At 42.4% G+C, this 252,446-nt stretch overlaps 2 protein-coding genes and 1 pseudogene across 2 annotated transcripts; 2 read left to right on the top strand and 1 right to left on the bottom strand.

The window, feature by feature from the left end:
- The first annotated feature begins 21,935 nt into the window (after positions 1-21,935).
- On the top strand, positions 21,936-124,072 carry LOC126236945 (esterase FE4-like). Its single transcript, XM_049946639.1, has 11 exons — positions 21,936-22,047; positions 30,520-30,657; positions 45,917-46,048; positions 46,198-46,345; positions 63,729-63,914; positions 75,497-75,696; positions 92,479-92,644; positions 109,298-109,479; positions 118,581-118,713; positions 119,037-119,157; positions 123,770-124,072. Exons 1-11 carry the CDS (start codon positions 21,979-21,981, stop codon positions 123,921-123,923), a joined length of 1,629 nt encoding a protein of 542 aa, XP_049802596.1. The 5' UTR covers positions 21,936-21,978; the 3' UTR covers positions 123,924-124,072.
- LOC126238703 (5S ribosomal RNA) lies at positions 105,588-105,705 on the top strand (annotated as a pseudogene).
- A 9,807-nt stretch (positions 124,073-133,879) lies between the features above and the next one.
- LOC126236946 (esterase FE4-like) lies at positions 133,880-205,050 on the bottom strand. Its single transcript, XM_049946640.1, has 11 exons — positions 204,794-205,050; positions 194,489-194,626; positions 183,332-183,463; positions 181,138-181,285; positions 172,738-172,923; positions 170,127-170,326; positions 162,619-162,784; positions 151,012-151,193; positions 147,397-147,529; positions 134,627-134,747; positions 133,880-134,410 (listed from the first exon to the last, which is right to left on the bottom strand). Exons 1-11 carry the CDS (start codon positions 204,851-204,853, stop codon positions 134,257-134,259), a joined length of 1,620 nt encoding a protein of 539 aa, XP_049802597.1. The 5' UTR covers positions 204,854-205,050; the 3' UTR covers positions 133,880-134,256.
- Between the last annotated feature and the right edge of the window lie 47,396 nt (positions 205,051-252,446).

The following is a 252,446-nucleotide window of genomic DNA, read 5'->3' as shown; positions in this document are numbered from 1 at the left end:
GACTTGTAGGGTGTGCTTGATCCCACACGTTGCGATCGAGGGAAAGCACTAGCTAATGTGGTATGCCGTTACCTTCCACCTAGCTGAGGATGATGGATGAGATGTGCTGTTGACATGAATGTCGAAGTAAGGCCGAGAAACTCATTGGCAACTTGCTGTGTACATCATTCGCATAGTATCACAGGACTGCCGAACTTAGTGTTTGAGGACTCACTGCATAATGAACTGCAAATATTTTTAAAACTATCTAAGAATATTCGCTCGAAGTCTAGTGCGTTGTGGCAGCATCCCACCTACCATTTCCTGCCGCATTAAAAAAAAAAAAATGTTCCCACTGTCCGCAATCTTCTTAACGCTATTTGGGAGTTTGGATGTAAAAGCTGTCAACTGTCGATTTGCATAGAACAACTGACAACTGTTCTCGAACGCTTTTAGAAAAATTGCCAGACTGAAATAGGAAGAGTACAATTAAAAAAAAGCCTTTTTCGTAACCAAAAACGTTTGTACGTGGTGTCCTGGAGTACACCTTCAGGTTTTAGTGTGGATAGAGCCGGTTTAAGGTAGTGTGGGTCTCTCTGCATCGATGACCTACAGAGACCTTGTTCAGCAATATACTGAGGCATACATATTGTTTATTGAAACTTCCTGGCAGATTGCCGGCCGAAGTGGCCGTGCGGTTAAAGGCGCTGCAGTCTGGAACCGCAAGACCGCTACGGTCGCAGGTTCGAATCCTGCCTCGGGCATGGATGTTTGTGATGTCCTTAGGTTAGTTAGGTTTAACTAGTTCTAAGTTCTGGGGGACTAATGACCTCAGCATATGAGTCCCGTAGTGCTCAGAGCCATTTGAACCATTTTCTTCCTGGCAGATTAAAACTGTGTACCGGACCGAGACTCGAACTCGGGACCTTTGACTTTCGCGGGCAAGTGCTCTACCAGCTGAGCTACTCAAGCACGACTCACGACCCGCCCTCACAGCTTTGCTTCTGCCAGTACCTCGCCTCCTACCTTCCAAACTTCACAGAAGCTCTCCTGCGAACCTTGCAGAACTAGCACTCCTGAAAGAAAGGATACTGCAGAGACATGACTTAGCCACAGCCTGGGGGATGTTTCCAGAATGAGAAGTTTGGAAGGTAGGAGACGAGGTACTGGTAGAAGTAAAGCTGTGAGGACGGGGCGCCGGTCCGGCACACAGTTTTAATCTGCCAGGAAGTTTAATATCAGCGCACACTCCGCTGCAGTGTGAAACTCTCATTCTGGATATTGTTTATTTTGTTTCACAAAAGGCGATCTCTCGTCAGCAGATTGGCAGATACGTAACTGTTGTGGGTATACAGTATCGCATAAAAAGTATACAGACACCAATATGTAGTGCAGAACTGAGGACTCCATGTCGCGAGAGTCAGACCCGTCAGTATAACAGGAGACGAGGACTACTGTGTTGCCAGAATAGATCGGCCAGGAGTCTTCAGTGACTCCGAATGTGGACTAGTCACTGAATGTCATCTGATTAAGAAATCCATCAGGGACGGTTAATCCCTTGTAAAACTGCTCAAGTGGACAGCTGGTGATCTGACTGTGGGAAAAGGAAAGGAACAACCACAGCTAAAACAAGACCGGGTAGACCTCATGTACTGTCGTACAGAGAGCGTCCAGCTGTAGGGAGGACAGCTCTAGGAAAATCGTATGAAATCAACGAAAGAAATCACTCGTTGGTTCCTAAGAGTTACCAGGAGTCGACCGAGCACAAGGACCGCGCGTAGTGAGTGAGAAAGAATGAAGTACCATGGTTGAGTAGCTCCCCGTAAGCCACACATTTCTGCGGTCAGTGCTAAGTGATGCTTGAAGTGCTGTCAAGACCCGCACCACTGGACAGTGGCTGATTGGAAACGTGTGATTTTGAGTGGTGAATCACGATGCATCATGTGGCAATCCGAAGGAAGGACACGGATTTGGTGAATGTTGGAGAATGATACTTGACATCAAGCTAACAATGAAGTATGTGGGAAGTGGTTACACTGAATGACCGTGTTTTTCGTGGTCAGGATGTGGTCCCATTATAGCGCTTAAGAAAATGCTAAATGCGGAAGCATATGAATACATTTTACAGCATTTTGTACTGCCTACAGTATAGGAACAGTTGGGAGACAGTGAATCTATCTGCCTGACAAAGCATCCTGTCATAAATGTAATGGTTTGCGGACAATAACATTTCTGAAATGGACCGGTCCGCGCAGAGGTCCGACCTTAACCCAGTGGAAACCTTTTGGCTGAGTCAGAACACAGACTTCGCTCCAGACCCCACTGACCAGCGTCTTTACCTACTGTGGGTTTGGCTCTTGAGGAATAATGTGCTGCAGTTTCTCCACAGACACATCACTGAAAGTCTCCCTAGCGCGGTTCAAACCGTCAAGTGGGCAGGGTGGACATATCCCATTTTCATGTCCACCTTGTGCTCATTTACTGTTCAGGGTTGTTACAGGAGACCATGATACAGTTGACATGACCTTAACTTTGTAAATAACAGACAAAAACTTCGAGTAATGTTTACATACTATTTTTCAGTACAGTAAGACGAGTACGATGCACTGAAACATCGCGATATCTCTGTATTTGTGCCTTCCCTCTGGGCAAAAGTAATACAGCGCTCTGTAGAAGTAACGATGTTGTTGGTGGAATAAAAATACACTACGAATAAAACGGGGAATAGGTGTAAAATGGTGCATTACTAAAATGTGGAACAGCAGCGAACTGTGGATGGCAAAGCACTTCTTAAAATAAGAAGAAACGTATTCTTACTAAACATAGGGCCGGCCGCTGTGGTCGAGCGGTTCTAGGCGCTTCAGTCCGGGACCACGCGGCCGCTACGGTGGCATGGATGTGTGTGATGTCATTAGGTTAGTTAGGTTCAAGTAGTTCTAAGTCTTGGGGACTGATTACCTCAGATGTTAGGTCCCATAGTGCTTAGAGCTATTTCAACCATTTTACTAAACATAGACTTTTGATGGAAATAAACACCACGCACAAACCAGAACCGAGCGGTCAGCTTGGGTACTTGTCCAGAAGTAGAAGTTTAAATGTTTTCAGGAACTGTCTACTTGCAAGCCAAAGCTGATCATCTGAAATGTAACCATCGTTGTTCCGTAAGTGTTTGAATATTTCAAGCTCTTCCCATAAATCTAGTTTACGCCCTTTTACTTCTTTGTGCTTTTATTTCTTTGTGTAGGATTATCGTATCCTCTAAATCGTTCGAATTATGACAAGCAATAAATTGTTGGAATTGTATGAACAATATTTCGTGTGAGACGGCGGCAAAGTGCGTCATGTGGAATATAATAGACCTCTCTGGTGCTATTTTACGGTCTGAGTTTTATGTAATGTAATGTTTCTTGGTTGTTGCGTTCTATGTATTTTACCTGTAAGTGCAAATATAGTTACTGCCACTAAATGTCTTTTATACACTATTATTTATTCAACTGTGTCGACTCTAATATAAATAAATGTTCTCTGAAGGTGGAACTGTGTACACTACTACATTCCTTTCCCAATAGATGTTCTTTATATCTCACTTTGATTTCTCTACCAGTTTGTCCAACATAGGAACTGGGACAGTTTCTGTATACCATTTTGTAAATGTCAGAAACTACGACACGTAGAAACGGGTTACTCCACGCATGGATTTCATCATAAACTCTACAAAAACAAGAGATTTCACCAACCGAACGAAGACTCTGATTGTGATTTGTGTAAAAAACATTGTGAGAGATACCACGCTCAAAACTGCCAAATGAGAAAACCTTAATTATAAAAGTAGCTCTGGAATAACTATTCATTTGTAATTTGTAATTTCTCTTTGCACATTGTGATCTTTTCAGTTAATAAATGCCAGAAGTTGAGAACGTTTCCTCAGCGTCTTAGATCGTATATACAAGAGCTTTAGGTTATTATTAGTAGAAGAAGCCAACCTGTATCTATATTTATTCACCAAAAGGCATTTAATCATACATGACACATTGCTAAAAAGGGGACGGAAATGAATTTATTATTGTCATTTTTACTGTAAGTGGATTTATTACGTTGTAGAGTTGAAAAGTTTTTGGTAGTTTTGTTACTGAGGATACGCTCTCTTACATCTCGCTTTTATCCATTGTTTGTAGCTATGGATTTTATTACATTAATTTCATTTTGTAGATTACTAGGAGACAGCGACGCTGTTAAGGCAACCTTGGCCTGTTTGTGCAACCTTGGCCTGTTTGACCTTAGCAAATTCGAGGGCGTGTGTACCTATTTTGAGATCGATTACAAAATTGTTAGTAGCAGACGAATCATTAAGCTTTCGAGCAAAATCATACTTGAAGCCTTTACATTACATCTTCCTCTTGACTGAAAATAATTTCAGTCTCATTCAGTACCCTGTCGAAACGATTATTCCTAGTGCCAGTATCTGCAATCGTAATGTTGTTACTAACACGGGTCCTACTTTTAAAGTTTGACAGTTTCTTTTGATGTCCAGCAGTAATTTCAGATTTACGATTATAAAGCAGTTCATTTACATAATTACACATGAAATCGATCTCATAATTAATCAGTTCCTTGTTGTTGTGGTCTTCAGTCCTGAGACTGGTTTGATGCAGCTCTCCATGCTACTCTATCCTGTGGAAGCTGCTTCATCTCCCAGTACCTACTGCAGCCTACATCCATCTGAATCTGCTTATTGTATTCATCTCTTGGTCTCCCTCTACGATTTTTACCCTCCACGCTGCCCTCCAATACTAAATTGGTCATCCCTTGATGCCTCAGAACATGTCCTACCAACCAATCCCTTCTTCTAGTCAAGTTGTGCCACAAACACCTCTTCTCCGCAGTTCTATTCAATACCTCCTCATTAGTTATGTGATCTACCCATCTAATCTTCAGCATTCTTCAGTAGCTCCACATTTCGAAAACTTCTATTCTCTTCTTGTACAAACTATCTATCGTCCATGTTTCACTTCCATACACGGGTACACTCCATACAAATACTTTCAGAAACGACTTCCTGACACTTAAATCAATACTCGATGTCAACAAATTTCTCTTCTTCAGAAACGCTTTCCTTGCCATTGCCAGTCTACATTTTATATTCTCTCTACTTCGACCATCATCAGTTATTTTGCTACCCAAATAGAAAAACACTTGCAGTGTCTCATTTCCTAATCTAATTCCCTTAGCATCACTTAATTCGACTACATTCCATTATCCTCGTTTTGCTTTTGTTTATGTTCATCTTATACCCTCCTTTCAAGACACTGTCCATTCCGTTCAACTTTTCTCCCAACTCCTTTGCTGTCTCTGACAGAATTACAATGTCGTCGGTGAACCTCAAAGTTTTTATTTCTTCTCCATGGATTTTAATACCTACTCCGAACTTTTCTTTTGTTTCCTTTATTGCTTGCTCAATATACAGATTGAATAACATCGGGGATAGGCTACAACCCTGTCTCACTCCCTTCCCAACCACTGCTTTCCTTTCATACCCCTCGACTCTTATAACTACCATGTGGTTTCTGTACAAATTGTAAATAGCCTTTCGCTCACTATATTTTACCCCTGCCACCTTCCGAATTTGAAAGAGAGTATTCCAATCAACATTGTCAAAAACTTTCTCTAAGTCTACGAATGCTAGAAATGTAGGTTTGCCTTTTCTTAATCTAGCTTCTAAGATAAGTCGTAGGGTCAGTATTGCCTCACGTGTTCCAACATTTCTACGGAATCCAAACTGATCTTCCCCGAGGTTGGCTTCTATCAGTTTTTCTATTCGCCTGTAAAGAATTCGCATTAGTATTTTGCAGCTGTGACTTGTTAAACTGATAGTTCGGTAATTTTCACATCACTCAACACCTGCTTTCTTTGGGATTGGAATTATTATATTCTTCTTGAAGTCTGAGGGTATTTCGACTGTCTCACACATGTTGCTCACCAGATGATAGAGTTTTGTCAGGACTGGCTCTCCAGAGACTGTCAGTAGTTCTAATGGAATGTTGTCTACTCTGGGGGCCTTGTTTCGGGTTAGGTCTTTCAGTGCTCTGTCAAACTCTTCACGCAGTATCATATCTCTCATTTCATCTTCATCTACATCCTCTTCCATTTCCATAATATTGTCCTCAAGTACATCGCCCTTGTATAGACCCTCTATATACTCCTTCCACCTTTCTGCTTTCCCTTCTTTGCTTAGAGCTGGGTTTCCATCAAAGCTCTTTATATTCATGCAAGTTGTTCTCCTTTCTCCAAAGGTTTCTTTAATTTTCCTGTAGGCAGTATCTATCTTACCCCTAGTGAGATAAGCCTCTACATCCTTACATTTGTCCTCTAGCCATCCCTGCTTAGCCATTTTGCACTTCCTGTCGATATCAGTTTTGAGACGTTTGTATTCCTTTTTGCCTGCTTCATTTACTGCATTTTTATGTTTTCTCCTTTCATCAATTAAATTCAATATTTCTTCTGTTACCCAGGGTTTCTACTAGCTCTCGTCTTTTTACCTATTTGATCCTCTGCTGCCTTCACTATTTCATCCCTCAAAGCTACCCATTCTTCTTCTACTGCATTTCTTTCCCCCATTCCTATCAATTGTTCCCTTATGCTCTCCCTGAAACTCTGTACATCCTCTGGTTCTTTCAGTTTATCCGGGTCCCATCTCCATAAATTGCCACCTTTTTGCAGTTTCTTCAGGTTTAATCTACTGTTCATAACCAACAGATTGTGGTCAGAGTCCACATCTGCCCCTGGAAATGTCTTACAATTAAAAACCTGGTCCCTAAATCTCTGTCTTGCCATTATATAATCTATCATATACCTTTTTCGGATGTATATTAAGGGAATGTAATTCATTCACGAAAGTGGATTGCAAGAAATACTTGTGCGATCGAATATTAAGTGTCGCTCAACTAAGTCCCGTATCCAGGGTGTATACGACCCGAAACAACCGGGAGATCCGGGAAAAACCCCGGAATTTTTTCATCCGGGAGAAAACCGGGGAAAACCCGGGATTTTTATAGAATTCCGAAAATTTTTCATTGTTTTAGTTTTCAGTTACATTTTTGTAATTTTGACTGGTAAGAGCCGATACTCTAACAAAGGATATTACTGTACCCCACTACTGCAGAATAATACGTCAACAATAAAACATAAACGAGAGAAAAAAACGAAAATAATTTAAATTGCAAAGGAATTGCACCATATACAACAACGACACACAGTGCTCATGCAAGCGTCTGCCAACTGCAAAATGTGTCAAAGGCTTTAGGGAGACTGTGCAGTGCTTCCTAACAACAAATTACCTCCGATGAGCGTGAAGTCATAACTGTTCGCATTATATTCGTTTTAGCAGTTACGAGCGGGCTCATGCGCATGCGCAGTTGAGTCGCGTTTGAGTAGTAGATTCTTCCGCTTGTGGCTACAGGAATGTTACTATTGGCTGTGTAAGCAGTCACAGCAAGTAGCTAGATGCTACCGGGAAAAAGGGGACGCCAAATTCATATTATTGAGGAAAAAAGCTTGTTTCACAAAGCGCCTAGCATCCAGCGCACGTTTGTCTATCGATTATTCATATGAAACGCTTCCCTGTTGGTTTTTGAACATTTTAAGTTGACTTCTGAATGAATCATAAGGTGATTTTTGAGTGCATGCATAGTGTACGTGATGTCGCTGTCAGGAGAATCCTCGTCGCATCTGGAAATAAACTTTCCGCAGACAAAAGGTGACGGAGCTATACGAGCTGAGCGGAGTAAAGCCGAACGGATGAATGCCAATCGCTATCTGATTATGTGGTTGATTGGGTTTACGAATGATCAGCGTTGTTATAATTACTAGCGAAAGCCATAGATTCAGACTACCAGAATGGAAATAAACGACTGACAGGAATAACAGGTGAGAAAGATTACGTATTATCTTCTCGGTGTATCCAAGAAAATGAAATTTTGACAGACAATTTTTGACCAGATCGCTACACAAGTAAGGACCAGAAGTACAGTCCCCAGCTAGCAGCCGCTTAAGTTCTATTCTGGAAATAACGCGAAAAACGTGTTGTTCGAACACGTAATAACGCCTAACCGGAAAGTAATCGCGGGATAACTAAACCTGTGATTCCGGTAGGGTTAGTGAAGTTAATCGCCGAACAAATTTTGACAAGGGAGGCGATGAGAAGATTGTTTGTTAGAACGAGGAAGGAGAAGAAACGGGGACATAACACAAATTATGGAAGAATAAGACGATTCAAAATTTATATAAAAATTTCGTAATACTACTTTTCGATCTCATGCTTGAGAAACTGGTGCGTATTAATGAAATATGAAACTGTTTCCTAACATAAAGCTTTTTGCTTGTAATAGGCCTAATAGGCATTTGATATTGGTACTTCGTGAATTATATTCTCTCGTGTTATAAAAATGGCCATTTGTGCCAAAACAGTCTAGTTTATTTGGTGTGTGTTACAAAATTGCTGCCATATTAGAAGGGCCTATTTTGTTTTATCGAGCAGACAGTGACAAAATAGACGTAATCAGATCGAGAAACCAAACCAGTGTTGGGTATTATTTGTGTTAACAGCTTTTTCAGCATTAGATAACGACATTTCGATTTTTCATGTAGCAAAACGTTTTACGAACTTTGATGAGGTAATAGATTCTTTCACAGAAAGGAAAGCACGCCATGTAAAGCTGTAGCAAGATTAGAGAGAAAAAAATGCTAGGAGCTAAGGATTGAAGAAATGTGTAATTTCTTGCTTATCTCTTGTCTTTATTGGTTTTATGTATCCTATATTTAATTTTATGTCACACAAAACAGCAAGTTATTAGCTAATAGGCAATAAAGAGTTCAAATTTTATGAAAAGTTCTTGTTCTCCCGATTACAAATAATCCCATCCGCTATTAATTGCGAGATTTTATTTAAGAGGGGCAGACTGTCAAACCGGCCGACTGGGAGCAGGAGAGGCACCACAGGACATTTCAATTTCCACTGTCCTGAATGCAGTTTGATAGCATCCATTACAAAATATACACGTTTCAATTCCACAGAGCGAAATACAGTGACGTGCGGTAGAAGAATGCTTTATGAAGAGGCGTGGCACCGCACTTTGGCATTCTTAAGACCAAATAATATGCCTTACATTTCCTCTTACACACGTTTTATGTTTTACACTTTTCAGAATGATGTGCGCTACAAGATGAACATGTTTTTGAAAATTCGATTTTTTTTAGTATTGACCCGGTTCGCAAGTATCGCAGATCCAGGGCTGAAGCGCAGAGCAGTCTGAGTTATAGTGGGTAGTCTCCACGTGGCCCGTGTTTACATTTAGTGATTTTGCTGTTTCCCCTTCGTTTACTCTTGCGTCAAATGAAAACAAAATGGATATCTGTGCAAAATGGATATCTGTGACCGGGAGCTATCAAGTGAATTAAAATACATTCACATAATTACGGAAGGCTAAAATATGTCATTAGTTTCAGATTTTATTTTATTTCCACCTTTCTGACAGTCTAGCATTAATCGCCTTGTGGAACAATGAACTTATTTTTGTGTTTGCTAAAGAAATTTTACTTTTATTAACCTTTTTCGCAGAGGCAGTCAATGTATTTGAAACGAAATGTTTAATTCCACAGTACTGGCTAGTTTCAACTGTTCGCTGCATTTCAAGTGCACGTTTTCATTTTCTAGCACGAATGGCATTATGCCATAATAAAGAACCAAACATGATATAATACAGTACTGGCGATTCAAGAAAATTTATATTGCGGAAAACACACTGAAAAGCTTAATATGAGGTCGAGATCTACTTCATTGGGAATCTGGACATACGAATGTGCACTTTAAGTATGCACTTTAAATGTGCACATTTTAATATGGTTCACGAAATTCCGATGCTCTTGGAGTATCCTCTGATGTACGATCTTTCAATGTTTTACACGTACATATATACGGGCTTCCTACATCATGATTGCTGCGCAAGCACGGTGTCGCCTGTTATCTGCGCTCTCTGACAAGTGCTGAAAAGAACCTATTTCTAACAGGTCGCGGGAAAATATTGCGAATAGTGTTTTGAAAAGCGTTGCTTTCGAAGTAAATATCCATTTACGTAAGTTGAACTATGTGCAAGAATGTACTATGAATTTATTAAATGACACAGCGTTTGACTCTCATTTAAAAATCAACTCTTTGATGACGAGCCATTTAGAAGAATTTCGAACCCTGAAGATCAGACATTTTTTCATTATTAAAAATTTTGCTGGCACATTTGCGTGATACCGGTATATCTTAAAGTGTAACACGCGCGAAAAAGATCAACACTATATGCGAAAGCTTAGCTTCTCTTGCAGCTTATTAACCTTAGAGACAACATTATATGTGAAAGCTTTTCTTTTCTTGTAGCAACACTATGTATGATAATTTAAACTATTAACTTTCCGTGTTTGCGTGTTCGTCTACTTAACAGTGATGTTGCTGTTGGCTGACTACATCACGTGTCCTATGCTCTGAATATCCGCTGTCATCGGCTGGCGAGATCAAGTGACATGAGCTATGACTGGCTTACAAAAGCGCGTCGCAATCTCGATTTCACTGATTCGGAAAGTAACATGCGGTGTTTGGTGGAATTCCAATTTATTCTTTCGTAATACGAAAGTACGCAGCGTACATGTTGCTGCACATCAAAGATATTTCCAAAACGTGTCTTTTTCCCTGAGTTTCGTTTTCTAGAGTGCCGGGAAATTCTACGCCCGTGTGTAAAACCACAACCACTGAAATGATTGATAGGGAAAATATACTGTCACTTAACACGGAAGAAGCGTGTTTTCACCAGAGAGAAAGTGTATTTTTAACCGGGAAATCCGGAAAAAATCCGGGAATTTTTTTTCCTTGTCCGCGTATAGTGTCACATTAATAGATGAAATAGACAAGATCCAACATATAGCAGCACACGCGCGACCATTCAGTTGGCGAGAGACCGTTATGATGGTGGAAGACAAACTGCAATGGTATGAGGTGTGCATCATGGGGATGTTGACAGTAGAAAATCAGACAGAAAATATTTGGGGAAGAGATGGGCAACTACTTCCCTCCAATTACATCTTACGAAGTTACTACAAAGAGAAAATTCGGGAAATTAGACGTAAGGCGGAAGTGTACCGTTTTAGAGGGTAAACACGTTATTTCAGCCCTGTTTCTCTGTATAAATGTTATTTAGTACACATAACACACTGAGCAATGCGTGCTTGTTACCAGCGTAAACGAGGTAAGTTACTACAAAGTGTAGTTTTGGTGAGAGAATACATACTGTTAATGATGACCGTACTGTCTTTGAAACAATGGCACACAGACTCTAGCTGTTCGTGTATGTTTGCCGAATTTCACGCGCACCAGTTTATGAGCTAAAAAAGCATCAGACGTGAGCTGAGCGCCCCCCACCCCTTCCCTCCAACCTCACCGCCCCTCTGCCCCTCCTCCCCGCCCTACCACTAGACTGAAGATTCGGAAGATTGAATTTTTATAAAGACTTTTTGTGACCGAGAGAAACTGTGTGATACTCTGTGCTGGAGAACATGAAGCGTGACGCTGCGTTGGACTATGGAGGAAAGAAATATGTGCTCCGTCTGGCGCTGGTAGCGGGGTGGTCAGGAGGTAAGGCAGACTTTGCGCTGGCGCGCTCACCCTGCTGTAACTCGTTTCGTGACCGGGAGCACCGCACAAGAAGGTGTGACTGGTTGGCTGGCTGTTCTTTCGGTCGGCCGTTCTGTGTCCGCACATTGTAGTGACACATTTTGAAGTGTAGTAATACTCGCTGAGACATTTTTAAATGACGAGAATGTACTTTCTTGGGTAGTCAAAACGTGCAATGTGTTACATTGCGCCACAATATTCTGAAATGTTTTAAGGAAATAGATCGTGTGATATATAAATCTTAGACAAGGTATCTCACCAGGATATTTTACAATTTTTTTGATTACGTGCCTCAATCTGTGAAAACGGAACCCATATAGGATCACTTTGTTGTCCCTGTGTCTGTCTGTCTGTCTGTCCAACTGTTACGAACTCTTTTTCTTAAGAACGAGTAGATATATCTAGTTCAGATTTATGTCACACAATGGAAGTGTAAAACTTTTGAGCTTCAGAGTCACTTCAGTCAAAAGATATGGCCTTTTCAAATCGCATATTTTGATACTCGGAAGTTCAGTCATCAGAACCAGTAGGGAGGCTCCCCTTTGTCTTCAGACCACGAAATTTAGCAAGAAACAAGGGTTCACAGTGCATGTACAGGAAAAAGTTCGAAAATTGCACGAAAAATTTATATTTGTCATTTTCTATCGGTCTGTCTGTATATCTTTTAAGACCCCTTTTTCTCTAGAAGAAGTTGGCGTATCAACTTCAAATTTATGGCACATACTGAAGTCTATTGTCCCTTGACGGTGGAAAAATTTTAATCTTCTAAGTCTATGTAATCAAAAGAGCCGGTCATTTACGTCACATATTTTGACACTCGCAAACTCGCTCACCAAACCTATAGGGTACTTGCCGTTCAAGTGTAATGAATTTCGGAAGGAAGCACGATTTCACAGGAAAAAAGTGAAGTAAAAAGTCTGAAAACTGTTAAACTGTAATTATATCACATAAATATTTCTTTTGCCATTTGAATATTCGTTGTATTCATCTTCTGTCAAAAGCACAATAATCTAACATTACTTCATGGAAACATAAAATGTTAGTTGCTTTAGTAAGTAAATTAAAAACGTTTTATTAAATCTCCTCTTTCTAAATATATAAACCAAAGTCCCCTGTTCGCTTCTTTTGTACTGTATGTCCAGGTTAAAAATGGCTCTGAGCACTATGCGACTTAACTTCTGAGGTCATCAGTCGCCTAGAACTTAGAACTAATTAAACCTAACTAACCTAAGGACATCACACACATCCATGCCCGAGGCAGGATTCGAACCTGCGACCGTAGCGGTCACGCGGTTCCAGACTGAAGCGCCTTTAACCGCACGGCCACACCGGCCGGCCATATGTCCAGGTTAGTCTGAGGAACTATTGTAGAGATTTTGATACGTTGTTGTAATTTCTGGGACCAGTTTCTTGCTAGGATCGATATAGGTAACAGGCAAAAATGGTTGACATTCTCAATTTTATATATATATATAAGTTTGTATGGAAACTTTTGTCCTCGAGTCTTAAACAAACTTGGTCAGTTTTTGCACTTAGGACAGCATTGTTCATATATTGTGTGGCCAGTAGTGAGTTTTTAATGTATAACTACTACAGACATGCCAGTGAGGAGTTCAAACACGTTCCTAAATGTTTTGGCTAAATAAATAGACCATTCAATAGCTATGCTGGGACAACTATTGTGGACTGGGGCGTAGTTTACACATCTGACGTCATAGGCAACAAAATTTTACTGTTTTTTATTTAATTTTATAGTAACATAGTGGTTCTGCTAGCGCGGGCCACCATGTTTTATCATAAATTATAAACTGAGCGCTAAAAATATCTGTGATAAGGATAATAAATTACAGCAATCAGGAAAAGGAGCTTGGAAAACATCTGGCAAGCGTCAATTGTCTTGAGATAAGGATAGTAACAGTACTATAATAAATATCTTCAACAAGGATGCTAAATTACAGTGATTAGAAAATGGGCAGTCTTAACTGATAACAAATTATAGCGATTAGGGTTCCAAAAAATCTGGCAATCAGGCAGGCTGTCCTAACTTTCCCAACCAATAGGATAACGCCCCTTTGCATTTCCCTCCATTTTACATCGCCTAGTTAGTCTAGAGAAGTGGGAGAGGGGGAAAGTGAGAGGAGAGGACGGGAAGTGGAGTGTGAAATGGAGGAATGTGGCAAGAATGCAGATTGTTCAAGGTACGATCATTCTGTACTCCAGATTCTTGTTCAGGGGAGGAGACGGGGCAGGCAAATGACCCCTCTTGCCACCCACTGTGCACACCTGTGTCCATATGCAAAGGCAGGTTACCCATACAGCGTACGCTGCCAGCACTATGCAGCTTCGCGTACCGCTGTGGGATTTCTATCTTTTATGGGGAAAATTAATCAGTACCACTTCGAAACTAAATACAATAACGCCGTTTAGGACTATGTATACTTAAATGTGCAGTATTTTTAAAGCACTGGAAATAATAGAACACTGACATAAAAATGTATGTCTTTTCTAACGTTTGAAGTATATTTTCTGTTTAATTATGTGTCATAAGGTCACATGTCGCGTATCACACACAAGCACTAGATATTTATTTACATTACTACGAACTTTTGGGAAAATATTATTGATAGGGTGTAATTGTTTTACATGGTTAGCAAAGCGCGCCAAAAAATCGTTTCTCAACGTGGGCCACTCAGCGAAGTAGTCGGACAGCTTCATTATTCTAGCCTGGCAGATATTCATTAAGGACAATCGTATTCTACTCGAGTAATGTTGCGCTTGCTACTTTTTATATTCCTTTCTCTAATTTCGGAGTCAGGCACTGGATTTCTTTACAGTATGTCTAACATATTTCAACTCACGTCTCTAAGGTTTTCAGATTAATTTAGCGTATTCTCTTTCAGAGACGACAGTATGTATGTCTTCGCCAACCTTAGCGTTAGGTTTCCAGCTTTCACAATGAACCCAACTGGTATGTCGTGACCTTTTATTATCCGGTATAGTCCTATAGAATTTGGAAATTTTATTAATTTGTAATACTACGTTTTTACTATATCCAACCAGTAATTTCCACTTTCTGGTAAAACGAGCCATGGAAAAAGTTTGGAACAGTGGTTACTTTGCTCTTCCTACTCAATGAAGACATGAGTAAAGTCATGCTGGTCGCTTGTTAAGTTTTAACGTACACAAGGTCTTGATAAACAGCGGTTAAAATATCGTGTTTCAGTTTCGTAATGAAGAGGCTTATAATTTATAAACTGTGGTTTTCTGTGCTATGTGAATGGAGTTAATAAATCAGTTGTGACGCGTAGTTTTAGTGTCTTGAATAATGTTGATTAAGCTGCTCAGTTAATTGTTCAAAAATAAAGGTTCATAGCATCTGTAAGTCATTGAATTAGTCATTGCCGGCCGCTGTGGCCGAGCTGGTCTAGGCGCTTCATTCCGGAACCGTGCTGCTGCTACGGTTGCAGGTTCGAATCCTGCCTCGGGCATGGATGTGTGTGATGTCCTTAGGTTAGTTAGGTTTAAGTAGTTCTAAGTCTAGGGGACTGATGACCTCAGATGTTGAGTCCCATAGTGCTTACAGCCATTTGAACCATTTGAATTAGTCATTATCTTCATATATTTCGTATAAGTAAAAGAATAATTGAAGAAGAGGGCTCATTATTATATAGTTCCATTCAATTCGCCGGTGTTCTCAGAAATCCTACATCGACTGCTATCACTTCATCCACTCCAAAACCCATTTTTTGAAAAGCCTTCTGAAGCAACTGATGTACTTGAATCGAGGTCAAAATGCCTCGATTTTTATCAATAGTTTCACTTGCAAGACGATGTTTTAATGAATATGGATTTATTATAATACCCATAAAGTTGCAACGAAAACTCTTTCAATACTTCTCCTGACAACATTAAATATCAGTTTCTTAATCCTCTATCCAAATAAACATTTACATCTCGATATCGTTCTGAATGAGTTCTCCTTTGGCATGTTTCTTGTGACTTTGTATCTCTGTAATTTTAGCTCTTCCACTCCCATTTCAACCTGCATCAATATTGTATTACAAACACGATCTTCGTGCGAAAAGAACGGCAGTTTGTAAGGGCGTCCCAATATCATATGGATGAAGTGAATTAGTTGAATAACTGGCCATAAGAAAAACTTAAAATTACATGAATCTTAAGTTCATTCGTAAGAAACGTGATAATTCTTACGTAGGGTTTGTTTGACGCTATGGGAATGCCGTCACTGCCCACAAGAATAAAATCAACGGCCTCAGCTGAAGTGTGGCACTTGCACAGCAGCAGCAGTTGTGAGTATGGTTTTAGTACGCTGTCGACCAGAGTAGCCGACATACTCTGTTTCAAAACAAATGTGTATGTTTTCAAGATGGCGCTGTATTCCTTTTGCCAGAGGAAAGGTGGTAATACCGAGACAGCGAGATATTTCAGTGCATAGGACTCGTTTCACTGTACTGAACAATAATATGCAAACATTGCTCGAAGATGTTGTGTGTTATTTATAAATTTAAGATCACGTCAGATATATAGCGGTCTCTTGGACCTGCAACCCTGAACAGCACACGACCACGAGGTATTAATGGGCATAAAAATGGCATATGTCGACCCATACTACTTATGACGGCTTGAACTCTGCTAGCGAGACTTTCAGTGATGTCTGAACGTCTGTGGAGAAACTGCAGCACATTATTCCTCAAGAGCCAAAACCACAGTAGGTAAAGATGCTGGTCAGTGGGGTCTGGAGCAAAGTCTGTGTTCTAACTCATCCAAAAGGTTTCCCATTGGGTTAAGATCTGAACTCTGAGCGGGCGGGTCAATTTCAGGAATGTTATTGTCCACAAATCATTACCTTTACGACAGGATGCATTGTCCTGCTGATACAATCACAGTCTCCCAACTGTTCCTCTACAGTACGCGGTACACAATGCTGTAAAACGTGTTCTCATCTGCATCTACATCCACGTGATTACTCTGCTATTCACAATAAAGTGCCTGGCAGAGGGTTCAATGAGCCACCTTCAAGCTGTCTCTCTACCGTTCCACTCTCGAACGGTACGCTGGAGAAACGAACACTAAAATTTTTCTTGGCGAGCCCTGATTTCTCTTATTCTGTCGTGATTATCATTTCTCCCTATGTAGGTGGGTGCCAACAGAATGTTTTCGCAATCGGAGGAGAAAACTGGTGATTGAAATTTCATGAGAAAATCCCGTTGCAACAAAAACCGCCTTTGTTTTAATGTTTACCAATCCAGTTCACGTATCATGTCTGTGGCACTATCTCCCCTATTTCGCGATAATACAAAACGAGCTGCCCTTCTTTGTACTTTTTCGATGTCATCCGTCAGTCCCACATGATGCGGATCCCACACCGCATAGAAATACTCCAGAATAGGGCGTACAAGCGTGGTGTACGCAGTCTCAATAGACCTGTTGCACCTTCTAAGCGTTCTGCTAATGAATCGCAGTCTTTGGTTTGCCCTACCCACAACATTGTCTATGTGATCGTTCCAATTCAGGTTATTTGTAATTGTACTCCCAAAGTTGAATTTACAGCCTTCATATTTGTGTGACTTATCGCGTAAGCGAAATTTAGCAGATTTCTTTTAGTACTCATGTGAATAACTTTAACTTCTCTTTATTCAGGGTCAATCGCCACTTTTCGGGCCATACAGATATTCTATCTAAATCATTTTGCAAATCGTTTTCGTTATCTAATGACTTTACAAGACGATAAAGGACAGAATCATCTGTAAACCATCTAAGACGGCTATTAAGATTGGCTCCTATATCGTTAATATACATCAGGAACAATAGAGGGCCTGTAACACTTCCTTGGGGAACGCCGCATATTACTTCTGTCGTACTCGATGACCTTCCGCCTAAGTCTACGAACTGTGACCTTTCTGACAGGAAGTCACGACTCCAGTCTTACAACTGAGGCGATATTCCATAGGCACGTAGTGTGGTTAAAAGACGCTTGTGAGAAACGGTGCCGAAGGCCTTCTGGAAATCTAAAAATGTGTAGTCAGTTTGTGATCCCCAGTCGATAGCACTAATTACTTCATGAGTATAAAGATCTAGTTGTGTTTCGCAATTACGATATTTTCTGAATCCGTACTATGTGTTAGTAAACCGTTTTGTCTATGATTATATGTTGCTAAGAGGTCAAGCATGTTTTCGCAACCACGTACGCTCTGAGTGGGCTCATGAACTAATTGTTCCAAATAATTTTCTGAGAAAACATTCAGTACAATTTTGGATGACGTTTTATGACTGCCGACGGCTTTAAACGTACAATTTTTCCAGCATATCGAGGGTAGATTGGAGTCACCATCGACTACAACTGTATGAGTGGGGTACCTATTTGAAATGAGACTCAAGTCTTCTTTGAACTGTTCAGCAACTATATCTTCTGGGGCGTGGGATCAGTGAAACGTTCCAATTAATAGTTTAGTCCGATATTCAAGTGTAGCGTCTACCCACACTATTTCGCAGGAACTATCTACTTCAGTGTAACTTCAAGGCAAACTTCTGACAGCAATAAATACCCCAACACTAGCTGCATTTAATCTATCCTGTTTGATCGTTTGAAAAAATTTCGGCTGAACTTATTTAAGGCTTCAGCCAGCTTTCTGTACCTATAACTATCTGAACTTCAGTGCTTTCTATTAGGAATTGGAGCTCTCTTCCTTTCCCTAGACAGCTATGACAATTTACAACTACAATACCGATCGTTTCTACAACTAACTTACTATGTTTTACCTGCGCACTTTTAGACGGACGCCCTTTCTGTGGTTCTCTGAGATCCTCTAATCTAAAAACCCGCCCAGTCACTTCCACACAGTCCCTGCTACCCGTGTAGCCACTTCCTGTGTGTAGTGGACTACTGACCTAATAAGCGGAACCCGGAAACCCACCAAGGAATCTGCAGCCTACATGGTCATAGAAACACGTGAGCCTCTGATTCAGACCCTCCATTCGGCTCTGCACCAAAGAACCACAGTCGTTTCTGTCGACAATGCTGCAGATGGCGAGCTCCGCCTGAATCTCGCAAGCAAGACTGGCAGTCTTTACCATTTACACTAGCCGCCCGAAACCAGAGAGAATCTCCTCCAGTGCAAAGCGACACACGTCATTGGTACCGATATGAGCCACCACTTGCAGCTGGCTGCACCCTGTACCCTTCATGGCATCCGGAAGCAGCCTTTCCACATCCGGAATGACTACCCCTGTTATGCACACAAAGTGCATACTGGCTTCTTTCCCCTCCTTGGCAGCCATGTTCCTAAGGGGTCTCATTACGTGCCTAACGTTGGAGCTCCTGACAACCCTCTGTGAAGGCCCAGACCTTGTGGGCCGAGAAGCTTCCTCTGGAACAGGGTGGACGACTGCATCCGGCTCAGAGACATCGTCAGCTACAAACAACGTCCGAAACCCGTTCGTCAAACGACCCGGGGAGTTCCTACGATAAGACCCTCAGAAAGATTTTCATTGTCTGCCAGACTTCAGAATGATCTTCAAATGGCTTTCAAATGGTTCTGAGCACTATGGGACTTAACATCTGTGGTCATCAGTCCCCGAGAACTTAGAACTACTTAAACCTAACTAACCTAAGGACATCACACACATCCATGCCCGAGACAGGATTCGAACCTGCGACCGTAGCGGTCACGTGGTTGCAGACTGAAGCGCCTAGAACCGCACGGCCACACCGGCCGGCTCAGAATGATCTTCAACTCGACCTCAGGTGAGGGGTCAACCTCAGTGCAGGCAATACCCCGGATGGCCACAGCAGTGGACTGATTGGGGGACACGTGGGACGTGCTTGACCTCCCTCGCATAGCCTCGTCCGACCCCACAAAGTGATGCCCCTTGGCAGCAGCCTCAAGCTGTGTGACGGAAGCCAACGCAGCCTGGAGCTGTGACCGAAGGGTCACCAACTCAGCTCCTACCTGTATACAGCAATCACAGTTCGTATGCTTCTGCATTTACCATTTTCTTAAGCGCAATGTGAGGACCACATCCTGACCACGAAAAACATAGCCATATTTTAAGACCATCTCCACCTTATTGTTAGCACTACACTTGTCGTCAGGTATGATTTTCCAACATTCACCAAATTCTTATACTTCCTTCGAATTGCCACATGATATATCGTGATTCATCACTCAAAATCACACGTTTCCAAATGCCCACCGTCCTGTGGCGCCGATCTTTACAACACTCCAAGAAACGCTTAGCACTGACCACTGAAATGTGTGGCCTGCATCAAGGTGCTCAACCAGTGTACTCCATTCTTTTTCACTCGCTACGCACAGTCCTTGTTCTAGGTCGACTCCTGGTAAAACTTAGGAACCAAAAAGTTATGCCTTTTGTTGATTTCATAATATTTTCCTGGATCTATCCTCTATTTTCCTGGATCTATCCTCCGTAATACTCGCCGGTCACTGTCCAGCAGTACATGAGGTCTTGGTTTAAATGTGGTTGTTCCTTTGCTTCTCGATTCGCAATCACACCACCAAAACTCCAATTGGGCAGTTTTACAGGGGTAGAAACGTCCCTGGTGGATTTGTTGCTCAGATTAAGTTCAATCAGTGGTCCACATCGGAAGTCACTGAAGGCTCCTGCCCGACCTATTTTTCGGTTAACTGATTCTCTACAGACAACACAGTAGTCCTCACCTCCTTTGATTTTGACAGGTCCACATCTCGTACCACTGAGTGTTCAGTTCTGCACCACATAGGGATGTCCGCATACTTCTGATCAGATATCCATAGGAGTTGTTTATGTGTCAATCTGCTGGTGAGCGATCGTCTTTTGTAAACCAAAATAAACAATGAACCATAAGTATAACTCAACAACATCCCTGCTGTTCATCAATGAAGCGAGCTCCACACTACATTAAATTGGCCCTGTCCACACCGAAACGTGAAGGTACACTCCAGGACATCACGTACAAACACTTTTGGTCACGAATTGTATACTTCATATTTCAGTCTGGAAGCTTCTCAGCAAGTGTTCGAGTCCAATTGGCAGTTGCTCGTATGTATGTCGAGAGCCGCCATCTCTTATGTGCAAACTCCTAAATTGCTTCAAGAAGATTTCGAATAGAGGACATAATTTTTTGAAGAATGTGACAGTGGAAGGTAGGTGGGACGTTTCCGTACTGTGTTAGATTTTCAGGAAATGTCCTGAGACAGTTCTGAACGTCTTTGCATTGCGTTATGGAGCTAGCGCTCAAGGTTCAAATGGTTCAAATCGCTCTGAGCACTATGGGACTCAACTGCTGAGGTCATTAGTCCCCTAGAACTTAGAACTATTTAAACCTAACTAACCTAAGGACATCACAAACATCCATGCCCGAGGCAGGATTCGAACCTGCGACCGTAGCGGTCTTGCGGTTCCAGACTGCAACTAGCGCTCAAGGCACTAAGCTCTGGAACCCTTTGATGCCATTCGAATGATCTACACAGCATGTTTGTAACAAGTTTCTCTGTCTCAGTACCACATCCATGTCAACGGCACACGTCGTTCATCATTCTCAGTTACATGGAAGGTACCGGCAAACCACATCTACTAGAGTTTTAGGGAACGCACATTGTAGCGAAGCCGACTGCCGAATCTGAATGCAATAATTCACTAAACTAAAGGGTACCATTTGCTGCATTCTGTTTTAACTGCGATATTTAGTCGATAGTTTTCATGTGGAGTAATATCTGACTCCCAGAATAAAATGTAAGTGAAACGTAAAGGAAGATTCTTTTCATAGAGGAGTAACTATTTGACAAGTGACAAGTGAATGTTTCTTTTCGTCACTTTTGCTTTTACTTTTCTTTGGAGTCAGTAGATACTTGAATACATTTCTCTCAGTTCCTTTGCTCAATTTACAAATTGAACTAAAATTTTGCTGCCGGAGGTAAAACCTTTTTTTCCCTGTCTTTATCATATAAACAATATAATGATTTCTGTTTCGTTGCCTTTATTTGCTTATTCCAATGTAGATTAGTTGTTTTAGCATCCCCAGTGTACACTACATGTGTCTTTTGCTTTTTCGTCCGCATTCTTGGTTTTGGAAATCTTCAGTCGATTATCATGTTCCTTTTCTTTGTTCATTTGCGTAGCGATCTGTGTAGCGATACAGGCTGCGATATATTTTTTGATCGACTTCTTGAGCATTTGTCTCATGATAAGAGGGGTTATCTGTGAGAAATAGGAGCCTGTATTAAGCTCAGCTCTCAGTAGTTACAGTCGAAGGACATCGTCTCTCGGTCAACATGGTTACCATATCAGCTTCTCGTTTAGCACAACTAATGCATTTCGCATTAGTTCCAAGCCTAATACTTGTAAGTTACCTACATACTGCTTATCGTAATTTATTACTGTTACCGTTGATGTCGTCAGACGATATTATTATTTCTTGATATCTGGTACTATTGAGGAAATATTTGATCTTTCAACTCAGATGTAAGTTAATGACATAAAATGCTGCCATAAATGGAGACAATGTCGAATGTCTGTGTACTGCTGCAAGTAGAAAGCAAGCAATTTATATCTGAAGAGTTTTTGAGTGCTTGTATCAAACTGCTTCCTCGCATTAGTTCAGCAGTTCAATTTTTTTGTTACTGCGGCATCCTCCTTGAATAACTTTCACAGAGACCACGCAGGTAAACCAATAATACCAAAATCGTTTCATTACGTGACAACGTGAAGTCTCTTACATATAAACGAAGCGTTCCTTGTTTGATACAACTGAATACATGTTGAAACTTCCTGGCAGATTAAAACTGTGTGCCCGACCGAGACTCGAACTCGGGACCTTTGCCTTTCGCGGGCAAGTGCTCTACCAACTGAGCTACCGAAGCCAGGAAGTTTCATATCAGCGCACACTCCGCTGCAGAGTGAAAATCTCATTCTGGAAACATTCCCCAGGCTGTGGCTAAGCCATGTCTCCGCAATATCCTTTCTTTCAGGAGTGCTAGTTCTGCAAGTTTCGCAGGAGAGCTTCTGTAAAGTTTGGAAGATAGGAGACGAGGTACTGGCAAAAGTAAAGCTGTGAGTACCGGGCGTGAGTCGTGCTTCGATAGCTCAGTTGGTAGAGCACTTGCCCGCGAAAGGCAAAGGTCCCGAGTTCGAGTCTCGGTCGGGTACACAGTTTTAATCTGCCAGGAAGTTTCATATCAGCGCACACTCCGCTGCAGAGTGAAAATCTCATTCTGAATACATGTTAATACGTGGAAGCAGGTCCTTGGGCAACCGTATCCACGATACGTTATCCTGTCGGCCACAGGCAAGAATTGCTGACACACTTGGTCGGTGTCAAACCATGCTAAGCCTATGCTTACTGCAGTGTCCCAATGTTTCTAATTCTCACACTCTAAGATTGAAATGACGAGTTCAGACTCACGACCCTTTCTGAAACGCAAATTGGTGAGCTGATCAGCAGTATTATTATCCCATAAAGTGATTCATCTGTATTGTCATTTTATGAATAACAGCTACGAGGAAACGAGGGCTGGAATGAACAAGTTATAACTATTTTCCTTATATCTACAAACAAGTTTTCTAATATTTTTTCTCCTCAGTTATTAAAATTGTGACGTCGCAATATTTTGCGGTTCCTAACAGCTTGTCACCTACAGGGGTGCCACTTTTAATGAGCTCTCAAGTGTTCTCACTATGTATCAATATCTCCCACACAGTAGACAGATTTTGATGTTTTATATTTACATTCGATGTAATATACCACTCCAAAGTTTCCATGTATTCGACTATTTCTATTACTCTTCTCTGATTTCACTATTAGCACCTGTCAGTTTCATTACACGATACAAAATCTTAAGTCACTATTGCCATAGATAGACAGATTCGTAGATATATTTGTTGTCCAGTAGATTCGAAGTGAAAAATTACACAAAGATATAAAAGAAGTCGTAAAAACAGAACTATGAGATATGAAAATGAACGGATATGCGAATGTTCTTTCCTCACATTCTAAGAGGGATGGTCCCCAGAGATGTGGAAGAAATAATATACCCCATTTGAAACACATTTTGATTTAAAAATTATTAACAAACTTGCGACAAATATTGAAATGCATTTGTACGGAAGCGCGTAAGCTAGTTCTCATGCTGTCATTAAACACTACACAACATCTACGTAATGCTCGTTATTTGATACAATATATTCATCAATTGTCTCTACTGAGAAATTCCTTTACAGAGTGGAAGTGGTTGATTCCTTCATTAATAATTTTTATAATGGCTAGCAAGATGTGCCGCTAAAGCGGAGTTATTGAACGCAGTTTTCCGAAATTCCTTCACCAGGGAAGACGAATGGAATATTCCAGAATTTGAAACACGAACAGCTGCTAGCATGAGTTTCTTAGAAGTAGGCACCTTAGGGGTTGCGAAGCAACTCGAATCGCTTGATACGGGCAAGTATTCAGGTCCAGATTCTATACCGATTAGGTTCCTTTCAGATTACGCTGATACAATAGCTCCCTACTTAGCAATCATATACAACTGCTCGCTCACCGATAGATCTGTACCTACAGATTGGAAAATTGCGCAGGTCGCACCAGTGTTTAAGAAGGGTAGTAGGAGTAATCCATCGAACTACAGATATATTTGTTGTCCAGTAGATTCGAAGTGAAAAATTACACAAAGATATAAAAGAAGTCGTAAAAACCGAACTATGAGATACGAAAATGAACGGATATGCGAATGTTCTTTCCTCACATTCTAAGAGGGATGGTCCCCAGAGATGTGGAAGAAATAATATACCCCATTTGAAACACATTTTGATTTAAAAATTATTAACAAACTTGAGACAAATATTGAAATGCATTTGTACGGAAGCGCGTAAGCTAGTTCTCATGCTGTCATTAAACACTACACAACATTTACGTAATGCTCGTTATTTGATACTATATATTCATCAATTGTCTCTACTGAGAAATTCCTTTACAGTGTGGAAGTGGTTGACCAACAATATATTCTTTAGATTCATTCATTAATAATTTTTATAATAGCTAGCAAGATGTGCCGCTAAAGCGGAATTATTGAACGCAGTTTTCCGAAATTCCTTCACCAGGGAAGACGAATGGAATGTTCCAGAATCTGAAATACGAACAGCTGCTAGCATGAGTTTCTTAGAAGTAGGCACCTTAGGGGTTGCGAAGTAACTCGAATCGCTTGATACGGGCAAGTCTTCAGGTCCAGATTGTATACCGATTAGGTTCCTTTCAGATTACGCTGATACAATAGCTCCCTACTTAGCAATCATATACAACTGCTCGCTCACCGATGGATCTGTACCTATAGATTGGAAAATTGCGCAGGTCGCACCAGTGTTTAAGAAGGGTAGTAGGAGTAGTCCAACGAACTACAGACCTATATCATTGACGTCGGTTTGCAGTAGGGTTTGGAGCATATACTGTATTCAAACATTATTAATCACCTCGAAGGGAACGATCTATTGATACGTAATCTGCATGCTTTCAGAAAACATCGTTCTTTATTCACACGAAGTAATGGCCGCTATCGACAGAGGATCTCAAGTTGATTCCGTATTTCTAGATTTCCGGAAAGCTTTTGACACCGTTCCTCATAAGCGACTTCTAATCAAGCTGCGGGCCTATGGGGTATCGTCTCAGTTGTGCGACTGTATTCGTGATTTCCTGTCAGGAAGATCGCAGTTCGTAGTAATAGACGTCAACTCATCGAGTAAAACTGAAGTGATATCATGTGTTCCCCCAGGGAAGCGTCCTGGGACCTCGGCTGTTCCTGATCTATATAAATGACCTGGGTGACAATCTGAGCAGCTCTCTTAGGTTGTTCGATGATGATGCTGTAATTTACCGCCTAGTAAGGTCATCCGAAGACCAGTATCAGTTGCAAAGCGATTTAGAAAAGATTTCTGTATGGTGTGGCAGGTGGCAGTTGACGCTAAATAACGAAAAGTGTGAGGTGATCTACATGAGTTCCAAAAGAAATCCGTCGGAATTCGATTACTCGATAAATAGTACAATTCTCAAAGCTGTCAATTCAACTAAGTACCTGGATGTTAAAATTACGAACAACTTCAGTTGGAAAGACCACATAGATAATATTGTGGGGAAGGCGAGCCAAAGGTTGCGTTTCATTGGCAGGACACTTAGAAGATGCAACAAGTCCACTAAAGAGACAGCTTACACTACACTCGTTCGTCCTCTGTTAGAATATTGCTGCGCGATGTGGGCTCCTTACCAGGTGGGATTGACGGAGGACATCGAAAGGGTGCAAAAAAGGGCAGCTCGTTTTGTATTATCACGTAATAGGGGAGAGAGCGTGGCAGATATGATACGCGAGTTGGGATGGAAGTCATTAAAGCAAAGACGTTTTTCGTCGCGGCGAGATCTATTTACGAAATTTCAGTCACCAACTTTCTCTTCCGAATGCGAAAATATTTTGTTGAGCCGAACCTACATAGGTAGGAATGATCATCAAAATAAAATAAGAGAAATCAGAGCTCGAACAGAAAGGTTTAGGTGTTCGTTTTTCCCGCGCGCTGTTCGGGAGTGGAATGGTAGAGAGATAGTATGATTGTGGTTCGATGAACCCTCTGGCAAGCACTTAAATGTGAATTGCAGAGTAAGCATGTAGATGTAGATGTAGATGTTGAGAATGTGTGTTCCTCAATAATGAACTCATTTACATAGAAATGTAACTGATTGTAAAGTTTTGTGTAAGTTATTTTTATTACCAGTACTGATTTCATGAATTGAACTGTAGTTTAACTTGGCGTTTATCAGTTACCCATACAGATCATCCAACACATGTATAGCACTTGATGCCTCCATTGCTCTTCGTTCTCTATCTTCAATCTTCTGTCTTATATGACTTTCCCCTCCCTTCGCTCTCCCATTAGTAATGTATGTGCCTGTGAGGAAACGTTCTTAACTGCTCCATATTATAGGAAGAAAAGGCTTTCAAAATGTATGGGCTCTTAGAGAGGTAAGCCATTTGAAGATTTGAAGCAACCACCTTGACAATTCACTCAGGTGATACAGATGAGTAACGGAAAACCTAAGGTTGGCTAACTCGTTCGAAATTTGAAGACTATTTTCAATGTATTCGGTGCTACCAGAACAGTGTTTGGTATCCGTTCCCAAAACTCTCTAATAATTTTGTGTTACTGAGGCAGCTTTCACTAAACAAAATGACAAAGAATGCTTATAGTCTAAGATTTTACCTTAAACAATAGCCCTCTGGTCGTCAAACCATGACTCACTGCCAGATGAGCAGAGTACATGAGATGGGTTTTCACCTGTGGAAGTTTTATGAAAGAAGATAGCCAATACTACCTTTCTCAAAGGATATAATTTGCTGTGTATTAAAAGATTTCCTGTACTACTAAAATACGCATAATTTTTTTTGCAGTTTTTGATGAAGGTCCATACAGAACTACCAAAACGAATCCCACAGATGTTAGTGGCAAAATAAGGACTTAACTTTCTGTATATCCAAAGTGAAGCTACCGTATGTTCTCACAGGTAAGACAACACTGGAGACTAAAAACAAGTGAGAACCGAATTCCGTTCTTAAAATAGCTGTCTGCGTGATATGGACGTACGTATCATCTTGTGTGCAGCCACTTTTAAATACCTGTAATTTTGGCGCTTCCTTCGGTCCGACTTCCTCAAAGTAAACATTTTATTGTTCAGAAAACTGCAGAGAATAATTTAAGATAAAAATTTAAAAATTGACAGCTGACAGTCATTTTCGTAACAGACCCCTTAACGCACTGCTCCATCAAACACCACCGATGAGGTGTCAGATTAGTAAGCGTCTCGTTATCAACCACATACATCGAGACAACCCCTTCTTGCTCTAACAGGCGCCCTACGATATAAAAGGTGAAATTCCACCTCGAGCTAATGTCTTGCACCAACTGATGCCCTGGCAAATTTAGCTCCTTTTGAATCGCCAACAGTCTGTCTTGAGCTAAGCTCGAATGATTGAAGTGTAGTACAAGACCCCTACCAGCGGTGATCATAACTGTTACTTCAGGCTGGGCGTTCAACGTCTTTTGCACCCCCCTGAGGAGAAAGGATAAAACAGTAGCGTCATTGTCATGAACGAGTAAGTGTATTTTGCTTTGATCAGTATCGTAGGGATCTGCTATAGTATTACATATTTCATCCAGTATGAGAACCTAGAAGAGGCTTTATAGCTATAACTCCGTGTTCAAGCTGAAATTCAGGAGACAATCAATTAGGTTTGAAATGCAGGAAGCTACCATTGTTATGCAAGTGGTTCCAAATATCAGAAGTTACAGGAACAGTGGAGTACGTGAAACGTTTCTTTAGTTTTTCCATCGATTCTGTCGTAGATATCAGGAATAGTTCACTGGGAAATGAACGTATGGTTTGCATTTTGTAACAGGAGAGAACTTATTTTAGGAGTCTTGTAAATACGGTCCTTTCTACGACAGATAATAGTTCGTCATCTAGCGCAATCATTTCTGCTATTAAATAACGATATTTTTCGCCTTTTTCGTCGTTAACATCCCTGAGCATTTTCTTCAAATGGTTCTGACATAGTCAGTTGGTTTTCTCTTCATACTGAACTTGAACCAGGAACGTCGATGGACGGCGTAGGTACGATTGCGCGTTTATCTTTATTAATTGCTTAGAAATTATCTGGGTATTTAGTTTTCAAATGATTTTTCATAACTGAAATACCTGTTAGACAAAAAATATTTCATTGGATTAGGTAACTTTATTACTTAAAATGTTTTTTTTATAACTACGTTTCACAAAAGTATACTAGCGTTCAAACAAGTTTGATTAAATCTAGCATTCGATAAATAAGTAACTACTTAACAATATTAATTATGATGTCTAAGGACAAACACATTGTTCATCAGTGTAATTAATCAATTCAGTGTAGAAGAATGAAAGATAAGCTGAGGCTTTGGTATATAACTGCTTTTTTTCCTTCTCCGCCACTCTGCACAAGTAACAAACAAAAAACTTTAATGTCACTGTTGAAATCAAAATATTTCCAGACACGAGACCATTTTTACCATGGACATTTGGTCCAATTTACCTTGCAGTTACCAAATTATTTTCAGTAGTGATCTCCAATAACACATGAAAGATGATTTAGGAGACAATCTAAGCAACTGTCTTAGGTAATTTGCGGGTGATGATATCGTTTATTGTCCGGTAAAGTCATCGGAAGACCAAAGCAAATATCTAAACGATTTAGAAAAGATATCTACATGGTGCAAAAATTGGCAGTTGACCCTAAATAATGAAAGTTTGAGGTCATCAACATAAATGATAAAGGGAATCCGTTAAACTTTCGTTACACAATAAATCAATCAAAACTAAAGGCCGTAAATTCAACTAAATTCCCAGGAATTGCAATTACGAACAACTTAAATTGAAAAAAAAGCACAGAAACTGTTGTTTTTCCACACACCAAAGCAAAGACTGCCTTTTATTGGCAGAACACTCGGAAAATTTAACAGATCTATTAAAGGGGCTGCCTACACTACGCTTATCCGTCCTCTTTTGGGCTACTACAGTGCAGCCTGGAATCCTTATCAGATAGGATTAACGGAGTACATCGAAAAGGTTCAGAGAAGAACAGGACTTTTTGTAATACCGCGAAATGGAGGAGAGTGTCATTGACATGTTACAGGATTTGGGGTGGACATCGTTTTTTTTTTTTTGTTTTTTGTTTTTTTTTTAAGCGTTTTTCATTGGGGTGGAATTTTCTCACATAATTTCAATCACCAACTTTCTCCTCTGTATACGAAAATATTTTGTTCACGCCGACCTGCATACGGAGAAACGATCATCATAATTAAATAAGAGAAATTAGAGCTCACACGGAAAGATATAGGGGTTCGTTTTTTCCGCGCGCTGTTTGAGATTGGAATTGTGGTGTCACCGCCAGACACCACACTTGCTAGGTGGTAGCCTTTAAATCGGCCGCGGTCCATTAGTATACGTCGGACCCGCGTGTCGCCACTGTCAGTGATAGCAGACCGAGCGCCACCACACGACAGGTCTAGAGAGACGTACTAGCACTCGCCCCAGTTGTACAGCCGATTTTGCAAGGAACGGTTCACTGACAACTACGCTCTCATTTGCCGAGACGATAGTTAGATAGCCTTCAGCTACATTTGCTACGACCTAGCAAGGCGCCGTATTCAATTGATATTGAGATTCTATTAATGTATCATCAAGAGCGATGTTCTACAAATGTGGATTAAAGTTATGTATTCCAGAAGCTACGTACTTTTCTTTATAGCATTCATTCCGTATCCTGTTTCAGACCTCACGCCAGACTGCGTGAGTTTAAGCGCGTGCCTTTCGGCTTCCTCTCATTGTGTCTAGGCTGTCTTGTCTAGACACAACAGGAATAATCATTGTCAAAGTGGCTCGATGAACCTCTGACAGGCACTTAAATGTAAATTGCAGAGCAGTCATCTAGATGTAGATGTAGAACGTGATCACAAGTCACAGCAAATCAAACAGTCAGGTATGTGAATCGATGTGTTATCCATTCGCTTCAGTCATAACTGACGACGCCCGAATTTACCTGAATCCGTCCTATCGTACACTCCTGACCTCCCTGGGTTCTCTCAGACCCACGCGTTACGACATGCTCCGTGGAAGTGTTCGGCCCGATACCCGGTCCCTGGATGTCCGGCTATCCGACTTAAAGCATGGATGGACAACCAGAATCCGGTATCTGGGAAAAGACCTATCCATCTTATCTCTGTAGTTAATACCTCTTTAACGATCTTCTCTGTTACAGGCGCAAGACTACGTTACAGTGAACACACAAGAAGGGACCCTCAGAGGACGGTTGTCACAGACATACACCGGAAATCCCATATACAGGTTTCAAGGCATTCCATATGCAGAGCCTCCAGTAGGAGATCTGCGTTTCCAGGCAAGTACAAGCATTTAGTTTTCCTCTGCGACTTAAATAAATAAAGCTGAAGTACCTCAAAATATATATACATACTATGAGGTGACAGTTATGGGATAGCGATATGTACATAGCAGATAGTGGTGGTATCGCGAACACAAGGTATAAAAGGCCAGTGCATTGGCAAGAGATGTCATTTGTATCGAAGCCATTCATGTGAAAAAGTTTACGACGTGATTATGACCGCACGACTGGACTCGACAGACTATGAACGCGGAATGGTTGTTGGAGCTAGACGCTTGGGACATTCCATTTCGGAAATCGTTAGGGAATTAAATATTCCGAGATCCACAGTGACAAAGTGTGCCGAGAAATTTCAGGCATTACCTCTCACCACGGAGAACGTAGTGGCCGACGGCCTTCAATTAATTGCTGGGGAGTTGACAGTGGTAACAGACAAGCAGCAGTGCGTGAATCAACGTGGGACATACGACGAACGTATCCGTTAGGAAAATGCTACGAAATTTGGCGCTAATGGGTTACGGCAGCACGACTGACGCGAGTGCCTTTGCTAACAGCACGACATTGCTCGTGACCATATCGGTTGGGCCCTGGAGGACTAGAAAACCGCGGCCTGGTCAGATACGTCTTAGTGAGAGCTGATGGTAGGGTTCGAGTGAGGAGTAGACCCTCTCGCGAAGCCATGAACCCAAGTTGTCAGCAAGGCACTTTGCAAGCTGATGGTGGCTCCATAATGGTGTGGCCTGTGTTAAATGGAATGCTCTGGGTCTCTGGTCCGACTGAACCGATTATTTACTGGGAATGATTACTTGGAGGCTATTTGCAACCATTCATGAACTTCGTGTTCTCAAATAACGATGGAATTTTTATGGGTGAAACTGGGCCACGTCATCGATCAGCAGCTGTTCTCTATTTGTTTGAAGAATATTCTGGACAATTCGAGCGAATGATTTGGCCTCCCAGATCACCCGACATGAATCCCGTCGAATACTTATGTGACATAGTAGAGAGGTCCACTCGTGCACAAAATTCTTGACTGGCTACACTTTCGCAATAATGGATGACTACAGAGACAGCATGGCTCAGTATTACTGCAGAGGACTTCCAACATGTTGATTCCGCGCCACATCAAGTAGCTGCATTACGCCGGGGAAAAGGAGGTCCTACACGATATCTGGATGTAACCCATGACTTACGTCAGCTCAGTGCACCTCGAGGCATGTGTTCCTCCTGTGTGGTAACAAACCCACGTCAGCACAGGAACTACGTTTCACCGTCAGGTGTAGGAGATATAAGGACAGTGTCTGGAAGAGCGATATTTAAACATATGTACCCAGTCGAGTATTTATTTATTTAGTCCAAATTTTAGGCTATTACCTTTCTGCAAAGAGATTGTTTCATGTCATCGGTAACGTTTCTCCATTTATGTTAACTAAAATAATAATGAATCTATGGTAAAAAAATGCGGTGAAAATTACTATCTCTAGTACCGTTATGAACTATAAACAATGAAAACTGTCTATTGATTTAACAGTTTTTGCAGTCAGTCTTTGGCGCCCCAGTCAGCAAATTAACAGTAGACGACATCGCGAAAGAATCTAAAACCTTAGTCAATTTCAGTTTAGATAGGAGTCATTGCACACATTTCTTCTGTGCTCCCTGGTTCCAGGGGACTCCTGCTTCCAACGGCGCATTGCTGTGTTCGTTGTCGACCGTCTCTAACAATTCGTGTGCCCTCTGTTATTCCAATAATGGAGCGGTGCATGTTGGTTAGAATGACGATGTGCCTGCCATGTCTTTTTGGACACTGTACAGAAATGTCGAGGCTCTACTTCGTTGGCCCCTGGTGCAAATTCTGGGTAACATATGTGGCCCCATGCTGAGTCAATTGAATAGTCATTTCTATTCCTCTCGTGCCCTTCTTTCTTTATTATGTCGAAATACTGTAAGAATTACAAGTTTTGCCATACTTCAAACGCTGTTGTGCAGTTTACGCAAAAGATTGCGTCCCCTTCACTTTCATTCCTAAGTGACAGATGTGCATTAATCTAGGAGGAGAAACCTCAACCAAAACGCGGCATTCATTGCGTAATTCACAGTTTTTCGTGCCAGAAGGTGAATACTTTACCGACTGCACATTGGTGTTTACTATAATGACACAGGAGGAACAGTTGACAAAATACTGACGTGTGGCACATGTTCAGGAAGATTTTTTGCCGGAGCGCTGCAGAAGGGAAATTGGAAATTTGTGGTAAGGTGTTACGGAACCAAACTGCTGAGGTCATCGGTTCCTAAGCCTACACAGTACTTAAACTAACTAACACTAAGGACAACACACACACCCATGCCCAACGGAAGGCTCGAACCGCACGGACCGTGACAAGGCGCTGCAGAAAGTGGAAGCCGAAAGGAGCGTATATTACAAGCTTGTTAGCGGGCCTATATTCTGCAACAAGTATATAAGTATATAAAAACAAGTATATAAATATTCTTTTAGAAATTAAACACCTTTGCCTCGCTGCAGTATTAATATTTTTTTTCCAGACGCGTTTCGCCTTTCATAGTAGAGACATTTTCATTGATAGTTTATTATATTAGAAAGCAAGATCGCTTAATATGAAATAGTCTATTTCGTGAGCAGTTTCGATAGTAATTAACTGTCATTCTCAGATAACGTAAATTTAGTAGTCTGCATGATCGTACAACAGTTAGTCTATACACAAGGAACCACATTATGTGAATAATACAAATTACGTTCGTCCCGGAAATACACTCCTGGAAACTGAAATAAGAACACCGTGAATTCATTGTCCCAGGAAGGGGAAACTTTATTGACACATTCCTGGGGTCAGATACATCACATGATCACACCGACAGAACCACAGGCACATAGACACAGGCAACAGAGCATGCACAATGTCGGCACTAGTACAGTGTATATCCACCTTTCGCAGCAATGCAGGCTGCTATTCTCCCATGGAGACGATCGTAGAGATGCTGGATGTAGTCCTGTGGAACGGCTTGCCATGCCATTTCCACCTGGCGCCTCAGTTGGACTAGCGTTCGTGCTGGACGTGCAGACCGCGTGAGACGACGCTTCATCCAGTCCCAAACATGCTCAATGGGGGACAGATCCGGAGATCTTGCTGGCCAGGGTAGATGACTTACACCTTCTAGAGCACGTTGGGTGGCACGGGATACATGCGGACGTGCATTGTCCTGTTGGAACAGCAAGTTCCCTTGCCGGTCTAGGAATGGTAGAACGATGGGTTCGATGACGGTTTGGATGTACCGTGCACTATTCAGTGTCCCCTCGACGATCACCAGTGGTGTACGGCCAGTGTAGGAGATCGCTCCCCACACCATGATGCCGGGTGTTGGCCCTGTGTGCCTCGGTCGTATGCAGTCCTGATTGTGGCGCTCACCTGCACGGCGCCAAACACGCATACGACCATCATTGGCACCAAGGCAGAAGCGACTCTCATCGCTGAAGACGACACGTCTCCATTCGTCCCTCCATTCACGCCTGTCGCGACACCACTGGAGGCGGGCTGCACGATGTTGGGGCGTGAGCGGAAGACGGCCTAACGGTGTGCGGGACCGTAGCCCAGCTTCATGGAGACGGTTGCGAATGGTCCTCGCCGATACCCCAGGAGCAACAGTGTCCCTAATTTGCTGGGAAGTGGCGGTGCGGTCCCCTACGGCACTGCGTAGGATCCTACGGTCTTGGCGTGCATCCGTGCGTCGCTGCGGTCCGGTCCCAGGTCGACGGGCACGTGCACCTTCCGCCGACCACTGGCGACAACATCGATGTATTGTGGAGACCTCACGCCCCACGTGTTGAGCAATTCGGCGGTACATCCACCCGGCCTCCCGCATGCCCACTATACGCCCTCGCTCAAAGTCCGTCAACTGCACATACGGTTCACGTCCACGCTGTCGCGGCATGCTACCAGTGTTAAAGACTGCGATGGAGCTCCGTATGCCACGGAAAACTGGCTGACACTGACGGCGGCGGTGCACAAATGCTGCGCAGCTAGCGCCATTCGACGGCCAACACCGCGGTTCCTGGTGTGTCCGCTGTGCCGTGCGTGTGATCATTGCTTGTACAGCCCTAGCGCAGTGTCCGGAGCAAGTATGGTGGGTCTGACACACCGGTGTCAATGTGTTCTTTTTTCCATTTCCAGGAGTGTATGATTACACATCAGTCTCGTCGACATACTGACAATATGCTCCAGTTATAATAATGCAGCTTCACACAGTTTTGATAAGTATTACAGGGGCAGAAACACGTACATCAGTAAAGATAATGCAACGACAACAACTCACAAGGGAATCTCCCAATCGCACACCCTCAGATTTAGTGGTAAGATGGCCCAGTTGATAGTACGTCAAAAACTGATCAATCACGAAATCAGGAAGAAGGTGTACTGAACTGTCAAAAACAGGAAAGTAGAAAGAGTGAACGGTCCATGAACAAGGAGTGCAATAAACATTAGCCTGAGACAGCAACGACGGCGAGGGTAAGTGGTCGTAGTGTCGGACTGCTAATCGGGCAAGCCGTGTTTGAAGCTTTTTTATGCCATTTATTTTTGTGTTCCACAGCATTATGAACTGTTCATCTGGTCATTGAAATGTTTTTTTTTTCTCTTTCTATAGTCTTGGCAGTTGTCATACTACACTGGTTATAGAATGAGTCATGCGGTAAGAATACGTTACCGTTGCACGTAAATGTAATGAATAATGAGAGCAGGCGAGATACCACAAAGACGTGTCACAGAGTGAAAAAAACAAATAAGCGGGTGTGAACTATGTTACAACAAAGGAATTCATGAGTCAAGAATCCAAAACGGAGAGCAACTTTAGAAACGTTAAAAGCCTATGTTTTGATAGAGCACAGAACAAATGCATGACTATGAAACTATTGCGATCGTTTGTGGTAGGTTATGTGACAAACTATTACGTTTTCATTATTTCCTTGGGAGTGACCACATTCGCATTCATACGAACACCTACATGGGGCAACGAGGCACATCTCACTCACTTACCAGTCGTAAAATTAGGTGCGTCGGTAAGAACGTTCCTATGAATGACACACGTACTGTCACGAATGCCTTGTATGACACACCAGACAGGTTTTCCAGTGGAGGATTCAGTTGATTTGTCGCCTTTTTATTAATGGTTCGAGGTTCCCATACGAAAGACACTTCCTTTCGGCTGCTAACAGAGTAGTTGTGCAGAATCAACTTTCATTATAGGCCCCTACCCTACACCTCGCTACTGCAAACGGAAGTTACACCAAGAAACAGTGACAAATTTAGATAAAGCGGATAGCGGAAAAAAGTGGCATCAGGGAGGTTTGCACAAGGCTCTCCTTGTTGGCAGGTCGACACTGTAAGCACTTAACCACGACGCCATTTTTCTTGCTGGCTGTTCCATCTTGCACTTCTTGTTCTTGAAACGTTCGCTGTTTCTATTTTGCCTTCCTTTTCACAACTCAGTACATCTTCTTCCTGTTATCATGCTTTATCTGTGTTCAGTTTTTGATGGGCTGTCCACTTGGCCCTGTTACCACTAAATCTGATGGGGGTGCCATGGGGCGTTTCCCTTGTCAGGAAGACTGAATCCGATGCACCTTAGAGCCCATGTCAAGTGGTTACAACCTTGGCCTCCAGGCGACGCCACCGCACTAAGGCAACGATACCTACTTAATTATTTCGAGGATTATACTAACCAACTATTTACGAAAATTTTTTAAACGATATTACGTAACAAACCGACAAACAGGAACGTGGTTACAACTGGATAATAAACACTGATACGGCTCACAGCACAAAACAAGTACATAACTATGTTTAGGGTCAAATAGATTACAGATATCCATGATTACTACACTGAAGCGCCAAAGAAACTGGTATAGATATGAAAACAGCCAGAACACGGCGCTGCGGTCGGCAACGCCTATAAAAGACAACGAGTATCTGGCGTAGTTGTTAGACCGGTTACTGTTGCTACAACGGCAGGTTATCAAGATTTAAGTGAGTCTGAACGTGGTGTTATAGTCGGCGCACGAGCGATGGGACACAGCATCCCCGAGGTAGCGATGAAGTGAGGGTTTTTCCCGTGCGACCATTTCACGAGTGTACAATGACTATCAGCATTCCGGTAAAACATCAAATCTCCGGCACCACTGCGGCTGGGAAAAGATCCTGCAAGAACGGGACCAACGACGACTGAAGAGAATCGTTCAACGTGACAGAAGTGCAACCCTTCCGCAAATTGCTGCAGATTTCAATGCAGTGCCATGAACAACTTTCGGACCCGGAGGCCCACTCGTGTACCCTTGATGACTGCACGAAACAAAGCTTTACGCGTCGCATGGGCCCGCCAACACCGACATTGGACTGTTGATGACTGGAAATATGATACCTGGTCGGACGAGCCTCGTTTCATATTGTATCCAGCAGATAAACGTGTACGGGTATGGAGACAACCTCGTGAATCCATGGACCCTGCATGTTAGCAGGTGACTGTTGAAGCTGATGGAGGCTCTGTAATAGCGTGGGGCGTGTGCAGGTGGACTAAAATGGAACTTCTAACACGTCTAGATACGACTCTGACAGGTGGCACGTACGTAAGCATCCTGTCTGATCACCTGCATCCGCTCATGTCCATTGTGAATTCCGACGGACTTTGGCAATTCCAACAGGATAATGCGACAGCCCAAACCTCCAGAAATGCTACAGAGTGGCTCCAGGAAAACTTTTTTAGTTTGAATACGTCAGCTGGCGACCAAACTCCCCAGTCGTTAACTTCATTGAGCATATCTGTGATGCCTCGCAACGTGCTTATCTCACCCCTTTCTACTCTTACGAATTTTAGGCACCCCTGCAGGGTTCGTGGTTTCAATTAGCTCGAGCACTACTGCAGACATTAGTCGAGTCCATGCCACTTTGTGCTGCGGCACTTTTGCGTGTTCGCGGGGGCCTTACACGGTATTATGCAGGTGTGCCAATTTCTTTTGCACTTCAGTTTATATAAAGATATTACATGTACATGACTGTAGAGTCATACCTGGAGCAACAGGGTTTATTATCTATTTAATTTGCAGCCAGTAAATGGAAGTTTATAAACATAACTTAGTACTGGGCGCATCCTTAGATACAACATACGCACGTAACGTAACTACCCAAGCACGACTCACGCCCCGCCCTCACAACTTTACTTCCGCCAGTAGCTCGTCTCCTACTTTCCAAACTTCACAGAAGCTCTCCTAAGTCGTGCTTGAGTAGCTCAGGTGGTAGAGCACTTGCCCGCGAAAGGCAAAGGCCCCGAGTTCGAGTCTCGGTCCGGCACACAGCTTTAATCTGCCAGGAAGTTTCAGATCAGTAACAGCTTGCACTGTACGTGATTGAGCATTGTTCTGCAAAATGATGGTCAGGTCCTGCTGTTAATTTTTGGAACACAATCTACGACCAGTTTAGAGACAGAAGTGATGACACTTTCTGCTGGACCTGACCATCATGTTGCAGGAAAATGTTCAAGCACGTACAGTGCAAGCTGTTACTGATTTGTTAGACTGATGGATCTGCTATGTGCTATACCACTAACTGTACTCCCCTGAATTAAGCCCTCGTGAGTTCAACTCGATTTCTAAACTGAAGGAAACACTTCACTGCCTTCACTTCAGAACTGCTACAAATTCGTCGGGCAATATGACCGCGCCGCTCCAACTGTCAACAAACTAGCACTGCTAAGAGTATCGTACGACTTCCACATCGCTGGCAACGGGTTATACACAACGCTGGTGACTGCTTCGAAGGTCAGTAAAACTTTGAAACACGTTTCTATTTTGTACGAGCTGTAAATAAATAGTTGCCACTATTAAAGTCCCAACCCACGCACTATCATAAAATAATAGACTAGAAAGCTTCCAACAATGTGGACAAGTGTGCAAGAAAATCTCTACTTGTAGGGTACAGAAAATGTATCGGTTCTTTACTAGACAGACACGACCTGGCTGAGGAAATTTTTTAAGAGTACAAGTGCTGTTAGTGTCACAGCAGCAAATCAGTAGAATTTTACTGGCTTTCCCTGCAGATTTTTCGTCGGATTGTATCATCGCTGAGCGGGTCCACATGTGACTGGTTGTTGCGCGGCCGCGAGAGAAGCACTTGCCTGAGTGTCATGCTGATCAGGAAGGAAAAGTACTAACACAGTCAGGAGCACTGCTTGTGCTCTGAGTAAAGTAAGCCAGCCAATTCTGAACTTGGTAGTCAACCGAACAATGTGCGGGGTTCTGGCGAGTGAATGAAATTAACTGATTTGTGACAGACAGTTTATCATACGTTGGAGATAAAAAGTTAACGAATAATGTCATATGCAATTTGAGAATGGGTTATGTAATGTAAACATGATTGTACTAAACGATGTCCGAGGCAATTAAGTATTTAGAATAAGTTTCCATGGCAGTCCTTAGGAAAAGAACGTAGAAACCTTTCGATTGCATTATTTTATGTATGGGAATATGTAGAAGAGAAAATATGTCCATATCGTGAACTGATAACGTTACCATTTCGTTGGCAGAAACCTCCAACAGATACGAGAATACCAGCTGTTGAGCATCGTCAAAATTGCAGTTAACGATCACAAAAAGTTGAATTTACGAAACTTAATTTATTAAGCCTTATAGTCACCGGATTCGCAGTAAGGAAAATGAGTGGTAGCCTTTAGGAAGGTGAGTGGTAGCCTTTGAAGCGAAACGGCTTGCACGAGCTTCAGCACCAGACAGTACCCCTGTTGCAGCATGATTCTCCTGCCTGTTTTTCCTTATAAAGTACGAGGTGTAAAGGATATTTATATACATGTGATACGAAACCTAATATTAGTTTACTTTCTACTGGTAGCTGGAGATACAACAGAATGGTTTGCCAAACACTTAATTATTTTCTCTAACGGTGTAAAACGGAGCCGTTCCTGGGCAACGACGAAATTAAGAGTGATGCAAAATACCGAAAGAGGAAATTTATATATGTTCTTCCCAGGGGGTTCTTTCTTCACAGTGTATTGTTACACCTGGGGATGGGTGACACCAGAAGTAAGCTTCCTGAGCCAGCGACCAGCAAACAGCCAGCTAAAAGGTACTGCTCATCACTGCCGGGGTGAACGCGGGAGCGATTGTGACAAGTGTGACCGGCCAAGTGCCCCATTCGGCAAACAAAGCACAGTGACATCATGGCAACCGTGATACGGGTGACAGAGCAAAGTGTCACAAGGAAGCCCAATTATAACGCAACAGTAATTATTCAGCCACAGATGAAACAGAAAAGGGCGTCTGAAAGATGAAGTTACGAAAGACTGAGGCCACTAGGAGAGCTGACTACACAAGAAAACTAATACACATGCTGTCAGTGCTACCCTCACCGCAGCAGAGCACACAGAGATAGCCACCCTAAACACTACGCCTTTCTTAATCTCACTCTCAGTTGCAGCTGTCCTGTGATATGGAGGAGGCTTTGTCAGTGGACTCTCTGCACACCTAATTGTCTGCAATCATCTACGGAGCCGCAAATCTGGCTATAGAGACTCTGCAGCTGTAAGCTGCAGCCTCTGAGTCACGCTAATGGGGTAGAGAGAGCATCATCATTCTGCTGGCTTATTAGAGGCATGACCAGCAGGATCAAGAAGCTGTTCGTCATCCGCCATCAGAGCCACCGCTGCCGCTCACCCCCTACCTGCAGCCGCCACTGATGTTGCTGGCCTCTGACTCCCAATCACTGGCCATCGGTCAAACTCTAGACGACAACGAGTACTTCAGCCTTGGATGGAAGGCGAGTCTCCTGGGCATATATGCTCAAGGAGAGCGCTTCGGAGATAAGCCCACAAAGGCAGCCGTCCGCTGCCATCCATCGAGGGCCACAACGGATGCGACACCAGGGAGACATGACCAGGTCATAACATAACGGCTGCCGTGCGACCCTTCTGTCGACGCAGCATGAGTGCCACGCGCCATACACCACTTACTGCTCAGTAGAATCGCTCATCACTGACGCGACTGAGCTGGCACCGTCTGGCGAAGACACTCCTGTATTTATGATTAATAAATATTTTGTGGTGAATAATGTTTTCATGACACTCCTCACCACAACTCACTTGGCACGATCATAACAGCCATAGAAGTCTTGGACTGGACAAATATAACAACGTCTATAACTGAGCTTTTAGACTATGAGTGTACTGCAAACGCTAATGGTTCAGCTTTGAAATAATGAGTCGACCAAATCTTAGTTATTTATGCCGCTAGAGGGAGTGATAGGACTGGATTGAGCTCTGAGTGGTTCTTTCCCCTTATTAAAATAATTTTTATTTTATTCAAACAACTTTTGAATATTTATTTTCTCACAAAAACACCACAAGATAGAAATTTAAAAGAGAATTACTTTTTCCAGACCAAAACTGTTACACCATGGGCAAACAAATCAGCATTGTAGCTACTCAACTAAAAGAATTTAACACCAAAATGTTGACGTAAAAGCATGTAATTCCACTACAGTGAAAACAGATGAGGTATCAGTGGTTTTATGATAAAAAAATTGATTTAAAATATATATGCAAACAAAACCATTGCGCAGGGACCAAATTCTACTTCAGATCTTTAAGATAAATTTTACAGTAAAAATACAGTCAAAATAAGCATCATATGCCATGTGACAATTAAATAAGAAGTAGACTGATTGCTCAGAACATAACTAAAAATCCAATGACATCAAATCAAGTTGCAAAAGAATGCGCATCTGAAAACCTTAGGGAATCAATAATTGACAGACATGAAGCACAGTTAGAAGGCAAGTACTGGTTTTATAATGTGCGCTTATCGGGCTGAATTCACTCAGTGCACACAGCAGCACACGCCACTTAATAACATTGCAGACCTCCAACACGAGAGAGACGCCCTGTCTGGTGAAACACACACACACACACACACACACACACACACACACACATATATATATATATATATATATATATATATATATGTGTGTGTGTGTGTGTGTGTGTATATATGTATATATATATAAGCCACTGTCTACAGGTTATGGTTCAGTAACCGCTAGCCAGACTGCACCGAGTCTCGCCGTATCGCAAGTCTCTGACCAAAACCCTCTTCCTTGTCGTTGCCGTCCAACACGGCAGCTGCGCTCTGGCCCAGGTAGATACTCGTTCACCGTCCACAGACTCCTCGTACTGCTGGCTGTCCTGCGAAGGTTCGCTCGGTGGCGCCTTTGTCGCAGTGCTCAACTGTGCTTCCCGCGCAATACCGCGGGCTTTAACGTGCGGCAGCTGAGTGAGTCTTGTGACGGCACACTGTTTAATTTAATAGACAGCTCTGCACTGGCAATGTAGGTATATTTCATATGGAGTACTAATAAAAGCTTCATACACATTCGCATTCTAATATTTTGATGATGTGTGTAGAAACTTAATGCCAGTATTTGAAATTATTCTAAAATGAAGAAAAAACTGTAATCAGTGTGTAATAAAAAATTTTAGGTGTCTCTGAACAAGCAGTTACTGTAGCGTTACAACGTCCTAAATCAGAAAATACACTCCCGGAAAAAAAGTAATAGGCCTGTAAAGAAGACATCGATTTTGACCTGGTGACGACATGTCAGCTGGGGATAGGGTAGTTGATAAAAGCTAATAATAGTTTCAATGTCGTCCATCAACAGATTGCGTAGTGGCACAACCACCAGAGGGCCGCCGGCTGTGGTGTCCGAGCGGTTCTAGGCGCTTCAGTCCGGAACCGTGTGACTGCTACGGTCGCAGGTTCGAATCCTGCCTCGGGCATGGATATGTGTGATGTCCTTAGGTCAGTTAGGTTTAAGTAGTTCTAAGTTTTGGGGGACTGATGACCACAGATGTTAAGTCCCATAGTGCTCAGAGCCATTTTAACCATTTTGAATCAGAGCGCCATCTGTGTCTATCTTTCGGAGAACTGTCACACAAGTTGGACGCGCTGCATCAGTGGTCATATGAACATTCTCAAACCTGTAGATGAGGTTCTGGACTTCCACACAGCACAGACGCCTGTCAGGATCGTCGTATTTTATGGGCAGCAGTGGCAGATCGTACAGCTACCACAGCAGAGGTAAGGGGGCGTGAAAACGCAGACGTGTCAACACGAACTGTTGCGAACCGGACATTAGCAGTGGGACTACGGGCACGCTCACCTCTAGCCCGACTTCCACTCACGCCACAGCATCGACGTGCAGAGCTCGGCTGATGCAGTCAGAGGGTCGCTTGGAAGATGCATGGCGTGCCGAGGTCTTCAGCGATGAAAGCAAATTTCGCCTGCATGCAAGAGATGGTCGCTTCTGTGTGCAACACAGACCTGGTGAACGCTGTCTCGTAGAGTGAATTCGTCCAAGACACGCTGGCGCCATCCCAGAACTGATGGTCCGGCGTGCGATCAACCACAACTCTCGTTAACCTTTCGTGTTTCTGGAGAGGAGGACGCCAACCAGCGCCCAGTACATTCAGAATGCTGCTAGAGCCGTTCTTTGCCGTTCTTACAATAGGAAGCTGGTGTGTTGTTCCAGCAGGATGGTGCTCGCTGACACACTGCCCTTGAAACTCAGGGCCTGCGGGATCTTCCCTGGCCACCACGAATTCAGGACTTGTCTTCAACGAGCCACGTGTGGAAATACGATGGGACGAGAAGTGATTCGTGGATCTCTTCAACAGCTCTTACAGAACTACGTGAACAGGTCGAGCAGGCGTAATATAACGTACCACAGGACTGTCTTTACCATCTCTACAATAAACTGTATGCCAGAGACAGCGCCTGTAATGCCGCCTATTGAGGCTGCACCACTTACTAACTGCGTGTTTCAGCACTGGTCGACACCTGGTACCTCAGAACCGCTTGTACTGGTGCTCTGTAAATGTAACCATTTCATGTACTCAATATGTATTGTTGCAACAATGAATCTTGACTGTACTTGAAACCTACAAAAATGTGTACTAATTTTTTCCGGCGATGTGTTTTACAGAATGAACACCATAAGAATAAAAACCACATGGACTGTGTGCATTGTATCACAGTACAGAAATTACAGTATTTGGGATGCTCAATACAAGAGACAAAGTACCTCAGGAATAGAACAAGACAGAGTTTTAAATTCCTTGACATCTGAATGAGAGTAGCAGCAGGTGCTTATATAATTTTCTTGTCGCTTCATCTGCTACATTCGACGTTTACTAACGCTAAACTTTGTACAGTAACATGGAGACACAATTTCTCAAGCAAAATTCAGTAAGTGGACAAATCCAAATGAATGTAACGACTATATAACATATAAGTAGTCCCATCACAACTACTTCGACAGCAGTAGTAAAAATGTGGAAAGGAAGACACCACGGTCTTAGACCATACTCGATCATGCGATACAAAACCACAGTAATTAAGGACTTACAGGAAATGAAGTTACTGGCTGCAGTAAATGCAGCAATAATATTACTGAAACGTAGAAAAGGCTAAATGTAAAACTCTCAAACGCAAACATTGCTCGTTATTAGAAGCTGAAGCTGTGCAGCAAACTTATCATTATATCCATTGGTATAAATACCAGTCTACGATTACGTTTTTATCTGTACAACACCGGAGATTATAAAAACACTTAGGAATCTTTTAAAATCCTCTTGAAGCTTATCTTCATTAGATAACTGAGAACTGCTCAAAAATGTTACATCCATTACAGATAAGGCCATGATGAGCGCCGATCACTCAAAGTGTCTTGTTTATGGTTCAAATGGCTCTGAGCACTATGGGACTTAACATCTGAGGTCATCAGTCCCCTATAACTTAGAACTACTTAAACCCATCTAACCTAAGGACATCACACACGCCCATGCCCGAGGCAGGATTCGAACCTGCGGCCGTAGCAGTCGCGCGGTTCCGGACTGAAGCGCGTAGAACCACCCGACTACCGCGGCCGGCTCTTGTTTATGAAACACAGGTAGTGTCACACCACCTAACAAAGTCATGTTAAAAATGCGGCAAGGAAGAATAGACTCCCCGTCTCAAAGAGAATTTATTCGACCGTGCTGATGACTAAAACAGTGAGGAGGATAACAACAACCACATAGATACGGCGAGCATTTGATTTAAGCTGTAGTGCCGTTCTGAAGACCAGCTAAGTAACGCTCCACTTTACCTATCTGACCTACTCTTACTGCTGGGATACGCTTTAAGTGCGCCTCCAGTTAGCGTATCACAGAGGAAATAGTTGCATGGGACAGGAAACTGAAGGTCGTGTTTACCTTCCAAATTTATTTTTACACTCTTTGTGAGAGTTTATTAACAATTCTTCATGTGACATTACGCCTACTATCAGAGCAAGAAACCCGTCGCAGTCAACAATGACACCGGAGAGCTACCAATGTCTGATATGTTACTGTATGAAGTTACTAAAGCCATTTAGCTAAACAGAGTGCATTCGATGTCATCAAGCTTAAACACACTTGGTGAAATATACTCGATTTTGTTCTGTTCTTGCTTCCACGTGTGACTTAGATAAATGCATCGCTGAAGTACTGCACTACTTAAATACTTTCTCAGTTATAAACATAGACTCGTCTCACCGTCCTTTAAGGGCGTAAATGTACTTACTTACTCTTAACCTGGCTTCCTCTTATTTCTTTATCTTTCTCTATTGACAGCAAAAGAGACAGAATACTCGTAGGCATGCTTCTTATCCAAGAATGACTGTAGCTTAAATTTAGTATGAACTTGGATGTGTCTGATTTTTCCGTCATGATTATTTCTTGAGATGCCAGATGAATTCTACGAACGAACGCTTTCGGAATTATAACGCTAAAATTCCTTGTGTTTCGTAATAACCTCTTTTGCAGCGTCTTATTGTGCGACAATTTTGTTTACACTGGGAAGCAATTTGACTTCTAGATCGATGATCTGATCCTTCCCTCATTCCTCACCAAATCCTTTACATACTAATAATGATTATTCTTCTATAACAGGCATTCGAACCAACTGCATCAGGTTTTAATATCATCCCACAAGTTCTTAGCTGAGTGAAATAAATCTGTATTTCAATCTAACACGTGAACAGTTCCCGTTAGAACGAATTCTATTTCGTCCATTGCCTTGCAGATTCATTGTTCTTTTTTAAATACTCGTGTAATTCAGTCTTTCCGCTTTTGAAAGTTTAACACATTATGAAACAATATCTCTTCACAGCCGCCAGTGACAAAAGCAGCGTGGTCTGGAGTTAGAGACGCCCTGGCGGTGGGGTCGCAGTGTCCCCAGGATCGAAGACATGTCATATCTGGGGCCGAAGACTGTCTTTACCTCAATGTTCATGGTCCAGGGGTACGTACTATACTGCAGAAAAGTCTGTTAGTTTGGAATTTCAACCAGAAATTACTTTCTCCACCTGTTATTTAAACTGAAATTTATTAAAATTATCATTATACTTGTTGGCATTCACGATTTGTAATTGTTACTTAACATGTCGACAGACACCGTCGCAGAATGGAACGCTAAAAGCTGTTATGGTTTGGATCCACGGCGGATGTTTCACAGAAGGATCTGGTACGCCAGTAGCAGACTATTTTGTGGACAATGATGTCATATTCGTCGGCATAAATTATCGGCTGGGACTTCTTGGTAATAATTTTGAGTATTATTGAACTTATGTATTGGCGTACACCAAAAAATAGACTCCTCTACAAAATAGCTGAAGCACCAAGAAGACGTGGTGGCATGTCAACGTAATTCCGTACATGTCCACACCATCGGTGGATACGTAAATTATTAGAACTGTAGTTATCTGCGATACGTAGAATGGCCACCAGAGTGCATTAGCGCTGCTGCTTAAACAGCACCAAAAGTTGAGTGATCACTGGGGAAGACACAGAGTTACCACGTACTCGTATGAAATAGCGTTAACAGCACCTGATAGATTTTGAAGGGGATCTCATTGTAAATCTCCATTAGCACCGTTCGTCTGTCCGTGCAATATCTAGATTTGTGGTGCATTCGTATGTGACACTGGCCCAGTGTCAAATAGAATGGGAACGTGAAGGCACGTATACTCGTCATCAAGATTCCGGACGACCACGTCTGACCACCACAAGGGATGCTCTCGGTATTGTGCCACAAACACATCGGAACACTTTCACATACGAAACTTCCTAGCAGATTAAAACTGTGTGCCGGACCGAGACTCGAACTCGGGACCTTTGCCTTTCGCGGGGAAGTGCTCTACGAACTGAGCTACCCAAGCACGACTCACGCCCCGTCCTCACAGCTCCACTTCTGCCAGTACCTCGTCTCCTACTTTCCAAACTTTACAGAAGCTCTCCTTTCTTTCAGGAGTGCTAGTTCTGCAAGGTTCGCAGGAGAGCTTCTGTAAAGTTTGGAAGGTAGGAGACGAGGTACTGGCAGAAGTGGAGCTGTGAGGACGGGGCGTGAGTCGTGCTTGGGTAGCTCAGTTCGTAGAGCACTTGCCCGCGAAAGACAAAGGTCCCGAGTTCGAGTCTCGGTCCGGCACACAGTTTTAATCTGCCAGGAAGTTTCATATCAGAGCACACTCTGCTGTAGAGTGAAAATTTCATTCTAGACTTTCACATATGCTCCTGCCATCTGAGAACGAGTAATAAACACCATGAAACATTCTGTGTCGTCGCTCTCTATTGGTCGAAAACTAGCGGCAACAGGGAGAGGGATTTGCTGCGCCATGCATAGGCTGCCATTTACACAACACAAACGGCTGCATTTAGAGCGGTGCCATGACCGGGAATCATAAACTGTCTGTGTGAACGGCGCAGCAACGGATCACGGTTCTGCACCATTCCGGATGACAATCGTAAACGAAATTGACACGGACCTAGCGTGAGGTACCATTCTTACAATGTTCAGGAGAGGCACAGAAGAGTTACTCCCGCCGCCATGGGGTGGCGAGTCATCGCACATTATTTCTGGTCAGGGATGGTACAGACTGAGGGAACTCCGACAGCAAACCGGTGCGTCGCGAACATCATGTGTCTTTATGAGGTACTTCTAATGCAACAGTATCGCTTTGTTTTCCTTTGTTTCTTTTATAATGTTCGTCTCTACACGGTGCATGTCTCTTAAACTGTGTGTGTCAGGTACTTTCAAGGCCAGAAAGGCATTGAGAACTGTGCCCGATAGAACAAGTATGGCACTATCTCGGACGTCAACTCCGCTGCAGATAATAAAGACTAGTTGTGGTATGGTTAGCTTCAGAAGAGGATATACGGGGCTTATGACACCCCTCCCAACAGCATTAGTGCATGAAGCTTGGCCGGAGCCGTGCAACGTCACACTGATAAATGGACTCAGACTGCCAAGCTGGTTGTAAATCTGAATCGATTTAGTGGTTACTAAAATAACATCACATACCACCTCAAGGCATGGAGTTTCATTGCGTTTTCTCTTCCCCTTTAGGGTAATTCACTCATTTTTCCAGGCAGTGGATAAAAGTAGATACTTGTCAGCTAATCCTGTATTTATTAAGCTAATTGAGAAATTTCTCCATTTTATGGGCTGATAAATTTTGTAACTTACCTGCTAAGTTTCTTATTAACTACCGTGCCTTAGAATCTAACGAGTGAAGGCAGTATCCTATGTCCTCTTTTACCTACCTCATCGGGCCTACTAATAGACAAGTCTTAGTTTAAGCGTATTATTGCCAAAACAAAAATCCTTACTGCTATCGCTCACTCATCCGTCAATTCGCTGACATGTGTGCTTATCATATTCCAGTATCACTCAACAGTGAAAAAATTACTGTGCGAATGTTCCTTAAATTCTTTCCACTAAGTTTCAAGTGTCCTATTTCTATATCTAAAGACAAGCATTTTATTTGAATTCGTCGTCGAAAGGCTAATTTAATTGTTCCAATATCCTTTTATGTTGCCTGTTTATTAGATTAAGTTTACAAAGATAAATTTAAGAAAAAAATGAGAACCGGTAACTGCTTTGCAAATTTTTGTATTCTGCGTAATCTGTAGTGTTGTACGGAAAAATTTACATTGTTTCGGTCACTGCTACTTAATAAAATGGTTCAAATGGCTCTGAGCACTATGAAACTTAACTTCTGGGGTCATCAGTCCCCTAGAACTTAGAACTGCTTAAACCTAAATAACCTAAGGACAACACACACACCCACGTCCGAGGCAGGATTCGAACCTGCGACCGTAGCGGTCACGCGGTTCCAGACCGTAGCGCCTAGAACCACTCGGCCACACTGGCCGAGGCTTTCTAATAGATTATAAAGAACTGGTGGTCACTAGGGTAAGGAAGGTAATATGAACACCCATCACATAAGATGTAGACGACGTTTGGCATCTAAGACAGCTCGAATTCTCCTACAAAATTTTACGTAAATAGCGAGTACTAACAATAGTACTTCAACCATTACTTCTAAAGAGTTCCTGTGTTTCTTGATAGATGCTGCTAACAGGGACAGGGTCATTATTTTCGAAATGTAGACTCTACCATCTAAAAATTATTCAGATTGTGCGAGCTTTTGAAACTATTCAGATCATACGAGCTTTTGGAGTGATTGAAGAATTCTGCTTCATTACTGACCTAAGACGAAACAAGACCCCGAGAGTAGACAAAATTCCATTAGAACTACTGATAGCCTTGGGAGAGCTAGCCCTGACAAAACTCTACCATCTGGTGAGCAAGGTGTATGAGACAGACGAAATAGCCGCAGACTTCAAGAAGAATATAATAATTCCAATCCCAAAGAAAGCAGGTTTTAACAGATGTGAAAATTACCTCACTATCAGTTTAATAAGTCACAGCTGCAAAATACTAACACGCATTCTTTACAGACGAGTGGAAAAACTGATAGAAGCCGACCTCGGGGAAGATCAGTTTGGACTCCGTAGAAGTGTTGGAACATGTGATGCAATACTGACCCTACGACTATCTTAGAAGCTAGATTAAGGGAAGGCAAACCTACGTTTCTAGCGTTTGTAGACTTAGAGAAAGCTTTTGATAATGTTGACTGGAATACTCTCTTTCAAATTGTGAAGTGGCAGGGGTAAAATACCGGGAGCGAAAGGCTATTCACAGTTTGCACAGAAACCAGATGCAGTTATGAGTTGAGGGGCATGAAAAGGAAGCAGTGGTTGGGAAGGGAGCGAGACAGGGTTGTAGCCTATCCCCGATGTTATTCAATCTATATACTGAGCAAGCAGTAAAGGAAACAAAAGAAAAATTCGGAGTTGGCATTAAAATCCAAGGAAAAGAAATAAAAACTTTGAGGTTCGCTGATGACGTTGTAACTCTGTCAGAGACAGCAAAGGACCTGGAAGAGGAGTTGAACGTAAAGGACAGTGTCTTGAAAAGATGACATAAGATGAACATCAACAAAAGCAAAACGAGGATAATGGAATGTAGTCGAATTAAATCGGGCGATGCTGAGGGAATTAGATTAGGAAATGAGACACTTAAAGTAGTAAATGAGTTTATCTATTTGGGGAACAAAATAACGGATCATGGGCGAAGTAGAGAGGGTATAAAATGTAGACTGGAAATGGCGAACAAAGCGTTTGTGAAGAGGAGAAATTTGTTAAGATCGAGAATAGATTAAAGTGTCAGGAAGTCTTTTCTGAAAGTATTTGTATGGAGTGTAGCCACGTATGGAAGTGAAACGTGGACGATAAATAGTTTACACAAGAAGAGAATCGAAGCTTTCGAAATGTGGTGCTACAGAAGATGAGTAGATCGCCTAACTAATGAGGAGGTACTGAATAGAACTGGGGAGAAGAGAAATTTGTGGCACAACCTGACTAGAAGAAGCGATCGGTTGGTAGGACATGTTCTGAGGCATCAAGGGATCACCAATTTAGTATTGGAAGGCAACGTGTAGGGTAAAAATCTTAGAGGGAGACCAAGAGATGAATACACTAAGCAGATTCAGAAGGATGTAGGTTGCAGTAGGTACTGGGAAATGAAGCTTACATAGTACAGAGTAGCATGGAGAGCTGCATCAAACCAGTCTCTGGACTGAACACCACAACAACAACAACATATTGTCATTAAGAAAAACATCTTGAGGATTTAGGAGTCTTGTAGCCATTCGAATGGAAACAATATTGTCTTGGAAAACGAAATAGTATCATAGATCTCACCAATCAACTTTAGCTTCTGTGTGACCATAAACCCCGCTCGAAAAACATTTTCATGAACACAATTACCTCAGGGCTTGTAAGCGTTCTTGACTTGATAGGGTTTGACAGACGTAGATATCTCAAATTGTCTCATCTCATTGTTACTGATACTTCCTGAATAATATCAGTCTTTCCTAATCTGCGGAGACATGGCATCAGTAACTGTTGTATAAATGCACCGCCTGACGCAAAGCGTGGAGAAGCGCCGTTAGGTTATTGAAAAGTCGAGTCACATTAACAACGAAGTTGTCATTATGAGTTCACTTGTCAGTGTGGCGTTGCATACCCTCTGGCCTGGATGCATATACTGATGTCATAAAGCCGATATATCCTCTCCTGAGGCCAGCTGGGCACAACTGTTGTTACCGGCCTTCGATATCTTGGATACAGGTATGGGGATGCAGTCGAGATGTTGCTGCCACGGAAGTACCTCAGCCTCATGCAAACAGTTCATAGAGACCGGAGCCATGTGTGGACGAGCATTGGCCTTTTGAAAAATGGCACCACGACACTCTCGCGTGAGAGAACACGAGATGACGCAGGGTGTCCAAGACGTTCCTCAGTGCCGCCATAGTTCCCTCAACCACTACCAGACGTGACCTGAAGTCGTACCCAAAGTATGCTCACTCCATGATGTCAGGTGTAACGCCACTGTGCCTCTCCAAAACATTGCAAGATTGACTCCTCTCGCCCGCATCTCGTGGTCGTGCGGTAGCGTTCTCGCTTCCCACGCCCGGGTTCCCGGGTTCGATTCCCGGCGGGGTCAGGGATTTTCTCTGCCTCGTGATGGCTGGGTGTTGTGTGCTGTCCTTAGGTTAGTTAGGTTTAAGTAGTTCTAAGTTCTAGGGGACTTATGACCACAGCAGCTGAGTCCCATAGTGTTCAGAGCCATTTTTTTTTTTTTTTTTTTACTCCTCTCCTTAGGTCGCCACCGTACTCGCCTACAATGGTCATCTGGGATTGTGCAGAACCGTGATTCATTACTGAACGCAATGCGATGCCATCCACCAGCAGTCCTTCGTTTCCACTCGCCTCACCACTCCAAACTCAGCCGTTTGTGTTGCGGTGTCAACGGCAGCCTATACATGTTACAGTAGTTCCCTAGTCTGGCTGCTGTTACTCTCCGACCAACGATGCCGGATGGACAGAGTGGTGCAGGGACTCCGTTAACTGTTCCCAGATGGATCGCGCAGATTTGTAGCTATTACGGTATGGCTGGTGCAGAATACGCTGACTCTCCTTTGTGGTGGTCAGATGTCGTCGATTATACAGCTCATGACGAACATGTGTGTTCTCGTGTTCCCATCACTGAACCAGTGTCGCATACGAATGCCCCACAAATCTGGACATTGCACGGTTTGAACAGTCTACGAAATGGAGGACCAAAATGAGGCCCCTTTCGAACTCTGTCAGTAGATGATAATGCTGTGTAACGCAAGTACGCAGCATCCCAGTGGCCTTCACAATCATCAATCGACATCTGACGTCGTTCACGTTTCTTTTTTGCCCTACCAGGCCTGGTTGTTAACAATACAAAACACGAACAACATTAATGCACTCTGCTAGACTTTATACCTGTCGCACAATATTGCAACAATGTTACATCTACATCTACATCTACATTTATACTCCGCAAGCCACCCAACGGTGTGTGGCGGAGGGCACTTTACGTGCCACTGTCATTACCTCCCTTTCCTGTTCCAGTCGCGTATGGTTCGCGGGAAGAACGACTGTCTGAAAGCCTCCCTACGCGATCTAATCTCTCTAATTTTACATTCGTGATCTCCTCGGGAGGTATAAGTAGGGGGAAGCAATATATTCGATACCTCATCCAGAAACGCACCCTCTCGAAACCTGGCGAGCAAGCTACACCGCGATGCAGAGCGCCTCTCTTGCAGTCTGCCACTTGAGTTTGTTAAACATCTCCGTAACGCCATCACGGTTACCAAATAACCCTGTGACGAAACGCGCCGCTCTTCTTTGGATCTTCTCTATCTCCTCCGTCAACCCGATCTTACACTGACTTCCGACAATTTCTTCTGGGTGCCTCACTTTCATTGTCAGGTAGTCTGTTCTGTTAACACTGGTACAGTCTCTTAAACGTGTTTCATTCGTTTTGATCATACAAAACATTGCCAATACTATGGTTTACTCATTCCCTTCTTGTTTAAAAGGGGATCTGATGTCGGCATGTATCTTTTACTAGAATTTTTCCCTCTGAAGTTGACGCTGTACACAAAATGTAAAAGAGTTCGAGCGGCCATAAATAATGAGCTGTGATACATAACAAGTCCGCTGGTGAGGCAATATTTTTCTGCCGAACAGTAGCACAGGCCATGGGAGAGAGGAAAAGGATTGTTTCCCTTCTGCTCGCCTCATCCCATCGTAGGCATTCTCCTTGGCTGCTTGCTGTACGGTATGATCCCCAGACCTTACTGTGTCTTCTCCATCATGCTGAAAGTAGGAAAACGGTTTTTATTACTTTGTTTTACTGCTTTTTCCCAAATACAAGCACTTTATTCCAGTCGAAGCAGTTTGAAACTAGGCTCATTCCGCAGCGTTACATACCTTTCTTTGTCTGCATCTCAGGTTTTCTGCATCTGGAGTGACAGAACCCACAGCAACGTTATAAGGAGTGTTCTATACAGGGTGTTACAAAAAGGTACTGCCAAACTTTCAGGAAACATTCCTCACACACAAAGAAAGAAAATATGTTATGTGGACATGTGTCCGGAAACGCTTACTTTCCATGTTAGAGCTCATTCTCTTCAAATCACATTAATCATGGAATGGAAACACACAGCAACAGAACGTACCAGCGTGACTTCAAACACTTTGTTACAGGAAATGTTCAAAATGTCCTCCGTTAGCGAGGATACATGCATCCACCCTCAGTCGCATGGAATCCCTGATGCGCTGATGCAGCCCTGGAGAATGGCGTATTGTATCACAGCCGTCCACATTACGAGCACGAAGTCCCTACATTTGGTACCGGGGTTGCGTAGACAAGAGCTTTCAAATGCCCCCATAAATGAAAGTCAACAGAGTTTAGGCCAGGAGAGCGTGGAGGCCATGGAATTGGTCCGCCTCAACCAATCCATCGGTCACCGAATCTGTTGTTGAGAAGCGTACGAACACTTCGAGTGAAATGTGCAGGAGCTCCATCGTGCATGAACCACATGTTGTGTCGTACTTGTATAGGCACATGTTGCAGCAGCACAGGTAGAGTATCCCGTATGAAATCATGATAACGTGCTCCATTGAGCGTAGATGGAAGAACATGGGGCCCAATCAAGACATCACCAACAATACCTGCCCAAACGTTCACAGAAAATCTGTGTTGATGACGTGATTGCACAACTGCGTGCGGATTCTCGTCAGCCCACACATGTTGATTGTGAAAATTTACAATTTGATCACGTTGGAATGAAGCCTCATCCGTAAAGAGAACATTTGCATTGAAATGAGGATTGACACATTGTTTGATGAACCATTCGCAGAAGTGTACCCGTGGAGGCCAATCAGCTGCTGATAGTGCCTGCACACGCTGTACATGGTAAGGAAACAACTGGTTCTCCCGTAGCACTCTCCATACGGTGACGTGATCAACGTTACCCTGTACAGCAGCAACTTCTCTGACGCTGGCATTAGGGTTATCGTCAACTGCGCGAAGAATTGCCTCGTCCATTGCAGGTGTTCAAATGGCTCTGAGCACTATGGGACTTAACATCTGTGGTCATCAGTCCCCTAGAGCTTAGAACTACTTAAACCTAATTAACCTAAGGACATCACACACATCCATGCCCGAGGCAGGATTCGAACCTGCGACCGTAGCAGTCCCGCGGTTCCGGACTGCGCGCCTCGAACCACTAGACCACCGCGGCCGGCATTGCAGGTGTCCTCATCGTTCTAGGTCTTCCCCAGTCGCGAGTCATAAGTTGGAATGTTCCGTGCTCCCTAAGACGCCGATCAATTGCTTCGAACGTCTTCCTGCCGGGACACCTTCGTTCTGGAAATCTGTCTCGATACAAACGTACCACGCCACGGCTATTGCCCCGTGCTAATCCATACATCAAATGGGCATCTGCCAACTCCGCATTTGTAAACATTGCACTGACTGCAAAACCACGTTCGTGATGAACGCTAACCTGTTGATGCTACGTACTTATCTGCTTGATGCTAGTACTGTGGAGCAATGAGTCGCACGTCAACACAAGCACCGAAGTCAACATTACCTTCCTTCAATTGGGCCAACTGGCGGTGAATCGAAAAAGTATAGTGCATACTGACGAAACTAAAATGAGCTCTAACATGGAAATTAAGCGTTTCCGGACACATGTCCACATAACATCTTTTCTTTATTTATGTGTTAGGAATGTTTCCTGAAAGTCTGGCCGTACCTTTTTGTAACACCCTGTATACTCTACTCCCACGCTACAGTTTCCATGACATAGTTTTTTCTAAGCACACATCACCCTATTTCTGACTAACTAGGTGATTAAAGAGACATTTAGTATACACCAATGTTTGGCATTTAATCAACTCCTTATACTTGACGACCACTTCTAAATGCACATTAAAATTTTCTGTTTAGTAATGTGATAGTACTCACATGGTCCCAACAGTAGAATTAAAATTAATTCACCTATTCATACACTGCTACAAACATTGCATCAAAATACTTCATAGCACACTAGAGAATGAATGTTCCGAGTTGTGGGCGCACGATTACATCTTGTCTGTGGTCAGGGTTCCCACAGGTGACTCGATTTGCGATCAAGGGCTCGGATTCTTCCCAGAGCGTCGCTTGTGGTGATTAAATTATAATATGTTCTATATTTGGTTTGTAGTATGTGAATATATTCCTTTCATAAATATTTTCCTTTGAAGTCTGCAAATATGACCACAATTTAATGGGTAAAGTAGAATGACACAATAGATGCTCACAGTTAAAAGAAAGTAAGTTTGGAGTTGCACAAATAGAAGGTAGACGGCCAAAAATAGAGTACATGTAGAGTACGGTGTCAAAACCAATGTAGTCATCTGAAAACAACCGGCGAAGTTCCACGTAAGCGAGCACACTAGAGAATGAATGTTCCCAGTTGTGGGGGCACGATTACATGTGGTCAGTGGTCAGGGTTCCCACAGGTGACTCGATCTGCGCTCAAGGGTGCGGCTCCTTCTCAGAACGTCGCTTGCGGTGACAGCTTTCAGATGAGTCTATCGCCGACAGTTGCGACAGCCCCATGTCGCTCTCAGAGCTACTTCCAGCATTCGTCTCGCCCTTTCCCCCTCGGAGATGATACATAAGGGCAGAATCGGCCCCACTTGTGCCAGCTCCAACTGGGACGCAGAGGCGCTGCTGCTGGAACTGGATGAGGGAGAGTCTTCATCATCACGACTTCGACGACTTCAGGCAGAATGGAGGCAAACATTGAGGGGTCCACACCAGTCATGGGAGGCTGATGGCGCTGTAATAGAGGAAGCTTTTGGTGCCAGAGTCTGGTATGGCTTCCAAAGGTGGCTCTTAGTGGCAACATGCACCAATTGGCCTTGTAGACCTCAGGTTACGGTCAAAACCCTTTTCAGATGACGTCCAAACGGTCACATCCACACTAGGGCGCCAGTCTGGTAGTGTTGAAGCGCTGGAGACTGGGTCAGGTGGTGACCGTCGGCAAGAGCAGAGAGAAATGGGTCTGAGGCTTCCTCCCATGGAACTGTTCACCCAGGTTTCTTCCTACAATTAGAGTGTCCGTATAGGTGCTCAAGAACAAAGTGAGGATTTCTTCTGATGAGATGGATTTTGCCAAGACCCCCAATTTCTCTTAGAAGGTCGGCACCATACATTCCGCCTCACCATTGCATTCAGAAGGGAACTGTGCCCTAAGAAGGTGTTGTTCCCCTTGATGCTCACAGAAACGGAAGAGCTGGGAGGAGCAGAACGGGGGGCCACCGTCGTAGACGATGACCCTTAGAAGACCCTCATAGGCAAAGATTTGTGAAAGGGTTTTGATCACTTTTGCAGTTTATGTGGGGCACACGGTGTAGATATATGGAAATTTAGATATTTGTCTACCACAAAGGCCATGTAGGTCGATATGGAAGCGCTCACAATGGCCAGACGGAGGTCAATTTTTATTTTATCTTTTTTGAAATTTTATTTCATTAACAGTACAGAGCAGCTCACCGCCTTGAAATGTAAGGTGGGTCGGATGCTTCTGACTCTAACAGCAAAGACTTCTCGTTATTACAATCTTATTGGTATACAGTTGTTAATGCTTTTTTTAAAATAATATATAAAGATTTCTCTCAGGTTACAGCGAATTGAATGCTTAAAAATTTGTTAAAATGGTTCCAAGTAATTTGTTACTACCTAGTTGATAGGAATGTAATTTATATAATGCAAATGTCAAAGAAAAAGAAAATGTAATACAATGAGTGTGGTGAAAATAATTTTCAGTATCTAGAGGGAAGGTCAAGGCGAAACCACTTTGAGTGGTTCAGATTGTTGCTGGAGCATATGCCATACAAGACCGGAACGTGGCCTCGACGTCTGTGTCAGTGGCGAGCAAGTGTGCTTGAAGACGTGTTAGCTCTTTCATGTGAAATATTCCTGAGTGCCAATGGGCTATGTAATGTTGCCAATACATGCTGAGGTCATCCTGACTTAATTCTCTTGGTAACTCTATGGAGAATATGATCTTCTCTTACCTGGGCCGCAACTAATGCGGTATGAGGAGCAAAATCATTAAGGGCCGACGAAGAATCAGAATGCAGCTGAAATACGACGACTTCCCAGGTACTGGAAGCAGGGACGAAACATTGGCGTTGGTGTGGTGCTCGCAGACATATAGATGACGTTGGAAATATATGCTGTAAGAACAACGCCTATTATTGTACCCTTTGTGCTATCCTGTCCGAGAGGCTACAATGCCGTCCAGACAACGTGATCAACCACATTTGGTCTGACAGCAGCTAGAATTTGAAGCAGTACAGATAGATATGTGATTTCCTAATCACGTAAATGATAGCCAACACCTCTTTCTCAATACTGGAGTAGCTGTATGGCTATTGTTGTCATGGAGATGAACACAATAGGCTGTTCCGAGCCATCAGTTTCCTTGTGGTACAGCCCAACTCCCACCTCATGCTATACGGGATCTGTGGTAAGGAAAAGAGGCTTCCCCACTGAAAACGGGACGAGTCACGGCGCTGATTGGAGGGCTCATTTAAGCATGAGAAAAGCTGCACCACACTCAGTAGTTCACTTGAACGTAACCTCTTTCTTTCGGAACGTGTTGAGTGGATGAGATATTTTGAGTCTTAGGGAACGAAAAGGCCGTAGGTAGAGGCTGTAGGTTCTGAAGATGTTCACTGATGGATGCTCCTAGCACAATCATGTCATCCAAATACTTGCAGCACAAAGGAATGTCGCGAATCAGTTGTTCAGGATAACGTTAGAATCCTCCTTAGGTGCTGGAAATATCAAAAGGCAGCCGGTTATACCGATAGAGGTCAAAGAGGGTGTTGAGCACCAGAATGTCCCTTGGCTCCAGTTTTAGGGATAACTGCAAGTATGCTTCCGAAAAACCAACCACTACACAACAGCCACCGTTTTTCAACTTGCAAAACCCGCCTTCCGTGCGCGGTATCGGAAAAGCACCCATATCTACAATAACGAGGCATTAACGGGCTTCAGATCACCACATAAGCGGAGAGAGCCATGTGGCTTTTTGGTATTATGAGGGGAGAAGGCCTCTAGCTTAATGTGATAGAGGTAATCACATCGACTTCCTCCAATATGCTCATTTCCGTCTTGCCCATGCCTCGTTGGAATTGTGGAACTGGGTGCACCAACGAGAGGTGAGGTCGGTAGCCTTGTTTAAATGAATTGTTGCTGCTACGTCAGTAGCCTTACCTAATGCCAATGTGAACTAATTCGAATTTGAGGCAGTTTATCTTTCAATTCCACGGAACGGAATCTCCGTGGACACCAAACACATTTTCTGAAATGGAGAAACCAAGTTGTTTCAAAATGGTTCAAATGGCTCTGAGCACTATGGGACTCAACTGCTGAGGTCATTAGTCCCCTAGAACTTAGAACTAGTTAAACCTAACTAACCTAAGGACATCACAAACATCCATGCCCGAAGCGGGATTCGAACCTGCGACCGTAGCGGTCTTGCGGTTCCAGACTGCAGCGAAAGTTGTTTCAAGGCGTCTAACACAGAAATATTTTCTGCATTACCAGAAGAAATTATTAAGAGCGAAAGTTTGTTTGAAACGTTTTTATAAGACACTTCCATAGTAAAGGCAACTTTCACTTGTATATCATTGCCACGCATTTACTCTCCTGTCAACGTATGGAGCAGAGGGGGACCTAACGCAACCTATTTATCAGAGACGAGGACGCGCCAGTATCCACTTGTGAAAGGACTCAACGCCATTCACATGTAGAGCAAATAGCAATTTGACGGGCTTAGCCGTTTCCGGATGGATTAATGTTTCAATAGAGTTCAGTGCATCATTTGGCGAACATAGGGGAGATGAATCTTTTCATCAAAGGAGAAAATGGTAGAACAAGACTCTGCATCGCGCATGTGCCACCGTGTGGCAAACAACTGCTACACACTGTTAATTTGATCTTAATTGCTGCACGAAAAACATATAGCTGATCGAAGGGGGTAGCGGGAGCAAGGGTGCCAGTGGAAAAACTGAAGACAAGGGGGTAAATGATGGCCGATTGAAATTCCGTTCAGGCGGAGGACTGAGAATTCTCGTAAATTGAACTGCGAAAGAGAGAACGTTAGGAAATACTCTCGTGTGCCTCTAGCCCGCTGCATAGTGGAGAAGGCCGTCGGCGTGGAATAGCATGTTTACTAGAGTAGCCTCAACGTCCATTCGACCTCCTGTTGTTGTTTTTATCGCCGAGCCAATGGTGACGGGGCTGCTGCTGACTGAGGTCCCACCCTCCCCCCTCCCGCTCCACCCCTCCCATCCCCGGCTGCTAGTTTCTAGTGTGAATTGGAAAGCCTGGGCTACTTTACGTACCTCGTCTAAGGATGGTTCTGAACGCCACAATTCCTTAATAGCTGAACATTGGAGGAGCAAGTCCCGAATCATGGAGTCGTCATCCCAATTTGCAACATGTTTCTTCTGAGCACACAATATTATAACGACGACTAAGATCCCGAAGATTAGTGACGACGTCCTTATAGGATTCCGACTGTCGTTTACTACGCAGGTATAACTCCAATCTAGAGTACATTACTCGGGATTGACAGCTGCAATGGTCCGACAACACCTTACAGAGTCCAGCAAAAGACAAACTATCAGGATCTGTAGTGGGGGCCATCTTATGGAGCAACGTCAACACACTTTGCTAACACCATGAAAGAAAAAATAATCGTTTTCGATTTGACTCAGTTACCTTGTAAGGACTGAAATGATAGGTAAGGCGCCGTAAGGTCGTTCCCCAACGCCATTTAGAAACGAAGGAAACGGCGGAAAAACCGAATGTATCTTCTTCCTGATGGTCAACGTCGTTATTTGCTGCTGCAGTTAAGCCAACTGCCGTTGCTGTTGTTCCAGTAGTTCCGGATAAAGCTGTCCTTGTTCCAGCTGCTGTAGAAGCTACTGCTTCAAAAATTCTGGATCCATATTGCGTGCTTTATCGATGCACTGCAAGTTCGAAAATATTCGTCACCACTGGCGAAGTCTGCAGCTATGAGCACGATTTTTTAGGTGAAATACACTGACACAGGACATGCACGCAGTTAATAAAATCACAGTAAGTTCTCAGTTGTAGAAATGGAAGGTAGACGGCTACTCGTAGAGTCCATGCAGAGACAGAAGTCCAAACCAATGTAATCAAGTAATAGCAGCCAGAGAAGAGAAAGTAGCGTGTAACTGAGCACACGAGAGAATGAATGATCCGAGCTGCAAGTACACGGTTATAGGCTTTCGGTCTTCACGGGGTCCCACCAGTAGAGGTGACATGGGCTCCAGGGACGTGGCGCTTCAGAGAGTGCTGCTTCCAGGTCATGGCACCACTGGTGGTGAGAGCTGTAGGTGATTAAGGGATGATCTCCGACAGCTGCGACACACCACGTCGCTGTCCCAATCAGTTGCAGAATTTTCCGTTTCTTCCCTGAGGAAAGATTCACTGTGTACATCATTCCTGTAGCTTTGCTTACTTTTGGAAACTCTTGACTAGCGGGAAATTTACCCGACATGTGTGTAACCTCCCACTACACATTGCCGTATGAAACTAGGCCAGATTTACTTCCCACTAAAAGTCTACACAAACTGTTATCCAACTTAAACTCGTATGTTAACCTTTGAATAAACAGAGTCTAATTCGAACTGAAGTGTAACTGGTCTGAATACAACCTGTCTTTACATCAAATGCTCAATTGAAGTGAAACAATTATCTAGCCGTAATCAAAATTTCCACATACCTCGCGTCTTGACAATATTGTTGCAGATTTCTCCAAAGCGAAAAGGCAAACAGTAAGCTGCAGGAGCTAAGCTAGATTCCTATTTTTGAATAAAATTTCCGTTCAATATTCAAATGATAATGGTATACCTTCTTTAAACAGTGGGCTGGGGAAAGTAGCTATGAAATGATATTCAAGACAACTATTTTACAATAAAATATGTATTCAAGAAGGCAGAGTAAAATTTTCGCGTGATTTTCGCACGTAACATTGTCCTGAACAATACTATGCTAAACAAAAGGAACAATGACTTGAAAAGGTTACAATGTTAACAGAGAATTTCTATAACAGCCAAAAACATAATCAGCTGACATGTTACTGCATGACATAGTGATGTGTGGGGTGGTCTTTCTTTCAGCTCTGAGCAAGATAACTGGCTGACAATAATCATTCTGACAATCCAGCTGCAGTGTTTCCTCAAACTTCTTCTCTTCAAAAATAATAACATTATTCAAAATTTGTGTTCTTTTCGTCTTCAAATACATATATAGCCTTAGTTGAGGTATGGTAGGTGAGAGCGTATTCAGAGCTGCTGAGTTGACTTGTGATTGTATCTGTTAGATGAAGAAAGATTGAAAGATTTATTGTAGAGGATGAATCTATACTTATATTCGTCGTGGCATACTATCCACAAGTTCATCAAGGCACTGTTGGTCCAGATTGTCATACTCCTCAACGGCGATTCGGCCCTAGAGTGGTTGATAGGTCACGTCGTCCATAAACAGCTCTTTTCAATCTATCGCAGGCATGTTCGATAGGGTTTATGTCTAGAGAACGTGCTGGCAACTCAAGTCGAGCGATGCCGTTATCCTGACGGAAGTCATTCACATTCACAAGATGTGCACGAGGGGGAGGGGGGGGGGGGAATGCAAGAATTGTAGTCCGTGAAGACGAAAGCTCGCCAATATGCTGCCGATGTGGTTGCACTACCTGTCGGAGGATGGGATTCACGTATCGTACAGCCGTTACCGCTCCTTCTATGATAAGTATCGGCGTATGTCGGCCCCACGTAATGCCACCCCAAAACATGAGGGAAACTCCACCTTGCTGCACTCGCTGGACAGTGTGTCTAAGGCGTACAGCCTGACCACGTTGCCTCTAAACACGTCTCCGACGATTGTCTGATTGAAGACATATGCGACACTCATCGGTGAAGAGAACGTAATGTCATTCCTGAGCGGTCCATTCTCTATGTTGTTCGACCCATCTGTACCGCGCTGCATGGTGTCGTAGTTGCAAACATGGACGTCGCCATGGACGTCGGGAGTGAAATTGCGCGTCATGCAGCCTATTGTGCACAGTTTGAGTCGTAACACGACATCCTGTGGCTGCACGAAAAGTATTATTCAACATGATGGCATTGCTGTCAGGGTTCCTCAGAGCCATAATCTTTAGGTAGCGGTCATACACTGCAGTAGTAGCCCTTGGGCGGCCCGAGCGAGGGATGTCGTCGACAGTTTCTGTCTCTCTGTATCTCGTCCATGTTCGAAAACATCGGTTGGGATCACTCCGAGGCTCCTGGACGCTCCCCTTGTTGAGAGCCCTTCCTGGCACAAAGTAACAATGGGGACGCCATCGAACCGCGATATTGACCGTCTAGGCATGGTTGAACTACACACAACACGAGCCTTGTACCTCCTTCCTGGTGGAATGACTAGAAATTATCAGCTGTCGGCCCCCCTCCGTCTAATAGGCGCTGCTCATGCATGATTGTTTGGATCTTTGGGCTGTTTGGTGACATATTGACATCTCTGAACAGTCAAAGGGACTGTAATTGTGATACAATATCCACAGTCAACGTCTATCTTCAGAAGTTCTGGGAACGTGGGTGATGCAAAACTTTCTCGATATATATAAATCTTTCTTCACCTAACAGATACAGTCACAAGTCAACTGAGCACCACTGAATAAGTCCATCACCTACCATTCGTCAACTAACAATGTATCCGACTGCGCAGAGGCAAAGACTGTGCCACAACAATACGTCTCTCTGACGTGCACATCGATAAGGAAAAATTAAAATGACATGACCAACTACATATGTTGTATCGTTGCAGTGATCTATATCTTGTAATAATAGTGAGTGCAACTGTTTACATTGTATGGAATGTAATGTAATTAAGTCGTTCAGTTCCGTTTCGACTTGTGTAAAATTCTGGCTGTGTAACGTCAGCCGAGAAGCTTAAATAAACTGTTACCACACAGCATAATTTAAATGAGAGATTTTGGATTCTGAGTGTGCGTTAATAAGTTTAACACGTCGTTTGATGTACTTACGCCATACATGAATTAAGGCGTTTCCCCTTGCATTATTGAAGTTACAAGGAAAATGTTCCTTAGGTTTCTTAAGCACCAATGATGAAGTCGTCCCTGGGAACATGGGCCTTAAGGATCAAGTGGAGGCCCTTCGCTGGGTACAGAGGAACATAGCAGCGTTTGGTGGTGACCCAGACAAAGTCACAATCTTCGGCCAGAGTGCTGGAGGGGCTTCCATTCATTACCACGTCCTATCTCCAATGAGCAAAGGTAAGTGAACTGAAGATTTTAATATTCTATGAAAATAATAATTTCATTTCAGATCAAAAGTTTCATATGCGCCCAGGAGGTACGATGCCCAGAAATAATGTATCACCAATTACATTTAGAGGGAGACCAGAACATCAAGGAGTCACCTTCAATGAATATGAAATTTTCAACACATGGCACTAATTGACAAAAACTGATCATTTGAAAACTCTTATTTAGCTCTCGGCAAAATGCTAATGACGTGCTTGTGGCTGTCTGAAACATTCACCACGTTAAAACATTAGTGGGCCATTTCCTCAAAACTCTTTAACTGTCACAAGTTGCATCGCGGAAGTTTGAAATTTGTCTCAGAAGTGCCTAAAACCTCCCTCCGTAATGGTGAAAAAGTGTGCCGCTCTGAGACGTCACCCGCGGGGTCGGCGACGCGTCAGATAGCAAGGTGTCAGCACATACGGTAAGAAAGGCCAGAGTTCAGATGTATGTGATAGAGATAGAAGCCGTTGTCATACAGGATGCACATAATTGTACTTTGGTTTACACAATGTTGGCAGGCCACTTCGCTGGAGCTGGTACTAGGGTTCGTCTCAAAATCTTGTAGCTCCCAATCCTCCAAATCTGGTGTATGCACAGTCCCCCGCCTCCCTGCACGTTCTACATCTACATTTATACTCCGCAAGCCACCCAACGGTGTGTGGCGGAGGGCACTTTACGTGCCACTGTCATTACCTCCCTTTCCTGTTCCAGTCGCGTATAGTTCGCGGGAAGAACGACTGTCTGAAAGCCTCCGTGCGCGCTCGAATCTCTCTAATTTTACATTCGTGATCTCCTCGGAAGGTATAAGTAGGGGGAAGCAATATATTCGATACCTCATCCAGAAACGCACCCTCTCGAAACCTGGCGAGCAAGCTACACCGCGATGCAGAGCGCCTCTCTTGCAGAGTCTGCCACTTGAGTTTATTAAACATCTCCGTAACGCGATCACGGTTACCAAATAACCCTGTGACGAAACGCGCCGCTCTTCTTTGGATCTTCTCTACCTCCTCTGTCAACCCGATCTGGTACGGATCCCACACTGATGAGCAATACTCAAGTATAGGTCGAACGAGTGTTTTGTAAGCCACCTCCTTTGTTGATGGACTACATTTTCTAAGCACTCTCCCAATGAATCTCAACCTGGTACCCGCCTTACCAACAATTAATTTTATATGATCATTCCACTTCAAATCGTTCCGCACGCATACTCCCAGATATTTTACAGAAGTAACTGCTACCAGTGTTTGTTCCGCTATCATATAAACATACAATAAAGGATCCTTCTTTCTATGTATTCGCAATACATTACATTTGTCTATGTTAAGGGACAGTTGCCACTCCCTGCACCAAGTGCCTTTCCGCTGCAGATCTTCCTGCATTTAGCTACAATTTTCTAATGCTGCAACTTCTCTGTATACTACAGCATCATCCGCGAAAAGCCGCATGGAACTTCCGACACTATCTACTAGGTCATTTATATATATTGTGAAAAGCAATGGTCCCATAACACTCCCCTGTGGCACGCCAGAGGTTACTTTAACGTCTGTAGACGTCTCTCCATTGATAACAACATGCTGTGTTCTGTTTGCTAAAAACTCTTCAATCCAGCCACACAGCTGGTCTGATATTCCGTAGGCTCTTACTTTGTTTATCAGGCGACAGTGCGGAACTGTATCGAACGCCTACCGGAAGTCAAGAAAAATAGCATCTACCTGGGAGCCTGTATCTAATATTTTCTGGGTCTCATGAACAAATAAAGCGAGTTGGGTCTCACTCGATCGCTGTTTCCGGAATCCATGTTGATTCCTACATAGTAGATTCTGGGTTTCCAAAAACGACATGATACTCGAGCAAAAAACATGTTCTAAAATTCTACAACGGATCGACGTCAGAGATATAGGTCTATAGTTTTGCGCATCTGCTCGACGACCCTTCTTGAAGACTGGGACTACCTGTGCTCTTTTCCAATCATTTGGAACCCTCCGTTCCTCTAGAGACTTGCGGTACACGGCTGTTAGAAGGGGGGCAAGTTCTTTCGCGTACTCTGTGTAGAATCGAATTGGTATCCCGTCAGGTCCAGTGGACTTTACTCTGTTGAGTGATTCCAGTCGCTTTTCTATTCCTTGGACACTTATTTTGACGTCAGCCATATTTTCGTTTGTGCGAGGATTTAGAGAAGGAACTGCAGAGCGGTCTTCCTCTGTGAAACAGCTTTGGAAAAAGGTGTTTAGTATTTCAGCTTTAAGCGTGTCATCCTCTGTTTCAATGCCTTCATCATCCCGGAGTGTCTGGATATGCTGTTACGAGCCACTTACTGATTTAACGTAAGACCAGAACTTCCTAGGATTTTCTGTCAAGTCGGTACATAGAATTTTACTTTCTAATTCACTGAATGCTTCATGCATAGCCCTCCTTACGCTAACTTTGACATCGTTTAGCTTCTGTTTGTCTGAGAGGTTTTGGCTGCGTTTAAACTTGGAGTGAAGCTCTCTTTGCTTTCGCAGTAGTTTCCTAACTTTGTTGTTGTACCACGGTGGGTTTTTCCCGTCCCTCACAGTTTTACCCGGCACGTACTTGTCTAAAACGCATTTTACGATTGCCTTGAACTTTTTCCATAAACACTCAACATTGTCAGTGCCGGAACAGAAATTTTCGTTTTGACCTGTTAGGTAGTCTGAAATCTGCCTTCTATTACTCTTGCTAAACAAAGAAACCTTCCTCCCTTTTTTTATATTCCTATTAACTTCCATATTCAGGGATGCTGCAACGGCCTTATGATCACTGATTCCCTGTTCTGCACATACAGAGTCGAAAAGTTCTGGTCTGTTTGTTATCAGTAGGTCCAAGATGTTATCTCCACGACTCGGTTCTCTGTTTAATTGCTCGAGGTAATTTTCGGATAGTGCACTCAGTATAATGTCACTCGATGCTCTGTCTCTACCACCCGTCCTAAACATCTGAGTGTCCCAGTCTATATCTGGTAAATTGAAATCTCCACCTAAGACTATAACATGCTGAGAAAATTTATGTTAAATGTATTCCAAATTTTCTCTCAGTTGTTCTGCCACTAATGCTGCTGAGTCGGGAGGTCGGTAAAAGGAGCCAATTATTAACCTAGTTCGGTTGTTGAGTGTAACCTCCACCCATAATAATTCACAGGAACTATCCACTTCTACTTTAGTACAGGATAAACTACTACTAACAGCGACGAACACTCCACCACCGGTTGCATGCAATCTATCCTTTCTAAACACCGTCTGTACATTTGTAAAAATTTCGGCAGAATTTATCTCTGGCTTCAGCCAGCTTTCTGTACCTATAACGATTTCAGCTTCGGTGCTTTCTATCAGCGCTTGAAGTTCCGGTACTTTACCAACGCAGCTTCGACAGTTGACAATTACAATACCGATTGCTGCTTGGTCCCCGCATGTCCTGACTTTGCCCCGCACCCGTTGAGGCTGTTTCCCTTTCTGTACTTGCCCAAGGCCATCTAACCTAAAAAACCGCCCAGCCCACGCCACACAACCCCTGCTACCCGTGTAGCCGCTTGTTGTGTGTAGTGGACTCCTGACCTATCCAGCGGAACCCGAAACCCCACCACCCTATGGCGCAAGTCGAGGAATCTGCAGCCCACACGGTCGCAGAACCGTCTCAGCCTCTAATTCAGACCCTCCACTCGGCTCTGTACCCAAGGTCCGCAGTCAGCTCTGTCGACAATGCTGCAGATAGTGAACTCTGCTTTCATCCCACTAGCGAGACTGGCAGTCTTCACCAAATCAGATAGCCGCCGGAAGCCAGAGAGGATTTCCTCCGATCCATAGCGACACACATCATTGGTGCCGACATGAGCGACCACCTGCAGATGGGTGCACCCTGTACCCTTCATGGCATCTGGAAGGACCCTTTCCACATCTGGAATGACTCCCCCCGGTAAGCACACGGAGTGCACATTGGTTTTCTTCCCCTCTCTTGCTGCCATTTCCCTAAGGGGCCCCATTACGCGCCTGACGTTGGAGCTCCCAACTACCAGTAAGCCCACCCTCTGCGAACGCCCGGATCTTGCAGACTGAGGGGCCACCTCTGGAACAGGACAAGCAGCCATGTCAGGCCGAAGATCAGTATCAGCCTGAGACAGAGCCTGAAACCGGTTCGTCAGACGAACTGGAGAGGCCTTCCGTTCAGCCCTCCGGAATGTCTTTCGCCCCCTGCCACACCTTGAGACGACCTCCCACTCTACCACAGGTGAGGGATCAGCCTCAATGTGGGCAGTATCCCGGGCAACCACAGTCGTAGTGCGATCGGGGGATGCGTGGGACGAGCTGGCCGTCCCCGACAAACCCCCATCCGGACCCCCACAGTGATGCCCATTGGCAACAGCCTCAAGCTGTGTGACCGAAGCCAACACTGCCTGAAGCTGGGAGCGAAGGGATGCCAACTCAGCCTGCATCCGAACACAGCAGTTGCAGTCCGTATCCATGCTAAATACTGTTGTGCAAAGAATGTCTGAACTAATCTACAGAGAGCGCAAACAAATCGACAAAATTTAAACGGTTATTAAAATACAAGATTGCCTAGTAAATGCAGTAATGCTGCTACTTGCGCAGTGCTGACACACTGCTCGTCGGCGGAAGGAGACTACGCGATTTTACACTATTCAGGTACTAAAACGCGATGCTACAACTCTCAAATACTATAATACGCCCGAAATTTATGAATTAGACAATGCAAGTACCAAAAAAACGCAAAGAAATTAAGAATTAAACTATGTAACAAATGAGTGAGCTAGGAGTATACGACTTGCTGCTGCAGCTGCTTATCCAACGGCGGCAGGGAGCACACTGACTGTGACCAACCGACACTGGCCGTTCAAAACAAAAACAGAAGACAAACGACTACGCGAATTTACACTATTCAGGTACTAAAACGCGATGCTACAACTCTCAAATACTATAATACGCCCGAAATTTATGAATTAAACAATGCAAGTACCAAAAACACGCAAAGAAATTAAGAATTAAACTATGTAACAAATGAGTGAGCTAGGAGTATACGACTTGCTGCTGCAGCTGCTTATCCAACGGCGGCAGGGAGCAGAAAGGACCCATGATCACACAAGCGATTTTTTTTTTTCGTTATTTTGATTTTGATACCCGTACAAGAACAGGTAGGCTGGCAACAGCACATTACGCCGCTCTTCAGCCCAAGAGTTAACAATGATAAAACATAGAAGACACATGAGTCTGAACAATCGGCGAATAAAAAAACAGTAGACACAGTAACATAAAAAACATGAAGCCTTTCACAATCGATGATAATCCACACGACAAACTGTTGACACGACGCACAAACACTGATGATAGCGATGGCACATGTGAACGATGGAGCGTGACGATGAACACTAAACACAAAACACGACGGCACACACGAGAAATGGATAGCGATGATGTCCAGCGCGCGAATGTCCACGTAACGTGTGCGAGTCTGGGGACCTGCCAAGAGGGGAAGAAGGGTGAGGGGGAGGGAGAGGGGAGAGAAAAGATGCCAATGGCAGAGGAGATGGGAGGAGGAGTAGAGGGACGGGGGTAGAGGAAGCCTGGGGGAGGAGTGGAGAGAAAGGGAGGAGAGAAGGAAGGGGGAGAGAAGGGAGGGAGGGTGCCCAAAGGAACAAACACAAGAAGAGGAAGGGAGGATCAAAGTTGGTAGGAGGGGTAGATGGAGGGGAGGAGGGCATCATCAGGGAGGGGGAGCTGGCGGAAGCCACCTTGGGAGAGGGTAAGGAGGGTGGAGAGATGGAGAGCAGGTGGGACGTGGGAATACAGGCGCGGCAGTGGGCGGGGGTGGGAGAGGATGGGTGAGACAAGTGGGTGAGGAGGATCAAGTTTACGGGAGGTGTAGAGGATCCGTATCCGTTCGAGGAAAAGGAGGAGGTGGGGGAACGGAATTTGGTCGTACAGGATCTGCGTGGGGGAGGGGAGACGGATGCGATAGGCGGAGAGCATGGCGTTCAAGGATGTGAAGGGATTTGTAAAAGGTAGGGGGAGGGGAGGACATCCAGGCAGGATGGGCGTAACAGAGGATAGGACGGATGAGGGATTTATAGGTGTGGGGTGTGGTGGAGGGGTCCATACCCCATGTATGGCCGGAAAGGAGCTTGAGGAGACGGAGTCGGGAGTGTGCCTTGGCTTGGATTGTCCAGAGACGGGAGGTCCAGGAGGGGCGACGATCGAGGGTGACGCCAAGGTACTTAAGGGTGGGGGTGAGGGCGAGAGGATGGCCATAGATGGTTAAATAGATATCGAGGAGGCGGAAGGAAGGGGTGGTTTTGCCTACAATGATCGCCTGGATTTTGGAGGGATTGCCCTTAAGTAACCACTGTTTGCACCAAGCGGTAAACCGGTCAAGATTGGATTGGAGAAGGTGTTGGGAACGCTGCAGGGTGGGGGCAAGGGCAAGGAAGGCGGTGTCATCGGCAAACTGGAGAAGGTGGACGGGGGTGATGGCGGCAGCATGCCCGCCGTTTACACACACAAGCGACCAAAAGGGGCTTGAAATATTGTGTGATGTGGCTGGTTTCTGTGAGGGTATTTGTTTTGGTATAGCTGTGTTGCCTCTCGACCGTTTCCATCTGCTTGGCCATACACAAACACCATTTGGGCTTGGTCTCGACATGAATACCAGATCCTTCTGCTACTTACAGTAGGCACAGTCAATCACACAGCCTGCATCACACAAGGAACACACGGCGCATGGTCAGAGGAACTTTCATTCGTCAGCGCACATCTACCGTGGCAACGATGCAATTGCGGACACCTGTTCATATGACCTTTTACCTCCATCTGCAGTCGGGAATCCGTCCCTGCAGTTTACCTGTTTTATTAATGTTCACCGTGTGTACAGATGGCGGTACTATAGCTTACACTAGGTATAAAAGAACAGTGCGCTGGCGCAGCTGTTATTTGTACTCAGGTGATTCACGTGAAAAGGTTTCCGATGTGATTATGGCAGCACGACGGGAATCAGAAACTTTGCAACCCGCGTGGTACGTGGAGCTAGAAGCATGGGGCATCCCATGTCGAGATCGACAGTGTCAAGAGGGCTCCGAAAATAACAAATTTTAGGCATTAACTCTCTTCACGGCCAGTGCAGTGGCCGACAGCTTTCACTTAACGACCGAGAGCAGCAGCGTTTGCGTAGAGTTGTCAGAGCTAACGGACAAGCAACACTGCGTGAAATAACCGCAGAAATCAATGTGGGACGTACGACGAACGTATCCGTTAGGACAGTGCGGCCAAGTATGGCGTTAATAGGCTATGGCAGAAGTCGACCGACGCGAGAGCCTTTGCTAAATGCACGATCTCGCCTGTAGCGGCTCTCCTGAGCTCATGACCATATCGGTTGGGCCCAAGACGAATCTTATACGGTGACGTGGTCCGATGAGTCAGGATTTCGGTTGGTAAGAGCTGATGGTAGGGTTCGAGTGTGGCGCAGACGCGACGAAGCTACGGACCCAAGATGTCAAAAAGGCATTGTGGAAGCTAGTCGTGGCACCATAATGGTGGAAATGATATTGTTCGTCTACTTGGCGACCATTTGCAACCATTCATGGACTTCATGTTCCCAATCAGCGTTGGAATTGACACCGGATCAAAGTTGTTTGCGATTGGTTTGAAGAACATTCTGAAGAATTCGAGCCAATTATTTGGCCGCCCAGATCGCGCGACATGAATCCCATCGAACGTTTATGGGACATAATCGAGAGGTCAGTTCACGAACAAAATCCTGCATCGACAACACTTTCGAAATTATGGGCGACTATAGAGGCAGCACTTCCGAAGACATACTGAGTACCTGTGACGTCGAGTTGCTGCACTACACCGGGCAAAATGAACTCCGACACGATGTTACGAGGTATCCCATGGCCTTGATCGCCTGAGTGTTACTCGGTTTCCAGCAATTGTTGGATTTTGCTTATAGTCCTGTACTCATTTCGACTTCGTTATTCTGTCCTTAAGTCAATCATCTGTTTCCTGTCTGATGCTGCGTGTGCAGCTTAATTCTCAATGTCGATTCGAGTTTTGCCTCATACTCATCATGTGCCACCGTGTGTGCACAATTCTTGTCCAGAGAATGTGTCCCTCGTAGTAAGCTATCTGTGGAGGAAAGCTGTAGAAAGAAAGTCGACGCCTCAGCCACCAGACGCTATAGTTGAACGTCCGTTACCTGCAGCCTGCATACCGTCAAAGCCACTCGATGCCGTCTTCTAAAGCTGATCCAAGACGTTGGTAAAGTCGCGGATTCTTACATATCCCACCTGCGCCGTGTCTGCTCAGCGACTCTGAGAGCATTTGTTAATGACGTTCTTGTTTTCATTTATTGTTTTAATAAATTAATTTTCTTGATAACTTTTGTGTTCACCTCTCAGTTAATTCGGTGCTCAATGCATGTTACCTTTAGGAGTAACTTGGTTTGATCGATAATGATGAGACCTGTTGGTTTGATTGACAGTGATGAGACCTGGCGACCGGGTAAGAAGAATATTAAATTTTATCAAATTTGTTTTTTGTATTTTCTGTCTTCTAACATCCAGCGTGGGGCATATTTGTACACTACCACATTGCGTCGGCCAACACATAGCTCAGAATCACGCGGGTTACTAATTTTTGTTTCAGATTAGTACAAGTAAAACATGTCAACGCTCCAAAAATACGTAATCTCTGCTGCTAAGTGTAATATATTAAGCCTTTAGTCTTATGCACTCTGGAGCTACGCACATAATTAAAATATTAATATTACTTGCTGAGTACCTGATGTTACCGAAGTATGTACACTCCTGGAAATGGAAAAAAGAACACATTGGCACTGGTGTGTCAGACCCACCATACTTGCTCCGGACACTGCGAGAGGGCTGTACAAGCAATGATCACACGCACGGCACAGCGGACACACCAGGAACCGCGGTGTCGGCCGTCGAATGGAGCTAGCTGCGCAGCATTTGTGCACCGCCGCCGTCAGTGTCAGCCAGTTTGCCGTGGCATACGGAGCTCCATCGCAGTCTTTAACACTGGTAGCATGCCGCGACAGCGTGGACGTGAACCGTATGTGCAGATGACGGACTTTGAGCGAGGGCGTATAGTGGGCATGCGGGAGGCCGGGTGGACGTACCGCCGAATTGCTCAACACGTGGGGCGTGAGGTCTCCACAGTACATCGATGTTGTCGCCAGTGGTCGGCGGAAGGTGCACGTGCCCGTCGACCTGGGACCGGACCGCAGCGACGCACGGATGCACGCCAAGACCGTAGGATCCTATGCAGTGCCGTAGGGGACCGCACCGCCACTTCCCAGCAAATTAGGGACACTGTTGCTCCTGGGGTATCGGCGACGACCATTCGCAACCGTCTCCATGAAGCTGGGCTACGGTCCCGCACACCGTTAGGCCGTCTTCCGCTCACGCCCCAACATCGTGCAGCCCACCTCCAGTGGTGTCGCGACAGGCGTGAATGGAGGGACGAATGGAGACGTGTCGTCTTCAGCGATGAGAGTCGCTTCTGCCTTGGTGCCAATGATGGTCGTATGCGTGTTTGGCGCCGTGCAGGTGAGCGCCACAATCAGGACTGCATACGACCGAGGCACACAGGGCCAACACCCGGCATCATGGTGTGGGGAGCGATCTCCTACACTGGCCGTACACCACTGGTGATCGTCGAGGGGACGCTGAATAGTGCACAGTACATCCAAACCGTCATCTAACCCATCGTTCTACCATTCCTAGACCGGCAAGGGAACTTGCTGTTCCAACAGGACAATGCACGTCCGCATGTATCCCGTGCCACCCAACGTGCTCTAGAAGGTGTAAGTCAACTACCCTGGCCAGCAAGATCTCCGGATCTGTCCCCCATTGAGCATGTTTGGGACTGGATGAAGCGTCGTCTCACGCGGTCTGCACGTCCAGCACGAACGCTGGTCCAACTGAGGCGCCAGGTGGAAATGGCATGGCAAGCCGTTCCACAGGACTACATCCAGCGTCTCTACGATCTTCTCCATGGGAGAATAGCAGCCTGCATTGCTGCGAAAGGTGGATATACACTGTACTAGTGCCGACATTGTGCATGCTCTGTTGCCTGTGTCTATGTGCCTGTGGTTCTGTCAGTGTGATCATGTGATGTATCTGACCCCAGGAATGTGTCAATAAAGTTTCCCCTTCCTGGGACAATGAATTCACGGTGTTCTTATTTCAATTTCCAGGAGTGTATTTATTCCAATATTCTTTTAGTCCATCTCATCCTTCACCTTCTCTTTGTTCATCTCCTCCACTCCCTCTCTCTGTTCACTTCCTACGCATTGCACTCTTGGTCTATTTCCTCCTCTCCGATCTATTTGTGCATCTCCTCCTCTTCCCTTTCTCTGTCCATCTCCTCCACTCCTCACTCTCCGTCCGTTTCCCCCTCGCCCTCCATCTATCCATCTCGTCCTCCCAGCTATTTGTACCCATTTCTTCCTTCCCCATCGCTGTTTTCCATCTCATCCTCCCCCTTCTCTCTCGATGTTACCACGCTCATCCCAATAGCAGGCTAGTAGTTCTTATCCCCACAGTATTTATTACGAAATTCAAAATAACATATGTACCAAATTCGATTAAAATCATTCATGGACATTAGGATGAGCTTTTAACCCGTGGCTTTGCCTACTTACGTGCATGTCAAACATATTTCACATATTTCACACGTATCTGTACAAATATTTTACCTGCATCTCTATCGAATTTCGTCCTGCAGTTTCACTTTCACGTAGCTCAACATTGATAACGCCGTATGTTCTGACTATGTGCTGTACACTTATATAATTCTGCACGCTCATCCAGTAGTATACCTGTATGTGGCTACTGTCTGCGTAATTTATTGTGAGTAGAATTAGTAGTTAAGAAGTAGTAAAATAAAACGTCATACATCATGCGGCAGTTTTTCACACATCTCACTGGTCATGACTTCATGTCTCCAGAGCTGTGTGTCGTACAACGACATAATTTTTGTGGTACATTCTGTGGTTTATGTAAATACTGTCTGCCAAATGTGTCGTGAATACAGTTAGTAGTAAAGAAGTAACAAATCAATTTTACTGCATGAATGGCGAAAATGTAGTAAGCCATAAACTTTTTTTCTTTCATCATTCTGTGGAGGAAAAGATTCGTAAAGGTACTAAGTTATGTGTAATGTTTGTTACAAGTCTTTAAGGGTTCTTCTACTGCAATACTGAATTACAATAGTATGGATATTCGCAAGTTGTGGGCTGCACTGCTTTTTCATCCCCTCCCATTTTATACACAGGTGGTTCTTACTCCCACAGCAATGATTTCCAGATAATAAGTGATATCTGCACCAAGTTTGAATGAAATCGGTCCAGTGATTTAGAGCGAGATGTGGAACATACATACATATATGTACGTCCATTTTTGGTAATATGTATGGATGTATATTCATCTGAAAACTGATTGGATGTTTCCGATAGTCTTTCGTCAATATTTTTATCACTCACTACCTTTCATTACCTTTCAGGTCTATTTAAGAATGCAATAGCAATGAGCGGATCAGCACTGAGCCCTTGGGCATTCTCTAGAAATGCAACCGATAGAGCAGTACGGTTTGCGGAAACTCTAGGATATACAGGGACAAGTTCCAGTGATCTTGTAAATTTTCTGAAGACAGTGGATGCAAACACACTAGTTCTGGACGCATCCAGTGCGTTATCTGACGAGGTATGTATTTGGCTTGCTTTTGATTATTTACTTCAATACAGTATTCTCTTAGCTTTGGAGTCTTACACTATAATGAATTACTGTGTAGCTAATAGCAATGATTATTTTTTAATGTATTAAATTTCGGGAGGCGTCCATACAGCCACATCAACACTGGAAACGTTACACTCCCAGTTTCTTTTGACAATTCAGAATATGCATTAGCATATGTCGTGCCCTGGTACGAAGTTACATGAGCTTAACAAAGGGCACACTCCAACATAAAACAAATTTTATATCTACTGTATACTGAAATGAGTAAAAGTAACAACTTGCAAGGGTTTTTCATTGAAACAATAAAACAGAAATTCTACATTACAGATACAGAAACATGTTATAGAAAAACTATAGTGCAAAATCAGAACTATGTTAGAGGTGAATGTAGTTTGGTGTTATTTCTTAAGGTACTATTTGCATTATGCTCCATATCTGGGGTGCTTACCACACTTTTTAGCTGGTATCATAATATATGTTATATTAATATATAAAGTTATACAGTACTAACATTTCCCACTGTAAACGAAACTGTTGGTGTGAAGTGGTTTTTTTTTCGTTAATCTGAAATAATGAGGTCCCCCACTGAACTAAATGCCATAAACGCTCTGAACAGGCAGTAGGAATATTTAATTTCTTCATTAATTTGTTTGTTAGTTAGTTGTTCTATTTTCCGTGAATCATTAGCTTTAATATGAATGTTGTGGAATGAGTCATTTTGCATTCACGTTACATAATAATATGTAAATATTGCTACACACTGGTCATTTACTTTTTTTACCGTTATGAGTTAATAATTCCGATCAATCACCTTTTATACACCGCAAAACCAAAAATTCTTCTGTGGAATAGAAGAGGTTGTCAAGGAGAAACTTTTTTCATTTTGTTTTCACATTTACCTTTGCTACCTGTCAGATATTTTATAACAATGGCTAACTGATCACAAATTATGGTAACAGAACTGTGTAGCCGTGCTTGTGGAGTAATGAAAGCCATTTTTTTTCTTCTGGTATTGTAGTTATGTACATCATTGTTCTTTTGAATTCCTGTGGGTGATTTACAACAAACTTCACGTGGGAATAAATGTACTGTGAAGCGGTAGACAAAATGCCTGACTCCTTAAACAGATTTCAACAAGATGATCGTGGGTGAGCACAACATTTTAGTAAACCACGTTTTCGAGCACTCAACACTTTCGTTCTTGAGATTGGGTTACGCAGGAAATTATTCAGTTGAGATTATTGGATGAAAATACACAAAATAAGCCAATTACCGTTTTCTCTCCTCAAGATTTGCAATGATTCGAAGTGCAAATGTGGCTGAACTATGTTCTTTTAGGAACTCGAAAATGTGTTTTTTCGAGTTCAATATCTGATAATAATGACATCTAAAACTTTTGACGTTTCCGCCCTATTATTATTTTCTCATCAATGTTACACTAATGATTCGTGAAGTAATCTTGCATGAGCAGAACTCAATATATTGTGTCTTTTTGATATTGAGAGTGACACAATTCGTAGAAAACCACTCAATAATACTTTTAAGAATACTGTTTACCATTTCTTCTGTTGCTGATTGTATGTATGCATTGACTACAATACTAGCGTCATCCGCAAATGGAACTAGTTTTGCTTACATACAACAGAAACGGTAGTAGGTGGTGTGGATTATTAGCTTTCTGTGGTATTCCCTTAAAACTAAAGTGGTAGCTATTCCCAAAGATGTTAATGCTAAATAGAACCACCACAGCTGTAAATTGCTGAGAATCTCCCCTACTTACATTGGTTGCATTACTAAGTAGAACTTTATACATTATTTTGGTTATATACGACGTTACCCATTGGTGTGCAATATTATCGAGTCCATGAAACCTCAGTTTCTCCTGGAGAATATTGCCATTCACAGAGTTAATGCCTGATTATTTCGACGCAAAAGTAGAACCTTGATGAACGGGCGGCGTACTGCAGAAGCAACAGTTCTGTGAAGGAACTGACTACTGACATAATAAAGAGTGTTTTCCCTTTGTTGACACGATACTTTCTTTTCTTTTTTTTTTTTTTTTTTTTTTGCAGAAGTTTTACTTATGCTGACAGAGAATCGTTTCAAGTACTCCAAGTTTTTCCTTTAGGTGGTGTGGATTATTAGCTTTCTGTGGTATTCCCTTAAAACTAAAGTGGTAGCTATTCCCAAAGATGTTAATGCTAAATAGAACCACCACAGCTGTAAATTGCTTTTGTTGACTATCACCAGGTGTAGGTCTATATGAATTGTAATCTAAAACAATAGTTGTAGCGTACTGATTTAAACAATTAAAACTTTTAAAGATTCAAATTTCGAAAAAAACAGATGAAATGATTAGAAAGTACCATACGTAATGGTGGTGGTATGTCATGTCCATTCCCAAACAATTAGTAGGCAAACATCTACCATAGGTGGACCGTCATACTTAGCTTCTCAAATTGTGGTTGCAAACAGCCCCTACTTTCAAGCGCGGCGCGGGAAAAGCCTCTTGTCCCAAAATTGTCACTGGGAGTGCATGCAGTCTACAAAAATAAAGCCACCATAGGAGTTTACGTGCAAGTCACACGCTAGACCAAAGTTGTACTAAATACGACCGTGCACTGAAAAAAGAAAATCAACTATTAACACTATACCACTATACACGAGAAAATGACGGTAACATCCAAAGAATGTTCGCCTTAACAAGCAAATAAGAAAAAGTAGCATTAATAATAATAGAAAAAGTGCAACTAAGCAGCGGACACATGACGCGGAATGTATAAATAATAGCATGAGCCAAAGACTGCGATGCATAAAATATGACAAAATCTCCATCTAATAGAAGAAAGAAATGGCACGCTGTGAACCCTTGAAATTACACGGTAAAATATTTAAGAGATTAAAAACATTTTAAACAGTCTCAATTTTTTTAAAAACTCACAAGTTATAACAAATAAAAACAAAAATTCTTTACAATAATCAACCATCCGATAGCAAAAATGGAATACAGGACGCAGATTAAGGAGCTGTGTCGGGGCTAAGAAATAGGAGCAGGGAAGACATCCGAACCGACTATTAAAAGCATTGTTCACCACGAAAATGTTGTAGAGTGGTTGGGGATGTCCCAGGAATAAAAATTTATGCTAGTCCCAAAGACTTTCCGTCTTTTTGTTCCATCCGTGGTAGTTTAAAGATATCAGCGGATACAATGCAGTCTGCGATGCAAATGTGGTTTCTGAGCAAAGAATACTTGTTTAAAAACTACTGTGCGCCAATATAAACAGCCATAGGTGTTAGTCACATTACGATTAGTGAAAAACTCTGTCAATTACCATCCGTAGTCATCCCAACAGAAAGGAATAATCGGGTAATTCGTTTGATAACATATATATTTTAGAGGAATAACTGCAAAAATTATATATGTGGTACCCATAAACTGCCCACTGAAATGCAAAAAAGGTGAAGAGACATTCATACTGTAATTAATTCAAAAAATTATTAATGCATACTCTTCGGCTAATAAATAAAATTCTGTGGACAACTCCGGAGAGATATTATAGGTTTATGCCTATTCACAAATTCATCATCCATGGAGGCAACGGTGTCTTCAGTCTTGGCTGTAATTCTATCAACTTTTCTTGCTATTAAAAATACGTTTCGCCCAATACTTGAAAAAGATTTATCTGAAATCTAACACCCTGTCCAGTTACAAAAATACTTTTGGCTATATTTTTTTAATAATCAGTGGTGTAGTTTCAGCCATGGAATGAAAGTGTATGATAGTTAACTTAGGCAGAGCGCTTGATTCTTTTGTAGATGCAATAACCGAAGAACCAGACAGACGAAATATTCCCGCTGTTTCTGACACTGCGCCCCAGTGTCATACAAAAAGAAACTTCAAACGAAACATTAAAGAAGAAATTTATGAAGGTGACATTTAATAACATGTTCATTAATAACAGCGAATTTCTGCTACAGTCACAGGGCAGCTGACGATAACTTTCGTGTTGTATCTATCGGCGCAACAAATGTGGCAGATTACCAACTACACTGTAAAATGCAGCCGCTCTTCCGTAGCCGGCCGCGGTGGTCTTGCGGTTCTAGGTGCTCAGTCCGGAACCGCACGACTGCTACGGTCGCAGGTTCGAATCCTGCCTCGGGCATGGATGTGTGTGATGTCCTTAGGTTAGTTAGGTTTAAGTAGTTCTAAGTTCTAGGGGACTGATGACCACAGATGTTAAGTCCCATAGTGCTCAGAGCCATTTGATCCATCGCTCTTCCGTTGGTGTACAACGGCGCTTTCGCTGTTTTCACATTGTAGCCGCCTTCTGAACTGTGTTTCATCTTCGAAAGGGCTACCTTCTCGTTCAGACACCAAAAACAAACAAGCTATCATTCTAATCCGCCGTACCTCCTCAGCTTTGGCACAGAGAGTACCATCAGGTTCACAAGAAAAGGATTGTCTTCAAGTCGCTCCCTCGAAGCACGCCACTTGCGACTGAAACAATGTGTCTTTTATAGCCGCACTTCATGATAAGAAACGTGCCGGCACAGTATCTCTTCGTCATTTGCCCCATCCACTTAATTTTCAGCATTCTTCTGAAGCACCACACTTTTAATGATTGTAGTGTCTTCTTGTCCTCATACCTCCATACAAGGCTACACTCGAAAAAATTACTTCTAGGTAACATCATTTAACATTTTAATTTACTTTTGGTGTTTTTGGTATTTATGTGTATCTCTTTCCCAGAAACGTTTTTCTAGCTGCAGCCACTCCACATTTCACACGGTCCAGTCACGTTAACATGGCCACCGCTTACGTTCGACGTTGACGTCCAATAACCACTCACAGATATCAGGTAGCAGCGCTGTTGGTGGCGATTATATAAAGCGTGTCGTGTTTGGGGGGGATAGGGAGGGAGCAGGGCGCGGTAGACAGTAAAGTCCTTGTCGCAATGCGGATACGGAGCGATTTATCTGTTGTCCAAATGGGCATAATCATTGGCTTTCTTGCCAGGAGTATTAGCAAATCCGAAACAGCAAAATCTGTAAACTGTTCGCTTACCGAAGTGGTTAAAGTATGCCGTGGGCGGCGAAATAGCACTATTCAATACCGGCGCCGAGGCAGCTGTGTAGCGTCACGGCCATAGATGACATGCCGAACGACGCCTGTGGAGGTGTGTATGGGCAGCTGACAGCCCAGATGAACCAAGGGGCTACCTACAGCATCTACTCAACGACCGTTCGGGCGAACGTTGCTGCATATGGTCCTCCACAACAGGCGCCTGGTCCATACTCGGCTATGGAGCATGGAATTTGCACGCCAACACCGCAACTGCGAGGAGGGATTTTCAAGTGAAACACGTTTTATACTCTATCGGTCAGACGGAAATTGGCGTCTGTGGTCCTGCAAAATCGTCGTAAGGGTCCAGCCCGGAGAAGGCAGCGTTATGGTCGGGGGAATGTTTTCGTGACATTCCATGGGTGACCTCGTCATGGATCAACACGAGAATACGTCTATCCTTGGCGACCATGTCTATCCATACATGGATTTTGTTGTTTTCCTCGGCACACTGGCATCTACCAGAAAGACATAGCAACGTGTCTCACAGCTCACAGTGTACGTACGTGGCTCGAAGAGCACGAGGATGAGTTTACCGTACTTCTAGGCCACCAAATTCCCCGGATTTAAGCGTAGTTCAGAATCTGTGGGACTCTCTCGCCATGGATCCTCATTCGAGAAACCTAGGGCAGCCGGCCACAGCGGCGTGGTTCCACATCTTTGTCTGTGCCCTACAGAGCCTCATCGACTCTATTTATGCAGGTCAGCGCTGCAAAAGGTGGTTATCCTGGCTTTAGACAGGTAATCACATTAAGGTGACTGGGCAGTCTAAATCTTCTTTACTTCTACTGCAGTTAGTCACTTTGCTGCCCAAGTAGGAAAACACGTCTACGACGACTTCCTCAAATCTTCGGAAAGATTTTCCGCAACTTAATTGATTCACAATTTAATTTTTATTGGCGTAAATTTTAACTGTTCTCCTTCAATCTTAAGTCTTACGACAACTCTATGCGTTAATCTTCCCCTTGCCATAGTTCTGGCTTCATTTCCTCTTTACACTCCTCCGAAGTACTGTTATTTGCTGTTTAATAAATGCAGGGTCCACTGCGTGCAGCACTTTTGAGGACAATTGCATCTTGCTGTGCTGCTCTGTTGCTAGTACTAACTGTCTTTGGGAGGATACTGAAATGTTCACACAGTTTTACATGTCCTGACATAAATTGCTGGCCATTAAAATTCCTACACCAAGAAGAAATCCAGATGATAAACTGGTATTCACTGCACAAATATATTATACTAGAACTGATATGTGATCACATTTTCATGCAATTTGGGTGCATAAAGCCTGAGAAATCAGTACCCAGAACAACAACCTCTGTTCATTTAACGGTCTTGACACGCCTGGGCATTGAGTCAAACAGAGCTTGGATGGCGTGTACAGGTACAGCTGCCCATGCAGCTTCAACACGATACCACAGTTCATCAAGGGTAGAGACTGGCGTATTGTGACGAGCCAGTTGCTCGGCGACCACTGACCAGACGTTTTCAGTTTGTGAGATATCTGGACAATGTGCTGGACAGGGCAGCAGTGGACCATTTTCTGCATCCAGAAAGGCCCGTACAGGACCTGCAACATGCCGTCGTGCATTATCCTACTGAAATGTAGGGCTTCGCAGGGATCGAATGAATGGTAGAGTCATGGGTCGTAACACATCTGAAATGTAACGTCTACTGTTCAAAGTGCCGTCAATGCGAAAAAGAGGTGACCGAGACGTGTAACCAATGGCACCCCATACCATCACGCCGGGTGATACGCCAGTATGGCGATGACGAATACACGCTTCCAATGTGCGTTCACCGCGATGTCGCCAAACACGGATGCGACCATCTTGATGCTGTAAACAGAAACTGGATTCATCCGAAAAAAATGACGTTTTGCCATTCGTGGACCCAGGTTCGTCGTTGAGTACACCATCGCAGGCGCTCCTGTCTGTGATGCAGCGTCAAGGGTAACCGCAGCCATGGTCTCCGGGGTGATAGTCCATGCTGCTACAAACGTCGTCGAACTGTTCCTGTTAGTGCAGATGGTTGTTGTCTTGCAAACGTCCCCATCTGTTGACTCAGGGATCGAGACGTGGCTGCACGATCCGTTACAGCCTTGCGGATAAGGTACCTGTCATCTCGACTGCTGGTGATACGAGGCCTTTGGGATACAGCACGGCGTTCCGTATTACCGTCCTGAACCTACCGAGTCCATATTCTGCTAACAGTCATTGGATCTCGACCAACGCGAGCAGCAATGTCGCGATACGATAAACCACAATCGCTATAGGGTACAATCCGACCTTTATAAAAGTCGGAAACGTGATGGTACGCATTTCTCCTCCTTACATGAGGCATCACAACAACGTTTGAAACGTCCCCTTTGAAAAATTATACAAGACTGTGCTTTAACTGACACACAATATTTTTTAGCGCAACGCAATCTGACTTTCAAAAATCCCTACAAAAGAATGGCCCTGATTAACATTAACCTATACCTTTCACAAATCACTTACCTCACAAAAATCTTCGTTACTGGAACTACTGCAATACAGCGAGCGCCACTACTGCCAGCTAAATAAAAGATTCAAACTACGGAAGGCACTAACTACTGATAGGCATAGTTAGCAAATGAAAGATTTTAATAGAGAACAGACAATGTATTTACCTTAATAATGTTGAAAACTCACAATATACATATCCGTTCATGACATCCAATTTTAAAAATTTCACAACTCCGCCATCTCTCTCCCCACATCCACCACTGCTGGAGGCTCACCTCCAACTGCGCAACGCTACGCGCTGTTCACATCCAGCTGCCTAACACTACAATGGCGAGTATTACAACAATGCAAAGCAGCCACAGACTGCACACAGCACAGCCAGTGATTTTCATACAGAGGTGGCGTTACCAATAAAAAAAACTAAACAGCCTACTTACATAGCCCCCATGCTCCCCACAACAAAATTTTACAAATTGTTTTGGGCAGTGGCCAATAATGATTTGATAAAAATTTTCATAATTACAGTAAGAAAGATATCAAATGCACACACTTATTGATACAATGTTGGTCAACAGCTAAAATTTTCTCACAGTCCATAAAGACAGTCCTGATAATTCATCACAGTAAAACTGCCGTTTCCTTCCTCAAAGTCTGAGCAGTAAAAGACAATGCACACGGAAGTAGTGGATTTCCATGCAGTCTTGAAGAAGTAGTGTTGTCCTTCCAACGGAAAGACAGTGCTGACTCTTGACATGCAGACAGGTAATGGGCCACAACAGAGCAAACCCACAGCAGAGTCAGTCGACGTTTTGAAGAATATTGGTAGGTATGTCATCACAGCGTAGACCCACTGTAGTCCTGGTAGAGATTACGGTATTGGTGGGCCATGAAAGATGCAGACCCACTATAGTCCTTGTAGAGATAATGGTTCAAATGGCTCTGAGCGCTATGGGACTCAACTGCTGTGGTCATCAGTCCCCTAGAACTTAGGACTACTTAAACCTAACTAACCTAAGGACATCACACACACCCATGCCCGAGGCAGGATTCGAACCTGCGACCGTAGCGGCCGTGCGGTTCCAGACTGTAGCGCCTTTAACCGCTCGGCCACTCCGGCCGGCCGTTTTCGTTTGTCGTTGTGTTACAGGAATTATGACATGAGTACATACATAAAAGATCGGAATAACTTTCGAAACATCAACTTCACACATGAGCATTAAAACAAAACAGAATAAATAATGTCTAAACATCTTCACAAAGAAAATAACATATTATTAGAAAAATTCTACAACATAACTCTTATTAGCTAAACACATAAAGACAGGAAAAACAGAAATATACAAGAGTACACAAACACATAGCATAATAATACAAAAGGAAAGGACAGGGTTTGTTTTACTGCAGTATTTCGCAAACAAAACTTTCTTTACTTCTTGGAGATCTCCCTTCATTCATCATTATTCCCAAAAAGTCCTATCTATACCTGCTTTCTGTATTCTATTCATATTTCTTACCTCATTATTTATTTTCCATTATCTTACTTCATCATTTATTTCCAAGAAAATCCTACCTAAGCCTGTTGTCCCTAAACCCTACTTTTTTGGTTCATATCCTCTTTCAAAATCCTTTTTTGGCCAAACCATTTTCTTATAGCTTCTCAATGCATTTCTTCCAATTCATCGCAACTCATTGTCTTATATAGTCTACCCCCTCTTAAGCTAACTTAAATCTACTGAGCTCAGATGCTAAACTATGGGACGAGGCAATGCAGCAGCACAAAACAATTAACACAAACAGCAATGATAAAAAATACAAATGGTAAAGCAAGCAGCATAAATTAGCAAAGCAAATGCAATATTACAACTAATATAAGGCAATGCGCAGCAAACAAGAAAAATAAATCCGTAGTAAAACTGGCTTAACAGAGTAATACAAAGTGAAATTTAGTATCACTATGCCTGGCAAACAGCAGCAGTAACTTATATCTAATCATGAAAAAGCTCAAGCAGAAAAAATATTACAGTAAAGATGGCCATGTCTAATACCTATGTCACATCTTAATACTAGAGTGATGCATCACAATTTATTCTACAAAAGAAATTACCAAGTACTTGAAAAGAAAGTTCTGTATGCAATTCCTGTGAAGGGAAATGTCTTTTTTGTGCTCCTTCGTTTTTTTTGAGTACATCCACCATAAAGTTATTTTTTACTGGATCTGTAGGCATTGGCTAAATGGCTCTGAGCACTATGGGACTCAACTGCTGTGGTCATCAGTCCCATAGAACTTAGAACTACTTAAACCTAACTAACCTAAGGACATCACACACAGCCATGCCCGAGGCAGGATTCGAACCTGCGACCGTAGCAGTCGCACGGTTCCGGACTGCGCGCCTAGAACCGCGAGACCACCGCGGCCGGCAATCTGTAGGTATTAAATATTTATATTAGTACATCTATAAAATTTTATTTTAACTAATGCTGCAATGCAGCTAGAAACTAGATATTAAACAAATTGAGTAAATAAATACATAAAGCAAGCCATATGGCATTTCTCTCAATTTGCAAGACAATTGCCGTGAAATATTTCTCATTGTTTCATTAGGCATTTTAGGAAATATCATAAATTAAGGGCTCCACAGTATAATCATATGTTTTCAAGTTTGAGCGTGTCGTATTTGCGATGCTATCTACAAAGGAATGTCAATAGCGAGGACAATGGCCTCCCTTTTTTTTTCTCCACCTGTACCTCTGAAAGGCACTCACTAATGACTTCTTTCCAGGCGACTGTCGCCCATCTGGGTGCCCACGACGCATTACGTGAAGGTCACTTAACCTTCTTACCGAAATATTTACGACACCAGTTTGCACAACAGTGACAGTCTCACATAAAAAATTTCACACTTCGAGAATTTGCATTGCAAATGTGTAGAAACAAAATCCTATGAATATAACAATGTCCAAAAAATTTTCAATGGCATTGTGATACATTCACACATGTACACACATTTCATAATTCTAAAGTACGATTCTTGGTTTCCGACATCCTTTTCCACAAATCAGAGTCCCTAAACACTACGCAGTATTCCTTACCTCATTATACATATATATATATATATTCGTCGACACGTCAATCTTGCGACGACACTTCAATATTTCATCATAATAAATACATAGCATAATCAAATTCCTCATATAGCATCAGCTTATTGATCATAAACATACCTCAACAGCATAATACACATCATCATCGTAATAATAACATCATAAAACCTCAGCCAAATCTCAAAATCGTCGTAGCTTCCTCCAATAGTTTCAAAACCTAAAAAAAATTCTCTGCTCATTTCAAAAGTGTCATCTACCTGAAACGTACTTTAAAGATCATGCTCCCTTACCAAATACATCATTCAAAGCTCTCATAGTATCACGATGGTTCTGAAAAAATATGAGCATTTCACAAAATACAGACAAAATACAATTTCATAAGTGTGAAGTTATCCAACTGTGTAATTACGTAAACATCTGTCACTGATGTAGTAAAAAAAAATGTTTATCTCTCAGTTACATGATCAGATAGCTGTGTAATTTGTGTGTTAGAGAAATATGGTACCGATGTGTAAAGTTGTATAAGCAAATACCATATTAGCTAGGGCTCCTTGTGCTTGCCAAACACATGGTACACAAAGTAAGCGTGTACCCCCCTGAGGATTAATGTATAATACCCTCAGGTGATACAGATTACAGCAATGGAATGAAATGTATCATGGAAAACCTTTGTGTCATTGTAATTCAAAAATCTTTAAAAATAAATGTTTTAAGTACAAAAATTAATCACTCAAATACGTGTACTGTAGCGCTAAACTGTGCGTCTTGTTGCAACATAATCTCTGTGGAAGTGTCGTAGTTATCGTCCTCCGAAAGCTAAGTTCTGCAGAAGTCAATGTACTTACCTCATGATAAACAAAGGTGAAATGCTTTGCGTATAGATATCTTAGTTATTACGCTTATTGGCGTGATGAAGAAAGTACTGTACAGTAACGTATTGTTGTGCCACAAAAAAGGCTGTCTCATTGTTGCTATACCACAAAAGTTACTACTAAAATATGTTTTACTTTCCAGAATAATACAGATATAAAACAGAAACAGCGCAAAAGCAATAATATAAATTGTGTCACTCATTAGTAGCGTCGTGATATAATCGTGTAGCTGTCACATAAACTAACCACTGTGTCACCTGGTATCTCACAGAAAGTACTTTAAATCCAGAATGTATTTTCAGGTAATCCAAAATGTTGCATTAAAATCTCATTAGCAGTACTAGTATATGTTCTAAGTATGTAAGCCTTATAGTTGTTACGTAATCGTGCAACTAACAAGCAAGAATGTACAAATAACAACACTGTGTCGTCTGTTCACTATAACAATCCATTCGTAATTTCTGTTTAAATAAGTTCTCTCGGTTCTTGACTGGATATTTAACTTCAAACATTGTTGCATGTTAACAGTTTCTTAAGTCTGACAGAGCCTACTAGCAATGTAAAGTGAAAAGTTTTATGGCAAAGACAAAGTTAAAAAGCAGATTATCTTTCAATAAACGGTTTTACATGTGAAATGTGGTGTAAACCTTTACTCTTCCTAGTACGCAGACTTTCAACTGGAAAGCAATTGTCATGTTTTATACGTCGGTAAGGAATGCTAAATCTTTTCTCAAGGTTAGCGTCTGTGTTATTTTTCTCTGAGCCAGCCGGCGCAGGTGGCTGCCTGCGGTGCGAGTCATTGTCTGTTCCTTTATTGGCGCGCGTCGTTATTGGGATTAGGAGACCTAGCTTCTACAAATTCACATTGTCGAAAGTGCCCTGCTCTGTTTGAATCTTGCCAGTTCTGATGAAATTCAGGTCTGCCGTTATGATTATCTCGTCTGTCGTCATGTCGGTAGATTTCATAATTTCTTTCTTGTCGGTCATGTGGTGGAGAATTTCTACCTGAATCATAACTGCGCACTGAACTGTTGCGTCTGAAGTTATTCTGTCTCCCTTGATAATAATTGTTTTGGTTCCCATATTGTCTGTTTCTAAGGTAATCTCTGTCATATTCATTACTACGGAAATGCGATCTTTCTCTGTAACTATTGTTACTATGCCAGTGGTTGTCATATGGGTGGTGTCTGTTTTGTTCACGATTTGTGTTGTGAGAATAGCCTTGTCGTGTCCAGTTTTTATTTCTTTCGTCGCGGAATTGTGACGGATGTGACCTGTAATTGTTGTGTTCCTGTTTTCGCGTTCCGCGATTTCCGCGATTGTCAGTGTCAATTTCCAGTTCTTGTAAGAGTCCCTGAAAAGCTTCAATGTCGTCTTTGCAACGTCCTGCTAAAATAATATGTCGTAAATGTTCAGGTAGTTTGATTAAGCAAATGCGGATGAGTTCTGAGGGGCTGTATGGGTTTGAAAGATACTGATTCTTATGCAACATGTCTTCAAAATATTTGACAAGACTGGAAAATTCAGATTGTTCGAAATGTTTCATCATTATGATGCTATGTTTTACTCGGTCTTGTGTGGCTTGTGACCAATAGGCTGAGAGGAAGGCATGGTAAAATTCTCCTTCACTGTGACAATCGTGAATGACCGATCGCATTCTTACAGCTGGTTCATTCTCTAAATAGCCACACATAAATTCTAATCTATGCTCTAATGACCAGTTGGGAGAAAAACAATGAGAGAATTGATGGAGCCCCGCTTGTGGATGAATGTCGTTGCCAGAATTCTTAAACGTTTTGAATTTACGCGTAGTAATGAACAGCTTATAGTCAAAATCATCATGTCGGCGAGTCGCATGTCGGTCATTGTTACGTCGTGTCGGCGGTTCAATCTTAAAATTCGGTGCACATTGCCAATTTCTTTCATAACTTCCGAAATGCCCTGTGTTGTTATTTTGTGGCTGTTCCGTATTTCTAAGTCCCTCTTCCCGTGTTGGAGAGCGAGGGTCCTCTGAAATATGTAATTCTTGTATTACTTGTGCCAACTGATCTTGTACTTCCCGGATTTCTCTTTTGTATTGCGTATTAATTTGATTCTGATTTTGTTTGAATTTCTTAATTTGTTCATACTCTTCTGTGTCAGTGAAGGCTACAGGTCTTGTGTCATTCAGATCATCATCTACCTTTGTAGATAAGTTAGTGAACTGATCTGAAAGTTCGGCTACTTTATCCGATAGTGAAATTATTTCCTCTGTGTGTTTTTCTGAACCAAGTTTCAGAGTGTCCATTTGTGTTGAAATCGTATCTACTGTGTCCTTTAAGTTTTCTTGAGTTTTTGCAAGTTGCGTAACCGAATCGGTAGATGCAACTGAGTCAATTTTAGCTTGCAAGGTGTCGTGATTTTCATGAACAATAGTTTGCAGTTCTTTTATGGCTGCTTCGTGATTCTGTAATGCGTTTTCATGACGCGAAAAAATAGGTTGGAAATGCTCACAAATTTGTGTTTTTACGTCATTACAGACTTTTTGACATTTCGATTCGATGTTATGTAACTCAGTAGTTAAATCTTCACGTGTTTGTTCAAGCGTGGTGTCTAACTTTTGAAGCTGTTGCTGTGTTTGTCTCTGATTTTGTTCCATCGTGTCTAACTTTTGAAGCTTTGGCTGTGTTTGTCCCATTTGTTGTATTAATTGTAATAACAATGCATTGGTGTCTGAAACATGTTCCTCAGTGCTTTTCGGCAGTGAATTTGCACCGGCAACATTCACATTCTGACAAGCGGAAAATGTGTCTTGACTCATTTGAGAAAACGGTGAGAACCCAAAACCTGAGTCTACAGTATTTGCAATATTGTGTTCTGTCATTCCCGATTCCTGAGGCGAGCTGTTGCCGACCGATCGATCGATAATGCTTCCCTGTTCACCACCTGTTTCACTGTCTACACCATTATTTGACGCCCGCTCCATTTCCCTACGCACAGTTACCAAATTACTACTTTGAACATTAGTAAATTCATTACTCGGCGGCGCTGATAAGCTACGCTCGTCGTCACTATTATTTCTCAGTTTACTTTGGAGCCTAGTGTTACGTTTTTCACACGCCATTATTGTCACAATATTACACACGATAACACAGAAAAGCACAATTTGAAGAGCAAAATAAGATAACACATTAACATAGAAATGGAAATAATGTCTACTTAAATACTTGGTGCAAATCTACATGCATTTCACAACTGTTTTACTGCACAACAATGAAAGACTGCAACTACAAAGGAGATTCTCTCTACAATTACGCGTTAGCAATAAACAAAATCTACGCTAATTACACAAACTACAAGGAAAAAATCAGAAGATTCCAGTGAGGTATCCTCGACTAAGGGTCGACATATGAAACGTCCCCTTTGAAAAATTATACAAGACTGTGCTTTAACTGACACACAATATTTTTTAGCGCAACGCAATCTGACTTTCAAAAATCCCTACAAAAGAATGGCCCTGATTAACATTAACCTATACCTTTCACAAATCACTTACCTCACAAAAATCTTCGTTACTGGAACTACTGCAATACAGCGAGCGCCACTACTGCCAGCTAAATAAAAGATTCAAACTACGGAAGGCACTAACTACTGATAGGCATAGTTAGCAAATGAAAGATTTTAATAGAGAACAGACAATGTATTTACCTTAATAATGTTGAAAACTCACAATATACATATCCGTTCATGACATCCAATTTTAAAAATTTCACAACTCCGCCATCTCTCTCCCCACATCCACCACTGCTGGAGGCTCACCTCCAACTGCGCAACGCTACGCGCTGTTCACATCCAGCTGCCTAACACTACAATGGCGAGTATTATAACAATGCAAAGCAGTCACAGACTGCACACAGCACAGCCAGTGATTTTCATACAGAGGTGGCGTTACCAATAAAAAAAACTAAACAGCCTACTTACACGTTTCACCAGGCAACGCCGGTCAAGTGCTGTTTGTGTATGAAAAATCGGTTGGAAATTTCCTCATGTCAGTACGTTGTAGGTGTCGCCACCGGCGCCAACCTTGTGTGAATGCTCTGAAAAGCTAATCATTTGCATATCACAGCATCTCCTTCCTGTCGGTTAAATTTCGCGTCTGTAGCACGTCATCTTCGTGATGTAGCAATTTATGTGGACGTCTCAGGGGATTTCACATTATTCAAGAATGCCAACTACATTTCATAACCACGATATTCGAACCGTTTATCTACGCATCAAGCATTATCGGACAGCCGCGAACTAATGACATCTGCTACGAAGACGGGTACCCGACAGAAACGAATCTGCCGCGGTGCTAAAAGCCATACTCTGAAGGAGCCGTTCAGGTACTCAGTTATGGTTAGGATGTTTGTGGCAATATGTTTTATCGCCTTGTCTGATATGTGTTTGAGCAGTTTGTGTAACTTACTCAACACAGGTGGGTTATAGCTTTTGTGATGCTCTAAGCTTCCGGTTTCTTCACATTGTTTCAGTCACTGCTTGAATGTCAGGTTGTTCGTTGATAAATTATATTTGGTCTCGTCACTAGTATTTCACAGAGCTAAGGCACCCACATTTTCTTCTCTTGGATGGTGTCAATTTTTCTGCCTTTTCGAAGTTCATGAATGTAGTCAGTATTGATTGTGACAGCACATAAACTATTTCATAAGCTGACCTGTATTAGGAAACATCTTTTATGTTGAATTTTCGCCTTTCATGTAAAACTGATACGCTCGATAATTGATGGACGCATTGTGTATTACGTGTATGTATTCACTTTATTTTTTGCATCTTCTCTCTACCATGAACACCGACGAGGTAACAAACAGGTGATCAGGATGTATGTTTCAGTGTCCTCATTTGATTAACATTAAGGTGTCAACACAAATTTGTCAGACTAGACCACAGTTCTGGCAAATAACTGATTCCACCAACGCGATCTACTGCTGATAAAATCGCCGAAATGATTTGGAACGCATAGCAAACTGAGGCAGATAAACGTCTTCAAAGACTTTGACTATGCACAAAAATTGCAAGATCATGTTGAAAGTTGCGTCAGTGCTTTGTAGTCTATCGTATGTAGCTAATGAGTCTTATTAATTATGCTGGTATTGGCACTGAATAAAAGACAGCTAATTTCCTGTGACAGGACAGCTACAGCTTGTTCGCCTGTGTGTGGGTACCCAGTGCTGAACCAGAACACGATGGTGCCTTTTTGACGGAAGAACCGTGGACTCTGGTAGCTGAAGGGCGCTACAACCTGGTTCCCTACATGTCCGGTGTCACCGACCTCGAGCAGCTTGCACAAACACAGCGTGAGTAAAATAAAACCTTATTCCGTTGTCAAAGCCATTTTAAAATATGGTTTTAATAATCATCCAACAAATGAGTTATATTTCAGGGATTTATTGAACTGCAAGCTTAGTCCATTACCGAAGTTTACACATCTACTTACGAATTTCATTTTCTGAAGGATGGATATGGACATACATTACGTAATCAAAATAAATTAATTTAGCTAGATTATCCTCCAATGATATTGTTCCTTTTCCGTGATGCTTTTAGAAGAGACAAAGCTTCGGCATAGGCTGTCATAGTAAGAATTAAAGGGCTACAACTCAGTTGCTTTATGGAGCTCTATCGTCTAGTAGAATATGGAAACTAAGGAACACATCACGAGCACCTACAAAGTTTGTGCGCAAGGAGAGGGGCAGTTAACACAGAAAATCTTAATTTGCGCCATATGTCAGGATCACTCCGCGGCATATGAAGCCCTTCTTATAGCTTATGGCCTGTGATTGTGAGGCGCCAATAAGATATTTCAAAAGTTTATAATAGTTGCTCCGTATGTTGCTGAGCAAAATGCGTAACAGTTCTAAACATCAGTCACCTTATCCAAAGGAGTAATCACCGTCATGAAAACGATTACAGTCTCACCCACAGGGTCTGCAGGAAACAGCACGTCTCAGTTTCTCTGAGGTAGAGGGTGGGGAAGTAAAGGAAAAGGATGAGTGGGTAATCGGCACTTCCAGCAGCACAGGGCATTGCGGGAAAGCAATAGTGAAGATGGGAAATTTGCTCTTGACCCGGACTCGAACCTGGACGCTCTGCTTCCCTAGAACGCTTCCTCTAACTGCCTCGGCGATTTGGACACACTTTTCGTCCAACTCAAATTCTCAAATTATCGCACTCTGCATTGCAGCGTCCCTCGTTCGTTAACCCTTTACTAACAAATTATTGATTTCCCATATGAATTCGGACGATATTAGTGCATCCGCACTGAAACAAACGTCAAGGAGCCGTCGCGATCTTACAGAAATGTGTGTACACGAGTTTAGATCATTTCCCTCCATCACATAAACGATGAAAACTTAAAAGGAGGCCAGATTTCCTTCTCTTGATGTTTTGGTTCACAGAAATAACGATGGGACTTTGGGCATAGTGTTTATAGTAAACCTACGCATACTGATCATTATTTTCAGGTGACCAGCTATCTTCCACCACGCACTCGGCTCATGCGGACATTGATGAAGAGAGCCTATGCAATTTCTGACGCGCAAAATTTGATACGGGAATGGAACTGACCAAAAAATATTTCGTGATCTTCAGCTCGGACCACAGGATCTACCGCCTTTGTATGTCCTCGAAAATTTCAAAAGTAAGATTAGAGCCCTTCTTGGATCAGTAAAGAATGATTTGGGACTGAGAAAACCCAGCGTATACGAAATTCCTTGTCATTGTGGAATGGCTTGTATTGACCAGACTATCCGTACTATTCAGGACCGATGTGTAGAACACCATCGTCACGCTCATTTGCTCCAGTCAGAGAAATCTGCAGTGCAAGAAGGCTGTCTTAACTAGGGGCATAAGATGTTATACAATGAGACGAAGATGATAGTTGCTTCTTCCTGCTACTGAGAATGTGTTGTAAAGGAACTTACTGGAATTCGGTTATTTGAGAAGAGGTAATGGGTTTCCCTTTAAGTAAGATGTCTGTTGAATAAAACGTTGTTTTGAGATGTGTAATGCTGTAATATTTTCTTAGCTGGGTTTTGTTTGAGGAAAGACTTTATTTTATGCAATTTCGGATCTGCATTTTGTAATGTAGCCATTATGTTACAAATATCTAAATAGCATTGTTTGTTATGGTTGCCTTTTATTAATAAAATTCTGTAGGCAGTTATTTGTCCTGTTAAGTTCGAAAGATCAATCACTCATTGCGGTAGACGCGACAAAGCTCCAACCTCAACATTGTTCTTCTCTTTTACAAAACAGAAAAGTTCCTAAACCTCTCAACAGTAAAAATTATAATTATGTCGTTCACATTCATTTGTAACGTCCCAACCAAAAATAAATTCACTAACCTGGTAATAATACAATGTAACTAACCTCTCAAATAGATTGTCGCTCACTTATGACTTTTCAATAATTCACTGTGAATTTAACCTGGTAAATTTTGGACGACAGCAGTGCTGCGTCATGGCCCTGAAAGATCATTCTGAATAAAAAGAGAAAAATTCTTACCTCAATGAAGTCGCCGGATAACGCATATATATCTGCTCTTACAATAAATTTTTCTGGCACAGCCCTGTGCAATGCCGTCTGACAGATTTGTCATTTATGAAAGGGAAGCAGCTGATTTTTCTATTGCAATAATCGGGATGATCATGGATTGGAGAAATTAGAAATTCTTTAGATTGAAATGAATGGTTGTTAAAAATTACTTTATATGAAAAAGATTATAATTAGGACATTTCTTAAAACATTTACATGGGACTTGAGATAACATTACAATATATGTGCGAGGCTGCTTTTTACCTTATACAATAATACTCAGGCTCCGACATCGCTGCACCACGACCGGCCGCTCAAGACGATACACCGGACCAGACCAGAGCAGACTGCTCACTAGCGACAACTTACTGCTACAGCTACACAGTTCCTACTGCAGTCAACACTGCTCTCTGGTCAGAGGCCTTGCATATCGCAGGCAGCGCATGAGAAATATATCGAAATTACATCTGCTCGGACCTCTTACATAACCCTCCACTGGGGGGGGGGGGGGGGCAAAAACTTGGCAGCGATGGTGAGTCAATTGGACTTGCCATGAGCAACAAATTTTTCTATAATCCACTTAATTAACTAAGTCTACAGTCACAGAGTATATATATATATCAGTGCAGAACATGAAATGAAATAGAGTGCACATGCACTGAGTACAGAACATTTCAAGAAATGACAAAATGTATACGCAATGAGTACAAAACATGTTAACAAATGACAAACTGCACACGCACTGTATATATTTTTACCATTTTACAAGAACTAGGAAAGGAAAGGGAAGGATTGCATCATGGTTGTAGCAAAGTAGGTTGCACGTAGCTGCACTGAAAGTCCATATCTTTCTACAGAAGCACAACACCAAGTGAGACAATCTGAAGTTCTCTTCCCTGAAGTATTAATCAGTGTAGCCAAGACACTGAAATGTCGTATTAATATCCAATGTTATCATTTTGGTAGTACATTAAGTACACCAAACAGTGGGACCATAATAACATCTCCATCGTTCAAGGTGGTGGACAGCATGATGTGTCAACACCACATTCTTGTAGAATCCATACTCTTTCACCAACGTAGAATTAGTGCAAAATCCAAATATAGTGCTCCATGATCATGAGGATGGACAGGACAAACGGATATTGCAGTAATTTCTGGTAATTATGTCAGAAGGTGAAGGACATTAAGTCTTATGCTAGTCATCATTGAGAATTACACTAGTCTATCAGCCGATATGAGTAATTGTTGGCACTCATTGCCTAGTTACTAAACATTTCTGTACTATGTATGGAATATTACAGAACATTAATCATAAGTCATCTAATTACAGTAAATATTGGCACTCATTGGCCAGTTACAAACCATTTTTATGCATTATTCAGAAGTGATCATTCAAAGCAAAAGTTAATTAATGGCATAGCGTTTACATAATTCATCTAATTATAGTAATCATTGGCACTCATTGGCCAGTTACAAACCATTTTTATGCATTATTCAGAAGTGGTCATTCAAAGCAAGAGTTAATTAATGGCATAGCATTTACATAATTCACCTAATTATAGTAATCATTGGCACTCATTGGCCAGTTACAAACAATTTTTATGCATTGTTCAGAAGTCATCATTCAAAACAAGACTTAATTAATGGCATAGCACTTACATAATTCATCTAATTATAGTAATCATTGGCACTCATTGGCCAGTTACTAAACATACAGAAAGCATTGAATATTACAAAACACCTTTCACAACCCATCTGATTGCGGCAATCACTGGCACTCATTGGCCAGTTACAAAGTATTCATTTAGTTTTATAAAACATTATTCAGTATTATTCAGAAGTCATCATTCAAAATGAGAGTTAATTATTGGCATAGCATTTATAGAGTATAACAAAAATATTATTTACAGAAATTATTGGCATTGCATTTATGCATTATTACGAAACATCATTCAGTATTACTCAAAACTCATCATTCAAGTGACGTAGGACATATTTAAAATGTAACACTATGTAACTATTACTCAAGGTCTGTGGTTAGAAAACATCATTCAGTATTACTCAGAACTCATCATTCAAGTGACATAGGACATATTTAAAATGTAACACACTGTAACTATTACTCAAGGTCTGTGGTCCAATAATACATAGATATAATGGATTCATCTGAGAAAGTTGCATTATATTTAGAACTAGAAATACGTCTTAAACTAGTGGCATTATTTGGGACTGGTAATACATTTTTTTGTGCTAGCAATGCATTGCGTTGGGATCGATAATTAATTGCTGGGGCATGAAAATATTTGCTTTTGACTTATTGCTGCAAATAACGATTAATAACGTCATTCATCATGAGTCAGCTGTAGCAAGGTTATGAAACAAGTAGATATATGTGACCACATTCATGAATGACACACACAAATGGGTAAAAAACGCAAGTACAAGAACAGGTTTAATGACTAACTGCTTATAGCACATTAATTTCATGAACAGCTTCTCCTGGAAAAAAAATACAAAATGGATTATTGAGCTGAAAGAAGAAACGCATATTATGCTGAAAAGTAGTGAACTTCGAATAAACAGGTAATGAAACGTGTACTCCATATGTATGTACTCTAGCTGTCCTTTCCAAAACATTCAGTCATTATACCATGCGACATAAGACATACTGTCAAAACGAACTGCAACAAATACTTAAATAACTACATAACATTTCTTAACTAACAGTAAATATATAAACTTCATCTTATCCTCATATGCAAAGAAAAACTTCATTATTCATATTACCATAACTTCATCACTATCATCAGTTGCAAAGAAAAACTTCATTATTCATATTAGCATATTCTTCATATAACTATTCATCATCATTCATTATCATCTGCTAAAAAGAAACTTCATTATTCATTATTCATATTACCATTTACTTCATACAACTATTCATAGTATAGAGTTTCTTATTTCTAGCATATTTCATCACTAAAACTAAGATGTGTAGTTCTGTCTGACAGCCTGCATCAATCACCTCGTATTCTGAAAGAAAAAAAATTAGTTAAGACTGCTATCATACGAAGTGTATAGTATATTCTTGTTAATGCTTGTTAATTCTGATCCATTTACTCTTCATGACGAGGTATTGCATATTCTTTCTTTCATTTCGAAGGTGAAATTCCCATTTCATAGTAATCCACTATGGTTTGTTTAAGTTATTTCTTTTACATGTTATTGCTTTCTGAAAATGATGAATAAGGATTAATATCTTGCATTTAAATCATATACTCATTAAATAAAAACTTGTTTCTAGTGATATAATGAAGCATACAGCATAGCATGACAGAAAACGTATTATGTCAAAAACATAAAGAGTGTTCAGGTGCAAAAATGTACACACAGTCTCATAATGCAGTAGCCCAAAGTGTAGAATAGTCAAGATATTGAGATATCATAAGAAAAAATGTCAAAGTCAACTGGTGTTTGTTATATCTTAAAGATTTCGTGGTGCATACAAACAAAACAGGAAAACAATGATACATATACGAAAAACGAAAAATGTGCACGGTCTGATATATAACGACAAGAAAAGCGACCTGCTAACCTTACATTGCCGGGCACTTGCCAAGAAAAAATATGATAATCATCAGTAAGTAGTCACATACATAGAATTGCATAAGTGGTCATAAAATATGTAAGTTTATCTGGAAGAATGTGTACGGTCTGATGTGTAACGACAAGAAAAGCGACCTGCTAACCTTACCTTGCCGGGCACTTGCCAGGAAAAAATATGATAATCATCAGTAAGTAGTCACATAGATAGAATTGCATAATTGGTCATATAAAAATCAGGAAATGGCATTACAGTGTGATAAATCATAAAGTATGTTCATTCAATAAAGGGTTTAATATTGGAGACATGGTGATTGCCTTTGCTTTTTCTGGTTCTCAAAGTTTCAACGAGTACTACATTGGGGTGAGGAATGCTGCGAATTCTATATGGACCTGCGTATAGAAGCTCAAATTTACTGCATCTACTCTTTCCTCTGTTGGATAAATAATCTTTGCGTACTAATATCTTCTGTCCAATGTGAAAGTCACGGCAGGTACAAACCTGTTTTTGCTGTCTTCTCCGGCGCTCTGCGGCACGTTTGATGTTGTTCAGCGCAATGTCAATTATTTCATGGTGTCGTAGTCGACGAGATGTAGGAAAGGATACTAATTCTTTAATTTTGTTAGGTGGTTCAACATTTTTCAGTATAACAGTCGGAGATAGCATAGTAGATTCATTTGGTATCGAGTTAATTACATCCTGGAATGACAGTATGTGTGTATTCCAATCAATATTTTTTTATGGCAGTATATTCTACATAGTTTACCAATTTCTTTCATTAGTCGTTCACAAAGGTTCGAAGAAGCGCGGTACCTGGATATATAGATCGGAGAAATGTTTCTTGCTCGTAACATACGTGTCCATATAGCAGATCGAAACTGTGGTCCATTGTCGGAAATTACTTTCAATACATACCCTACATGAAATAGAAAATGTTTTACAAATGATTTCGAAATAGTTTTAGCAGTAGCTTTGCGTAACGGAGTGAAGGTAACAAATTTCGAAGTGAGTTCAACAGCGACAAAGATGTAACAAAAACTTCTATTAGATCTGGGAATCGGACCAAAAATGTCTACAGCGGCCATGTGTCTCAATTTAACAGGTACAATGAGATGTAACGAAGGAATATGTGAAGTCGTGTCTGACTTAGCTTTCTGGCAGATTTTACATGACGCTAAAACTCGTCGAATACGTTTCTCCATGTTGGCAAAATAACAATTCTGTCTCAGTATAAGAAAACATTTTATGGCTCCGTAATGTGCGTAACTTAAATGAGTATACCAAATTAATTTGTTAACAAGCTCGTCAGGAATACATAATAACCAATTGTTGCTGTCAGGGTGAGAGCGGCGAAACAGAATGTTATTGCGTACAGTGTAATGGTTTCTGATGGTAACATTATTCCTATCTTGCCAAAGGCGTTTAATTTCTTTCCATACGTTGTCTTTGCTCTGCTCTTGTGCTATGTCCCGTAATGATGCCGAAATAAAATTTTCGAATGCGACTTGCTGAATATACATGACGCTAGAATTTGCTTGGCAGAAGTTGGTTGCGATGTCTTGCTGGTTGTTGCTGAGAGAACGGGATAGAGCGTCTGATACAATATTTTGTGTACCGGGAATGTGAACAATTGTAAAATTAAATTCCTGTAAATAAAGTTTCCATCTGCTTAATCTGTCGTGTGTAAATTTAGCGGAAAGTAAAAACTGTATAGCTCTATGATCTGTGTAAACGGTCGTATGTCTTCCATAAAGAAAATGCCGAAATCTCGTAAATGCCCATACAACACATAATGTTTCAAGTTCTGTGACAGAATAATTGCGTTCAGCAGGTGACAGAATGCGACTTGCAAAGGCGATGTTTTTAATTACTGTAGAACCATCTTCTTCAATTTCCTGAAAAATGTGTACGCCTAAAGCAGTGTTAGAACTGTCGGTGGCAATGGAAAAATTTCTAGTAAGATCTGGATGTGATAAAAGTGGTGCATTCAACAAAGCTTGTTTCAGATTGACAAATTCAGACTGTGCTTGGCTATCCCAGGAACAGATAGTGTTTTTACCCGTCAATTGACATAATCTAGGGGTGTCTAAAGCAGAGTAATGAATAAATTTACGAAAAAAGTTAATTAAACCAAAAAGCTGCGTAGTTGTTTCTTCGTCGTAGGAACAGTAATGTCACGTAAAGCTTGAAGTTTTTCCGGGTCAGGCGCAATGCCTTCTGCTGAAATTACATGTCCAAGAAATTTTATAGAAGTTTTGCCAAAGTGCGATTTACTGAGATTAACTGTGAGTCCTTGTGCACGAAAAGTTTGCAACATTTGTTCAAGAATCAAATTGTGTTCAGACCAGTTAGCTTCTGCAATTAGAATGTCGTCTACATACGTTGTGATTCTGTCTTTTAATTCTGTCGGAAGTATAGTATTCAAACCGCGAATAAATGCTGCTGAAGAAATAGTTAAACCGAACGGTAATTTACAAAATTGATAACAGTTACCAAAACAGAGAAAAGCTGTGTACTTTCTGCAGTTCGGATGGAGCTGATTTTTTTTTTTTTTTTTTTTTGCAAAAGAGTGTCTCGGATGTCGTCAAAAGTAATAACATTTTCGTGAACAAGATTCTCTGTGTCAAAAGTATTGCTTGCGTTGCTGGAAGATGCAACCTGTACTGTATCTAGTCAAATTCTTTCTGACGTACTGTTATTTGCGGGAGGTTGCTGTGGCATTTCGACTATTTGTACTGTTCTGTTATTTCTTCCTGATGTATTACGTTCGGCATGATACCGACTGTCTGGTTCATTCATGATAATCTGTTGTTGCGGATGATTCTGTTGCTGGTAAGACTGACTGTTATTAAACGTACGCTGAAAATTGTGCTCATTATGTCTGTCATGATAGTCATTTCTATACGGTGCATTGCGATAGGAAGTGAAATGATGTGTCTTCTGTACGTAGTGATTTCCTTGTTGCTGTGCGTTACTATTTGGCAGAGCCGACGCTATACGTGTAGGCGGCGAAACATTAAAGCTTGGTTGACCTTGCACATTACATTGTTGGTTAGGTATGCTAACCGGCTGGTTTTGTTGCTGTTGTTGGGAAAAACCTCTATTGTTACCAAAATGTGGTTCCTGTTGCTGATAATTTTGACGATACTGAAAATGTTGTACATACTGATGATTATAATTTTATCTATTATTAAAATTATGGCGGTAGTTGTCATTTCGGGAGTGTATAATAACTGTCACTTTCAGGTAAAACTTGTCGTATCAGGTTTTCCTTATTCATCCTTAATCCTAGATAGATCGATAGTTGAAGAGTTGTTTTGATAGATATAAAGGATAGTAAAAGAGAAGGCAGCAGTGCAGAAAACTAAAGATGAAATAGCACTACTACAGCTCGGGGCCCTGTGCACGCTACGGCACATATTCATCAAAGTGTAATGAATCCCCTGAGGTTTATTACGCGCTGCAAATAAATTTTAGTTTCTGCATTACAGGCAATGCCGGTGAAGATTCAAAAGCAAATTGTTGTATCCAGTCCAATTCTAGTTTCTGCGTTACAGGCCAATCTGATGAAAATACAAATGCAAATTGTCGTATCCAGTCCAAAGCGTGAATCTGTGTTCTGTCATTATTAAGCACTTTAAATTTCCTAACAGATAGAAAGTGTTCGTAATAAAAATTATCGTCTCTGTATGTCTGAGCAGGTTCAGGATTGCATGAGAATCTGCTTGTCTGTGTCTCTTCGGATTCTAACTCACGTACTCTCTGTAAATTACCTAAATTATACTGGCTGTGTGAGTGTGAGAAATGTTCGGAATGTGGCGTATGCTGTGCCGTGTTAGAGGCTGAAACATTTTTCATTTCTGTCACTTTAAAACGTTTGGCAATTTGGCTGTTCTGTTGTTCAAATTTCTTATCGACTTACGCATCCAGCGCGTGTGAAATTTCTGCTGACATTAATTTAAACTCGTCGCGTAACTGTGTTGCATTTTCAGAACATTGTTTAACGACTGCACTAATTTCATCTCTAAGTAATTTCGTGGTGTCTGCATGCGTACTACATATTTCTTGTGCAACGGATCTAATTTCTTCACTACTATTCCTAGCACTAACCATAATTTCTTCACGTAATTGTTCTTTAGCTTCGTTACATCGCTCGGCAACGGCTGTAATCTGTTCAGTAAGTTGTTTGTTCTGTTCATTAAGATTGTCGTGTCTTTTATTCGTCTGTTTGAAAGTTTCATTAAATTGTATGATAGACCTGTCATATTTTTCATTGAGCTGTTTGCACGATTCATTAATTTGTAGCAATACTGCCATAACTTGATCCCAGCCAAAATTAGCGGCTCTATTCTCTGTACTGTGTAAAGGTTTGCCAATCGGATGTGCACTGTTGGTAATTACACCAGAAGCAAATAAACTTGACGTATTTTGACTACATTGTTCATTTTCGTTAGAATCATTTATCTGTTCACTGTGTAAATTTTGCAAATCAGGTGTGTTAAACTGGGCAGCGTTCATTGTAACGGAACGTGCCACGTCATCAATTGCTAAATTTACTGTGGACATAAATGAATTCGTTTGCACATCATTAGGATTTAAAACAATACTAGTAATCGGCATGCACTGATTATCTGTAATTAGACGATTGTCACTATTACACTGAGTGTCGCAAGTATTATCGGTCAAATTATTCGAGTCAGCAATTTCACTCATTGCACATCGTGAAGTACTGTTAACAGTTTTTTGCGGTATTTTTCACAAATCACAATTAAGCACAAAATGAAACAAGGACGAAGTAAAAAAATGGAACAAACACAATTACAACAAAGAGCAATAAATTGCCAATGATCTGTGAAAGAAAGAGTGTCAAATTAGTAAATCCATTGCGCCAGATGCAAACTACATTTAAGTAAATAAGAGCAGATATATGACTACTTCTCAGAAATTCACAAAGAAAATACGATTCTGGCAGTGTCGCCAAGTGTAACCTCCCCACAAAATTCTTTCTCATTTAATGTAACCTCAAAACAGAAAAATTCCTAAACCTCTCAACAGTAAAAATTATAATTATGTCGTTCACATTCATGTGTAACATTCAAACAAAAAAATAAATTCACTAACCTGGTAATAATACAATGTAACTAACCTCTCAATTAGACTGTCGCTCACTTATGACTTTTCAATAATTCACTGTGAATTTAACCTGGTAAATTTTGGATGACAGCAGTGCTGCGTCATGGCCCTGAAAGATCATTCTGAATAAAAAGAGAAAAATTCTTACCTCAATGAAGTCGCCGGATAACGCATATATATCTGCTCTTACAATAAATTTTTCTACCACAGCCCTGTGCAATGCTGTCCGACAGATTTGTCATTTATGAAAGGGAAGCAACTGATTTTTCTATTGCATTAATCGGGATGATCATGGATTGGAGAAATTAGAAATTCTTTAAATTGAAATGAATGGTTGTTAAAAATTACTTTATATGAAAAAGATTATAATTAGGACATTTCTTAAAACATTTACATGGGACTTGGGATAACAATACTATATATGCGCGAGGCTGCTTTTTACCTTATACAATAATACTCAGGCTCCGACATCGCTGCACCACGACCGGCCGCCCAACACGATACACCAGACCAGACCAGAGAAGACTGCTCACTAGCAGCAACTTACTGCTACAGCTACACAGTTCTTACTGCAGTCAACACTGCTCTCTGGTCAGAGACCTTGCATATCGCAGGCAGCGCATGAGCAATACATCGAAATTACATCTGCTCGGACCTCATACACACTTCATAATCCTAGGATGTAGCAGGTTACAGGTTAATGAAAAGGCAGAGAGTGGTGGTCACATGATACCTCAATGTACGTAATAAGTGAACCTCTTAAACACCCGTATTACACATCAGTAGCTGAATACCCATGTTCTAACTCTGAAAGGATTCTACCACCAAAACTCTGCATGTTAACTTCCATCTTTCCGTCGTTTTCGGGCATTTGAAATAGACATGCACCGATTCACGAAAAGGATGTGTCCGTGGCAATGTAGAATTCTAAATTAATATCAGGATGACATAAGTTTTCAGAACTTCATAAAGCATTCTTTATTGCATCGAAATCTGGTTGATAATTTCCTGACCAGCGCCATGCGACGTTCTTTCTTAGTAAACTCAAGGGTGCTGGGCTATTAAGTACTGTCAGAGAGCAAAACTACGAAAAAACGAACAAAGGTTAAGAAAAGATTCCAATGGGCGGGTTTGTGTTCGGAGCTGGAAAATATTTCATGGCGCTTACCAACTTCAGGTGTTATTCCTGCTGGAGATACATGAGCCACAAATTTTAATTTCTCCCGAACATTCTTTGACTTCTGCAAGTTAACTGTGACTCCAGCCTGAGAAAATTTATGTTATGTTCAGTCCAATAATTCTATGTTTTCATCCCTTCTAGCAGTTGCAATCAGGATGCCATCAACATATAGTGTTGCTTTGTCTAGGAGAATTGTATCTAGTGCCATAATAAATACGCACGAACTTACGTAAAGTTCAAACAGTAAAACACAAAACTGATAGCTTTTGCTAGCATGAACATAAGCTATGTATTTCCTGGACTCATTTGACAATAAGACCTGCAATAGGAACTCCATTTCGTGGATGAAACTAGAGGCTGTTGATGCAGATATAAGACCACTGCAACAATAGAAAGTAACTGAGCCCTCACGTTCACCATAGTGTAGTCCATTACTAGGAGTAAATAAACCTAATGGCCAAGTACGCCTCATTTTAGCTGCGCGAGTTTTAATAAAATAATAATCAAGTCCGCACGCCAGTGAAATATCTAGAAGAGCTATAGCAAAAGCTGCTGCATGATACATAGAATTAGTTTGTTGAAACTTTTGTGTCAGCAGTTGGCGGTGGTTCATTGCTGACTTCCACAATGTTTACAGAATAAAGCTGATTTTGCTAACTAGTGGATGGCGCGTCACGCTGTTTATAGCCGTTTTGTGGATAAGTATTGTGTGAGCATTATCTGTTCTGCCTTTCATTGTTTGAATTCCAGTAACAGTTATTTTTATTTCTATACATTTGTCCGCGCCAACGGCCTTGCCGCAGTGGTAACACCGGTTCCCGTCAGATCACCGAAGTTAAGAGCTGTTGGGCTGGGCTAGCACTTGGATGGGTGACCATCCGGTCTGCCGAGCGCCGTTTGGCAAGCGGGGTGCACTCAGTCCTTGTGAGGCAAACTGAGGAACTACTTGATTGAGAAGTAGCGGCTCTGGTCTCGTAAACTGACATACGGTCGGGAGAGCGGTGTGCTGACCACATGCCCCTCCATATCCGCATCCAGTGATGTCCCTGGTCTGAGGATGACACGGTGCCGGCCGATACCGTTGGAGCTTCTTTGCCTGTTCGGACGGAGAGTTATATTATTAACCCTTCTTCCGTTACTATTATCCGAATTCCGTGCACGAACATATCTGCAGCGTCCGTCGTAGTCGGATGACGTAGAAGGTGACGTCACAAGAGCAGCAGCAAGGCCCACGAGAAAGACAAGCTGTGCCGCGTACGTCACAGCACGTAACACTGCAGGTCTTACGAGTGCCAACATCCGCGAATGGCGAGGAACTATTTCAGACGAGTTTAATAATTCTTGACTGCGTGCAAGTTCTCGGCAGAACATGACAAAATTAACACCTCTAGTGGGTACATTTTCATTTGTATATTGATTTCCCGTGGACCCTGCACGAGCCGAGCGTTTGCGAAGTGTGTCAGACAAGCCTACTAGTGTGACGTCACAAATTCTTTGCAGGGCCCGTAATCTCGTTGGCCCCGAGCTGCACGGTACGTTAGGTTAGCCTGATGACTTGAATTCAGCGCACTGTGGCCACTATTTATAAGGTTATTGACCTTCATGTCCTCGTGAATAAGATCAATAAAATCTAGAACAGATATAAAATGTTCTAGACCTTATTTCGGTACATGTAGAAGTTTCTCGCGAATATCGAAGGGCAACTTCGCCTTCAGAATTCTTAATGCATCAGTGTGAGAAATGGCTCGTCCCAGTAACGAGTTTTGTTTAAACGTTTCTCAAACTATTTGCGGAGTCTACCCTGTTTAGTACGGAAATGCTCTGGTTTGGAAACTTGTTACAAAAACCTCTTTTGATGGCCTCTTGACCAGTACTTAGATAGAAATGGTCTTTCAAACTGTTAACAAGTTTGGCAACGTTCGGCTGTGTCCGTGGTCCAAGGAGCTCCATCACCTTTTATGTACCCTCTGATGAAACGGATCTCTTGCTGCTCAATAGGAGACTGTCATAACACGCCTTTGAATGCTCGTATAAACGCAGTTGGATGTGGAGTATTATTCTCTGGTATAAAAACTTGGAACTGTCTATGCTCGGGCAGACTTTCCTCAAGTAAAACAAAAGAGAGTGATGATGCAGTTGCTACTTCATACTCTATACGAGCTGTCGATAGGTTATTAGTATCTGTATCGTTGCCGTATACTGTACGATTTGCTGCAGTAGGATTGGCATAATAAACATTTACTTATTGACAGTTCCTTGAACTATGCCCCTGACTGAAGAAAGTTCTTGTTTCGCAGTCGTGATCTGGGCCATTCCTTGGTCTCGCCATTCTGGCAAATCTTTATTTCAAGTAACTTTTATTTGTTCTTATTTTGGATTTTACCGATTGGCCAGCGTTGTCTCGTTCGGAAATAGCGGCTGTGGCCGTTTCACGCACGACGCGCTCTAATTCTGAAATTAATTTGTCGTTAATTTCTAGATATTAGTACGTAAGCCATTGCGAAACATCATCAACAATGTGCGTGCACTGATCATTGTACTGTTATTTAATTTCACACCTCGTTCTTGTACGAGAGTATCGATTTTGTTTTGTAACTGCACAACGGTAAATTTTGTTTTTGATCTGTAGAAAAGCTCTGTACAACTTCCATAAGACTACGCTAGCCTTCTCTTAATTGTGAAACACCATTTGCTAGAGTGTCATACTGTAATGAAAAATGTTGAAATTAGCAGTCAATTCGTTACGAGACTGGTTTTTAAATCTTTGGATAGGCTTTGTAATTTTTTGGGTTTGTTCTCAAATTGCATGGTCATGTCATCCCTCATTGCTTTAAAATTTTCTAACAATAGGACCATGAGATTATTTGGTTGACGGCCTATTTTTATGTTCGTTTCACGTGAAAATCGTCCATTGGAGAATCTGGTTCACCAGACTGATAAACTGCACTACGTGCAAGATCACCTAATTGAACATTATTTTCACACAGTATGTTATCTCTCATAATATTTGTTTACGTATGAGGGCGTGATTCCAGACCGGGCTCCGAAGATCGTGCATTTTCGACCTGCATCTTAGCAAACTCGTTCTGCTTAGCGTTAAGCTCTACGTTACTGTCCTCCTGTGTAGACATGTTTTACCTATTTTTAGAATCACATTAATGTAAATTATAATTATTTTTACAAAAATTTGGAATGAGCGTTATCTGAAAAACATCTGCTAGATAACAATGTCCTACTCAGGAATACTAGTATAAGATTGTAATGGAGCACAGGCTGTTACTGATAAAATGCTGTCAAGTTAGGTAGCCATCTTGTGAATTAACGCAGAGAATATTGGTATTGAATGAAGTGGACGAAAATTTCAAAACTACAGATTTCACGAAGCATGACAGGCTAATATTACAGGTTACAGATTGCTCTTACCTCAAACAGTGATGGGCTGACTGTCTAAAAATGATTTCTAAATTTGATAAATTGAATTATCTGATTTGTTTCCCTCCTTTTTTAACTCTATTTTCCTTTTTAAATCTCTATCCTCCATTGAGAAGTGGTCATGCAATACAGAGAAACAAACCACTTTAGATGGTTATAAGCCCTTTCGCGGTCTCGCCATTTATAATCGTTCTTCCAGTTTAGTAAGCTGCCAAAAATTTTTGAAGTAAGAATAAAAGTCGGGAGAGAGAAAGGGCGATTATATGGTAAGATGAATGATGAAAATCGCCGAAATTTGTGTTGCAGACATATCTCTAACACGATGATGTGTGACCTTGGGAAGATAATTAATCAGTTTTGTGCATCAGAATTGACTTTGCAACAGAATGTCGCTTATAAATCAGCATCAAACGTCGTTCTCATGTAGTGTCATGAAGATAGATTCGTTTTCAAGAACGTCCTGTGAGCACTTGACGCAGCGACAATAACATCATCGTATCAAGACGAGCAACGAATATTTGCTGAAAAAATTAAAAATTATTAAATGAGGACAAGGAATAAATGACATAATACAAATAAATAAAGGAAAGATTCATATTATTCAAATTCAGCTTATCTGAATCAACATCGTAAGACACAATCCTTTCTCTGAGACGGCTGCGACAGAAAATTGAATCCCTTCGTAAATAAGTCACAGAACATCTCTGAGATCGTGCAGCTGTGATAGTAATTGAGGGATTACAGTACTTACTGCCATCAGGAATGTACGGGTACAAATGCACTGCCCAATCTTCAGCAGTGCCCTTACCCTCCCAAGCGTTTTTGCCATTCAGTACAAAATAAGTAAGTTTAATTATTTCTTTACGGTAATTGGTAGTGATTCTGTCTAACGCAGGAGCTTGCACATTACTATCGGAGGGCAATTCGAAATATCTGGAAATGCGGGGGTCATTTAATCCAGACTTGGTGATATTCATAGCTGGAGCCAGCTCACAGAGCTTCAGAGAATATTCACAGGAGTGTTTTCTAGAATGCTCATACGTTAACCAATGTTTGCTTCAGATAACGGCGCGTTGTCCACAGAAGGGCGAGTAAGGTACCTGAACGATAATTTTGACGAAATTGTCGGATGTGATCTACGCCTTCCGACGAGAGAAGAGAGACAGAATGGAGCTCACGCCGTTAAAGAGTTCTACTACAACGGCAGTGACATCACGTTGCAGGATAACTACACCACAGCTCTGGTAAGTGAGAGGCACTGGATGAACTCACGAAACGCCAAATACGTAGCACATGACACGTTAATTAAGACATGAAAATACTGCTAAGAATACACAAACTGTGAGAATTGAAAATACGAGAATTCCAAATGATTGTGTAATTACTTCAAACACGAGCTGTTTATCTCATTTTCACGTGAGTTTTGAATCCACTGAAGAGCTAAGACCAAGTTTCCCTTCTTTACTTGCAATAGTGTACAAGTGTATGTGTGTGTGTGTGTGTGCGTGTGTTTGCGTGGCAATGATTAGTGCCTGGTTAGTGTTGTAGGGTAAACGTGTCATTGGTAACGAAAATTGTGGAAGATGGTCAAACCATGTGCCTACTTGTCTTGAATAACATCAAGGAGGATTAGCATATATCTATTCAGTGAACGGGTCATCAACAGTCTCACATGTCCTCACTCTACGAGACACTGCAGAGAGGTTCGAGATTTAATAAACGACGCTGAAAACAGCTTGGTGGGGAACAGTTTGCCGCCATGTGGTCTTCTCTTGTTGGTAATGAACTGTCGTTAAAAACTGAAAATCATCAGGCTTCGAACTGGCTACGCTGCTGCGAATCGAGAGGTTTCAGTTGCTGCACCGTCTGGATCTTTTACGGGTACCAGTGTAAAACAGGACGCAAAACTTTCTGTGCTGTTCTGCGTCTACATCCACATCTACATGATTACTCTGCAATTCACATTTAAGTGCTTGGCAGAGGATTCAACGAACCACAATCATACTATCTCCGCCGGCCGCGGTGGTCTCGCGGTTCAGGCGCTCAGTCCGGAACCGCTTGACTGCTACGGTCGCAGGTTCGAATGCTGCCTCGGGCATGGATGTGTGTGATGTCCTTAGGTTAGTTAGGTTGAAGTAGTTCTAAGTTCTAGGGGACTGATGACCACAGATGTTAAGTCCCATAGTGCTCAGAGCCATTTGAACCATACTATCTCCCTACCATTCCACTCCCGAACAGCGCGCGGGAAAAACGAACATCTAAACCTTTCTGTTCGAGCTCTGATTTCTCTTATTTTATTTTGATGATCATTCCTACCTATGTAGGTTGGGCTCAACAAAATATTTTCGCATTCGGAAGAGAAAGTTGGTGACTGAAATTTCGTAAATAGATCTCGCCGCGACGAAAAACGTCTTTGCTTTAATGATTTCCATCCCAGCTCGCGTATCATATCTGCCACACTCTCTCCGCTATTACGCGATAATACAAAACGAGCTGCCCTTTTTTGCTCCCTTTCGATATCCTCCGTCAATCCCACCTGGTAAGGATCCCACACCGCGCAGCAATATTGTAACAGAGGACGTAGAGTGTAGTGTAAGCTGTCTCTTGAGTGGACTTGTTGCGTCTTCTAAGTGTCCTGCCAATGAAACGCAACCTTTGGCTCGCCTTCCCCACAATATTATCTATGTGGTCTTTCCAACTGAAGTTGTTCGTAATTTTAACACCCAGGTACTTAGTTGAATTGACAGCCTTGAGAATTTTACTATTTATCGAGTAATCGAATTGCGACGGATTTCTTTTGGAACTCATGTGGATCACCTCACACTTTTCGTTATTTAGCGTCAACTGTCACCTGCCACACCATACAGCAATCTTTTCTAAATCGCTTTGCAACTGATACCTTACTAGACGGTAAATTACAGCATCATCGGCGAACAACCTAAGAGAACTGCTCAGATTGTCACCCAGGTCATTTATATAGATCAGGAACAGCCGAGGTCCCAGGACGCTTCCCTGGGGAACACCTGATATCACTTCAGTTTTACTCGATGATTTGCCGCCTATTACTACGAACTGCGACCTTCCTAACAGGAAATCACGAATCCAGTCGCACAACTGAAACGATACCCCATAGGCCCGCAGCTTGATTAGAAGTCGCTTGTGAGGAACGGTGTCAAAAGCTTTCCGGACCATAGGATGGACAATTCTCGTCACACTTTACGTGCACTACCGCTACACGGGGCATTTTCTGCGTAGGCTATTACAGCAACACCAACCTCGTCAACACCTTTCATCAGAATAGGATGCCTTCCTCTTCCAGGTGTCACACCAAGCTCACTCACGTTTTCTAATTTCAGTATCGTCTTCTTTAATCCATTTCATGACACCAGGCCTCTGGTCAGACTTTTCACTCAGCGATACTCTCTCGATGCATCACTGTAATTGCTGCCGTTCACATAGAACGGTTTCACTAGGAGCGCACAGTCTCTCTTCTCCGTAGATATACTGTTCACTCACTTTATGGATTGTCAAATGACAGCATGGATGTCATACAGTCATACAGTGTACAGCGTCAGATTTGCACTTAGTGGCCAAACTAGAAACTAATATTTGACGTCGTAAATCGGTTCCCCGTTAACACATTAGCATATGTATCCAGTATCGCTGCCATGAGAAAATCACAGTCCACAATGGACCTCTACGATAAACTGCACTTTAATTGTAACCACCCAAAACCTATTGGAGAGCGGATAGCTACAAGACAGAGTTAAAATTTAAACATTACATACTTCCTCCAGCCAAGGCAGCCCGCATCTCGTGGTCGTGCGGTAGCCTTCTCGCTTCCCACGCCCGGGTTCCCGGGTTCGATTCCCGGCGGGGTCAGAGATTTTCTCTGCTTCGTGATGGCTGGGTGTTGTGTGCTGTCCTTAGGTTAGTTAGGTTTAAGTAGTTCCAAGTTCTAGGGGACTGATGACCATAGATGTTAAGTCCCATAGTGCTCAGAGCCATTTGAACCATTTTTGAAGCCAGCCAAGGCAAATTGGGCAAATCGGTTGGTCCTCCTACACTGGGTGTGATCTAGGTTGGAGCTTAGGCGGTTTATAAGAGCACCATTTGTTCAAGGGCGGCTCCAGAGGAAACCCCGAAAAACTATAATTTTTGGGTAAGAAAACTATCAACTGTGGGGGTGGCCACTTCTATCATTTGTCTTCATAGGAAATCGTCGAAATTTTTACCATATATTCTTAAGATAAAGTTCTCAGTGAATCTTGAATCTTTTTTCAATATAGTTATCCGGTATCTAGATCCAGAGGTTCGAATTTACTGTACTTTTGCATATAAAATTTTTGCATCTAATACCCGGTTTGAGGCATAAATATAGTTTGAACTGATGTAGTTGTCACATCGTAAGGGTGTTAGGATCATCGCAATGGTTCTGAGTTCGCCAGACTAGTCTGCATTTTTTCACCAATAAAACTTAACTGTGTAATGGGAACTTCACACTTATACTAGTATGCCTAAAGTGCTACTGCAGTGATAAAAAATTGCCTAAAAGCGTCTTAATATGCGTAAAAACAACTTAAAATAAGTGCCAAAAATTATGTAAAACTGTAAAGACTGCAAATTCTGTTATATATTTCTAATTACATTTTTATTCCTTCCCGATACAAATCGTAATCATGGGGTTTTCGATGAATTGCGATCGACGAGCGAAGTATCCAGTGAAATGTAAAACAAACGATTTTGTGACAAGCTTATATAATGCGTAGTTATTGATTGCTTATATTTCTCACAGTATGTACATGTGTCGTATGTAAATGAACTGTAAAATCATTACTGCCATATAGAATTCGTTTTATATAAGCAGCAGGTACTGCTGTAGTAGGGAAAAGAAGGGGACCAGAGGAAAAAGGGTTCTTGTCGGAGCATATCTACCCAGTTTCGCTGTCATAAGATAATCACAGTCCATATTGGACTACCCACAACCTTTCCAGTTTTACTTAATTTTTGGTACTTATTTTAAGTTGATTTTACGCATGTTAAGACGCTTTTTAGCCAATTTTGGCTAAAACACATAGTCTGGCTAGCTCAGAACCACTACGATTATCCTAGCACCCTTGCGATGTGATAACATCAGTTCAAACTGATTTTACGCCTAAGACGGGGTATTAGATGCAAAATTTTACATGCAAAAGTACAGTAACTTCGAATACGTTCAATTTAAATACTTTTATAGAAAAGTGAAGAACCAGATACCTCAATCCTCATCCTGCCTTTCTCAGCAAAAATTGCAGCATACAAACATATTCGCAGATTTTTGTGCTGAAAGAGAGTAGCAGACAGTGATGGGGAAGACAGAGGAAACATTGCCAGTGGGAGAGAGAGATGGTGGGAGGAGAAACTGATGAAGCAAAAGAGAGAGGAGACAGTGGATGATGAGTGGTGACCACGCGTAGGCTTGGGGGAGGGAGGGGGGGGGGGTCTGGACCCAGCCATATCGGCGAACTTTAACACGTAGGTACAGGGGAGAGCGCATTTTGGACAGAAATTATACGCGTGGGTATAAGGAAAAATAAGCTGGACCTCCCCTGAATTTTTGAGCTGCAGATGTATGGCTGGAGGCAGTGGCAGTGGGAAAGGAAGACAAAAGGAGACAGTGTAAGTGAGTGAGGAGACAGTGGCAGTGGGGTTCACTGTAAATCAATATAAGTAAAAGGAGGCACTGGGAGAGATATATACTGAAGCGCCAAAGAAACTTGTATAGGCATGCGTATTGAAATACAGAGATATGGAAACAGGCAGAATACGGCGCTGCGGTCGGCAACGCCTGCATAGGACAACAAGTGCCTCGAGCAGTTGTTAGATCGTTACTGCTGCTAACAATGTGAGGTTATCAGGATTTAAGAGAGTTTGAACGTGGTTTTATAATCGGCGCATTACGGATGGGATATAGCATCTCCGAGGTAACGATGAAGTGGGGATTTTCCCCTACGACTATCTCACGAGTGTACCGTAAATATCAGAAATCTGGTAAAACATCACATCTCCAGCATCGCTGCGGCCGGAAAAAGATACTGCAAGAACGGGACCAACGACGACTGAAGAGTCGTTCAGCGTGACAGAAGTGCAACCATTCCTCAAATTGCTGGTGATTGCAGTGCTGCACCATTAGCAAGTTCAGCGTGCGAACCATTAAACGAAACATCATCTATATGGGCTCTCAGAGCCGAAGGCCCACAATTATACCCTTCACTGCACGATGCAAAGCTTTACGCCTCGCCTGGGCCCTTCAACACCGACAATGGTTGTTGATGACAGGAAACATGTTGCCTGATCGGTCGAGTCTAGTTTCAAATTGTATTGAGCGGATGGACGTGTACGGGTATGGGGACAACCTCATGAATCCATGGATCCGGAATGTCAGCAAGAGACTGTTCAACCTAGTGGAGGTTCTGTAATGGTGTGGGTCGTGCGCAGCTGGAGTGATATGGGACCTCTGATACGTCCAGATACGTAAGCCTCCTGTCTAATCACCTGCATCTATTCATGTCCATTGTACATCCCGACGGACTTGGGCCATTCTACCAGGACATTGCGACAGCCCACACGTCCATATTTGCTACAGAGTGGCTCCAGGAACACTCTTCCGAGTTTAACACTTCCGCTCGCCACCACACTCCGCAGACACGAACATTATTGAGCATATTTGGGATGCCTTGCAACGTGCTGTTCAGAAGAGATCTTCTCGCAGTCGCACTCTTACGGATTTATGGACAGCCCTGCAGGATTAATGGTGTCAATTCCCTCCAGAACTATTTACGTGTCTTTAGCTCTTCAGTGTATATAGACAGCGGCAGTGAAAGGGAGATGGTGCGTACGAAGGGTCAACTACCAAGAAAGATTGGGTAAAATAATTTAAAATGTTATGTATTACAGGAGCGCGAATATGTTCGCATGCCCACATTTTTGGCGAGGTAGGCGGAATGAGGACTGAGGCAGCTGGTTCACAAATATCCTGTCACAGCCTTTCAAAGATGATCATATTCGCTATTTTTGGCTGTCTCGTACCAAAATATCTGGGTATTATGCCCAAGCAGTCTTCAAAATTTTGCCAATGAAATTCGGTTGCATCTCGTACATCCATTGTGGCAGGACCAGCCACAGCCATCTACTGAAGCTGTTCCCTCCTCTGGCGCTATTCCCACATATCCCATAGCGAAATCACTGGTAGTAGGGTTAGGAAATTGCCTGTGGGAACACCAGTGACATTGAAAGTTTGAATTCGGCCTGCACACGTTCACAGATAGTTTAATGTGCGAAGGTTTTGTCCATCGTAGAAATTGTCGTGCCACACATCACACATAGTAGTTTGCAGTTCTCAACTGTATATTTTACAACTGGGGCAGAGAATATCGAAATAGTAACTCATTTTACTTCTCTTGGAAGCTTGTTCACTACAGACAACAATAAATAAATATTAACATACAAAAATTCAATATATTTTGTCGGACATGGAGCCAATGCTTTCTTCCACTTCCTAATGTTTATGGTGACCATCATTTGTATGTTCTCCTGAGACTTTTCTTCATTCCTGCTGTTGGTTGTGTTTGAAATACCTTGGCACTGGCCTTCCGCTTCGTTTTTCAGTTCTTTTTGATGTGCTGCGCTCCCCCATTTTCTAATTAATGCGATTTTGAAAGGGTTTGTGGAAAGTGTTCAACTCTTTTTCATTAGGAAATTGGCTAGAGTAAAAGTTAAAAAAAAAAACTGGGCTCCCAATTTTAAGTAAAATGCAGACTGTTGTTTTGGTGATTTAATTTGAAGACCTGGAGGTCTGTGCCCGTTTCGTACGTTTTGTCACAATTTTGATCTTAAAGAGATACGCTTTATTTAGTTGCACTGATTTGTTTCTTGCAGCCAGTAACTTCCCTCCCCCCTCCCGTCATCCTCCCCCCTCCCGTCTCCCTCCCCCCTTTAGATACCACAACAACATTTAGGAGAAATAAGCTGAATATTTTACAAGGTGCTTAAATGTTGATTCACTTCGTTAAATTATATGTAAAACTCTGGTAAAAACAATTCCATGAGGATAACTTCAGTTCTTGAGAACCTCTGATTTGATAATAAAGATAGAAAAAAGTCTTTTGTATACCTCTGGGTTGCAGATACTAGTTTGAAGGCTGCTTCTGCATTATTAAGATTGTAATGATATTTCTTCTACATTTAAGATACTAATAAATTTTTATCCTAGGCCGGTAGCAATTCCATCTGTAAGTGCGTACCTCTCTCGAACCTGTTAACTTTAACTAGCACAACGAAGCTAGTTAACATTCAGTGGCGCTTTTTCTTATGTTAGTATTAGTTACTCGATTTCTTTTAAAGTTGGGGCAAAAGCTTTGTTCTGTTTAACCTGCCTACTGCGAAAGAGAGCTTTGCTGCACATTTTCAAGCACGCTACCTATCCTGTCTGACTGTGTCGGCTAGTTGTGACTTGGGGGGGGGGGGGGGGCTGGATCCCGAGGTCTACATCTGGGGTCTGTTGTGCCGTCTGCGGATTTGTGGCCTGATCTTACAAAGGACTGCTCTATTAGCCTACTATAATCTCCAGGTCACGGCGTGCCTCAACATGAATTTCCATGTGAATGATTAATATTTAGTGTTTTGATGTACTGTAATTTCAAAAAATCTTTGAGGAATATCTAAACTATTTCGCCTTTGAAAATTTACATTTAATGCCTTTTCATAAGGGTGAAACCTCAAGTTTAATAGTTAATGTGGTTTTGTTTAATTTTTTTTTTAAGTTCAGCCTTGTGCTTAGTTAGTGTCGAGGAAAGGATATTATTGTTGCTTAATAAACTGTTTTATAAAGTATTTGCTAACAGATGATGTTCAATAGTTTTCCCCAGTCCTTCCTATACGGCCTGTTAGTTGGTTGTCCTTCTAAGATACAATAGCTTACTGCTTGTTTCACTCGTTATCGCCGCGCGAGGTAGCCGCGCGCTCTTAGGCGCCTTGCCATGGTTCGCTCAGACCCCCCGTAGGAGGTTCGGGTCCTTCATCGGGCGCGGGCGTGTGTGTATGTGTTGTCCTTAGTGTAAGTTAGTGTAAGTTAGATTAAGTAGTGTGTAAGCTTAGAGACCGATGACGTCAGCAGTTTGGTCTCATAGGAACTTACAACCACCACCACTCGCCCGCATCTCGTGGTCGTGGGGTAGCGTTCTCGCTTCCCACGCCCGGGTTCCCGGGTTCGATTCCCAGCGGGGTCAAGGATTTTCTCTGCCTCGTGATGGCTGGGTGTTGTGTGATGTCCTTAGGTTAGTTAGGTTTAAGTAGTTCTAAGTTCTAGGGGACTGATGAGCTCAGAAGTTAAGTCCCATAGTGCTCAGAGCCATTTGAACCATTTTTGAACCACCACTCGTTATCAACCAGTAGTAGACATTAAGTTCCTTAGTGTAAATTCTTTGGTTATGCACTTCAGGTAAGATTCCCCCAGTAAAGTAAGTCCCTTTTCGTGTTGAACTTACAAGTAAAAGAAATAACTTGTTTTGTCTGAAGGAGGCCACATGTGTATTGGCACTGATTGTCGAAAATGTGTTATGGAGTGGGCGATTGTTATTTTACAGTACTTTTGTGTAGGAAAAAATTAACTTATCTTAACATTCATTTTGTGCAAATTGACTCATTTGCTTTTCAATTGTCACGAGATAACACCTGTGACAATCTCTTACTTCATCTGGCTTTTCTGGAGCTATCACACAATACAGAAATGTCAGCTTCCAAATTTTTACAGTTACCTTTTTATTAAAATAAATGAAGAGTCTTTAGATTGTTAAAATATATAGACATTTTAATCGCTTTTTTAATTAAAATTTAGTGGCATGAAGAATCAGATAATAGACATTATTATGGTATGTAACATTTAATTCTTTCATTAAATGCGTTAATTAGTAAAAAATATGATTAAAGTTACTGCTTGCAAACAGTAGAAAATCAGAGTTCGAGCCCTGAACTGGAGCAAATTTCCAATTGTTACTGTAAGTTCATTATAATATTGTTCATCACCGACCAGAACCAAAGTCTATCTGACGGCTTTAGTTCGTTTATCAAGCTACTGGTTCTTTGGCACTTGTGGTTTTATTGCTCTTTGCTAGATCTACATTTTCACTGCTCTTATTGCCCTGAAATGTCTGTAAGTTCGATGTCCAGTTTCCATTTGGTTACCTACGTTTCCGTTCGTTGAAGAGTTGATAGTACAACTACACTAGGAAATTTCTGCTTAATTTATTTTATTTTATTGTTGCTCTTAAAGTTTTGTGTTTCATGATGGATTTATTTCATATTGCAGTTTGATTCCCACCTATTCTTCTCGGAAGGAGTTGACACTGTCATTAGGAGTATGGCTCGCTATTCTTCGGAGCCAGTATATTACTACGAGTTTACTTACGTGGGCCCTCTCAGCACATACCCTGGAGGACCAGGTAGGAAGAGCAGACAATTAATCGCCGCATTCATCTTTCCTTAGATTTCTCTAAAGTCATTTTTTCCTAACGTAATTAGGTGTTAAAAATAGGGAATCAAAATAATCCTTAAACAGTCTATACAAATAACCGTTTATATTTAGAAAACGATAACTCCTAATTAAATATTAATTTTTGGCAAATGGACAGTTCCTTTAGTAAAAAACGATTTTCAAAAGGTTAAATGTTTCATAACGAAAAGAGTGATATACAAATGGCGTATTACGGTATGTGAAAAAAGAACAAGACGATGGTGCTTTGACACGTGTGTTTTTGGTGTTCAGGTGCTGCTCATGGTGATGATACACGTTACTTGTTTGCATCGTCCTCGCTCGATCCGAATTCGGAGGGAGGTATCATCAGAGCTCAGATGCTAGCATTGTGGACTAATTTCGCCAAATATGAGTAAGTAATATGACTCTGTGATTTTAAATACGTGATTGTCAAGGATTTTCAGCGTACATAACAACACCAACGAACAGGGGTAGATGCGACTAGTTTAAGATCAGTGCGTGCAAAGCATATGACGCAGATTCGTTAAACAAGTTTGGCAATTCGTCTAGAATATTTTGTGAATATTACTCAAATAAACAGTATTTCATTAGCTATTTGCAGTCTCTGTTCGTAGCTGCATTGCATGACACCCAGTGTTTCGTGACTTCTGCAGAGTGATTCATTGATGATGTTACAAACTTTCATGGATGGTGGACATGAGCGTATGTATCAGTTTGAGGTAAGGGATCCTACACCGAAACCGACAGAGTCGAAAGTTTAAGCGAAAATCGATCTGTTACCTCTGACAGTGAACCTCTTTTTCTAGAAGCTCTTTCCTTTCCATATTTTGACAAGTGGCGGTATGCAACAAAACAAGAAACAAATGTCCAGTAATCATAAGCTCCAAAGTTCATACTGTAAGAACGATGAGAAATTATTGTTCACCTTTCCTACTGCGAAACGTTTCTCTTCTGCTTAACAACTTAAGGAATGCATTTTAGAGCCCATGTTTAGTGGATAGTTTTCCTTGTTTTAGTCCACACTACCTGCTTACGAAACATGAAAAGCAAAGAGACCGCATTAGAAGAGACCACTGTCAGATATATCAGCGCGATTTTCGCCTATAACTGAAGACACTGTCTTTTAAGAAGTAGTGTCCCTTACCTCAGACTGATACATTTGCCATTGTCCCTCACAGCTGAATGCTTGTAACACCATCACCGAGTCATCCTATAAAAAATGTACGTGTCTGGAGACAACCTCATGAATCCGTGGACGCTGCATGTCAGCAGGGGGCTATTCAAGCTGGTGGAGGCTCTGTAATGGCGTGGGGCGAAGGAGTTGAAGTGATGTGGGGCCCCTGATACGACTAGATACGACTCTAAAGTTGACACGTACGCAAGCACCCTATCAGATCACCTGCAGCCATTTATGTTTATTGTGCGTTCCGAGGGACTTGGGCAATCCCAGCAGTGCAACGCTACATCCAACACGTCCAGAATTGCTACAGAGTGGCTCCAGGAGCGCTCTTCTGAGCTTAAACAGTTTATCTGGCCACCAGACTCCCCAGGCATGAACATCATTGAGCATATCTGGGATGACTTGCAACGTGATGTTCAGAAGAGATCTCCACCCCCTCGTGCTCTTACGGATTTATGGACAGCCCTGCAGCATTCACCGTGTCAATTCCCTCCAGAACTACTTCAGATGTTAGTCGAGTCCATGCCACGTCATGTTGCGGAAATTCTGCGTGCTCGCGAGGGCCCTACACGAAATTAGGCAGGTGTACCAGTTTTTGGGCTCTTCGGTGTTTGTACAACTGCTAAGCGGGTCGAAGCCTTCTGAGGAGTTTCGGGTGTTCTGAAGCAACTGAAGGAGTTGAATTCAAACAAGCCGCCAGGTCAAGATGGAATCCCAGTCTGGTTTTACAGAGAGTACTCGACAGCATTGGCGCTTCACTTAGCTTGCATTAATCGCGAATCTCTTGTCCAGCGCAGAGTCCCAAGCGACAGGGAAAAAGCGCAGGCGACTGCCGTACATAAGAAGGTCACGCGTAATTACACATCACTATGCTTAACAATGGTTTTCTGCAGACTTCTTGAACATATTCTCAGTTTGTATATGATAAATTTCCTTGAGAAAGGAAAGCTTCTGTTCAAAAATCATCATGTATTTGGAAAGCATCGCTCGTGCGAACTCTCAGCTTTCCCTTACGCCCACGATTACCTGCGAAACATGGATGAAGACAACAGGCGGCTGACACTGTGACCCGCTGCGTATTGTTAACGGACGTCCGAGCATACGAAAGAGGTTCCCAGATACGTGAGTGGTTCGAAGACTTCTTGAGTAACGTAACCCAGCACGACGTCCTCGACGCCCAGCGTTCATCAGAGACAACAGTATCGTAAAGAGTGCCAGAAGGAAGTGTGAAAAGTCCTCTCGTATAGTCTACACATAAAAATGATCTCACGGCCAATGTGAGCAACAGTCTGCGGCTCTTTGCTGATGGTGTGGCGTACAGGAAGTTGTCGTCGTTGAGTGACTGTAGAAAGATACAGAACGACTTACACAAAATTTCTAGTTGTCGTGTTGAATGGCACGTTGGTCTAAATGTACAACAATGTAAGTTAATACAGATGAGTAAAAAACAATCCCGTAATGTTAGAGTACAGCATTAGTAGTGCGCTGCCTGATACAGTCGCGTTGATTAAATGTCTGGGCTTAACACTTGAAAACGACATAAAATAGAGCGAACACACAGGGCCTGTAGAAGGGAAGGCAAATGACCCACTACAGTTTATTGGGAGTATTTTAGGAAAACGTACTTCATATTTAAACAAGAACACGTAGCCTATAGAACACTTGTCGACTCATAATTGAGTACTGCTCGAGTATTTGGGATCCGCACCTGGTCGGAGTAAAGGACACTTCAACTCAGAGATGTGATGCTAGATATGTTACCGGTAGGCTCGATCAACAAACAAGTATTAGAGATGCTTTGTGAACTCAAATGGGAATTCCCGGAAGGAAGAAGCCAGCTTCTCACGAAACACCATTGAGATAATTTAGAGGACCGGCATTTGAATTTGACTGCCGCTAACGTACATTTCGCGTTAGATAAGAGATACATGGAGTCGTACGGAAGCATGTAAATAGTCGTTATGTTCTCGCTCTGTTTGTGAATGGAACAAGAAAGGAAATGACTAGTAGCAGTACCCTCTGCCATGCGCCTGCCTGTGCCCTGCGTATTATGGATGTAGATGTGGATGTAGGTAGCAACAGAAGACATGTAAATAAAGTTTTTCAAAGAATTAGTAAGCTGTCCCCTGCAAATGAACTCTACAATAATTTCGAAAAAATACGGTTTATTCAGTACCGTACAACAATCAGAATAGCACCCACAATTAATATGGTATCTGAACAAGAATAAGCGAATAGTTTAGAATACACTAAAATTTTTGGTGTGCATATTTATGTAATTTTGAATTGTAAAATCTACGTTATTGAGCTTTTCAAACATCCACGTACAGCAGCTTTTGATCTTCACGTAGCTGCCAGTGTTGGAAACCCACAAGTCAAGACGCTTCACTAAGAAAAAATGAGTACCAGAAAGAAACAATATTCCTCTCATTTACACATTCGAATAGCCGTAGCTTGCAGACCAGCGTTCATAGTCTTAGTACTTAGTGAAATACTGATAAGATTTTTAGCACACCTTTCGATTTTACACTGTGTAAATTGCGACGTTTTCAAGGCGGTATGTTTTTCTGAATTGCATTTCTTTGACGTTATGCTAAAGAAATTTACTACACACAGATGTAAGAAAATCATTATTATTATGACAAAATATTTGATATATTATGACAGTTAAAAAATTCATTAATATCATATCACAACATATTGCATATTCTAACATTGTTAATATTAAAGTCAGTCGCATGTGTGGAACGTTAAAAGTAGTGTTTGTAGGGGTGGTGGTGAGAGGAGGTTGGCATGCAACGGAAATAGTATCAAACAGCGCTCTCTCCCCAAGCCCCATCCTTCCCGGAATGGACCCTGGATCTGCATCCTTGTAATGATTTCTAGAGAACCATCTATGACTCGTTTCTTAAGACTGATCACACTTTAGACTGTATTACAAAGGCGCCGATGTCCGGCGCCAAGGGAGAGCCAACGCCTCCTCCTAGCTCTTAGGAAACGTAGACATGTAATGTAATCAGATGTTATTCTTTCGAGAAAATGATTTAAAAGATCGGAATCACGTAGGTCTTTAAGAGTCGGACCTGAGACTTTTCTATGGCTACTTAGAAATATCCATTTGTCTTCCAGATTTTTAAAAATACTCCATGTACATACGTTTTGCTCCCCCCCTCCCCACCAAAGACCACCGCATGGGCGCTCTTGCTGTATCACATTACTCGAGGAAAAGCAACGTAATCATATCTTTGATAGACAACAGAAGATTGACGTACTATCCGTTTTAGCATCTATTTTCTGATGTTCTAGCTATTACAATATTTCAACCGTAGAACCTCCGTGACATGCACAATGATGAGGTTTACTGCTTTTACGTGCTTCACTGTTTCCTATTACATTACATACATGGAGGGCGAACGCAGGTGATTTAAAAAGAAGAAAAAAAAAAACAGGAAATTTCCTTAACCTTATGACAGTCAGAAACAGCGGGTTTCTCTATTCGACCATCTTATTTCAAATTTAGTTTGTTTAGGGTGTTCAAGTTGTTACTCTCCAGACTTCTTACTTCATTCCTTCAGAGTTATCGACTTTAACTTTCTTTATCTTGCGGTGACGGAATGGTACACTTCACCAAATGAGAAAACTGGCAGGAAGACAAAGTGAAAAAGAGTATGAAGTCCATTACACTCTTTCAGCCACAAAAATTAATGTCCATTTTTTCTCAGTTTGAAAGTGTGAAGCTTTTGTCAGAGTGTAGGGGTTTTGCTTTGGCGATTCTGATAACCAGTAGATGACTTGTGACTCACTAATCATATTTTTGTTTCAGCAATCCAACTCCAGAACAGAGTTCACTTCTCACAGTGACATGGCAGGAGTACGACGAATCGTCCCCCAACTATTTGATGATAGCAGCTCCTCTCAGAACCGGAACCAACTTATTTGAGCCTTACATGAGCTTCTGGCATGATCCGCTGCCGTAAATATTGTGACAGTGTCAAAGCTAGCACAGCATTAGCATAAACATTAGTTACATAATTGCATAAGAGATTTATATTGTAAATTATATAAGAAGACAATCATGTAGTTAACAGCATCTTCTTTCCTTCGGAACTAAATTAATAATAATGTATGAGCCTTTAGAACATAAGTTAATGAATAAACTTTTGAAATTTTCTTTGTTTTTGTGCTTTACTTTCCAACTTTTCTTTCGTAATTCTGAAATTTCAGCGATAGTAAGTTGTGCATCTCCGATAAGTCATTTTTCTGTGAAACCTACTGTGTAAAAGAGGTGATCTTCACAAAAAACTTTATAAATTATGGAGGTCCGAAAAAATATGTTTATGCATATCCTAGCTAAGCTGCTGTATTTCACGCGAAATGTTCTGTGCAATAGAGAGTGCGTTATGCCAGAGCTAAAGGAATTCTAATGTGCTGCTGTTGGTGATAGTGTGGTGGATGCTTCCGTAACCAAGGGGGCTGAAGTGTCTGGTATTTCAAGTGGAACAGTATGGAAGGTTTATACAGCATACAGGGAAAGCGGATAAACATTATTCACTAACTTAACACTTTCGGGCTCAAATGCCGTGGTCCATACATAAAACTTTCCCCTCCTCTGACGTTTCGCCTTCGACTGCGGAAGGCATCCTTCAAGGACAAGCTGCGAACTGCAACGAGAGCGCGAATGAGGGCCGTATATGTAAGCCATCCAGAGGGCGCCGCTGTCAATCACGTGACGTCGGCTGTGCTATGATCTCTGATATTGCCAACTTTCTCAGTTGAAATTAATCGATTGTTACGCTGTTGCTGCAACGTTAACATCCATATCTTATCCAGCTTAATGCCTTCATCTTTTCTATTAAAATTATGGCAGTGTTTGGCAATCTCAATAGCCTCTCTGTACATTCGCGCACAATAATGCGACGTCTTTGCTATGGCGGTCGTCTCCTAAACTTTATTTCATGATCACCTTCCTTAAACACATGATCCGCTACAGCCGATTTATCAATATGTCCGAGGCGGCAGATCCTTTTACGTTCACCCAGACGTGTATTGACGCTTCTTTTTGTTGTACCTATATAGATCTTTCCACAACTGCACGGAATTTTATAGACACGTGGTGTAATCTATAACATGAGTTAGTAAGGATGCAAAATGGCACACTACAGTATCACATTGACTTATTAACCATTATAATTTACTCAAGTTCATTGATAATGAAAACAGAATTTTGGTCTACAATATTAGTCCCAAAGCCCAGTTGGTCATGAACACTCTGTAAGAGACATGTCTAGACTCACAGATCAATAGAATTTTGCTGTGGGAGTAGCATGGAAGTTATAAAGTGATGTATGCTCTCAGTGTTGATATGATTTCAATATTGCGTTAGATTCTGAATTTCATGTTCCCCTTTGGAGGTTATACTAAGAAAGTGAAAAACAGACTTTGAAATAAACAGACACATAGCCTCCTACTTTTAAAATTATTTTTAATACTTTTAAGGAATACTAAAGAATGGTCATTCAAGTGCACTGTATGGACTTCAAAAATATGTTTCAGTAAACACTGCATCTGTAATGTTTCAAACTTTAATTTCTCCCCTGAAAACCCTGTATATTAAACTTAACCAAATATTTCCGTGTCATCGTCATATAGAAAGCAGACACTTCTGAAAAACTTTGTGAAGGGTTCCAACACAGAGCAGTTTCTAATTTTCTGTTGTCACAGAGAACAGGAACACAAATGTTACCTGTACGCTTATACAGATACTGCAAATGTTTCGTTTTCTGTACAAAAGCCAGTGCTCATCACTTATATTTTACATGCATTGGTTTCAGCTGTTATCTTACCAAGGAACTAATACATTACTGAAGTTAGTTAGTTTAATAAAAGTCACAGAGTATCTTTTGAAAACTTCTTAGTTTTGGGTATTAAGATACATAACACTGTTTTTCTATGGAAGTGCAGAAAGAGAGGCTTCCTTATTACAGAACTGACACTGAAAGTTAAAATTTCCTGCCTTCAGTAAGCAATTTCTTCGAAGTTCATATTCGTAATCTGCTTGCCACGGACATTTCCACTCAGCATTAGATTCTGGTGGTTACAAGTTTTAATTAAATTTCTAAATATATTTGCAACTCTGGAAATATTTAATTACAATACTTTCATAGAAAGTGTAGGTAATCTGTCGTCCAACTTTACTGAATGAAGTAATAGCTATGAGAAGTAAATAATTTTTTATTGCACTTATGCCTATGAATATACACAAGAGCATCTGATCTCATAGGCATACAAAATCAGACCAGATGAGTATTAAAGATATCACACTCATCACTGTTCTTTTGTTCTATTACCCAAAATGGTCTATATCAATACACTGTTATTGATATATTGCTTCTAGCTGGGGGAGAAGTCCACACAAAAGAAAACTGTTTATCTCATAGCTCAGTGATGCGTCATTGCTAAGAACTTGTTTTAAACTTCATTCTTTTTACAGTGAATTCTTCTACCACTTTTATTACAATATTCATTTCCCTTCACCCCAGTATGAGTCCAAAGCGACCCATTTATGGACACTGTTTTGTTAAGAAAAATGTGTAATGTCATACCCTCTGTGATTTCAGAAAACTTGTACAATGTTATGTTACCATCAGAATCATTTGAAAAGTACTTAAACAAAAAATAGTCGTAAACCAGCTCTGCGGTGTCCTTTTAAGAAATGATACAACAACAGATGTGAGAACTATTGAGGAATCAGCTTACCTGACATGACATGCAATAATAATGAACAAGACATCAAAGGTTATAGCCGATAGTTTATTTGGCGAAGAACAAGCTGTATTTCGGAGGGACAGATCGGCGACAGATGTAGTATTTATAATAAAACAAATACTCGAAAAACGAAGATAGTATAATAGGGAAATTCATTTAGCGTTCATTGATTTTGTTAAGGCATTCGATAGTGTTGACAGTGAGACGTTGTGGAACATTATGAGAAAAACAGGATACCCGCAACACTTAAGAAAAGTTTTAAAAAGTCTGTACACACACACGATTGTAATTGTAGATGTAAGTGGCAGTCTGACGCAGCCTGTACTCACAAACGAGGCAGTATGACAAGGGTGCAGCATTTCACCGATACTTTTAACTTTTACTTAAATGACACAGATTTGAAATGGAAGGAGATTTTTGACAAAGAATTAAAATTAGCCATAATTCCCACCTGAATTGTCTTTTATATGCGGCCGACGCAACACTGACAGAGAATAATGAAGAAGACCTGTAAAGAGGAATACGTTTATTAGGTAAGGTTTGTCAAGAGCACCATACGACAGTTTCAGTAAGAAGACAAAATCAATGGTTTTCAAAGTGAAACACCCCCTATGGACGAAAACTGTGAAAAAAATAGAGCAATAGGAAAGGTTTAGCATTTTAGTTATTTAGAATGTGACGTTATATATGACTAAGACATTGATATGAAATTAGCAAAGTTTGGTATTATATGTGGAACAATAAACAGATGTCTAAAAAAAATAAAACGAGGAAAGAAACAAGATTTAAATTTTGTAAGACAATGGCAGTTCCGACGCTTGTTTACAGAAGTGTATCTTGGGTTGTAAGTAAACATATAAAGAAAGTCGCATGTAGGCAGTGGAGCTGAGGTATATAAGAGCAGTAAAGGGATACACAAGGGCCGACAGATTTAGAAATTCGGAAATTAGGGAAGAGCTGAACATATTTAACATCCTGAGTAACGTTCAATAAAATAGAAGGAACTGGAATGAACATCGTGAAACAATGGGTGGAAAAAAGGTTACCTCTCCAAATATGACGATTTAAGCCAGCTGGAGAACTCAAAGAAGATTGAGGAAGCAATTGGCAACGAAACAGACAAAACAAAAAAAAAACCTAGTGCTTGAACTGATATTATGAAGTTTAAATATATCGAGAAAGATTACCAGCTCCATGACGCTTTCATGGAATGTGAAATTGAGAAACAGTATCAATTATTGGTTTTTAAAAGTAGTGATGAAAAGAGTTATCAGGAACCCAGGACCACCACACCTAGGAAACTGGATGACAGCTCGACCGAGACACATGCAGCACGAGAGAAAACTTATATGACTGATGAGTTTACAAATTTTACTTCAGATATTTCTCAGTGACGAATTACTGTAAAGTTTATGTGCACTTCTTTGCATTTTTATTTTGAAACTTAATTTAATTTACTTTCACGCAACTTTAAAATAATAGACAAAATATTACACATTACACTGATTTTTGCATTGACGAATGTCTTCGCCAGTAAAATTGCGATATGGAGTGTTCTGTCACCTCTCGTTCTATGGCATGCCTGCGCTTTTCAGTAAACAGGTATCAACGTACTCGCACACATACTACAATTAATTGTGTAATAAATAGTATGTTACAAATAACACTGTCGTTGACGCTTCATGAACATTTCGTTCAGCAAATGTTGGATTCACATTATCAAAGTCTAGTTGCCTTGCCAAATTAGATTCAGTTTCCAACGCCCCAAATTTGTGTCACGTCGTTGGTGGATAGTTGATCTGCGACAGTTTTTATCACTGTACATATTAGCAGCTACATATCTGACGCTGAATAAAGTTGTGTGACCTTTTCTCTTGTCTTCTCTATCTCTTGTTTTTCTCTTCATTGTCTCAGTTTGTGTTTAGATTCCATTAGGTTAATACCACTTATATCAAGCTTGCACTCATATACACCAAATCTGTAGCTGTCAGAAGTCTGTAAAACAAATCACATTCAATGCTCCAGACTGAGAGGTGTTGAGACAAGATTGAGGCAGACCGCAGTAAGTTCTTGGCATTGCTACATATTAGACCGTAAGCCTTACGGTACAACTGCTCTTCGGTAGTTTCACCCTTCTCGGTGCAGCTGACAGGTAGCAGGTGTGCATGAGGACAGTGATCATTAGAACTAGCAAGAGGAATCCCAGTGGTGGAATAGTTGCCGTAATTCCTTACTTCGCCACTGGTGGATGCTATCTGCCATTGACACGAAGATAACTGGGGAATTAGATAGTACCCGGTACACCCTGTGTTGGTGGAGGCTTAACTACAGCATTTCTGACATGGCAACACTGACCTCTGTTGTGATATGATGACTGATGAGTGTAGTCATCTTGGGAGATGTTCTAAAACCCAATGTGATACAAAATTTATTTTACAATAGCAGTCTGGTATTGTCCAACACAGCACCCAGGGGCATGTGAGAGACTTGAGTTCCCCATGAGCCCTGGGCCCCAGGGATTTTGCTCCGTCTCACCCATCCACTCCCCTCTCAAATGGACAGAGTACCGTTATGAGCACAATTCCACAGAAGCAGAAGTACTCATGGAAATGGATAGAATATATGGGTTTCAGTGAAACTGAAGACGATCTGTTCAAGGAAGAGCATAACAAAAATGAATGTGAGATTCAACGATGTTCATACATTTACATTTATACAGACATTTGTGAGGATAATTGTTTTTCAGATATTGGCAGTCCCGTTTGCTGGATTTCTGGAAAAAAAATGGAAAACAAACTTAAACGGAGTCAAGAGTTCACTGTGAGAGGCATAGCAAAGCTATAAGAAAACAAAGTTTGCTATTGTCATTTAAAGCTGGTGATATACAGTTTACACAAAGGTGTCCTGTGTGGGTTAACAAGCATTTCGCTCTCATTTAAGTATATGGCCGAAAGAGACAGCCTTCCAGGAATTGTGAAACGAATCCTGTCGTCCTTTGTGTGCCACAAAGAGCACAGATTCGCCACGAGATGGGAAATCCACAGGTGAATATTGTGCTGAATGAGGCCAGGCTGATCAGGCATATCGCTGTAGTGTGCGAATGAGACAGACGGAACCTACATCATAGGGAAACCCCGTAGGAGCTGTTTGTGACCAGGAGACGTAGCAGTGTTAAATATGGCGGACCTAACATCGGTCATAAAGAGAAACATTTATGAAAACTGTTTAACTCTGTAATAATTCATGGTATGAAGCCACAGTGACTTCAATCTTTCTTAAATTTTCATGGTGATCCCAATAAAACTTTAATGTTGATCATATCTATAATACTTTAGGATTTACTGTTAAAGTGAAATTAACAAGTTTTGTAACAAAAACTTGAATGCTAAAATGTGAACACTTTGGTCGATCTTTGCGATCGACATTTCATATAAAAGAGCATCATTAAAATGATAAATGTTGTAAATATCAACTCTGTAACTAATTTGTTTAAAAGATATAGTAAATTTAAATTATCAGTATTTTCAGTTAAGCGATCAGATCATCATTTCCTCTACACAAAACACATTGAACGGTGACAACATGATAACTTTCTGAACCACAACGTAATAGCATATTGTTGTAAAATTAAGTGCATAATAGATACTTTTGTTCTTTATTTATTTATCAGAAAGCACGTTTGTGCAAGGCTACTGGCCGTGACATTCAAAGTTAAGAAGGAAATTGTAACGGTTTTATGTAAAAGAATTTAACATTTATTATGTAATGGATATTATTGTTATTTTATTTAGAACATGAAAGTGGTCAAGCTTTGATTATTTAAATATTTCAAAATGTAAAATAATGTAGAATAATGCGCAGCCAGTCAGACGGACGGCTTCAGGGAAGGGAACTGCACTAGTCAGTTGAGTGACGGCGTTCGGCATGCGGGAGACGCGACCGAAGACGGGCAGAGAGGGAGAGTAAGAGTGGAGACGCGAAAGCAGACAGTTCGGCTGGAGACACCAAAATGGACAGTTCTGGTCTAGAAACCAAAGGATACAATTAGGACTGAGACGCGAAAGCGAGCATTAGGTCTCTAGGCAGCTAGGAAGTGAAGCGACTTAGAAAATTTCGCGTTGTGCAGTATCGCTCTCTGAGCGGTGAGCAGCCGCGCATCTGGTGTGAACTCTTAACTTTTCGAGTAGGTAACGAGATGGAGTATTGGAGTTGTATTTCGCGATGAGATTGTTAATGATCGAACTGTGTCAAATGAATATGCGCTCGACTGTGACAGTAACTCTAAATACGACCGCTTTCGCCATTAGTTTGCTTTCTGAATAAACATTATTCTAACCAAATCGCAACTGTGTGGCCTACATCGTTTATGGATGGTTAATTTAGTTCCCAATATTATTATTACCGTTATTGGCTGTTATACTAATTTTGTATGTTTCATAGAATTTCGCAAACTTGCCATCAGCCGGACAGTTTAACCAAAGGATTGCAAGTGTCTAAATTAGGGCGTGTAATGCGACATATTCAACCCCTGGACGAATTTGAGCCAAGACATTTCGAAAAAGAGGAACCGCATGTAAGCCGTAACATCTCTGGGATGTTAGCTTGCACCTCGAATACTGTATTTGGGTGAAAATGTCAGTCTAGATATAGAGTGGATGTTAAATACTAGGATGGGGAGTGATTGTCCAAATAAAGAATTAGTATTAACTAAGACAAAATGAAAAATTTTTAAAAGACAAAACTAATGTGGCTGCTGTGTAAGCAATAGTGACGCTGAGGGAAGCATAAATTCTTGTCATGTACTTTGGTGTGTATATGGCCTAAAGCTATTGTAGCTCTGTTTCCATTTTCGTTTTCTGTGCTACAGCCTCTATATTTTTTGTGTTCATCTGTCAAAATTCTATCTTTCTACGATTTCTATCCAATATTTGGTAGGAAGTGATAGCAATGAGCCGAGAATTTTATCATTAATTGAAACCCTACATCAACTAAAATAATTTTTCAAAACACTGAGTTGCTTAGTGTCACTTATGATGCAATATCTGTCATTTTTCGTGTGATGTGGAAACTCCTGCTACCTGTTTTGACTTGAGTCCTGTTCTATGACTGTCATGCATTTTGCAGGCCACCTAGTTGTCCCATTAAAGGTAATTTGTCGTGATAATGGTAATAAAATTTACGTTGTGCTGTGAATTTTAATGAGTACATTAATGACTAATGATTTTTTACTTTTTTTCTGGCTCAATTATTCAATGATTTTTTCTGTTTTTAGTGTGGTTAAAGTAGAGGTATGAGTACTTTATGCTTATGCTAAGGACTACTGTGCAGTATATTTTTGAGAGAGTCTGTTGTGTCTAAGGATCTGTTGATAATGTTAGTTGATAGCTAGAAGGGACTTTTTTATTTCCATAATGATGACGTGAGAATTTAATATGATGACTAATGTACTACTAATAGTGTGAAGTGATATGTAGAAAAGCTATGATCTGTACTTGTTATCCCTATGGTACACCATTTTCACTGCATTAGACAGCTTTTAATGGTCGTTTCTCTGGTGTTTTCAATCGGTCATGAAGCAGCAAATACATGCAGACACAACGAAATTAGGAGTACCCACTGCAGTGGACTGTGTGTACTTTCACCCTCGGGACTGACTGAAAATTCCAAAGAGGTCACCATTAAGAGCCGTCCACTGCAGTGTACGCTCTGCGCCGAAAGGTTAGAGTGACTACAACCCCACACTACTCTGTTATGGGCATAGTGATGGTCACTGGGATCCCACTGCCCCCAAAAAACTTACTATCAACATCTACAAGCTCATCTGTTGTGTCTGAACTACAGAATAGTAGGAAACCTCTAACGATATATGTTCATCAGGGGTATACACCACAAGCGTTCCATTCACATAATGTGGCATTTAGCGTGATGATTACGTGTAGTGCCTCGTCCGTTAACGGCAGTAATACATGAGCCGTGCACCACCTGTCACAGCAGGTAGTGTGAGAAACGTCTTACGACCTTGTTATGCTGCAGCTCAGCCAGCACTGCCGGCGTGCAACATTAACGCATGCAACACTGACGCCACTAACAGAAGTGAAATGTCCGCAAGAAGTGAAGAAATCCACGTCGTCTGTTTTTCCTCCCTTATTTTTCCCTTATGTCTGACAGGTTTCGGGTACTGTATACATTTTCAAGCACAAGTGTATTCAGCGCAAGAATTAGTTACAACTACTGTTTGCGTAATGAACGTTGCAATCAAGTAGCAAATATAGAGTTGTAGGTCATGTAACAATCCTGTATTAAAAAAAAAGAAAAGAAAACAGCACGATGTAGTACAATCTGTCCATACAGTGTTATAAGTACAACTTTCAGATGGCACCTAAAACAAACCGAGTTTGGTCGCACAGAGGTTAGCACACTGGATTCCTATTTGAGAGGACGACAGTTCAAACTCGCGTCCGTCCATCCTAATTTAGGTTTTCCATAATATCCCAAAATCGCTTAAGGCAAATGCCGGAATGGTTCCTTTGAAAGGGCACGGCCGATTTCCTTCCCCATCCTTCCCTAATCCAATGGAACCAACGACCTCACTGTTCGGTCTTTTCCCCCACAGCAAGCAACATTCAACCAACCTAAAAAAATAAATTTACGCTGCTTGGTCAGTCGCTGTTTGAATGTGCCGTAATACGGTACCATCAGTAAAGCAAGCAAAAGTGCATGAAATTTCGAAATAAAATGAAAAAGTAAAGGGTCATATTTTATTGTGTTATAAATTTCCCATTCAATCAGATTTACTGTTCAGAAACTGCGTATTCATCTCCTACAAAAATTTATTAGTCATTCCAATTACTATTATGTTCGCTCACTAATGTCCTTCGTAAAAGAAGGAGCGTGAAGTTTCTACTGAAATCGTTCAAATGTATTTTCTGGCAAGTAGCATGAATGCAGTGATTATAATGACGACAATTATCCATGTGCTACCAAAACATGACAGCAGAATTACTTACTTTGTATTCTTCTTGGCACAAATTGCATGTAAAAAGTTAATTTGAAATAACTATACAATTAACCTTCCAAAATGAATTGTAGCTCAAATAACTGTTATTTTGGTATAGTATGCTGATAAATAGACAGAATGGAATGGTTAAGGAAAATCATATTATCAAGGTATTCCAGAATGTATTTATTTTGAATTTCTGACAGAGACCATTACACATTAGAGATTTGTAGAAGAATCGTTACCTTTTTCACAATACAAGTTAAGAAAAGTTAGGGTACAGCTTGCGAACATACCAGCAGTTTAGTACAACTGTGTTCCTGAAGACTGCAGCACTATTACTGTAAACTGGCTCAGTGCAGAACAATGTGAATATACAATACTTCATATTAAATAGTTTCTGCGTCTGAATATATGTATTCTGTACTAACATACGTCATTATCTGTAATAGTGCACCAAAATGTTGCTCTTGAAATTTTCCATTTAACCAAGTGGCAACTATTGCGAAATTGTTTTACTGTGCTTATTACTGACACATGATATGTCTTTACGGCAGCAGGTTGTGCCAGAAGGTCATGTATGGTTCGAAAAAGTTAGTTCTGAGGCGAAGAGGTCTCGTTATCTCCAGATAGTAAGGGGATGATTTGTCGTACTCCTTCCAAGTCTCCGTTAGTGTGGATGTCAGTTCCGGGGTTGGATTGCTGAAACAATAATAATTACATTATCGGATGCTCATTTTGATTTGCAAGAATCTTATGAGAGTATCGATTAAAGCAGCATCATTTCCACTTTGAATAGTATGGTAAGCCATGGACGATGAATTCATATGGACGTGTCGTTGTCGAACTAGTGCAACAGACATTTCATCTTATCTATAATCTGAAAAAATGTAAATATTTAGCATGATGATTACTTACTCATATTTAGCAAAGTTTGTAAACATAGTTATCATTTGAGCCCGGATTATACCTCCATCCGAATCAGGATCCAGAGAGTTTGATGCGTGCATGTATTGCACCTGATCGGAGTGAGCTGCACCTGAAAGTAAGTGAAAAGAATGTAGGAAAAATGTAGTGCAGGTTTCCTACATAAGTTTACTCATTATGTTTTTGTCCGGCATTTGAGATAGACCTTCCCATTCATTTCGGCGATATTCATGTTTGTCACTGGACCTGCAATTTCCCTCACCCATACGCGCCTCAGCTCAGAATAATAGGCTTTCAAATGACTCACGAAAGTTCTATCCAGCGGTTGCATCTTGTGGGAGGCATGAGGAGGCAAACACAGGGTTGCGACATAGTTTCGCGTGTGAGACTGATAACATCCAGAATTCTGCAGTGGCCCATTATCTATTGTCTAACATCTTTAATTGCTGTTTGCATAGCAGATACATCCCACTGCTTTCGAGCTCGTGAAGTCATTTCAGAAGCAATTCCTATAAGTGAAAGAGGTTGTGAAAGTACGGTACAGATCTACATCTACATCTACATTCATACTCCGCAAGCCACCCAACGGTGTGTGGCGGAGGGCACTTTACGTGCCACTGTCATTACCTCCCTTTCCTGTTCCAGTCGCGTATGGTTCGCGGGAAGAACGACTGTCCGAAAGCCTCCGTGCGCGCTCTAATCTCTCTAATTTTACATTCGTGATCTCCTCGGGAGGTATAAGTAGGGGGAAGCAATATACTCGATACCTCATCCAGAAACGCACCCTCTCGAAACCTGGCGAGCAAGCTACACCTCGATGCAGAGCGCCTCTCTTGCAGAGTCTGCCACTTGAGTTTGCTAAACATCTCCGTAACGCTATCACGGTTACCAAATAACCCTGTGACGAAACGCGCCGCTCTTCTTTGGATCTTCTCTATCTCCTCCGTCAACCCGATCTGGTACGGATCCCACACTGATGAGCAATACTCAAGTATAGGTCGAACGAGTGTTTTGTAAGCCACCTCCTTTGTTGATGGACTACATTTTCTAAGCACTCTCCCAATGAATCTCAACCTGGTACCCGCCTTACCAACAATTAATTTTATATGATCATTCCACTTCAAATCGTTCCGCACGCATACTCCCAGATATTTTACAGAAGTAACTGCTACCAGTGTTTGTTCCGCTATCATATAATCATACAATAAAGGATCCTTCTTTCTATGTATTCGCAATACATAACATTTGTCTATGTTAAGGGACAGTTGCCACTCCCTGCACCAAGTGCCTATCCGCTGCAGATCTTCCTGCATTTCGCTACAATTTTCTAATGCTGCAACTTCTCTGTATACTACAGCATCATCCGCGAAAAGCCGCATGGAACTTCCGACACTATCTACTAGGTCATTTATATATATTGTGAAAAGCAATGGTCCCATAACACTCCCCTGTGGCACGCCAGAGGTTACCTTAACATCTGTAGATGTCTCTCCATTGATAACAACATGCTGTGTTCTGTTTGCTAAAAACTCTTCAATCCAGCCACACAGCTGGTCTGATATTCCGTAGGCTCTTACTTTGTTTATCAGGCGACAGTGCGGAACTGTATCGAACGCCTTCCGGAAGTCAAGAAAAATAGCATCTACCTGGGAGCCTGTATCTAATATTTTCTCGGTCTCATGAACAAATAACGCGAGTTGGGTCTCACACGATCGCTGTTTCCGGAATCCATGTTGATTCCTACATAGTAGATTCTGGGTTTCCAAAAACGACATGATACTCGAGCAAAAAACATGTTCTAAAATTCTACAACAGATCGACGTCAGAGATATAGGTCTATAGTTTTGCGCATCTGCTCGACGACCCTTCTTGAAGACTGGGACTACCTGTGCTCTTTTCCAATCATTTGGAACCCTCCGTTCCTCTAGAGACTTGCGGTACACGGCTGTTAGAAGGGGGGCAAGTTCTTTCGCGTACTCTGTGTAGAATCGAATTGGTATCCCGTCAGGTCCAGTGAACTTTCCTCTGTTGAGTGATTTCAGTTGCTTTTCTATTCCTTGGACACTTATTTCGATGTCAGCCATTTTTTCGTTTGTGCGAGGATTTAGAGAAGGAACTGCAGTGCGGTCTTCCTCTGTGAAACAGCTTTGGAAAAAGGTGTTTAGTATTTCAGCTTTACGCGTGTCGTCCTCTGTTTCAATGCCATCATCATCCCGGAGTGTCTGGATATGCTGTTTCGAGCCACTTACTGATTTAACGTAAGACCAGAACATTCTAGGATTTTCTGTCAAGTCTGTACATAGAATTTTACTTTCGAATTCACTGAACGCTTCTCGCATAGCCCTCCTTACGCTAACTTTGACATCGCTTAGCTTCTGTTTGTCTGAGAGGTTTTGGCTGCGTTTAAACTTGGAGTGAAGCTCTCTTTGCTTTCGCAGTAGTTTCCTAACTTTGTTGTTGTACCAAAGTACTTGGATACAACTATGGAATACTAGTGTTACATATTAGTGACACAGCCACCCTAATATTCATAAACGCAAACAAAATCGAAAATTAAGTTTAAGTAGGCAACAAATACGCCACTTTCCGGCTTCATGTATTCGCTAAACGCCTATTTACAAAATATATTAATAAGTTATGTGTTATGACAAGAATGAAACTGTAACAACTATGCCTCCTAGTGAATTTGTCAAAACGGCTACACTCACTCACAATGGTTGTCGACTGTGATATGAATGCATCCCATAGCAGTTTGCTAAACGTAGTTTTTAAGTAGCTAACCGAAGTACAGCACTTAAAAGGGGCGAATTAATAGCATTCCATATCACTAGCCCCATTTCACATTTTTACCTGTTCCTCTAATAGTTGCTGGGCAGGCGTGACGAACATATTTAGACCAAATACGTTGCTGACAAGTTCGATGGTCTACATGCAAGAGGAATCCGTAGGGTGTGGCAGTAGTAGTACACATTGTTTTTTGAAGTGGGATTATGCTGTCCTCGTCACATATGACGTTGCTTAAACAAGGGTCCGTTAGTACCCTGTGGTCCAAATCATCCATAATGAAATGGATTCTGTTGATGAATAAAAGATCATATCTGTACGCAGTAGTACCCCAAACTGTCACAGCTGCAGTTCGTCCGCTACACACCGCTGAAGTGAAGACGACGATATGGGGTCAGCGTGGTATTCTCAAGCACATATGCGGCCTTTAATTTATGATACGAGGTTTGGTTGTGGACCTTTAAGTACCACTTCGAAAACTTCCACTGCGAACAAGAAACTTGGTTTTAGTCATTCTCTAGATTATCACCCTTCAATGCGACGCATTTTTTCCAACGGCAGATAACTTGGTGGAGACCTTGAACGATATCATAAATTTTAATTTTTTTCGAAAATTTAGCGTTCGTAGATGTCGATGTTATTAAGAGCGATAATAACCTGTTTAAAAAAGATTATAACACTATTGCACTATCTGTGAACTGAAGTGACTGAATGCTGTGTAAAAACACTGACGGCAAAAAAATAAAATAAAATACAAGAAGCAGTTGTGCGACAGGAAAGAAAGTTGGTAAGCTTGTTCCTACACATGGAAGATGATGTCTATTCAGATTTCGCGCCAGTTGTGAGAGCGTGGCGCTTGTAGCGCCAGTATGAGGATGCAGAGCAGGGCATTAGTTATCTTTGAGATTTCGCATCTACATCTACATGGTTACTCCGCAATTCACATTTAAGTGCCTGGCAGAGAGTTCATCGAACCATTTTAATACTACTTCTCTACCGTTCCACTCTCGAATGGCGCGTTGGAAAAAGGAACACCTAAATTTTTCCGTTCGAGCTTTGATTTCTGTTATTTTATTATGACGATCATTTCTCCCTACGTAGGTGGGTGTCAACAAAATACTTTCGCATTCGGAAGAGAAAGTTGGTGGTTAAAATTTCATAAATAGATCTCGCCGCCAAGAAAACCGCCTTTGTTTCAGTGACTGCTACCCCAACTCGCGTATCATATCGGTGACACTCTCACCCCTATTGTGCGATAACACGAAACGAGCTGCCCTTCTTTGCACTTTTTCGATGTCCTCCGTCAATCCTACCTGGTAAGGATCCCACACCGCGCAGCGGTATTCCAGCAGAGGACGGACAAATGTAATGTAAGCTGTCTCTTTAGTGGGTTTGTCGCATCTTCTAAGTGTTCTGCTAACAAAGCGCAGTCCTTGTTTCGCCTTCTCGACAATATTATCTATGTGGTCTTTCCAATTTAATTTGCTCGTAATTGTAATTCCTAGGTATTTAGTGGAACTGACAGCCCTTAGAGTTGTGCGATTTATCGTATACGCAAAATTTATATGATTTCTTTTAGTACCCATGTAGATGACCTCGCACTTGTCTTTGTTTAGTGCCAATTTCCACTTTTCGCACCATACAGAAATTCTCTCTAGATAATTTTGTAATTGGAATTGAACGTCCGATAATTTTACTAGACGGTAAATTACAGCGTCATCTGCAAACATTCTAAGGGGGCTGCTCAGATTATCACCTAGATCATTTACGTAAATCAAGAACAGCAGAGGGCCTATGACACTACCTTGCGGAACGCCAGATATCACTTCTGTTCTAATCGATGATTTACCGTCTATCACTAGGAACTGTGACCTCTCTGAGAATAAAACTACGAATCCAGTCACACAACTGAGACGATACTCCATACGCACGCCATTTGATTAATAGTCGCTTGTGAGGAACGGTATCAAAAGCCTTCTGGAAAACAAGATCCCTTGTCGACAGCACTCATTACTTCATGGGAATAAAGAGCTAGCTGTATTGCACAAGAACGATATTTTCTGAATCCGTGTTGGTTATGTATCAATAAGTCATCTTCTTCAAGGTAATTCATAATGTTCGAGTACAGTATATGCTCCAAAATCCTACTGCAAATTGAGGTCAGTGATATGGGTCTGATGAGATGTTAGTCAAAAATACTTTTAAAGCTAGAAAGACACCATTACTGGCGCCCCAATGAGTTTGAACGAGGTCGTGTAATAGTGCAAAGAGAAGCTGGATGTTCCTTCCGCGATGTGGAAAGACTTGGCAGGAATGTATCCACTGTGTATGTTCGCTGGGAGCGGTGATCTCAGAGAACGTACGGTCCCAATAAGACCGGGCTCCGGACCTCCATGTCGTACTACCGAGATGGAAGGCCATCATGTTGGACGCATAGCTCTGCCGCATCGTACTGGATCTGCGTTGGGTTGATTTAACATAGTGACGCTGGATAACCACATGTGTTTTATAGAACAGTTGAGATGTGTAAATAATTAATTAGAAGGTCAGTTGTGAAGGCCTAAATATGAAATTAAATTCTTTCTCCTTGTAGTTGCCAGTAATTCAGTGTGTCTGTTTGTTTACGTGCTTGGCTTCCTAGCTTACAATTAATATTTTAATCGACATGTGTTTGTGCAGTTGTAATTTTTATCGGGTTCGTTATGGACTATGGCCTCATTACATCTAAAATGGAGTGTTAACAACCTGTTTAGGATGTTATTTTGTAGCAACATGTGTTTTATAACAAATTAAATCTGAAAATAAGACTTTATTGTGTGTGTGTGTGTGAATAAGAGTTTGACACTTAACATAAACAATGAATTGCTATGTTGCTGACGTATTTGTAACTCATTTTAGACGTTGAATTAACATTGTCACTCTTGACAAACATCACAGGATAATTTAGATGTGGAAATGTGTGAGTTTCAACTGTGCATTACACGAAGTGTAGAGCTAAAAATTGTGTCTCAGTTACTTGCTTAGGATGTTGTATTTCAATCGCAAATGTACTGTAATAATTTTGACGTGAAAATAGCGTAGAGAGTTCACAACCACGTGTTAGACATAAATTTGGACTGATATTGGTGTGTGTGTGTGTGTGTGTGCGTGTGTGTGTATGTGTGTTCCTGACGACGAAGATCATATATTTCAGACATGGAAATATTGCAAGCTACATCTATTATATGATTATTTGATAAATACCTTTGAACATCGTGCACATTTTAGATCGTGTGGATATTTTCGAACATGACAAAAAAATAAGATCATTTGGATACTTCGGAACATGGTGTCCCTCTCAGAGCATTCAGATACCCCTTCACAAGGTGCAAATTTCACATCGTTCAGACACTTTTATATATTTCACCATAAGGGCCACTAGGACAAGTGAGCTATTTCCACCACCTTGGATCTATGAATTTTTAAAATTTTGTTTCAGTTTCATTTTCTGATTTCTTAAAATTTCCTGGCATCTGGAATTTTTAAATTTCTTGGCAGTTCTACCTTGTATATTTTTTTTCCAGTGCTATCTTGGATTTTAGAATTTCTTGCCACCCGAAATCTTGGATTTTTTAATTTTCTGACTCTGGCAATGATTGTAGTACTGCGACTGCAGCATCGACTTTCGCCTGATGTCTGAACTTTGGCCCAGGTAACTGATTGATATACTACAACATACATTCTACAATCATGAGCACTTTTTAATGTTGCACTTTAGACACATCATTCGATACTGAATTCATTCGGGGTTTTATAGTTGGGACTTGTTACTTTTACAATTGTTTTTCTATAAGAAAAATATCACACACAACGTAATAATACTATTAAAAACTCCAAAAAATGTGTTACGCTGCAAGGAATTACCAATTGTAAACCACCGGTGCTGCTGCCATCTTGCAGTTCCTAGAATTAGTATTCGCCACTTGTCTGAGAGTAGGGCAACAGCAAATACATGAATCGTACAGTGATGCGTCATTCAACATCAGTTCTCCAATGTAGAACTTGTAATTGACTCATTTTAACATGAAAGTGAATTTATGTTAGCAAACAAAAACGAACATCTGGGCTTATGGAGTCTTGTTGATGTCGAACTACCAGTCTTGTGTAACTTTCAACTGCTTGGCGAAATCGGTCATCTAAATTTGTCAATCCGTTGATTGTCACGAAATATGTGATTGTGTTTGCAGCTTTCTTAGCCTTCCAGGCCATAAAAGTTTACATATTTACAACTGAAGAATAATTGATTTATGAGTAATCATCACGTCAGCGAAATCGCTACGTATTATGAGGCCGTCAGATGTACGATAAACTGGCAGTGGGGGTTGTACGCTGAGGCAACAAGTCATGGGATGACGGTATGCACACATGCAGATGGCGGCAGTATTGCATACACAAGGTATAGAAGATCATAGCCTTGGCGGAGGTGTCATTTCTACTCAGGTGGTTGGTATGAAAAGCTTTCCTACGTGACTAGGGCCGCATCACGGGCATTAACAGACTTTGAACGCACGATGATAGTTGCAGCTAGGCGCGTGGCACATTCCATTTCGGAAATCGTCACAGAAATTCAATATTTCGGGATCCACAGTGTCAAGAGTGTGCCGAGAATACCATGTATAAAGGCAGAGTCTCGCGGCGATAACATTGAATAAAATGTTCTCGGGTTTCCAACCGCGTCAAGCACTCCTTGGCCATTGTCAAGTGTTATGACTGCCAGTGGGCTGTTGGTGCGCCCTTATATACGCTAGCTGCTGGCTGTGACGTCACTGGTGCCCGTGACATTGCCATATATGGGCATGTTTTGAGTCGGCGTTCGATGTGCCTTCTTCAACCGCGCGATCGCTGGATCCCACGCAGCGCTGAGCTGTAAGCCACCGTCTCTATTCAGGGTGTTTGTGGTAATTTTTATTTTAATAGCTTCCTGTGTTTAACTGTCCCAGAAGCCGTTAGTGCGAGCCACGACAGATGTATCGTCAAATTTTATGTGGTGACCGTTTCCTAACGCATGCTCAGCTAACGCAGATTTCTGTGGATAGCGTAGGCGATAATACCTCACATGTTCTTTCCTGCGTTGTTCCACAGTGCGCACTGTTTGTCCGATGTACTTCTGGCCACACTCACAAGGTATTTCGTAAACCCCAGGTGTTCTGAGACCTACAGCGTCTATAACTGGTCTCAGTAATTGACGGATTTTCTTTGGAGGCGTGTAGATCGATTTGATCTTGTGTCTTTTCAACAGGCGGCTTATCTTACCCGACACAGAGCCACAGAACGGCAGCAAAGCAAGTTTCTTTTCCTGCTCTTCGTCGCTGGTCTTATTCTGATATATCCCAGACATAACTTCTTTCACTTGGTGGGAGCTGTAGCCGTTATTCCTGAAAACCTTGCGTAGGTGGCTCAGTTCGTGGGGCAGGTTGTCGTCGTCTGATATTGCTCTTTTCACGATGTACCAATGTTTGCAATACTGTGCGCTTCTGTGCTGGATGATGATGGCTGGTAGCGTGCAGGTACATGTCTGTGTGGGTGGGTTTTCTGTAGACGCTGTGGCCAAGGCACCCATTTCGTTTACGGTGGACAAGGACGTCGAGGAAGTTCAATGCATTATCTTTTTCCACCTCCATGGTGAACTGGATATTAGTGTTGATGCCATTGAGGTGTTCCAAAAACTCGTCTAATTTCTCGCGCCTCGTGTAGTTTTAACCAATTGACGCGGTTGGAAACCCGAGAACATTTTATTCGAGAATACCATGTTTCAGGCATTACCTCTCACCATGGACAACGCAGTGGGCGAAGGTCTTCTGTTAACAACCGAGAGCAGTGGAGTTTCCGTAGAGTCGTCAGTACTGACGGACATGCAACACAGCTTGAAATAACCGCACAAAGCGTTTTTTGACATACGACGAACGTTTCAGTTAGGACAGTGCGGCGAGATTTGGCGTTAATGAGCTACGGAGCAGGCGACTGACGCGAGTGCCTATGGTAACAGCACGAGATCGCCTGTAGCGCCTCTCCCATGTTCGTGATGATATCGGTTGGATCCCGCACGACTGGAAAAACGTGGCCTGGTCATGAGGGTCCCGATTTCAGTTGGTGAGAGCTGATGGTAGGGTTCGTGTATGGCGCAGACCCCACGAAGCCATGGCGCCAAGTTGTGAACAAGGCACTGTGAAAGGGGTGGTGGGATCATAATGGTGAAGGCTGTGTTTACATGGAATCGACTGAGTCCTCTGGTATAACTGAATCGATCATTCACTGTAAGTAGTATTGCCGGGTACTTGGAGATCGTTTGCACCATTCATGGAATTCATGTCCCCGAACAATGATGCACCATGTCACTTGACCACAATTGTTCGCGTTTGGTTTGAAGAAAATTCTGGACCATTGTAGCGAATGATTTGTCCACCTAGGTCGTCCGACATGAAATCCATCGATCATTTATGGGACATAATCGAGAGGCCAGTTCTAGCACAAAATCTTACACCGGCAACTCATCCGCAGTTACGAACGGTTATAGGGGCACCGTGGATTAATATATCTGCAGGGGACATCCAACGACTACTTTTTATTGAGTCCATGCCAAGTCGAACTGCAGCACTACGCCGGCCAAAAAAGAGGTCTGACACGATGTTAGGAGGTACCCAAGACTTTTGCCATCTCAGTGTACGTACACCGGTGGCTACCAAAAGTGCAATGCCAGAAGGGATGACAAATAACAAAATTTTATTCATTGTGCGTTGACATAATAGTTTGAAGAATACATTGTTGGAGCTTTTAGTGTATACATTGTGGTACATGCAGTAAACTGAGGTGCCGGTTCTGGCAGCAACAGTGGCCCCAAATCAGGTGGGCATTGACTCGAAGAGAGCATGATTGATACATTGAGGGACGTCATTCCGTGCTGCGTCAACTCACTGCCAGAGTTAATAAGTGTTAGTGGGCGGTGAGCATTGGCGTGCCAGTATCTCGGCAACATATGACCAGATATTACAATGAGCGAGAGTTCTGGAGAATGTGCTGCTCGGGGCAACAGTCAAACAACCTCTGTATCGTTGTACGTCAAGATGACAAGGCTAACATTTAATCTTATGTTATCATATACAAAGATAACATCACAGAGACCTCAAAGGTTCAGCACCACGACCGTCCTTAATACATGAGAAATGTCCCTGCGGCTGCTGCTGCGGCTATTAGAACCTGATGTGATCGCGTTCTGTACCCAATGGCACCGAATACCATAAGGACAAGTGTTGTGCCCATATGACGATGATAAATACAACATGGGAACTTTCGTTCTCATCAGAGGCCTGACATGAATTCGTTCACCACGACAATGTACGCAGAAACATGACCTTCTTCAAATATGATATCATGCCACAGCTGCATCACTCTACCGACGTGTCAAGGCAAGCTGAAACAACGGCCACTGCGCTGGTGGTCCGAGCTGCTCCAGACGGCGTCACACTGTCTGTATGGATGCTGGTGCAAACTAACCCATTTCTGACTGGACGTCTGCCCCATTTGGAGCCAGTCGAGTAGTGCCGTATGGGGTCTGTATGGTGCTGAGTATGGTCCAATTGAACCTAACGGTTCCACATTCGCGTAAGAGTGGTGTGACCCCAAAGCAAGAAGCAATAAAGAATAACGACAAACCGCAGTCTCTATACACCACGATCCTACTGCTGTCGAATTCCGACACTTGCTGGTAGAGGTTTCTCCTCGTTACACAACAAATAACTCGTTCCATGGCGATTTTTCAGTAATAAGCCCACTGCATGATGATGCTTCCTTACATTCAAGAAATTTTTGATATGGGCTCCTTCTGATCCCAACACTTCCTCCAGGTATCATTAGTTCCCTGCTGCTCCATGGTATAATTACGACAGTCCCTCGTCGCAGTGACTTAATTCAAATGGTTCGAATGGCTCTGAGCACTATGGGACTTAACTACTGAGGTCATCAGTCCCCTAGAACTTAGAACTACTTAAACCTAACTAACCTAAGGACATCACACACGTCTATTCCCGAGGCAGGATTCGAACCTGCGACCGTAGCGGTCGCGCGGCTCCAAACTGTCGCGCCTAGAACCGCTCGGCCACCTTGGCGTGGTGACCTAATCCGGGGCTCTGTTAGAAATCCCACGATTTCTATATGCACACCTCTTTGCGTCAACCATTTAGTCGATGCTTGCATATCGATATGGCCTTGAGCAAGTTCACTCATATTATTATGATTATTGTTATTATTATTAGTATTGTCATTATCATTTAAAACATTGTCATAGAGGTAATGTACATTGTTTCGGAGCGAATCTGAATGTAAATCTTCTTGAAAGTCGTGACAGCCTGAATCCACACTGTCACTTTGGACCATCTCGTTTTTAGACAGCCGGTGGGTTGTAAAGGGTGTTCCAAGTAAAGCCGGTACGCCTCACGTACCGGTTCATCATTTCTATTCGAACTGCTTGTGAAGTGGCAACACTGTCTCGAAAATAGGCTAGACTGCATTTTAGCGAAAAGTTGAGTGCAGCTGTCTGTTCGTGCGTCAGTTGTTGTGACAAGCTCGTATTGTTGAGTTCTACAGAAATGGGCAGTTTGCATTAGAACAGCGAATTGATATTGTCGTTACATGAAGACGGGCTCCATGAAGGAATGTAAAGAAATGTTTTAAACAAAGTATCCTGGTAGGGAACTTCCCACGACCAGAGCTAATCAAAATGTAGGATCTCTTTAGAATGTGCAAACGAATAGGTGGCCGACAGCGAGGACCCCTGAAACTATTGACAGAATTCGCATAGACATTACGAGAAGTCCCTGCCAGTCTGTAAGGAGGTTATCGTAGCAGATTGGTGTATCTCGTACATGGCGTCATCGTGTACTAAAAGATGTGAGTGTGGTGCAAGAGTTGAAATTTGAGGATCAGGAAAAAAAGGGTTCATTATTGTAACTGTTACGGTTACGGTTGCTAACGGTTACTTTGACCCCTTGCTGTACTTCATGTTAGATGAGGCCTGGTTTTATTTGTCCAGTTATGTAATCTTTCAGAATTGCTGATACTGGTCGCAGGGCAACCCAAATATTCTGGATGAAGAACCTCTCCACGCAGAGAAGGTAGGTGTTTGGAATGCGTTGTCCGGCATGCACGTTAATGGCTCCATTTTTTTAGTTAAACCTTAAACAGTACCAGATATTAGAGATCTTTGACTCTTTCTATGCTCAATTAACAGATGCAGGGAAGCTATATGCAATATTCCAACAAGATGGAGCAACTGCTCACACATCCAACGTGTTCCCTGAAGAAAGACTTGTCAGTAGAGGTCTCTAACCACCAAGGTCCTCCGACTTAAACATCGCGTGATTTTTATTTGTGGGATAACTAAAAAGCAAAGTGAACGCTGACAATCCTCGCACAACAGAGACCTTAAACGGAACGTTACTATAGAAATTAACATCGCACCTGCACAATAACAGTGTGCTACTGGTAACGTCATCACACGAAGCAGCCATGCCTGGAATTCGTAGGGTCACAACTTCTGGCACAATTACAAACAGGTAACTGCATGTTTTTAACGCCATTATCTGTTCTTTTTTATTTAGTTCATTCTTGCTTGAATCCCAGGAGGTTTCATGTGGGACGTTCTACTATTTTATAGTATTTTCAGAATTCATGCTGGTTACTGAAGAGTTTCCATTCTGTACACACCATTTAGTAGTACTTATTGTATGCTATAATATCGTCTGAGATTCTGTAGACGATCATCTATAAAAATTTTCTTTTAAGAAGAAAGAGAGTAATAAGTGATACGTTTTAATTATCTTCGAATTGAGTTACATTTGTGTGATAAAATAAGCTGAATGTCTAAGTAAATGCCCAACATCGTACAACCAATAATGACATACTTTCTTCTTATTATGTACTATTTAATGAATTTTAATCCTTACCTGGGCCGCCAGGATATGCACTGAGAGGACCAACGAACGAAAACAGGTACTGGAAGACAGGCTTTGAAGAATAGTTAGCCATGCTCTTAACAGCAGCGTCCAATCCTTCCACAAAAAAGAGATGCGAATCGAACTGTAAAGTGTAATAAATACATCATTAATATTTCTGTGTGATTCAGAAACTTGAAAAATGGAGAAAACATTAATATCCTACTATAGTTACGCCATTAATGTATTTTACACATTAGGAAACAAACTTGAATATCACATAGCCTACAAATTTTATTCTAAAGAACAGTTATGACCTTATTAAGTGTATGAATGCTCTGACTGTACCAGCTCAAGCTAAATTTTTATCCCTAGACATTTTAATCTTATACAGAAGAATAACTGTAGATGAAATAGTCGAGACAATAAAAAACGAAAACAAAATAGTTAGCTGACAGGAAGTAACAGAGCTTATAAATTTACTTAGTCTCGTATTCTCACACAATTACTTCTCTTTCAACAACAAAATTTACAAGCAAAACACAGAGTCTGCAATGGAAATCCCTTTTAGTGACCTAATAGCTGAAACTTTTTTTCTGTATTGTAATGTCATTCCCCTGCCCCATATGGTCAGGGGAGGGCTGGCAGAAGCACAGTCCAACCGCTCTTCAGCCAACTGGTTTTACAAAAATACAGAAGGATAATTACATAAAAATGGGGGATAAAAGAGGGTAATAAAAAAACTCCGTAAACGGAGATGATGGGAGTTAAAATATACACTAAGATGGGGACATGCAATGGGAGACAGTTAAAAAGTCGACATAAAGTTAAAAGACCACAGCTGGCAAATCAACGTGCACTTACAAAACATTGGAAGCAAACATAAGTTAAAAGTCGGCTACAGGATAAAAATCACAGAGCAAGACACTTAAAAAATCACAGGAAAACGACAGAGCACTCATGAAGAATAAACAACTGGTGTTGGGGACCTGCCAGGGCGGGAGATGAAGAGGGAAGACAAGGCAGGAGGGAGTGCAGAGACACTGAAGAGGAACATGGGAGAGGGAGAGGGTGCAGGAGGGGGAAAGCCACTCAGGAGAAGGGAGGGGGAGGAGAGGGAGCCCTGAGGAGGAGGCAGGAGGAAGGTGCGGTTAGAGTTGGTAGGAGGGGTAGACGTCAGGGGGAAGCTCATCATCCGGGAGGAGTAGGTGCTGGAAGTTTCTTTGGGAAAGGAGGTGGAGAGTCTGTAGATGGAGAGAGGGCAGGACACAACGGTAAAGCGCGACAACGGGGTGGACAGGAAAGGCGACACCAGGAGGTGAGGGGATCGAGTCGGCAGACAATATACAGGGTGCAGATGTGTTCAAGGGAAAGGAGAAGGTGGGGGAAGAGGATGAGGTCGTAGAGGATGTGCGTGGGGGACGGAAGATGCATACAGAAAGCAGGCAGAGCTAATAGCTGAAATACTGGGTCATCAAAAAGTCAGTATAAATTTGAAAACTTAATAAACCATGAAATAATGTAGATAGAGAGGTAAAAATTGACACACATTGACATTTAAATAACTTGAAATTAAATAAATATTTCTACGGCTGGACCATAAACACGCTCTAACACACATTATTAAATACATAAATAAATTAAACAGACATATATCAAAGGAATAGCAAACAGAAGTAGACCAGTAGTCTAATGTCCATGTGCTTTCTAAAACACAAAAAATAATTGACCAATTTCTTCATAAATAGCTTATATCGGATATAAACAAAGACATAGATGAATAAATATATTTATAGGTATGCTGCTATCGTTTTTTCGTGTAACTGTGGAGAACTTACGGCCTGACGCGATCGATAGTAATCGGCCACTTTGAGCTCCAGTAACTCATGTACTATTGATATTACATGCCTGTAATTAATACCAATTTAGGTTTACACTAATAGCTTTCTCAAGGCACGTCGATCGACGAAATCCGATGAAACGTTTAGATTTTGGAAATTCGTTGCTGGGTACTACTTGTATAAGTGTCAGTTAGATAATAAACTTTAAACAAACAATGATAGTGAAAATCTGATTACACCATCATAATCGTCGTGCAAATAATGGTAATGTGCATGTTTCTTTTTGATGTATCATCATTCATCTGGCTATTATTAATTTCTATATGAACTGTAGAATGTCTGCCATTGCGGTTTCACAAAGTCCGCCATCTTTGGCACTACCGGCAAGTCTCCTCCATCGTCACAAAGCACAGTCTTCATCACAGCGTCAGCATTGAATTTCCAGTCACGCACTCCCTGGATCCCGGTTAACGCTCGGCACCTCGTGGCTGCCGCCGAACTGCGACCCGCAGAAAGGCCCCAGCGCAGACACGCCCACTCCAAACTTTGAATATTTTCAGGGCCCCACGACTCGCCCGTTACAAGTTGGATAGTCTCAAGGTCGATAATACAGTGAGTGATCGAACCTTGTTTGTTGGAAGTTTGTATTGGAAAACACCAAACGTTTATTACCACTTGGTCCTTAATGATCGCATCCCACTTTTGTACTCTTGTTTGATATAGTAGTTCCTTACATTGTTGTTTAATTTATCCCTCTTTGTCATTCTGTTTCCCCTAAGAATTTCTGGTAGTATTTTCTCGCCTGACTTGCTCTGCGTCTGAAGCACTATAGGATGGGACCCATGGGAATTTCAAACCCTTTTGACATTATAACAAATGTTGTGATCGCCTTGTTTTGCGCCATCTGCAACGCTCGCACCAATTCGTCTACTTAGCGTCAACATCTAGTTCTCTTCCTTGCAGAGGGTGTGTCTTGAATTCTGCGTTTGAAAGTTCCAAATTCGCTTTACGTGAATTATATAGACGCTCGGAGTGGATGTTAGCGTCTAAGTCCCTATCTCTGTCTGTAATCGTGAAGAAAATGAGATTATAGTCACTTGTAAGTCCATCATAGATTTTCCTGTCACTGTCTGCGTCTGTACTTGTGAAGAAAATGAGATTGTGGTCCCTTGTAAGTCCATCACAAACTTTCCTGTTTGCAATGTGGTCACTGACTTTCGAGTTTACGACGGTGTTACCTAGGGATGGTTGAAGCCAGAAATATATTGTTAGCGGAATACAGCAGGCTAAAATTGCATATAATTTAAGGAAGAACTTACTACATCAAGGACAATAGCGAAACAAGGGAGAGGATGGCTAGAAGACCTGGGGATTTAGTGCTACAGAAGGATGATGATCAGCTGGTGAGACATACTAATGAAGAGAAGCTCAGGAGAGTGCAGGAAACCAGACATCTGTGGAGGCACATCCAAACAAGAAGAGACAAACACGTGGGACACATTTTAACACACAGCAATATTACTGGAACAATGGCATAAGGAGCTACTGGGACAAGCGCCTGGGACGACCAAGAATGTCATATATGAATCAGATTATGAATTATGTTGGTTGCTCTACAAGCATAGAATAAAGAAGAAAGCAGGCACAAGAGGGGAATGAGGTACTGCTGCAGATCAACCTCAGGGTTGAACACTAGAGACTCAATGTAACATGAGGAGTCCAAGTATCTCTATAATTGTTTAACGGCAGTGATTTACACCTGTTAGCTTTATTTCTTCCTACTTACTAGAGCGGTGGTGTAGTTATCCGTCAGTGTGATGTCGCTGCCGTTGTAGTAGAACTCTTTGACGGAAGCAGCACCTTCGAGCCGTTCTTCCCTCGTCGGAAGTCGTAGATCGCACCCCACAATCTCGTCAAAGTTCTTGTTCAGGTTGCTTATTTGTGATCCAGTGGATAATATACCACCCCCTGTCATAAAAGACACCGAATATTGTAGAATCCTGTCTCAACTCTGATAATAAAGCAAACCACACTGAAACGAAGAAGTCAGTTACAGAAATGATTTATCTGAAGAGATTTACAGAGCCGGGTTGTGACTGGAAATGAATCCCATAAATTTTAAGCTTTATGCAGAAGCTAATTACGTATACAATTCCATTAAACTTTATCCTTACAAACTCAGTCGTTATATAGTAAGAAAATCACACAAACAAAAGCCGGCCGAAGTGGCCGAGCAGTTAAAGGCGCTACAGTCTGGAACCGCACGACCGCTACGGTCGCAGGTTCGAATCCTGCCTCGGGCATGGATGTGTGTGATGTCCTTAGGTTAGTTAGGTTTAAGTAGTTCTAAGTTCTAGGGGACTTATGACCACAGCAGTTGAGTCCCATAGTGCTCAGAGCCATTTGAACCATTTGAACACAAACAAAACGATTTAATTGTTAGTTTTATGCTGTTAAAATTCAAAAAATTGTGAGGTAGCTAAAATTTAAGCAGACGTCAGTTTTATAACTTTTAAATGCCCGAATAAGCCTGTGGCGATATAGTTCTGTCAGTTAAGGCCAAAAAATTTCGAATATGGGAAACAATTCATATAGTCAAAGATTTTTGTACAGTGCTAGGAGGGAGTGCCATGTGCAACGTACTAAATAAGCTGGCCGGTGGGGAGTGAGTGTGTGTGTGTGTGTGTGTGTGTGTGTCTGCATTTTAAACTCGTCTTTGTACGTCGCCTTGAATACCTTGAAGAAAACCGCGCCCTCCAGCGAAAAAATATCATATTTGAAAATGGTTCAAATGGCTGTGAGCACTATGGGACTTAACTTCTGAGGCCATCAGTCCCCTAGAACTTAGAACTACTTAAACCTAACTAACCTAAGGACATCACACACATCCATGCCTAAGGCAGGATTCGAACCTGCGACCGTAGTGGTGGCGCGGTTACAGACTGTAGCGCCTAGAACCGCTCGGCCACCCCAGCCGGCCAAATATGATGGTAAAAAAATTAAACAATATTGCATTTCCTACTGAAATAGCCCTATTCATTTTTGGTCTAGTAATAATTTTTTTTGCGAAGGGAGCGAGAGAATATTGAAAATTACGTCGTTGCATATGCACTGTAGCTTTTTTGTTTTGTTTTAGGCCAGTGTGAAATAGTTTCCCACTTGATGGACCACTACGGTGCATTGTAAACCATTGTCGATTACTTCCTGTATGCCATGGATACATGTTTCTCTGACTTCCACTACTTTATGTTGTTGATTGTTTTCTAGATAATACAGATAAATTGCCAAGGTTGCATTAGCTTGAGGGAACGTAAAGCGCTTTGCAGAAATGTTAAGAATATCGTTAGAAAAGTAGTACCGAACAAAATTATTAACGCATAACGGCGACGCTGGAGTCTTAATGGCACATACACATGTTGTCCCATTTATCTTGACCACAGCCAATAACTTTTTGTCCCGAAGCTAAACAAAGAATGTATTATACAAATGTTATTTGGTTACCAATGTGACATTAACCAGCATGGCAGCCTTTTTTGTAACTTTATTTGTTGCGATGATATGAACGGCGACAAGTCTCTTTTTAAATAGAACTCATATTTTTTCGGTAGTCCACTTCCTGTCCTCAACACCTGTCCAAAAAAACTTCACAGTGTATGCTTCAATTTAACATGATTTATTAAGAACGTAACACAAAATTGACTTCGGTTCTCCTTTACTAACACATTCTCCTTTACTAACAAACAGTTCAGGTACTGGGCACGTAACTCGTCCGCTTTCTACAGGAGACAGTAAACAAACGGAATCGCAAGGAATATGCACACTGGTGATTCAGTCAACTATCTTCAGATGAACGTGTGTATGAGCACAACATACACCAACTAAGAGAAGGTAGAAATGTTACTACCCGTGGGGAATGTGCGTTGGCAGAACTTTATGTTGTTGATTGTTTTCTAGATAATACAGATAAACTGCCAAGGTTGTATTAGCTTGAGGGAAAGTAAAGCGCTTTGCAGAAATATTAAGAATATCGTTAGAAAAGTAGTACCGAACAAAGTTATTAACGCATAACGGCGACTGCAGTAATGTTTTCTTAGTTACAGTTTGGGTATATGTATTACAGCAAAGTAGTACTTTTAAATGATATATTATATACTTTGTAAAAGCCTTTGATAGGGTGCAGAGTTATGGAGTTCCTCCAAAGATCATCAGTATCGTGAAGATGATGTACAGAGAATATACTTGCCAGGTGAAACATGGTGGAAATCTCTCAGAAGCATTCATTTTAAATTCTGGAGTAAGGCAGAATTGTTTGCTTTCACCACTGATATTGGATGGTGTCATGAAGAGGGTAACCCGAGAGGAAAGGACAGGCATACAGTTTACTCTATGATCGCCTGGAGGACCTGGACTTTGCGAACTACATCTGCCTTCTGTCCCACAGTTTCAAGAATTTGAGTGAGAAGCTCAAGGAATAGGAAACAGTAGCTCAGAGAGTTGGATAAAAATAAACACGGTTTAGACTAAAGAGCTTAGGATGAACAGTAAGGACAATAATGAACTAGCCGTGAAAGAAGAGGAGATCGAGCAAGTGGAGAGCTTTTGTTATCTGGGAAGTATTGTTTCCAAACATGTAGGGGCGACGGAAGACTTCGAAAGTAGGATGAAAAAGGCAAAAGGGGCCTTTGCCCAGCTGCGACCAGTTTGGACATCTCGTGAAATATTGTTGAAGGTAAAGCTTAAAATCTTTGACCCAAATGTAAAATCTGTTCTCTTTTACGGGCGTGAAACGTGGAAGGTGGCAGCACAAATTAAAACAAGAGTACAAACCTTCATCAACAAATGTTTCAGGACGATGCTGGGAGTATGATGGACAAATGTTACCTCAAAAAAGAACTACGGCAAGGCACCCAACAACGGGAAGCCGAGATAACCGTAAAAGAAAGGAAGTGGAGATGGATTGGACACACCCTGAGAAGAGACCCGCAACATATTCCAAAGCAGACTTTAGAATGGAACCCACAGGGAGCAAAGAGGAGAGGCAGACCTGGCGCGGTACTGTTGAAGCTGAGGTGGCAGCCGTCGGCCACTCCAGGAGTAACATCAAGAAGATGGCAACGAACAGAGTCAGACGAAGAGTTCTAATATGTTCCCTATGCTCCACGTCGGAGTAAAAGGAATTAAGTCAAGCCATGTCAACTGCAGAAATGTTTTCTTATTTACATTTTGAGAATATGTATTACAGTAAAGTAGTACTTTCAAATGATATATTATATCCAATAAAAAAAGTTCTTCATCATAATTACTTTCCCTTTATAACGGCTGAAGGCAGGCGAAATGCTACTCAGGCAGATCAACTCTACAGAGAACGACATCCTAATAAGAACCCACCTTCCCAACCGATGTTTTACCGTCTTGTGAAACTTCGGTAAACGGGAAGCTTCAATCGGAGGCAACGTAATTGTCGTAGCACTCGCGCAGATGAAGACACCGAAGTAACTGTCCTCATTTCTGTTGCAAGGAATTCACACGTGAAGACACGACAGCTTAAACAGGAGCTAACTTCCACACAAATGTTCTCAAAAATGGTTCAAATGGCTCTGAGCACTATGGGACTTAACATCCGTGGTCATCAGTCCCCTAGTACTTAGAACTACTTAAACCTAACTAACCTAAGGACAGCACACACATCCGTGCCCGAGGCAGGATTCGAACCTGCGACCGTAGCGGTCGCGCGATTCCAGACTGAGGCGCCTAGAACCACTCGGCCACAACGGCCGGCACAAATGTTCTCAGTCGAATCTCTTTCTTACATGCTGCTTATTTTAACACAGGGAATGGCTACGTATGGGACTAGGAACGGAAGATCAAGAAAGAGGCGCTCTGATAAGAAACGGTGTAAGGCAGGGTTGATAATGGAAGCTAGACTGAAAAAAAAATCGAAACACGTTCATTGGATTTGTCGACGTGGGAAAAGCGCACTACAGTGTACAATGTTGAAAGAAATTCGAAATTCTTAGAAAAACAGGGGTAAGGGGTAAGGAAAGACGGGTTATACACAATGTGTACCAAGCAAGAGGGAAAAATAAGACTGGAAGATCAAGAACGAAGTGCTCGGTTTAAAAAGGGCGTAAAGCAAGGAATGCTGAAAATTAGGTAGACAAATAAGATAAGAAATTTGGAGGCATGTACGATAATCGGAGAGGAGGGAAATGTGTGGAATATAGTGATAAGGAGCGACAGAACGGCATACTTACTTATGACATCAGGGAAGAACATTCATGGCAATAGGGAGAGACGCAGAGGGCAAAAACTGTAGGGGAAGACAGAGGACCGGAATATATCTAACAAGTAACGACGGACGGTGAGTATTAAGTGCTGGTCTGAGATGAAGAAATCGGCGCAGGGTTGAGGTCGTCGCAGCTCGCATTAGCCCCTCAGATGACTAACGAACCGCCGCCTCCCTCAACATAAAAAATATGCGTATCCACATGCGATTGCTATACGAGCATGTAACATTTCCGGATCTGTTTGGCAAAGTGCAGAGTGCTACCTGCAAAACTCACTGGTTCCAACATTTCAGTGTTCATGCGCAAGCACGATTAAGTGTTCACTTTAGAGAGCATTGTTTAGGCCGAGGAGCATCTCTTTATGACCAGTGCGTTTGCCTAATACAACGCTCTATTCAAAATATCATCTACTCGATCCCCTCTACAAGCTCTAGAAGTTTGTAATGGGAATATCCGAACGCCCTGTATACATTACTGAAATTGACACCAGTAGTGATCTGATTTTATGAATATGTTTCCTGATGTTAAAGAGAGTCCTGCCACTCCTGAAACATTTGGACCGTTTTTAGTGTGAAGGTATCCGCATGTAATGAGGCACAGATCATGTCTCAACACCTGTTGTCAAATTATTCGTATAAGCCTGTAATTAAAGGAAATGTACGTACAAAAATTGTTATTCATTATCAGACTCTTATAGGGTGTCTCATGTGGAGAGATCATATACGACAAACTAAGAACTGTATGATGTCTGACGTGCCTTCCACCAATCACTGTAAGTTCGTTTGCGGGGTCTTATGGAAATGGAAATGAGATTGTACCCAAAACTATTCAGTGAACTTCTGAAATTATCTGTTACGTAATTACTATGGATAAAACGTTGTCTTTCACGAGGATAATTTTTATGAGTGTATTAGAGGAATATTAGAGGAAGGAGCGCTTCCGGCAGTTCGCTTAAGTGATCCTTCCTTAGCACAGTATTTGAGTGTGTACCAATGGATATGATTTTTTTTTGTCATTACTGAACACTACGTCTATGTACAAATTCCCACTCGGAAATTCAGTGCTGGAATGCATTATCTGAACAATAGATACTGAAACCGTTAGTCAAAGTGCTTCTAACAAATCAGCTCACCTCGATTTTTACTTGATGCCAGTTGGTGTTTCCGTTTTGTACAACTAGGTGACATATTACACACGTTTAAAGATGTATTATAAATTACGTTTCATTCTTTCATGTACTCAAATCGGTCAGGTGTATTAAGAAATACAATGATGGCTCAAAAATGGTTCAAATGGCTCTGAGCACTATGGGACTTAACATCTGTGGTCATCAGTCCCCTAGAACGTAGAACTACTTAAACCTAACGAACCTAAAGACATCACACACATCCATGCCCGAGGCAGGATTCGAACTTGCGACCGTAGCTGTCGCGCGGTTCCGGACTGCGCGCCTAGATACAATGATGCAAAAGAAATCGCAACACAAAAATGATGAATGTAGAGAGTTCAAATTTTGAGAATACATTTGTGTAGGTAAAAGATTTAAATAATTAAGATTGCAAGATCGTAGATTAATGAAGACGCGAGATAAGTGATTGAAAATGTGTAATGCTGGTATATTAACAACCAATGTAGACGCCAGAATGTTAAATACAGCCATGGAAACATGAGTGCATTGTGTTGTACAGGTGTCGGATGTCAGTTTGTGGGATGCAGTTAAAAAGCCTGTTGCACTGGGTCGGTCAGTACTGGGACGCTTAATGCTGGTTGTCGATGACGCTGGAGTTGTCGTTCGATGGTGTCCCATTTGTACTTCACTGGAGACAGATCTCGAAATCGAGTAGGCCCAGGCAACATGTCGACACACTGCAGAGTATGTTAGGTTACAACAGCAGTATATGGAAGAGCGTTATCCTGTTGGAAAGCACCCTGTGGAATGCTGTTCATTAATGGAAACACTACTGGTTAATCACTAGACTGACGAACAAATTTGAATTCAGGATGCGTGGGATACGACGAGATTGCTCCTGCTATCATGCGAAACAGGCCGTAACTTCAAGTGTAGGTACAGAGCTTCAAACATACAGACAGACTGGGTTGCACGACTTCATCCGTAACCGGCATCAGCTTTCGTGTCAAAACACAACAAACGTCCACCCTACCATCCAAAGAACTCTCGTTTGACACCATTGAAGTCGCAACTGGCGGTGCTTTAGGTTCAGTGGAATACACGCTACAGGGTGTCTGGCTCGGAGCCTTCAAAGTATCCGATTTGTAACAGTTCGTCTTGCCACTGTGGTGTCAGATGCTGCTCAAATTTCTGCTGCAGATGCAGTACGATGCGCCAAAGCCACACACTGAACACGATGGTCTTCCCTCTCGGTAGTGCCACGAGGCCGCCAGGAGTCCAGTCTTCTAGAGACCGTACGTTCCCGTGACCACCGCTGCCAGCATTTGTGTGCATTTTTTACATTTATGTCAAGTCTTTCTGCAGTATCGAAGAAGGAGCATTCAGCTTCTCGTAGCCCTATTACACGACCTCTTTAAAACTCAGTGACGTGCTGAAGGTATCTTCATCGTCGTAAAGGTATTCTTGACTAAAATCAAATTGTTATTGCTCTTGTGGTCTTCAGTCCTGAGACTGGTTTGATGCAACACTCCATGCTAATCTATCCTGTGGAATCTCCTTCATCTCCCAGTACCTACTGCAACCTACATCCTTCTGAATCTGCTTAGTGTATTCATCTCTTGGTCTCCCTCTACGATTTTTTCCTTCCACGCTGCCCTCCAGTGCCAAATTTGTGATCCCCTGATGCCTCAGGACATGTCCTACCAACCGATCCCTTCTTCTAGTCAAGTTGTGCCACGAACGTCTCTTCTCCCCAATTCTATTCAATACCTCCTCATTAGTCACGTGATCTACCCACCTAATCTTCAACAATCTTCTGTAGCACCACATTTCGGAAGCTCCTATTCTCTTCTTGTCGAATCTATTTATTGTCCATGTTTCACTTCCATAGATGGCTACACTACATACAAATACTTTCATGAACGACTTCCTGACATTTAAATCTATACTCGATGTTAACAAATTTCTCTTCTTCAGAAACGCTTTCCTTGCCATTGCCAGTCTACATATTATATCCTCTCTACTTCGACCATCATGTTATTTTGCTCCCCAAATAGCAAAACTCCTTTACTACTTTAAGTGTCTCATTTCCTAATCTAATTCCCTCAGCATCACCCGAGTTATCTCGACTACATTCCATTATCCTCATTTTGCTTTTGTTGATGTTCAACTTATACCCTCCTTTCAAGACACTGTCCGTTCCGTTCAACTGCTCTCCCAAGTCCTTTGCTGTCTCTGACAGAATTACAATGTCAACGGCGAACCTCAAAGTTTTTATTTCTTCTCCCTGGATTTTAATACCTAACCCGAATTTTTATTTTGTTTCCTTTACTGCTTGCTCAATATACAGATTGAATAACATCGGGGAGAGGCTACAACCCTGTCTCACTCCCTTCCCAACCACTGCTTCCCTTTCATGCTCCTCGACTCTTATAAGTGCCATCTGGTTTCTGTACAAATTATAAATAGCCTTTCGCTCCCTGTATTTTACGCCTGCCACCTTTAGAATTTGAAAGAGAGTATTCCAGTCAACATGGTCAAAAGCTTTCTCTAAGTCTACAAATGCTAGAAACGTAGGTTTGCCTTTCCTTAATCTTTCTTCTGAGATAAGTTGTAAGGCCAGTATTGCCTCACGTGTTCCAACATTTCTACGGAATCCAAACTGATCTCCCCCGAGGTCGGCTTCTACCAGCTTTTCCATTCGTCTGTAAATAATTCGCGTTAGTATTTTGCAGCTGTGACTTATTAAACTGATAGTTCAGTAATTTTCACATCTGTCAACACCTGCTTTCTTTGAGATTGGAATTATTATATTCTTCTTGAAGTCTGAGGGTATTTCGCCTGTCTCGTACATCTTGCTCACCAGATGGTAGAATTTTGTCAGGACTGGCTCTCCCAAGGCCATCAGTAGTTCTAATGGAATGTTGTCTACTCCCGGGGCCTTGTTTCGACTCAGGTCTTTCAGTGCTCTATCAAACTCTTCACGCAGTATATCTCCCATTTCATCTTCATCTACATCCTCTTCCATTTCCATAATATTGTCCTCAAGTACATCGCCCTTGTATAGACCCTCTATATACTCCTTCCACCCTTCTGCTTTCCCCTCTTTGCTTAGAACTGGGTTTCCATCTGAGCTCTTGATATTCATACAAGTGGCTCTCTTTTCTCCAAAGGTCTCTTTAATTTTCCCGTAGGCTGTATCTATCTTACCCCTAGTGAGATAAGCCTCTACATCCTTACATTTGTCCTCTAGCCATGCCTGCTTAGCCATTTTGCACTTCCTGTCGATCTCATTTTTGAGACGTTTGTATTCCTTTTTGCCTGCTTCATTTACTGCATTTTTATATTTTGTCCTTTCATCAATTAAATTCAATATTTCTTCCGTTACCCAAGGGTTTCTACTAGCCCACGTCTTTTTACCTACTTGTTCCTCTGCTGCCTTCACTACTTCATACCTCAGAGCTACCCATTCTTCTTCTACTGTATTTCTTTCCCCCATTCCTTTCAATTGTTCCCTTATGCTCTCACCGAAACTCTGTACAACCTCTAGTTTAGTCAGTTTATCCAGGTCCCATCTCCTTAAATTCCCACCTGTTTGCAATGTCTTCAGCTTTAATCTACAATTCATAACCTATTGATTGTGGTCAGTCCACATCTGCCCCTGGAAATTTGTTACAATTTAAAACCTGGTTCCTAAATCTCTGTCTTACCATTATATAGTCTATCTGATACCTTTTACCACACACAATCTCAAAGGGAGCCCTCATGACCGTTAGCGTATCTAAAGCAAACCTGATCTGCATCTTCATAATGGAGCTAAGGACACCACTCTTATGCCACTGGACTGAACATTGAATAGGCAGCTTTCAGATATACACTACTGGCCATTGAAATAACTACACCAAGCAGATGATAACGGGGATCTTCATTGGACAAGTATATTATACTAGAACTGACATGTGATTACATTTTCACGCAATGTGGGTGCATAGATCCTGAGAAATCAGTACCCAGAACAACCTCCTCTGGCCGTAATAAAGGCCTTGATACGCCTGGGCATTCAGTCAAACAGAGCTTGGATGGCGTGTACAGGTACAGCTTCCCATGCAGCTTCAACCGATACGAGTTCATCAAGAGTAGTGACTGGCGTATTGTGACGAGCCAGTTGCTCGGCCACCATTGACCAGACGTTTTCAATTGGTGAGAGATCTGGAGAATGTGCTGGCCAGAGCAGCAGTCGAACATTTTCTGTATCCAGAGGGGCCCGTACAGGACCTGCAACATGCGGTCGTGCATTATCCTGCTGAAATGTAGGGTGTCGCAGGTATCGAATGAAGGATAGAGCCACGGGTCGTAACACATCTGAGATGTAACGTCCACTGTTCAAAGTGCCGTCAATGCGAACAAGAGGTGACCGAGACGTGTAACCAATGGCACGCCTTACCATCACGCCGGGTGATACGCCAGTGTGGCGATAACGAATACACGCTTCCAATCTGCGTTCACCGCGATGTCACCAAACACCGCCGCGACCATCATGATGCTGTGAACAGAACCTGGGTTCATCCGAATAAATGACGTTTTGCCATTGGTGCACCCAGGTTCGTCATTGAGTACCACATCGAAGGCGCTCCTGTCTGTGTTTCAGCGTCAAGGGTAACCGCAGCCATGGTTCAAACTCTGAGCACTATGGGACTCAACGTCTGAGGTCCTCAGTCCCCTAGAACTTAGAACTACTTAAACATAACTAAGGCATCACACACATGCATGACCGAGGCAGGATTCGAACCTGCGAATGTAGCGGTCGCGCGGTTCAAGACTGTAGCGCCTAGATCCGCTCGGCCACACCGGTCGGCGCACCCATGATCTCCGATCTGATAGTTCATGCTGCTGCAAACGTCGTCGAACTGTTCGTGCAGATGGTTGTTGTCTTGCAAACGTCCCCATCCGTTAACTCAGGGATCGAGACGTGGCTGCACGATCCGTTACAGCCATGCGAATAAGATGCCTGTCATGTCGACTGCTAGTGATCCAGCACGGTGTTCCGTATTACACTCCTGAACCAACCGATTCCATATTCTGCTAACAGTCATTGGATCTCGATCAACGCGAGCAGAAATGTCGCGATACGATAAACCACAATCGCGATAGGCTTCAATCCGACCTTTATCAAAGTCGGAAACGTGATACTACGCATTTCTCCTCCTTACACGAGGCATCACAACAACATTTCACCAGGCAACGCCGGTCAATTGCTGTTTGCGTATGAGAAATCGGTTGGAAACTTTCCTCATGTCAGCCCGCTGTAGGTGTCGCCACAAGCGCCAACCTTGTGCGAATGGTCTGAAAAGCTAATCATTTGCATATCACAGCATCTTCTTCCTGTCGGTTAAATTTCGCGTGTATAGCACGTCATCTTCGTGGTGTACCAATTTTAATGGCCAGTAGTGTAGAAAGAAGCCTACCAACTTTTGTTTATGTCATACAGTTACTTCTTAGCGTTGCGATTTTATTTCGTCAGTGTACTTCTACCTGAATAGAGTTTTTCGAAAGCTGGTTAACTACATGTCTGCTGGGCAGGGGAACAGTCAACGCTTTATCAGTGAATGAAATAGGAGAAATTTTCTAAAGGCAATATGAAATCGGTTGTGAATCGTTCTGTGGAAAGTGGGGTAGTTGTAAACTCTTCATAGGAGTTATTTCATGAAGGATAAGAGTAATTGCCGTTTACAGGATAGAAAAGTTACGGATTTTTCAGATATTTCATATAATTCAGATCGGTTTTGGAGGCCTATGCTTATCATTACGATATTACATAAAAGAACGGTACAAAAGTACTAAGTATTCTAAGTACGTGCCTTTATTTGTTTACCCAATAATTGGTTTTAAATACTTTTGACTACGATATCTGACAAGCAGAAGAATTTTCAAAAATGAAAATATATTTCGTAAAATTCACGAGGAAATGTTATCTTACTCTGTGTTTGCTTCAGTTGTTCGAGGTCATTATTACCAGCCATGAAAGGAACCAGATTGTAGCGGCCTTCAGCGACAAGCGTCCACGGCAATTCCGCCAGAAAGGCACCGTCGTGCTGCGGTTCGACGGTCGGCGACCAGACACAGGTGAACAAACTGAGCTTATCCTGCCACAGTAAAATCATGTTTTCTAACTCTTTGTTGAATATTAGTCACGAATGGCATATTTTACGAACAATAGAGATATGTAAAGATAAAACTACGCCGAATTCTACTTTATTTGTATTTAATTGCACTTCGTAAGGTTATACTGCTGTTATGACTATATTTAATATTACATATTACGTTAGTTGTACAAATTACCAGAATAGAAAAATGAGTCATTATATTCCTTAATTAGTACGGCAAAAGGCAAACAGTCGAAGCACGCTGGGAATTAACAGATAATATTGACAGATCAACCATGCTACGTCTTGATACACATTACTTTATACCTTTATTCTTTATGAAACCTTGTCTGTAGCTGCTCCAAAATACATCTTTAAAAAAAGTCAAATAAATGATTACAATTTCAGGAAACTTTAATGATTTATTTAAGGGATAGAACTACATAAATTGAGCAAGTCAATAACGCATTGGTCGGCTTCTGGCCTCTACGCAAGCAGTTATTCGGCTTGGCATTGACTAATAGAGTTGTTGGATGCGCTCCTGAGTTAGGTCGTGCTAAACTCTATCCAACTGTCACATTAGATCATCGGATTCCCGAGATGGTTGGAACGTCGTGCCCATAATGATCGAAATCATCTCAATTGGGGAGAAATTCAGGGACTTTGCTGGAAAAGATAGGATTTAGCAAGCACGGAGAGAAGCAGTAGAAACTCTCGCCGTGTGCGGGCTGGCACTATCTTGCTGAAATGTAAGTCCAGGTTGGCTTGCCGTGAAGGGCAAGGGAACGGAGCGCAGAATATCAGCGACATACCGCTGTGCTACAAGGATGCCGCGGATAGCAGCCAAAAGGGTCCTGATATGTAAGGACACTGCACCCCAGACCATCAGTGCAGACTGTCGGTCCGTATGACGGGCGACAGTCAGGTTGGTTCCGCACCGCTTACCTTGACGTCTCCAGGCAAATCTTAGTCGCTCGTCGAGGCTCTGTTCGACTCATTACTGACGGCAATTCAATTCCACCCAACGAGATTCCAGGCCGAAGACGTGTCTGGAGAAGCCCCTGATAGTAATCATTTGTTGGTCTGTACATGTGCATCACATCTGCGCGTTTTCATCCCATTCGGACGGTTCCTACTTGGCGCGTCGTTTTTCTTATTTTTTTCCTGTTTCTAGGGTGTAGTTGACAGATATAATTTCAGAGAAAGTACAGTAGTTGCGTTTGGCAGGCTGGGTGAATGTGCCGTACATACACTACTGGCCATTAAAATCGCTACACCAAGAAGAAATGCATATGATAAACGGGTATTCATTGGACAAATATATTATACTAGAACTAACATGTGATTACATTTTCACGCAATTTGGGTGCATAGATTCTGAGAAATCAGTACCCAGAACAACCACCTCTGGCAGCAATAACGGCCTTGATACGCCTGGGCATTGAGTCAAACAGAGCTTGGATGGCGTGTACAGGTACAGTTGCCCATGCAGCTTCAACACGATACCACAGTTCATCAATAGTGACTGGCGTATTGTGACGAGCCAGTTGCTCGGCCACCATTGACCAGACGTTTTCAGTTGGTGAGAGATCTGGAGAACGTGCTGGCCAGGGCAGCAGCCGAACATTTTCTGTATCCAGAATGGCCCGTAAAGGACCTGCAACATGCGGTAGTGCATTATCCTGCTGAAATGTAGGGTTCGCAGGGATCGAATGAAGGGTTTAGCCACGGGTCGTAACACATCTGAAATGTAACGTCCACAGTTCAAAGTGCCATCAATGCGAACAACAAGTGACCGAGACGAGTAACCAATGGCACTCCATACAATCACGCCGGGTGATACGCCAGTATGGCGATGACGAATACACGCTTCCAATGTGCGTTCACCGCGATGTCGCCAAACACGGATGCGACCATCATGATGCTGTAAACAGAACCTGGATTCATCCGAAAAAATGACGTTTTGCCATCCGTGCTCCCAGGTTCGTCGTTGAGTACACCATCGCAGGCGGTCCTGTCTCTCATGCAGCGTCATGGGTAACCGCAGCCACGGTCTCAGAGCTGATAGTTCATGTTGCTGCAAACGTCGTCGAACTGTGCGTGCAGATGGTTGTTGTCTTGCAAACGTCCCCATCTGTTGACTCAGGGATCGAGACGTGGCTGCACGATCCGTTACAGCCATGCGGATAAGATGCCTGTATCTCGACTGCTAGTGATACGAGGCCGTTGGGATCCAGCACGGCGTTCCGAATTACCCTCCTGAACCCACCGATTTCATATTCTACTAACAGTCATTTGATCTCGACCTACGCGAGCAGCAATGTCGCGATACGATAAACCGCAATCGCGATAGGCTACAATCCGACCTTTATCAAAGTCGGAAACGTAATGGTACTCATTTCTCCTGCTTAAACGAGGCATCACAACAACGTTTCAGCAGGCAACGCCGGTCAGGTGCTGTTTGCGTATGAGAAATCGGTTGGAAACGTTCCTCATGTGAGCACGTTGTAGGTGTCGCCACCGGCGCCAACCTTGTGTGAATGCTCTGGAAAGGTAATCATTTGCACATCACAGCATCTGCTTCCTGTCTGTTAAATTTCGCGTCTGTAGCACATCTTCGTGGTGTAGCAATTTTAATGGCCAGTAGTGCACATGCTACCTGAGCGGGTAATGATCCGCACGTGGTCACGTTGCACAGAATCATTTACGGCTGGTGTGTAGCTCGACGCAAGGCACGTGCCGTCGGTTTCTCCGGCGAGTACCAAAGGGTGCTCAGGCTCACAAGGTAGTGGTCCAGTCCACCCTGAATTTTTTTATGCGGGAAGATTACAACGAAAGAAATGATTTGCCAAATTTTAGCTGCCCACGCGCATATCAAGTACTTTTTTTAATCGTTAAATTTAGTCGTTTCCGTTGCTCGAACTACCGCTTATGACAACGGTTTGTACAGTCGTTCCTGCCTAGTGCGCGATCGGCGCTGACAAGAGAACGTTTCGCCACGTGGTGCGAACATTCAGAGTCACACATGCGATTCTGAAGTACATAAACTATACAAATAATATGACATCATTAATTTTTCGAATAAAATGCAGTTCATATCGACATCTAAACTGCTCCAGAGGTAATTCGTAGAAAGGTGAATAATACAGCAAAATAAATCAAGCGATTGTTTGATGTTACATTAGAGACGACTTCCATCAATCATACCTTTAATTTGTTGAAATGAAATGTTTCGTACAGATGCATTATTTTATGGCAGTTCCTGTAGCACAGCTCTGATGATTTTTCAATATTATATATTTTACTAATAACGTAACAGTTCCTTGTTTATTCCCCATAGTCGTCACAAAAAAGATATGTGTTATTTGAATGACGAAATCAAGCATTTTCCTTACACGAGGCACACCCAAAGAAATCAATATTAATGCCTTCAGGTACTTCACAGTACAGTAATTACTGGTTTTATTTAGACAGAATTGTGTAAGAGTAAGAAATGGTCCTGGCTGTTGCTTTGTTTATTGTGCTGCATACCGGGCGTACTGAAAGCACTTAGTAAAACGAGCCTATGGGCAGTGATAATGCACAAATGAATTGCAGCGCGTCAGCAATCGTGAATAATTTAATGATAATAAAGAATCCGCCTCGATTGCAAATAGAAACCGGATGTTGACCAAGGTTATAACCACGCTTTCTTCGGAACAAAATAAAACTACAAACTGCCTAACGAGGCATGGTCCAACATTAATACAGAAAGCGCTAAATTTAATGCTAGTCTTTTGCATTTTTGTGCGTTCTGTGTTAATGTTGGACCATGCCTCTTTAGGCAGTTTGTAGTTTTAGGTTGTTCCGAAGAAGGTGTGGTTATCCGCGCCGAAACCTAGGTCAACATCCGGTTTGTATTTGAAACCGAGGCGGATTGTTTATAATCATTACAATTGAATGAAATTTAAAAATACTGTTCTCCTGAAAAGGCTATCGGATATTATGTTGTCCGATAATCTCCATAAAAAAATTTCCACAGTTTACAAAGTTCTGTATCGCGAGCCACATTTCTTGCCCTGTGTACAGTCTGAATCATATCACTGGGTTTTTCGCTGTTCTCCTCAAAGACAGAGATGTCGCTATGTCCAGGCCAAGAGTCCAACGAAGCCAATGAATAAATTTTGCAACTGGTTAGAAACCGTTTTGAACGAAATGTTAAAAAGTACTCATTCCTATTTATTTGATTTTGGTTGGTCGACCATGAGATTTTTGTCACTAGACAGTCTTTTTCTTAATTTTTGTTCCCAGTATGCCTTGAGCTCTCTGAAGTCAGATACAAAGCTGCAGACGCAGTAACCCACTGGTCACAGGCATTGTTGTATATGAATGTGTTGTTGCATTAAGAGTTTGCGCAACAGCTTCTGTCTTTTTCGCCTTCAAATGAATAAAGTGCGGTTTGCTCACACTTCTTCCACGAAACTTGACCGATTGATGCCAGACAGAGCAAGTGTAGGGATAACAACAAGCTTCGTCTTCACGCCATCTGCGAATTAAGCATTTGGCTGGTTCAAATGGCTCTGAGCACTATGGGACTCAACTGCTGAGGTCATTAGTCCCCTAGAACTTAGAACTAGTTAAACCTAACTAACCTAAGGACATCATAAACATCCATGCCCGAGGCAGGATTCGAACCTGCGACCGTAGCGGTCTTGCGGTTCCAGACTGCAGCGCCTTTAACCGCACGGCCACTTCGGCTGGCAATTAAGCATTTCCTCTACGTCTTACTCAAAGTATACATTATTGTTTTGCGATTTACTGTGGTGTATGATTTCTTGCATCTGTTTAATTAGGCCGAAGAAACCTTGAAATCAGCACATTCATCTCAACTTCGATTCGAAGAGTCCATTCAAGTAGATCTTCATTGGTAACGGTGAACTGTCTCTTAAGAGCAGTGCTACAGGGTTCGGATCTCAAGAAAGCTCCTCTAAGGAACAGCTGTTTATGTAATTTATTGAAGTTTAGGTGATGAAGGTGGTTATTAATGAGGGGTGACGGGAATTAGTGACCACCTTATACGGTAAATCTTTCGGATAGTTATTCTTTCACACTTCTGCGAGTTTCATTTTGGCGCGTATTTGTTACTTTGTGTAAGTCTTTCTTCCATTTATACAGTTCACGGTCAGATTTTACGAAGGAAAAACAGGTTTGCACACTGCTGAGCATTAAACGCTAAAAACAATGAATATTAAATCAGTTTTATCTCCACCGTTAACATTTAAACTACCGCAAAAGCAACTGGTAGTTATTGAAGGTATTACATGAGACGCAAATTTGACTGGACACTAACTGTGGATACTTGTTTCAGAGAAACCATCGACAAAAACTGAGACACGCTTTAAGAACTGCTATCGCGCCGAGTCGTGTCATGCGTTTACCGACGCGTCGTCAGCCGGTCATATCCGCTTGTCAAGTTGTGCATGCACGAAACAGCCGCATGACGAGCCATGACTCTGGCAATTTTAAACATTTTTTAAAAAATACTTGCAGTGCTTCTTGATAGTTAAAATTTTGAGAGAGTTTTTCTTTTGGTGTGTTCTTAGTGCACAAAAATTTTCAGGGCATGTTTCGACAGGTCGGGTTGGACAATTCCCTAATCAGTTTTCAAGCCACTCATACGTACTCGTAACTTCTACGCTCTCGCGAGCAATACATCACACAGAATACTCAGCTCGCGAGCATGTTGCTCGCAAGTGTATACTCACCTTAACGCGACTACTTGTCTGGACAAACGACTGCACTGGCAAAGGATTATGAAAGCCGCGGAAGGAGGAATTTTAGAGACCAGTTTTAAAATAGTTAAATTACTGCTTAATCAACAAACAAAAACGTTTTTCGAACGGTTACCTTTCTTCGCAACTAAACCTCTCGATGTGCCGGTACCAAGGCTTACATCGTAGTCCATTAAATTAACGTTATTACCACCTGAAAACCCCAGCGCATGATTTTTTCCTTCCTTCTGAGATTCGTGTTTCATTATTCCGCTACTGTAGTTTTACACTGTTTTCAGATTTGTTGGACGCAGTCGATATTAAGTCTCTTGTCCCGTTCTGGGGCGTGACGCATCACTTCGATGAAGGCTGTAGCCATCTAGTGCCACTAGCAACATCTGAGAATTACAAATTATGATGCACATGTTCTGGTAGGTTCGTAACACTTGAGGGCGTATGCCGGACAGTTCTCAAATCTTTGAGCATAAGACGAATGCGGGTACTGGTCACACAGCTGTTCTCTGACGTATTGCAAAAGGTGAAAGGTGTTGCCCATTGTCGAGACGGGTTGTGAGCCAAAAGTGGACGGACTAGCACAGAGGGTGAGTATGCTATTCAGTAAGAATTATAATATTAGATGGGTGAGAACGAAAATAGCTGGAAGTTCGTGAGGAAAGATCAGTGGGCTATCACTGTGTTTATGTAATGATTTTAAATTTTATCCACATCTTCGCCCTCAGAAATAAATATCTAAAGTCCACCGCTGAGCTACTCTGAAAGTCCCTGTCTCTATCCCTGCCCCTCTTGGTAAGCGCAAATATTTTCCTAATTTTCTGAACATTCTTTGTTATAACATTCGTTGTTGTAACAGCCTTATGGTTACGTATGGTCTCCTTTATAGCTTCAAAAATTTCAGATCTGTTAAGTACTAGAGCTCTTAGGTGTTGCCTTTAACTGTCGCTTCTCTGTCAACTTGCTTTGAAATATTAACACTTAATATTCTTTCCTCCTTTTAATGTTGGATACGTAATGTGGCGAAATGATTTGATTTAAGAAAATGTGACCACATCATCATTGTGAAAAAAAAAACCTTGCTGTGCATTATCAATTATTTTAACAGAGAAGGATCACGTAATGAAATTATTGCTGCTATATCGCATGCACATAAGTGTTGGCCTATTTCACTGCTAGAATTAACATATACATATTTCTGCGTGTCGTAGTATTCAACATACTCTAAATTTCATACATGTTCTACTGCCATCGTAACAAAAAATAGTTTTGATAAAGAAATAGAGCTAGCTGCAAGATAGTCGTTGATTGTTCCACATAAAATGTATCGGACCGTATTCAGAAATGGCATTCAAACAGATTTATGACATCTATTTGAAGGAGTAACTCTGAAAATGTAGATAAAATGTATTTTGATTAGAAACGGTTCCAGCAAAATAAAATTAGTAAGTCGCTTTATCACGCTTCCTCTTGTAATTGCTTCAACTGATATTTATAAATGACTACATCAGTTTCTCTTGATTATAAAAGTACAACTACTTTTGCTAGACTGCAAAACGTAATTAAAAGATGGTACATACCTCTTGCGATAGAGCAGAATTTTTGTCTGTCCCTAATATAGTCACATTTGCACTCTTGAAAAAATTGAGAAGATCAGTAGAACTATTTCCAGTATAGCCCAGATGTTTGGCATACCGCACTGCTCTGTCTGAAGCGTTTTTCGTGAATGCCCAAGGGTTTAATGCTGATCCACTCATCGCTATGGCGCTCTTAAACAGACCTGATGAAGAACGAAAGTTTACAATTAATAAAAGTAAGCAGATACACTTTAGGGTGTTAATTGTATTTTCTCTGTGTCCAACAACCTTTCCGCAAACACATCATAAAATATACTACCTAACGTTTTCTGCACTGTCGTAACTCCTACATGAAGTGGACTATGACTTTCAGTATAGACTGCCCGTTCTGCTTGTGCCATGCGTACTTGGAGGTGCTAACCAACCTAAAAACATACTACTTGTAATAGTGTAATTATTAGTTTGCAAATTAAGTAAATACTGATGTAGCCCGCCCGGTTAAACGTGCGGTCTAACGCACGGTTTCCCGGATTGGGAAGGAGCGCCTGGTCCCCGGCACGAATCCGCCCGGCGAACTTGTGTCGAGGTCCGGTGAGACAGCCAGTCTGTTGATGGTTTTTAGGCGGTATTCCATCTGCCTCGGCGAATGCGGGCTGGTTTCCCTTATTCCGCCACAGCTACACTATGTCGGCGATTGCTGTGCAAACAAGTTCTCCACGTACGCGTACACCACCATTATTCTACCATGCAAACATAGGTGTTATACTCCCCTGGTGTGAGACGTTCCCTGCGGGGGGCGGTGGGGAGGGGTGAGGAGGGAGGGGGGTCCACCGGGGGACGAACCGCACAATAACCTTGGGTTCGGTGTTGGGCGGCGGAGGAGTGAAGTTGACTGGGGTAGTCGTCGTGGGGTTGTGGACTACTGCGGCTGTGGCGGGGACGCAGCCTCTCCGTCGTTTCTAGGCTCCCAGTTAACATACAATACAATACAATACAAATGCTGATGTACTGTTGCCAGCACACAGCCTCCAGTCATCAGTAGGTATAACTACACTTAACACCGTGTATATAACGCGATTTACATTTTTAAAGAACTCAGTAAATATTGTGAGATTTTACCACTGAAGCGAAGCGCATATGTTTATGTCCCAGTTAGCACTTCAGACGGTCATTTAATTATGTAGATTCAAAGTCTAAGAGGGGGGAGAAAGGAAAGGTGCTATTAATGTCAGCTGCATCGGGACTTAAAGCGGAATCAACATCGACGCCTGGAAACGTGTACGGGATGGGAATTCTAATCCGTGATCTCCTGCTTGCTAGGCAGTTTCGATAACCACTGCAGCCATCCCGATACAGTGTTCATCGCAATGGCGCCAACTATTTCGGCACGCCTTCCGGCCGACTCACATTGCACTTAGTGCCACCTGTGCGTAAATGCCACAGAAGGTTATAAATTTGGTCAGTTTCCTCACCTGAGGCTCAGTGCAATCCATTACACGGACCAGACACTCACAATACGCTGACAATATACAAAGATTCTTTCACTGACACATTTTCGAAGCCAATAATTGACGTCCTTGCTACATGTTTCGATAGATGTTATATGGGACGAAGTAGTCCTTTTTATTTCCGAAATCAACGCAGTGGTTTCAAAAATAAAAGTCCACCTTGCATTTTATATGTTTTTATGACAAGTAGATTACAGTCCGGTCACTGTTGCCTCCATTTTCCATTTTATATAAGTTTATGACGGATGCGTTACATACCCAGTTAGTTTTATACAATCTGACGATGCCCCAAAAAGGTCATTGATGTTAAATAATTTTGCAACCAAGAGGTTTCATTCTGAAATGGGAAGTTCTTATTTGTGCCCAAGAAGGAAATCTAGCTATATACTTTTCAAATGCGATTTATTCTAATAAACTCTGATATTTAAGCTGTTATGAGGTATGATGGTTACAGAAATAGCGTGCCAACTTCCTGTGTAGAATCGTTTAATTTGGTCGTCTTGCAGAAAACGTTGCGAACAAAGAGTCGCGGCTTAGAATGCCACTGGAGCAAGAGAATTTTTTCACTTTGATATATATTACTGTTAAAGAGTGTGACATGCTTTCTTAACATATATCGTTGAACGTATGCGAGATTTGAAACGTGTTTAATCGGCTTCAATTGACACTGTTTGAATGTGACCACTCAGTAGCGGCAGAAGACAAAAGTTTGCCAGGAAGTGCCACACAAACGCATCCATCACTTAATTCGACTGCTCGGTGCCAATTTTACGGATCTACTTTCCTGAAACATTACTCATTTTTATTAATGTTGTAAGCATTAGCCATCAATCGTGTTTCTTATACTCTTCTGACGTTACTATATGGTGCGTATGGTGCGTACTTCCCCCATAAGGCAGTAAGGATCCCAAATACTGAAACTATGGCGTCCATTCGCCTCTCTCTCTATCTCTCTCTCTCTCTCAGTTCACCCTCTCTCTTCTCTCTCTCTCTCTCGAACACACACACACACACACAAGCAATGTCAACTGCAGGTTTTTTTTTTTTTTGTACAAACTACTTCTGGATGACCAATTAATTTAGTTTGAAAAATGTGGATCAATTACCTTTGCTCAATGGAGACAGAACGTGGTAATGAACGGATGCACCTCCAGCACTTTGACCTAAGATGGTTACTTTTTGTGGATCACCTCCAAATGCCTCTATGTTCCTCTGCACCCAGCGAAGTGCCTCTGTCTGGTCCTTAAGACCCATGTTCCCAGGGACCACTTCATCGCCGGTGCTTAGGAATCCTACGATGATATATTATTGTGAAGTAAATAGCGCACTTGAATACATACTAAGAAAAAATAACATAAAGACTTGTAACAACAATGTAAATTATATAGTAAATGATCACATGTGGAAATTTAGAATTTATACAAGAACATCTCTAAGGAGTTTGAAGTGTATTATGTTAACGCATTTCAGATAGCGTCAGAGTCGAAATAAAACAAAACTAGGTATTTACAGTATACGCACGGAAACTATGTTTTTGTCACTGTACAAACATTATAGTTCTTCAGAAGTTACAGAAGGAATTACATTTTAACAAGACGACAGATCATATGTATGTAAGATATGCAAGAGCAAATCATTCAAACTCTGAATTGTAGAAGTAAAAACTGACATGCATTTCTCCAAGAAACTGATTATATACACACAGCTTTAATAACTACAATGTACAGTAACTTTCCACTGGGTTGCATTTGTTACTCCCAATTATGTTACTTTCGTAATTTTCTCTTTTTTTGGAATTAAAGCTATTCTTTTCTTTCCATACGTAAAAGCGTCGTTTACAAGAAAAGGATTACGTATGTTTGCAGAAGGACTCAATTTTTATCACAAATTTTTTGACAATAATCTGACAGTATGGCACTGGAAACTAGAGTATTTAAGGGAATGATGCGACCTAGTAAACGTCAGAAGCTTGGTGGAGGCTGCTTCCGAACGGGAAGAAGGCTGATCGCCACAAACAGTGAGAATGTAGCCACGGGGCGGCTTCCTTTAAGAGCTGAAAACTGCGATATTTTCCACTGTTGTAAATAGGAACTGTTCCCATGGTAAGGCGGTTGGTCGAGTCTGCATCACCTACCAGTAAACCACAACGTCACGTTATACTCGAATTTGGCTTAGGCCGCCCGCTGCTCGAATACGCAATTGACTGCATATTAACGAGAACTTGAACTGGAAACCTCACGTTACAGATTTTTTCAAACGCTTGAGTTCAGCATCATTTCCTCTGAGTTTAATTGCTGTTTTTGGTAATGGAATCATTAGAAAATTAGTGAACTTTGCGAAGTTCCATTCGTTGGAATGGCTGGAATGGTATGAAATAATTCTCTCGCAAAATTCGCACACAAGCACCAATTATTCATTGTACAGAATAAGGATAACACCAACTCTTCCTTTGTGTGCTCATTGCCTCTACAGATTATTGAACATGTTTTAAATCCGTCTGTCTAACTACAAGAAAGTGCGCATTTTTGTCACGAAACGTGTGTCTTTTATCGACATAAAGTATCATCAGCAGTCTGCAATGAAACGTATTTACAAGTTGCTGGCTTTCTAAATCTAAAAAGTGTTCTGTACAAACTATGTTGATTTTACTTACGACATTTTGAATTTTGCTAACTTTAGGAAGTGTATCTGTTTGCACTTTTTTGAGGTATTCTCTTGTTGGGCACTGGCACTGCTTTCGTATAAAGCCACATTGGTTTGCAACACTACATATTTTATGATGTGAAACACGACGCTACGTAGCATCTGTACTGCATTGTTACCTACTTACTGCTAAACGTGTTTCTGTATTTTGTATGAGTAGTTTTGCCTTGAAGAGAACATTTTTAGATCAAGTGAAAATCAGAGCTAGCGGATAAGTTTGCAACACTTCTCACAGAAAAACACAGAGAAATGTTTAGCCAGGAGTAGACAAAACTAGCAGTATCCTACATTGTCACGTTTCACATCAAGAAACATGTAGTGATTCTAAGCAATGTGGAATTAGGCAAAAAACAGCAGGGGAAATGGATAGAATACCACAAAAGTGTGCTAGCAGACGACACTTGTTCATAAAACACCGGAAGTAAACTCAACGTACCTCGCATCGAACTGTTTTTAGATCTAAAAACAAGCGACATTGTAAATATGTTTTATTACAGACGACTGATGATATTTTATATAAATGAAACGAAACGTTATTGATGACGTAACCACGCACTTTCCTGTAGTTACGCAAACATATATGAAGTACGTTCAAAAAAGGTAATCTCATTCTACAACTTCGTGTAGTTAAATGTTTAAAAAGACTGACATACTGTAAACAGCCTTACTATACATCTACCTTTTTATGAAATTTGTTGGGATGAATGATGCACTATCTGAGGGTAATAGCAGAATTCATAAATACAGTATAACACTAGGAACAACAGTTTCCTTTCACGGAAAGGAACAAAGTATGCAACCATGAAAAATGTTTGAACACCTGCATTGTTAATTGAAGGTGGGTATCAAATCTTTTACAACAAATTGAAATCATTTTTGCTTGACAACTCCTTCCACTCAACAGAATAAATTTATGAATAGATAGTACGTGTGAGTTGTACGAGGGGCGCTCAATAAGTAATTGAACACACTTTTTTCTCTACCAATTTCGGTTGAAAAAATGGGGAATTTGTTGTGGGAAAGAGTGGAATATTAACGCTCCAGCTTCTATAGTTTCATAAGTTCTGCTAGATGGTGGAACTATTTGTAGCCTTCAAAATGGCGTTTGTAACGGAGGTGCGTCACAAGGAGAGAGCTGTCATTGAGTTTCTTTTTGCAGAAAACCAGAGCATCGAAGCTATTCATTGGCTCTTGTAGAATGACTACGGAGACCTGGCAGTGAACAAAAGCACGGTGACTCATTGTGCAAGGCGTCTGTCATCACCGCAATAAGGTCGCGCAGACTTGTCCGATCCCCCAAGTGCCAGCCGGCTGCATACAGATGTGACTCCTACAATGTTGAAACGTGTGGATACTCTCATTCGAGGTGATCGACAGATCACAATCAAACACCTCGATGCACAACTGGATGTAGTGCTGACACATTCGTCCACCATTTCGGGTACTGAAAGGTGTGTGCCACTGGGTTTCTCGCCGGCTAACAGAAGGCCATAGAGAGCAAAGAAAGACATGCGGGCGGAATTAATTGCGAGTTACGAGGCTAATCGTGACAATTATTTCTCGAACATTGTCACTGACGATGAAACTTGGGTTCTTCAATTCGAACCGGAAAAAAACGGCACTCCATGCAATGACCAATTCTGAAGTGTATCGTGTTGTTCTCAGGAAATTGAAGAAACCACTTCGGCGTGTTCGTCGCCACAAAAATATAAACAAACCTTTTCTTTTCCATGTCAACGTAAGGCCTCACACAAGTCTCCTAATCCGAGACTGTTCTTCCTCATGTACCCTAACCCCGGATCTCGCACCTTCCGACTTCGAAGTGCTTGGCTCAGTGAAGGATCATAGGAAGTTCGCGGGAATGCATTGAGGTGACAAAAGTCGTGGGATAGGGATATGGACATGTACAGGTGGCGATAGTGTCGCGTACATAAGGCATAAAACGGCAGCGCGTTTTCGGAGCTGTCACTTGTACTCAGGTCATTCATGTGAAAAGGTTTTCCACGTGATTTTGGGGGCACGATGGTAATTAACAGACTTTGAACACAGAATGGTAGCTAGGAGCCTGGGACTTTTCATGTAGGAAATCGTTAGGAATTCAAAATTCCGAGATCCACAGTGTCAAGAGTGTGTCGAGAATACAAAATTTCGGACATTACTCTGGTCACGGACGACACATTGGCCGTCGGCCTTCAGTTAACAACTGAGAGCAGCGGCGTTTGCGTAGAGTAGTCAGGGCTAACAGACAAGCAACTCTGCCTGAAATAACCTCAGAAATCAATGTTGGACGTACGACGAACGTGTCCGTTTCGACTGTACTGCGAAATATCTTGTTAATGTGCTATGGCAGCAGACGACCGACGCGAGTGCCTTTGCTAACAGCACTACATCGCCTCTTCTGGGCTCGTGACCTGTCGGCTGGGCCCTAGACGACTGGAAAACGGTGGCCTTGTAAAATGAATCCAGATTTCAGCTGGTAAGAGCTGATGGTACAGTTCGGATGTGGCGCAAACCCCAGAAAGGTATACGTTCATGTTGTCAACAAGGCACTACGCAAGTTGGTGGTGGGTATAGAATGGTGTGAGGTGTGCTTACACCGTTTCTTCTGGGTCCTTTGGTCCAATTGACCGGATTATCGGCTGGAAATGGTTATGTTGCTTGGAGATCATGTGAAGTTAGTCATGGATATCATGTTCCCAAACAACGATGTCATGTCACAAATGTTCGCTGTTAGTCTGGCGAACATTGTGGGCTATTAAAGCGAATGATCTCGCCACCGAGATCGCCTAACACTTATGCCATCGAACAATTTTATGGAACGCAATCGAGAGTTCGTACACAGCATCGTGCACCAGCAAAACATTCGCAGTTGTGGACGGCTATAGGTCCATGGCTCAATATTTCTTCAGGGAACTTGCTGAATCCGTGACGCGTCGAGTTGCTGCTTATCTCCGGGTAAAAGGAGGTATAACACTATATTAGGAGGTACCCTATGACTTTTGTCACCTCAGTGTGTGATCCATGGATGATGCAAACATTAAGGTAAACTAAATTACACCGTGGTGTAGAGAAAGGACGAAGAGGACAACAAGATGTGGTCCTCATGCAGAATGAACACCAGACGACTTGCCAAAACAAGGAAGGGAAGAACACATGAGTATCACAGACGGAGCAACAGCACAGAGGAGCTTGAAGCGCAGAACCATGGAGTCTTGCGATGATCAAGCGAATTACCAGTAAAATATTGTATCAAAAAAATGGTTCAAATGGCTCTGAGCACTATGGGACTCAACTGCTGTGGTCATAAGTCCCCTAGAACTTAGAACTACTTAAACCTAACTAACCTAAGGACAGCACACAACACCCAGCCATATTGTATCAAAAATTTAATTTTTTGTTTGACCAATGTGTGATTTGATGCAATAATTTTGAAAGTATGCGAGTTGGTTACGGTTGCAGCTATATCCTCAGATAGTAAACAAGACATTCAACGCAAAGACCTTAACTAACTGAGATGCAGAATCGATACACGAATTCCAAACTATAATCAAACTGAGAGACTTCCTATTTATCGATGTGCTGTGGTTTGAGCTTCCGGCACGCCTTCGTAACGAGACAAGGAGTATGTGGGCGAGCTACGGACGTAATTCTGCTGCTGGGCGCTACAATGGCGCTACAGAGGCACCCTACAACGCGGCGTTATGCCAGCAGTGGGCGAATGGAATGCTACGTGGTGTAGCACAACACAGCAATGAGATCATAAATCGTCCTACGTCTGGCCACAGCAACTTTCCCCTCAGTGTTGTGCACCCGAACGACTCTGTGGCCGCGGCAGAATATGTCGAATGTACGCTAGGCTACTCCTGCATCAACAGGTAGGTGAAGCTGCTGATATATGGGTCATCAGCTAGTTCTGATGGTTGTGAACTTCGAACTAGATATGCCGAGACCAGACCACCTGGCGGGTTCCGCCGCCTGAGACTCCGGCCAGAATCAGAGGGTCGTGCATTCAACGTGCGGCCTGCAGGCTTCCTGCCAGGCGTGATGCGTTGCGGGCGATGCAGGCCAGCCTAACCACCTTGCCTCGTTGCAGCGCGACAGCTGATACGATACTTGCTCAGCAAAGAGGAGGCGCCGTCAATTGCTGTTGCGCACCCGAAGCATTCCACCAGGAACGTCACACGCTGCAAGTAGCAAGTAGTCCTGAGCTGTTGACGTCGACTTACTGTGTAGGAGGCAACAACTGCTGCATAAGCGTTCTTGACTAGGCAGTTGCCCTGATACTAGAGAATCAGCAGCCCCTAAAGACGTCATTTTCTGCAGCCCGCAACATTATATCTGGCCTTCAAAAACGAAGCGCGAGATGTTCATATTCTCTATATCGTTATGTGCAAACTATTACTTCCACAGAAAAAAGTAAAAGTAACTTTCTGTGGGTGATTTAATGTAGTTAAATTTTATACTGTGAGCCACAGTTTTCGAGTCACTCAAGGAAAATGAATGAAAGTAATCTTCAAATTCACCTCCAGTCTCATACCCATCCCTCAACAGCAGGGATTTAGAGTATGTTGGTCGTGGTACTTTCTCCTACAACTGTACAAAAAAAAACCTTTTTTGGTCTCTGTTGATTGAGCTATTATGCCAACAGCATAAACGGCTATCCCATTAATATTTTTAATTTAAACGTGTCCGTGAGGATAATGGAAGAAAAACGACTTTTGTAAAATTAACGCCAAAAAAGTGCGATCCTAATTTAACCCTTATAACCACAGTTGTTTCGTACTATGAATGCCTTACAGTGATGTATTTTTTTATTTCGTGCTGTTAAAATTCATGGAACTGTTACCCAAAATTTATACAACCGTCAGTGATACAAGTTGAGTGCGGGACTGTGGAGCCCGTTTGACGATCACTTTTGACCGTTTTCTTGAATAACTGGAGTACAAAATTTAGCTACATTAAATTTCCTATGAAAAGGTCCCGTCCATTTTCTCTGTAGTACTAGTAATCTGAGTGTAGGGAATTAGAGAATATGAAAAACTTGAACGTGCTCGATTATGCCGGAGCCGTAATTTGCCCAGTTGTGAAGACCAAAAAAAGGTCGAACGTGGGAAATAATTTGTGCAGTGGCAAATTTTTCTACTGTGAAAGGAAGAAGTCCCACGAACAACATACTAGAAATCCTGACCGATGGGGGTTGACTGCGAGCCCGTTTGACGATCACTTTTGACCGTTTTCTTGAATAACTGGAGTACAAAATTTAGCTACATTAAATTTCCTAGGAAAAGGTCCCGTCCATTTTCTCTGTAGTACTAGTAATCTGAGTGTAGGGAATTAGAGAATATGAAAAGCTTGAACGTAGTTTTAAAAAGCCAGATATAACATTCAGGACTGCAGAAAAAGATATCGATAGTGGCATCTCAATCACCCTGTACACGTGTGTTAAAATCATTTCCCAGAGATGTGCCACTAGTGAGAAATTATCTTTCCAATTTGCATCTTGGTATTATAATGCGAGCTACAAATTATTGGCTGAGAAATCAAATTCGGATAATGTAGAAGATACAATGGGATGACTTGTTTTTGTTGAAGTAGGTAAGTCAAACAAATAATGTCATAAATATCTGCAAACAAAATGGAAAAATGCTAAAGAGGTATGCGTTCATACGGTATAGCAGAGAAATTAGAACCAATGTGATCCTTACAACTAACCATAGACTGCATTTTGTGTGTGTCGGCAGAAGAGGAGGAATGGCAACACCGGACTACTGATTGGTAAGAGATAATTTGCCGGAATGTCCAACAGAAGGCAGTGTTAAAGATATTAATGCCCATTCTTGGTAAAGTTCTTAGCATCATTACTAGCTGCTCCTTTGCTTCGCGAGGCCTCTCTGTGTAGGCGCTTGTTCTGTACTACACTAAATCATTTCAAACATCTGAATCCTAAAGATACATTCTTTGTCTGGAACTGTCTTCGCATGTTCCGTTTGTATTGGTAATGTATTCAGTACACTCGACTTTAAAGATTTTGGATTGTGGGAAGCTGGTTGAAATGGTTCAAATGGCTCTGAGGGCTAAGGGACTCAACTTCTGAGGTCATCAGTCCCCTAGAACTTAGAACTACCCAAACCTAACTAACCTAAGGACATCACACACATCCATGCCCGAGACAGGATTCGAACCTGCGATCGTAGCGGTCGCGTGGTTCCAGAATGAAGCGCCTAGAACCACTCGGCCACTGCGGCCGGCTTGTGGGAAGCGTTGAGCCTAATGTGTTCATTCCATGGTCAGGTCCACATTAATGATTGTCGTCGTATATCCTGCCTGCGTCAGTCACTGCGTTGGTAATCCAGCGTATTGAAACACAGACTTGAAATCAAAAACACTCCAGTCCAAGCAACACCACACTAACGTGTACTAGTTATCTCTACTATAGCGGCTCGTTTTAAGAGAGAACTTGATGACATTTTTGTGATACGTAAGTTGTATATTAACTGTTATGACAAAGGTACAGTGCCTCCAAATTATCATTGCCTTCCTAAACTGGCTACTAGTTTCATCTTAGCCTTCAGGTTAACATGCTGTGTAAATTCGTTCTCCATCTGGGGCTAGTACATATCGGCCTAAGGCCTTTTTACAGTCTGCCATACAAGTCCAGGCTGACAGAGCAGCCTTCAATCTTTTCTCTGTGGAGATTGTTTTATTCTGCAAACAGATTCATTTAACAACAATTTCTATGCAACAATGGCCTAGTTTTGTAAGATTTTAGTTCATCATGTTACTCAATTAATAATGTTCCTTACCCAGAAGTCCCAGTCGATAATTGATGGTGACGATTATGACATCCTGGTCCACATAATAATGTGGTCTCGCAGTACTAGTTCTTTGTGTGAAACATCCTCCATGGATATAAAATATAACATTTTTCAGTGTTCCATTCCGCGTTGGCGTCTGCAATAACATACAGAACAGTTGCAATGTAATCTTCAGATTTAGAATCAGAAGCATGAATCATTTTTTTAGTTTATTTCTGCTCAGGCTATCTGATCAAAAGTTCTGGACACTTCTATGTAATGCAGAATTAACCACTAGTTGTCTTCAGAGACTGACCAGCCAGTACAAACGCAGTCGGGCCATATTACAATTGTAGGAGGGCCATATTGTGTTGCTAGTAGCGAAGCAGTAACATCAGAATGGATAGGTCAAGAAAGAACTTCGAACGTTGATGTGTCGTTGAGTGTCAACTGAGTAACAAATGTGATAGGGACATTTCAGTTCTGCTAAAGCTGCCCCAGGCGACTGTAGATGGTGTGATTGTAAAGTGAAAATAAAATATGAACGAACAACCGCTGCTAAAGCAGGCCCAGACAGACCTCACGTACTGAGGTTGGAAAAAATCATCATCATCAACATTTAAGACTGATTATGCCTTTCAGCGTTCAGTCTGGGGCATAGTCCCCCTTATAAAATTCCTCCATGATCCCCTATTCAGTGCTAACATTGGTGCCTCTTCTGATGTTAAGCCTATTACTTCAAAATCATTCTTAACCGAATCCAGGTATCTTCTCCTTGGTCTACTCCGACTCCTCCTACCCTCTACTGCTGAACCCATGAGTCTCTTGGGTAACCTTGCTTCTATCATGCGTGTAACATGACCCCACCATCTAAACCTGTTCGCCCTGACTGCTACATCTATAGAGTTCATTCCTTGTTTTTCTTTGACTTCCTCATTGTGGACACCCTCCTGCCATTGTCCCCATCTACTAGTACCTGCAATCATCCTACCTACTTTCATATCCGTAACCTCAACCTTATTGATAAGGTAACCTGAATCCACCCAGCTTTTGCTCCCATACAACAAAGTTGGTCGAAAGATTGAACAGTGCACAGATAACTTAGTCTTGGTACTGACTTCCTTCTTGCAGAAGAGAGTAGATCGTAGCTGAGCGCTCACTGCATTAGCTTTGCTACACCTCGCTTCCAGTTCTTTCACTATGTTGCCATCCTGTGAGAATATGCATCCTAAGTACTTAAAACCGTCCACCCGTTCTAACTTTGTTCCTCGTATTTGGCACTCAATCTGTTTGTATCTCTTTCCGACTGACATTACTTTAGTTTTGGAGATGCTAATCTTCATCCCATAGTGCTTACATTTCTGATCTAAAACGACTCATGAGTTTCACAGGGGTACCTCCAGTACAGCTAGCTCTATGACTGTGTGCAGCGAGCTTGGAGAAAGAGGTGCAATGGTCGAGTAGCTACCCATGAGCCACATGTTTCCGTCGTCAGTGCCGTAGTCAGTGTTAAGCCACGCTTGCGGTTGTGTAAAGAGCGACGTCATAGGACATAGGGCGATTGGAAACGAATGATTTTGAGTGATGAATCGCTCTGTAGTCTGTGGAAATCCTATGGAAGGATTTGGATTTGGTGAATGCGTGGAGGAGATACCTGTCATCATGTGTAGTGACAACAGTGAAGTACGGTGCAGGCGGTACCTCGGTATGGGGGTGTTTTTTGTGGGAATGCTAACTGCCCAAATATGAACACATATTATAGCAACCTGCTCTCCGTAGAGGAATGGATCGAAGATGACGACAGCCTGTAGCAGCATGACATGGGCCCTTTCGTGAAGCAACATCTGTGAGGCAACGGTTAGTGGGCAGTAACCTTCTTGTAGTGCAATGGCGCAGAGCCCCGATCTCAAACCAATGGAACACCTTTTGGATGAGTTAGATCGCAGCTTCGAACATCACTGCCTTCTCTGGTTTCGTTTCTTGACTTTGAAAGGTGTCCCATTGCTCCAAAGACATTCAGGCACCTCATTGAAAATATCTCCAGCAGAGTTCAGTTCGCCGTAAAGCCTAAGCGTGGACACAACCTAAATTACTGCCTACTAATACGTGTACGGATACTATTGATCAGATATACTCTAAAACATTAAATGCAGGTTGAATGAAATTTTAATTTACATTGTGTTTGTTACTGTGTAATACGTACCCCTGGACCGAACACGTCAAGAAACAAGCAATCCTCGCTGCCAACCGCTTCTCCACTGCTGTACTGGGGACACCTCTCTCCCGCCGCCAGGGCGTCTTTCACGCCAGTCCACGCCGACTTTTTCACCGGTGGCTGCAGAAAAACAGCTTCTATTCATGTGAAGTCTTAATATGCTCACAGCTGACCGAGATTAGTCTGTACGAGGGCTTCAGAGTGATTTACATAAATTGTAAGAAAGAAACAACAGTGAAATAGGAAACAAACTGTCAAGGTAAAAGTTGTTGAAGGAAGTTATTCAAAGGCGTGGATCTTTTTAGATGTGATACTTTTGAGAGGAACAACTATACTGAATTCGTAACTCAGCAAAAACTGCAACCACAGAAAGCCATCATTCTAATTGCTACTGCTGGCCATATGTGGACATCTTCAGATATATGTGATGTTTTCTTTAAAATACCGAAATATCTTCCACTGTTTAATCTGCAGTGTTGCTCGTCACAAAAATTTAAACACTTAGCAAAGGGCTTCATCTTTCTACGAAGTAAGTGAACTTATGAATGTGAAAAGTAGAATTCTGGAAGAAGATAACCACGTGACCGTTTCCGACATATTTTATTTCATTAATAAAAACCTAATATTGTATTTCCTTAGTACTTACATTAGATTTCCTTTCCGTTATATTGATCTGGAGGTTATCAATTACGGCAAAATATTTAACAGTAATTAGTATGTTATGTCACATTACGTTGAACATAATTGTTTCTTTTTTTTCGAATATTATGTTTACTGCACTTACCGCCTACACCTCCCCCCCCCCCTTCCTCCCGCCACGCTCCTCCGAAATTTGGTTTCGAATCGCCCTGGGGCAAGAAGCCCCCAGGATAGTAGTTTTGAATTTTGATAGCTAAAGAATTTTGAACGGTGGACTTTGGTGTAGCTGAGTCGGATATATAGAGAGAAAACTTACATATATTTATCAGTGTGATCCAACTGCATAGCTATATATCCACAATCGCAGAATGTCGGTGATAAAATCGGTAGAGGAATCCAGATTAACAAGTTTTCCTCTGTTGTGTCGGTTACTGTGGGAGTCAGCAAGGACACAAACAAGGAAGGAACGAAGTTGCCATGTCCATTGGCAGGAATCCAAAATAATCTGTACATAACATTTGAATATTAAGTTCTTTTCTAAAAATAAAAGTAACTTCTCTTTATGCAGTGGCTTCCTGTGCCTCCTACATGTAAGTACTTAAGCCACTATTGCTACTCACACGACGCAGGCTAAGTGTCGTCTCGTTTCTGAAACACTTCCATCCTTATTCGTAAAAGGAACATTAATTTCAGTACATCAGAATTGTCGTACCGTATTAACATTTACATATGGAACATTTTTCCTGTACCTTATGCTGGTTGGTTGGTTGGTTGATTTAAAGGGGAGGGGGGAGGGGTGAAGGGACCAAACTGCGAGGTCGTCGTTCCCTTCTTCAAGGGAAAGAGGAAAAGGAGACGTACAGCACAATAACAGGAGAATGGAACAACCAGAAGAACGACAGGAAGACAACCAACACTACAACGAACAAAACAGGGAAATAAAATCACAGAGAGAAGCAAGAAACAGGTGGAAAGAATAAAAACAAGAGAGCAGATGACCGTGGCCGGCCGACCACGAAAACAAAAAGGAAACGCCAGCCACTCTGCGGCACATTAAAACATCCAGCCTAAAAGCATTAGAGCGGAGAACACACAGAGACAAAGGACATGCGCTAAAACTTATATAGAATGATAAAACCCACCGTCACATATAAAACGTAAAACTAAATTAGCCGATGAGGCGACGTCAATTAAATTTAATGCCAACGAGTCCGGTAACTAATAAGTCCGTCGCAGGGCAGCCAAAGGAGGACAGCTCACCAAGATATGGACCACTGTCAGCGGGGCGCCGCACCGGCACTGAGGTGAGATATCGCGACGCAGGAGGTGGCCGTGTGTCACCCAAGCGTGGCCAATGCGGAGCCGACAGAGGACCACAGAGTCCTTGCTAGAGGCCCGCGTGGAGGTATTCCACATATTAGTAGTCTCCTTAATGGCACGCAGTTTGTTGTACGCTCTGAGGTTATGCCATTCCGTCTTCGAAAGCCGCAAAACCTTGCGGCGTAGTACTGAACGCAGGTCAGTTGCATAGAAGCCGATCTTCATAAGCATTTTCCGAATAGCCTGGGATTCCGACGTGGCCTGGGGTCGTGACAAACACCCCCAAATGACTGGACCGTTCCAGGCCATAGATGGACTCCTGGATGGTCGCTACCAAAGGATGACGAGGGTAGCACTGGTCGATAGCTTGTAGGTTGCTCAAGAAGGCAGTACACAGAAGAAACGACTCCCCAGTGCATGAACGGATGTGCTCAAGAGCACGAGATATAGCCACCAGCTCGGCAGTGAAAATACTGTAGCCTTTCGGCAAGGGATGCTGTTCAATATGTCCTCCATGGACATACGCGAAGCCGACGTGATCATCAGCCATCGAGCCGTCGGTGTAAGCCACCTCATGGCCTCGGTACATGTCAAGAATCGAGAGGAAGTGTCAGCAGAGAGCCGAGGGGTTAACTGGATCCTTAGGGCCATGTGAAAGGTCCAGGCGAAGCCGCGGCCTAGGTGTACATCATGGAGGTGTACATGAATGGACCTCAAGTTCAGGTGGTAAAGGCAAGGACTCTAGTTCGGAAAGAAGATATTGGACACGAAATGCAATTGGAAGCCCTGGCCTGGGTCACCAAAGCGGGAGATGAACCACTGTGGGTGGGAAAATGAGACGGTGACTCGGTTGTGCAGGAGAACTACGAACGTGTGCAACGTAACTGACCAGAAGTTGTGCATGCCTAACCTGCAATGGAGGGACTCTGGCCTCCACCAGGACGCTGGTCACCAGACTCGTCCTAAGAGCTCCTGTCGCTAGGCGAACGCCAGTGAACTGGGTCGAGTAAACGCTATGCTGAGGGCGCCGCCGAACCATAAACCAGACCCCCACAGTCAAGGCGGGATTGAACAAGGGCTATGTAGAGATGCAGCAGTGTAGAGCGATCTGCACCCCACTTGGTGTTGCTCAGGTAGCGGAGGACGTTGAGGTGCTGCTAGTACATCTGCTTAAGCTGACGAAGGTGAGGAAGCCAAGTCAATCGGGCGTCAAAAACCAGTCCTAAGAATCGATATGTCTCCACTACAGTGAGTGGATCGTCATTAAGCTAAAATTCTGCTGCCGCATGAACGGTACGACGTCGACAGAAGTGCATAACACACGAATTTGGGGCCGAAAACTGGAAACCGTGAGCTAGAGCCTATGACTGCGCCTTGTGGATGGCTCCCTGTAGGTGCCGCTCAGCAACACCAATACTGGTGGAGCAGTACGAAATGCACAAGTCGTCTGCATGCGGAGAAGGACAAACGGACGGCCCTACAGCTTCTTCAAGACCATTAATGGCCACTAAAAATATACACTCAATATAGAGCCCTGCGGGACCCCATTCTCCTGGATATGGGGGGAACTATGGGACGCACCAACTTGGACTCGGAAAGTATGAAGCAACAGAAAATTTTGGATAAAAATTGATAGTGGGCCTCGGAGACTCCACTCGTATAATGTGGCAAGGATATAATGTCGCCAGGTCGTCTCATAAGCTTTTCGTAAATAAAAAAAGAAGGTAACCAGGTATTGGCGTCTGGAAAAGGCTCTTCGGATGGCAGACTCGTGGGACACTAGATTATCAGTGGTAGAGCGACCCTAGCGAAAGCTGCGCTGACATGGAACCAGTAGGCCACGTGACTCCAGGAACCAACCCAACTGCCGGCATACCATACTTCCAGCAACTTACAAAGAACGATGGTGAGGCTAATGGACCGATAACTATCCACATCAAACGGCTTTTTACCGGGTTTGAGCATAGGAATAATGGTACTCTCCCGTCATTGCGATGGAAAGACGCCATCGCACCAGATACAGTTGAAGATGACGAGGAAATGTCGCTTGTAGTCAGATGAGAGATGTTTAATCATCTGACTGTGGATCTGCTCTGGGCCAGGAGCAGTGTCAGGGCAATGTGCAAGGGCACTGAGGAGCTCCCACTCTGTAAATGGGGCGTTATAGGATTCACTGTGGCGTTTAGTGAACGAGAGGACTTTCCTTCCAGTCGCCATTCGAGAGTGCGACAGGCTGGGGGGGGGGGGGGGGGTAATTCTTCGATGCAGAGGCTCGAGCATAGTGCTCAGCAAAGCGCCCAGCAATCGCGACTGCTTAGGTAGATAAAACGCCATTTATGTTAACACCGGAAACACTTGTGGGGGTCTGGTACCCGAAAACACGTCTGATCATTGCCCAGACTTGGGAGGTGACGTATGGCACCCAAAGGTTGAGACGTATCTCTCCCAACACTCCTGCTTCCGTTGTTTGATAAGTTGGCGAACGTGGGCATGGAGCCGTTTAAAGGCTATGAGGTGCTCCAGGGAAGGATGCCGCATATGCCACTGCAGAGCTCGCCGACGATCCTTAATTGCTTCAGCGACCTCCGGTGACCACCAAGGTACTGGCTTTCGCTGGGGGCACACTGAATTGTTTTAGTCACCTACTCAACCATCACATCGATGTTCCCGCATGGGGGAGATTCAGCGGCGATAGCAGAGGTGAAAGTTTCCCAGTCTGCCTTGTTTAAGGCCCACATGGTCAGGTGTCTGTGTGCAGTGACAGCAACATGGGGAAGTGGTCACTACAACACAGGTCGTAACGGGCTCTCTAGTGGATAGATGGGAGAAGTCCTGGGGTGCAAATTGATAAATCAATGGCCGAGTAACTACCATGAGACATACTGAAATGTGTGGCGGCCCCAGTATTTAAGAGGCAGAGGTCGAACTGACAGTAAGGTTTCAACATCTCTGCCTTGGCCAGTAAGCACAGAGCCCCATCACAAGGGGGTTATGGGCGTTAAAATCTCCCAAAAGTAGGAAAGGTGCAGCTAATACATTCAGGGGTACTCCACAATCTGGAGGAAGATATACATTGCAGACAGTTATTTCCTGCATCGTCCTTATTGTGACAGCCACAGCTTCAGGCACAGTTTCACTACAGACTGAGTTTGGGATATAAACTAAAACTCCACCTGACACTCAATTATAGTCGCTACAGTTTCTATAATATCCCTTATAGCCTTGGAGGGCAGGTGTCCGCATTGCCAGGAACCAGGTTTCCCAGAGGACAATGCAGAGAGCAAGTGTAAAGCTTAACAGTTGCTGTAGCTCAACCAGGCGGTGGAAAAAACATCCCCAGTTCCACTGGAGGATAACATTATCGTGAGACCTGAAGGCATGGAACATTCAATGAGGCAGTTTACGCCTCAGGGTCACCTGCTGCCACTGATGTATTGCCTGAGCAGTCTATATTCATTGTGTCTAAGGATCTGGCGACATCTAGGTCCTCAGTGGATGCCAGAATTTCCACCTCATCCACAGGCACAGAGCTCGTAGGAAGTGGTGGTGTGGGTGCTACCGCAATTCTCTTGGTCTTGGGGATCTTCGTTTTGGATTTCTCTGGCTGCTCCTTCGGTTTCCCTGGCTGGGAGGACTTCACTGATTCAGCCATCGGTGCTGACGATGAGTGTGAAGCCTTACAACCAGCTGCTTTTTGGCTCTTCAGCCATTGGCGGGTGTCATCTTTCCCACTAGCAGAAACCTGGGAAGGGCGTGACTCAAGGGACCGATTCCTAGTGAGAGGAGCTGAAGAAGACTTAAGCTTCTCCAAAACAGAAGTGGGGACTGATATCGCCAATGGTTGTGGGGTGTTGCTTCCAAAGAAGGTGGTGCTGGAGCAACAGGGAGGGAAATGCCTCCCACCATCAAGGGGGCAGGTGTAGTCTTCCAGCTCTGAGAGGTGACTGGGGTTGGTGGAGCTGGGCTAGAAAAGTTGTAGCGGCAGCGTAAGACGATGTTGTATGTACAAGATGTAGGCATTCAAATTTCCTCTTAGCCTCGTGTAGGTCAGTCAGTCCTGGGGCTTGTACTCTATGATTTTCCTTTCTTTCTGAAGAATCGTGCAGTCAGGCAAGCAAGATGAATGGTGCTCTCCGCAGTTGACTCAGATTGGAGGCGGGGCACATGGAATATTGGGGTGTGATGGGCGTCTGAAATCTCGACATGTGACGCTGGAAGTACAGCGGGAAATCATAGGGCCAAACTTCCAGCATTTAAAGCACCCCATAGTGGGAGGGATATGGGGCTTTGCATCACAGCAGTAGACCATCACCTTGACCTTATTGGGTAATTTATCACCCTCAAAGGCCAATATGAAGGCACCAGTGGCAACACGATTATCCATCGGACCCAAGTGGACACGCCGAACGAAATGTACACCTTGCCACACTAGCCGGCCGCTGGTGGCCGAGCGGTTCTGGCGCTACAGTCTGGAACCGCGCGACCGCTACGGTCGCAGGTTCGAATCCTGCCTCGGGCATGGATGTGTGTGATGTCCTTAGGTTAGTTAGGTTTAAGTAGTTCTAAGTTCTAGGGGACTTATGACCTCAGCAGTTGAGTCCCATAGTGCTCAGAGCCATTTGAACCATTTGAACCTTGCCACACTAAATTGGCGTGCAGCTCATCATCCGACTGAAAAAGAAGGTCCTTGTCAAATATGATACCCTGGACCACATTTGAGCTGTTATGAGGTATGATGGTTACAGAAACAGCGTGTCACAAGCGAGTAACGCCCATAACTGGGCAGAGGATGCTGTTTTGATCAAGACTGACCCAGATCTCATTTTGGACAAGCCCCCATCTCCACAGACTTGTCCTCTAAATGCTCAACAAAAAACTGGGTGTTCAACGTCATGAAAGATTCCCCATCAGCTCTCGAACATACAAGGTACTGGGGCGAATAAGACCTGCTGCCAACCTTAGCCTGACGTTCCTCTCATGGTGTGGCCAGGGAGGGGAACGATTTGGGGTCACACTCCCGTGTGCTGAATTGAGCCTGTGAATGCATAGAGACTGCTGGTGTTTGACCACCAGTAAGAGATGATGTACTATATTTCATCACATGCCATCCGCCCTGATGCCACCCATTCTGATCAGGGGCCCTCCCCATGTGCGCCACCCAGCCGCAGCAAAGGCCACCTGGCAGGATGGCTATTGCCAGGAGTCCTGATGCCCCAGGGTGACGAGCATCTACTCCTCAGCATACAAGGGGAGTTAACGGTGCAGCCATCAACAGAGTGATCCCTGTGTGGTAAGGGGCTACAACCAACAGGGTTTGTGGTGGCCCCACCTTAACGGACTGGCTACTGTGCTGGATATCAGATGCAACCAAGCAAACAAGCCCATTATCATCGTCGGTATAGAAAACGATACTGCACAGTCGTTGGAAAAATATGCACTCAGAAAGGTGACCTCGCCCAACAGTTGGAGAATGAGCAGAAGTGCTGATCCACGTCGACGAAGGATGTGATAGGTGTCAGTGCATGGTGGACATGATGCATCATATAAGGCGCCCTTCTCTTTGGGAAAACTTTGAAAAATGGAGGTCAAACACTACATCGTAAAGGCCGAAACATGTGAGACTCCTTTAAGTCGCCTCTTATGACAGGCAGGAATACCTCAGGCCTACTCTAACCTCCGGACCCGCAGGGGTGGTCATGCTGGTAATTAACGCCGTGCAGAGATAGATAATTCCTGTCAAATAGATCAAAATTGGTAAATACTTGGAGCAAATAGTTTGTAAATGCCATATCTTGGGGATGTACTGCATCACACAGACGTTTGTCTGAAAAACAAAGTTAGACACTGTCTTCATTCAACAGTTACTTCAGGTGTTACTGGAAATTCATATTACACTACAGAATCGCTCGAAAAATGTGATTCCAATAATCAGTTGTGAACGCTGTCTTGAATAGGCCTACCTAAATGTTTAACCCACTATAGCTAAGTATATTTCTTCACTTTCCATGTCATGTTATATTACAGTCAGGGAGCTGGTACTCCAACTGCCCATGTTAAATTGGTCAACTTTATGTACCTTTTCCCAAAGAACTATTGAAGTCACAATTACGAAGTTCTGAAGCCTTTTTCTGGCAGTTCATTTATATTTACTGAAGTAGAATTACTTTATTCGTGTGAGAAATGTTGATTACTGAGTTTAACTCATGTTTGTTGATGCTTTTGGGAATAAGTATTAAGTCTAATTCATGTAAAACGGAACGTTTCACTATAGTTTTAGTACAGTATTTTCTTTTCAGCATTCTGCAGCACACTAACATTTAAACAGGAGGTGCATGAGAGATTGTTTGGGCAACACTCAGTTTGAAGGCAGGCATAACATTGTAACTAGAACATTCCATTGATCACTAGGCTCACCTCCTGACGTAACCTAAATCTTCTGAGAAAACATCAGTTCGCCAGAGTGTAAAGTTTCTTAATCACACTGAAACCATTAGAGGAGACTTTAACCATCCAAGAGTCAGTTGGGAGAGTTCTAGATTTGTTAGCAGTAGATGTGACGAGACATCCTGTGAAACATTACTAAATGCCTTCTCTGAAAAGTTCCAAGAACGGACAGTTCGGAACCCCACATATAACGGAAATATATGAGATCTAATTTCAACAAATAGGTCTGACCTCCTTGAGCATGTGAACGTGGAAACAGCTGTCAATAACCATGAAGCAGTTATGGCAACAACGAATACCAAAGTAAAAAGGGCGTGTAAAACAACTAGAAAGATTTATACATTCAGCAAACTAGACAAAGATGGAATAGTGTTATATCCCAGTGAGGAATTTGAAATTCTTTACTCAGAACACGAGCATGTAAAGGAACTTTGGCTCAAGTTCAAAAGAATAGCTGACAATGCACTGGATAGATACGTAATCAGTAGAACAGTTCATGATGGGAAGGGTCCTTCATGTAAGTTTCTAAAGAACACAGGCTATCGCAGAGTAGATACATTACAAACCATCGCGCTATAGATAGAGAGATGCTTTATAAAATGTGTTTGGCCGTCGATAGGAGAATGTGTCAACCTTTCGGTAACTACCACAACAGAATACTGTCGGAAGAGAGTCTGGTTGTATCTAAAGGCCGTCAGTGGCGTCAAAGTTGGTGTCCAGTCACTCACGGACGAGACAGGAAGTGACATTGAGAGTTTCGAGGGAAAAGCAGAAACGTTTGAATCTATTTTCAATGTTTCTTTACAAAGGATAAGGCAAAAGTACTGCCTCAATTTAGAAGGTGAATGACCTAGATATTAATGCCAGAGGCGTTGAGGAACAGCTGAAATCGTTTAATCTAACCAAAGACACATCTCCCTATGGAATCCCTATCAGAGATCTCTGGAACAAAACAGAATGCCCTGCAATTGGAAGAAAGCACAGTTCACACCCATTTACAACGATGACAGCGGAAGTGATCCGCAGAGCTGTCGTCCAATGTCCTTGATATCCATTAGTTGCGGAATCTTAGAATATATTCTGAGCTCAAACATATGAGGTATCTCGAACAGATTGACCTATTGTAGACCAACCATCACGGATTTGGAAAAAACATCGATCGTGTGAAACCCAACTCGCACTTCTCTCACACGACGTACTGAAAGCCATGGATTAAGAGTCAGATAGGTGCAGTATTTTTCGATTTATGAAAAGCATTTGTTTCAGAATCACATCTACGCTTGTTATCAAAAGTAAGATCGTATGGGATATCATGTAACAGACGAAGTAAACAAACAGTTTCATTTCAAATAATGAACAAAGTAGCCTATAAGTTATAAGTTGCGAGAAACATAGTACACAACTTCATGCTGATTTATTTCATTATTTGCAATGAAATTGTTTCTTGCTTCTATCCCTTTGTGTTTAGAATCTCTCTTTTGTATCTCGTTGATACAACCAGCAGTTTACTGAAGTTGTCTCTCATATGAGATTGGTATGTCTTTCATGTTTGTTACTTTGTCTGTTTTTGAGATGCCGTAAAATTCATTATGGTTCACGCTGGTCTGACAGCTGCTTCTTCCTTACATGGTACCAAGATATGCAAATGACGTGGTTTTTCTGTATACCACAGCACAATACTTTTGCCACGATTGGTATGTCATTACGTTGTGCACGTTATTTTACCTTGAAATATGTGTGTTCCTCAAGACTATTTAAGTCAGTTTCACCCAAAGCAGTTACCTGTTTTAGTTATCGACTTTTAAGTTGTATACTGTTTGTGATGTAGACAGTTAAAAGATTTTGTATAAGACTTCTGATGAATTATCTGAAAAATGTGGGTACCTGACGGCAGCAACAACAAACAGTTAAACATACGTACGCGGAACGTAATCTAAATTAGAACTGAAATAGCATGTTTAATGACTTTTGTGGGACTATCATTGGCAGGACAACACAACATGTGTGGCACGTAAGTGCCTGAACACTAAGACTGACAATGGCCAGATATATATGCTGACGGCAGGAAAGCCCTTGCCGAAATTTCATATTAGTTCTGTGATTGCAGTTGGCAGTATACTTTGAAACCATTCAGTTACAGAAACTGCTTTTTTTCGAAACTCGACGAAGGTTGCCAACTTCAGATCGTAGAGCTGTCACTTGCTTAATTTCTACGAAAATATAGTAGATTACGTTCAGGGTTCACTTTATAGTTAACTTGAATGTTTAAAACTAAGCCACATTCATGAAGTTCTAAAAGTAAAAGGAGCTTGGCTTTGACCAGTAAGGCCATGTTACTTATAATTTTCTCACATCTGGTAAATCTATAATTATTGTATTCTGGTGGTTGCATGTGAAGACTGGCAAGCATGTGTGACTGCATCTGCGCTGTCAGTCTTAATTACTGCGTTGTGCGATTTAGAAACTTGTAGAAATTCATGATTTGTCGAGTATCTATACAGTCAACACAAGTAACAGTTTTTGTGTTGCATAATTATTCATTCATAAAAGGGTAGTGTCAGTAATATTAAAACGTTAACTTTGTCAATAAACAGTCCGCACGGCAGTATTACCATAAAATTTGAAACGGTTTTCTCTGTTAAGAGTAAGCCGTCTCCCAAAAGGTGTGAATTGATTGTGGTTTCTATTTTTCGTAATTGTACTTCTCCCAGTAGCATTAAGTGGGTGGCGACAGTTATTTACCTGGAATCGGAGATCTCCAACTGGTGGTTCTGCATACGGAATACCTTCAAACCTAAACATAGGTTTGCCTGTGTACGTTTCCGACATCCGACCTCTCAAGGTGCCTTCTTCTATGTCCACGGTAACATACTCTTCAGCCTGTAAAAGATTTAAGAAGAAAACAGTGAAGGTAATGAACATATTAATAAGAAATGTGAGCATGTCAGACTGAAAATTGGAAGTTCATCATAGAGTATGGGGAATCGTTCTAAAACCTGAAACATGGTATTACCGCAATAAATCAATGGCGAACTGTCTGCAAGGCATGAGGTATTGGGGAGAGTGTCTGTACATTATCGTCAGAGCTTTTGAAAGAGGATTAGACAACAAGGAAGGACGAAGGGTGAAATGGTCATTGGACGCTGCAGAAGTATTGTCACAAAACGAGGGAGTTAGAAGGAAACTTCGGAAGCTTCCTATTAGCAGAAAAACTTTTACCGGGCTATGAGGACAGCTACATTGTTTCACAAAAGTCGAGAAAATAAATCACAAGATTTCAGTAGTTACTGTATGTATACCGTGTAGACCACACGGATCACTTTATAAATATTTATTGAGGCTTCTGAGTTTCTGCCTGTGTCAGTTCAAATGGTCGGTGACTTGTCGAGAACCGTCACTCTTACTTTACACTCTCTTGGTGGTAGAAGATTGGAAGAGAATCGCTTTTCTCCAGAAACAAAAGCCCTACAAATTGACAAGATTGGAAAATCAGAGAAACTGTTGACGTGGCGATACTCCATGAAAATTTACATTTGTAGCGTGTGTGCCTTTAAAATAGTTCAAATGGCTCTAAGCACTATGGGAATTAACATCTGAGGTCATCAGTCCCCTAGACTTAGAACTACTTAAACCTAACTAACCTAAGGACATCACACACATCAATGCCCGAAGCAGGATTCGAACCTGCGACCGTAACAGCAGCGCGGTTCCGGACTGAAGCGCCTAGAACTTCTCGCTCACAACGGCCGGCGTGCCTTTCTTTACGGGTACAAGCACGAGCAGAAATGTTGAAACAGTAGATTTATACCGTCACTGAAGAAGACTAGAGACGGCCATCTAGACATGTATGTATGCCTCACAGAGGACGATAAGATATCCTGCAAGAATGCAGAGTCTTGTGCCGTATCAAGTGGTTAAAATGCCACTACCTTTTGACCGAGAACTACTTGGTCCTTGTCAATCGTTTCACTTGACATTGACCAAAGAGTACTTGATCGATAACTCGGGGAATTCTAAAGTATGAACGCTGCACGTACCCCGAGAAGAGTTTAGTCGACAACATAACTGTTTGTGCTGCTTACAGATCACGCCCATCCATCACAGAAAAAATGTACAAGAAGCCAAAATTCTTATATAGCTCATATAGGAAGGCATCATTTATTGAAAGAGGAAGCTGAGAGCTTACGCACAGGCTAAGAGGACCTGACAGTACATCATCCATTGTTTTATTTGAATTGAGGTAGCCGAGAGTTCCTCCATAATCTAGTCCTTTGGAGCAAGTCCACTGCTTTGATTAGTTTCGTTTCTGGCGTGAAGACTGTCGTTTGATTAATAGGCACAAATCAGCTCGACAGATTAGCTTCTTTCTGTTCCTACATCTACATCTGCATAACTATTCCGTAGTTCATACTTAAGTGCCTGGCAGAGGGTTCGTCAAACCACCAGCAGACTCTTTCTCAACTGTTCCTCTCTAGCAATACTCGGAATAATGAACACTTAAATCTTTTCGTGCGAGCTCTGATTTCTCTCGTTTTATTACGATGATAATTTTTCTCTATTTAGTTTGGCGTGAAGAAAATGATTTCTATTTCGGAGGAGAAAGCTAGTGACTGAAATTTTGGGAAAGATCTCGCCGCAATGAAAAATGCCTTTGTTTTAAAGACTGCCACCCCAAATCGCTTATAATACGTGTGACGCTATCTCACCTATTTTGCGATAATACAAAACGAGCTGCCCTTCTTTGAACTTGTTCTATATTCTCCGTCAATCCTATCTGGTAAGGATCCCATTGCGGGCAGCAATATTCCAGAAGAGGCTGGGCAAGTGTAATGTTAGCTCTCTCTTTAGTACACTTGTTGCATCTTCTATATGTGTTCTGCAAATAAAACAGTCTTGTCCCGCCTTTCCCAGAACATTTTCTGTGCGATCATTCCAATTTAACGTATTCGTGATTGTAATCCATAGGTATTTAGCTCAATTGGCAGCTTGTAGATATGTGTGATCTATCCTGTAACTTAGATTTAACGGATTTCCGTTAATACCCATGAGGTTGACCTGTTTCCTTTTCGTTTTGCCACTTTTCGCACCATACAGGTACCTTGTATAAATTATTTTGCATCTAGTGTTTCATCCTCTGATTGCTTTAATATAATGTAACTGACTGCATCATCTACAAACAACCTAACACGGCTGCTCAGATTGTCTCCTTAATCATTTATGTAGGTTACGAACAGAAAAGGGGCCTATAACTCTTCCTTGCTGAACGCCAAATGTCACTTCTGTTTTACTCAAAGACTTTTCGTCAGTTATTATTAATTGTGCCCTTCCTGACTTCGGCCAGAAAAGATGTAGAACTAAGCAACAATATTGGGACTCTTTATAAAGGGGGGCTTTGTAATATATCTAGAACGCTATTCGCCATGTGTGAGTCAAAGTAATTGTTTGCTGTCTAGTCGCAGTTAGGAGTGCTTGGCGTGTATTATTATCGCTACTGCCGTTTGTTTGTTCGCTAGCTTCTGCTCAGAATGAACTGCTGTACATTATCTTTTAGCCGTTTTCTTCCACAGGAAAAGGGCATAATTTGTTAATCGTGGTGAACATGGCCATTTTTTAAACTGATAAACTGTACTAGCGTAGTTGGATTTGATGTAATCAATTCACCATTGTCATGATATTATCCACCATTAAACTGCTGAGAATCATACCGTGAAAAGCAAAAGAAATTAGTACACCTGCCTGCGATCATGTAGAAGTGCCGCATCGCGACGTGGCATGAAGTAGTGCTGGAGGGAAATGACTCCATGAACCCTGCAGGTATGCCCATAAATCACTAGAGTACGAGGGGGAGGAGATATCTTCTGAACAGCGTGTTGCAAGGCATCCCAGATACGGTCAAAAATTTTAATGTCTGTGGTATTTGGCGGCCAGCGGAAGTGTTTAAACTCATAAGAGTGTTCCTGGAGCCACTCTATAGCAATTCTGGACTGTGGGGTGTCCCATTGTCCTGCTGGAAATGCCCCAGCATGGCGGAATGCACAATGGACATGAATGGATGCAGGTAACCAGACAGGTTGCTCACGTACGAATCATCTGTCAGAGTTGTATCTAGACGTATCACGGGTCCCATATCACTCCAACTGCACACGCCCCTCACCCTTACAGAGCCTCCACCAGCTTGAACTTGTCCCCTGCAGACATGCAAGTTCCATGGATTAATGAGGTTGTCTCCATACCTGTACACATCCATCCCCTCGATACAATTTTAAATGGGACTAGTCCGACTAGGCAACATGTTCCCTGTCATTAACAGTCCAATGTCGGCGTTGACGGGCCCCGGCGAGGCGTAAAGATTTGTGTCGTGCAGTCATCAAAGGTACACGAGTGGGCCTTCGGCTCCGAAAGCCCATATCAATGATGTTTTGTTGAATGGTTCACATGCTGACACTTGTTAATGGCCCATCACTGAAATCTGCAGCAATCTGCGGAAGGACTGCACTTCCCTCAGATGAACGTCGCCTTTAGTCCCGTTCTTGAAAGATCTCTTTTTCTCGGCCGCAGCGATGTCGGAGATTTGATGTTTTACCGGATTCCCTAAATTCACAGTACACTTATGAAATGGTCGTATGGGAAAATTCCCACTTCATGACTACGAAGGAGATGCTGTGTCCCATCGCTCGTGCGCTGACTATAACACAATGTCCAAACTCACTTAAATCCTGATAACGTGCTATTGTAGCAGCAGTGACCGATCTAACAATACGCCAGCCACTTGTTGTCTTATATAGGCGTTGCCGACCGCAGCGTCGTATTCTGCCTGTTTACATATCTCTGTATTAGAATCCGCATGCCTATACCAGTTTCTTTGGCACTTCACTGTAATACTCTTACGTACTAATTTAAGTTTCAAGTAGATATTGGTGGAAGTGGCATGGTATATTGGTTCATGGTGAGGTAAATACACTGTTCAGCCAAACCATTAGCGTTTTGGTCCACTTCTGGAACGCAATTTAGCAGCGATTCTGCATGCCATGAATCTGACAGATTTCCAGAGGTTTGTGGCACCAGATGCCTATGCACAGGTCACACACTTCTCACAATTTACGGGTTTTTTTTTCTGGGCTCGGAACTGGCGTCCGACAGCGCCCCAGTCGGATTTCGTCGGATTTTTGATGGTCAAGACATCAAGGTGAATTCACTATCACGCTCCTCAAACCATGGCAGCACGATTCTGGCCTTGTGACACGGACAGTTATCCTGCTGGAAGATACCATCGGTGTTTAGGAAGACAGCAAGCGTGAAATGTTATAGGTGGTCCCTAATAATGTTCACGTGGTCCACAGCTGTCATGGTGCATTCTATTATTACCACAGGTCCCATGGAGGCCCAGGTAAATGTCCCCCAGAATATTATACTGCTAGAACCGGCATGCGTCCGTGGCGCACTGCATGTTTCGAACAGCCGTTCGCCTGGATTTCGGCGTATCTAGAGACGACCATTGACCTGGTTTAACGGTAAACGGGATTAATTCCACCAAGTGACACGATGACACTTATCTGCGGTCCATTCTCGATGATCCCGTGCTCTCTCTAATCATAATTGACGATATTGTTGGGTCAACATGGGAAAAAGTAGTGGTTCTCTGCTACGTAACGCCATGTTTAACACGGTGTACTGAACCGTGTGCTCCAAAAAATTTGTTTCTGAGCCAGCGCTGGACTCTGTCATCAGATCTGCGATACGTCGCCACCCATTCTATTTTAGAGAACAGGCAAACCTCCGATCCTTATGTTCTGTGATGAGGTGTAAACGTTCAGCTTATTGTCACTTACTCGTGGATTCAGCGTTCTTCAACCTCTTTCTGTAGATGCTCACGACAGTAGCACGCGAAGAGTCGACCAGCTTCGCCGTTTCCGAGGTGATCGCTCCCAGGCACTGGACCGCAACAATCTGGCTTTTGTCAAAGTCGCTTGAGTCGGTGGATTTCCGCATTTGCGTCATTTACCGTAGCTAGAATGATTTCCCATTCGTCTCCGCTCAGCTCATATATTTCTCTCACAGCGTCACGTGCACTCAGCGCCACTAGGCAGCATACAACCTCACGGTGGGCAGTGGCCATAAATGTTTTGGCTCATCAGTGTAGAGCCCGAAACTTCGGGATGTATGAAATTTGCTACCAATCAATTAAATTAGTTTTTTTTATTAGGTATTCAGCGATGACAGGCCCTGCAGACCACGCGCTGCTTCCACAAACTGCCTCCATTCCTTCCTGTTTTTTGCCCGGTTCCTCCAGGTGTCTTCAATTCCCAGGGCTGCTAGGTCCTTCACCAGGTCGTCCATCCAGCGCTGCCTTGGTCGTCCAATGGGGCGTTTGGTTTTTGGTTTCCCCGCTAGTGCCATCTTCGCCTGTCTTCCATCTGGCATACGGGCTACATGGCCCACCCATTGCTCTTTATCTTCTGTAGGATAGTTGGTTGTCGCATCAGAAGGTAGATTTCCTCGTTTTTCCTCCTCCTTCATTCTCTGTTATCTAAAACTGGTCCTCATATGTTCCTCATTACTCTTCTTTCAAATATTAATAGTGTTTTCCTTTCTCGCTTAGTCATGCTCCATAATTCTGAACTGTACATTACTGCTGGACATATCATTGTGTTGTAGATTTTCATCTTCGTGTTCACTGAGATCGATTTAGAGCCAAGCGTCTCTCTGAGGGTATGCATGCATTTCGTTCCCACTGCTATTCTTTCCTTGATGTCCATTTTTATGTTGTTGTCCGTGGTAAACCACGATCCCAAGTATTTGAACTGGTCTACTCTCTTGAACGTCTTGCCATCTGTCTCAAGAAATTCTGTCTGCTCCTGTCTTCTTCCTAATTGCATGAACTCTGTTTTGTTTTGATTCACTTTGAGCCCTACCTTCTGTGCATAATTGTCCATTTTCTGGTACATTTCTTTCAACTCGTACTTTCATTCACTTAATAGTACTATGTCATCTGGATATGAAAGACAATTGAAGTTACCGTCCATCTCTACTCCAGCCCACTCCTGTTGCATACACTCTTTTATTACTTTCTCTAAGATGACATTGAACAGAACACATGAGAGAGCATCCCCTTGTCTGCGGCCTGTTTCTATCTTGAATATTTCTGATGTGGCTCCTTGGAAACGCACTGCTGCCTTTGACCCTTCCATACAAGCTTGAACCATTCTCACTAACTTCTCAGGGATTCTGAAGTCCTGCATTGCATTGTATAGGCTATTCCTGTGGATGCTGTCATACGCACGTTGAAAATCGACCAACAGGCTGTAGATCTCTTTACCATTTTCAAAATGTTTTTCAAACAATTGTCTTAGTGTGAAATTGTGATCTACTGGCGATCGGTTTGGTCGAAATCCAGCTTCGTACTACTGTATGTTGTCCTCTAAAGATAATGATAGACAACAACTTATACGTTACATTCAACAAGCTGATTCCTCCGTAGTAACCGCATTCCATTTTGCTTCCCGTCTTGTATATTGGACATATTATATCCAATTTACTTTCTTCTGGTAGTACCTCCTTCTCCCATATCAACTTGATCAGTTTATATATCTCTAAGTGTAAGCTCTCATCTCCCTCCTTGATTAATTCTTATGATATTCCGTCCTCCCCTGGGGCTTTGTTGTTTCTGAGTCCTTTGATTGCGATTTTCACGTCTTCTTCACTAACTTCCCATTCTTCTTCATGTTTCCGTTCCTCCGTAGTGTTTGCAGGTAATAACACATCTTGGTCTGGGCGATTCAACAGTTCTGAGAAGTATTTATAAAGTTGCCGTTCTTATCTCTAATGGTAAAAGTTGGGCTCTGAAATCAGCGTGTCCGATTTGTTATGTATTGGAAGAATTGTCTTGAGTTAAATTACAAGGCAAAAAATAAACACTTGACACTGATCATTACCATGTACACACGTTACATTGCGGATGGACTCCACCACCTGTGGTGACAAAAGGAAGCCCTAAGTTACAACATTTAAAAATCGGGGAAAAATTTAAGGATTTAGAAGCATTTTTCACTAGGGGAAAGATAGATACCACCGACAGGAAAATTAAAGAGTCCTTTAGAGAAAAAAGAAACAGTTGTATGAATACAAGGAGCTCATATGGAACCATTCCTAGGCATAGAAGGGAAAGCTGAAAGAGGGAAGGAGCATATAGAGGGATCTATGCAAGGCATATTAAGTTGAAAGCAATATTAAAGTCACGTAGATGAAGATGAGATGGGGAGGTGTGATACTGCGAGAACAATTTGACAGAACACGGAAAGACCTAAGTCGAAAGAAGACGCCGGGAGCAGCCGACAGTCTGTCAGAGATACTGACAATCCAGGGAGAGCCAGCCGTGGCAAAACTCTTCCATTTGGTTTGAAAGCTGTGGGAGACAGGCGAAATACTCTTGTACTTCAAGAAGAATGTAATTATTGCAATTCAAAAGACAGTAGTTCCTGACAGGTATGAAAATTACCAACCTATCAGTTTAATAGGTCATGGTTGCAATGTACTAACACGAATTCTTTGCAGAAGAATGGAAAAACTGGGAGAAACCGTCCTTGAGGAAGATCAGATTGGATTCCAGAAAAACGTAGGAACACACGAGGCAATACTAACAGTCTGAGCAATCTTAGGAGATAGGTTAAGGAAAGAAAAACCTCCGTTTATAGAATTTGTACACTTCGAGAAAGCTTTCGAGGACGTTGGCTGGAATACTTTCTTTGGAGTTCTGAAGATAGGAGGGGAAAATACAGGGAACGAAAGGCTATTTATAACTAGTACAGAAAATGGACGGCAGTAATGAGACTCTAGGGGCATGAAGGAGAAGCAGGATTGAGAAGGGAGTGAGACAGGGTTGTAGACTATCGCCGATATTTTTCAATCTGTACATAGGAAGTGTAGTAAAGAAAATCAAAGAAAAATTTTGAAGTAGGAGACAAAGATCAGGTAGAAGAAATGAAGGCTTTGAGGTTTGCCGACGACAGTGTAATTCTGTCAGAGACAGCAAAGAACTTGGAAGAGTAGTCGGACAGTATGGGCAGTGCCTTGAAAGAAGGATATAATACGAACATCACCAAAAGCTAAACAAGGATGGTGGAATGGAATTAAATCTGGTGATGGTGAGAAAATTATAGACCATCATTGGTGACTGACGAACTCGTTCAGACAGTTGATGCAAAAGTTCGTGAAAATCGACGTTTCTCAATGTCGGAGTTGTCTACTGGTTTTCCACAGATTTCTAAGACTCTCTTGTACGAGATAGTGACAGCAAGATTGGGTTACCGTAAGTTCTGTGCACGATGGGTGCCCAAAATTCTTACCGACCACCACAAAACTCAAAGAATGGCCTCTGCATTAGACTTTCTGTCACGTTATGAGGACGAAGGAGAACCATTGTTAAACAGAATCGTGACCGGTGACGAAACCTGGATTAAGTACGTGAACCCTGAGACAAAAGAACAATCAAAGATGTGGGCACATTCAAATTCGCCTACCAAACCAAGAAAAGCCTCGCAAGATTTTTCTGCCAGAAAACTGATGGCAACGGTGTTTTGGGATGCCAAAGGGGTGTTGTTGGTTGAATTCATGGAACGTGGTACGACCATTAATCAAGACGTGTACTGTGAAACAATAAAAAAGTTACGACGGGCTATACAGAACAAACGCCGTGGTATGCTGACTTCCGGTATCGTTTTTTTGCACGATAACGCCCGTCCTCACTCTGCTCGCAGAACAACGGCCCTTCTTGAGTCCTTCAAGTGGGACGTTATCAACCATTCACCTTACAGCCCAGACCTGGCGCCAAGTGATTATCACCTCTTCATGCATTTGAAGAAATGGCTCGGGTCACAGCAGTTTGATGACGACGAAGAGCTCAAAGATGCGGTCACAGGCTGGCTCCAGGCACAAGCGGGTGATTTTTATGCAGAAGGAATTTCAAAGCTTGTGAAGAGATACGATAAGTGCCTCAATCGCTATGGAGACTATGTCGAAAAATAGTGCAAAGATGTAGTTGTAAGATGTATATATTAAAATATTTTTATTTAACTTGGTGTATTTTTTTAAATCAACCGCAGGTTACTTTCTGAACGGCCCTCGTATTAAGAAACGAGACTCTGAAAGTAGTAGGTGAGTTTTGTATTTGGGTTTCAAAATAACTGGCGACAGCCGAAATAGAGATGATATAAAAAATGTAGCGTGGCAACGGCAAGAAAGAGAAATCTGTTAAGATCAAATATAGACTTAAGAGCTAGCAAGTCGTTCCTGAAGGTACTTATATGGAGTGTAGCCATGTATGGAAGTGAAATATGGATGACATACAGTTCAGACAAAAAGAGAACAGAAGCTTTTGAAATGTGGTGCTACAGAAGAATTCTGAGGATTAGATGGGTAGAGGTACTGAATAGAATCAGGAGGTACGGAACACAAGCAGGAAGATAATTAATTTGTTTGCACAACTTGACAAAGAAGGTATCAATCGATACCTTCTTTTCCTATCGATTGATAGGACACATTCTGAGGCATCAAGGGATCACCACTTTAATACTGGAGGAAGGGATGTGGGCTGGGAATCTTAGAGGGAGACGAAGAGGTGAATACAGTAAGGAGATTCAGAAGGATTGGAGATTCAGAAGGATGTAGGCTCCAGTAGTTATTTAGAGATGAAGAGGTTCCACAGGGTAGAGTAGTATGGATAGCTCTGTCAAACCAGTCTTCGGTCTGAAGGACACAACAACAACAGATGTTTTCATATGGAGTTACAGCTTCGAGTGTTCTTTGGCACGGCCAATTTTCATTGAATTCGGAGACCCATTTTTAAACTTTGGAAATTGAAGAATCAGGCTTCTTATATAGAACAGCTTTGGGTGAAGCTGCGTTGTCGGTACGCCATCGTGACAAGTAAGTATGAATTTTGATGACAGCTTACTGTATCTTTTTGTTGTTTTTACACATACACACATTGCATGAAGCACTACATCTTGTGCGAAACGTAACGGATTATGCTGAATAAATGAAGATACTTACTGACAAAGCGACTGTTATTAAACAGAGTTGTAAAAATGCAACCAAGCGAAGGATCGCCATGGTCCTCGAGAGCTCCCCTCCTTCCACGATGGCTGCTGGTGACCGAACTCAGTAGCTCCGTCTGACTCCTCACAGTTAAAAAGTAGTGTCAGTAATGACGTGCGTAACAAAACTAAAAAAAATCAGTCTCTATCTTGGTGACAGTTTGTAATGATAGTAACGGAAGTTACTCCGTTTTAATAGGGAGTATGTAGTGTGATGAAATAAGTAGCCAATCACGTTTGTTTGTCGCTTTTTAGATGGATCTTTTAACGTGGAAGATAAACTATCTTATCGTGTAATCATATCACTACTCATCTTCGGAAATCTGAGGCACGTCTGTTGCATAACTTCACTGTAAGAACGCGTTTAGTGACAGAGTACTTTCTAAGACGTGATTCTCTAATGAGGAAGTAGAAATTATAGCTAAGTAAATGAATTATTACCTCTAAAAACTAAAATATGATTCTTTTGACTACCTCAAGATGTAGTTTACAAAGGAACTGTAGAAAACAGCAAGACGTGTAACTACGTATACAGTACTGAAAAATAAGAGAAAAATGTAATTGTCTGAAAGGCAACATTTACCACTCTGGCTGTCACTGGCTGACTAAAAATATCGCTTTATTTTGTTCCCACTGTAGCACACTTTCGGTTCTGAAGCCATTTCCAAATGTTTGCATATTTAAAACCCATCAGATTGTCATTTCTGGGTCAAAGTATAGGAACTCAACAAGTCACACAAATTATAATGTAACTGTGAGAGTTTCGACACATTGTCAGACATGATCAAAGGTATGACAAGTGTATCTAGAGAGTAGTAACCCAGCGTACTACTAGGAACGTATGAGTATATTGGGCTACGTACAGGCAAAACTGAACTAGAAGCTTGGAAGAAAAGAAGGTGTAGTAAATCAATATCACAGAGAGTTCCTCATAATGTATCGGACAAAATTTTCAGCTCAGTGCGGTTGTCCGACTTCCCTTCATCTTTTGTTTCCATATGAAAGGTGCTGTGACACAACCAGCAGAGTCAACAAGCAAGTACATTTTCTCAGCAGTGCACTTGTAAGACTATTGCATCCAATGTGGCACCCATCGATTCAATGCAGTGTTGTCTGACAGCCGCGAGGAGTGACCGAGTGGTTAGAGGTGCCATGTCACGGATTGCGCCGCCCCTCACGTCGGAAGTTCGTGTCCTCCCCTGGGCATGGTTGTGTGTGTGTTGTTCTTAGCATAAGTTAGTTTAAGTTAGTATAAGCAGTGTGTAAATCTAGGGACTGATGACCTCAGCAGTTTGGTCCCTTAGGAATTCACACATATTTGAATATTTTTGCTGTCTGACAACGCTATATAGGTGCCCTCACCAACCCAACAAGAAACTGCGAAACATCCAACCAGTATACATAATGAATTTTTCACTCTGTAGCTAAGTGTGCGTAGTTTTGTGCATTTCAGGAGGATTAAAACTTTGTCCCGAACCGAAACTAGAACGAAGGACCTTCCCCCTTGCAGGTATGGCTCTTCTCGACTTAGTTGTTGAGGCCCGACAGCGCAGCTTCACCTCTGCCATTGGTGTACCAAAGCATTCAACACAACCAACGTCGCTACAGAAAGAAAACCTACGAGCTAACACCCTTAAACTTACAAAAGGAGGCTCTAAACGAATCTGAAGAAGGCTAATCTGCTTGAATTCTGCGGGAGGGAACCAACCGGTACCTTATCAACTTGGCAGCAAGAGGACAGAAGTAGAAAAATTTAACGGATGAGTGGCTCCACACTCCAATGGAGAGGTAGACGATTCAGGATTATGTGGGCAAGTGTATCTCTCATCATTTCTAAACAAAGTGATTTACTTCCAGTCTACGGGAGATTTATCGTAAATGTACAGAGGCCTCTGTACTGTGGGACTGTAGCGTTTGAGACGAATATCACTTCTAGACGTTTCTCTACATACCATTTTGCAAGTATTGACAGCAATAGTGCAACTACCGTTTAGGAGGGGCGTATATGAGGTGCATTCCAAAGAAAATATATGAAACGCCACTGTGGTATACTAAGCTGAAGTCTTTATTCAAAAGTAATCACCAAAGACTTGAGCACAACTACCCCCCGTTTCACAAGCCAAAGGATTCCCTGTTCTCAGCGATCCCGCGGCTGTGACAGGAGCCAGTCCCCCACTGTACCCTGTATCCTTCAGTTCGTCGTCCGACATACAAGCGCGCCCTTTGAGGTGTTGTTTTAGTGGACCAAACACATGGTAGTCGCCGGTGACGTGTCCTGTCTGTACGTCGCAAGCTCAAGCTGCTCCCATTTGAAGTTGGCCATTACACATTGCGTGGCCTTGCAGACCTGTGGATGCACATTAGCGTGGAGCAGAATCACTCCCTCCGTGAGCCGACAACGCCGTTCGCTCTAGGAGTTTTGCAGGTTACAGAAGTATTCGTCATTTTGGTTGTACCGTGCTCTCGGGATTGGATGAGTATTTGTCATAGGACGTCGAAAAAGACGGCGAGCATCACTTTGACTGCTGAGGGCACAGATTTGAATTTCTTAGGAAGACGTGACGAAGTATTCGTCGCGTTCATAGATGGCTCACTATGTTATCCCAAATCGGTATATGCAAATTTCAGATGGTTTGGTTGTTACGACATTTGTATCTTTTCATTTGAACACCCCACGTATTACCTACAAATGCCGGCCGCTGTGACCGAGCGGTTGTAGGCGCCTCAGTCCGGAACCGCGCGACTGCTACGGTCGCAGGTTTGAATCCTGCCTCGGGCATGGATGTGTGTCATGTCCTTAGGTTAGTTAGGTTTAAGTAGTTCTAAGTTCTAGCGAACTGATGATGGTTGGCTCTGCGCACTATGGGACTTAACTTCTGAGGTCATCTGTCCGCCAGAACTTAGAACTACTTAAACCTAACTAACCTAAGGATACACACATCCACGCCCGAGGCAGGATTCGAACCTGCGACCGTAGCGGTCGCACGGTTCCAGAGTGAAGCGCCTAGAACCGCTCGGCTACTCCGGCCGGCCGGGACTGATGGCCTCAGATGTTAAGTCCCATAGTACTCAAAGCCATTTGAACCACAAATGCCTCCCAACGAAATTGTAGATGATCAGGCTTTCAACAAGTTTCTAACAAGGGAACCTCCCCATCGCACCCCCCTCAGATTTAGTTATAAGTTGGCACAGTGGATAGGCCTTGAAAAACTGAACACAAATCAATCGAGAAAACAGGAAGAAGTTGTGTGGAACTATGAAAAAACTAAGCAAAATATACAAACTGAGTTGTCCATGTGCAAGATACACAACATCTAGGAGAGTCCGAGTTCAGGAGCGCCGTGGTCCCGTGGTTAGCGTGAGCAGCTGCGGAATGAGAGGTTCTTGGTTCAAATCTTCCCTTGAGTGAAAAGTTTACTTTCTTTATTTTTGCAAAGTTATGATCTGTCCGTTCGTTCATTGACGTCTCTGTTCAGTGTAATAAGTTTAGTGTCTGTGTTTTGGGACCGCACCGCAAAACCGTGCGATTAGTAGCCGAAAGGACGTGCCTGTCCAATGGAAACCGAAAACATTTGATTGCAAGGTCATAGGTCAACCGATTCCTCCACAGGAAAACACGTCTGATATATCCTATACGACACTGGTGACGGCATGTGCGTCACATGACAGGAATATGTTGTCGACCCACCTAACTTGGTGAATGGGTAAAAAGATTCTTCTACCTTGCCCAATTTAGGTTTTCTTGTGGATTTGATAATCACTCCCAAAAAAGTGTGAAAACGTAAGAGTTTGTCACATTAACTGCAACAAATGAATGCATCAGTTTCACAGTCGCACAGTTTTGACTGTGCTCTGTGAAAACATATGTTTTTAACGTTTTCAAATTTTTCCGTGTGTAGACCGCCAAATCCTGCATATGTCCAAGCAAATCTGAACATGTCCTGGAATTTCGGAGAGCGAAGTTGATTATACGTGAGTGCCTGAACTTTGATAATTGTCTGAAAAATAAAAAATTAAAATTTTCTCCCGAGGGAAGACTTGAACCAAGGACCTATCGGTCCGCAGCTGCAAAGGCTAACAACGGGACCACGGCACTCATGGATACATATCCACCTGGATGTTGCCTATCTTACACATGGACTACTCAGTTTGTATATTTTGCTTATTTTTTCATAGTTCCACACAACTTCTTCCTGTTTTCTCGATTGATCTGTGTTCAGTTTTTCAAGACCTATCCACTGTACCAACTTATAACTAATTCTGAGGGGGATGCGATGGGGAGGTTCCCCCGTAAGCTGCAGAGATTCCACGCGTATTATATGTTGTGAGCGTCCACAACTATTTCACCCCTGAACAGAGCTTATTATTGTGACCGAAATGAAGTCATCACCCAGAGGAGAGCTCTGCAAGACGAACTTGACACGTACAGCTAACTGTGTTTGAATGTAAAGTCCGAGTGCAATAATAAATAGGCAGTGTCAGGAAAACGATCCTCGTGATGTTCGTTCCTCCCTGCCAAGGGAATAATGGACTCCGCTCGGTAGTTGTGTGGCTCTGCGGAGATGATTCTAAAGGACACCACCCAATGACAGTCACGCAGACTTTTCGGTAGCGAGAACTGAGAGCCGCCGCCACATTAAGGAGGGCAATAAGATATATTGTCAACAGTTCGTGAACTCCATCAACTGTTCCACTAAATTAAACTAGACCATATACACTGACGGAAAAAATGCAACAGAAAAAAAAGAAGAAATGTAGAATAAGGAAATTTCGGGAATGCTGTGATTTAGGTAACATATTTAAGTGATTATCATTACAAGGTCACAGGAAAGCCGTTGCAAATGTTAAATGCTAGTACATCGACAACTGGATAGTCGCCGCAATGTTGAATGCAAGCAGACAGTCTTGAATGCACAGCTGTTTACAGGTGCTGGATGACTGTTTGTGGGATGGAGTTCCACGCCTGTTGCACCTGGTCAGTCAATACGCGGACGGTTAAAACTGTTTGCGGATGACACTAGGGTTGTCACCCTATGAGGTCGCATGTAAGCTCGATTGGAGACCTGGTGATCGAGCAGGCCAAGCAATGTGTCGACACTCTGTAGAATCTGTGTGATTTTTATACTGTAGCCGACTTTTAACTTGTGTTTGCCTCCAGTGTATTTTAAGTGCGCATTGAATTGCCAGCTGTGTTACTTTAACTTGATGTCGAGGTTTTATCTGTCCCCTAGTGCATGTCCTCGTATTAGTGTATATTTTAATTCCCATCATCTCCATTTACTGTGTTTTTTATGCCCCTCTTTTGTCCCCCTTTTTATGTAAGAGTTCCTCTTTCCATTTATTTTTGTAAAGCCATTTGGCTGAAGAGCTGTGGACTATGCTGCTGTCAGCCCTCTCCTGCCAATATGGGGCAGGGAATGAAATTATATACACATATTTTTAAAAAAGTGGCCATTATAATTACTCAAGTTGTGAAATACGACAAGGACTCTAAGAGGACGGCAAACGTTAGAGTGGAAGTGCCATCTGCAGCCCCCATATGCACTAGTTAAATGACAGCGATGTCTATGTTTAACATCTCCTTCCTTAAACTGTTCTCGGTTTCATTTTGCAATAGACACCTACTTAAGAGTTTAAAACATTACATACAGCTTTTAGCGAAATATTTTATACCATTGCTACTTCTGTAGAATTTAAACTGCAAATATTCTTTGCCATAGCTACAGTGTACGTAATAGGCTACACTGAATTGTGTGTGTAAGTGTACTTCATTGAAATATAACCAGAATTTCTGTAGTAGGGCACTGCGTGCGGGATCTGTCAGCGTCTTTTTTCCTTTGTCCTATGATTACTGAGACAACTGCACATGTCATATTTTGCTGATATCAACATGAGCACTTACTTATCTCAAAGATTCCCACAGGGATCGTGACATCTTATCACATTCTGAGGTGAAAGAGGGGAGGACAGGGGTGGGGGAGAGGACAGTCCTCCTTTCCCACTCTGAGCTTTTGCAAATATTGCATGCGACACTCATCCGCACCCAGCACCCCCTCCTTACAACCAAATACTACGAAATATCTGAATTGCCGAAAAATTGGTTCATCAGCTATATTTGCGTTACTGACTTCAAAAAATTCGTTTAAGGACTGGCTCACCAGTCTCATTGGTATTTTTTTAAATATGTGATACGGTACAATACAGCAACACCGGTCTTACGCGGTCTAACTGTGTTGGTGAGGCAGTAAATTTAGCCGGAATACACATTGGATGTAATGGTAATGAGCGTTTGACGTCATTGTCCGGGAGGCTCCTTGCGGGGCAGGTCCAGCCGCCTTGGTGCACCTCTTATTACATTCGACGCCACATTGGGCGGCCTACGCGTCGTATGGGGGTGAAATGATGATGAAGATAACACAACACACAGTCCCTGAGCGAAAAAATCTCCGACCCAGCCGGGAATCGAACCCAGGCACGTAGGACGGCACTCAGCTATCGGGGCGGACATTGGAGGTTTTGTGGTGGGACTTGGAGTCCTGTACCATCATCAATGGTGACAGAACACGCCACATTGGGCGGCCTACGCGTCGGATGGGGGTGATATGATGATGAAGACAACACCACACACAGTCCCTGAGCGGAAAAATCTCCGACCCAGCCGGGAATCGAACCCAGGCCCGTAGGACGGCACTCAGCTATCGTGGTTGACATTGGAGGTTTTGTGGTGGGACTTGGAGTCCTGTACCATCCTCCAATGGTGACAGCACACGTCAGTAAGGCATAAAAACTTAGTATGAGATGGGTAAGTAGGGTAGGAAAGTAGTGGATGTAGAATGGGGGGCTAGTCCCCCCAAAGGATTTATCTGCAATGGGCATACCAGGCCTATCATCAGCCATGGTCGGAATCTGATTCCTCTAGGATGGTTAAAGGACCAGGATGTCGATGGCAGCGGCATGGAAGTGTGGTCCCAACGTGGTTTTCATGGACAGTGTCGCGCAGGGCATCCACTTTCTCATAGAGCCGCCGCGTGATGTTGAGATTCTTGTGAGTGGCGGGGTGTGCAGGGTCCACCTAAGAGCCTTGTTCAGCAGGCGCTGCAACGTCGACATCCTGGTGACACTAACTGTGGCCCATGCAGTGGAGCCACATGTGAGGGCAGGCAGTAGATGCGGAGCTTTGTATACAGGTTAAGTTCTCTACTTTGGAAGAGCGGGTACAAAGCCCTAATCAGCTTTTGCCCCTTGTCGGTGACATATTACGCGTTACAGTTGAACAGCAACTTGTGGTCCATCCGGACCCCTAGATGGGTGGTCGTCAGTGACCAGGGCACCAGCACGCCTGCAATCGAAATATTGCGGTGGAGGATTGGGTGCCATTTGGTAACATAGACTGCCATAGTTTTGGCGGCATTGAGAGCTATTTTGTTTGTCCGGCACCGGGTGATGGTAGCGTCCACCTGTCGCTGGAGGCGGATGATGATGGTGTCAGTGATACGGCCAGTGGTATAAAGTGTTATGTGTGTGATGTCCTTAGGTTAGTTAGGTTTAAGTAGTTCTAAGTTCTAGGGGACTGATGACCTCAGAAGTTAAGTCCCATAGTGCTCAGAGCCATTTGAACCATAAAGTGTTATGTCGTCAGCATATTGTGCCAAGTGGCATTCGGGGATGACCCGGCATATCATTCATATCATTCACATCTTTATTAAAAAGAATGGGAGACAACTCCGATCCTTGTGGAGTGCCCACCGACAATTGGCGAATGCCTGAACGCATTCCCCGTTAAGCCACTAGGAAAGTCCTACTGTGGAGGAAGTCGTCCACGATTTTGATATAGATATCCGATGTAGGGGTCTGCGTCAGAATCTTGTGTACTAGGTTGTCGTACCAGATCTTGTCGTTGGCGTTCTGCGAGTCCAGAAATACGGCAGCTGCCGACTTGCCGCTGTTGAAGCATTTGCTGACGTATTCAGTGATTCATAGGACCTGAAGTCCGGCAGAGAGGTGCGAAGTAAATCTGAACTGTTCAGGTCGGATCGTCCCAGCCACTGCCAGAGGTTGGGAAAGCCGGTGGAGGATCACTGATTCAAGGACATTCGTCACGGTACTTAAGAGGCTCATAGGCCTGTTGTTTGTGGGGTCCGTAGGGTCCTTGAACCGCTTGGGGATCGCAGTCAGCTTGGCTTGCTTCCACTGAGGGGAAAAAGCCATACGTGACACAACCATTAAAAGTCTTAGTGAACAAGGCGTGCACTGAAGGTGGCAAAGATGTTCGTTTAAAATTCCGTCCAATTCAGTGGCTGACTGGCCATGTTTCCTTCGTAGGATCCGCAGGACCTCTGCCATGGACGTCGGGTGGTGGTTGGAAGGGGGGGGGGGAGAGGGGCAGACAGAGGTGGACGGTTGCTGAAAGCGGCAACAGCTGTCAGGACAATGTGTTCGTCCTGTAATTCGTCCAGAGAAAGGAGCTAGTCGAGGGGGTGATTTTGGGCCTCAAACGCATCGGCCAGCGTCCCCACGATTTGGGGGGTATCATACTACAAGCCCGCTGCCGTGAAAATAGGATGGACAGTCGCTGGCATAGACTGCCGCAGGGCGCGAATGACAGCCCAGTCAGACTTATTGTGCAGGAGGAAAGCAGACGTCCTGTCCTCCTATTTTTCGGACCTCCAGTCAGTGAGTCGATGGCAGAATTCACGCTGGAGATGTCTCATTTGGTGTTTGTCCAGAGGATGGCGAAACTGCCTCCACCGCCGGTGGCAGCGGTTGTTTTGCATCTTTAGCTTCCGTAACAGGGGAGGCAAATCGTCCAGGGGGGTTAAAGCCCGAGGTACAGTGGAGGTGGAGAGCTTCACTGCTTTCTGTATTTGGGCGGTAAGGAATCCACAGCATGGAATACATTGGCCAGTGTTGTCAAGTCTAGGTCGTGCCGAGAGGTGTCATTAAGTACTCTGGCAACAAACTTGTCCCAATCGGTGAGGGTCACAGTGGAATGAACATCAAATGAAAGAGCAGCATTGGTGAAGTGCAGGAGTACTTGGTGATGGTCGGAGGCCAGTTCGTGGAGAACTTCCAGTGAAAAGTGAGCGGCGATGTTTTTGAATATGGCCACATCCAGAACGTCTGGCTGGCAGTTAGAAAGGACTGGTATATGGGTAAGTTCATGGGGGCCGTAGACCGACAGCGCTTAAGTATCCTCCAGGTCAGGGAGGAGCTGGCCTTTGGGGTTAGAGACCCGGCATTGAGATCCGCCCCAGTCTCTTTGGTAACTTTGATTAAAAGCTATAAATCAGTCGTCAAGGAATTTTCAAACGAATAGACAGTATATTTCTCTAGAAATAATTAAAATTCAACATTTCCTTATAAAAATGAATACCAAAATAGGTATTCATATTGGTTGAAAGTGAGTTTCTTACCTTAGATACTATTCCATACACCTGAAAATGCAAATAAAAGCACGTAAACTTTCACCTCCTGTGTGCTCCTGTAACCAACAGATTGTCACACTGTGGAGGACGAGTGTTTAACGCCACCAGCAGATGCCAGCACTGCAAAACAAAGAAGTGCCATCTTTGTTCCACGATTTCGTACTAGCGCGAATGGTTTTCCGCACGTTTAACCCTAGAAATACCGGACTTCGCCGTACCCCTAGTAGTACCATGTGGGTCATTTTTGACCCACAGTAGAAACCCACCGTTTTATTCGTATTTGGGTGGTGTTTTGAGTGTAGCAACGTTGACAACACGTTCAGGAATCGAAATGTAACTCATGGATAATTTGGTCTCTAAAATGAACAGTACACTGTCAGACAAAAATTTTCAGAATATTTCTTTATGGTAAATTTTACAGAAGAAATTCCACAGTCTTTCATCAACCATCGTCCGGACAAGTAAGTAAAACAATGTTTTTCTTTATAAAGAGATTGAAACAGAACAAAACGTACTGTTTGTATGAGTACTAACAGTATTTTTACTTTTCGAGACAAATAAGATAAGTAGCGAGTGTTTGTGAAAGGTTCTAAAACGAAGTAGTTGACTAAAATGCTCTGAACGTTTACTCCCTATTGTAATTAACGAACTAAAATGATCTGCATGTTTGCTCGCTTATTGCAATCAAGGAACTAAAACATAGGGACAAACGACTTGACTCTATAATTGTAAACATTTGGAAATATTTACGAACAAATAGTTGACAGAAATGTATAAACTGGGATTGGTTCACAGTTCAGACATTCGGCAATAGTTTTTGGCTAAATGGTTCAAATGGCTCTGAGCACTATGGGACTCAACTGCTGAGGTCATTAGTCCCCTAGAACTTAGAACTAGTTAAACCTAACTAACCTAAGGACATCACACACATCCATGCCCGAGGCAGGATTCGAACCTGCGACCGTAGCAGTCTCGCGGTTCCAGACTGCAGCGCCTAGAACCGCACGGCCCAACAGTTTTTGCTTGGTAGCTTCTGCACATATACTTGTTGCACTTGAAGCATACTTTGATATTTTATTACCGTTTTGTTGTTTGCAGGTCACCTGAATTAGTGGCTTCTGTTTCCATATTCGCCAGCGTCGGTATCGAGTGCTTGCAAGGGGAGATTTTTGGCTCCTCTCTACAGTTTGTTGGGGATAGAAAGCTCATCTTCTACACTAAGGATAAAGTACCGGAGTCAAATCTTCTTACAGGTAAGTAACTTGAAAACTGTGTGAGCGTTGATCCTGAAAAGGTCAAGTTGCTGTAAAAGATATACACAAGCCATTGGTGGGTGCCATCTCGAACACTGTAGTGTGTAGCCATTTGGTCAACTATATAGACTCCACCCTTAGTTTCATTATAAAACTTCTCAGTTTTTGGAAGCTTCTTCTCACTATTCTCATTCACCTGACATCCAGCATAAGGACTTTTCTTTTTCTTTTTCCCTTGATATAGTGTGCTAAGATTGTCATCCGCCTTGTACAAGTATGTTGCATAAAATGCGTCGTCTCCACGCCACGCTGCAGGAGGGACCTCTTTGAGTGATCTCCGAAAAATGCCAACTAAACTTGTTCCTTTTTGTTTCAGCTCATCCACCAGCTTCACGGCGGTGAAGAAGACACCAGTCGTGACGTTACGACCGCAGTTGAGAAATGGCTGTGCCAGCTTCATAACAACATGGTGCCCTTGCTTTGATCACGAGTTTCATGTTTGCGACGGTAAGGGAATCCATTCTGGATGTAGATTTTGTGTCACACAAAAGTCAATATTTTATCCGATGCTTATCAGGTTTACTCAGTAATTTATGAATGGGCACCTGAACTTGCAAGGATACAGTTGCTCGTCCACAGCCATTTTCTAGCCTGCCTTCTAGCAGGCAATGCAACTGTCAGTAAACAGAGTCCATATTTCTGAAGCAATGCAAAATTGACTAGTTTCTTTACGTTGTCTTCTTGATGATATAAAATCAAGTCCAAGATGACTGCATATTTATGCAAATCTGTTCCATGATGTGGTATTTTGAAAGAAAGGAGGTGCCCACTTATAGCTGCACAAGTCTTTGTATGAAATACCCCGAGTGTAGAGTATTCCAGTGAAAGCACCTATTTCTTCCAGACTTAGGGACAACTCATTATTACCAAATTTTCTGTAAGCCTTCTCTTCAGTGTAATTTTTTTTCAGTTCCAGGGTTGGATCACTGGCATATAGATGCAACGCTGAAAGGCCGTATCCTGTCAGCTCAGGCATCTCTCACGACACATTCCGGCCTTGTGCCTACCTGCTGTGTCGCTTGTCTCAATTCGTGTTTATTTGGTGCCATTGCACCTCTCCACTTCCTCGCCATGGAGTTGTGTGGCGAAACAAGGGCTGTGTCATTGTGAAAAATACAGAGGCGAGAGAGTGTGCCGGAACTTACCTCAGTTCACTATTAACCAGCGCCGCATCATCACAAGGCGTCTGTGTGTAGCGTGTAAAGGAAAAATGGTTCAAATGGCTCTGAGCACTATAGGACTTAACATCTGAGGTCATCAGTCCCCTAGAACTTAGAAATACTTAAACCTAACTAACCTAAGGACATCACACACATCCATGCCCGAGGCAGGATTCGAACCTGCGGCCGTAGCGGTCGCGCGGTTCCAGACTGAAGCGCCTAGAACCGCTCGGCCACACTGGCCGGCCGCGCGAAAAGGATTGCACCACAATCTAAGAGTGAAATTAAAAATTAAAATAACTTTTCCAAACTATGTCAGTTATGCATTAGTGTATTAATGTTAATATTGTGAAGTTTCAGAATATTCTAATGAATACGTAAGAATCAAAAGTTACAAGTCTCAACTTGATCGAAGGAATATTTTGGTTAAAATCGGCATTTTTACGGAAATTTGAAAGTACTAAATTTTAGATGCAGAGAGATGAAAATTCGTATGTAATCTCAGATACAAGTAAAATTACTGTGTATATGACACCACAAGCTACCTCTAATAGTTTTCAAATTATTTACTAAAAACTAAATTTGGCAGGAAAAACCCTTATTCATAATAGATTAAATATCATTTGTAATTATAATAGAAAGTTTTAATTACAGCAATTGATTAATTTCATTAAACAATACAGCTGTACCAAGTATCAAGACTTGATTGTTGATAACAAAAAGGCAGTTCAGAGGTAATGTTCAGCTGTCAGTTCCGTTCCAAAAATTCTAGCTGGCAAAGTATAAATGCAGTCGAGCTAAAACTATTTCAGAGACTAAAGTAAACCTAACTCCTTTCATATAAAATTAAGAAGATTCTAAATTAATAAATGAAAGAGACTTTAATTAGTACATGTTTGAGAAGGGGGGCCGGCCGCGGTGGTCTCGCGGTTCTAGGCTCGCAGTCCGGAGCCGTGCGACTGCTACGGTCGCAGGTTCGAATCCTGCCTCGGGCATGGATGTGTGTGATGTCGTTAGGTTAGTTAGGTTTAAGTAGTTCTAAGTTCTAGGGGACTAATGACCACAGCAGTTGAGTCCCATAGTGCTCAGAGCCATTTGAACCATTTTTTTGAGAAGGGGGACGTTTGGATTCTGCTATCTGTGCCTAGAACAGTTGATAGCTGATGTTCCATTCGGTGGTCCGCTGCGCCTATATACAGTGAAGCGCCAAAGAAATTGGTATAGGCATGCGTATTTAAATACAGAGATATGTAAACAGACAGTTTCTTTGGCTCTTCAGTGTATAAATACAGCCAAAGAGGCAGTAGTTGGAGACACTTCGCACTGACAGATCAATTTGTCCGCAACAGTCAAATGCCTGCCTTCGCTGTTGCTTGGATGAAGTCACAGCCAGGCAGCGACAAAACGCGTTTTCGTTAGAAGTAGCAAGTGAACTTGTGACAACTGTACACCATCCTGGATCTCTTAGATTTCACAGAAGTTACTGTTTGTGTCCCACCGATAATGTTGACAAAACTGCATGGCAAATGGCGAGATTATTTGTCCAGCAGTTAACTTCGGTGATTACAAGCCAGGGCGATAGAACATTTTACTTTTGAATCTTCCATATAGGTCGCGTCTGAACTGTTAATAGCCCTGTTTCCGATAACATTAGCAACATTATTATGTATTCTGTGCAGTCCGCCCCATGTAGCTGAGTGGTCAGCGCGACAGAACGTTAATCCTAAGGGCCTGGTTTCGATTTCCGGTTAGGCCGGAGATCTTCTCTGCTCAGGGACTGGGTGTTATGTTGTCCTAATCATCATCATTCCATCCATATCGACGCACAAGTCGCCGAAGTGGCGTCAAATCGAAAGACTTGCACCCGGCGAATGGTCTATCCGACGGGAGGCCCTAGTCACACATTTACATTTATTCTGTGCATGAACTTTTACTGGATATGTCAGTCAGTTGAAACTCTAAACTTCTATATATAGTCATAGTTCCTGATCCTACTGAGTAAATGGCAAGTAAGAACATTTTCTTTCAGTGAATACAATGAGCAATGTGGACTTGCAGACTGGAAATTATGGTTAGTACTTGTATGTTCTCCATCACCTTCTCGCTGGTCGAAAAAATATTATTCAAACTTTTGTAAATAGCGTAGATTTTATTTTGTTTCATTTTAGTCGGCGCCCTACATATGACACATGGCGCTCCGTCGTTCTCGTCCAAGATGAGCTGCTGCAGCACGTCTGACACCCAATGTACAGCGACCATGTGCAGCTCTCTCCACTCCATCAACTGCAACGACCACCACGCCATAGCCGCCTTGTGAGTCATCCACAACACGTGCATCATCACCATGGTCAGCTGCAAATTGAATCATATGTCAAAATTCTTTGTAACTGGTGGGAGACTGGGAATGACGGCTAAAGATCGTCCATGATGCAGTTTGACTTCAGCGTTTACATTGTAGGATCAGTGATACTGCGTTTGAGATTTGAATAAAGATTTATTTATCGGTGACTTACCGACTCCATCAGGTGGCTGACCATTAACTCCTCCATCCTGCCATCCTTTTTCTAGTCGAAGGCCCCGTTCAACACTGCACTCAAGTTTGGTTCGTCATTGGAAGGGGCGTTCACACTGTTGAGTAGAATCTATAAAACCGACATGTAAAGAACAGAACAAAGAGAGCCGAGCTGTGGACTCTGTGCTCATTGGTTCAAAAACTTAGGTACAATGGTTCGCGCTTAACTGTGGAAGAGGTAGGTCATCGTCAGATGGATCATATACTGCTTGCTGTTCATTTGATGCGTCTGAATCACTTGAGTCAGCAGTTTCCACTGGAACAAAATCGTCGTCCTCCTTTGCATTCATCTCACTACCGGATTCATCATTCGACTGCATAGGTAAAAGGTTTTCCAGTAGTGGAGCATCTCAGCTTCTGTAAGGCCAAGTCGTCTTGCCATCATTGCTTTAATGATACGAACTCACGAAAATAAACTGAAAGCTCTCGCCGATGGCGTCACGACTGCCTCTGACCTCTCGGCTTAATCACAGACAAAGATATACCGACAGGAAACTTCCGCAAGGGTCGATGTGCCTGACATCTGCTGTCATGTGTGAGAACTATTGGTAGTGACCGAGACAGCAGTGGAGGAGTAAGGGTTGGGGGGATTCCCCACTATATAATATGTTACTCTGTGGCTTCCCAGTGTCACTTCGTAGGTCTGCATGTCGCCAGTCAGTAGAGAACGGAAAGTCAGGCTGATATAAAGTTTCACACGACCTCCGAATTCTTCATATTTCACGTTCTTTTGGCCTAGGTGTCGTGGTATACTCTAACATCTCGTGAATATCGTCGAGGCACGTCCAGAAACAATTCAGTGCCAGAAAACAGGTGTTACTGATATCATTTTGTATTAAAATGGGTATGGGTGAAAAATGACCCACATGATACTACTGTTATAACATGCAATTTTTTATAATTGTAGGTGGGCAATTTGGATGAAATTTTGATGAGCTATACAACACCATAGATAATGAAAAGTCCTGCGATGATTATAGATGGGGATAGAGCCCTTATAAAACCGCTGTCGGTCAAAAATTAACGATGAGGTACGTCTGGTGTTGGACAACGCTACAGTATTATAAATTAATTATTTTCCACATCTAGCATGTTGAAAAAGTTTTAAAATATACCAAAATATGTCAGCAACGTGAAAAAGTGCAATGCTTACATAGTTGAGGTTAATTCATGAAAAACGCTGTAGGGTTAATGTGATGTCACAACATTGCAAAAAAAGTCTGCACTGTTAAAGAAACTGTGAGTGAATTTCCACACATATGTATATTCGCCAAATTAGTGCCCAAAATTATAGAGCATGTACTCCAGTGATAGATTTCAATGCCTGATAACAGTTGATATTTGAAAATGTAGGCCTAAAAATTTGATGTCACAAACTACCCTGACCAGGATTATAACTGCGGAAAAATAAGTGTAAGCACACATTTTCGCCCGTATTGTTATGTTTTTCCACTTTTTCTCTTCACGATCGACACTGGTCAGCTAGATAATTATGATCACCTACCCAAAGCCGGTATGTGAACATCTGGCACGGATACCAGTGGCGACTCGTGGTGGCATGGAAGAAATAAGGCCTTGTTAAGTCGCTGGAGGAAGCTGGCACAACATATGCACACACAAGTCACCTAATTCCCGTAAATTCCGCGGAAGGTGGGCAATAATGGCCTCTGACGCCAGACTGAAGCACATCCCTGACGTGTTCGATCGAGTTCAGATCTGGCGAGTTTGGGGGCCAGTATATATATCGGAACTTGCCACTGTGTTCCTTGAACCACTCCATGACACTCCTGCCCTTTTGACATGGCGCATTGTCTTGTTGACAAACGCCACTGTCGTCGGGAAACATGATCATCATGAACGGGTGTACGTGGTCTGCAACCAGTCTACGAAACTCCTTGGCCGTCATAATGCCTTGCTCGAGCTCCTCTGGGCCCAGTGATGCCCACGCGAATGTTCCCCAGAACATAATGGAACCACCGCCCGCTTGTGTCCGTCCCACAGTACGGGTAGCAAGGAGCTGTTCCGCTGGAACGTGACAGAGTCGCGAGCTCCAGTCGGCGTGATGTGGAAGGTATCGGGAATCATCAGACCATGCAACGCTTTGCCATTGCGCCGACGTCCAGTACCTATGGCCATGTGCCCATTTCACTCTTATTTGCCAGGCTCATGGTGTCAACATTGGCGCATGCACAGGTCGTCGGCTCTTGAGTGTCATGTTTAGGAGTGCAGTGCACTGTGTGTTGAGACAGACGTGCTCTCAGGCACACGTGCTCTCTGCCCAGCATTTAAGTCTGATCTTAGTACCACCGAAGTTCGCCGCCCATCCTGTTTTACCAGTCTGCCCAGCCTACGATGTCCGACATCTGTAATGAAGGGTGGTCACCCAAGCGTGCGACGTCTGTACGTGGTTTCACCGTGGTGTCGTCGCCAAGTGTTGAAGACACTCACCCCAGCCAGCACTTCTCGAACACTCGACAAGTCGTGCAGTTCTGGAAATGCTAGTGCGGAGCCTCCACGCCATCACAATGTGCTCTCGCTCAAACACAGCTAGATCGCGTGTCTTCCCCCAGTGATAATATATGCACTGTGCGTGTGTCTGATTAACAGTCATTCCTCGCCAGGTGACGGGTTTGCATGTGTAGTAGGTCGGTGGTTATAGTGTACTGGCTGATCAGTATAAGCCTTCGATATGGTGCCATTTGAAATGCCAAACACTTCACCTACCTTCATTACGGAAGCACCCACCGTAACTGCACCAACAATCTGCCCACGTTCGAGTTCACTTTAATCTGATATAAGGCATCACAACTACAAAGGAAACTTTTATGACTTCGACTGAAACTTGAGACCTATCCAGCACATGGAACATGTGCCGTTCACGGATCAAATGCAACAGGACAACCCGCAGGCTTAGTCGCCGAGATGTTTCCATTTTTTTGTCCAACCATTGTATATGTGCAGTAGAGCATGAGATAGCTTTTAGTGTGTTATCAGACAGAATACAGTTTACATTTACCTGTTGAAGACGACTAATACCGATTCGCGTTATTTGACGTTTCGAACAATATGTGCGTGAACAGCCTATATTGAAAAATTCGTAATTAGAATGGAAGTGGTTCACCAATAATATACCTTTTGAAGTCCTTTTAAATTGTATTTTATTACTACTACTACTACTTAAAACTTTTATGGTTGGTAACAAGCTGTTGAAATTGTGTATTTCTCAGCAATGTAAGTGAGTTTAAATCTTTATGTAGATTCTTTTTATTTCCAGTTCTATTTTTATGAACTCAACTGTGCTTTAACGGGTCTTACTGAGTTACCCCTTTTAGATTATACAATATATGTATAGCAACAGACGACTCCATTTTTCAGTGTTGTCCATTGTAAATGTGCTGCCCTTACGGCTTTCCTCTTCCTCTAGACTTTCGTGAGTAGTCACACACGTATTTCACAGGAGCGCTGAATCAGCGTTCGTTAAGTGTTGGCCTCGAATGTTGGCGTCTTCGCGTGGTTCGTCACATTAGGTTATAAGCTCATTTACTTCTTCTGCGGGGCAGGGTCGTTATTTAATTTAACTTTGTTTTAGCCCGTAACTACCACCTAATGTCCTACAATGGCTTCACTGTAGACAGTATGCATTCACAGTGACAATTTTGGGACAGGAAGAATTTTCCCAGGCTGCGATTGAAAGTAGGACTTTTTCACAGCCACCATTTGGCATGTTATTTCAAGGTCCACTCACGGGAGATTGTTGCTTATTAGTTGTTACTGCACGGAAATGATGTTCTGCTACTGCTAGGTGGGCTATTGTTCAATTATTTTATCTGTTTTTCATTTTCTAAATACCCATCTTTAACTTTTTAAAATGTTTCAATTGGTTAATTGAGTAGGTTGTTTTATTTCAGATTTCAGATACAGCTGATGATGGGCCTAAGGCTGCGAGACCGTGGTAGCGTACAGCAGCTTCTGTCGTGCAATTCTTCGGTCAGTAAAGTGTTTTACAAGCGTGGTGGATATTTTTTTCTAACGTGAACGTTCTGCAGAACAGTTGTGGATGTCAGAAAAATAAAAATTTATGAGATGTAGATCAGTGTCTATTACAACTGGACAAACAAAACAAAAATCAAGTTGACAACATTAAACTAAGGAGAGAGGAAACGTAACGGCTCGAAGACCAGCAATCGGGACCGCTGCCTAGAAATCAACGCCTGGCCCCAGTTACCAGCCAGTGCCCTGCCATCTCAGCAGCATTAGCAGGCATTGCTTCCGCAATCGGCCCTTCCACATGAGGGACGTCACGGGGAGCCCCCTATCCGTTAAGCCACACCAGGCCATCATCTCCGTTGCAGATGTTTCGGTGCGGCATCGCTACACGGAGCCTCCGCAACTGTCAGTACGTACAAACGGGATTCAAACCAGTGGGACCAGCCCGTCAGCAATTCGTTGCAGCTGGGCCGTCTCATGATGCACAACCTGTGTCGATCGTCACCGCATCTATAACACTGCCACCGCCAGGCCGAAAACCGAGGACAGCTGCCTGAGTGTCCAACCCGAGCACAGGGACGCTGCCTCGCTGTCGCCCCGCCAACCCTCAGCCTTCAAGCATGCCGTGCTGGTAGTTGGGCCGCCGCTAATGTCGACAGGAAACGCCCACTCCATCGCCAACCTCCAGCAGAGAACCACTCGCCGACACCTACCCTCATTAAAAGCCTGTTACGATACATATACTACCAACTGTTGTAAAATAATAATGATCAGAAATTGATAATAATAATAATAATAATAATAATACAGATTAAGCGTGGAATATACCAAGGAGACTCATCAAGTCCTTTCTGGTTCTGTCTTGTTCTGAACCCACTATCCAACATGCTAAATAATACAAATTATGGATATAATATTACTGGAACATACCCACACAAAATCACACATTTGCTATACATGGATGATCTAAAACTACTGGCAGCAACAAATCAGCAACTCAACCAATTACTAAAGATAACAGAAGTATTCAGCTATGATATAAATATGGCTTTTGGAACAGACAAATGTAAGAAAAATAGCATAGTCAAGGGAAAACACACTAAACAAGACGATCACATATTGGATAACCACAGCGACTGCATAGAAGCGACGGAAAAAACAGATGCCTATAAATACCTAGGATACAGACAAAAGATAGGAATAGATAATACAAATATTAAAGAAGAACTAAAAGAAAAATATAGACAAAGACTAACAAAAATACTGAAAACAGAATTGACAGCAAGAAACAAATCAAAAGCTATAAATACTTATGCTATACCAATATTGACCTACTCATTTGGAGTAGTGAAATGGAGTAACACAGACCTAGAAGCACTAAATACACTTACACGTTCACAATGCCACAAATATAGAATACATCACATACATTCAGCAACAGAAAGATTCACATTAAGCAGAAAGGAAGGAGGAAGGGGATTCATCGACATAAAAAACCTACATTATGGACAGGTAGACAATTTAAGAAAATTCTTTCTAGAACGAGCAGAAACTAGCAAAATACACAAAGCAATCACTCATATAAATACATCGGCTACACCACTGCAATTTCATAACCACTTCTACAACCCCTTAGATCACATAACATCAACAAATACGAAGAAAGTAAATTGGAAGGGGAAGGCACTACATGGCAAGCACCTGTATCATCTAACACAGCCACACATCGATCAAGACGCATCCAACACATGGCTAAGAAAAGGCAATATATACAGTGAGACGGAAGGATTCATGATTGCAATACAGGATCAAACAATAAACACCAGATATTACAGCAAGCATATTATTAAAGATCCCAATACCACAACAGATAAATGCAGACTTTGCAAACAACAAATAGAAACAGTAGATCACATCACAAGCGGATGTACAATACTAGCAAATACAGAATACCCCAGAAGACATGATAATGTAGCAAAAATAATACATCAACAGCTTGCCTTACAACATAAACTTATAAAACAACACGTTCCCACATACAAGTATGCACCACAAAATGTACTGGAGAATGATGAATACAAATTATACTGGAACAGAACCATTATAACAGATAAAACAACACCACATAACAAACCTGACATCATACTCACCAATAAAAAGAAGAAATTAACACAACTAATCGAAATATCCGTACCCAATACAACAAATATACAGAAGAAAACGGGAGAAAAAATTGAAAAATACATCCAACTGGCTGAGGAAGTCAAGGACATGTGGCATCAGGATAAAGTTGACATTATACCAATTATACTATCAACTACAGGAGTCATACCACACAATATTCACCAGTACATCAATGCAATACAGCTACATCCAAACTTATATATACAGCTACAGAAATCTGTAATTATTGATACATGTTCAATTACCCGAAAGTTCCTAAATGCAATATAACATATACCGCACAGTTAAAAGGAAGTGACGCTTGATCAAGGTCCGCGTCACTTTCCATTTTTAACCAGACTTAACGTCTGAGAAAGTAAAGAAAGAAATAATAATAATAATAATAACATGAGTGACCTCAGTCAAGAACATGTTGATTTGGAAGCACTGACCAACTGGTTGACGTAAGCAGATTAACATGCAGAATGTATGGAATTTATGAAAGTAACACAAGATCAAGTCATTACGATGTGGAACACTTTGAATTTGAAGCTTCAAGCATGATACTGACAGTTTGTAGATGTAGTTCGACTGTTGTTATATATCTTAATTTATTGATGAAGTAGATAATTGTTTTCCTAGTATAAATAGTGCATTTGACTTCCAGTGACAAAGACTCTGGCGGAATTATATCCTGAAAGAGCAAAGAATTAATGACAGCTGCAGGGAGTTATGGGATCAGCAGGGGACGACATCGGTAATTTCATCTGGAAGCAAACGCCGCAGCTACACAGTATTTGAAAAGTTTTGAGAATCCATCAGAAAATGGGACATCAGTATCAATTAATAAAACACTTCTCTCAAATTATAAATAGTATCATCTCACTGCTGCAGAGAATAAGAAATTCAGAATGCACTGGAATACCAGTATAATAACCGATAAAAAAACTCCATTGTAAGCGACCTGACTTAAAAATGATCAGTGTAGCTAAGCATATCACCTTCCTCATACACATCGCTGAAGCCTACTCGTAGTAATCTGATGATACCTTGCTGCTGAAACTGTTATCATCACATCAGTACCTTGAAAAAAATGTGACTCATTACAAATAACAAAATTATTACTGTTATTATTATTATTATTGGAATTATTATCGTTATATAATATCACTAGCTGAGTACCTGGCGTTGCCCAGTTACGTTTTTATTTCACTGTTTTGTTACTCCATCTCGTCCACCCCTCTTCTGTCCACTTCTTCGTCCCTCTCTGTTCATCTCCTCTTCCACCATCTCTCTGGCTGTCTCTTCTTCACCCTCTCTCTGTCATCCTGTCTTCTTTCCTTTCTCTCTCTATCTCCTCGTCCTCCTCTTCCTCCTATCTGCGCCTATCTCCTCCTTCCACCAATCGCAATCTGTCCATCTTCCGATCCTCCCTCTCCACGTCATCACACTCACCCCAAAAGGAGGCTGGTGGTTGTTACTCCAACAGTATTTGTTTCAAGATTGTAACTAAAATTTCTACCAAATTTGATTGAAATCGTTCCAGTGCTCTAGGATGAGCTTTCCACAAGTTGCTTCGCCTCCATACGCACATATAAAATATATTTCGCACATATTTAACACATTTCAAACGTATTTGTACAAATAGTTCTCCTTTATTTCCAACGAATTTCAACCAACTCCTTCATTTTGACGCAGTTCAATGTCTGTGACGTTGTATCTGCTGAACTACGTGTTGCACAATGATATAATGTTGCAGATACGCCTAGTAATTTATGTGGCTACTGTCTGCGAAAAGTGTTGTGTGTGAGATAGTAGGCAATAATAAAGTAAAACGTTATAAATGATGCGTCAGTTTTTCACGTGTCTGAGTGTTTACGACGACATATCACATGAATTATGTGCCTTACAACATTTTTTTAGTTACATTCCTTGGTTTATGTGATATATATATTGCGAGTACAGTTGGTAGGAAAAAGTAATACTTCAAAACGGTATGCTTCATATGTAGTTTTACACCATGAATGGCGAAAATGTAGTAAGCGAGAAACTCTTTTCCTTTGTGAGTTTTGCCTTTGTATCGACAGCACAATCAGTCAAATTTAGATGGCGTTTTAGTCTACTTCTGTAGTTGACATGATCCTGAGGGCGGTTGTTACCTGTATTCTGCACGAGCAGACGGAAGACGTTTTGGTGCTAGCTAGGTGTTACGCCTGTTTCTACACAATACAAGTTTTTTACAATCTGTGGTAAGCTTCTATGGGACCAAACTGATAAGGTAATCGGTCCCTAGGCTTACACATTACTTAATCTGACTTCAACTAACTTACACTAACGACAACACACACTCCCGTGCCCCAGGGAGGATTCGAACGTCGACGGGGGGGCCCGCGTGAACCTTGGCAAAGCGCCCAAGACCACACGGCTACCCCTCGCGGCTCTACACCATAGACTCCAGCTGATAACTCTTCTTGAAGCTGCCAAGGCTGAGACTTGCCCTACTTGAGACAATTGATTCTTCTGAAATAATGTACATGTGCTAAATTATTCTCGATTACTCATGTTCGTATGTTTCGTGATATTGCTGCTTGTGTTGGGTTCACATGACTTGTATTTGAATATAGTGTGATTCGGTTGAGATGGATCAAACACAACGCTATACAGAATATCAGTGGCACCACATGAGTAGCGCCAGAGGTGACAGACACAGCTCGGTCCTATAGTATCAGACCTTCAGTCAGGAAATGGGCTAGACTGCAGCAAGTATCCACACGGAGAGTGTGACGACGTCTGGAACAGCATAGACCATCAGCAGGACACACTGGATTTATCTTCCTTTATCACGGCAACAGAGAAAGGCACGTGTGGCACCACATCATCTTTTGAGAAAGTTTCCTGCTCTGCCTGCGTCATCATGATGTATCCTTGTGTGGGGCTCCTGGTAGAGAAAATGTTGCCAGATTTTATTTGTAATCCTCATATAGGCTCAGCACTTGACCTGATGGTGGGGGGTGCCACTGGGTACACAATACGATCACCTCAGGTTCGAATAGTCGCTATTTTGGGCAGCACCATTGACATTTCTGAAGTATTAAGGGTACTTGTGGTGCGTTATCTTCTTGGTCTTATCTTTCTACATGATAACCTAAGACTGAATGTTGACCTCATCATCTAGACCCACATCGGTACAGAGTACGTGCTATTATTACCCCATGTAGCATGTCCTCCACAAGTACATCCATTTTATATCTGGTCAATCTGGTCATCGTTTGCCAAGAGACTGGTACGCTACCATCCACCACCCGCCATTATTGAGGAACTCTGGCAACGAGTTGAAACAGATTGGAATGACGTACTTGCATCTGTCATCCAAGCTCAGCTGACTCAGTGCCCAAATGCGTTAGAGCCAATTTTTCTGCCTGAGCTGGCTGCTCTGTGTTTATATTTTGTATCCTTTCCACCCCAAAGGTATTGACAAATTTAATAATTTATAATTACTATACTGTACATGCGTCGCATATAAAATCAAGTCAAGCAATGGGTTATAGGATATTACTGTTCCAGACTTGAACGTGATCAGTTCCATTCCATCAGACATATGAGAGGTAAGTGGCTCTACTAAAGTAAGGTAAAGTTGTGTGGTATGAAAGGCTGGGAGGCCCCGAAGAGGAGGTTCAGTAGCTTATTTGGGAAGGTTTTCCCTATCTTCTAAGCCCACAGACACTTTTCCACTCTGGAAAACGTGGTGGCAGTTGGTGGTACAGGCATACATTAAATTTCCTTTTGTTGTCTCCATGGTATCCACTACTACTGCAGTATGGTGCCTTCAATTTTGTCTTGAAGGTCTTTCTGAAGTCCTTGTCTCGAAGAAAGACCCCAGTTCACGTCAGCCGATTTTCTACGGTTTTACGCCGCCAACGACAAGCATCAAGCTGTACGGTTTGTTCGAACGTTCAAAAGTCACGTTGGGAAACCCTGTTATTCTTACCACTCCCTGCCATGCGATGGAAAGTTCCCAGAAAAGCTATTACACGGCCGTCGCCTCTGTGTCCTATTGTACCTCCTCAGATGAGACGCAAACAATTCATTCCATCACACCATACAAAATTTCAGTAGCAGGACGAAGTCTTCGTTAAACTTTCTGATAAAGAGCAGCATTGGAAGGACAGGCACGACAAATGGCTTAGGAATTTCTTCCTACATCGTACAAGATTCTGGTGGGCTACATTGGCATGACTAGAACCAGCTGTGTCGACCTTACGAGTAAGTCAGTGATTCTCAGCACATTCCTATTTGGTTGGTTGGTTTGTGGAGGTTGAAGGGGCCAGTTTCTGGGGCCCACAACACCACCTGCATCGATCTTTGCGCCGGCTCAGCTGGTGCCACCACCAGTGGTACCCATGGAGCTCGAAATCGCACCACCACCCCAATGGTCATCTGCACGCCTCCACCAGTCATGCCCATGGAGATAAAGGCTGCGCCGACGCAGCCGACGCTGCCATCGCTGTCGCTGATAGCTCCGACATTTGCGCCTGCGCTGATGTCCAAGGAAGCGTTGCCTCTAGACAGCCTACGCAAGACCCCAGTAGAACCTCTTGCTGGCTGCCTAACTAAAGTTTGCGTATCACTGAATGCAGGCACACACCACATGGCTGGTTTCTTGGCTGGTGTTCCCAGTCAGATGAATGCCAGGGTGCTGACTGGGAGCTGCCATTGGCTGTTGCTTCAGTCCCTGTCTCTTCATCTACATCTACATCTACATTCAGGCTTTGCCTCTCACCCTCTAGTCACGTAACACAGCATTATACAACAGTGTTGTGGAGGTTTGAGCAAGAATAATGTGGGGTTATCTGAACAGGAAGGTATCGTAGCAATATTGGAAAGTTGTGTAGTGGATCGAGAAAATCTCGTTTCTGATATCGTGTACCCTGCAAATTACCAATGAGATCGCCCCACGTTGGGCGCCAAAAATGTAGTGAACTCGGGCTGGCCGTTGTGGCCGAGCGGTTCTAGGCGCTTTAGTCTGGAACCGCGTGACCGCTACGATCGCAGGCTCAAATCCTGCCTCGGGCATGGATGTGTGTGATGTCCTTAGGTTGGTTAGGTTTAAGTAGTTCTAAGGTCTATGGGACTGATGACCTCAGATGTTAAGTCCCATAATGCTCAGAGCGATATGAACTATATATATATTTATGTATTGAAGTCGAGAAATTGTATGTGACATCATATAACATGTAAATTACCAACGAGATTTCCCCATTCTGGGAATCAATAATTAAGTAACATCAGTAGTTAAATGGAATCATGCTTAGTAGGTTATGAAATTCAGGGGCTGGTGTATGAATGAAACATACTGTTTAGATGATTTAAATGTGAAAGAAATGTATTTATTACAGTATCATTTACACAAATTAAAACAAAATTCCTAATTTCAGGGCCTATTTGACTGGGTACGGATCTGATTTTGTTATTTAGGGGAAGGAGGGAGGGGTGGGGAACAAATCATCTCACCATTATCGTAATTATTCGTCGTATAGTGCTGTCGGCGGCAGGTGTTGCATCGGTACGGCGCGTCGCTTCGGAGCCGTGGGTAGCGAGTACGCTACTCTCATCGGCACCCATGGCTCTGCGGAGAGACGCAGCCAGCTACGTTGTTCGCGTTTTCTCTCCTTTGCGGGTTGCGTGGACAGAGCTGCGAATCACGGTGTCTTAAGGTGGATGTAGGCGATGGATGGAAGAGCTCCCATGTCTTGTTTCCCCACTGTCTCACCAATTGTCTCCTTTGCTTCTCGTCCATCTCCCAGCTCAAGGACTCCTCGAACATTCTACTTCTCTCGACATTGCCACTGGCGGACTAAATTTGCAATGGCGTCCAAAGACTGATCAGCATTTAATGACCACACCTCTCTGTGATGAGTTGAAATTTCCTACCTTGGGTCGTCTGGTATGTAACTCGGGAATCTTTCTCACTATTTCACCTCCAATGGTGACACATTCTTTCGATGTTTTTATGCACTCTTCAGTTGCTTTAAAAGCAGCCACAAGACGCTTCTTTTCAACAGCTCACTCTGCAAAATCAAATGGCTCTGAGCACTATGGGACTTAACTTCTAGGGTCATCAGTCCCCTAGAACTTAGAACTACTTAAACCTAACTAACCTAAGGACATCACACACATCCACGCCCGAGGCAGGATTCGAATCTACGACCGTAGCGGTCGTGCGGTTCCAGACTGTAGCGCCTAGAACCGCTCGGCCACTCAAGCCGGCAGCTCACTCTGCTTCTCAGTCCTAAATTTGTACCTCGTCTAAGGACTTGCTGGTTGTTATCATTTACAAGTAACATTGTTCATGTCCAGAAAACGTCTTTTAGCAAGCTGAGTTCTTTCACACGCCTCTCTGTGCTAATTCTTCGCGTTTTGTTTGCTTTCCTCCCAGTGCCTGTGGGCTGCTGGGATTGTTGAGACGTTCGTACTTCCTACAATAGGTCAAACGGCTGCTGCTAAGGCACAAGAATTCACATGCTTTCGCGCGTGTATTCTTGATGTTCCGTCCTAATCGCTGCAGGGGTCCATCAGTTTTCAGCATGCTTCTCATTGTCCGCCAGACTCTTTGCAACGTGTCCATTCTCAAGCGAAGCGCAGGCGTTTGCCTGACTACCCCGTTTGCGGTTGCAGAATGATTCCAGTGTCCGCTTCTCGGGCGCTCGCCGCGTGACGTCCGGCTCCCTCGTCCTCCTGGGCCGCTGGCGCGGTGAGTCGGCGAAAGTGGCCGTCGCTGGAAGTATGGCAGATGGTACCTAGTGATAGAATCCACAGCTCCTGCTCTTGCGGGGCCGTTCTCTCTTCCCGCGCACGGGGTCCCAGGTTCGATTACCAGTGGGGTCAGGGTTTTTCCCTGCCTCGAGATGACTGGGTTTTGCTGTGTCGTCTTCATCACCATCATTCATCCCCATTACGGTTGGAGGAAGGCAGAGGCAAACCACCTTCGCTAGGACCTTGTCTCGTCGGCGGTGCGGGTCTCCCGCATCGTTCCCTGCGCTCCTCGGAGTATGGGAGCTCATCATCATCACCTAGTGACAGAATCTCAAGGACACATAGTCACCGCCAGAAGGAACAACGAATGCGAAACGGTAGCATAGACACACGCAGAAGAGTTCACATACACCAATGCATCATCTCGCTTGCTTATGTATGAATGCAGTGTCGTTCAAACCAGTTAGCAATCATCGCCGAAGATGACACCATTGTCTTTCTACCATGACACCAGTGCGATAAATGTCTTTGTCGGTACTCTGCTTAAAAGTTTGTGACTAATTGTAATCCGTGTTAATGGACTATAGTCTCGTTGTGTATCACGTGACACGTCAACATTCAGTGACAGTAATAAACGCTCATGACATTCCTGTGGACATGGATTGTTACGAAGTTAAGCATTTCGTCTTCCTCAAATTGTAACAAAATGTTCTAATATTTTACATGTCGTAGTATGATCTCGGCCCATAAAGAAGTAAAGCAAGGAACCTACCACTGTACCGCAAGTGATATTTTGTCCGATACAATACCATGGAAAATCAAAGTTACATTCTCCCTTAGAAACAATCAAACTGCGAGATTATTCGTTGGTGCAATGAGATCTCATAGTAACATTCACTTCGGAAATCAATCGATAGGCATTATAATGAAGCTATTAGGAGGCTTATATCTTTACATAATGATCTATTTCTTGGGAATCTCATGTGCCTGTCTGTATTACGTGACTCCTTACAGAAGGAGTGATAACGCAGCAGGGTTTTGAGAGCTACTTAACTACATTTGTCGTTATAATACGGGATATGATAATGGCAAGACACATTTATCAGACCGAATAACTCTTCATCACATAATGAACTGTTAAAAATTTATCTGGCCATTGTATTCTAATCTGCACTTCATCTTGAGATATTACATAGGGAACACTCGCAGTTAATCTTAGTTTACAAAGTGAGATAAAATGGCAATATTTAATTTCCTGATATAATTACCCTCTGTAATTGATACAGTGATTAGAATCTCAATTACGAAGTCTGTTTGCTGTTGAGTACCTAAGATTTATCCCGCGGTGGTGTGACGTTACAGCTCGGTCCTGTAGCTAGGGACGTCAGTAACGACGGGGTCTGTGACTGTGCTGCCAAGAAGCAATGACTATTAATTTGGAAATTCAGGAACTACACTGTACAGACTTGAAAATTTGCTCAGATATTATATTTCCGTTCCTGAATCGTATGATGTAAGGTCTTCAGATCGATGTGAAAGATATATGAAATTAATAAGATACAGTTCTCTGACCTCCATCTGGATGAGTTTCTAGAAATGACCCGACGTTTCGTGGGTATCACTGCAGGGGACTTAATAACTCTCTATTCATTCTGATCGACTGGAAAGGCACGGAGTTAAAGTTAGTTACACTACACACTGTGCAGCATAACACAACGTAATTAATAAACAATGTTACTTTCTAACAGCGTGTCGTGATACCAAAAACAACGATGAAAGAGAAATCGGAAGACATTAATAAACAGTTTCTAAAGAAAACAACACCTGTCGATCAGGTAGTTGATAGGCGTGACTCATCATTCCAAAACATTCTGTTTGACTGTGTGGTTGGAATTAATTTCTCTTGTCATAGAGACTGAAAGAATGCATTGAATGTTCCTATGGACCGCTACGCCAACTGTTTGCTCTTTAGTTCTGGCCATTTCCTTTCTGATCAACTCGTGAAATCATATAATGTTCATCTCACATAAATACAATTGGATAACACCTACCGTCAATGAGAATCTGAAGTAATTCTTAATAGTGAATTCGCACACCCATTTATTTCCATTAGCGCCTTTATTCCTCTCTATTTAGGTGAGCTACATCTCCTTTACCTGACATTTTCATCACAGAAAGGAGTCTTTATCATCTGATTATCTGATTCTGCTGTGTAATTCTTCTCAATAATCAGAAGTGTAGTAAAGCGGTATTGTTTTACTAAATGCCGGCGTAAGAATACAACTTGGCTTGAGTTCCCTCAAAATACTCTATCACGCTGCATCAAAATGTAGAGAGCTTTTGCAGCAGTCAGTGCTTCAAGACACACCTAGAGGTAACTGCGCGGCCTCTCGACTTTAACTCATCGTTATTTAGCGGAATAGTGTTTATTTGTTGTTGTTGTTGTTGTTGTGATCTTCAATCAAGAAAAGTTTGACGCAGCTCTTTAATCCACTTCAGCCTGTGGAGACCTGTTCACCTCCCATAACTACTGCAAACTACTTCCGTTAGAACCTAATTACTGTATTTATTCGTTGGTCTCCCCATACAAAATTTACACCCCCCCCCCCCTCATTTCACCCCACTGTCAAATTGACGATTACTTAATACTTCGGGATGTGTCCTAGATGACTATCATTTCTTTTAGTCAAATTGTCCAATACATTTCTGTCCCTCCTCAGTTCGCTTCAGTACCTTCCAGTTAGTTACTATCTGATCTTCAGCATTATTCTGTAGCTCCATATTTCAAAATCTTTATTGTCTTCTAGTCTGAGTTCTTTATCTCCCACGTTTCACGCCCTTATAAGGCTACTTCCCAGAAAAATACTGCAAAAAGAGACTTTCTAACAATTAAATTTATATTAGGTGTTAACAAACTCTTCCGTTTCAGAAATTATTTTGTTGCTATAATCATTTCATTTCATATCATCTCTTCTTCGGTCGTCATCAGTTATTTTGCTATCCAAATAGCAAAGCTCATTTACTAGTTTCCGCACCTCACTTATTAATCTAATTTTTATTTTTATTTTATTTTTCGTTTTTTATTTTACACGTCTAGTTCCGTAGGATCAAATTGAGGAGCATATCTCCAAGGTCATGGAACATGTCAGTACACGATATTACAACATAAAAGTAATAACAGATAAAATAAAATGTTTATCTACCAAAAAGATTCGTAAGTTTAAGTTAGCACAATCAACAATACAACACAGCAATCACCTTAATTTTTCAAGGAATTCCTTGGCAGAATAGAAGGAGTGACCTATGAGGAAACTCTTCACTTTTGATTTGAATGCGAGTGGATTACTGCCAATATTTTTTAATTCTTGTGGTAGTTTATTGAAAATGGATGCAGCAGTATACTTCACATCTTTCTGCACATGAGTCAAGGAAGTGCGATCCAAATGCAGATTGGATTTCCGTCTAATATTAAGTGAGTGAAAGCTGCTAATTATTGGGAACAAGCTGAAATTGTTAACAAGAAACGACTGTAAACAATAGATACAGTTTATTGAGACGCCAATGTCACAAAACCCAGACTAGTGAACAGGGGTCGACAAGAGGTTCGCGAACTTACACCACTTAGTGCACGAACTGCCCGTTTCTGAACCAAAAATATCCTTTTAGAATGGGAAGAGTTGCCACAAAATATAATAACATACTACAACATAAGCGAATGAAAATAAGCAAAGCACTTTACTTTTCGCGTCGAACTATCGCTTATTTCAGATACTGTTCGAATAGTAAAAATGGCAGCGTTAAGTCTTTGAAGAAGATTCTGAACGTGGGCTTTCCACGACGGTTCACTATATATCTGAACACCTAGAAATTTGAACTGTTCAGTTTCACTAATCATATGCCCATTCTGTGAAATTAAAGCGTCGGGTTTTGTTGAATTGTGTGTCATAAACTGTAAAAACTGAGTCTTACTGTGATTTAGAGTTACTTTATTTCCTACAAGCCATGAACTTATGTCATGACCTGCACTATCTGAAACAGAACCAATGTTGCAGACAACATCCTTTACTATCCAGCTAGCGTCATCAGCAAACTGAAATATTTTGGAATTATATATAATATTAGAGGGCATATTATTTATATAAATAAGGAACTGGAGTGGCTCCAGCACTGATCCTTGGGGACCTCCCCCCTCCCCCCCCCTCCCCCCCCCCCTCCCCCATTTAACCATGCCTCACTCAGACGCCACATCACAGTCGTTCTCAATAATAATAACCTTTCGCTGTCTGTTGATAAAGTAAGAGGTGCACCAGTTGTGAGCTACTTCCCGTATTCCATAGTGGTCCAACATCTGGGGCAATACTTTGTGATCAACACAATCAAACGTCTTAGCCAAATTAAAAAAGATGCCTAGCGTACGAAACCTTTTGGTTAATCCATCCAGTGCCTCACAGAGAAAAGAGAAGGTAGCATTTTCAGTTGTTAAACCACTTCTAAAGCCGAACTATAAATTTGGTAGCAAATATTGTGAGATAATTCCTTGAGTATCATCTGATTTAGTTCGAGTACATTTGAATATCCTTGTTTCAGTTTTGTTGATGTTCATCTTATAACCCCTTTTCAAGACACTATACATCTCATTCAACTGATTTTCTAGGTGCTTTGGTGTGGCAAAATTACAGACATCGGCAAATCTCTAAGTTTTAATTTTTTTTCCACTGAACTTTCATTCCCACTCCTAATTTTACCTTGGTTTCCTTCCTTGCTCAGCCTACAGACGGAATAAGTTGGGGGTAAACACTGTCTCATTCCGTTCCAGCCACTGCTTCCTTTTCCTGTCCGTCCACTCTTAGACCAGTAAGTGTACAACTTGTAAGTAACCTTTCGCTTCCCACATTTTATCTTTGCTACCTTCAGTATTTCAAAGAGTGTATTCCGGTCACATTGTCAAAAGCCTTCTCTAAATCTACAAATGCCCGCATCTCGTGGTCGTGCGGTAGCGTTCTTGCTTCCCACGCCCGGGTTCCCGGGTTCGATTCCCGGCGGGGTCAGGGATTTTCTCTGCCTCGTGATGGCTGGGTGTTGTGTGCTGTCCTTAGGTTAGTTAGGTTTAAGTAGTTCTAAGTTCTAGGGGACTGATGACCATAGATGTTAAGTCCCATAGTGCTCAGAGCCATTTGAACCATTTAAATCTACAAATCCTAAAAAAGTACATTTACCTTTCTTCGGTCTATTTTCTAAGACAACTTGGTATCACATATTCCTAGATTTCCTGGAACCTATTCTGATCTCCCCTGAGGTCGACGTCTATCAATCTTTCCATTTTTCCTGTAAATAATTCGTTTTAATATTTTGCAAGAATGACTTCATAAACTAATAGTTCAGTAATATTCACACCTGTCACCATCTGCCTTCTTTGGGATTTGAATTATTACATTCTTCTTGGAATCCGAGACTATTTCGCTTCTCTCGTGTATGTTGTACATCAGGTAGATTAGTTTTGTCAGGGATGGATCTCATTTATACTGAGGGAATGTCGCCTACTCCAAGGGCCTTGTTCTGACTTAGATCCTTCAGTGCAATGTCAAATTTTTCTCTCAGTGCAATATTTACCATCTTATCTTCATCTACTTCCACCGTCTTTTCCATAATATTACCTTCAAACTCATTTCTACTCTGTAGTCCTTTTATACAAGGGGTAACATGTGTAAGTGCAGTTGTTCTGGGGATGGTATACGGAATGATATTACGTGAATATATAGATCATTTGCATACTATCATATATAGCTACTACAAGTCACATATTTTTAAGTTGGTTAGTGCCTCCAAGCATGTGTAGCACAAGCAAGCCATTAATCGTCATTTCTCCCTCTTCAGCAGTTCACATATTGAAGTGTGAATACGGAGAAGCAAAATGGGAATTCTCTACTGCCAGACATCGTTCACATCGCGGCCCAGCTATGGCCATGGAAAGAACATCAGGTCATAAGGTTTGTCATGTGTTTGTGGGAAGACCGTTCAACACTGAGGAAAACCCAACACACTGATGTGTGTACATAAGAAAAATATCTGCGCTATACCTGTTACACTTTGTATATTGCTTCCACCTATCAGATTTTCCAGCTTTGGTTAATACTTACTGGCTGCCTGAACACTTGAAATTCATACAGCTGCTTCTGTGATTACCACGGGTCTCTTTAATTTTCGCATAGTTGCCATCTATCTTTCTTGTTGTAATTCATGCTTCTACAGTCTTGCACTTGTTCTCTAATGATTCCTGCTTGCTCCTACCCATGGTCTAGGTGGAGCGTCTTTGACTGCTAATCAAAACGTCTTCGGTTCCGGGTTCGAAATCCGTCACCGCTTAAATACTGATTAATAATCAGCATTGGCGGCTGAAGACTTCCGGCACAAGAAGTTACCCTCATTCCAACTGCCTTTTCAAAGAGGGCGGACGAGCGGGGAGAAGACTCAGGGCACTCTCTTGTCCTGGGAGCGGCAAACTGCCCCTAAAGCCGGTAGAATCAGCAACGATCAACGACATGAGGATGCAGAAGGCAATGGAAACCACTGCATTAAAGACACATAACGTGTATCCACAGGACATGTGGCCTGTAGCTGAAAAAGTGTCATGATGATCTTTCCATTGGCAAAAGATTCCGGAATAGTCCCTCATTCGAACTCCGAGAGGGGACTGCCTAGGTGGTGGTGACTACGAAAAGAAGATTAAATAATCGATGAAACGATAACGTTCTAAGAGACAGGGCGTGGAATGTGAGAAGCTTGAATGTGGTGGGGAAACTAGAAAATCTGCAAACGGAAATGCGAAGTCTCAATCTAGGTATAGTAAGTGAAGTGAAATGGAAAGAAGACAAGGATATCTGGTGGGATGAGTATAGGGTAATACACTCCTGGAAATTGAAATAAGAACACCGTGAATTCATTGTCCCAGGAAGGGGAAACTTTATTGACACATTCCTGGGGTCAGATACATCACATGATCACACTGACAGAACCACAGGCACATAGACACAGGCAACAGAGCATGCACAATGTCGGCACTAGTACAGTGTATATCCACCTTTCGCAGCAATGCAGGCTGCTATTCTCCCATGGAGACGATCGTAGAGATGCTGGATGTAGTCCTGTGGAACGGCTTGCCATGCCATTTCCACCTGGCGCCTCAGTTGGACCAGCGTTCGTGCTGGACGTGCAGACCGCGTGAGACGACGCTTCATCCAGTCCCAAACATGCTCAATGGGGGACAGATCCGGAGATCTTGCTGGCCAGGGTAGTTGACTTACACCTTCTAGAGCACGTTGGGTGGCACGGGATACATGCGGACGTGCATTGTCCTGTTGGAACAGCAAGTTCCCTTGCCGGTCTAGGAATGGTAGAACGATGGGTTCGATGACGGTTTGGATGTACCGTGCACTATTCAGTGTCCCCTCGACGATCACCAGTGGTGTACGGCCAGTGTAGGAGATCGCTCCCCACACCATGATGCCGGGTGTTGGCCCTGTGTGCCTCGGTCGTATGCAGTCCTGATTGTGGCGCTCACCTGCACGGCGCCAAACACGCATACGACCATCATTGGCACCAAGGCAGAAGCGACTCTCATCGCTGAAGACGACACGTCTCCATTCGTCCCTCCATTCACGCCTGTCGCGACACCACTGGAGGCGGGCTGCACGATGTTGGGGCGTGAGCGGAAGACGGCCTAACGGTGTGCGGGACCGTAGCCCAGCTTCATGGAGACGGTTGCGAATGGTCCTCGCCGATACCCCAGGAGCAACAGTGTCCCTAATTTGCTGGGAAGTGGCGGTGCGGTCCCCTACGGCACTGCGTAGGATCCTACGGTCTTGGCGTGCATCCGTGCGTCGCTGCGGTCCGGTCCCAGGTCGACGGGCACGTGCACCTTCCGCCGACCACTGGCGACCACATCGATGTACTGTGGAGACCTCACGCCCCACGTGTTGAGCAATTCGGCGGTACGTCCACCCGGCCTCCCGCATGCCCACTGTACGCCCTCGCTCAAAGTCCGTCAACTGCACATACGGTTCACGTCCACGCTGTCGCGGCATGCTACCAGTGTTAAAGACTGCGATGGAGCTCCGTATGCCACGGCAAACTGGCTGACACTGACGGCGGCGGTGCACAAATGCTGCGCAGCTAGCGCCATTCGTCGGCCAACACCGCGGTTCCTGGTGTGTCCGCTGTGCCGTGCGTGTGATCATTGCTTGTACAGCCCTCTCGCAGTGTCCGGAGCAAGTATGGTGGGTCTGACACACCGGTGTCAATGTGTTCTTTTTTCCATTTCCAGGAGTGTATTAACAGCAGCAAAAAATGATATAACGGGAGTAGGATTCGTTATGAATTGGAAGGTAGGACAAAGAGTGTGTTACACTGAACAGTTCAGTGATAAGGTTGTTCTTTCAGAACCGACAGCAAACCAACACCGAAAACGATAGTTCAAGTATACGTGCCGACGAAGCAAGCTGAAGATGAAGAGATAGAGAAAGTATATGAGGATACTGAAAGGGTAAAACAGTACGTAAAGGGAGATGAAAATATTACATTTTACTGGAAGGAGTAGAAGAAAGTGTTACAGGAGAATATGGGCTTGGGACAAGGAACGAGAGAGGAGAAAGACTAATTGAGTACTGCAATAAATTTGAGCTGGTAATATCGAATACTCTGTTCAAGAATCACAAGAGGAAGAGGTTTACTTGGAGAAGGACGGATGATAGGGGAAGATTTCTGGTCATGGTCAGACAGAGATTCCGAAATCAGATACTGGATTGTAAGGCGTACCGAGGAGCAGATAAAGACTCAGATCACAATGTAGCAGTGATCAAGAATAGGCTGAAGTTCAGGAGATTAGTCAGGAAGAATCAACACGCAAAGAAGTGGGATACAGAAGAACTTAAGGATAACGAGACACGCTTGAAGTTCTCGAAGGCTATAGGTACAGTAGTAAGGAATAACTCAGTAGGCAGTATAGTTGAAGAGGAATACATCTCTGAAAAGGACAATCACTGAATTTGAAACGAAAAACATAGGTACAAAGAAGGAAATACGAAGAAATCATGGGTTACAGAAGATAGACTTCAGTTAATCGATGAAAGAAAGAAGTACAAAAAGGCTCAGGGAAATTCGGGAACACAGAAATACAAGTCGCTGAGGAATGGAATATATAGGAAGTATAGGTAAATTAGGACTAAATGGCTGCATGAAGATGTGAAGCATTTACGAAAAACAAAACAACCTTCGATTACGTTAAAAGCAAGGCTGGTAACATTAAGAGAGCAACGGGAATTCCACTGTTAAATGCAGAGGAGAGGGCGGACTCTATGAGGGGGAAGATTTTCGGATGTGGTAGAAGACGAAAGAGGAGTCGATTTAGAAGAGATAGGGAATCCAGTATTAGAATCGGAATTTAAGGGAACTCTGAAGACTTAAGTTCAGATAACGCAAAAGGGATAGATAACATTCCATCAAAATTTCTAAAATCATTCGGAGACGTGGTAAATAAACGACTATTCACGTTGGTGTGTAGAATGTATCCACACAGTTCTGAAGACTGCAAGAGCTGAGAAGTGCAAGAATTATCGCACAATCAGCTTAATGGGTCATACATCCAAGTTCCTGAGAAGAATAATATACAGATGAACGGAAAATAAAGTTGAGGATGTGTTAGATGATGACCAGTTTGGCTTTAGAAAAGATAAAGTCGCCAGAGAGGCAATTCTGACTTTGCGGCTGATAATGCAAGCAAGGCTAAAGAAAAATCGAGACACTTTAATAGGATTTGTTGACCTGGAAAGAGCGTTCGACAATGTAAAATGGTGCAAGTTGTTCGAAATTCTGAGAAAGCTAGGGTTAAGCTATAGGGAGAGAGGGGTAATATACAATATGTACAAAGCAGCAGGGAATAATAAGAGTGGACGACCAAGAACTCTGTGCTCGGATTAAACACGGTATAAGACAAGGATGTAGTCTTTCCCCCCTAGTGTTCAATCTGTGCATTGAAGAAGCAATGATGGAAATAAAAGAAATCTTCAGGAGTGGATTTAAAATTCAGGGTGAAAGGATATCAATGATATGATTCACTGATGACATTGCTATCCTGAATTAAAGTGAAGAAGAATTACATGATCTGCTGAATTCAATGAACAATCTAATGCGTACAGAATATGGATTGACACAATTCGAAGAAAGACGAAAGGAATGAAAAGTAACAGAAACGAGGACAGTGAGAAACTTAAAATCATGAGTGATTGTCAGAAAGTAGATGAAGTTAAGGAATTCTGCTGCCTAGGCAGCAAAATAACCAATCACGGCAGGATCAAGGAAGACATCAAAAGCAGACTAGCATTGGCAGAAAGGACATTCCTGTCCAACAGAAGTCTACTAGTGTCAAACATAGGCCTTAATTTGAGGTAGAAATTTCTGAGAATATATGTCTGGGGCACAGCATTGAATGTTAGTGGAACATGGACTCTGGGAAAACCCGAACAGAAGAAAATCGAATCATTTGCTACAGGCGAATGTTGAAATTTAGGTGGACTGAATGAGGATATTCTGCGCAGAATCGAAGAAGAAAGGAATGTGTGGAAAACACTGACAAGTAGAAGGAACAGAATGCTTTGACATCTGTTAAGACATCAGGGAATAATGTCCATGGGACTAGAGGGAGCTGTAGAGGGAAAAAACTGTAGAGGAAGACAGAGATTGGAATGCATCCAACAAGTGATTGAGGACATGGGTTGAAAGTGCTACTCTGACATGAAGAAGTTGGCGGAAGAGAGGAATTCGTTACGGACTACATCAAACCAACCATAAGATTGATGACCCAAAAAACCCCCAAAAAAAGTCCTGATTAGCCGTTTTGCACCTACGACTCATGTTTTTTGACGTCAATGTTCGTTTCCACCTGATTTATCTACTGTATTTTTAAGTTTTCTCATTTCATAATTTATATTCAGTATCTCCAGCGTTATCAAAGGGTTTATACTATGCCTTGTCTCTTTATCTATTTGATAATCTGCCGCCTTCATTATTTCGTCTCTGAAAGCTATCTATGAATTTCTCGTCCAGACATTGCTGTTGTGCCATTTAGCCCTTTCTGCCAATCTCATTTTTAAGACATCTGTATGGCTTTTTGTAGCTTTGATAGTCTATCATGTGGAGGTCTAGACAGTGATGCTGGAGTCCCAGGTTCAATCCACAATAAGTGGAATGATTTCTGCTCGTTCCAGTCCCAGTCAGAATGAATACCAGGGATCCTTCCCAGGGGTAAAAGGTGACCCAGGTCATGAGCCCTTCTCCTCCTACTGCGCTGGTGAAGAACTCGGAACTCTGCTCGCAGTCAGGACATGGCCCAGTCAAGGTCTTTCATCACAGATTGTACTTTACCTTACTGTATTCGTTTTGCTTGTGCTAGTATCTTTGTACTAGCCAGCTTTGCACAGTCATTTGCTGGAACTGCTTTTCTATATCTCAATATCTCTACTTCCTTTCGTTTTGGATTCACCCTTCTGCTTAAGAAATGAGTGAAGTTCCATCGGTCATTTTAATGTGAAGATATTTTCAAGAAACTAAAAGAATGATTTAAAACTAGACTAACATTCGTATTTCCAAATTATAATAAGGAATTTGTGCTGTCATCATGCTCTTAGGCGTGTGTTGAGACAGGAAGTGGACGGGGCAAAACATAAGGTTGCCTATGTGTCAAGACAGTTGAATGTGGTAGAACAAAACGACTCTACAAGGAATAAAGAGATGCTGAGTCAATGGCGTAACGTACTTTCATAGTTATGTGTATGAGAGGAAATTTAAAGCCACAGCAGATGATACAGCTGTGAAAAGGCTCTTAGGTTTAAAAAAAAGATCCATTAATCAGACTTGGCACTCTGACTCATTGAATTTGAGGTATATCATCGACTGGGCAAGGCACACGGAAATGCGGATGGCCTGAATCGCAAACTTAGTGTGTCGTAAGTAGTCTCCATTACTGCAGAATGGGAGAAGTGCAAGCCGCTTCACAAATACCTCAAGGTATCTGTGACGCAGTCACAATTCATTGTGCGTGACGGTGTCTTACGTTAGGAGACAAAAGTAAGAACTTGTGTTTTGATACCAGCTATGTTGCAAGATGAAGTATTAAAGCAGGTGCATCATCATACGTTACCAGACCATGGGGTCATGCAATAACAGGACGACGCATCCAATTAAAAATTAGTGGTGAACATGTAAGTGGGATGTAGAACAGTATGTAAAAAAAATGCACACCATATCGAGAGGGCACTGGGCTGAGTTATATAATCAGAATATTCCGCTGTAGAGACAACCAGAAGCCAATAAACGGTTTGAGATGACTCATTTGGTCATCTTACGTTCCTCTGGGCAAACGCTGACAGGAAAACTAATGAAACAACTTTGTCGTTTGTTACTAATTCAAATATTAAGAACAAGTGCACTGCAGTAGAAAATCGAAGTATCATTTTGGAGCTTGAGCTCAGATCCTGTGCTTCCTAAAAAATGGTAATGAATTAAGGATTGGTCCGACTTTATGCAGGTACGCAAATTATTGGCGTTTATTTAGTAATAAATATGCAACTAGTCGCTTTTTTTCGATTTATTCAACCATGGACATGTTTGCGAGCCACTGCAGGCTCATGTTCAGATGGAGGTGTTACAGAAACATTATCTTGTGGACCAAGTATAGCTAGAGGCAGTGCTGGTTAATAATGAGCGTATGGCATTGGTGGCCGGGAGACCCCTCGCGGGGCGGTTCGGCCGCCGCTCCACAAGTTCTTTAACTACGGCAACTTGCGAGTGAATGAGGATGAAAGACATAACACCCAGTCATCTCGAGGCAGAGATTCTCCGCCGGGAATCGAACCCGGGGCCCCGTGCGCGGGAAGCGAGAACGCTACCGCAGGACCACGAGGCGCGGACTGCAGTGCTAGTGTTGAGTGGTATTCACATCAGATTTCGTCTTATAACGTGCATTATTACGCTTTGTACAAAAATAAATACAGTGTGTAGCTACACTTGGCTTTACACTGGCTCACAGGATGTAAAAAAGCTACTGGTCGCATATTTATTACCAAATAAACGCCAGTTTAAATCACAGTCGCAGTTCGCAATTCGCAATGGATGTACTGAAAATTATTGTTTCGTTTTATCACCCAAACAAGTTTCGCCACAGTTGTGGCATCCTCAGTGGTTGTTTTTATTATTATTTCCCTGAAACACGTACATACATACATGTTATCTGTAGGTTAAGAATACAGAAGGTTTTGCTGACACTTAAGTTGTATGTGCACTATATCTTTTATTTTATATTGTGCGCATCCTGTGGCTGCCAACCAGAATCATCCACAGTCTAAATTATAACACAATGACATCTACAAACAAGATGGACAATAGAAAAATGTCTTCATTGATTTGTTGTTTATAATCCAATCTTTAAAATATATGTTCTGGTCAAATTCGTGGCAGATGTCCGTTTTTGACCTTACCGTTGTAGTATTTTGCTATTTCTTAGTTGTGACAAGTCCGTTTGCATGTACCAAACGTGTTTTTGTGTAGTTAAGCTGAACCTTTGGACATCGGTAAATGTTTTGTGAAGCTTAGGCGCAATCCTTAAGGATATGAATCATTAGTAACATCATCGAAGGCGAACTTATGATTGGAACGTACAAAGGACACACACTATTTATCCCCAGAATACCACTGATCTCTGCTGAATTGCCATTCCAATTTAAAAGACTGCGAGAAAACACAAGGACGAACTTTAAACTATTAGGACATCATCCTCAAAAACTCCTGCTTCTTTCACGATCAGCTATACGTAGCTTGCTCTCGAGTAAGAAATTGGAAAAATTTGTACATATATACCCTGGATAACAAAGTGAAAAACGTTGTTAATAAACAAGTACTGTAAATAGAATATGTTTTCAATAATTTTTTTACCTCTTATACCTTAAAGTTAATCCTTTTATCCCAACTACTATACAGTCTCATATCAACTCCCTGAACGAAGCCAGGTACCCCAGCTAGTAATATTAATAATATTAATAATATAATATTGTACACCAGACTGCTATCCCACATTTCAATAGCACCGGTAGAGTAGTTTACACTTCCTTTCTACAAGGAGACAAGAAGAGCATGTCAATAATGACATCTAATTCACTCCAAAATTCATTGGACTACGGGCTGAGTCGAATCAGTTACATTAGGCGGAAGATACAGTGCTTTTCCACCATTGGACGTTCGACCCACACCTGAGAGAAGACTGGGAACATTAACAGTTAGAAGGATATCTTTCACTGGATGTTTTTTCTTTTTCAGGTCTTGCCTCACAACTAACAAGGAACCCCTTGGGTGCGAGGTCGCAAGTTCTATCTTTAGTTAGGTGCATTTGAATGTATTGTGTTAACCATTATGACACGAAAAATATTAGCAGCTAATGACTCACCGTGTGCATCAGGAGGGCGACAGAAAATGAATGTCCATGAGGTGCAGAGATCAACCTTCCCTAGGATGTATTACATTTCACAAAACGGACATAGTATACATTCAAGAAATGTTCAAAATGAACCATTAACTTGCACCATGAACACCGAGTAAAAAATTTCGCGCCACAGTTTTCACATTGGTTCGCACCATCAAGATCGGAGGCGAACTCGTTGGGAGTTACAAACTGTGTGGGGTGTTCAGCTAAGTTTCCATTCTTAAGGAATGCATACAGAATCATATAGGTGTAACGGGCTAATGAGAACTGATGGAATGCCATGGCATACAACCAAATGCGAAACAGTTCGTCGTGGAGCCTATCGTGAAACTGGCTATCCTTTAAGGCGTAGTCACAGATAATGCTATAATATGTTTTGTAGGCACAAAACGAACAAACATCCAGAGGAACAATCTGTCTAGAGTTTCCAAATGATACGGACTGCAATGTCACGCATTTTCAATGGGGGACAGTTTGTTCTAAAGGGTTACGATTTTTATGCGGGAAACAGGAATTAAGAAAAGCAAGTCTTTTGACCAGCTACTCGCCAAAACCAGTGTTCATACCATACTTGTAGTACTCTTACACTCATTTCACCATTCTTGCTTGTTGTGACGTAAATATTTCCTGGTGCCCTTACAAGACCACGCACACGAGAAAGAATCGAAGAATCGTAGGGGCAGAGCATCTCCATCTCCAATCAGCATAATAAACAACTGTCCAGCCAATTTACCATCCAGATTAACAGTCAGCATAATATTGTATACGAATGCGTAAGACATTAATGTTAATTGACCATAGTACAACTCTGTTTCTGCCTCTAATTTCCAAATTCCTTATTGAGCGATGGAATAAGTTTATCTCACCTATAAATTTTCTGGCCGATTCCGTAGTTTGCTGTGCGTCGTCAAGTTGACGTTTTGCTTGAGATTTCCTTATTTTACGTCTTACAAATTGTAGCACTGTTTGAAGTTTTGCAACCATCCACTGCTACCCTTTAAATCACCGTTATCTACATCGCGCGCAGTTTGATGCACATAACCCAGCAAATCAGAACCATGCGCATCCTGTAAATCGAGCGTCCTTGAAACGCTTAGCCACCAGTTTTGGAAAGCAAGTGTGCCTTGTCCTCCTTTGACTGTCCATAGTTCTTCTTATGTACTACACGATCAAATCGGTTAGGAGTTATCGGAAATTCTTCGTAAATGTTTTCTTACTGTACTGAGGATGACTTTCCACGTACATAATTACGTTTTGTACCTCTCCTTTGACAAGGACTGCCACTTACTATGTTTGACTGGAGACGGAATTTGTGGCTTTGTGTCCAACAAGGATGATGAACTACGTGGCTCGACACCTGTTTGAATGTTCGTTCCACTTGTTAAGCAATTACCGTCATCATTGTACTCTTCATGCACAGTGTCCGTACAATCGAGCGCGTACGACACATTCCACTGACTCAACTTGCACAAACGCTAATATTTCATCTGCCATTTCGTTTCCATTCTGTGAAATTCCTATGTTTCCTCAACTTTGGAAACTGTTGTAGATATCAAGCAATGTTTGCTTTGTTTATCGTTGCCATTGCTCTGCTTTGTATCAACACTAATAGCCCTGCAGCCCTGTTGTGAGTTACCCGTCGACTAAGCACTGCATCTGCTTTCCGTAGTTTCACGTTGTACTCACCGATGTATACCGCTAGTCTCGCCGCCTGTTATCATTACCAGCCAATATCGGCCTTAAGCCATGTCGCACTCGAGGGGTTCCTTGTAATTTATGTGAATATTTTTCTTGGAGAAAATCAGCGGTCTAACTAAAATACTTCAAAACGGACAAAAACAGCCTTTACCCCAATAAAATATTTATTTGCAATGTTGGTGAACTTAGCAGATATTGTAGCTCAACAAACGTCAACCGGTTCGACCCTTGAAGTTCGTGAAGCTACAGCACCTGCTCCGTTCACCATCTATCATCGTGGTATATCATTGCCATTACAAATAAATTGTTTTTACTCCATTTTAAAGTATCTCACAGCTGGTGGAAATGTTTCGTGGAATCACCTAAAGGATATTTCTCTGTTCATCCAAGCTTTCTCCTGAGCAAAATATTGTTGTGGTACCGTATCTCAGTTGCAGCGTTGGTGGCTCAAATGGCTCTGAGCACTATGGGACTTAACATCTATGGTCATCAGTCCCCTCTAGAACTTAGAACTACTTCAACCTAACTAACCTAAGGACAGCACACAACACCCAGCCATCACGAGTCAGAGAAAGTCCCTGACCCCGCCGGGAATCGAACCCGGGAACCCGGGCGTGGGAAACGAGAACGTTGCCGCACGACCACGAGATGCGGGCTACAGCGTTGGTAACAGCATGGATGTTACAGTTCGCCATTGAACATGAGTGGTAGTTTATGACTCTCATTTGGGTTGCAACACGTTGTTAATTTGGTCTTGTGTTTCTGTTCGTTGTAACCACGTGCTCCCTTCTTGTTCTTCCCAGCTAATGTTTTTGAAGGAAGCATCTTGTGAAGTAGACCTGTTTCATCAACTTTGTAAAAGGCTTCAGTAGTTAAATCTTTTTCTTCTATTATCTTCCAGATGTTCTTTACAAAGTACTCTGCATCTAAATCCTTACCTGAGTGGCATTTCCTGGTGACTCTCAGCTGACGCATGCCACGTTGTGTTTTTCCAGTTTAGTAACTAACCCTCGCTTGCTGCAAACATGTTGCTGCCACCAAGTTGTTCGTTAAATGTAACTGCTCTTCAACAACGGGTCACCGACTGAAATTTCTTTACGGTGTTGTTGTATGAACGATCTATAAACATTACAAACAGTTACGTCCAGTTCTTCATTGTCACTCTTTCTAATGACCTTCCGTTTTCCCAACTCGTTCTCCATTTATGTTGCGTAATGTCAGCAACATCTTTCTTTTTGATTCTATAAATAGCTGCTCGTGGACATAGTACTCAGAAGCAATGGCATCTGCAAAGAACCTCGGGTCAACCTACCTAAAATTTCGGGTCTCTGCTTGAGGGTCTAAAGTAACATGTTTCGGTTTAGAAAGTGCGATAATGAACTGTAAGGAAAGTCACATTTTGAAATATGTATAGCACTGTTTAACATAGTAGTAACTGGCAACAATTTTGCTTGTGGTGTTATCGTTTCTGCTCGAGGCACTATCCGCCTGACGTGGGCCGGATTACTGAGAGGCCGGACTGCCGCGTCGAGCACGAGAGAATTTAGCATGTTGTATAATAGTAGTATTTAATACAACTATAGCACATAATCAGTCACACGTACAATACGCTTTAGTTTACTATAGCAACTGACAACTTTTTCATCTTGGCTGTGAGAAGCGTTCCGCGTAGGGAGAGGGAAGTCTCTGATGTTGACAGGTAGCAAGTCGTGAGGTCTCTGTTCCACAGCACAGACTCCAGCGGCTGTCTGCGTGTTGACACGTTCGGTGATTATACTACTTGCGACAGATGATTCTTCTAATTCTCTATCGAAAATTTGTGTACATAGACTAAATCACTCTCTATTATTTATGTTTCATTTCTGACACTCATTATTAACACCATAATGCCATTTTAACCATTACAATACAACAAAACCAACGTAAAATTTCGAAAACGCTCGTGACAGGAAAGTGCGGTGTACCGATACTGTTGACTGTTGCTTGTTGCTAATAAGCACCTCTTCATCATCAGTCTTGTTTGGAGCACGTGCTGATGAAAATTTCTTCTGTCACGAAGGTACGAAGCACCAGTCTACTAGCGTGCCTTCTCGATCTTTTCTGCAGAAGCCATGACAGCCGATAAAGCACTGCTGGCCTTTACGATATCAACCCCATGAAGATAGCGAGCAATAAATGTCAAATAGGCACTAGATATGCTCATTATTAGCAATTCAACTACACGAAGCAGGCAAGAGCAACGGCATCTAAATTCTGTACACGTTGGTTGGAACTTAAATAGTGGCAACACTGCTGTGGAGACTTTATGCAATGGAATCTACTATTGTGGCTGATAGCACACGTTGTTGACATACCTACCTTACCTCCGAGCAAATGGACTAGCTCGTCCCACGTCACCGGCGTGCGCACAGTCGAGGGAAACTTGTGAGCGAGCAGTCTAAAGTAACGGTGTCACTATGCTTTAGAAACAGGAAAAACTGAGTTGAATCAAGATTGAATGTGCCAGAAGTCGTACAGCACGACAGTGTCGTCAAGGTCTTCAAGAAGCGTGCGTGGAATTGGCATTGCCGTACAGAACAATGGCACGTTGGGTGGAAGCCTTCAACGGAGGTCGGTAAACTGTGGCAGACATGCATCGGGCAGGTCGTCCTAGCGTCTCTAAAGTGCATGCTGTTGCCGCGTTAGTGGACAATGATCGACGCCATACGATTTGTGAGCTCGACCATGAAACCGGATTAGCGCATAAAACTGTACTTCGCATCCTGAAGGAACGCCAGGGCATGCGAGAAATTGCATCACTATGTGTTTCGCGTGATCTGATGGAAATGCAGAAATGGATGCGTTTCGACGCTGCTCAGACGCACTTGCAGCGCTGTGAGCGCGAAGGAGAGGTTTTCTTACTCCTTATCGTAACACTGGATGAGACATGGGCCACATCGTACGAGCCAAAGCTGAAAAGCCAATCCAACGAATGGCGTCATTATGGGTCGCCGCGAAAGTCGAAAGTGCGTCAGAGCCCCAGTATGGTGAAAGTTATTCTCGTGTAGGACTGTGATGATGTTATCCTAACGCATTACGTTCCTCCACGGCAGACCGCCAGTGCATAGTATTACTGTTCGTTTTTGGAGCATCTCCTGCGACCAGCTTTGCGAAAGAAGCGGCGACACTTTCTGCTCAACCCACCCATCATTTTGCACGAAAATGCACGGCAGCTATGGCTGCTCTGTTCGGTCGATGGGACTGGGAAGTACTGTACCATCCAACATACTCCTCGGACTTAAGTCCTCGTGACTTTGATTGATTCCTAAGATGGAGGAATCAATTCGTGGCATTCACTTCAGAACTGTTCCAGAGATTCGACAGGCAGTGGAGTGCTCCATTCGCACCATCAACAGAACAGGCTCTGCTAACGGTATACTACGCCTTCCACATCGCTGGCAACGGGTTCTACATAACGCTGGTGACTACTTTGAAGGACAGTAACAGGTGAAAACATGTAACTCTTTTGTATCGGTTGTGAATAAATAGTTGCCACTATTTAAGTTCCAAACCTCATACAAGGAGCAATTAAGCACTTGGGCTTCTCATTGAGAAGCGCTTTGTAATGCTGGTTGTTTGTGATACAAGGAGACACTTCTACCTGGATGTGTCGGAATTCGAAGGCAGTAGTATCGTGGTCTGTAGAGGCCGCAGTTTGTCGTTTCGCGATATTGCTTCATGCATGAGGGTCACACGACTGTTACGGGAATCATTGTGTTTAGGTGGACGGAATTCAACGCATTGCACAGTTTCAACGTCACCGCCAAACTAGCAGCGGAGATTAGCTACATAGCATGGTCGTGTAAGATCGTACAGCAACGTCACGGCTCTTGCGTCAGGCTAATGGTTCAAATGGCTCTGAGCACTATGGGACTCAACTGCTGCGGTCATCAGTCCCCTAGAACTTAGAACTACTTAAACCTAACTAACCTAAGGACATCACACACATCCATGCCCGAGGCAGGATTCGAACCT

The sequence above is a fragment of the Schistocerca nitens genome, chromosome 2, assembly GCF_023898315.1.
Source record: "Schistocerca nitens isolate TAMUIC-IGC-003100 chromosome 2, iqSchNite1.1, whole genome shotgun sequence".
NCBI classification, from domain to species: domain Eukaryota; kingdom Metazoa; phylum Arthropoda; class Insecta; order Orthoptera; family Acrididae; genus Schistocerca; species Schistocerca nitens.
The sequence above is the reverse complement of the archived record's forward strand: the minus strand, read 5'-3'. Positions and strand labels throughout refer to the sequence as shown.

Bases quoted from the DNA above. Each gene is read 5' to 3' on its own strand.
- LOC126236945 (XM_049946639.1), top strand. From the start codon at position 21,979: ATGGTTACCATATCAGCTTCTCGTTTAGCACAACTAATGCATTTCGCA. The intron at 118,714-119,036 runs GTAGGAAGAGCA...TTTGGTGTTCAG, and splicing joins CACATACCCTGGAGGACCAG to GTGCTGCTCATGGTGATGAT. The intron at 119,158-123,769 runs GTAAGTAATATG...TTTTTGTTTCAG, and splicing joins ACTAATTTCGCCAAATATGA to CAATCCAACTCCAGAACAGA.
- LOC126236946 (XM_049946640.1), bottom strand. From the start codon at position 204,853: ATGGCGATCCTTCGCTTGGTTGCATTTTTACAACTCTGTTTAATAACA. The intron at 170,327-172,737 runs GTAATTGATCCA...GTTCTTCATCAG, and splicing joins TCTGTCTCCATTGAGCAAAG to GTCTGTTTAAGAGCGCCATA. The intron at 134,748-147,396 runs GTAAGGATTAAA...ACTTACTTTCAG, and splicing joins TGCATATCCTGGCGGCCCAG to GTGCAGCTCACTCCGATCAG.